General features: G+C 34.5%; 17 protein-coding genes and 2 long non-coding RNA genes across 24 annotated transcripts; 6 read left to right on the top strand and 13 right to left on the bottom strand.

The window, feature by feature from the left end:
• Positions 1-3,215: 3,215 nt before the first annotated feature.
• LOC130653630 (phosphorylase b kinase regulatory subunit alpha, liver isoform-like) lies at positions 3,216-4,281 on the bottom strand. The gene is made up of 2 exons (XM_057456157.1): positions 3,770-4,281; positions 3,216-3,346 (listed from the first exon to the last, which is right to left on the bottom strand). The coding sequence occupies exons 1-2, from the start codon at positions 3,933-3,935 to the stop codon at positions 3,216-3,218; spliced, it is 297 nt and encodes a 98-aa protein (XP_057312140.1). The 5' UTR covers positions 3,936-4,281.
• LOC130653629 (acid-sensing ion channel 2-like) lies at positions 3,977-6,849 on the bottom strand. The gene is made up of 4 exons (XM_057456156.1): positions 5,393-6,849; positions 4,798-4,855; positions 4,303-4,373; positions 3,977-4,085 (listed from the first exon to the last, which is right to left on the bottom strand). Exons 1-4 carry the CDS (start codon positions 6,847-6,849, stop codon positions 3,977-3,979), a joined length of 1,695 nt encoding a protein of 564 aa, XP_057312139.1.
• A 37,624-nt stretch (positions 6,850-44,473) lies between these two features.
• Positions 44,474-45,193, bottom strand: LOC130654302 (probable phosphorylase b kinase regulatory subunit alpha). The gene is made up of 2 exons (XM_057456859.1): positions 44,996-45,193; positions 44,474-44,919 (listed from the first exon to the last, which is right to left on the bottom strand). The coding sequence occupies exons 1-2, from the start codon at positions 45,050-45,052 to the stop codon at positions 44,686-44,688; spliced, it is 291 nt and encodes a 96-aa protein (XP_057312842.1). The 5' UTR covers positions 45,053-45,193; the 3' UTR covers positions 44,474-44,685.
• A 2,902-nt stretch (positions 45,194-48,095) lies between these two features.
• Positions 48,096-50,023, bottom strand: LOC130653628 (acid-sensing ion channel 1-like). The gene has a single exon (XM_057456155.1). It carries the CDS (start codon positions 49,608-49,610, stop codon positions 48,096-48,098), a length of 1,515 nt encoding a protein of 504 aa, XP_057312138.1. The 5' UTR covers positions 49,611-50,023.
• A 4,073-nt stretch (positions 50,024-54,096) lies between these two features.
• LOC130654281 (phosphorylase b kinase regulatory subunit alpha, liver isoform-like) lies at positions 54,097-99,963 on the bottom strand. 3 transcript variants are annotated; one of them, XM_057456833.1, is made up of 34 exons: positions 97,336-99,946; positions 96,721-96,906; positions 93,428-93,475; positions 91,067-91,136; positions 90,503-90,601; positions 89,786-89,868; positions 89,553-89,633; positions 88,815-88,913; positions 87,435-87,476; positions 86,818-86,922; positions 86,392-86,445; positions 85,975-86,097; positions 78,968-79,063; positions 78,789-78,896; positions 76,078-76,156; positions 75,752-75,886; positions 75,644-75,674; positions 74,995-75,073; positions 66,203-66,347; positions 65,802-65,871; positions 64,847-64,929; positions 64,464-64,555; positions 62,772-62,889; positions 62,463-62,631; positions 61,224-61,302; positions 60,962-61,039; positions 60,806-60,885; positions 57,983-58,061; positions 57,746-57,875; positions 56,061-56,159; positions 55,683-55,753; positions 54,930-55,214; positions 54,626-54,829; positions 54,097-54,542 (listed from the first exon to the last, which is right to left on the bottom strand). In XM_057456833.1, exons 1-34 carry the CDS (start codon positions 97,450-97,452, stop codon positions 54,243-54,245), a joined length of 3,717 nt encoding a protein of 1,238 aa, XP_057312816.1. In that variant the 5' UTR covers positions 97,453-99,946; the 3' UTR covers positions 54,097-54,242. The 3 variants fall into 3 exon arrangements, with proteins under 3 accessions (XP_057312816.1, XP_057312817.1, XP_057312818.1); XM_057456835.1 differs by lacking the exons at positions 54,097-54,542; positions 54,626-54,829; positions 54,930-55,214 and adding an exon at positions 55,462-55,588 and having other exon boundaries at positions 97,336-99,963; XM_057456834.1 differs by lacking the exons at positions 61,224-61,302; positions 62,463-62,631; positions 62,772-62,889 and having other exon boundaries at positions 97,336-99,949.
• On the top strand, positions 66,562-68,284 carry LOC130654304 (uncharacterized). The gene is made up of 2 exons (XR_008984390.1): positions 66,562-66,701; positions 68,099-68,284. It is a non-coding gene; the product is annotated as an uncharacterized LOC130654304 (long non-coding RNA).
• Positions 68,509-70,593, top strand: LOC130654300 (uncharacterized). Its single transcript, XM_057456857.1, has 3 exons — positions 68,509-68,648; positions 69,340-69,492; positions 69,668-70,593. The coding sequence occupies exons 2-3, from the start codon at positions 69,426-69,428 to the stop codon at positions 70,030-70,032; spliced, it is 432 nt and encodes a 143-aa protein (XP_057312840.1). The 5' UTR covers positions 68,509-68,648; positions 69,340-69,425; the 3' UTR covers positions 70,033-70,593.
• LOC130654298 (uncharacterized) lies at positions 81,459-84,210 on the top strand. The gene is made up of 3 exons (XM_057456856.1): positions 81,459-81,595; positions 83,258-83,550; positions 83,711-84,210. The coding sequence occupies exons 2-3, from the start codon at positions 83,296-83,298 to the stop codon at positions 83,891-83,893; spliced, it is 438 nt and encodes a 145-aa protein (XP_057312839.1). The 5' UTR covers positions 81,459-81,595; positions 83,258-83,295; the 3' UTR covers positions 83,894-84,210.
• Positions 99,964-106,227: 6,264 nt separating the features above from the next.
• LOC130654288 (uncharacterized) lies at positions 106,228-116,573 on the top strand. The gene is made up of 20 exons (XM_057456841.1): positions 106,228-106,342; positions 106,675-106,778; positions 107,114-107,179; positions 107,367-107,402; positions 107,946-107,983; positions 109,043-109,161; positions 109,232-109,284; positions 109,775-109,829; positions 110,070-110,144; positions 110,478-110,762; positions 111,068-111,127; positions 111,687-111,826; positions 112,271-112,380; positions 112,842-112,882; positions 113,732-113,813; positions 113,897-113,985; positions 114,088-114,144; positions 114,592-114,653; positions 114,745-114,805; positions 115,331-116,573. The coding sequence occupies exons 1-20, from the start codon at positions 106,244-106,246 to the stop codon at positions 115,409-115,411; spliced, it is 1,713 nt and encodes a 570-aa protein (XP_057312824.1). The 5' UTR covers positions 106,228-106,243; the 3' UTR covers positions 115,412-116,573.
• A 663-nt stretch (positions 116,574-117,236) lies between these two features.
• LOC130654283 (la-related protein 1B-like) lies at positions 117,237-128,946 on the bottom strand. The gene is made up of 22 exons (XM_057456836.1): positions 128,466-128,946; positions 125,961-126,019; positions 125,823-125,882; positions 125,657-125,738; positions 125,414-125,566; positions 125,151-125,325; positions 125,026-125,080; positions 124,861-124,950; positions 124,682-124,781; positions 124,375-124,416; positions 124,202-124,303; positions 123,955-124,076; positions 123,201-123,307; positions 122,695-122,914; positions 121,110-121,565; positions 120,909-121,009; positions 120,421-120,614; positions 120,246-120,333; positions 119,540-119,596; positions 119,135-119,244; positions 118,931-119,061; positions 117,237-118,846 (listed from the first exon to the last, which is right to left on the bottom strand). The coding sequence occupies exons 1-22, from the start codon at positions 128,647-128,649 to the stop codon at positions 118,232-118,234; spliced, it is 3,303 nt and encodes a 1,100-aa protein (XP_057312819.1). The 5' UTR covers positions 128,650-128,946; the 3' UTR covers positions 117,237-118,231.
• Positions 128,947-129,505: 559 nt separating this feature from the next.
• LOC130654294 (AN1-type zinc finger protein 2A-like) lies at positions 129,506-137,385 on the bottom strand. The gene is made up of 12 exons (XM_057456849.1): positions 137,167-137,385; positions 134,313-134,355; positions 133,995-134,046; positions 133,698-133,772; positions 133,497-133,547; positions 133,219-133,260; positions 131,693-131,784; positions 131,541-131,576; positions 131,384-131,467; positions 131,021-131,102; positions 130,506-130,691; positions 129,506-130,264 (listed from the first exon to the last, which is right to left on the bottom strand). The coding sequence occupies exons 1-12, from the start codon at positions 137,219-137,221 to the stop codon at positions 130,226-130,228; spliced, it is 837 nt and encodes a 278-aa protein (XP_057312832.1). The 5' UTR covers positions 137,222-137,385; the 3' UTR covers positions 129,506-130,225.
• A 156-nt stretch (positions 137,386-137,541) lies between these two features.
• LOC130654297 (uncharacterized) lies at positions 137,542-140,361 on the bottom strand. Its single transcript, XM_057456855.1, has one exon. It carries the CDS (start codon positions 138,771-138,773, stop codon positions 138,225-138,227), a length of 549 nt encoding a protein of 182 aa, XP_057312838.1. The 5' UTR covers positions 138,774-140,361; the 3' UTR covers positions 137,542-138,224.
• A 196-nt stretch (positions 140,362-140,557) lies between these two features.
• On the bottom strand, positions 140,558-148,108 carry LOC130654290 (uncharacterized). Of its 2 annotated transcripts, none has more exons than XM_057456842.1 (2): positions 146,529-148,104; positions 140,558-141,209 (listed from the first exon to the last, which is right to left on the bottom strand). In XM_057456842.1, exons 1-2 carry the CDS (start codon positions 147,573-147,575, stop codon positions 140,691-140,693), a joined length of 1,566 nt encoding a protein of 521 aa, XP_057312825.1. In that variant the 5' UTR covers positions 147,576-148,104; the 3' UTR covers positions 140,558-140,690. The 2 variants fall into 2 exon arrangements, with proteins under 2 accessions (XP_057312825.1, XP_057312826.1); XM_057456843.1 differs by having other exon boundaries at positions 140,849-141,027; positions 146,646-148,108.
• On the top strand, positions 144,358-150,569 carry LOC130654301 (60S ribosomal protein L31-like). Its single transcript, XM_057456858.1, has 5 exons — positions 144,358-144,474; positions 144,611-144,714; positions 146,208-146,333; positions 149,497-149,609; positions 150,509-150,569. Exons 2-5 carry the CDS (start codon positions 144,614-144,616, stop codon positions 150,541-150,543), a joined length of 375 nt encoding a protein of 124 aa, XP_057312841.1. The 5' UTR covers positions 144,358-144,474; positions 144,611-144,613; the 3' UTR covers positions 150,544-150,569.
• Positions 150,570-157,766: 7,197 nt separating this feature from the next.
• On the top strand, positions 157,767-167,953 carry LOC130654284 (trichohyalin-like). Its single transcript, XM_057456837.1, has 10 exons — positions 157,767-157,902; positions 162,552-163,331; positions 163,498-163,708; positions 164,193-164,462; positions 164,682-164,741; positions 165,156-165,398; positions 165,662-165,910; positions 166,068-166,335; positions 166,570-166,822; positions 167,537-167,953. Exons 2-10 carry the CDS (start codon positions 162,564-162,566, stop codon positions 167,753-167,755), a joined length of 2,541 nt encoding a protein of 846 aa, XP_057312820.1. The 5' UTR covers positions 157,767-157,902; positions 162,552-162,563; the 3' UTR covers positions 167,756-167,953.
• A 4,599-nt stretch (positions 167,954-172,552) lies between these two features.
• LOC130654303 (uncharacterized) lies at positions 172,553-173,140 on the bottom strand. Its single transcript, XR_008984389.1, has 3 exons — positions 172,999-173,140; positions 172,796-172,911; positions 172,553-172,644 (listed from the first exon to the last, which is right to left on the bottom strand). It is a non-coding gene; the product is annotated as an uncharacterized LOC130654303 (long non-coding RNA).
• A 4,351-nt stretch (positions 173,141-177,491) lies between these two features.
• LOC130654287 (uncharacterized) lies at positions 177,492-179,525 on the bottom strand. The gene has a single exon (XM_057456840.1). The coding sequence runs from the start codon at positions 179,473-179,475 to the stop codon at positions 177,619-177,621; it is 1,857 nt and encodes a 618-aa protein (XP_057312823.1). The 5' UTR covers positions 179,476-179,525; the 3' UTR covers positions 177,492-177,618.
• A 3,870-nt stretch (positions 179,526-183,395) lies between these two features.
• LOC130654292 (leucine-rich repeat-containing protein 59-like) lies at positions 183,396-189,184 on the bottom strand. 3 transcript variants are annotated; one of them, XM_057456846.1, is made up of 8 exons: positions 189,029-189,184; positions 185,588-185,647; positions 185,209-185,472; positions 184,684-184,756; positions 184,434-184,562; positions 184,307-184,348; positions 183,716-183,829; positions 183,396-183,642 (listed from the first exon to the last, which is right to left on the bottom strand). In XM_057456846.1, exons 1-8 carry the CDS (start codon positions 189,134-189,136, stop codon positions 183,458-183,460), a joined length of 975 nt encoding a protein of 324 aa, XP_057312829.1. In that variant the 5' UTR covers positions 189,137-189,184; the 3' UTR covers positions 183,396-183,457. The 3 variants fall into 3 exon arrangements, with proteins under 3 accessions (XP_057312829.1, XP_057312830.1, XP_057312831.1); XM_057456847.1 differs by lacking the exon at positions 183,716-183,829 and having other exon boundaries at positions 189,029-189,183; XM_057456848.1 differs by lacking the exons at positions 183,716-183,829; positions 184,307-184,348.
• Positions 189,185-191,672: 2,488 nt separating this feature from the next.
• On the bottom strand, positions 191,673-200,632 carry LOC130654285 (protein Spindly-A-like). Its single transcript, XM_057456838.1, has 10 exons — positions 200,365-200,632; positions 198,654-198,860; positions 197,037-197,354; positions 196,730-196,834; positions 196,536-196,646; positions 196,210-196,350; positions 195,580-195,683; positions 194,942-195,126; positions 193,616-194,133; positions 191,673-191,963 (listed from the first exon to the last, which is right to left on the bottom strand). The coding sequence occupies exons 1-10, from the start codon at positions 200,590-200,592 to the stop codon at positions 191,784-191,786; spliced, it is 2,097 nt and encodes a 698-aa protein (XP_057312821.1). The 5' UTR covers positions 200,593-200,632; the 3' UTR covers positions 191,673-191,783.
• Between the last annotated feature and the right edge of the window lie 4,992 nt (positions 200,633-205,624).

The following is a 205,624-nucleotide window of genomic DNA, read 5'->3' as shown; positions in this document are numbered from 1 at the left end:
CATCGAGGCAATCCGTAAGTGAACAAATTACAACTTTTGTTTACATGCAGCGCGAAAATCTGTCAGTATTAATTCAACAAAAATGGCGTGTACTAAAAACCAGGTTGTGTACAACAGATGCAGGATGTCAGCTTGTTCTGATATGTTATCTGTTTGTTCCAATTGCGTCCGGATTTCGTCCATATCAATGCCATCTATATTTATTTGATATTCGGAGATTATATTTGCACTATCCAACACGACTTTTTGAACGACTTCGACTCACTTAACCAGACACACTTTTTTTCCTTTCGATATCCCCACCATTGGATGACTATAAAGCAAAAATTTGAATCTGTGATTGGATGAGGACGAGGACGATCCTGGGACGAGGTTGGTATTTCATCTAAAATTAACCAATTGCGCATTATGATATGAGTAAATAAATTAAAAACAATTGCTAGTTTATTGGATAATTTTCATGCGTATCTGGGACGTAGCAAGCGTTAGCCGGGATCTACCATCGATTGACCTATGTTCTCCATCCTAACAAGTTATTTTCTCTACCGATCCCGCCAATGCACGGACGAAGCGCGCACGGATTTTGCATTCCCGCAAGAAAATAATTCTCTTCTGTTAAATCTCTACTTTTTTTCGCAGATAGCCTGTTTCGGCATCGACTCCATTTAACACTAGCTCAACTGTATCCGACACACGACGTACAACATAAAATAGTCCGACACACGTCCACTGAATCACCCCAACCAAATAGGCCCGACACATGAACCCTTATTATCCAACATCCTTACAACCAAACATATTTCCCTATTCTGCTATCTTAGCATCAGGTGCGGAAAGTTGACTTGCATCCCCGATTTTTACTGAGGGTAAATAGACACCCAGCCCAGCTGGAATTTTCTTACTAAACGCGAATGGATATGCAGGCGAGTGGGGTATTGTCTCATCGAGAGTGGATAAATATGTGCACAAAAAAGAGTATACAAAACTGTTTCATTACATACCTAACTAGTCGTTAACCCGTCTTTAAATTACACGGTTTTTCTAGCGGACATACAGACAGAATACGGCTAATATTATAATGACTATTCAGTTACCCGTGGAAAATCTACGGGATCGTCCGTCCTTTATACAACGCATTTCGTGTTTCCGTAACACGACGTTTTTCTCGCAGACAGACAGACAAAATACGGCTATTATTAAAGAGATTGATCCTCGTTTTTTAACTTTTGAATTAAATCTGTTCTTTGGAAATAAAAAATGCGTTCGTTCATGTTCACAAAGTTTTAGCAGAACAAAAAGTTAAAGAAAAACCATCCGGTTTGATCACACCATTTCAAGATAACGGAGTATTAAAAAGTAGTTCTCAGTACGTTAACTTGGAAACATCCTGGAAAGTTTCCCGAACTTATGCTAGGGTTCGATAAAGTAGGCTAAGACGTGACATGCAAGATTTGGGAATAGCGACAGCAAAAACCATCAAAAAAGCGGGACGAGATTTAGACACAGCATTAAGCATACAATAGATAATATGTGAACGCCATTCTCTGATCCTCTGCTGCACGATTTTGCAAGCTCACTTACTATGGGACAATGGTTTATTTCAACGTGATGTGAGCTAACAACATCTTTAGGGACCTTGCAAACGGTTCTTTTCGCCTTGGTACATTAACCGTCCTCTTTAACCTATTCGATGCTGCCATTTCATTACTTTTTATTACAAGTCAAATAAATATAGGCCTTTCCATCTTTGTCTGAAACAAATTGTACAAGCCTGGTTGTATGTATATTGTATTATCGGAAAAGGCTTCTAGCTGCAGCTACATCTCCTATAGTAACAACGATGGCATGCAAAGCATATTTAACCTGTCAATGTTTCGGTTATTCGTTTTGTTTAGAAATGCTTTCTGGGTTTTTTTTTGGTGTAGAGATAATCATTATTAATCTCGAAGTCGCTTTAAATGTTTCGAATGTTTTTGATTTTATCTTTTCTTCGCTGAAACATCGTTGTAAAACTTTTTAAATTAATGGCGACGATATGTTGACTTCATTCCTACTTATGATATCTTTTCATTATTTTTTCCATTATTTTTAAAATTTATTTTTTACAACATAGTATTCGTATTTATTTTCGTTACGGAATATTCGTGTGTCGTTACACGGCACACTAACTCCAGTCTTAACGTTATAACACATGTAACAACTCCAACCCTTCTCACAAGTCGATTAACCATCAGAGCTGTAACAAGTTAAAGAGAAAGCCTACCCACCCACCCCCTAAAAAGTTGTAAAAAATGATACCGCGTGGAGATGATGGAGTTTAGAAAATAAATAAGGTTATTTTCAGGTTTCGGTTGAGCAAAGCGAATTAGAAAATAAGTTACGTAATTCATTTCGAACTTTTGTTTTGTAAGCATGAAATTATATCTGGAGAAATTAGTAATTTGTTTTCATTGTTTGTTTGTCTTTTTTTTAAATGTCAAAAAGTATAGTCAGTAATTTACTTGAACTAAAAACTACGAAAGCACCAGGGAGTTTTTTTTGATGCGTAACTCTGGAAATGTTTTTATATTTCTTTATTTGTCAAAAGTGACGGTTCCCACATTGCATTATTTCCCGCAAATTTTTCGCCTTGTTAGAAGTTTGTGATCACGAAAATTTTTGCTTCTTACAATTTTTCCAGTGGTTTTCTTCTCAATTAGCTAAGCGTCTGTGAAATCGTCAGCTTTTCAAATGTTTCAAACGAAGTTAAAAGAAAACTAATACTGCAATTGCCTTTATGCAAAGTACATCGTTTATAAAGATGAGAGGAATGTTGTTGTTTTCTTTAATTCGCTTTGCTTAACTGAAAATAACCTTATTGATTTTCTATACTCCATGCGGGATAATAAAAACGTCAAGTTATCAGAGTTTTACAAGTTCGTAAATATGTAAATACCTATGTGTAAAAATACAAATGTAAAGCATATCTAACCTAATTGTCCTTAGCAATATGCCAAATGGCTTCTCTACTAAGATCAGTGTTAACAATATCTTTTTATTTGATTATTTATTATTATATTATTTTATTTTCTATGTTCATTCAAGGAGTTTAAATCTGTTTAAAATAAATGATAAAAAAACTAAAATTATATGCGCAAAATTAGAATTTAATTTCATAGAAACAAAACGACGTTTGTATTTCTAATCCATCCATGATAAATATCGGTTCACAATTATTACTCGAACACTTTCCTGAAATATAACTTATTTTGTTCAACATTAAATTCTTTTCCACTCAAAATAAAATAAAGCAGTGATTTCATCTGGAATGGACTCACGTTCATTAGATCATCCGCAGCATCTTCTCCTAACATAATTTCAAGAAACACACACTGCAATCTTGGACTGCTATAATTATGTTAAGAAGGGCGGTATTTCAAAACCACAAGCAATTGAGAAAGAATTTTTTTGTGTAACTAACAAGCACTCTAAATTTGTCAGAATTAACTTATTGATGTGTACAGCGGACTTAGGTTATTTGGTCAAATATAATATACGCTTGGAATTCCTTATTTTTTGCACCTTAGCTGTTCGTGCAGCTGAATGTTGATAACGCGGACACTGTGGAAGGTGCAGCTAGTATATTTTCGACGTTTTTTACTAGACCTACACCCCTGCCAAAGTAAACTTTTCGCTGCGTACCAATTTGTGAAAAAGCCACAAAACGGTCTTTTTAGTTATTTTTAGTTATTTAGCACTTAAATTAAATATTTTACCACAAGAAACTCACCTGTGAGACCGGAAACACGTGCGTACTCAGCTGCTAGAACCTCCATAATTAAACCAACACGTATTTGCAACATCTCATTAAACAACCCAAGGTCAATTTTTACAAACATGGTTAAGTATGTTAAGATCTCCTGATAAGTTGAAAAAAATCTGTTCAAAATATACATAGTCAAGTTGATCAAAGCATCCTCTATCTTAAAAAAAGGAGCTAGAGTCTTACTTGCATAGTTGTATTTACCTGCGTTAACACTGTGGTGCTGCTATCCTGACCACAACAACGGAATATTAACTCTTTTAACTCAGAGGGAGGTAGAGGTCTACAAAAAAAAAAACAAGGAAACTAGCAAGGCCTCGTAATAGCAAAAAATCACATCACCTTAAAATATCTTTACAACTTTTTCAATCATTAAATATGTCATCGCTTCATAAGAGGTCACAACAACCCTAGTTAAAACATGTTAAGGAGACAATGTGAAAAATTTTAAAGTTCAAATGACTTAGGTGCTAGTTGTCCCCGACGTCAGCTACACCTACATAGCTAAATCTCCTGATTTTTGGCCCTTATGTACACTCCTTTGTAATGGGGACAGGTTATAAAGTGCGATCTAGTAAATTTTAAACGCAGTTTAGCTGGTCTGCATGTCTGGCAAATTTTGCAACCTACCGAATGCGTAGTGTTTGATAGATGGGTTTTTTTGTCAATTTAAAAAAAAATTCGAAGGGGAAGCATTTAGAAATCTTTAGAAAAAATACCAGACTTGAATATTAAAACAGGAAGATCGACAAAGGAAGCCAATAATCTTGAATTAGGGAAAACAGGACCATGAACAAAGAAATAAAAGTTGAGGGGCGCATGTTATCGGGACCCGCCATTGTTGAATTCGACACACCAGCAAAAACATTTGATAATTCACCTGCCAGAATGTCAAAAATTTTTTGTTTATGTAACTTTAAATTCTCTGTCCCTCCCAGAATTCACAGTTTCAAAAATATTTAGAAAAATGTAAAATTATTGACAGCATTTGCTACCTCCGAGATATAAGCACAACCTTCTAGAGTCAAAATAAATTCTTGCGATAACAAACTCCTTAACAAATTAAGAAAAGTCGCACATATTTTAGAATTAAACAGGCTTATATTTTTTGTACGGTCTTTGTAACCATTGTCTGGATAAAGATTTCGCATAAAGAGACGCGACTTGATATATTAAGCGGATGATAGAGGGGATAAAATAAAAAACAATTCCTCATTCTCGTCATTATATTAGGTGCAACTACATGCGTCTTTACGAGTTAACAGAAATATTCTCAGTTAGAAGAAAGTAAACATTAAAAATCGTGAAATACTGATCAACAACAACAAAAAAGGTATACATGTTTAATTGCTGTGTGCGTGTTCTGTACACTGCATCAAAATAAATTATCTATACATTATCATCAATATTTTATTTACAAATATTCTTGGAGTTTGCAATTTTTACTAAAAATTCACCACAACATGATGATGCACAAATTCGCAACTGCTTCAATCTGTTCGTACCAGGTTCTTCGTCGTTGTTACTTAGTTTTAGCTGTAGGTATTATTTTTTGTGACCTTGTCTTTATTCTTTTTTTTAAAATACAACCTGCACTTCTTTATGAACGCGTCAAATGCATGAACAAAAAGAAATATAACCTCAACACATGTCACAACAGAAAATCCTGACCATAAGCCGAGCTGACCTCCGATATCAGAAAGTAAATTCTCAATTTTATAAGGCACATTTTCTTCTACAACGAACAATTCAAATTTGTTAAAGTTCATATTTATGCTCAACGTATCCGCTTTCTGAAATACCTGTTTTGAGTAACGGCTTCCAGTGATGTCAAGTGTAAAAGACATATGTTCACATGGTAACCTGCAGTCTTTAGCGCATGTCATGGATTTATTAGTCACAGCTTTTTGAATCTCAGTTGCGCATTGAGTCTCGTGCGAGCTATTACAAATATTTAAGCTGGAAAGAGAAGGGACGGTATAACTTGTACAATTACACTGTCTTATCATTTCTTTTGACGCACAAACTTTAAAGCACAACTCAGTAGAATATTTATCAACATCGCGTATGCCATTCGGAAATTCACCTAGATTCATGCTATAATGAGGTATACAGCTTAAGTTGTTAAATGGATCGACTCTTCGCGTTTGCGTTTGGTGAATTATAGCAGAGTACACGGAACCAGGAGAAATATTATATCCCTCTGACTCTAAGTCAATGTATCTACCTTTTTCTCCCACGTGGAGGATTAATCCAGCAGATTCCGTGTTGCTAAGAAATTCATCTTCCTGCAAATTTATCTTCAGAGAAAGTCCTTCATAGGCACCGGCTTTAGTTACTTGTCGTGATATATTACCAGTGTTGAAAGAAAAACAATTCCCATGTCGCCAGTGCCAAAAGTGACGCCAGAATTTTCTTTTGTTGCAATTGTAAATTTTTTTCCATTTGCATTTTATTACCATATCATCAAAAGCGTGGCCATATTTGGATATTCCTTCGCCTTCAGATAAAGCAAGAATAGCCATTTCCTTATGAAAGGTATCATCCCTTGTGCTAGTAGCTAAGAACTCCGAGTCCGTCTCCATTTCAGTCTCAGAAGAATCGTATTCAGAAGAAGAAGTTTCGTTAGCATCAAAGGATATATTATAATACATTGAAAACTTGACCATATTTGAATTGCAAATGGTGACGACTGGAAAGGTGAGATTCTCAAATTGTTTCATTGTTAAAGTTTGACTGACTGGCTTGTTTAAGTACGTAGTAACAAGAGGAATGACTTGAAACAATAAACCAATCTGACATCCAATAATGACAAAAATCCAAATAGTCTTGATTGAAAGCGCACCTGTTAGCACTATATTGGAGAAGCCATGAGCAGTGGTGGTTTCAGCAAATTCGGTAAAAATCGACTTTCTAGTTACATCATCTTCACTTTTTGTAGGTGAAGAATTCGTCCCTTTAATGTTTTTATTGTTCTGCTCCATTGAGCTATCAATAGGTGCTACTTTCACAATGTTGAAGTTTGTTTTTACTTTTCGTTTTAACATTCAAGATAATGTACTCAAAATATTATATTTTTGACGGTTTCTATGGCGTACGATGAAAACTATCCAAGAGTTACAAAACATTTCAGTTAACAGCATTCAAACTTTTATAAATATTTAAACACAGGAACGTATTCATGTTGCAAATGAAAAATATATAAATCAATCACTTCATTTTTTCTGAAGAAGTATGTCTAACATTTATTTTATCGTTTAATTTATATATTTAAATATTTATATCTGTGATTTGCTAGAGAAAAGATATAGGTTACGGTTGAGGAACTTGAGAAGGCCTGAGGACACTTGAGTGGTGACACATCCAGCAGAATTAACACTCCTCGTCTACAATATATCTGAAATATATTCCAGCCGGCATTTTATTATTATAATTAATTATTACTATTATTAATTATAATATTATAATTAATAAGAATTATTACAATAATCACGGGCTAGCGACTAGTTATTATTACTAGTATATAGTTGCAACTACTTGCCGCCCTTGTCTACCCTGATACGACAGTTGTTCTTTCAAAGATGATACATATGCATCCTTTATTTTCCAAAGCGATGATTTGCCCCAACACCAATCTTGACCTCAGGGCTGGTTCTCTTTTTATAAACCCTGGGGTCGAGGTTGCACCAACACGCGAAGAGCACAATGAAAGGATACGCAGTGCGTTTTATCTGACCACGTGTGCACATCCCACCTCCGCAAGCTTCTATGCTAGGTTTAAATCTGCAAGTTACATGCACATACGATTTTGTTTCTGGTGAATTTTTTCAAGAGCAGCAAACAGTCTATAACTATTAGGATCCGGAAAGAAAAACAACATATTTCTAGTAAGTTCTTTAAAGAATTATTTTGCACAGTACAGTACATATTATATGCAGTGAAATACGGGTGAATTTCTTGCTACATTCTACCTTACTATAAATTAGATTTTATTTATTCTGTTTTGCGTGCACAATTGATACTTTCAAAATGTTTAAAATGCAGTCTGTGAAGCATTTAAAATAAAAATTTTTTAATATTTATTTAAAAAAAGAAAAAAAAAATCCCAATCAAAAAATAAGATTTTAGGACAAAAAAACACCTTGTTCAGACACACGCATAAAAAATGTAAAAGTATATATCATACAACATAAAAACATTAAAAAAATCAGGCCAACGGCAGGGGCGGATCCAACATTTTTAACATGTCAGTCACATTTTTTGCAAAGCAAAAAAAAGCGCAGCAATTTGCTGCGCCCAATACAGCTGGGGTCATGGGGGGCGCTGTAAGCCTCCCATGGATGGTCCGGACGCATTAAGAACGGCCTAAATAATGTCCAAATTGTTAGCTTTGTTAGAGACGGTTTTTGCTGTAAAGTTTTGAATGGTCAATAAAATAACAAAACATTTTTTACAGGGTTTCAAAAAAGTGTATGAAAATTAAAAACAACAGTTTAAATTCAAATATTTTAAGACTGTTTCGCCCAATATCAGGGCTCGTCAGCATGTCTAGGAAATGGCTAATAACGTAATGTTAGCTATTCCAGACATGGACAGTCTGCTATATGCTAAAGTAGGCTGAACTAGGGGAAGCTGAATTGTTTTAACCAGAATTACAAAAATGGTTGGCTTTAAATTATCACCACATCCTTCATCAACAAGTTGCAGACAAAACAGAATATGAGCTTGAACATAAGTATTTTTAGCATTTAATGATGTAAATACAGGTTTAACTTTGCACCTTGCACCACAGGTAGAGGAAATAGGAAATTTAGTTTTTGGTTTTTGATGTATCTGTACAGTCTGGAGGCACAGCATAATTTTTCTTACCACTGGAAAATTAAAGTATTTGGCGAAAGGTGGCAAAAATATTCTGTGTTCAGAGTACTAACCATGTTATCGCAACTAGTCTACCAAAGCAAACTAAACCAAGCCTGATAGTACAAGTAAAAACAGCTTCATTCCCCACAAATTCTATTGTGTTACACCAGTCTAATTGTAAAAAGCGTAATCATCTTATGTAAGATGGAATACATAAATGACTTACCTTGATGTTCTTCTTAGCAAGAAAGTAAAACAGAATTCTTACTATACATATACCTCAGGGTAAAGGGAAAACCCTAATGATGAAATGTTGCAGCACGCCAGCCAGTGTATTGTCACCAACATGAAGCTAGGACATGTAGCTGTACAAACAAATCTCAAGAGATAGGAAAATCCCAATTATAGGACAGACCCCGTTAGCACTTTACCATTCCACGTCAATTTATAGATCATCCACGTCAAATCAACGATAGAAGAGTCCATAAAATCCATGTGCACTTTACCACTTTACGTCAAATAAGCGGGCATGCTCTATAATATCTGTCCAAAACCCACACCCCCACCCCAACCCCCGCCGTGTCCCCCGGGCCCCCTCCCCGTCCCATGGGTCCCTACCCACCCTCATCTGTCGTGCCTTATAATTTATAGTGTTATGTGCCTATAATGTCCTCTCGCAAGTGTGGTAATACCATCATCCAAAATTATGCGCTTATCATCATCCGAATTGAGCGCGAGTTTATTTGTTTTTATCGTGTGGACATCGTGCTTAATCGATCTGAAGGTCATCTGTTCTCTGTAAACATTTTCACCCTCCAACAGGCATCTCTTATAATCATCGAAACCTATGGTCTTCCTTACCACACACTTCTTGACCCCCTTGCACCTCTTATCCTCCCTACCACATAGCTGTTTGTATGCGTACGTCTTCGCTCTTAGAGCCACAAACTCGGTCATCACCTTACCACCCAACTCGTCCTTCATCAGCCCAATGATCTTTTTATTCAAACCTAATGGTAGAGGTCTACCATCTTCCTTATCGTACCCCGAAGTGTCAAATCTCAAAGCCACATCGTCGGCGATATCTTTGTAAAAGTCGTCGGTTTTGATATGATATACGAATGAATCAGTATCCATGTAACACAGTTTCACGTCATCACCATATTTCGGCTTCATGTAATCATAGTGAAACTCATACATAACTATCTTGGACAAGTCGAGAATTGCCAGCCCCAGGTAGATTGGCTTGTTTAGTTTGATCTTGATCTTGGACATCTCTATGCCCATCAGTGTTTCCGAGAACCACGTGCTACCCTTGAAGTTGGGCTTCATCACCATTTTCTCATAATTCTTTTGGTTGGTGGCCAAACGTATATCCTTCTGCCTTCGCTGATTCTCCATTGTCTTCCCAAAGACCGAATTATTCATCAGCTTGAAAAAGTCCTTTTCGAAGTCATTAGTTGATTTGGTACGCAAATCAGTGTTGAAATCTATGTACGACTTCAACCACGCACTCTGATCAAATCTCAAGACCCTATGAACCTTCTCAAGAACAAGACCATGCTTCAACGCTTGATCAAGCGCACGGATATGAGTGATATATTTCTTCTTGTCTGAAAGACACGGTGTCAGCTTCTCGACGCCATTAATGATCTTCCTCTCGGGCATGAAAGGAAGGTCGTTATGAGAATCATGAAGCTCCCGTGGATAGCTAACATCAACCTCAAGGATGTACCCCTTTTCACCGTTTTCCACAGCTAATTGTGAAATCAGTTCGGGTGTAAAATCAGAAACCACGTCATCAACCCACTCAAACCCTCCGGTCGGCATCTTCTGAATCATGGCCCAGCCGTACAAATTATTTGCATCTAGGTACTGGAGATAGCTATTCATCTCCTTACTCTCAGATGTGTTGGCTTTGGTGGTATATTGTTTTTCCTCTTTCGGTACAGACGGTCCCCAACATACCTTTTCATACAAACCCATGATCTTATCCTTCACGGCTCTGTAAGCTTTACTAGTTTTCACCTTGATGACCCTAGGTACATGTTTCATCAACCAGCACCTCAATTCAATCAATTTTCTTTTTACAAAAGGCACGGTTTTAGCCATTTCCTGCTGCTCAAATAAATCCATGCAATTCCCATCCGATGTGTTGTACTCGTCACCCATATACTTATTGTTGGCCTTGGCGTAGCGGTGGACAGCCTGACACAATCCACCCCTAATACCACTCTCAATGAACATGACCATCTCCATATCCGACAATAAATCTAGACTAACCTTGGTCTTTTTCAAACACGCCCTCCAGGCTAATCCCGGAGCAGTGTAAAAGTGAGCCGGGTCTAGATCGTAGTTTCTCAAGCATGTTTCTCTGAATGTCTCAAACACATCACTCAGAAGCAGAACATCCGTCTTGAGATAGATATCATGATAAACGCCCATATTTTTAACTTTCATGTCCTTCCACACCTTCTGGGCATGCGCATAATCGGCATCGCTGATACCATTCATGTTCAGCTTGCTGTAGAAATCATCCTTTGACGGAAGCTTAGTTTCATTAAACCTATCGAATGAATCAACATACTCATATGGGTATACACCCTTCCTTCTCATTATGTTGAATTCGTCACCATTGAAGAATTTTCGAAGGTTTTTGCATTGATCATCTGATAGGTTGTCGGCCAGGGAGCTTAGGCCGCTTGACATAAATCTAAATGAGTCTATGAATCTCAGTTGTATCTTTTTGTCTTTGGTCTCACCATTTTTGTCAATGTATTCACCAACCTTAACATCCGTAGAGAAAGAGATATATTTCTCCTTATTCTCCGCGATTACACCCATACCATCTTCTCCGTACTTCCTAGCAAGCTCCTTAATGAATAAATGCGAATCGTAGCCACTCAGATTGTGGAAGACAACCGGAATATAATTAGGAACCTTGTAACGCAGATTACATTTCTGATGGGCAGCCCCACGAAACTTACCGGTGAAATGGCAGTGATCCCTAACCTTGATGTCATCCTTGTCATCAAATTCTTCCATGCAAATGTGGCACACCCTGGCTCTATTGAAACCGTCACGCTCTTCATCCGTCAGTGGATCCATTGCTTTCTGAGGAAACATGTTATATAACCTTTTCGCCTCAGAAACTACATGATCTACAAAGCGCGGAACACAGTCCTCACCGCGGTAAAGATTCAGAGGGTCCGGCACTTCACCATAAGCATATTTACTATAACAACAGAATCCGGTGGGAACATGTTTACCAACTTTCTCGGTGGATGATCCGCATTTTCTCTCATCCTCGGGCAACTCTTTTGTAAAAGCTTCGAAATCGGCATACATGATGAATGGGGCTTTGAGCTGAAACTTACCATCGGTGAAGGTTAAGGTGCTACCCTCCTTAGGGAGTTGAATCTTAGCGGCATCGTTATTCTTGCAATACTCAAAGTGCTCATCCCTTTTCTGTTCGCTTGGAAAACCAGAGAGACAATTCAAGCAATAATGCTCTCTATGTCCATCCTTCGAGTTAACCTTGCTCAGTACACCGCTCAAGTTCTTAACAGCAATGTAGTGCTTCTTATCCCCCTCACACAGTAAAAACAAAACAACCGTCTCCTTACGATCAAGATGCTTCGACTTGCGACACATGTAGATACCTTCTCTCTCATCCTTTGTCAAAACATGCACAGTGACATCGGGGTTCCTCCTCTCGAAGAGATCTATCTTGTTTAGCGCCATTGGGAAAGTTAGACCATCCCAATTATACTTATCATGCTTCTTAAGGATCGAGATTCGTTCAGGGTGATTATCGATCTTATCATGATTGAGAGCAGCGATAACGGCCCATTTGAAGCATTCTTCATCCTCGTTATGTGGGTTAATCACGGATCGCTTACCACTGAAGTTCTCGGGCAGCGGCAAGTAAGAACTACCTCTGGTTAATTTCAGTTTATGAAAGTCCACATGCATATGCAAGATTTTATCGATTGTGAATCCGCTGGCAGGTAGAGCAGGGTTTTCAATCTGCTCGATTATCTTTTTACACATACGATCGAAAACATCAGAAATGTCATCGTGGGCGTGCAGTATCTCCATATAGCTATTGAAAGCTTTATCGACATGTACGCACGGGGCATCGGTCGAGCTGGTGTCCTCCCTTACCCACTTCACCCACAAGGTCGCCTGAGTCTTCAGCGACTTCTTCTGCCCGAGCACGTCACTCATCAACCTATTTACGACGTGCTCGACCTTTTCGAGAAAGACTCTGACATTCTTCCCACCATCCGAGTTTATTTTGAAACGTTTGTATGAACCTACAAAAGCTTCTTCAATGGGGGTATAGGGGTTTTCCTCCTCCTCCTCCTCCTCCTCCACCTCTTCCTCTTCCTCTTCCTCTCCACTGCCCTTTTCATACAAACCCGTGATCTTATCCTTCATGGTTTTGAAAGCTTTGCTCGCTTTCTCCTTAATAGCCCCAGGTACATGATTTATTAACCAGTCTCTCCATTCGATCAACTTGCTTTTCAAATCCATGTCTTGTTGGCTAGTGCCCGGTCTCGGTGCCGGTACGGGTCTGGTGGGTCTCGGCACGGGTACCGGTCTAACCGGTGCTGGTACGGGTCTGGTGGGTCTCGGCACGGGTACCGGTCTAACCGGTGCTGACACAGTAGTGGGTGTCAATAATTCGATCAGATCGGCCTTTCTGAGCCTTGAGTAGCCACGTAGGCCGCGTTCTCTAGCGAGAGCTCTTAATTCGGAAACTGTATTTCTCGAAGTCATGCCCGGTTGTTCACTACCGGATCTCGAGGGTCTCGGTGCCGGTACGGGTCTCGGCACGGGTACCGGTCTAACCGGTGCTGACACAGTAGTGGGTGTCAATAATTCGATCAGATCGGCCTTTCTGAGCCTTGAGTAGCCACGTAGGCCGCGTTCTCTAGCGAGAGCTCTTAATTCGGAAACTGTATTTCTCGAAGTCATGCTTGTGTATTATATACGATTTATGAAATCTTTAATCCATTTTTCTAAAAATCGTAAACCGTGTTGGAGGGTCGTGAGTGTCCTAGTTTGTGGGGCAACCACCATGCTAAATTGTAGTAAAACACGCTTTGTGATACATACATCGATACACCATGGGTACCCACCCATTGGCACCTCGAGGGTCGTGAATCACATTTGTTACCCGTCCGAGTAACAAAAAATGCCCTAACAATACGACCCCTCAAATATATTGTCTAATGACAAGATCTATTGATGCGCGACATATAGGGCATTTATCCCCCCTCTTCTCCAATTTATTTGCGCACGATAAACAGCAGCAAAAATGCCCTGTTCTACCATGAACAATGGTGGCGGTCTTTCGTTTAGAAAGACAAATGATACATCTATCATCTTCATCAATGTCATCGTCCGCGTCGTCCTCATCATCAACCTCAACCCGTGCTGGTACTGGTCTAATCGGTGCTGGTACCGGTCTTGGCACTGATACATTTGGTCTCGTCACGGGTCCAGAAAATTCGGTCACTTCGAGGTCCAGCATCCCTATGACGAGCGGTAAAGTAATATCAGGATATCTTTCGGGTACTGTTGATAACAGTAATTCGATAAGCTCAGCCCTTCTGAGCCGCGAGTATCCACGTAGGCCAAGGTACCTCGCTCTGGCTCTTAAATCAGGGACCGTGAAAAGATCAAAGTCATCAATATATTCTCTACTGTGTATCAAATCGAGAACGATTCCTGAAGACATGCTTGGCTATGATATACGATTTTGCAAATCTTTAAGATGTTTGCAAAATCGTAAACCGGGGTGGAGGATCGTGAGGGGCTTCGTTCTCAAGGCAACCCCCGGGAGGTTGCGCTGCTCCATGGCGGTAAAACGCGGTTTATGATACTGACATCGCTCCACCATGGATCGTTTCCCGGAGTGTAAATGTGGGTGGGTACTCCCCCAGGGAAAAAAATCAGGACCTCCGAGGTCGCGAGGATCGTGAGGGGCTTCGTTCGCAAGACAACCTCCGAGGTCGCGAGGATCGTGAGGGGCTTCGTTCGCAAGACAACCACCGGGGTGGAGGATCGTGAGGGGCTTCGTTCGCGAGGATCGTGAGGGTCGTGACCGCTCCACCATGGATAACCACCCACCAACATTTGTTACCCGTCTGAGTAACAAAAAAAATACCCAATCACTTGGATCTTTTGTCGTTATAACGTTTTTGGGCTTTTAGATATGCCTCCCTGTTTTTCGACCTCCACCTTGAACAGTATCCATACCATTCCTTCTTGGTATCCAGATCGATGGTGTAGGATGGGTCGAGATCATTCTTCTCAATCACCTCAACCAGTTTAGCCTTTCTCATACCCACGATATACTTAATTCCGCGGGATTTGGCAACCTCTCGCAACTCTCTCAGTTTCATCAATTTATAATCCGGTGTGGTATCCATGTCCGACATATTAATATAATATATGAAAAACTTTAAGCACTTTTATCGTACCACATCATAACAAAAAGGAGATAAATAAAGGTTTGCATAAATAAAACATGTCAAAACCTCAAGAGACTTACTATCAACCTCAAAATTTATGGAAAGGACAAAAGGCTGTTCAGAATTTAAGAGTATTCGGCTTCGGGCCAAAGGAGATTAAGAAGTGGCTATCAAAGCAAGCATTTTGGCAAGTACATTTACCCGCCCCAAAACATGTTGAAAGACCACATTATGAAGTTACCACCCCTAATGATTTACATCAATTCGATTTATTGTACATGCCCGGTGACATACTGTATGGTAATAAATATAAGTACATTTTGTCGGGAATCGATGCTGCTTCCAGATACAAGGTAGCCCGACCTTTGAGGACTAAGAAAGCCAAAGAGGTTGCCGCTATGATTGAGGACATCTACAAGGCAGGACCATTAACTTATCCGAAAACTTTCCAATGTGATAACGGTTCAGAATTCAAGGCAGATGTATCAAAGCTGTTGGAGAAGCATAAGGTTGAAATTAAAAGAGCGACTACAAAATATAAGCATACGCACACAGCTTTTGTTGAGGCGTTGAACAAGATACTTGCCGAAAATTTATTCAAAATACAAGATGCTCAAGAACTGAATGATTCGGAAAAGGTATCATCTACATGGGTTAAGCATCTGTATAAACTGATTGATAGGCTAAACGATACAAAGACGCAGATGATTGATATGAAGCCGAAAGATGCTATTATAATGAAAGAGGTGCCTCTGGTTAATCAAGAGAGCTATCCACCTGAAGTAGAATTACCTAAGGATGGCTTGTATAGATATCTACTACAACCTGGCGAAGAGCATGATGATGGGCGGAGACGGGCAACTGATAGAATATGGTCGAAAAACACATATAGATTGCGTGAGGTAATAGCGCAACCTGGTAACCGTGTAATGTACTATGTTCAAGACGGACCCGGACGGGCTTTTGTAAAAGAGGAATTGATGTTAATACCCGAAGATACAGAATTACCTCCTGATTATGTGCAAGGTTGGTGAAAAAGGGGGCGATATCTTTACCTGTTTCCGGTAAAGATGATGCCGGGGGTCGCGCGGGTCGGTCGGCAGATAGGGCCGCTATGGCTCAGTCTTGGGGGGGACGATCGCGCCGCATAATGTCACAAACCGCCTTAATATTAATTTTTATCGTACCACACGAAATATGCGAGCGGTGTACATGCGCACATCACTAACCTTGATTTACGGTCCTTCTGAGGCTTTGAACCTCGTCCATTAGACTTTTTTCAAACTGGCTGCGAGTTTCACTCTCCATCTTTCTGTCGGTTTTCGTCATCTTGTCCAGAGCTTCGTAGTATATACCGCTCAGGGTTTGAAATTCGATGTGACTAATGTCATCATTATTCAGAGCCCGCGAGACGGAGTTTTCAAACACGGCGATGGCGGATGTCGCAACATCATATAATTTCATGACCTTGTCAAGTTTGCTCCGATATCTTTTAATCAGAGCCATGACGGAGCCCGTGAAAATGGTTCCGGACAGTGCTACGGCTCCCAATCCCACGGAAGCGGGGATTCCGATGAGCGTGGCACCGGTTACCACCGAACCTATGCCCGAAGCGACGGTTAGGGCCGTGGCGCTGGCATTTAAAAGCACCAGTCTGTGCAGCGTCTTGTTATATTTCTCATATTTTGTATTGAACTTATCACGTAATTTTCTAAGCTCCCCAAGTTGAGAGTTCACGGTATTAGTATTAAACTTGTCCTGCTCGCTCGAATACTCGGGAGCCGTGGGTAGCTTCGGATAAATCTCTGCCATTAGTTATTACAAAGAAAAACTTTCCTCTAAATAACCTATATCCAGTTTATCCAGATCCTTGAGAGTTTCATGATAAGTATCACACAAACTCTGCTGCTGCTCTACAGATGTCCCGAGTGTTCCAGGGTAGCGTTTGATCGAACACATCGATGGCATTTTGTACAACGCGATACGCGGCTCTTAATTTGTCAAGTTTCTCCCGATATGTTCCGACATATTGGCTGGTAACCGCATAGGAAGCCGAGCCCAACAGACACATGCCAGAATTCTGCATGTAATTCCCACGGGGACCGCCTAAATTTCTAATAATGGTCGCCGCGGTCGCTATCGAGCCGGCAATGGCCGCGGTTCCGGATAATCCCTCCAGAACCGACCATATGATCAGAGACCTCCAGCGTTCCTTCTCGAGGTCTTGGAACTTGCCCCGCAATTTCACCAGCTCATCAAGTTGGGAATTGGATATATCCGTTTTAAACAATTCTTCTCTGGTACTAGAACTCTCTGCCATTTCTATTATATTAGGAAAAAACTATCCTTTAAATAAAATAATGGCGGACATTGATATTGATCCGTTTGGTGACCATGGTCAACCCGACGAGGGTACCGATGACTCCACACCTCTGGTACCGAGGGAGCGCACACGAGTACAGATACACACACCTGATGAGGAGACATCATTCGGTGGAGAAACCTCTCTGCGCTCCAGAGTTACCAGTGAGCTGGTTAAATCGCTCTATGAGAAGCTACTAACTATATATCCAAACGAGAACCCGAGCGTGATACATACCGATCTGTTTGAGTCTCGTGGCAAGGAATTATACTACAAGGGTGATAACAGACCTCTGACAAATGGTGGATCTCTAAGGACCGTCGGCACCATTGCGGATATACTGGGCAAGAAAAGGCTGCGCGGTTTGGGGTTCGATATACCGAAAGGTAGTATAACCCCCCGACAGGCCGCTAGGCTAAACAAAATAGAAGAGAGACTACCGTCACCGGATAAAATAGAGAATGCGACCGATATAGAATTAGAAACCATGTCTGGGGATGTTATGAACAGTGCGGAAGATTTAATTTCATTGGTCAAACAACAATCTGTAGACCATGAAGCAACCCAGACCGGTGATCTATTTGAATATCCTATGCGTGAATTGCTAGGATTGGATAGATCATTGAGAAACATAAGAGGAAGTCTTCAGGATGAAGTTGCAAAAAAGGTTCAGCTCGAACAGCATATTGACAGAGAAAAAAACAAGTTGGAAGAGATGGAAAACACACCAAATATGACCGAGGAACAACAAAATGAAGCGAAAGAAAGGTTGAAAGGTTTGCAAAATGAGTTGAAAGGCCGGCAAGAGATTATCGATATTCTCAAAGGTAAACTTAACAGTCAAATAAAAAGCATCAGGGAGACGATTACCAAAGTACTTGACAAAGAAACTACATTGGGTGAAAAGATACGAACGCTATTCCGTGAGCAGGGTATCACCATCGTCAGTGTACTAACGGCATTTGGTATGGTTATCGGCCTTCTAGTTGAAACTTTTACACCAGGGGGTGGGGGGTCATCCACCGGTAATACAAAAAATCATGAAAAAACCGAAGGTGGTGCGAGGGAATGGATAAAGAACAAGCTGAACGCGCTGGGATCTCTCCTGGGTAGATTAGCCGGTGCCGCAGCCGCATCACTGCCCGGTATAATTGGATCCATCGTATCGTGGATCCTAAATAGAGCAAAGGAAGCCGTCGGTTGGTTGAGTCAAAACCTGTGGGCTTTGATAGTCGGAATCGGAGGTCTGATATACACCTACATGGTTACAAAGCGTTAGTGGAATCTGGAATATATGTTACATGACACATGTAACATAATACCCGCGGCATGGTACTATTTTTCGAAATACCACACGGCGCATCCGACACCAATCATGCTTAGCGCGATAAATGCCAATTCCCGTTCATGCTGGCCGTTGCTGGGTGTATAAAAGTCGCTCAATACGGGCCTGCGCGGAATATCTGTGAGAGGTGACCCTCCAAATACTTTTTTATATTCCCGCATCGCGTCATCCAGCTCCGTGAATTTACCCTCGGCCTTCTTCTCAAGTCTGAGCTGCTTATTGATAAAGTCAACCCTCTCCTGTCTTTTACGTTGCCATATAACCTGAGCCTTCTGCAGTTGTTCTATGGCCAGATCATGCCGCTTCCGTTCCTTATCTATCCTATCCTTGGATAAACTTGAAAAGAGGTAGCTTGATCCGGTGAAAGCCAAAGCGTTCGCGAAGGCACCTCCCAACATCATTGCAATTGAAGCCATGTTTATATAATCCGGTATTATATAGTGGCGTTATTTTAATACGATAGCCTCGGAGTCTATGACATCAGAGTCGTCGTCTATGACCTCGGTATCGATGTATTCCACCTTGGGTAAAATCCTCTCAACTTTCTTGCGCTGGCATAAAACCCAGACCAACCATTCCAGTATTCGCAACATTATATATTTATAGTTTCAGGTATAATTTTTTGCTTAACTAGATATTCTCTTGTCATTTCACTTGCGGCGACTATGGCTACAAGCTTTCCGGTATCTTCCAGGTCAAACTTCTGAATTGAGGGTGGTGTCATTTTTAATACCTTTTTCCCGAGCATTGAATAGCCCACAGCGAAAACGCATACGACCGATGCTTTATAAATATTGACTATACTTTTCTTATCCATGCCTTATATTTACTTCAAGATTATAGTATCGCGATATTATCCCTTTATTCCATTTCAAGCTTACTTATTCTCATAGTTTTTTTATTACCTGAGTTACTTGGTGGGGTACCCTTCACCTTAATATTTTTGTCATTATTTTTATAGACCACCAACGCTCCAATTAGTAGCATAACTATCACACCACCACCCATTATTGTGTAGTTCACTCCACCGTGTTTGGGGCCATCTGTCACGGAATCCTCGATGACAATATCCTTAGGATCCTCCAACTGTGTCTGAGGTGCTGAGTGTGTCTGAGGTGCCGGCTGGGTTTGTGTCTGAGGTGCCGACTGTACCTCCGTCTGTGCCATGAGCCATTTTTTATATTCCTCCCTCTTTTTACGGTTGTATTCCGCCAACCTCTTACCAGATTCAACCTTTTTAGGGTTCTTCGTTGTCACCTGAATAGGGGTCTGTTCCTCTGACATCTTTATTATCTATATCTATATTATTATTTGCGTTTAAATTTCTTCCAGCGATATAATGCCTACCTGTAATTAGACCCACACTGATTGGTGATAGTAGTGATCCGAACTTATAATACAAATCGCACGTGAACCTTTGAAGGGCGGAGTTTAGGAATGGGTCATTCTCCAGGTCATCACTCAGAGCTTTTTGATTTTTTATGCCCAGAGCCGCACAGGCACCCAGAGAGTACATGTGGATTATTGACTCTCCAAGAGACTTTACCATTTGACCAGATAGTTTAGCCTCGTATATGGCGAAAAGTTTATCCACCTCACCATTCCCGAGCTTCCGGATCCCCTCCTCCGTATACATCTTCCCCAGATACAGCTTGCTATTTCCGGTCAGCACGCACTCGAGCAATTTCTGTCTCTTCCCATCATCCTGTTCATCCCGTTCATCGATAAAAATTAGGTTGTCAATTGCTGTTTCAGCCATTTTCAATAGCGATAGGTATTTTTTAATACAAAAAAGGCAAAAACTAACCAATACCAGCAATAGCACTACAGCTATCACCAGTAATATGAAATTTATATATTCTATCATGGTCCTATAGGAGTCTATAGGAGTATTATAGGAGAGTCTTATAGGAGTCTATAGGAGTCTATAGGAGTCTATAGGAGTCTATAGGAGTCTATAGGAGTCTATAGGAGTATTATAGGAGTATTATAGGAGAGTCTTATAGGAGTCTATAGATCTGTTAGATACTTTTGTTACAAGACTCTTGTAACAAAAAATGCCCATTCTAGCAAATCACGTGAGTTCGTGGAGATTCCATCCTCATGACTAAATGTGTATATTTGCCATCTTTCAGCCTTTCCTTGACCTTCTGGATCTCCGACGATTCAATGACATCATTCTCTTTGTGGATGGTTGCGAGATCATCCCTGTCCTTCGGATACCACACATATAACATTTTTGCCTGCCTTCGTAAGTTCTTCGGTATCGCGGTGTATGATTGTGTGAGTAGCCACATGGTGTGGTTTCGATGCCGACCGCTGATGGCCAGCTCCAGAAGCGGTTGCCTCTTTTTGTCCAGTTTCTCATCCGCGATGATGTCGTCGATCAGGAATAATGTTTTGTACCCGGCACAGAAATCCGTCATCTTTTGAATCCATTCGTACAACATGCCCATGGGCTCAATTAGAATCACATATCTGTCGTTCCAAAACCAGTTACTCCCCATATATGTCTTGTTCCATCTTAATGTTGGACATATAATCACAATGAAATCGAAGTGATCAAAGTATTCACTCTCCAGCAGTGTTACTACACGTTTGGATTTTCCGCAGCCCGTTGGACCGACGAATAGTGCCGTGTGAGGATCTTTCATGTAGTCCATCTTAATATAGTACATCCATAATTTCACCGTTTTGAATATTTAATTGAGCATCCATGATTAGATATATGTAGGCGTTTAAGGATCCCGCGGTTTCGGCCGTCTTTTCAACTTGCAGTGTGATCCCCTCGCTCGCATTTTCAATCCGTCGGCCGGTCCCGTGCAGTGAGTTTTCATCTATGGTTCTGAAATCCAGCCATAGAGCATATTTCGTGGTTAGGTAGTCCGCGACCTTCACATCATGTAGTTGCAGATGTTTCTGTATTTCACCGGCGTTGCTGTCCTTTTGCTTGCCCTCCGCGAAATACTTGCATATTTCACCATAATGCTCAAACGGTTGCATCCCCTGAGCGAAAAGTTGATTAGGCTTACCCTCAACTATGGCGGATACCTTTTTGATCTTGGGATTGTAGAACTTACCGGTATCTCGTTTGTAAGCTTTCTCTTCCTCAAACAGAACCAATATACCCTTCAGGGACTTGCACGGTGTATTGAATGACCAATTCCACGTTGTGTCTGACTTATCCACCCTAATTTGTCTATGTCTCAGAAATCTGTCATAGAGTACGGCCATGTTTTGGTATTCATTTGAAATGAATCTGGCGAGTGTGGGTTGTGTCACAATCTCATATTCGAGAGATATGTTGGAGATTTTGTATTTAGCATCCGGCGCGGGTGCCGATGTGGCACCGGAAGGTTTGGTTGGTGTTGATAATACTACCCTGTCATAATTGTTGAATGTTATCTCATAACACAGCCTATTACCTAATCCGGCCTGATAATAAGGAATCGTGCTATCTAACATTTCAAAATCTAGTGGTATGGTGAACTTGTTTTTGTATGCATCATAAATAGCTTTGTCCGCTACCTCCGATGCGTCTTTATCCGCGGCTCCAACTCTCAGTTTCATGCAATTTTCCGTGCACCCTTCATCAAAGATGATACCTTGTCTTATTGCATTTCTTTTTTCGGACTTGGTTAGCCATAAATCTCTGTAGCACCCGAAAAGATCAAAGTCATCAATGCTCAGAATCTCGGTACCCTCGAACTTGATAGCTAGCTTTTTAACAATTGCCCTCCCTATGTTAGAGACCAATGTTCTCTTCGTGTCGACTTTTGACTCGAGTTCAACGTCGAAACTTATTTTCGAAGTACCAGGAACAATGACATCATCGTTACCTAAATTAGGGAACCTAATCAGGAGTAACTGGTTCTGATCAATCTCACTTGGGTTGTGAGTGACAATTACTTTTTGATGCGTTCCTTTTACGCCATGTGCGATCCTAAGTGAACGCTCTGGGTTTAACTTTTTCCCGTATTCCATGCTATTCCATATTACTTTTATTTTATTTTACTTTAATTCGGTTAATGCTACGGTATCATCTGTACGCCGTATCTCTTATGTGAATGGTAACTGTTGTCTTCATACCACCCCATAACACCTTACCATCCTGACCTGTGACTCTCATGGTAAGTGATTGAAGTAAACCTTTCTTTAGTTTCTTATATTGCGGATTTTTCGGTTCAATATATGTAAAATCACCACCATACTCGGATATATGATATGTCATCAGGTTGTTGCTATATTCACCATCTTTAAGATTTAACGAGTTATCCAATTCATTAAGATTAAAATGTAGTTCCGTTACACCCTCCGTATTGAATATTTTACTCAACTTAGAGTTTCTAGCTAGTTGTGTTGATTTTACATCACCTCTCACGATTGAATTCAACTCCCTCCCTGTGTAGTGCTGACCCTGTTGTAACCTAACCGTGGTAACTCCATCGGCCAAGGGTATATCTATTTGAGCTGTAGCTACATATGTGACATTATCTGAAAACGTCTCCACGATCGCAACCTCCTTTGTACCATGTGAGTTGTCTATCGGTTGATACAAATAGATTTTCTTCTCGCTATTTACGTCCTTTATTGTGATATACATTATTATATTAGAGATTGTGAATATATTTAAATCAAAGAATGGATGACATTTTCAGATATAACCCGAATGCGGCATATAAGCCAAATGGGGGGCGGGATCTTCAAATATTGGGCGCCAGGGATCTGTACAAACAGGCCATTATTGTGTCCGAAAGCGGATCCTTCCCCGCTTCCTTTCCTAATATTTTTACCAATTATGAACTTAGTCATAACGCGCAACGTATGAGAATTTGGAATGAGCAACCTTTTAGATTATGGCAAACCCAGCTCAATTTCGCCACTTGGTGCGCTTCAAGTGCCTGCGGAGTCAGCTCCGAACACCTGAAGGATGGTAGATCCATGGTCAGGTCGATATATCGCTTCCATGTGTATTATCACATTAGGCGAATCATTAAGCGCTTGCAGATACCTCTGCCCTTTGAGGATAGTTTCAATCAATACGACAATCCTTATTCAAATGAGGAGTTTCTAAAAATCTGCAGCGATTATGGGGTTGATCCCAACCCCATGAAATACAGAGGTCAGTACTTTTTCAGCTCATATCAAAAAAGACGTAAAGAATATCCAACTCCGGGGTTGAGTTATTTCACTAACGACTCCATGACGCGGTGGATTGTGGAAAAATCCGATGGATTTACAAAAACGGGCCTTGTGAAGATCTCAAGCAGTGTTAGGGCCTATGCCTATCTTGTTCTTAGTTCTCAGGCCTCAGCACGCTCCTCCATCCTTGGTAATGATTCAAGTGCTCTGACCGCCCAAAGAGTTTTTATGAATAACCTTGAAGACATTGTTAACCGTAGGGTTGATATTCAGGAGGACATTAAACGTTATCAGGATACGTTAAACTACGCTTCAAGTAAGGTTGATTATTCGGTTGGACAAGGTATTTATATGTTACCTAGTGACATGAATCTCAGAATTAAGACGGGTGTGGTGGGTTACAACAACAAGATTTTGATATCGGGTGAAGATCTTACCATCGGTATCAATCGAAAGGTCAATGTTATTGAAAAAACAGCTGAATCACATAAGATAACTAAAAAGAAGCCTGTAACACCCGATCATCCTGATAAACACATTACCGTACACCACGTGGATACTACAGATAAACACATTACTGCACCTTACCACAAAGATACTCCTCCTCCTACACACGAAGATGAGAAGATCGCTCTTGTGATTGTTATGACAACGGGTTATTTCATATGGTATTTGTTTAGATAAAGATTGACGTCAATTAAATGTCAATCAAGCCAGAATAACAATAGAGAAACAATGCATTCCTTACATACCAAATATCCTTAGCAACGGCTACTTTCGTTTTAACTTTTTTCTTATGTAAACAACTTTCTGGTATGTAAAATATGTAAAATATGTAAAATCCTATTGTTATAAGCGCATAATTATGGAGGATGGTATTACCACACTGGCAAGAGAACATTATAGGCACATAACACTATAAATTATAAGGCACGACAGATGAGGGTGGGTAGGGACCCATGGGACGGGGAGGGGGCCCGGGGGACACGGCGGGGGTTGGGGTGGGGGTGTGGGTTTTGGACAGATATTATAGAGCATGCCCGCTTATTTGACGTAAAGTGGTAAAGTGCACATGGATTTTATGGACTCTTCTATCGTTGATTTGACGTGGATGATCTATAAATTGACGTGGAATGGTAAAGTGCTAACGGGGTCTGTCCTATAATTGGGATTTTCCTATCTCTTCTCAGTGACTTTAAGAGCTAAAAATAATTATCCCAGGAAATAAGTAAATTGTCGAAACTAACTTCTGTATTACACAACATGTTGGATGTAGCACTACAGAATAAAACATATATGCACCCTTTTGGTTGGTCACTGCCTATTCTGCAAAATGCGTTTGCTCAAATATTATTCAATTGATAACATAATAAATAAAGGACAAACAAAAATTTTATCACTTAAACCGTAGTCGTAATCATGATTAAGCTTTTGTACCAACATAATGTAAGTTGAACATTCCGGTACTTTACAATTTCTTTGGACTGGTTAAAAAATTTGGGCTTAAACTAGTTTTATCAATTCCTATCTAACTTATTTCAATCAGAAAAATTGCTTTTAATGGTTTTTGTACTTGTATCTGTGTTAAAACAGATATGCTGTAAAAAATGCCTTATCGGTGTCCCCGAAAATTCCTAAATTAAAAAACTTAGAACTACAATGATAGGTCAATGTATATTGGGCTCTCTTTCACGGATCTGGTCTAAAACTATACCGTATATAATTTTTGCACAAGTTATTGGGCTTTTACCATTAGAGTAAAGTATGCTTCTTTATACTACACACATAAAATGCCACTTTGACTAATTGGTTAGGAATTATTAATTTTTTCAAAAAATTCACAGACTTGTACTAATATTAAAATTCCTCAGATGATATATCCTATTAGTAAGCTATTAACATCTGCAGGAAGTTATTATCAGTCTACGTGTGCTCTGGGCCTATTTCGTGAAAATTAAAAATTAGTATAAAAAGGATTTTTCATATGAAAGTTAGATAGTGCATGCTTTTATTAGCTATATATTACAAGTGTTTAAGATAGCAAGAATAATAAAGCATTTTCTTCTTAACATAAAGCAATTGCAATCTCTAAGTTCTTGGTCAACAACAACAACTTTAAAAATAACCCACTCTGCATTGAAATTTCTAGCTAGCCAGCTAGCTAGCTACATATGTTCCAACATCTATAGCTACGCAACTGTAATTATATTTTTGACATAAAGACTTGATTTAATGTAATAACTTTACGTATCTTTCTTACACATTTAAAAGATTATTGCATCTCATTGTTGCAGCACACATGGTGAGTCACCATACCTGGTTACTTATTAGTCTTGCATGCTTTCGTTTGGTCCGAAAACTCTTGATTGCTTTCATTTGGTCCGAAAAGTCCTAATTGCTTTCGTTTGGTCTGAAATTCAAATTACACGGCATCGGTTACAAAAAAATTCAATGATTATTGAGAAATACATTTCGAATGCCGTAAATAAACAATCAGAATACCTTATTTCGGCCGGCAAGTTAATCACATTGCATGAAAATTCTTCGGATGTCAGTTGCTTTTTGCCGTATCCATCAACTCAGTCACACAAGAGAAAGGTCCGTAAAATAAAGGTCAACGGTTGCAGGGACTGCAGGATCACAGTATCCTATTATTTTTTACGATTCTTAGTAAAAATTATGTCAGTCGCGTGACGGCGCTGACGTACACTGGATTCGCCCCTGAACGGTTACCATAATAGTAGACCTGCAGCTTTAATATTTTTAAATCAAATTTATAGGTTAAAAAATTTAAAGGCACAATCTATGAAATCTGATCTATAAACAAACTACTAAATCTGCAAAAACAAAATCTTAAGATATATGCATCAGTTCATGTTAATGGTGGCAAGTCTTTCTGCAACTTCAAGCCAAAAAATCTTGTGGTTTACTGGTTGTAACGTATGAGAAGCACTTTTTCTTTAATCATTTACAATACGCCCTTTATTTTTCAAGGTAGGATCTCCATCAAATTTCTTCTTTTTTGACTCTAAAAAAATGTATATATAATTGATCAAATAAGCAATCCAAAAATAAGTTATAGTTCAAGGATTAATCAGTTACATGGGTGTAAAACAGACAAAAATCATTTGTCAACAACTACTATAATGGGTCCATTCAAAAATGCATATGTACTATAAATCATCAATCTTATACTCCATTTTATGCTTTGCTTTTGACGTACAGTACACCCCTGCCCGAAAAATCAACTAAATGATTATTAATTATAACACGTTACTTGAAAAAAGGACAATATGGGTAACTACGGCAGGTCTAAGGTGTTAAGGTTGAAATAATCACGCATTTTTAGCAAAAAAGATACATAAAAAAGCTGCAATAATATTTTAAAGCGTAAATGTGTAAGCCCTTCAAAGCCCCCTTTCCTCTTGTACACTTTGACACGCTTTTAGATTACCTCTCTGCCTCCTTTTTCTTTGAGCATGCTAGCTACATTACTTTTTGTAAACAACCCCATAAACCTATGTTGCTGCAGAGCTAAATGGACATTTGTCAAGGTGGGTGGGTGGTTTCGTGAAGAACGCCAGCAGGAGCAGCTTTAGAATTTGTACAGAAAAATTTTGGTTATCATATAAAAGCTGCAAACGCAGATAGTCACTTTTAAAAAAACAAAAATCTCCAAACATCATACAAAACTGCAAACGCAAATACGCACTTCTACTATACACAAAGAATGAGAATGTCCAAGTAGACCTGCGTAACCGTGTTGCAGTTTATATTTTATTAAATTTTTTTGTGTACATTTTCTGAAGTTTAGCCGAACGTTAATCAGTTAGGGACAACTGCAAATTAGACTATTCTGCCTAAATAGGCCATGATAGACAAATTAGGCGAAATTTTTCTCCTAACTAGGCTATCGACACTAAATTTGCTTATTACAGTCTTCTGGTTCGTGGTCGCACCAATCTTTAACGTCAAAAATGATCTAACAAACCTCCCTCGGATGGAGAAGTATTATTTTCGTAAATGTTATGGTGCGTTTTGAAGATATTGCTTTTAGTTTGTTATGCTGCTGATCCCGATGTGCACACCTTTTTTTTCCAGCGTGTTTTAAAAAACCGCCCAAATACACTATTTTGATTTAAAAGAAAGATGGAGGATGGTTAAGCTATGATGTCCTAGTAGCTATTAAAAATCTCCTAATTTAGCTACTAGCTTATTTAGGAGAAATAGTCTAATTTGTAGTTGTCCCTAACTGTTAATTGGACGTTTGGAAAAAATGCGAGTTCTCCCTCTTTCCCAAATCCAAACTTACACATTCTTTTTGCACAGCTGAAATTCAGGTGACTACTTTACAGGACTTTACAGAACTTCACTTAAAGAAAAACAGTTAAAATACTGCAGCTACTTACATTACATAGACATATAGCTAGCTACCTCCAGGGTGTAGGCTTTTTTTACCGGTCAGTTAGGGACAACTACAAATTACACTATTTCTCTTAAATAAGCTAGTAGCTAAATTAGGAGATTTTTAATAGCTTAACTTGGAGAGAATAGTCTATTTAGGAGATGGAAAATTTCAATGAACGATATCCTTGCAATCTTTGTTGGTCGTGCCATCATTTTTCCTGTACTACTTGCTGACTTAGTCATCTTTGCTTAGGTCAAATTTCATAGAGTTTGCATGGCGTATATAAAGTTATACATGTAAACGTGCCCACCAACCAAACTCGTTTCCAATCGTCTAGAACAAGGTCCGGGGAGAGATTTTCCAAATAGCTTATTTTGTCTATGATAGCGTAATTAGGACATCATAGCCTAACCAAGAGCCATCTTTCTTTTAAATCAAAAAAGTGTATTTAGGCGGTTTTAGGCGGTAAAACACGCTGGAAAAAAACGTTGTGCTTATCGGGATCAGCAGCATAACAAACTAAAAGCAATATTTTCAAAACGCACCATAACATTTACGAAAATAATACTTCTCCATCCGAAGGAGGGTTGTTTTTAACGTTAAAGATCAGTGCGACCACGAACCAGAAGACTGTAATAACCAAATTTAGTGTCGATAGCCTAGTTAGGAGAAAAATTTCGCCTAATTTGTCTATCATGGCCTATTTAGGCAGAATAGTCTAATTTGCAGTTGTCCCTAACTGGCAGTGTTCAAAATGATGAGATCAGCATGGAAATTGATCTATAGCTAGAAAAAAAATTAAAAACGAAAATATAAATCAGCCATCGTCATCCGATCCTGACGATGCAACTCCCCATAATGCAACGCGACTTATTAAACGATTCTGACTCACTAAAGCAGTCACACTTTTTTCCCTTTCGGTATCACAACTGGATGACTAAACAAGCAAAAATTTGAACCTGTGATTGGGTGAGTTAAAAATTACATCAAAACCATTACTGTGTTTGCTACTGTTTTTTAAATCAGCTACCAATGCTCAGTGTACGAAATATCTCGATTATCATTGGTATTCTTAATAATTTTAATAATAGATTTTTACCACGAGTAAACAGACACGCTGCCGAGTGGGGTATTGTCTTACCAATAGCAAATGGATACGCAGCCGAGTGGGGGTATTGTCTTACTGAGAGTTGATAAATCTGAGAACAAGAACGATTATTATTAAAGGGATTGATCCTCGTGTGTTAACTTTTGAATTTAATCCGTTCTTTGAAATCACAAAATGCGTTTGTTGATGTTCACAAAGTTTCCCCCTTTAGAATAACCAATTTTATTTTAACCAATCAGGTATAATAATAATTAAGTTAAAAAAAGAAATTAATGCTTAAACTATTCAAATTGAATGCAGCATGAAGTTGACCTCAAATAAAATTAGAACTAAAGTTAAAGAAAAATCATCCGGTTTGATCACATATTTGGATCATTTCAAGATAGCGGAGGATTAAAAATTCGTTGTCAGTACGTTAACTTGAAAACATCCTGAAATGTTTCCCTAACATATGCTAGGGTTCAATAAAGTATGCTAAGACGTGACATTCAAGATTTGGGAATATCGACAGCAAAACCACCAAAAAAGCGGGACGAGATTTAGACACAACATTAAGCATACAATAGATAATAAGTGAACGCCATTCCCTGATCCTCAGCTGTACAATTCCACAAACTTACTCACTATGAAACATGGGTTTATTTCTAACAACATTTTTAAAATCTCTATAGACATTGACAATGGTTCCTTTCGACTTGGGACATCGTTCCCTTTAACCTATCCAATGTTGCCATTTTATCACGAAAGTGAAGTTTGTTTCAAACAGCGCTGGGATTTCAGATTATAGTAACTGTTTACTACAAGTCAAACAAATATAGGCCTTTCCATCTTTGTCTGAAACAAAATGTACAAGCCTGGTTGTATGGATATTGTATTATCGGAAAAGGCTACTAGCTGCAGCTACATCTCCTATAGTAACGACGATGGCATGCAAAGCATATTTAACCTGTCAATGTTTTGGTTATTCGTTTTGTTTAGAAATGCTTGCTGCCTTTTTTTGGTGTAGCGATAATCATTATTAATCACGAAGTCGCTTTAAATGTTTCGAATGTTTGGATTTTATCTTTTCTTCGCTGCAACGTTGCTTTATGCGCTTGGGTATCTATTTTGTTTTGATATTTATCTTGTTTTCGTTTTAAAATACTTTAAGCTTGATAGTTATAATTATAGAAAATAAAATAAAATAAATATTTCTAATTATGAAATTACGATCTTGGATTCTCTAAGCCTTGGTGAATTTTGTGGTAAGAGAGGTCTGAAATGTGTTCATCAAAATATTCGTGGGTTACTTTCGAACTTTGCCCACTTGGAAGCGTTAGTACACAAGCATGATTCGAAAATTGACATTATAACCTTGTCTGAAACACATATTTTGAACGAGGATTTTAGTGACAATGATGCTCTTTATGAACTGTCTGGTTACACTTTGGTTAAAAGAAACAGAACATCTGGAAAAGGAGGAGGCGTGGCTGTTTATGTCGAAAACAATATTAATTTTAAGCAAAGGCTGGATTTAGAAAATTCAACTTTAGAGTCTCTGTGGCTTGAAATTTTTATTAAAAAATCGAAATCAATTTTAGTAGGGTGTTTCTATCGCCCTCCAGAGGGTTCAAAGTATTACCATCTAAATATAACGAAACATTTGACGATCATTTATATTGTATCAATCAAGAAAATAAGGAAACTATACTCATGGGAGATTTCAATGTGGACTATAATGTTACAAACGTCAATAAAGATTTTAAATCTACAATTAATGTGCATGGTTTTAAACAACTTATCAATAAACCCACGAGAACGTCTTCTACGTCATCAACGACAATTGATTTATTTTTCACTAATTGTCCCGACAATGTTCACTGCACTGACGTATTCCCTACTTCGCTGAGCGATCACGATATGGTTGGTGGAATACGTAGGATACACAACATCAAGCATCCTATGCGAACTCTGAAGTGCCGTAATTACACTAACTACGTTCCTGAAAATCTTTTTAATGACGTCTCCGAAATAGACTGGCGCCCTGTATACGACGCCAGTGATGTAAATTCTGCAGTTACGTATTTTAACTCGAAGCTAAGAGATTCTTTTGATAAACACGCCCCGTTAATTGAAAAAAGAGTTAAATCACGACCTTGTAAATGGCTAACTTCAAAAATAAAATCTCAAATGAACAACCGTAACAAACTTCATCGCAAGGCTCGCAAATCAGGTAAAAGGGAAGATGCAGAGAAATATAAAAAGATTAGAAATAGTTGCAATAATAACATAGTGAAAGCAAAGGCTAACCACCAGCGTGATCTTATTATCGAAAATCTGTCAAATCCAAGAAAGTTTTGGAATGCAATAAAATCAGTATTCCCAACCAAACCGAAAAAAGTGTGTCAAATGTCAAAAGATAGTGAAAGCAGAATTAAAGTAAGCAACTTCAGCAAATTTTTTAGTACAGCTGTTCACTCTCTTAAATCCAAGTCAATTCAACTTATGAATTTTACATGGAGATACGTACCACCTTTTTCTTTACGAACAAATAAAATTTTCATGACAGGTTATATTTCTAAGATTTTTGTAGAGAAAGAACTCCAATCACTCAAACGAAATAAAGCAACCGGTATAGACGAGTTACCACCCGGAATGTTAAAAGACTGTGCTATTTTAATTTCAAAACCTCTTAGTCACATAATAAACCTTTCGATAAACACCTCAACTGTACCATCAGCCTGGAAAGTTGCGAAGGTTGCACCTATATTTAAATCTGGGGATTCTTCTCTTCCCGAAAACTATCGCCCGATTTCAATTTTACCGGTGCTATCTAAAATTCTTGAGAAAGCTATTCATAACGAACTCATGAACTATCTCGAGAAAGAGAAATTACTGAACGACTGTCAATATGGTTTTCGAAGTAAACGCTCCACGAAACTTGCTTCTACTTTATTTTGCGACAGTATTTGTCGCGAAATAGATGGCGGTAAGTTAGTTGGAGCAGTTTATATAGATTTATCGAAAGCTTTTGATACGATCGGACACTCATTATTATTAAACAAGCTACGCACGTACGAAATTAAAGGCAAGGAGCTAGCATGGTTTACCGACTACTTATTTAATCGAAGTCAGTTAGTAGACATTAACAATATTGGATCTAGCTACGAGCCAATTTACTGCGGTGTTCCACAAGGTTCCATTTTGGCACCACTGCTTTTTATAATTTTTTATGATGATTTTGTAGACCATATCTCAAATTCTAAAGTTATAATGTACGCAGATGACACCGTCATATACGTTGCTCATAAAAATGTTACTAGAATCGAACAACTTCTCAATCAAGACCTTGAGAGACTATCAGTATATTTCCGTGAAAATGAGTTAATTATAAATTTTAAAAAAGGGAAAACAGAAGTCATGTTGTTCGGAACGGCCAAACGCTTGAAAGCACATGACAAGGCTCTACAAGTTGTATATCAAGAAAATCCGATAAATTTCGTTTCTCAGTATAAGTATCTGGGAACAGTAATCGACAGCAAGTTAATGCTTAATGACAACTTCGACCGATCATATAAAAGCGCCAGCAGCCGTTTACGCCTATTACAAAGATTACGACCGTGCCTTACCGCTGAAGCCGCACACAATGTTTTCTCGATGATGATTGTACCTTTAATTACTTATAGTAGTGCATTGAGAATACCTATCACAAATACATAGCTCAACAAATTAAAATCGCTTGAGAACCGTGCTAGATCGATTGTCCGGAGTGATAATATTCCATCCATCACAGGACTCGTCAACCGTAATATTTGTGTACTCGTTAAAAAGAGTCTACTAAATGATCTAACATCTGAAGATTTTGACAATTATTTTGTCAGCCAACAACATGACAATAACACACGAAATAACGGCTGCATTGTCAGGTTACCTCGGGTCAAACTAGAAATCGCCCGGCAGAGTTTCTATTTTGCAGGGGGTAAACTGTATAATTCACTGCCACTTGAAATTCGAAAAATCGATAAAATGTCTCTTTTTATGAAGGCGCTCAGAGGGTACTTCTCTTAATAGACGATACCAGCTATTGGGCGATGTGCACTCTCAGCGGCTATCTTAGTCACTGTGCCGTCCAGTCTGCTTCAAGTTTAGCTAAGTGGGATTAATATTTTGAACGATGCCTATGTCTTATTTAGCTCCCACATGAAGTCACTTCACACCTTGTATGCATACTGTTGCATTTCTAGTTGATCAATTTTTGTTTGTTTTTATCGTTTTTACTATTTTTACTGTTTTTACTGATTTTTACTATTTTTATTCTCAGACATATGCAAAGTGCATCGTTTATTAGACGGAGAGGAATGTTATTATTTTTAAATTTGTTTTGCTTAACTGAAAATAACCTTTCTGATGGTTAATCGACTTGTAAGAAGGGTGGGAGTTGTTGCACATGTTATAAACGTTACGGCACACGAATATTACGTAACAAAAATAAATACGAAGATGTTGTTTGAAAACATTGGTGTTGAGCTCTGTTATGTCAAATAATTTTTTTTTAAGTTTCTGCCATGGTAATTTAGGAAACTTACCCAATTTGGTCCCAGGTGGTCCCTAGTTACCCACGCGTTGAAAAATAACTGACGTCACCACCTCGTTTCCAAGTTATTTAGACTCAAAGTTTTAAGTGCATTGCAATGGCTTCACTAATCTTAATATACTTTCCTTTGTCTTCAACATTATTTTAACATCAAAGCTTTGCAATTTACAGAACAAATTTATAGGTGATGTTTTATAGAATTTATCAAAGGAAATTGTGAAAAATATATTTCACTTTGCAGAAATCACACACAGACACACGGAAGCTCTATATTATTATAAGAGACTAGTCGTTAGCCCGTGGAAAAATCCACGGGTTAGCCCGTCCTTTAATATTACCAGACGCAACAAAGTGGAAAAAAATACATCATATTTGATATTCGTGTTTCCGTAGCGCGTCTTTCTAACTGAGCGGGGGTTCCGCGCAGAGATAGACAAAATACGGCTCATATTTAAGAGAAGAAGAAGATGAACCTTTTTTTGATTGAAATATATGGCAGTATAATTGAAGTAAATGGTTTTGAATTTTAAACTTTATAAAAAATTGGTTCTGATGTCAAAAATTTTCTTTCGCAACGTTACCCCTAAAATTTCATACCAGAGAGACTGATTTTTGCTGGTTATCAAGCCTTGCTGAAATGTAGAGATTTTTAGGACAATGAAAAACCAAGTCTGACTTGGTTAAATTGGTTGGGTCGAAAATCGAAAGTTTTGTGGTCTAGCTCATGGTCATTTTCGAACAAACGTGTAACAGTAAGCATTCTTGTAGACATGATACTGATATTCTAAAAAATAAAGCACTCTACATTTTATTACATAAGATTTTTGGATACCACTGTAGCGGCCCGCCATCTTGGATAATCTATCGAGTGGACATAAAACTCGTATATTTATCAACTTCGCAAATCATTTACAACAAAAATCAGACAATCCTTCTCCGTCTATTCTTCGTCGTAAAAGCAATTCGCAAGTCTACGTGACGTCACCTGACACTGGCCTATAATACTCTGTCGAGTTGGCTAAGTGTGAATATAAAAGCTGAAGAACAGAGTGTGTCATGTAAGTCATTGTACCATAGGAACCACTTGGCGGGCTATCATAAAAATATCTGCAGATTCCACAGCTTGCTCCACATTTAGATGACTCCTTTACATTATCATTTTCATTTCCTGCACAGCATAAATTGGAATCGCCATTTTCTGATTTCTATAACACAATATATTTCTTTGACAAAAACAAAAAATAATATCGAGATAAAAAAAGAACTAACAAAAATATTGACCTGTTGTGTTAAAAATATACGGTTAATGTTTGTAACAATTTCATCTAACTTCAACATCCTGTTGACCGAATATTAAGCATCCCTCTCAAGTATGAGTGACAAAATCATCGTGGCTTCCACAACTAATTGTCGATATTCTGGATATAATATTTTATTCAACTCTTCTTCTACCTTTAACGCAAATTTCACCTCTCCTGACGTGTTCTAAGGTAAAAAGAAAGCGCATTTTGTTTAGTTTACCCTTTAAATAAACTGATAAAACGCACAACTGAGATTTATTTACAAGAAATGGTATTTTGAGAACCTGTTGTGTAAGCTTATGCTCCATTATAAACCCATAATCACTGACAGTCATCCCGTGAGATCGCTCCAATACATGCCACATTTTCGTGTAAAAATCACGAGAAATTCGATTCAGAGCTCCGTCCAAACATCTTCGCTGTAACCACTGGCCAATTTTACGAGTGCTGGATGTTGGAGACAGCAAAACATCATCAGAATCTGATACTGATGATGTTTTTCCCGCTTTAAATGTACTGTCGCCGCTTGAATGCTTGCGTTCCAACATATTCAACACCACGCTTATTTTCTACGATAGACATGAAAGAGTTGCGATCGGTTTCCATCAACATGAGTTTGTTGAGCAACTGTTGCACAACAGTCGCAGTTACGACGGTAATGGAAACACATGTTGCACTACAAGGCGACGCAAGAGATGTTGCACAACTAATGTTGTATAGACAGAATGGAACATAAGAAGAGTTGCACAACAATTAAGATTTTAATGGGAACCGACATTTAAAAAAAAAACACATAAATTAATAAGATGAGGTTACAACTCCGAACATAAAAGGACGAATCTCATTAATCTCACATACTGTCCCTATACAACATACAAATGCTTTGAACTCTCAATTTTTGAGAGTTGAGAGTAAAAATAGTTTTTTTTAACAAAACGACGTTTATTGTCGGTTCACAATTATTACTCGAACACTTTCCTGAAATATAACTTATTTTGTTCAACATTAAATTCTTTTCCACTCAAAATAAAATAAAGCAGTGATTTAATCTGGAATGGACTCACGTTCATTAGATCATCCGCAGCATCTTCTCCTAACATAATTTCAAGAAACACACACTGCAATCTTGGACTGCTATAATTATGTTAAGAAGGGCGGTATTTCAAAACCACAAGCAATTGAGAAAGAATTTTTTTGTGTAACTAACAAGCACTCTAAATTTTTCAGAATTAACTTATTGATGTGTACAGCGGACTTAGGTTATTTGGTCAAATATAATATACGCTTGGAATTCCTTATTTTTTGCACCTTAGCTGTTCGTGCAGCTGAATGTTGATAACGCGGACACTGTGGAAGGTGCAGCTAGTATATTTTCGACGTTTTTTACTAGACCTACACCCCTGCCAAAGTAAACTTTTCGCTGCGTACCAATTTGAGAAAAAGCCACAAAACGGTCTTTTTAGTTATTTTTAGTTATTTAGCACTCAAATTAAATATTTTACCACAAGAAACTCAACTGTGAGACCGGAAACACGTGCGTACTCAGCTGCTAGAACCTCCATAATTAAACCAACACGTATTTGCAACATCTCATTAAACAACCCAAGGTCGATTTTTACAAACATGGTTAAGTATGTTAAGATCTCCTGATAAGTTAAAAAAAATCTGTTCAAAATATACATAGTAAAGTTGATCGAAGCATCCTCTATCTTAAAAAGAGGAGCTAAACTATTACTTGCATAGTTGTATTTACCTGCGTTAACACTGTGGTGCTGCTATCCTGACCACAACAACGGAATATTAACTCTTTTAACTCAGAGGGAGGTAGAGGTCTACAAAAAAAAAAACAAGGAAACTAGCAAGGCCTCGTAATAGCAAAAAATCACATCACCTTAAAATATCTTTACAACTTTTTCAATCATTAAATATGTCATCGCTTCATAAGAGGTCACAACAACCCTAGTTGAAACATGTTAAGGAGACAATGTGAAAAATTTCAAAGTTCAAATGACTTAGGTGCTAGTTGTCCCCGACGTCAGCTACACCTACATAGCTAAATCTCCTGATTTTTGGCCTTATGTACACTCCTTTGTAATGGGGACAGGTTATAAAGTGCGATCTAGTAAATTTTAAACGCAGTTTAGCTGGTCTGCATGTCTGGCAAATTTTGCAACCTACCGAATGCGTAGTGTTTGATAGATGGGTTTTTTTGTCAATTTAAAAAAAAATTCGAAGGGGAAGCATTTAGAAATCTTTAGAAAAAATACCAGACTTGAATATTAAAACAGGAAGATCGACAAAGGAAGCCAATAATCTTGAATTAGGGAAAACAGGACCATGAACAAAGAAATAAAAGTGGAGGGGCGCATGTTATCGGGACCCGCCATTGTTGAATTCGACACACCAGCAAAAACATTTGATAATTCACCTGCCAGAATGTCAAAAATGTTTTGTTTATGTAACTTTAAATTCTCTGTCCCTCCCAGAATTCACAGTTTCAAAAATATTTAGAAAAATGTAAAATTATTGACAGCATTTGCTACCTCCGAGATATAAGCACAACCTTCTAGAGTCAAAATAAATTCTTGCGATAACAAACTCCTTAACAAATTAAGAAAAGTCGCACATATTTTAGAATTAAACAGGCTTATATTTTTTGTACGGTCTTTGTAACCATTGTCTGGATAAAGATTTCGCATAAAGAGACGCGACTTGATATATTAAGCGGATGATAGAGGGGATAAAATAAAAAACAATTCCTCATTCTCGTCATTATATTAGGTGCAACTACATGCGTCTTTACGAGTTAACAGAAATATTCTCAGTAACAAGAACGTAAACATTAAAAATCGTGAAATACTGATCAACAACAACAAAAAAGGTATACATGTTTAATTGCTGTGTGCGTGTTCTGTACACTGCATCAAAATAAATTATCTATACATTATCATCAATATTTTATTTACAAATATTCTTGGAGTTTGCAATTTTTACTAAAAATTCACCACAACATAATGATGCACAAATTCGCAACTGCTTCAATCTGTTCGTACCAGGTTCTTCGTCGTTGTTACTTAGTTTTAGCTGTAGGTATTATTTTTTGTGACCTTGTCTTTATTCTTTTTTTTAAAATACAACCTGCACTTCTTTATGAACGCGTCAAATGCATGAACAAAAAGAAATATAACCTCAACACATGTCACAACAGAAAATCCTGACCATAAGCCGAGCTGACCTCCGATATCAGAAAGTAAATTCTCAATTTTATAAGGCACATTTTCTTCTACAACGAACAATTCAAATTTGTTAAAGTTCATATTTATGCTCAACGTATCCGCTTTCTGAAATACCTGTTTTGAGTAACGGCTTCCAGTGATGTCAAGTGTAAAAGACATATGTTCACATGGTAACCTGCAGTCTTTAGCGCATGTCATGGATTTATTAGTCACAGCTTTTTGAATCTCAGTTGCGCATTGAGTCTCGTGCGAGCTATTACAAATATTTAAGCTGGAAAGAGAAGGGACGGTATAACTTGTACAATTACACTGTTTTATCATTTCTTTTGACGCACAAACTTTAAAGCACAACTCAGTAGAATATTTATCAACATCGCGTATGCCATTCGGAAATTCACCTAGATTCATGCTATAATGAGGTATACAGCTTAAGTTGTTAAATGGATCGACTCTTCGCGTTTGCGTTTGGTGAATTATAGCAGAGTACACGGAACCAGGAGAAATATTATATCCCTCTGACTCTAAGTCAATGTATCTACCTTTTTCTCCCACGTGGAGGATTAATCCAGCAGATTCCGTGTTGCTAAGAAATTCATCTTCCTGCAAATTTATCTTCAGAGAAAGTCCTTCATAGGCACCGGCTTTAGTTACTTGTCGTGATATATTACCAGTGTTGAAAGAAAAACAATTCCCATGTCGCCAGTGCCAAAAGTGACGCCAGAATTTTCTTTTGTTGCAATTGTAAGTTTTTTTCCATTTGCATTTTATTACCATATCATCAAAAGCGTGGCCATATTTGGATATTCCTTCGCCTTCAGATAAAGCAAGAATAGCCATTTCCTTATGAAAGGTATCATCCCTTGTGCTAGTAGCTAAGAACTCCGAGTCCGTCTCCATTTCAGTCTCAGAAGAATCGTATTCAGAAGAAGAAGTTTCGTTAGCATCAAAGGATATATTATAATACATTGAAAACTTGACCATATTTGAATTGCAAATGGTGACGACTGGAAAGGTGAGATTCTCAAATTGTTTCATTGTTAAAGTTTGACTGACTGGCTTGTTTAAGTACGTAGTAACAAGAGGAATGACTTGAAACAATAAACCAATCTGACATCCAATAATGACAAAAATCCAAATAGTCTTGATTGAAAGCGCACCTGTTAGCACTATATTGGAGAAGCCATGAGCAGTGGTGGTTTCAGCAAATTCGGTAAAAATCGACTTTCTAGTTACATCATCTTCACTTTTTGTAGGTGAAGAATTCGTCCCTTTAATGTTTTTATTGTTCTGCTCCATTGAGCCATCAATAGGTGCTACTTTCACAATGTTGAAGTTTGTTTTTACTTTTCGTTTTAACATTCAAGATAATGTACTCAAAATATTATATTTTTGATGGTTTCTATGGCGTACGATGAAAACTATCCAAGAGTTACAAAACATTTCAGTTAACAGCATTCGAACTTTTATAAATATTTAAACACAGGAACGTATTCATGTTGCAAATGAAAAATATATAAATCAATCACTTCATTTTTTCTGAAGAAGTATGTCTAACATTTATTTTATCGTTTAATTTATATATTTAAATATTTATATCTGTGATTTGCTAGAGAAAAAATATAGGTTACGGTTGAGGAACTTGAGAAGGCCTGAGGACACTTGAGTGGTGACACATCCAGCAGAATTAACACTCCTCGTCTACAATATATCTGAAATATATTCCAGCCGGCATTTTAATATTATAATTAATTATTACTATTATTAATTAAGAGGTCTGAAATGTGTTCATCAAAATATTCGTGGGTTACTTTCGAACTTTGCCCACTTGGAAGCGTTAGTACACAAGCATGATTCGAAAATTGACATTATAACCTTGTCTGAAACACATATTTTGAACGAGGATTTTAGTGACAATGATGCTCTTTATGAACTGTCTGGTTACACTTTGGTTAAAAGAAACAGAACATCTGGAAAAGGAGGAGGCGTGGCTGTTTATGTCGAAAACAATATTAATTTTAAGCAAAGGCTGGATTTAGAAAATTCAACTTTAGAGTCTCTGTGGCTTGAAATTTTTATTAAAAAATCGAAATCAATTTTAGTAGGGTGTTTCTATCGCCCTCCAGAGGGTTCAAAGTATTACCATCTAAATATAACGAAACATTTGACGATCATTTATATTGTATCAATCAAGAAAATAAGGAAACTATACTCATGGGAGATTTCAATGTGGACTATAATGTTACAAACGTCAATAAAGATTTTAAATCTACAATTAATGTGCATGGTTTTAAACAACTTATCAATAAACCCACGAGAACGTCTTCTACGTCATCAACGACAATTGATTTATTTTTCACTAATTGTCCCGACAATGTTCACTGCACTGACGTATTCCCTACTTCGCTGAGCGATCACGATATGGTTGGTGGAATACGTAGGATACACAACATCAAGCATCCTATGCGAACTCTGAAGTGCCGTAATTACACTAACTACGTTCCTGAAAATCTTTTTAATGACGTCTCCGAAATAGACTGGCGCCCTGTATACGACGCCAGTGATGTAAATTCTGCAGTTACGTATTTTAACTCGAAGCTAAGAGATTCTTTTGATAAACACGCCCCGTTAATTGAAAAAAGAGTTAAATCACGACCTTGTAAATGGCTAACTTCAAAAATAAAATCTCAAATGAACAACCGTAACAAACTTCATCGCAAGGCTCGCAAATCAGGTAAAAGGGAAGATGCAGAGAAATATAAAAAGATTAGAAATAGTTGCAATAATAACATAGTGAAAGCAAAGGCTAACCACCAGCGTGATCTTATTATCGAAAATCTGTCAAATCCAAGAAAGTTTTGGAATGCAATAAAATCAGTATTCCCAACCAAACCGAAAAAAGTGTGTCAAATGTCAAAAGATAGTGAAAGCAGAATTAAAGTAAGCAACTTCAGCAAATTTTTTAGTACAGCTGTTCACTCTCTTAAATCCAAGTCAATTCAACTTATGAATTTTACATGGAGATACGTACCACCTTTTTCTTTACGAACAAATAAAATTTTCATGACAGGTTATATTTCTAAGATTTTTGTAGAGAAAGAACTCCAATCACTCAAACGAAATAAAGCAACCGGTATAGACGAGTTACCACCCGGAATGTTAAAAGACTGTGCTATTTTAATTTCAAAACCTCTTAGTCACATAATAAACCTTTCGATAAACACCTCAACTGTACCATCAGCCTGGAAAGTTGCGAAGGTTGCACCTATATTTAAATCTGGGGATTCTTCTCTTCCCGAAAACTATCGCCCGATTTCAATTTTACCGGTGCTATCTAAAATTCTTGAGAAAGCTATTCATAACGAACTCATGAACTATCTCGAGAAAGAGAAATTACTGAACGACTGTCAATATGGTTTTCGAAGTAAACGCTCCACGAAACTTGCTTCTACTTTATTTTGCGACAGTATTTGTCGCGAAATAGATGGCGGTAAGTTAGTTGGAGCAGTTTATATAGATTTATCGAAAGCTTTTGATACGATCGGACACTCATTATTATTAAACAAGCTACGCACGTACGAAATTAAAGGCAAGGAGCTAGCATGGTTTACCGACTACTTATTTAATCGAAGTCAGTTAGTAGACATTAACAATATTCGATCTAGCTACGAGCCAATTTACTGCGGTGTTCCACAAGGTTCCATTTTGGCACCACTGCTTTTTATAATTTTTTATGATGATTTTGTAGACCATATCTCAAATTCTAAAGTTATAATGTACGCAGATGACACCGTCATATACGTTGCTCATAAAAATGTTACTAGAATCGAACAACTTCTCAATCAAGACCTTGAGAGACTATCAGTATATTTCCGTGAAAATGAGTTAATTATAAATTTTAAAAAAGGGAAAACAGAAGTCATGTTGTTCGGAACGGCCAAACGCTTGAAAGCACATGACAAGGCTCTACAAGTTGTATATCAAGAAAATCCGATAAATTTCGTTTCTCAGTATAAGTATCTGGGAACAGTAATCGACAGCAAGTTAATGCTTAATGACAACTTCGACCGATCATATAAAAGCGCCAGCAGCCGTTTACGCCTATTACAAAGATTACGACCGTGCCTTACCGCTGAAGCCGCACACAATGTTTTCTCGATGATGATTGTACCTTTAATTACTTATAGTAGTGCATTGAGAATACCTATCACAAATACATAGCTCAACAAATTAAAATCGCTTGAGAACCGTGCTAGATCGATTGTCCGGAGTGATAATATTCCATCCATCACAGGACTCGTCAACCGTAATATTTGTGTACTCGTTAAAAAGAGTCTACTAAATGATCTAACATCTGAAGATTTTGACAATTATTTTGTCAGCCAACAACATGACAATAACACACGAAATAACGGCTGCATTGTCAGGTTACCTCGGGTCAAACTAGAAATCGCCCGGCAGAGTTTCTATTTTGCAGGGGGTAAACTGTATAATTCACTGCCACTTGAAATTCGAAAAATCGATAAAATGTCTCTTTTTATGAAGGCGCTCAGAGGGTACTTCTCTTAATAGACGATACCAGCTATTGGGCGATGTGCACTCTCAGCGGCTATCTTAGTCACTGTGCCGTCCAGTCTGCTTCAAGTTTAGCTAAGTGGGATTAATGTTTTGAACGATGCCTATGTCTTATTTAGCTCCCACATGAAGTCACTTCACACCTTGTATGCATACTGTTGCATTTCTAGTTGATCAATTTTTGTTTGTTTTTATCGTTTTTACTATTTTTACTGTTTTTACTGATTTTTACTATTTTTATTCTCAGACATATGCAAAGTGCATCGTTTATTAGACGGAGAGGAATGTTATTATTTTTAAATTTGTTTTGCTTAACTGAAAATAACCTTTCTGATGGTTAATCGACTTGTAAGAAGGGTGGGAGTTGTTGCACATGTTATAAACGTTACGGCACACGAATATTACGTAACAAAAATAAATACGAAGATGTTGTTTGAAAACATTGGTGTTGAGCTCTGTTATGTCAAATAATTTTTTTTTAAGTTTCTGCCATGGTAATTTAGGAAACTTACCCAATTTGGTCCCAGGTGGTCCCTAGTTACCCACGCGTTGAAAAATAACTGACGTCACCACCTCGTTTCCAAGTTATTTAGACTCAAAGTTTTAAGTGCATTGCAATGGCTTCACTAATCTTAATATACTTTCCTTTGTCTTCAACATTATTTTAACATCAAAGCTTTGCAATTTACAGAACAAATTTATAGGTGATGTTTTATAGAATTTATCAAAGGAAATTGTGAAAAATATATTTCACTTTGCAGAAATCACACACAGACACACGGAAGCTCTATATTATTATAAGAGACTAGTCGTTAGCCCGTGGAAAAATCCACGGGTTAGCCCGTCCTTTAATATTACCAGACGCAACAAAGTGGAAAAAAATACATCATATTTGATATTCGTGTTTCCGTAGCGCGTCTTTCTAACTGAGCGGGGGTTCCGCGCAGAGATAGACAAAATACGGCTCATATTTAAGAGAAGAAGAAGATGAACCTTTTTTTGATTGAAATATATGGCAGTATAATTGAAGTAAATGGTTTTGAATTTTAAACTTTATAAAAAATTGGTTCTGATGTCAAAAATTTTCTTTCGCAACGTTACCCCTAAAATTTCATACCAGAGAGACTGATTTTTGCTGGTTATCAAGCCTTGCTGAAATGTAGAGATTTTTAGGACAATGAAAAACCAAGTCTGACTTGGTTAAATTGGTTGGGTCGAAAATCGAAAGTTTTGTGGTCTAGCTCATGGTCATTTTCGAACAAACGTGTAACAGTAAGCATTCTTGTAGACATGATACTGATATTCTAAAAAATAAAGCACTCTACATTTTATTACATAAGATTTTTGGATACCACTGTAGCGGCCCGCCATCTTGGATAATCTATCGAGTGGACATAAAACTCGTATATTTATCAACTTCGCAAATCATTTACAACAAAAATCAGACAATCCTTCTCCGTCTATTCTTCGTCGTAAAAGCAATTCGCAAGTCTACGTGACGTCACCTGACACTGGCCTATAATACTCTGTCGAGTTGGCTAAGTGTGAATATAAAAGCTGAAGAACAGAGTGTGTCATGTAAGTCATTGTACCATAGGAACCACTTGGCGGGCTATCATAAAAATATCTGCAGATTCCACAGCTTGCTCCACATTTAGATGACTCCTTTACATTATCATTTTCATTTCCTGCACAGCATAAATTGGAATCGCCATTTTCTGATTTCTATAACACAATATATTTCTTTGACAAAAACAAAAAATAATATCGAGATAAAAAAAGAACTAACAAAAATATTGACCTGTTGTGTTAAAAATATACGGTTAATGTTTGTAACAATTTCATCTAACTTCAACATCCTGTTGACCGAATATTAAGCATCCCTCTCAAGTATGAGTGACAAAATCATCGTGGCTTCCACAACTAATTGTCGATATTCTGGATATAATATTTTATTCAACTCTTCTTCTACCTTTAACGCAAATTTCACCTCTCCTGACGTGTTCTAAGGTAAAAAGAAAGCGCATTTTGTTTAGTTTACCCTTTAAATAAACTGATAAAACGCACAACTGAGATTTATTTACAAGAAATGGTATTTTGAGAACCTGTTGTGTAAGCTTATGCTCCATTATAAACCCATAATCACTGACAGTCATCCCGTGAGATCGCTCCAATACATGCCACATTTTCGTGTAAAAATCACGAGAAATTCGATTCAGAGCTCCGTCCAAACATCTTCGCTGTAACCACTGGCCAATTTTACGAGTGCTGGATGTTGGAGACAGCAAAACATCATCAGAATCTGATACTGATGATGTTTTTCCCGCTTTAAATGTACTGTCGCCGCTTGAATGCTTGCGTTCCAACATATTCAACACCACGCTTATTTTCTACGATAGACATGAAAGAGTTGCGATCGGTTTCCATCAACATGAGTTTGTTGAGCAACTGTTGCACAACAGTCGCAGTTACGACGGTAATGGAAACACATGTTGCACTACAAGGCGACGCAAGAGATGTTGCACAACTAATGTTGTATAGACAGAATGGAACATAAGAAGAGTTGCACAACAATTAAGATTTTAATGGGAACCGACATTTAAAAAAAAAACACATAAATTAATAAGATGAGGTTACAACTCCGAACATAAAAGGACGAATCTCATTAATCTCACATACTGTCCCTATACAACATACAAATGCTTTGAACTCTCAATTTTTGAGAGTTGAGAGTAAAAATAGTTTTTTTTAACAAAACGACGTTTATTGTCGGTTCACAATTATTACTCGAACACTTTCCTGAAATATAACTTATTTTGTTCAACATTAAATTCTTTTCCACTCAAAATAAAATAAAGCAGTGATTTAATCTGGAATGGACTCACGTTCATTAGATCATCCGCAGCATCTTCTCCTAACATAATTTCAAGAAACACACACTGCAATCTTGGACTGCTATAATTATGTTAAGAAGGGCGGTATTTCAAAACCACAAGCAATTGAGAAAGAATTTTTTTGTGTAACTAACAAGCACTCTAAATTTTTCAGAATTAACTTATTGATGTGTACAGCGGACTTAGGTTATTTGGTCAAATATAATATACGCTTGGAATTCCTTATTTTTTGCACCTTAGCTGTTCGTGCAGCTGAATGTTGATAACGCGGACACTGTGGAAGGTGCAGCTAGTATATTTTCGACGTTTTTTACTAGACCTACACCCCTGCCAAAGTAAACTTTTCGCTGCGTACCAATTTGAGAAAAAGCCACAAAACGGTCTTTTTAGTTATTTTTAGTTATTTAGCACTCAAATTAAATATTTTACCACAAGAAACTCAACTGTGAGACCGGAAACACGTGCGTACTCAGCTGCTAGAACCTCCATAATTAAACCAACACGTATTTGCAACATCTCATTAAACAACCCAAGGTCGATTTTTACAAACATGGTTAAGTATGTTAAGATCTCCTGATAAGTTAAAAAAAATCTGTTCAAAATATACATAGTAAAGTTGATCGAAGCATCCTCTATCTTAAAAAGAGGAGCTAAACTATTACTTGCATAGTTGTATTTACCTGCGTTAACACTGTGGTGCTGCTATCCTGACCACAACAACGGAATATTAACTCTTTTAACTCAGAGGGAGGTAGAGGTCTACAAAAAAAAAAACAAGGAAACTAGCAAGGCCTCGTAATAGCAAAAAATCACATCACCTTAAAATATCTTTACAACTTTTTCAATCATTAAATATGTCATCGCTTCATAAGAGGTCACAACAACCCTAGTTGAAACATGTTAAGGAGACAATGTGAAAAATTTCAAAGTTCAAATGACTTAGGTGCTAGTTGTCCCCGACGTCAGCTACACCTACATAGCTAAATCTCCTGATTTTTGGCCTTATGTACACTCCTTTGTAATGGGGACAGGTTATAAAGTGCGATCTAGTAAATTTTAAACGCAGTTTAGCTGGTCTGCATGTCTGGCAAATTTTGCAACCTACCGAATGCGTAGTGTTTGATAGATGGGTTTTTTTGTCAATTTAAAAAAAAATTCGAAGGGGAAGCATTTAGAAATCTTTAGAAAAAATACCAGACTTGAATATTAAAACAGGAAGATCGACAAAGGAAGCCAATAATCTTGAATTAGGGAAAACAGGACCATGAACAAAGAAATAAAAGTGGAGGGGCGCATGTTATCGGGACCCGCCATTGTTGAATTCGACACACCAGCAAAAACATTTGATAATTCACCTGCCAGAATGTCAAAAATGTTTTGTTTATGTAACTTTAAATTCTCTGTCCCTCCCAGAATTCACAGTTTCAAAAATATTTAGAAAAATGTAAAATTATTGACAGCATTTGCTACCTCCGAGATATAAGCACAACCTTCTAGAGTCAAAATAAATTCTTGCGATAACAAACTCCTTAACAAATTAAGAAAAGTCGCACATATTTTAGAATTAAACAGGCTTATATTTTTTGTACGGTCTTTGTAACCATTGTCTGGATAAAGATTTCGCATAAAGAGACGCGACTTGATATATTAAGCGGATGATAGAGGGGATAAAATAAAAAACAATTCCTCATTCTCGTCATTATATTAGGTGCAACTACATGCGTCTTTACGAGTTAACAGAAATATTCTCAGTAACAAGAACGTAAACATTAAAAATCGTGAAATACTGATCAACAACAACAAAAAAGGTATACATGTTTAATTGCTGTGTGCGTGTTCTGTACACTGCATCAAAATAAATTATCTATACATTATCATCAATATTTTATTTACAAATATTCTTGGAGTTTGCAATTTTTACTAAAAATTCACCACAACATGATGATGCACAAATTCGCAACTGCTTCAATCTGTTCGTACCAGGTTCTTCGTCGTTGTTACTTAGTTTTAGCTGTAGGTATTATTTTTTGTGACCTTGTCTTTATTCTTTTTTTTAAAGTACAACCTGCACTTCTTTATGAACGCGTCAAATGCATGAACAAAAAGAAATATAACCTCAACACATGTCACAACAGAAAATCCTGACCATAAGCCGAGCTGACCTCCGATATCAGAAAGTAAATTCTCAATTTTATAAGGCACATTTTCTTCTACAACGAACAATTCAAATTTGTTAAAGTTCATATTTATGCTCAACGTATCCGCTTTCTGAAATACCTGTTTTGAGTAACGGCTTCCAGTGATGTCAAGTGTAAAAGACATATGTTCACATGGTAACCTGCAGTCTTTAGCGCATGTCATGGATTTATTAGTCACAGCTTTTTGAATCTCAGTTGCGCATTGAGTCTCGTGCGAGCTATTACAAATATTTAAGCTGGAAAGAGAAGGGACGGTATAACTTGTACAATTACACTGTTTTATCATTTCTTTTGACGCACAAACTTTAAAGCACAACTCAGTAGAATATTTATCAACATCGCGTATGCCATTCGGAAATTCACCTAGATTCATGCTATAATGAGGTATACAGCTTAAGTTGTTAAATGGATCGACTCTTCGCGTTTGCGTTTGGTGAATTATAGCAGAGTACACGGAACCAGGAGAAATATTATATCCCTCTGACTCTAAGTCAATGTATCTACCTTTTTCTCCCACGTGGAGGATTAATCCAGCAGATTCCGTGTTGCTAAGAAATTCATCTTCCTGCAAATTTATCTTCAGAGAAAGTCCTTCATAGGCACCGGCTTTAGTTACTTGTCGTGATATATTACCAGTGTTGAAAGAAAAACAATTCCCATGTCGCCAGTGCCAAAAGTGACGCCAGAATTTTCTTTTGTTGCAATTGTAAGTTTTTTTCCATTTGCATTTTATTACCATATCATCAAAAGCGTGGCCATATTTGGATATTCCTTCGCCTTCAGATAAAGCAAGAATAGCCATTTCCTTATGAAAGGTATCATCCCTTGTGCTAGTAGCTAAGAACTCCGAGTCCGTCTCCATTTCAGTCTCAGAAGAATCGTATTCAGAAGAAGAAGTTTCGTTAGCATCAAAGGATATATTATAATACATTGAAAACTTGACCATATTTGAATTGCAAATGGTGACGACTGGAAAGGTGAGATTCTCAAATTGTTTCATTGTTAAAGTTTGACTGACTGGCTTGTTTAAGTACGTAGTAACAAGAGGAATGACTTGAAACAATAAACCAATCTGACATCCAATAATGACAAAAATCCAAATAGTCTTGATTGAAAGCGCACCTGTTAGCACTATATTGGAGAAGCCATGAGCAGTGGTGGTTTCAGCAAATTCGGTAAAAATCGACTTTCTAGTTACATCATCTTCACTTTTTGTAGGTGAAGAATTCGTCCCTTTAATGTTTTTATTGTTCTGCTCCATTGAGCCATCAATAGGTGCTACTTTCACAATGTTGAAGTTTGTTTTTACTTTTCGTTTTAACATTCAAGATAATGTACTCAAAATATTATATTTTTGATGGTTTCTATGGCGTACGATGAAAACTATCCAAGAGTTACAAAACATTTCAGTTAACAGCATTCGAACTTTTATAAATATTTAAACACAGGAACGTATTCATGTTGCAAATGAAAAATATATAAATCAATCACTTCATTTTTTCTGAAGAAGTATGTCTAACATTTATTTTATCGTTTAATTTATATATTTAAATATTTATATCTGTGATTTGCTAGAGAAAAAATATAGGTTACGGTTGAGGAACTTGAGAAGGCCTGAGGACACTTGAGTGGTGACACATCCAGCAGAATTAACACTCCTCGTCTACAATATATCTGAAATATATTCCAGCCGGCATTTTAATATTATAATTAATTATTACTATTATTAATTAAGAGGTCTGAAATGTGTTCATCAAAATATTCGTGGGTTACTTTCGAACTTTGCCCACTTGGAAGCGTTAGTACACAAGCATGATTCGAAAATTGACATTATAACCTTGTCTGAAACACATATTTTGAACGAGGATTTTAGTGACAATGATGCTCTTTATGAACTGTCTGGTTACACTTTGGTTAAAAGAAACAGAACATCTGGAAAAGGAGGAGGCGTGGCTGTTTATGTCGAAAACAATATTAATTTTAAGCAAAGGCTGGATTTAGAAAATTCAACTTTAGAGTCTCTGTGGCTTGAAATTTTTATTAAAAAATCGAAATCAATTTTAGTAGGGTGTTTCTATCGCCCTCCAGAGGGTTCAAAGTATTACCATCTAAATATAACGAAACATTTGACGATCATTTATATTGTATCAATCAAGAAAATAAGGAAACTATACTCATGGGAGATTTCAATGTGGACTATAATGTTACAAACGTCAATAAAGATTTTAAATCTACAATTAATGTGCATGGTTTTAAACAACTTATCAATAAACCCACGAGAACGTCTTCTACGTCATCAACGACAATTGATTTATTTTTCACTAATTGTCCCGACAATGTTCACTGCACTGACGTATTCCCTACTTCGCTGAGCGATCACGATATGGTTGGTGGAATACGTAGGATACACAACATCAAGCATCCTATGCGAACTCTGAAGTGCCGTAATTACACTAACTACGTTCCTGAAAATCTTTTTAATGACGTCTCTGAAATTGACTGGCGCCCTGTATACGACGCCAGTGATGTAAATTCTGCAGTTACGTATTTTAACTTTAAGCTAAGAGATTCTTTTGATAAACACGCCCCGTTAATCGAAAAAAGAGTTAAATCACGACCTTGTAAATGGCTAACTTCAAAAATAAAATCTCAAATGAACAACCGTGACAAACTTCATCGCAAGGCTCGCAAATCAGGTAAAAGGGAAGATGCAGAGAAATATAAAAAGATTAGAAATAGTTGCAATAATAACATAGTGAAAGCAAAGGCTAACCACCAGCGTGATCTTATTATCGAAAATCTGTCAAATCCAAGAAAGTTTTGGAATGCAATAAAATCAGTATTCCCAACCAAACCGAAAAAAGTGTGTCAAATGTCAAAAGATAGTGAAAGCAGAATTAAAGTAAGCAACTTCAGCAAATTTTTTTGTACAGCTGTTCACTCTCTTAAATCCAAGTCAATTCAACTTATGAATTTTACATGGAGATACGTACCACCTTTTTCTTTACGAACAAATAAAATTTTCATGACAGGTTATATTTCTAAGATTTTTGTAGAGAAAGAACTCCAATCACTCAAACGAAATAAAGCAACCGGTATAGACGAGTTACCACCCGGAATGTTAAAAGACTGTGCTATTTTAATTTCAAAACCTCTTAGTCACATAATAAACCTTTCGATAAACACCTCAACTGTACCATCAGCCTGGAAAGTTGCGAAGGTTGCACCTATATTTAAATCTGGGGATTCTTCTCTTCCCGAAAACTATCGCCCGATTTCAATTTTACCGGTGCTATCTAAAATTCTTGAGAAAGCTATTCATAACGAACTCATGAACTATCTCGAGAAAGAGAAATTACTGAACGACTGTCAATATGGTTTTCGAAGTAAACGCTCCACGAAACTTGCTTCTACTTTATTTTGCGACAGTATTTGTCGCGAAATAGATGGCGGTAAGTTAGTTGGAGCAGTTTATATAGATTTATCAAAAGCTTTTGATACGATCGGACACTCATTATTATTAAACAAGCTACGCACGTACGAAATTAAAGGCAAGGAGCTAGCATGGTTTACCGACTACTTATTTAATCGAAGTCAGTTAGTAGACATTAACAATATTCGATCTAGCTACGAGCCAATTTACTGCGGTGTTCCACAAGGTTCCATTTTGGCACCACTGCTTTTTATAATTTTTTATGATGATTTTGTAGACCATATCTCAAATTCTAAAGTTATAATGTACGCAGATGACACCGTCATATACGTTGCTCATAAAGATGTTACTAGAATCGAACAACTTCTCAATCAAGACCTTGAGAGACTATCAGTATATTTCCGTGAAAATGAGTTAATTATAAATTTAAAAAAAGGGAAAACAGAAGTCATGTTGTTCGGAACGGTCAAACGCTTGAAAGCACATGACAAGGCTCTACAAGTTGTATATCAAGAAAATCCGATAAATTTCGTTTGTCAGTATAAGTATCTGGGAACAGTAATCGACAGCAAGTTAATGCTTAATGACAACTTCGACCGATCATATAAAAGCGCCAGCAGCCGTTTACGGCTACTACAAAGATTACGACCGTGCCTTACCGCTGAAGCCGCACACAATGTTTTCTCGATGATGATTGTACCTTTAATTACTTATAGTAGTGCATTGAGAATACCTATCACAAATACATAGCTCAACAAATTAAAATCGCTTGAGAACCGTGCTAGATCGATTGTCCGGAGTGATAATATTCCATCCATCACAGGACTCGTCAACCGTAATATTTGTGTACTCGTTAAAAAGAGTCTACTAAATGATCTAACATCTGAAGATTTTGACAATTATTTTGTCAGCCAACATCATGACAATAACACACGAAATAACGGCTGCATTGTCAGGTTACCTCGGGTCAAACTAGAAATCGCCCGGCAGAGTTTCTATTTTGCAGGGGGTAAACTGTATAATTCACTGCCACTTGAAATTCGAAAAATCGATAAAATGTCTCTTTTTATGAAGGCGCTCAGAGGGTACTTCTCTTAATAGACGATACCAGCTATTGGGCGATGTGCACTCTCAGCGGCTATCTTAGTCACTGTGCCGTCCAGTCTGCTTCAAGTTTAGCTAAGTGGGATTAATGTTTTGAACGATGCCTATGTCTTATTTAGCTCCCACATGAAGTCACTTCACACCTTGTATGCATACTGTTGCATTTCTAGTTGATCAATTTTTGTTTGTTTTTATCGTTTTTACTATTTTTACTGTTTTTACTGATTTTTACTATTTTTATTCTCAGACATATGCAAAGTGCATCGTTTATTAGGAGGAGAGGAATGTTATTATTTTTAAATTCGTTTTGCTTAACTGAAAATAACCTTTCTGATGGTTAATCGACTTGTAAGAAGGGTGGGAGTTGTTGCACATGTTATAAACGTTACGGCACACGAATATTACGTAACAAAAATAAATACGAAGATGTTGTTTGAAAACATTGGTGTTGAGCTCTGTTATGTCAAATAATTTTTTTTTAAGTTTCTGCCATGGTAATTTAGGAAACTTACCCAATTTGGTCCCAGGTGGTCCCTAGTTACCCACGCGTTGAAAAATAACTGACGTCACCACCTCGTTTCCAAGTTATTTAGACTCAAAGTTTTAAGTGCATTGCAATGGCTTCACTAATCTTAATATACTTTTCTTTGTCTTCAACATTATTTTAACATCAAAGCTTTGCAATTTACAGAACAAATTTATAGGTGATGTTTTATAGAATTTATCAAAGGAAATTGTGAAAAATATATTTCACTTTGCAAAAATCACACACAGACACACGGAAGCTCTATATTATTATAAGAGACTAGTCGTTAGCCCGTGGAAAAATCCACGGGTTAGCCCGTCCTTTAATATTACCAGACGCAACAAAGTGGAAAAAAATACATCATATTTGATATTCGTGTTTCTGTAGCGCGTCTTTCTAACTGAGCGGGGGTTCCGCGCAGAGATAGACAAAATACGGCTCATATTTAAGAGAAGAAGAAGATGAACCTTTTTTTGATTGAAATATATGGCAGTATAATTGAAGTAAATGGTTTTGAATTTTAAACTTTATAAAAAATTGGTTCTGATGTCAAAAATTTTCTTTCGCAACGTTACCCCTAAAATTTCATACCAGAGAGACTGATTTTTGCTGGTTATCAAGCCTTGCTGAAATGTAGAGATTTTTAGGACAAACCAAGTCTGACTTGGTTAAATTGGTTGGGTCGAAAATCGAAAGTTTTGTGGTCTAGCTCATGGTCATTTTCGAACAAACGTGTAACAGTAAGCATTCTTGTAGACATGATACTGATATTCTAAAAAATAAAGCACTCTACATTTTATTACATAAGATTTTTGGATACCACTGTGGCGGCCCGCCATCTTGGATAATCTATCGAGTGGACATAAAACTCGTATATTTATCAACTTCGCAAATCATTTACAACAAAAATCAGACAATCCTTCTCCGTCTATTCTTCGTCGTAAAAGCAATTCGCAAGTGTACGTGACGTCAGCTGACACTGGTCTATAATACTCTGTCGAGTTGGCTAAGTGTGAATATAAAAGCTGAAGAACAGAGTGTGTCATGTAAGTCATTGTACCATAGGAACCACTTGGCGGGCTATCGTAAAAATATCTGCAGATTCCACAGCTTGCTCCACATTTAGATGACTCCTTTACATTATCATTTTCATTTCCTGCACAACATAAATTGGAATCGCCATTTTCTGATTTCTATAACACAATATATTTTTTTTTAACATAAACAAAAACAAAAATAATATCGAGATAAAAGGTCTAACAAAAACATTATTGACCTGTTGTGTTAAAAATATACGGTTGGCGTTTGTAACAATTTCATCTAACTTCAACATCCTGTTAACAGAATATTTAGTATCCCTCTCAAGTATGAGTGACAAAACCATCATGGCTTCCACAACTAATTGTCGATATTCTGGATATAATATTTTATTTAACTCTTCTTCTACCTTTAACGCAAATTTCACCTCTCCTGACGTGTTCTAAGGTAAAAAGAAAGCGCATTTTGTTTAGTTGACCCTTTAAATAAACTGATAAAACGCACAACTGGGATTTATTTATAAGAAATGATATTTTAAGAACCTCTTGTGTAAGTTTATGCTCCAGTATAAACCCATAACCACTGACAGTCATCCCGTGAGATCGTTCCAATACATGCCAAATTTTTGTGTAAAAATCACGAGGAACTCGATTCAAAGCTCCATCCAAACATCTTCGCCGTAACCACTGGCCAATTTTACGAGCGCTGGATGTTGGAGACAACAAAACATCATCAGAATCTGATACTGATGATGTCTTTCTCGCTTTAGACGCACTGTCGTCATTTGAATGCTTGTGTTCCAACATATTTAACGCCACGCTTATTTTCTATGATAGATATAAAAGAGTTGCGAACGCTTTCCATCAACATGCTTGCTAAGCAACTGTTGCACAACAATTATGGACTTTAACGGGAATTTTAACAAAAGACATAAATTAATAAGATGAGGTTACAACCACGAACATAAAATGCTTCAAAAGAAGGACGAATCTCATTGATTTCACAAGCCTATACTATCCCTATACAACATACAAACGCTTTGAACTCTCAATTTTTGCCACGGTCACTCACAACGATTTGATTTGACCTTCATCGGCGTGTTGTGGATTGTTTCGTAATTCAGATATTGCAGAAACTACCATTAGTACATCAACGTTATTTACCCAGGCTATCATGTCTAGCAAAGATAAGCTTTTCCACCCTAACAGATAGAGTATTGGCTTCGAGAAAAAAGGCATTTGCACAAATATTAAGTTCCGGCTTGCAAGTAGTTTAGAAAAATGTTAACTACTTACTCTGACAGCTTTCTTTAGTCTGTTGATACTTCGTTTGGCTTCCAAACCTACCACTACAGGCTGATCTCCAACTAGAGCATACCGTATTTGTGGAAATTTTTCAAATGTTAACATTTTGTCAATTAACAATTAAACAAAACTATCAGTAATCACGTGCAAAGTATGAAATGTTTTCGTTAGAACAAAATCTATCCACTATTCTATGTTCATTCAAGGAGTTTAAATCTGTTTAAAATAAATGATAAAGAAACTAAAATTATATGCGCAAAATTAGAATTTAATTTCATAGAAACAAAACGACGTTTGTATTTCTAATCCATCCATGATAAAAATCGGGTCATAATTATTACTCAAACACTTTTCTAAAATATAACTTACCTTGTTCAACTTTAAATTCTTTTCCACTCAAAATAAAATAAAGCAGTGATTTCATCTGGAATGGACTCATGTTCATTAGATCATCCGCAGCATCTTCTCCTAACATAATTTAAAGAAAGATGTGACGTACGGAGTGTGGTTTCTATACGGAGTAATACTCCGTATAGCTGCTATACAGAGTTTGGTTTAGCTATACGGAGTCTGCCAACAAATGTTCTTAAAGTGAAATATTGCAATATTATGTGACTGTTTAAAGCTATTTCCAAAAAAATAAAAAATAATCACTATAAAGAACAAGTTAAAAAGACAAGTACATCATTTTCTACTTTTTTATCCATCATAAAAACATAAGAAGTATATTGCTATACGGAGTCAGTGGAAACATTAGTTTGATTGCAGAAAACGGATTATGGCATACAGATTGTGAGATACCGAGATTACATCATGCAGAATTTGCTATGCGGAGTATGCAGAATGTGCTATACGGTGTATGCCATACGGAGTGTGACATGCTTCATATACGAAGTATGTTATACGGAGTGTGACATGCTTAATATACAAGTGTGACATGCTTAATATACGGAGTGTAAAATGCTTAATATACGGAGTGTGACATGCTTAATATACGGAGTGTGACATGCTTAATATACGGAGTGTGACATGCTTAATATACAAGTGTGACATGCTTAATATACGGAGTGTAACATGCAGAGTGTAACATGCGGAGTATACGGAGTAGTGTGACATGCTTAGTATATGGAGTAGTGTGACATGCTTAGTATATGGAGTGTGACAGGCTTAGTGTACATGTTCAGTAGGAACGAATTCGATGTTTTGTTAACGAGTTAAGGTATACAATGGCTGGTATAAAAGTACACAATTTTAAAGTTGCATAATAAAATGTCATTGATTGTATGGTTAGTTTTATTGCATATAGAAACATAAAAAACAAAGTTCTAAAGCTAAGAATGAATATAATGGAAGCCATAAAAATAAACTTCATACAAAACGCAAATATTAAGTCTCCCCATTTTTTAAAATTTATCTTAGCCCTAACGATTTTCTACACTGAAATAGCCCAGTGAAAATTTTAATAAGAACGCTTAGTTTAGACTTCGACGCTCATGCTTCATTCGCTGATGTCTAGCGAAACTAGTGTCGGCATTATACTCTCACAGCTGTCTGCCCGCTTGCAGCTTTTTGTACTTGACATTTCCGTCTATACGAGTAAACATGTCGCTATACAAAGTTATACTCCGTATAAGCATGCCTATACGGAGCCGTACTCCGTATAGCTGCACACTCCGAATGGAGCAAACACACGCTCCTTTACTGTTATAATTATTGTAAGAAGGGCGGAAATTTAAAACCACAAGCAATTGGGAAAGGCTTTTCTGTGTAACTAAAATTTTAAGAATTAACTTGCCAACGTTCACAACGGACATAGGTTATTTGGTCAGATCTACAATCTTAAAGAGTACGTACACCAGTACGCTTGGCTTTCCTGATGTTTTGGACACTGTGGAAAGTGCAGCTAGCGTATTTTTGATGTTCGTTACTCAACCTACAACCCTGCCAAAGTAAAACTTTCGCAGCCTACCATTTCCAGAAGAGGCCGCAAAACGGTCTTTTTAGTTTAAATAATAATGTAGCACTGATCAAATATTTTACCACAACAAACTTACCTGTGAGACCGGAAACACGTGCGTACTCAGCCGCTAGAACCTCCATAATTAAACCAACACGTATTTGCAACATCTCATTAAATAACCCAGGGTCGATTTTTACAAACATAGCTAAGTATGTTAAGATTTCCTGAAAAGTTGAAAAAAATCTGTTTAAAATATACATAGTCAAGTTGATCGAAGCATCCTCCATCTTTAAAAGAGGAGCTAAACTATTACTTGCGTAGTTGTATTTACCTGTGTTAACACTGCGGTGCTGCTATCCTGACCACAACAACGATATATTAACTCTTTTAACTCAGAGGGAGGTAGAGGTCTGCGAAAGAAAAAACAAACAAGGAAACTAGCAAGGCCTCATAATAGCAAAAAAAATCACATCACTTCAAAATATTTTTACAACTTATTTAATCAAAAATCACTTTATCAGAGGTCACAACAATCTTAGTTAAAACATGTCAAGGAGACAATGTAAAAAAAAATTCAAAGTTCAAAGGACTTAGGTGCTAATTGTCCCTGGCGTCAGCTACACCTGCATAGCTAAATATCTTGATTTTTGGCCTTTATGTACACCTCTTGTAATGAGGTTGGTTTTAAAGGGCGGACTAGCAGATTTTACACTTAGTTTAGCTGGTCTGTATGTCTGGCATATTTTTCAACCAACCGACAGTCTTTCTGTCAATTCAACAAAAAAATCCGAAATACAGAAACATTTAGAAAAAAATACCTAAAGTGAATTTTTAAAACAGGACGATCGACAAAGAAATAAAAGTGAAGTGGCGCATGTTATCAGCGTAGAAGTACCGCCACAGTTGGATTCGACACACCAGCAAAAACATTTGATAATTCACCTGCCAGAATGTCAAAAATGTTTTCGTTATGTAACTATTACGCGTTGACAAAAATATTTAAAAAATGTAAAATTATGGACAGCATTTTCTACCTTCGGGGTACAAACTTCTATAAATTCAAGATAATTTTGATAACAAACTCTTTAAAAAATTAGGAAAAGTCGAACATTTTTTAGAAGTAAACATGTTTATATTCTTTGTACGGCATTTGTAATCATCGTCCGGCCGAGAATTTCGCATAAAGAGACGCCACTTGATAATCAACCGGATAATAGAAGGAATAAAATAAAAAACAATTCCTCATTCGCGTCATTATATTAGGTGCAACTATATGCGTCTTTACGAGTTAACAGAAATATTCTCAGTTAGAAGAAAGTAAACATTAAAAATCGTGAAATACTGATCAACAACAACAAAAAAGGTATACAGGTTTAATTGCTGTATGCGTTTTCTGTACACTACATCAAAACAAATTATCTATACACTATCATCAATATTTTATTTACAATTTTTTCAACGTTTGCTATCATCACCACAACATCAACACAACATAATGATGCACAAATTCGCAACTCCTTCAATCTGTTCGTACCAGGTTATTTGTCGTTGTTTCTTAGTTTTAGCTGTAGGTATTATTTTTTGTCACCTTGTCAAAAAGAAATATAAACTCAACACATGTCACAACAGAAAATCCTGACCATAAGCCGAGCTGACCTCCGATATCAGAAAGTAAATTCTCAATTTTATAAGGCACCTTTTCTTCTACAACGTGCGATTCAAAGTTGTTAAAATTCATATTTATGCTTAACGTGTCCGCTTCCTGAAATGCCTGATTTGAGTAACGGCTTCCAGTGATGCCAACTGTAAAACCAACTGTAAAAGACACATGTTCACATGGTAACCTGCAGTCTTTAACCCAAGTCAAGGATTTATTAGTCACTGCTTTTTGAATCTCATTTGGCATTGAGTCTCGTGCGAGCTATTACAAATATTTAAAGTGGAAAGAGAAGGGACGGTATAACTTGTACAATTACACTGTCTTATCATTTCCCCTGACGCGCAAACTTTCAAGCACAACTCAGTAGAGCTTAAGTTGTTAAATGGATCGACTCTTCGCGTTTGCGTTTGGTGAATTATAGCAGAGTATACAGAGCCAGGAGAAATATTATATCCATCTGACTCTAAGTCAACGTAGCTACCTTCTCCTCCCACGTGGAGGATTAATCCAGTAGATTCCGTGTTGCTAAGAAATTCATCTTCCTGCAAAGTTATCTTCAGAGAAAGTCCTTCATAGGCACCGAATTTCGTGGTATCTTACCAGTGTTGAAAGAAAAACAATTCCCATATCGCCAGTGCCAAAAGTGACGCCAGAATTTTCTTTTTTTGCTACCATATCATCAACAGTGTGGCCATATTCGGATATTTCTTCGCCTTCAGATAAAGCAAGAATAGCCATTTCCTTACGAAAGGTATCATCCCTTGTGCTAGTAGCTAAGAACTCCGAGTCCGTCTCCATTTCAGTCTCAGAAGAATCATATTCACAGACGTTTCGTTAGCATCAAAGGATATATTATAATACATTGAATACCTGACCATATTTGAATTGCAAATGGTGACGACTGGAAAAGTAAGATTCTCAAATTGTTTCATTGTTAAAGTTTGACTGACTGGCTTGTTTAAGTACGTAGTAACAAGAGGAATGACTTGAAACAATAAACCAATCTGACATCCAATAATGACAAAAATTCAAATGACCTTGATTGAAAGCGCACCTGCACTATATTGGAGAAGCCATGACTTTCTAGTTACATCATCTTGACTTGTTGCAGGTGAAGAATCCATCCCTTTAATCTTTTTATTGTTCTGCTCCATTAAACCATCAAGAGGTGCGATTTCTTTAACTCTCTACTTTGACATGTTAAAGTTTTTTTTTTACTTTTCGTTTTTACATTTAAGATAATGTACTCAAAAAATAACATTTTTGACGGTTTCTATGGCGTACGATGAAACTATCCAAACATTTCGGTTAACAGCATCCAATCTTTTATGAATATTTAAACACAGGAACGTATCCATATTGCAAGTGAAAGATATATAAATCAATCACTTCATTTTTTCTAAATGTCTAACATTTATTTTATCGTTCAATTTAATTATTTATAACTGTGATTGGCTAAAAGACCTCTGCACACACATATAAGAATAAACATACTGTTTGATTAATTCTTCTCGTTGTAAGTGAGGTAAGCCTATACCAATTTGCTTCTGGTTAACAAGTAGCTGCGTGCAAACCTACAAAACAGAATATTACAAAATTAACCTGAAACCTGTCGTTCTCGTCGAAGTGAAACACCAATAAAGACGTCACCTCTCCCAAACCTTCCACGCTTTTTCGAAGCATACCAGAGGTATGTCTGACCAAGGACCATAACTTTAAATGACTAGCCTGAAATAAATATTAACGAATCAAAAAAATATAACATTACAAATAATTTAAAACATCATGAGGCAATCCAGAAATCACGTTATTACATTAAATTGTACAGAAAAAAATGGTGTATTTTATTTGGCAAACTATTCAGGATTATAGTCTAGCGATGTGATAAGAAGGTATATATGTTTCAACATACTTTTTCATAGAGATCTTCTAGAAGCTTCCCCACTGTTACATCTTCCATGTCGTACAACTTCACGTCATAATGATACCCTCTACAAAAGTTTGAGTTGATTAATTTTAAACTTAAAAAGTGTTCTTGCCGCCAAAACACGAACACTGAAAGTTTGAAAAGAACTATGCATGACCATTACAGGTTTTTAACAAAAATATCTATATTAAGAAACTTTTCGAGTACTCCAGAAGACTTTTCAAGGTCTTTGTGAAAAATTTCGGTTTTAGCAGAAAATGGTCTCGTAGCAAACCATGCTGAATTATAACAGATCTTTCGAGAAACTTGGAAAGTTTTTGTAAGGTCTTTTGTGACGAAAAAATTTTTTCACAAAAAAAGACTTTTTAGAAGTTTTAATTTTCTTCACTTACGGATTTCCCTTGTATTTACGTTTGTGTTTACTGAAGATTCGTTCACTGTTCGAAGAATACTTGGAACAGGGCGACCAATCCTTTTTAAATTCCTTAAATAACCTTAGATAAAGAAAATCTCCTTAAAAGTACTTAGATGTACTTAAATAAATTGAAATTTAACTATTCTTCTTAAATTTCTCCTTATTTCTTATTTTTTCTGATCGTAACCTTTTTGGAAATGCGTTCATGGATTTTTCATCACCAATAAATTAAGACATATTTCTCTGTTACCTGAAATCCTATCTTTTCTATCTTTCAGAGCATAATTTATATGTATATTTGTATAATATGTATAATTTTCTTATCATAGAACATAGTATGTAACATTAAAGATAGAGAACTAAAATTGGTTTTCTCCTTAATTATCCTTATTTTTTTATCTTTTTATTCTTGTTTGCAGCAAAATATCCTTAAAAAATATCCATTTATCTCCTTTATTCTCCTTAATATCTTTATTTTGTCCTCATTTTATTAGTGGTCACTCTGTGGAATTGTCGAAAGCTTTTTTTTCCCTGATGTTTATAACAATTATATCTTATTTTGATATTTTATAGTTTTCACAGGATGCTTTTTGAACGCAGGAAAAATGGAATCCTAAAATATATAGGAACGCTGTTAGAGTAAATGTCATATCATAAAATTGTTGCTAATGAATTCTGCATCCAACAAAATTTAAGCTTTTTCTTTATTTACAAAAGGGAAGAATAAAAGCTTTGTACGGAAAAGTCTTAAACATGCAGCGCGAAAATCTGTCAGTATTAATTCAACAAAAATGGCGTGTACTAAAAACCTGGTTGTGTACAACAGGTGCAAGATGTCAGCTTGTTCTGATATGTTATCTGTTTGTTCCAATTGCGTCCGGATTTCGTCCATATCAATGCCATCTATATTTACTTGATCTTCGGAGATTATGTTTGCACTATCCAACACGAAACCACGCACCAAATCTGCTCCAAATTCTGTAAACACAAGTCGAAGTTTGTTAAATTTATCGTTCAGCAGACACGTCTATTGTTTTTTACGAAAACAAAATTTTTCAACTTCAATTCCTTAATTATTCAGAAAAAATGAAAAATAGGAAAGAAAAAGAAAAACCAACCATCATCATCCGATCCTGACGATCCAACTCCCCATGATGCAACGCGACTTATTGAACGACTTCGACTTACTGAACCAGTCACACTTTTTTTCCTTTCGGTATCCCCACCACTGGATGACTAAAAAGCAAAAAATTACATCAAAATCATTACTGTGTTTACTACTGCCATTAAAATGAACCTACCAATACTCAGTGTACGAAATATTTCGATTATCATTGTTAATCTGTATATTAAGAAATATACAGAAAATGAGGTATTCGATCACGTCGTCTCTCGCCGAAATACTGAGCAAAGATATCCCAATTGGCTTCGTCTCCGTGAAAGTAGTAAAGAAAAGAATACTCGTATTTTGTTCTACCGTTCTTACCAAATATTATACCGTAAAGGAACATCAAACGCAATACGTCAATACATTTAAAACGTATTGTATTGTTAGGTCTTTAAAAAAAGGTGGTATTTGAATAAACGGTGGACAGGACGATTCAACCCATCAATCAAGAACTCAACAGTGGACGATTCCTATCCACCAATCAAGAACTCGACAGTGGATTGATAAGCTTGCTAGTCTTTCCACAAGAAATCTCTAACAGCAAAATTCTGATCTTAGCATAAGTGCAAAAAGTTAACTAGTATCCCGATTTTTACCAAGAGTGAATAGACACGCAGCCGTATGGGGTATTGTCTCACCGAGAGTCAATAAATTTGAGAACAAGAACGAATATACAAAACTCACTTTAAGACACTGGTTTATATCGACCTGACGTCCGCTAACAACAAAAAAATCTCTAGGGCCATTGCAAATGGTTCCTTTCGACCTATTCAATGCTGCCATTTTATCAGGAAAGTTAAGTTTCTTCCAAACAGCGCAGAAATGTCAGATTATAGTAACTTTATAAGTCAAATAAATATAGGCCTTTCCATCATTGTTCGAAACAAAATGTACAAGCCTGGTTGTATGTATATTGTATTATCGGAAAAGGCTACTAGCTGCAGCCACATTTCCTCTAGTAACAACGATGGCATGCAAAGCATATTTAACCTGTCAATGTTTTGGTTACTCGTTTTGTTTAGAAATGCTTGCTGGCTTTTTTTGGTGTAGTGATAATCATTATTAATCACGAAGTCGCTTTAAATGTTTCGAATGTTTTTGATTTTAACTTTTCTTTGCTGCGACATGCGCTTTATGCGCTTGGGTATCTACTTTGTTTTAATATTTATCTTGTTTTCGTTTTAAAATACTTTAGGCTTTATAGTTTCAGCAATTCTGGTCGTATATACACAAAAAGGAGCATAATTAGTTTAGATGTCAAATCAATAACGGATTTTCGATTAAAAGGCTTTAACATAAATATATATGCTATAACTTATGGAATAATTTTTTTTAAGGGGAACAAATAAAAAATATTTGATATCAGAAAAGTTAACATATAGTAACTGAGAATATAACCTTAAAGCTTTCTTACGAAAACAACATTAAGACACCTAAAATTGCAATTTTGTTTCAACATCACGAAACCAAATACACATTTCTGCGAATGTGTAAGTTAGCGTACACCTTTGTCTAATAAATAACAGATCTCGCCTAACGTGAATTATTCGTTATATAGTTATATATAGTAAGAAGTCTGATTATCAGTGCTCTTGTAAATTCATGACAAGTTTGTATTTAAGCCTAATATTTTCTTTCATACCCGACTCCTGGAAAATTTTCGATTCGGAACATTTCGTAGAACTTCGCCTGGTCTGGGAGATAGTGTGGGGTCTGGAAACAGTGTTATCAACTCTGAAAAACAAAAATAAATACATTTTTTAGAGAATCATAGTTCATGAAAATATGGACGAACAAAACGCTGTTTCAAATTTTTATTTTTAAATCTCATTTTATTACTTTGGGTTTTGCGTATTACTTGGGATTTAGGGAAAGTGTTAGTTAAAAATAATTCTAATACTTCTTTTTAGAAATATCGAGATTAGCGAAGTATTTTTATAAAAAAGAATGCCCGAAAGAAAAAGTACACATTAAACCTACGTGCTCCAGACAGACAGGTGCACGAAACAAAAGCATGTATTTTACCCTCAAGTCTATCAGAATCTATAAAATCCAAAGTCTTTGTGCTTGATCTTGATAAAAAATCCGATAATCTTCCCACACGTACTCTGAAAAAGAAAAGCGGATTATTTTCCTTTCATTTTTGTTATTACATCAGCTTATTGATTTTATCTTATTATAACTCTCATATTCTCATATATTACGCCATCTCCTTTTTACGCCCTGTTTCAAACTGACATCAAAGGAGTGGCGTAAGAATCAAATCTAACTTTGAATACTAACCTTTTCTGATATTTTAGTTCTGTAGTGTCTAGTACAAGTTTAAAGAACAAGTTTTAATCCAGTTTTTCACAACAAAATTATTTTTTTTTAGTTGTAAAAGATTTGCTGATTTTTTTTTTTTTTTTTTTTTTTGGGGGGGTCTAGAATCTCGAAATTTAGTAAAAAGTTTGTCACATATCCACTGGTAGCCTTGTGGTAGAGCGTTCACTTGTAGTGCGGAAGGTTGTGGGTTCAAACCCCAGTCAAGTTATGTTAGAGACTATAAAAGTGTGAATCGATCCTTTCTGCTTAGCATTCAGCATGAGAATAGGATTGATATCTCTGGCCGTTGTCTAGTTGATCGATTGCTGTGATAACCCCTTCACAGGACCCCTCGCTGATAGCAATGCTAATAAAAATTGAAGAGTCTCCTGGGTAATAATTTTAATGATAATACCAGTTTCTTATGAAGATAGTGTTTTAGTCTAATTACTGACCATCAGCGATATCATCATTGTAATATAGATGAGTATTATGAAATCTTAATCTTTTGGAAATAATTTTTGTACACCTTATATAATACAGGAGAAAAAAAATGAATAATTGCTTTGACATTTTAAAAGAGGGAAGTTTTCGAAAGTAAGTTATCTTCTTCTTTGACAAAATACACACCATTTGTGTTGCAGTAAGAAGTCATATAGAAAATTCGATTTCCAACCTGACACTATACAAGTAACCACTTGAAACCTGCAATAGTAGCTTTCCAGCTGCTGATGACATTGAGTCCTCTAAAATAAAAAACATCTTGTCAGATTGTAAATACACGAACTCTTTTATAAGAATGCGTTTCTTTTTTTGCAGTTTTTTTATTCTTAAATGTTCTTATTTGTGTTCTTTTAAAAAAAATTGCAAAAATTAGCTATATACTTTATCAAAAAATAGAAAAATATAGAGTAAGATTTATGAATGGCAGGAAGATTTTATAAGATTAAAAGAAATCGATCATTATTTTCAAAGAGGAGTTCAAGTCTCGACGTTCTTTGCTTCTTACAAAAAACATGTCAAACAAACTTATCTAATGTCGAACACAATATTTTCTTAGTGACTCAATAAACCTACCAAGAAATGAATGCGTAACAGGTAGTGTAAGGGTTGGTCTTCCCACTTGGCGCCAGTTTTTGCGTATGTATTCGATCTCAGTTTTAAACGAGTCAACAAGTAAATCATTGTCGAGACATAAGTAGAACTGACGATAATCTAAAAACTGAGTATACAAAAAATGTGTATTATTAAGTAGTATCATTTAGTGGAAAAGCATTAATAAAAAAAATTGAAAATTAAAAAAATATCCAGGGTAAATTACAAAGCCTGCCGTGAGCAAAATTAGCTCGAAATATAAATGCCTTCTTGCTAACTTTAGCGTAGCGGGAAAAATCTATTTCACGCGTATGCAATAGCAATGTATTTAAAGTTTAAAAATGTTGATTTTGTTTTTTGAATGCGCAAAAAACTAGTACTCGTAAGGTTAATACGATCGAGGTAAAGTTTCTATCGCGAAATTAAATTCCCCGTAACTATTTTCGATCAAAAAATAAAATTAACAAAAAATTATTTTGTTGTACAACTTTTTATGTTTAATGGCGACGATATGTTCACTTTATTTTTTTACTTATTATTTTTTCTTCATTCTTTATTTTTGCTATTCATTGAGGCTAAGCAGACCTAAAGGTCGTTTGAATTTCTGAACAATTCCGAACCTAGCGGAAACATATAAGTAACACACACACACTCCGAACTTGTCAAAGTTCACTTGCTAATGTTCGTAAAAAAAATCGCGATATTAAGGGAAATAACTTTTGCGAATGGTCTTTTTAAAAATTTGTCGCGAGATATAACTTCAGCAACAGACGTAGTTGTTGATAAGTTTTTGTTTGAGGTCTGGGAAGAGTGTGTGAAGTTACCATTAAAAATACCAGCAATGATTAAAAACCACGTGACTTTTAGTCAAGTCGAAGAGTTAATTAAATTTACTGCGCGACATAAGAATCTAACGAAGAAATTACGGAGTAAAAATCGCGAATAGCCTATTTTACCATATTTCGCGGGACTTAACTTTCGTGATCTTGACTAATCTTAAAAGTAAGTAATAATTTTTGCTGACGTAATTCGCGATACTTCAGATCTTTTTAAAATTAATAATGCAGTATTATTATTATTAGTGTTATAAAACGATGAATACTGGTTATTTTTCTAAAAGAAATGTGTCGCTAGCAAACCATCAAATCACTCCCAGATGTAGAAGAATCCACGTCATGTTAAGCATACATTGCGTGCAAATATAAATAAAATAAAGTCGCATTGTAACACAAAATTATTACTTAAAAATAATCTTTACGAATATAGTTCAATACTAAACTGCTCTTAAGAATAATGCTACATAATTTATTGTGTTTTGCGCGTGTGATTGTGCTGACAGAAAATAATTACAAAGCAAACTAATTTTTTTTTCGAACACGATTCGAAAACTTCAGGGAATTAATTTTGTTTTTTTGAAAAAAAATTGAAAAAATTTCTTGTCAATATTTACACCGTTTTTCAAGAACTCTTCTGACGTAGAAGACGTAAATAGACGAAGCTGAAATTTATAAGCTTTAGGTTGATGTTAATCAGAAGGAAAAAAAAAATTAAAGAGAAGCAATAAAAGCAATTTTCACAATTAATCTTCGCAAAAATCTTTAAAACTAATTTTGTAATGTAGTAGTGTCAATGATTTTCTATAAAAAAAAGAGAACTTATTTTCGCGATAAAAATTCGCAAAAATTAATTGCTGTAGTTCCAGTAACAGTAGCAGACTGCTGGCATTTTAATACACTGAAATTCTTCTTTTTTAGGCCTAGCCTCTTATTGAAAAAGAGACGGGAGTTGAACAGCAGAAAAAAGTTTTTTTGCTTGTGTACTTAGTTAGGAGGACGGCAGTGACGTATATATACGTCACTGTCGAGCGATAGAGTTTAGAATAAACAATACAGCTATTACAGCTATTCAGATTCACATATTACGCTGAAGTGTAATATCAATATCTTTAAATTATTTTGAGCAATTCTAACGCCTTTTTTTTTAAATATTAACCATGAAATCTTTTCTTTGCAAAACAAATAAATAATAGATATCTATTACTTTAATTTTTATTCATCTCTGTTTTTAACACGATTTTTCTAAACAAAAACTGGCTTTTTATTTTGGATGTCATTATATTTTTAAACGAATTAAGAACATTCTATGCTTAACGAAGCATTTTCTTAATCTAAAATAATATCGATAAAACAAAGCAGATATTTTCATCTCATATTTGACTCATATACGACTTTCGTTTCATTGCACACTAAATTAACTGAAAAAGAAAAGAAATTAAGAAATACAAAAGGCAGCTTTTACTTTCAAAAATATAAACCCATTTTGTTTGCCAACATGGTTAATAGGACTTATTGTATTTACGATAGCTTTTTGAACGTCTAAAATTTGCTAATTTTCGCCAAAGTGTATTTTTTACGCTGCAAAAAACTTGGTAAGATATATTCAACTTGATTTTATGTTTTTTACACGTTATCTTAAGAACGTCGTTATTCATACGGTAAGTTCTACCGATGGTGATGAATATTTTTTGTTTTAAAAGTAATAGTTGTTGTAAGTTTTGGCGAAAACATACGTATACTGGTTAAACGAACAAAATAATATTTCAACCTAATTGTTTCTAGACTCACATTATTTTGTTCTTATAATCTATGATAGGATTCAAGCGAAGTACGTTCTTAATATAGTCTTATTTTTTGGCCAAACCCTGGCCACAACGTTCTTATAAAACAGTGTACGCTGCATTTTTTGTTTCGCTTAGTGCTTTGAATGCAAACCTCAAAATACAGAGACTAAAAAAATAGTTAAAGAAAAAGTATTGATGGAGTGACGTTATGACGAGTCAAAACACAAAAATATTTTTGACGTGAATAATTTAACAGAGAAGCATTAGTCAACAACCAACTTTCACAATTTTGAAGAACTGATCGAACAGCGTCATAATAAGTCATTCAACTTCTTAACGTTTGCATTCAAGTTAATTAATTAAAACCCAAACTCCGTTCCAAACCTCTCGATTGTAGGATAAGAATCAAATAATGAATAATGTATAGAAATAAATAATTGAAAAATGAAGAAAAAAATCGAAGCAAAAATCTGCTGCACGCTTATTTTATTTCTTTTAGTAATCTGGATGTTGATGGTTCAGTAGATATAACTCAAGAGAAAAAGAATTAAAAAGTGAGTTATCACAAAGACAGAAGACGCCAACATGAATAAATACGTTAACCTTTCAGCACTAAGTTTGTTCATCCTTGCTGTGTACTTCGTCTCACCAGGTAAAAAAAATCATCTTAATTTCATTATTTGATACGACAATCAAGAAACTAGATATTAAAGCTAAAAATGATAAAATCAACATCAGGACATAGTTATAAAAAACAGGATTAATATTTCTATCCATTTATTATTTTTTTATTTTTGGTTTATTTAAATAAATTCTCTCGCTCATAGGTTACGCTGCCACTGCTAAAATGGAGTGTTATACTTCGTATAATGGTACGGAAGCCGGTAACAAGTTCAAGGTTTGTTCAATGGCAAATTATTCGTGCGCTACAACGATGACGTACAAGAATGACACCTTATCCAGTGTAATGAGATCGTGCACTGGTGTAGATAGTGACTGTCCAAAAGATAAGGCAGTCGATTGTAAAACAGAAGGTGATACAACGACATGCAATGCATGTTGTGGCACAAGTAAATGCAACACAAAGATGGATTTAAAGAATGATGTAACCTCCGGTGGAGTGCAACTTGCTGGTATTTATGCAGTAATGCTCTCCTTATGCTATCTACCAATCACTTTCCTCTTGTACTAATCACGGATTTGTATTTATGTATATATGATTGAGTTTGGTGGTGACAAAAACAAGCACTGTCAAGAAATGTTGACGACAGACAATGGAAAAGTTTTTTTTTTAAATTGTCATTTATTTGTAAATTTTATGAGATAATGTGTACTGTATATAAAAACGTAGGTTATTCATCTCAATGTATCATTCTTTAACTTTTTCAAAAAAAAAAAAAATACGTCACGCCCTCTACAAACAGTTTAGCTCCATTGGTTGATCTGATAGAGAGAGAGACGTGACTGTAATTCAATAAAGAAAAAACTCTTCAAAAAATTAAAAGCCAGAAAAAAATTTCATTCAATTCATCTGATTAATTTTTAATTTCATTGAAACAACTTAGATTATGTGTTGACTCGAAAAAGCCAGAAGGTCACGATTGTAAGCCTAGGCACATTAGTATTTGCAAATTTTTTTCGCACACCAGTTTGAAACTTAAAATATAAATAAATATGTAAAATAAGTTAGAATTTTATGTATGATTAATTTGTAATTACGAAATATATTAGGAATGATTCCTTCATTCAGTAAGTGATATAAAAATCTTTCCCAACAAAATTACAGATGAAGATGAAAACAGATGTGTTATAAAGGCAAATATAGTTACATTTGTATCTCTGATGAGCGGAGCATAAAAGTTGGAATTTCCGGACCTTGATGAATCTAAGATAATAAATACTATTTTATAAACTAGCTACTATTTTAGATCCAGTGAAATAAATCAATTAAAGCTTTTTTTTTAGCCTGACTGATTCTTATTTTGTTCTTAATAGTAAGCCTGAATTTAGCCTTATTTTTTTATTTGTGGAACTTCTCCTAAGTTTAAGTATTTATATGAAAAGATGGCTGTTTATGCCGCTAGATGGTCCTCTGCAATTGTATTCATAATAATCGGGTCAGAGAAAAGAAACGATCACAAAGTAGCTTGTCTCAGTAGCTTGAGAAAGGATTGCCAGAGAATTTAGCTACATTCTGGATTGTTCTTATTTTATAGCACAATTCAGACTGAAGTTGTTCTTATTTTTAAAAACAATGATTTAAGCCCAAATTCGGCAAAACTTGTTCTTATACAATGCGTGCATTCACGTTAACGATTTTGAAATTGGTTATGCTGCATAAATTATGCAACGATTTCGAGGTTTGATTATGCTGCATAAATTATGCTATCACAAAATCGCCGATTGTTATCCTTATGAAGTTTTGAGATAAGTAAGGATAAAGATTTATATCTTGGCAACATAAAGAGTCATAGAAGAAAATGGAATACATTAAAAATTTTCTCAGAGGCATTCGCCAACCCATCACATGCCCTAATTTTTTGTCGACCAATTCGTAACTTTTCACACAGTTAAAAAATGAGAACCGCATTTTATGTTATGATACAGCCTTCGTTCGATAGAACATTAAATTAAAATTAAATATCAGAGGATTTCGTAAAAAGTAAGCACAACAAAGATCGAACAAGCATTTTCGACGCAATTATTGACTTATTTCTGATGGAATTTGCAGAGTTCCTCATCGAGACAACATGTTGGCCACCTTTTAACATGTTGGGACAATTTGTCATACCCTATACAAAGATTGACATGTTGACAAATGTACCAACATATTCACTCATTATCTTTTTTCAACATAGCCAGAAGAAAGCTGCCGCATCTCTTTAATAATAGCCGTATTTTGTTTGTCTCTGCGCGGACCTGGGTCAGCCCTTGCAGAGTGGTCAGTCTGAACATTAGATTTCTTGCCACAGATAAATATTTTCACTCTTAAGTTTTCAATTTTGTGTATCCGAAAACAGATATAGCCACCGCCAGCATTTTCTCAAGAATGGTTAAATCTATCAGAAAGATTTCTATCAAGATGGAAATACCCTAAGTGTTTGGGAGCAATTAATAGTAAGCATACATGCAAATTAGACCTCATTCTCATCTTTCCATAGTTCTGTTCATTTATGGACTTGATTACGAATATATTTATACAGGTATAGGCAGCGATAGCCCTATGAACGATTTGAGTGTGTGGAATAATTCTGATTCGAGAAAAAAGATTGAAGATGATGAGTTGGGGATTCCCAACTTGGGGATTTCCAACTTGGGGATACAACATGCGCGTGGGTCCTGCATAACTTTCCACGAAAAAAAAAAAAAAACAGTGAAAATGTTCACTCCACCCGGTTTAATCGATTATATCGATGGAAGTGGTAATCAGTCCAGTCCAGTCGGGTTTTTTCTACAGCGATTTAACAAGTATGGAGGGAAATGCGGAAATGGTTCGAGAAACCTTTGCTGACTATTATTGGGTTGGGAAACAATTATTTTTAGTTATTATATACTACAAGTTTCAGAAAATACTCTATACTCTATAAAGCATCAAAGTTTATGATTCTTGCTGTACTTCGTAGTATTAAGGTGAACAGCTTGAGAATAAGGGAATCGATGATAATTTCCTCCAGAGAAGCCAACGCTGCTACCAAACTCTTGCATTTTTAAATCGAAGATAATGTTATTTTTATGCCAATAAGACGTCACCTTGTGGGGTGGTCTCAATCAAAAGGCATCTCGGACATTTGGGCTTATCTATAACATCAATACACTTTGCAATCAACTTTTGGTGTTCTCCATTTAGATTTACGCGTCTTTTTTTTACCTTGTTTTTACACATTAGAATGCGACAACAGAAATGAATTATCTATCTCGTCCCTTTCCTTATCGTTTCCCTCAACAAATATCGATGACTCTGATTTTAAATTCGATATGCTCTCTGTAGTTTTCTTGATTTGGTGAACTACATCTTCGTACACTCCATCTGCGCTTTGCCCACTCTTGGTTTTGTTTTCTTTAGCAAAATGTCTACTGTACTGCGTCCTTGGGGATTTTCACTTGGCCTTGATGGTGTCAAAATTTTGATCTTTTTTTGAATAGCTTTGATCTAATATATCTAAGCCCTTACATAAATCAATAAGCACCTCGACAACATTCTCGTCACATTTTTGGTTTTCTATAGGAATAGCAAAGGGGTGCACACTTAAGGGTTAAATCGAGTTTTGATATTGGTTTTAAGACTGTGAAACTACGAGTTAAATTTTGTCCTCTTGAAGTATGACCGGCTGAAGGTGTTTCAAGATGTGTCGCATATATAGCAAGATTTTGTCAGGAATAGTTTTTTGGATACTTTTTTATTTGAATAATAAACAGATAATTGGTAGTATTTTTAAAGATACTTTTCTTGATGAGCTGATACTGTACAAATTCTAAAGTTTGCCAAAGCTACTCAACAGATGTTATTGTGACTCGTGCAATTTTTTTAATAAACGATGGTAGCTACGGTCACCAAATTAATTCGTCAAACAATGTCCTATTTGTAGAATAAAAGTATGTGTTTGAGTTTCTTAACATTTTTCTCTGTAGTTTAACTGATTTGGATCCAAACATCACATTATACTCGATACCTTTTTTGAATGAAGATTTTAATAGCTTGGATAAAAACTTTATCTGCATTTTCCCTATGTAGCTAATGTTTCAAATACCAATTCAACCTTTATCAAAAGTTTACACACAAATCCAATCACAATACAGAACAAAATGAAACGTTTCAGCTTCTTTACTTTTAGCTAAGCAACAGAACGTAGGATTGGTAGCGATTTATGTTCTTTGATATTCATTTATTCACAAAATGCATCAGATACGATATCTTGAAACATATTACGAAGAAAATATTATAACAGTTCTTTATTAATTTTTTTGATTTAAGAGACCTTTTTTAATACCGCTGATCTGCTGCCGACGCTGTATTACAGGGCAAGTTGCTAGCTGTTTTTTATGGGTTGTCCTCTAAATATCGAAAAGATAAGGGGTCAGGGTGGCACACTTTTGACGTATCTACGCCGTGACGTTAGACGACCACGAGTAACAGATTCACGGCAATTATAATTATTAAAACGAAAATTTCGTCCGCCTGTGACAGGCAAAATCGATGATATTACAATTTTTTTTAAACATCCTCTATAAATATGTTCCGAGATTTTAATTGACTAGAACAAATCACTTGACATAAAATAAAGCGGTTTGATCAGCAGGGATTTGTTTTGTATGCTAATTTAAATTAGCCATGACGGGTTTTGAAACCACAGGAAATATAATTGCTTTGTTATAAAGAATTAATATACGGACAATGTCACGGGTAATTAAACATTGATGTCGTCGATTTCGTTACAAACGTTTTATTTGCAGTCTTAAATGAAATTAACAAGCTTTTGTGAAAAAATTTAAGTAGTCACCTGTATTAATAGGCTAAATGCGTCTGTGACACGGAAAGGGTTTTTTCCTTATTTACCTTTGGGGTTGCCGAAAAAGCTGTCTTATTTGTTAACCTTTCTGACTAAACGGCGCGACGTCAATAACACTAAATTTAACGTCAATAGGTTAATTAAAATTAATGAAGCCTTTAAAATGCAGTTAAAATTTGGAGGCCAAATAACTTGGAAACGAGGTGGTGACGTCTGTCATTTTTCACTGCGTGGTTAACTAAGGACGACCTGGGACAAAAATGGGAACAATTTCTTTTCAGACGTGTTGATGACTTTAAACCCCTATATCCCTGTAACTATTCGTCAAAAGTAAATGACACTATATATTTTCTTGATCAGCGTTTCAAACCTGTATGAAATACTACGGACATTGCAGAAGGTGCATATTTTCGATGTTGGTTACTGGACCTACGTACAAGCCAAAGCAAAAATTTGCGCTGCTGACGTTATCAAAATACCTAAAGCTTCTTGTCTTTTCCATTGTTCTCCTACCTACCTTCCACGGGCCATATCGACTAGTACTATAAGAATCTGCTTTAGACCAGCTTTAAAACATTACGCATATTCTTCTAAAATACAAATTTCATTGGTTCTTTTTCTGGATTTTTTTATCCCACATTACTTACCTGCGGTGCAAAGGTTAAAATGTTGCCAGCAGCACGATATAAGCTTCCTATTTCGATCACACCAATGCTTGATCTTGGCCTAATGAATACATAAAAAAATTTAAAGTGATATGTTAAAAAGATACACATATTAAGATGTGCAAAGTGTAGATTTATGGTTACCTGGAGAGGAATTCAAATTTTACATTTATATTATCTTATAGACAATTCAATTTGCTTTTATATCAAATAAATAATTTTGTAAAAAAATAGAGAAATTTTGAAAAATAATGAATATATTGAATTTGTGACTGGACCATTACTGCATCCTGAATAAGTTTTGGAAAAAAAATTGTCTGGTTTCTCTATATAAACCATGAAGAACTCAATAATGTGGGACATCATCAGCCTGCCTCTGCAACTCGCAATATACGCTTGTCACCAATATTATATTGCATGAGTGCAGATTTTTTTAACAGAACTCTTAGATAAAAAAGTTGCTTTTACTTCTTCGATTTTAACTCCTGTTACGCCTCAATGCGAGCAAAACTTTAAAAAAAAATGCAAATGAAATCTCATTAAACATTTTCTATTAGCATTCTGTGGTTCAAGTGACACATTCATTCCAATATTTTGGTATAAAACTAAGGAATAAAATTTAAATACTTACCTTCCGGTCAAACCAAGGTTTTTATTTTTACCTGAAAAACAAAACGCAACAAAAAGGAATGCGCAACCATTATCAGTTTGAACGGGATTAGAAGGTACAGAAACTAACCTAGCCTTCCATAAATCCAGCTCAAACACCTAGCAGGTAAAATTCGTATGGGAGATGCTTCGTCAGCAGTTTGTGATACAATTCCGTTCTCGGCTAGCAGTTCCTTGATTTCTTCATCTTCAGCTATGAGCGCAACTATGACCAAAGTGTTAACACGGTTAAAATAAAACCTTTGAAACCTTTGAAACGTGTTTGGTGACTTGGAGCACAGAAATTTTGCGCACGTTTTTTCTGAGCATTTTTTATTTATTTTTAGTTAGCGTTTTAGTAGAATAGTAAAACAAAAAAAATATATAACACGAAGGAATTTTTTCACTTCGAAATACCTTGTACAACCAGTTCAGGCTTGGGAGCTGTCACGTATCTTTTATTCAATGGATCCAATTCACCGACAGCGATGTAACCCTTAAAAACAAATCAAAACTATTTCTTATGAAATCTTTGGAAGGGTTATTGTAACCACACCTATTTTTTAAGAACAATTTTATAAGAACAATGAGGTTGGAAATGCTTTGAAAATTAAGAATAAAATAAGAGCAATGGTAAGAAGGAAATCACACTAGCTATTTTTCTCTTTTTTCAGAAAAAAATGGCAAACATTTGGGAAATATGCTTCAAGACAAAATTTTGTTCAATTGTTGCGAATTTTAAAACATGGAACTGATCAAAAGAAATTTGAAATGCGGTATAAAAAAATATGAGCTGGCTGAACATGTGAAAAATAAAAAAATCCAACACTGGTTCTAATAAAAATGTTGTGCCCCATTGTGGAAACAAAAACATTTTTCTGCAATCAATTAATCAGGAACAGGATTTAAAAGATTGAAAAGAACAGGTTTGTTGTTACTATATAAGCCACGAATTAAATTCAATAATTATTTCCAGTCCAATTCCATAGTAACAAGAAACCTACTTAAATTTAAAATGAAACCTTCTGTTTCTTAGCAACAAATACAAATTGACGTGGGAGTGACCTTCATGATGATTCACAAAAACAAAATTGTAGTAATTTTATAATCGAAACGTTTTTAGGTTTCGAAAGTTAATTGATTTCATTGGTTTTCAAGTAAACTGTAGGCTGATTTCCATAAGGGGAATTGGGCGGCGAATATGCTGGTGAAATGTATATGAGCATGCGCAGTGTTATTTGTTTTCATTTTGCTTCAAAGAATTCGCTTTGTTTTTTCGCAGCGAAATATTTGGCTATAAGCTTTTAATCAGAACGTAGTCATCAGTGTTTAATCTTAAAAGAACTCATTGCTGAAAAGAATTTAACATATCTGTTTTGTTTTTAATACATAAAAGAGCATCGCAGAAATCAACGCAGCGAATTTCCCGTCGAATTCACAATACCGTCCATGGAAAATTCGCCTAAGACAGACAAAATACTTACTTATTTTCTATCAGTTTTACAATAAAAGAAAATATAAAGAAGATACTGATAGAAAAAATTAAGCATCATTATATTGTTATATCAACTTTTAATTCACAATGTTAAAGGAAATTGTTACATATTTACATCACTTAAAATTTAATAACAGTGTACGAACGACTTGCGTAATTACGTTAATTACAACCTGCCAGCTGAATCCTACTTAGTTTCCAAACCCTCGCTTAAACTAATTAGCGGTCTAATTAACAGCCTCAGTAAGCGTTTGTGCCCGTCCCAATCATACATAGAACATCCCACTCCACGCGAAATGCGGTGAAGAAAAGTGGGTTGCTATGGTGATGCAAATAATGTACACAATAAATCATAAGCGGCACAGCAGTGAATGTAGATTAAGCAGGTAATTAAGTTCGTTCCAGGTGACACTTTATCCCGCCTTCCTCCGCACGCTACAGTTTTTAGAAACTCAGTGTTTAAGACTTCTTATGTTGTGATTTTTTTTTTCATTCGTTTATTCATTCATCAAGAAATTTTCTTCTTCTATTTTCTCTTAAGATTTGTTTTCATTGTCTTTGCCTTGTTTCTAATTTTTTTCTTTTTTTCTTATTTCTTCCTTTCTTTTTTTATTTATTTAATTTTTAATTTTGTGTAGCATTTCGTCCCCACACCTTCCATCTCCACTTGGACAATTCAATGCTCTCCAAACAGATATGAATTTCTATTTTATGAAGTGAGTCACGCAAGCTTTTCACGCTGACATCTGAACTCCATTATTACTGATGAACAATTTCATGCAATTGCGTTTTTAGGGTTGGAACAAGAACCATGATCGTCTTGCTAATTGTCACAAAAAAAACATTAAAAACGATTTTTGGTTTTTCTCATGTTCACAATGGTGATAATAAAATACTGCACATGATATTAGCTTAGTAAGTGGCTATTACATAAGCCAGAATGGTTACGACAGAAGATTAGTAACACATAAAGTACATTTTTACCACTTCTTTCAACAACCAGAAACAACTCATTACCACAAACAATCATAAAAAAACAGTCGTGTCGAAACATATGGCAGCTTTCATTCGTGCTGGTAGATACATGAGAAACCGTGGTGTAGACTAACGAAGCATTTCATATTGCATAGCATACCCGTCTATTGCTGTCTATGTTATAACAAAAAAACTCTAAAACGATGACTTTGAAGTTTTCGGTTTTATCGTGCACATTAAGGAATTATAAAGAGCAACACATAAAATTTTTTAAAACGATCATCACCGATTCGAAGGATAGTAAAACGATATTGGAACTAATTAAGAGCGGATATTATGAAGGATTTCACTAATTATCGAAGCTACGTTGCAAGATGTCTCGATGTATACATAATTAAACCACAAGTACTCTGTTTTTATGCACAAAAAATAATTCTTATTTTTTGAATTTTATTGCTGTAAATGGAGAATGCACGATTATCATGCACATTGGAGCGAGTATAAAACTATCCCTACTAAAAACCTTTGCAAATACTAGTGCTAATAATAATTCATTTTGTGTATCCCTCATTGCCTGAATCCAACACTAATACCCTGTCCACCCATACACTGCTACGACACTGACCATCACATCACTGGTGCAAGCATGAATACTTACATCATGTAGTAAACGTCCTAAGATATACAATGACTGTGTCCACATATGAGGGATATGATCCCCACATACTCTGGGTTGTGAGTGTGGCCTCTCCCGTTCAGCATCAATCTATTGCATAAAACAAAAAAATTCAAGCATGTGAAGAAAATTCATCGGAGAACAACCATATAGCTACTCACTTTATCTTTTTGCACGTAAAATAACTCTGGCAACAACAGCACATCATCTTCACTTGGAATTACAAGTCGTTCAACTAGTGCTTTGTATTCCTTCACCTAGACAAAAAGACAAAAGCAAATATATAACAAAAAAGGTGTAACAATGACATACCCTGTCAATTTTTTTAACAGAAAGCAAACGAAATACGGGAAGAAATTATGTTTTTATTAATTGGTGTTACAACAAGGTCGAAATACTGACATGCCGTCTATTAGCCATAACTTTTGATCACTCAACTTAAAGAAATCAAGACAAAGGTGCATATGGAAGAGAATTATTTGCAGTATTCTAGTTCGCCTTGCATCGCTGATGTAGCAGGTGGCAATCTGTCGACAAAAAAAGGCTTAACAGGAAAAATTTGTAAGCAGAGCATGGTGTCAACCAAAATGTCATTTACTTCACTGAGCATGTGAACAACTGTGGCCGTTTCGACACAAATTCAAATGTCCAGAATTTTCTTCAAATTTTTTATTAGCAAGCAGTTTATATATGAGCATACAAAAATAAAACGCCTGGCAACATATTTCAGCCTGGAGTAGCTGAATTTTAAGATAAACGACTTCAAAATGTTGGCAATACTCTCTTGACCTAATCAATTGTGGTCATTTTTTTCTGACTCTTTCCTGGCTTTTTGTCAAACTTGTAACGCTCCCTGACCTTACGTGACTGAGTTGACACAAAGCATCTACGCACATGTTTTTATTCGCCGCTATTCATTCAAAACCAGAATAAGAAAAAACTTCAATCGGTTGGTTAAAAAAGATGAAAAAGTTTGCAGTTTACAATCTTTTTTAGATCCATAAGCGCTGCGCATGCGCTATTTTGACATAATTTGAAATTTATCAACACTTAGAACCTTCCTGATTGCGAAATGAATTGGCTTTAATATATTATTCTCATTATATCTCTGAAAAAACGTAATTACATACGTTAAATATGAGAGCAAATTATATTGAAATATATATTGGAATACTGAACTGAAAACTGAAGCAATAGCGACAACACGAACAAAAACACCGGAGCTGTTCTGAGCAACATAAACTTGTGACCACCAGCGATATTTCATAGAGAGGATATCTCAAAGGGAAGCAGTTAAACTATCCGGATCGAGGTGCAAAAAATAATTACGTAAGAGAGTGCAAAAAAAGGCACTCCTATTTTTTTCGTATCATGAACAACAAGTACTGCTATGGATATATGTTTGTAAGTTAGTTTCATATACGTCACGAAAATATCCGACATTTTCCGCTTTAGTTACACAAGATAAACCCTCCCCTGTATACGGAAATTTTTAACGACATGCTAATCGCCATAACTAGAAATGCGTTGGCCACCAAGATACATCCCTGTGGTGGAATGTTTAAACAGACTCAAAGTTTATTAGTAGGAGACATCCGGAGAGTCTTCTTCAAGCAGCAACATACTACTTTGCCAGTTTTACTTCACCAAAAAACTTGAAATAGCTTTGGATAGAAAAAGACTTGGTCTGCCTTAATTTTGAAAACTCTTTCTTTAAAATTTCATTGGGCCAGACAAGAGTTTTGATATTTTAACTTCTGTTACATTTCATCGCTGGCTGCAGGGCATTTTCGCCATTCTTTAAATTAATACCAAAAAATCAAAAAAATGTCCCAACCACAAGTCTTACAAACCGCATAACTGGACCGTTTATCTTGTCTGCTTAAAAATCACGATGCTTTTTTGATGCCATGTAACAAATTTCACGGAATTCAAGCAAAAACAATCAGCCAACCAAGAACAATAATCACACTCACAGAGGAAACAAAAGTATGAATAAAAGAAGAGTCATATTAAAAAAATGTTTGTAATCAGCGGTAAGAGGAAGAGGATGGCATGCTATCTCCTTCTTTAGGTTATGCAGAAAATACAGTCACGCTATCAAAAAAAAGAGAGAGAAAATCATAAAAAAAAACACTTTTCCACGCTTTTTTTTTCTCCTAACTCCGGAAATTAGCTCAACGAAAGTGGTAACCTTTTTTAAAGAAACTTCCCATAACGCAAAAGAAATGCGTTAAAAGTTTAACCCGAGATTTTCTAGTACGTGAAGCATACTTGACATATTGCGTGGTGTAAAATAGGGCTAACCATAAATAAGGCGTGTTCGCTTTTAATCATATCACTGGATTGTGTTTTCCACTACCGATTAAACTAACTGCGTGGGAAGAAAAAAACCTGAAAACATGCTTGCAAGGCTAAACACAAGCACTTTTCAATTTTGATATTTTAAAGAACGACTTCAAGCATGGTTGATTTATTATGATTTTTAAAAAATTAAAAGAGTCTAACAAAAAAAGAAAATCAACAAAACGTGATCAACGAATTTCACCTTTCATTTTTCTCTGAGTTATATAAAAGCAATTAACCTTCGGTGATTAGGTATGTCCAGCCGTAAGGTCGGCATACAATACTTATGGAAGTGACGCTGATATCACTAAGGAAACGGCTAATTAATTTTGTTATCAGTAATGCTTAATTTTCATGCTTTATAATCAGATTGAAGCATAACACACAAAGCTGTAAACAGGACGGATCAAAGTCAACAGTGAAGTAGTTACAGAACTCTCAAGGTAGGCACTCTTAAACTTTTACGTGTTTCTTTAGAACATCTCTATGTGGAATTAAAATTAAGGCTTATATTCGTAAGGTCTGCATTAGAATTAAAACATAGCACAATATTTATTCTGTTTTGTACTGAGACAAAATCAAAGAAGATTAAGCGGGGAAAACATTCAAAGCTATTTGTTAAAGCTATTTTAGACGATTTCATTGACCATTACAAAAAATAGGGTTTCCAAATACAAAGCTTTTTGCGACTAGCTTTTTTTAAAGTATCTAGTGGAAATTTTTATGTGTTTTTGTTTCTTCATGTGACAAATCAGCTTCACCGCTTTTAATCATTATAGTTAATCATTATAGTTATCACACTAGAATTCAGACGCGTTGTTGTTAGAGCAATAAATAAACTCCCGTTTAGCCGGCTCTTCTTTGAACTTGCAAAACGATACACAGTTCCGAATTCATGTCCAACTTACACGGAACGCATTTAAAAAACCGCGTTAAAGGAGGCGGCATATAAAATATTTATATGTAATTGCATTCACAGAATAAAATACGGTGTTTTTTATGTTTTACGACGGGGAAGTAATATTGGGAAGTTGCGTGGTAAATGTCAGGTATTTTGACGTCACGCTTGCCACGTCACCCCCAACACGTCAGACAACAAACGAAAGCAAAACAAAACGTCTCTGAACAGGAAAAAGAAACATTACCACACTGTTTATATCAAAAACTTTTAATGAAAGGTGATAAATTATAAAACTAATATTTATTATTAAAAAAAAAGAAAATTGAAAGAAGAAAATTTAAATTTAATTTTGTCGGAGTGAAAAAAACAAACACTTGTACAAAGTTTTTCTCTTGAAGTTTTGAAAAGGTTTTTCTCATCATATTAGCTCTGCAAAAACGTGATTTGTTTGGTACCCCCAAAAATTACGTTATAGAGGCTTTTAAAAATAGATTATATAAATATTGTTAATAAGAGAAATACATAATTATATTAAAAAAGACTGCAAAATATGTATTCGTTACAAGCTCTAAATTCATTAAAAAAATTAAAAGTGAGAAAAATATTTCAGTTACTATGTTCTTCTTTTTCCTCATTTTTTTTTATTATAACGATCTCCTCCTGACGAGGGAGAGCGAAAGATACAACTTTTTAAAGATTGTAGGAACCACTGAATAGTACCATTGTTTCATTTGAAAACAGCTGGCAGACCGAAAAATAATTCTTTTTGTTTCTTGCTCGTATATAACGGTGATAAAAATTCTTTAAATTTGAGGAAAAAAAGAAGAGAAAAAAAAACGGAGAAGAGTTGTATTTTGTTAACACCAAGCTGTTAGTTATGATGAACGTTTTAACGAAGATCTTTCGGTTGTAAAAGAAAAAAAAGCAGAAAAATAAAAATTGTCTCATCCTGGGTCAATTTGCTTTCAGTTTTTATTTTGAACGTTGAAATGTTAAAAGTAGCATGATATAATATTGGATAAAATAATAAAAGATTTTGAAATATAGTTGAAAAAAATAGGGTTTAGTTTGGATGAAATATATGGAATGAATATTTTGTTACCATCGAAGAATATAAACGGAAGCAGTGTTCTGAATGTTAATGCGTGGCTGAGTGTTACTCTCTATCAGTGCAACGAAATTGAATATTTATTTCTTGTTTCAGGTTAACATTAAAAGTGAATGCGAAGTAGCAGGAAGTAAATGCGACAACCCGCAACCAATCAAGATCTAGCTGACATGGTCATGTGTTCAGTTGGTGTTCAAACGAGTTGCCCCAACTCTCCAATTTACACACATACAAAAGTTTGTGCACTTGTTGAGGATACACGTCCGAGCCATTTCAACGACATTCATATCACAAAATTGGAAGACACTTTTAGTAAGAGACAAAAACCTGACGAAATTCAGTTGCAAATTTTGGCTATGGAATGTAACCTTTTATATACAGACGTGAAGGTATGCTTGGCTAAGTTACTGTACTTTAGCATCACTCTCAATTGTAGTTATAGCCCATTCGCACGTAGAGCTTTTCTTCATGATCTTTGCACAGCTTTTATGCCTGCCTTACTATTTTTTGCACCTATTTTAAGATAACGTTTCTTTCTGTTTTTACTAGGACTGGTTTAAAGCGAGAAGAATAAAGTGGATACAAGACTTAGTTAGAGACGATTCATGTAAAAATGACACAAACAATAATAACATAGCACCAAATCATAAACTAAAATCAAATAGCAAAAAACTTTCTGATTCTACAAAAATGACAGCTATCACCTCAAATAGCAGTACGTGCACCACGTGATTGGATTATGAGTTTAGTACGCACAGACCTAACGATATGGTCACACGAGAAAACCCGAAGAAGTGTCCATCACAACCCATTCATCAGTTCTGGTTCGTAGACTGCGTTAATGGAAGCCAAAGTAGACAGGTTTGAGAAGAATACAAAAACCTTAAAAAGAAGACTTTCTTGTGTATCGCACATGGTGTATATTGATGAATTTGAAATTCTGAAATAGCTGTTTTTAAAACTGTTCTGTAAAGTACATATCTTACACAGTTACTATGGAAACTAGTTTTGAATACATAAGCATTAAAACAATCATATACACATAAAGAGCTTTCTCACATTTTTATCTCGTTTGGAAATAAAAAAACAAAAAAAGCCCTGCTCATATGACAGGTCACCTGGTGAACATTTATGTACGTCAGGATTAAAATCAAAAAAAATAGAGAAATTAAGAAGGTTTAGCCACAAAAAGGATCCTTATTATCTTAAGAGTTTATAAGAAAGAATTATCCCCACTGGCATGAACAATTGAGATTTTGTTTAGTAGCACGGCGTAGCTTCGAACAATTACGAATCAATCATCTCATCATCTTGGGAGGTCTTGTCCATGTTTTTTTTCGAAATTAAATACAATAATCTTTAGAAATGACATTCACTATTCAAGGCTTATCTATTACTAGTAGAAATCCACAGCGATTCCCCCTTCAGGATTCCCCTGCAGCTACCATCTTCAAATCGTATGTATTAAGTTATAGATAATACCCAAGTTTTCGTCTAAAAGCCCGCTATTACTCGTTGCTAGTAACAGCGGGCGAATTTCCTTGGATTTCTACGAGTTTACGATTCGTTATATATATTATATTACATGATCCCATAACTGGAAAACAGACTGATGCAAACGTCAGTAAGGGTTTTTTTAAATTTTTTTTTAAGAACTGAGAGTGTAAACAATTATGACCAACCAGCTCACTTCTAACACATGCTTAATTATCAAAAAAGTAATAATTATGCGAAAAACAGTCAGATGTTTTTTATTCAACAAAAATGTATTTACACTCTGAAAGTCATCGATTCCAAATCCTCTGAGATGAGTTTATTTCGAACCGTTGTAGTTTCTACTAAGAAATCTCTGCTTAAAAAGTTAAACAGCCATGATTTAATTTACGGCTACCTATCTGCATCAACACAAATAACAAACAGGAGAATATAACGTGAGAAAAATCGCTTGAATATTTAACAATCACTTGTTTACTCGCATTTGAGATCTTATCTTCGACTCCTATTACGTCATCGCATCGTTAAAATGGCGCGATAAAAACGATCAATGAATATAATTAACAGCGGCTGTGTTGATTAAGTAAAATATCGTCTAGAACTTGCTTAATTGTAAAAGCGATTGTTTTAGGAGGTTTAAAATATTATTTGGCTCGATCCCCAATGTTTCCATGGGTTCGATATTTCGTAACCCAGAAGACATTATTTTGTATCGGTTATCAGTCCATTACCCATTCCAATCATCTTTAATGTGGCTGTTATCATTATTCTTTGCCCAGATTTTGTCCACTCAACAATATGAAAAAATACAGAAATCACTTTATTGACATTGTATCATTATAAAAGAGTTGTTTAATCGAAGTGGTAAACTCACAGTGGAATGAGTTCAACATTCTTCATCAAGAAGCTTAAGTGAGATCAATACATCAAAAAGATGTCGTCCATCAAAATTAGTGTCAATCAAAATGATAGCTACTTTATTTTAACATGTCAAGGCAAGCTTCCACTAAAACAAATTTGATCCCGCAGGAAGCAAAATAAAATTTTTGCTTAAAAAATAAACAGACTTCATTCCAGTCATTCTGCCAGTAAAACAGTGATTAAAAAGGCTAAATTTTTCGGATTTGGTTTAATGGTAAAAATTATGCTTATTTTAGGAAATAAATATTTGCAAATATTTACTTATTCCTAGGTTGATCTCGCTCCCTCATCCTACAGCCCTCTTTACACTGAACAGACTTGTAGTTTGTTAAATTCGCCTGCGTGACCAGATTCTACGTGTAAACCAACCTATCAACATACACGTTCTCTCGACTAACCTGCTGCATGTTGTTATTGTAGAGTCCATCAAGTATGAGGAAGCAAAAAAATAATGGCCATTCACATTCGATGTGTTCAAATTTACTCAACTCATGTAGTTCGTAATGAAGTCGTAGCCGATCCTAAACGAACACACACGAAATGTCATCAATAATATAATACACTTAACAAAGCACTTTACTATTTATTTCATGAGAAACTCGGCAAAACAAAACGCCTATAACTTAACTTAATGCATTAAACGAAATAATAAAGTGACCTCCTTACTTTCATAAAAGCGAAGCTGTTAGTTATTATTATACCCAGTTATAAAAGAAAATGGCTTTCGAGAGTCGATGTAAATTCACAATGTTGATCAGAATCGAACTGACACAATAAAAGACAAAACAGAGGAAATTTATTGAACAAACGCAAACCTCGTTTTCACAGTGGTGGCCATCACGTAAAAAGCGTTTGCAACCGTAAACACCCTGTAAACAAGAACATTAAAAGCATAGCTAGCAAAAACATAATGTCTCAAAGCACACACCTACAAAACATTAAAGGATGGCATCTCGGAAATATATCGATTAGTTTCACCTGTGAAATCTAGGCGTCCACCAATATTTGAAAACCAAAAACTTACCCGTTTAAATTGCATGTTATCCCTAAATCTTATAATTGGTTTCTATTATTTTACAAAAAGCGTAACTTCTATTAGAATCGTTACATTGAGATTGACTATGCGCTGTGCGTGGAAGTATTATAAAGCATAAATTTGCAGATATAAACCGTGTACCCCTTGTTTATTGATCTTTTTTTACGCAGACAAAATTAATAAAACCTCAAGGGTATCAACGTACTTGTAGTCTGTTAACGATTTCAGATTTCGTCGTGTTTATAATGCTTGCATCTTCGACAGCAAATGCTGGAAAACTTACGATGCTAAGTAGTGCCGAGCCACACTCCTGTAAACGGAAAGATAAAATAAACAAAAAAATCACAAAAACGGGTAAACAAAGCCGAAACACGAACGGGTTAAAAGCAAACAAAAATCTGGGATGCTTTTTAAGAGGCTTACATTTTTTTAACTGTCTGTAAAAAAGCCTAACAAAAAAATATTCATTCATAGCAGGTCAAATCACGACATGGCGGCTTTTTTTGAAGTTGTTTGTAATCCAATCACAAGCGGAGGTGTCAGTAACAAACTTAGACTTTCTTAGCATTAAATTATCCTGATACTTGGTGCTAGCTGTTGCGTTGGCTGAATTTTCAATATGCTGAAGCCAATTAGGACAGCTTAGTTTACAAATAAGAATTAATTAACGGATTAGCTGAGCAGTAATTACAAATATTTTTTAACTCATATGGTATCTACGGACTGAGACATTCCTTATTTGGAACGGATGGAAATGCGAGTACGTCCGTTCTTATCGCTCGTTTTTCTCTTCAGTCATCACAGACTAGAGACAGCACGTACTTTTGAATGGGACTCTCTCGGCAACATGGAATGCAGGACAGTCTAAAAATAAAATAAAATAAAAAACACTGATAACATATCTGAATGAACATTGTAGAGTAAAAAACAACTACGTGTACACAGGTGTATAGAAGGTCATATTTTTTAATGTGGTTATCTTTTATCCCAAGGACGAAATTTGTACACGAGAAAAATCAAATTTGCTTCATAAAAAGAAGTCCTACAAAAAAATACACACAACTAATAGATTTGACACAACTAATTCCCAATGGTATAAACTAATGTTTGGTCCCTATCCCCTTTACCAGTTCCCCTTGTACGTAGCACCACCCTGTACTTTTATATTTGCTTGATGGTTAGCCTCAAAAACTTTCGCAAGCGAACATAATCAACCAACAAACAAAAATAAAATAAACTTGTAACAAAATAACTTTGTGACAAAATAAATTTGTAAGTATAAAGACATAGACAACAATGTTGATATTTATCAAAAAGAAACAGGCTGGGAACAGCATGACTAACTGAAAAAGGAGACAATGGAGACAGTGAAGATTATCTTTTTTTGTTTCATATTGTCGATCAAATGCACACAGCTAGGATGAATGAAGTTGTTGTGGACAGCATCAAAAATTTGCATAATGTCAACACTAATTAATCACATGATTAACGCGTCAGGAATTCCTGACATCGTTTAGATAATTTAATGATCTTAATTTGTGCATGCGAATGAAGAGAATAACAACATATTGTTATTTGAAAGCACAATAAGCACATATGACGCTAATTTTTATTCTAGTGTCTAATTGTCAACAAGTCTGTGTTAATAAATAGAGAGAGACATATGCTTCTCGCTAAAACTAGATTTCAAACATTAAAATTTTATCATTACTATCGCTTATAGTGTACTGAAATCTCGTTGCGTAACAAATAGCCGTCAATAAACTTGTTTTTGCATCACAAGACTTTGCCGCACCTACAATTATTTCATTCACTTCTTTAGATCTTCACAACACAAAAAAACTTTATTTTTTAAAGTTTTAATAATTTTGTTTTTTACAATACTGTTCCGAACAGTTCAACTTACAAGCTAATGACCTATCTGGCAAAATTTTTATTTCTTGTACAGACGGTTGCTTATTCAGCCTTCAGTCATGAAATGCTAGCAACCATAATAAATCAATTTTGTCTCTGTTTTGTACACAGCAGCAACCTCACTTGTTACACAATTGTTCCATTTACATGGCAAATTACACAGGAACTTCAAAAAGTAATAACATGCATTTGCAGGATCCACATACACATTGAGCCAAAGAAATCTGATTTGCACCAAAATTCAAAACTATGGTGTCAATACCAGCTGGAACATATAGACAGCCATACCTTACAATACTGGATTTGATCAGCTTGCACATGAATGATGGAACCAACACCACCACGTGATCCAAACACATCCAGCTCGTTCATAGCTTCCAGTGCTGCCTTGAAGTAAAAAGAAATTGTTATATTTACTGCGTGCATGAAAATGAGAAAGAAATGGTGAGTTAGCAGAATAAGCAGTTAAATTTCTTTTTGCAGTTTTTCGATTAAAATTTCGGTAGATTAAAGGTCAGCTCCAAAAAATGGTAAAATTTAGAAAAAAAATTTATTCTAATCAACAATATATTTTCCCAGTAAAATGGCAATGCTTGTTTCAGAGTACCTCTATGCCCTCTCCTCAACCAAAGAAATGCATTTTAATATTATTTATAATATCAGGAGACATTTAATTGAGTTTGTATCTTTTTTTTTCTGGGGCACTCGTTTGAATTTTTTTAGTAACCACTCTTCTCAATTAAGTTCCTCGTTTAAGAACATTAACTCTTAGTTGGCAAAAGCTTTATACCCTAGCAGTATTAAAACAAAAATTACTTTCTTAATTAAAAAAAACAGCTATAGAAAAAAAGTTAATTTTATGATACAGTATTAAAAATCATAAAAACACCTCCAACCCGAGGTAACTTGATCAAAATATTTCACAACACAAAATTATTTTCACATTCGTTTAGCTGTTGATTTTTTCCTGTATGTTAATTAATTCAATAAAGTTAATTAATTGACACAATATTGGTCAAAACTTACCTTTGCCATACCCACAGAACTAGCATTTAATTCTGTCATTCCTCTATTTGTTTTATCACCACGTTCCCACACACCAAAATCCTACAAATTTAACACGGCTCAAACGGAAACAGAAAAGCATGCAATTAAAGAAAAAGAAAATATATTTTTGCAACAACATTGAGTCAAAATAGGAGCGATCTGCAGATAAAAAAGTTTAGAATTAAAAAGCGATCAAATGAAATAATACATACTGGAACACGATAAGCACTTTCGATATAAAACACAAGATTTTGAATGAAATCAACTTCATCTTTTGTATATATAATTTGAAGACCTACATATTAATAGAAAGTAAGAAATCGTTAATTGCTATCAGAAAAACGGAGTCGAAAACTTTTCAGCTTTAAAATAAATAATAACACGTTAAAAATATAGACGTTCGTAGACGTTTTGTAAAACGTCAATTGTTCAAGCGTCAAGATAGTTATAATTTTTTTACGAGATTGACAACTACACTTAGTCTTAGAAGAATCTCAACATAGTGTTGATGCAATTCATATCGTTTTACGTTTACCTTAAATAACAGTCAAAATATTCAGGCCTGAATACCTTTGTATCTTTAGTTAATATCAAAACCTGTAACCGAAGCATGGAAATTTTAAGGCGTTGTAAAGTTGCTTTTTGAAAAATATTTCTTGTTCGAACTTGGGTTTGTAATTTCCTTCATAAATCTGAAATGACTGAGTACTTGGTAACGATCAAAATGAATAGGTAGTTCCCTGAACAAAACGTTTGCAAGGTAATGACTGTCATTATTTCAACACGTATCCTGTCGTAATCAAAAGTTTGGCAAGTACAAAGGATGTCAATCAACTTATGTTTACATCTTTAAGACACACATCTAAGATTATTCGGGTAAATAGCTTTTAAAGTTAAAAAGATTTTCCCTCCTGCAAATAAAACCAAACCTGAGGTAATCATCTGTGCAAGAATCAACAAATAAAGTGCAACAGAATCGATCTGTAGATGACCCCAATCATTGTCGCCAACCACGACTTGGCACGTGTCTACAATAGAAAAAAAATCCTAAGAAGGGAAATTCATAAAGTACATAATGCATAGAAAGGGAGGGATATTAATACGAGCACAAATGCATACAAAGAAGGTAGAAGGGGTCGGGATGCTTAAAAGTTACTTCTGTGGGAAATTTTATGGATTTCTTTGAGAGATTGGAGACATCAACTTAACATCGATGAAAAAAAAAAGTTTTTCTTTCGTAATTTTTGCAAACAAAAGCACACATTATCAGTGGACAGATCATAGTTCAAAAGATGTTTAAAAATGGTTCACGTGTGTGCATTATGCAAAATCCCCCGAATACAATTTTTGACTGATAAATAAACGATTCTGTAGATGTATTTTAATTCCAAAAATGTTACATCAGACCGAGCATAAATTCTTTAAGCATTGTTATGTCAGATTAGCTAATAAGTTTTTATTTGATTTTTACAAAACTGGGGATGAACACTTACTATAACTATACTTTGCATGTAATGAATCTTCTCTTCTTTGAGATTTTTTGAACTTCTCCACCTTATTCACCTATATAACATTAATAATGTCGAGCTAAATCAAGGATTTAACATTTATCCTTCTGAAAAAACAATTTAATGATATCACAACTTCACTTGTATGCTACATTTTATGTTTAAACACAAGAGTATATAATAATACCATAATATTATTACGAAAACCAAAAAAAACAAAAAAACTAACCAGTCACATAAACTTTTAATTTTTTTGCTTTAAAAGCTTAACTTTTCTATAGGTCAGCTTAACATCAAAACTGTGTGAGTGCTGTTTTGGTATTTACTTAATCTACGTGTCTTCACATACACTGTAGAATGTTTTTTTCTGAACGTAGACTAAATTCCCCACAAGATCAAGTAGTTTTGGGGCCACCCTACCCAAAACATGCAAAATGATTTTTTCGAAAAAATGCAAAACATTCTTGCAAACAAAGGGATAATAAGGTCCAAAGGGATGACACAATCACCACCATGACAATATCCATGATGTACTTTGACGGTGGTGAAACCGACACAGATGTAAAAACCAACTATGAATAAGTAAAGAAAACCCAAACAAAACAAAAATTATCATTTTTGAACAAGTGTGCACACATTTTATACATAAGAACAAGTGCGCACACATTTTATACATAAGAACAAGTGCGCACACATTTTATACATAATGATTTTATTGTTTTTTAATTTTTTTTAAAAAATCAGTTATACAGAAATTTATAGATGTATGAAAATTAAAAGGAAGAAAAGTGCTTAAACTTTGTGTGACTTAAGCTATCACAAAACTAAAGCTCTGCAATGTCACATATCCACAAAGCTAGGTTGTCTTTTGTTTCATATGGTGCCCATTATACTTTTGGGGAACGAAATTTGGACATAAAAAAAGAGAAAATGGGAAAAAATATTATTTCATGTTTGTTTTTTTTGATATGTAAGAATGTATTAACTGCAAAAAATATATTTATTTTTTTGTTAGATTTGAAAAAATATTAGTTTTCTGCCCACACTTTTTCCTGTACAAAATGTAGCCAAGAACAACAGCAAAAGTTTCATACTACTATCAATTATTATTATTGTTATTGAAATTATTTACCCAGGATAGCCTATTCAGTTCCTATTAGTACTGCTATCAACAATGGTCCTGCCAAGGGGGTCCTAGTGCATTTAAAGTTCCAATTTAAGCTACGAAATTCGTGCAAGCACAGCAATCACTCAACTAGACAACTACCTAATATATCAATCCTATTCTCATGCTGTGGGTTCAGCAGAAAGGATAGATTCACACTTTTATACTCTCTGGCATGACTAAGCAGGGGTTTAAACCCAAGACCTTCTGCACTGGAAGCGAACCCTCTGCCACAAGGCAATCGGTTAAACTTTGGTTTTTTTTGTCGTTATTTTTTAATGATGTTCGTTTCTAATGAAATGTGAAGGTGTTAAAGCTGGGTTCTTTTGGACATTTTATAAGAAAAGACAGTGATGACTTGGCAATTCACCAAAAACGTTTTACAAACGGTTCATAAAATTATATGATTTATAAATACTTGGTTGTGATTGTTCTGCTCTAGGAACTTTAAACACAATAGATGCAGTTCTTGATAGCGTATGGCATGCAGTCAAGACAATGTCTGAAAAACAATTAAGTACCCCTCTGATAGGAGATATTAGAGGTTAGACGCTGTTTAATGACATCACCAACCCGCTGCTTTGGAAACACATAGATTGGCTTTGCTTAGGAAATTTAGTCATGTGGAAATAGACTGCAGGTCAATAATTTAGGGTTTATACTAATTTAGTGGCAAAAACACTGCAGTAGGTAGTATATTTTCAAAATTATGCCAAAATATCCTAAATTCTTTCTCAGCATACTTTATATCTTTGAAATAATAATATAAATAGGAATCTTTTAGCACTATTTTTTAAAAAATTAATATCATTCCTAATTTGAATTGTATGATGTTGAATATAAATAAAAACATTATATAAAAAAATTCAATATAATAAAAATTAAAATTGGTGAAAAGATGTCCATAAAATGGAACTAAAGGAAAGATTTCTGAGCATTTAAAAGAAGTGTAATATCACAAAGGTCACAACTGACTATTTAATTGCTGACCTAGTGAGAAAATTCCAATAGTAGCTGAATTGCCTTTATTAAGGAGACCAGAAATTTTGTAAGGTTAAAAGGTTATGCCTTTTTGGTAGCATCATAAGAAGTTTACATTCCCTACCTTTAAAGATCCATAAGCTAGATTGAGGGTGACAGATTAGTCTGTCTAACAAATTAAATTTTTTTAGGTAACATACCTGCTGCATCATACAAGTCAGCAAGCCTCTCATTAATTTGACAACACTCTGAAAAAAAAGAAGGTATCATAACAGAAAAAGGGTATAGGTAAAAGAAACTTCGTATCTTCCAAAAAAAGTTGTGAATTCCAAATTTCCTCCAAATTTCAGCACTAGTTTGTTTAAAATTGCTACCATACCAGTATGCTAATAGTCAGGATGCTGGCTTTAAAATAATAAAAAGGTTTGTAAAACTCAGGGGAAATTCTAAAAACAGTAACAGATAACATAACCTCAGGAGCACAATTTCACTTACTGGTCACCAAATTTTTTGTGGATTTTCTTACACAACAAGATATTTTGTTTATAAAAAATAAAAAAAATATAAATAAAATATGTTTTAATTAACATACATTCTGTATGTTATCATGTTGCAATTGCTCCTATTTCAATAACTTGCATATTTTTAAGAAAAGTTTCAGAAAAGCAAGGTTGCATAAGTGCACAAGGTACAGGGAACATGAAGAAAACAAGAAAATATATCACAGCACACTTGAATATCATAAGATACAGATAAAACGAGGTTAAACAAAAAATGAAACTTGTCCTTTCACCTTTTAAAGCAAAAAAAGAACAAATGTATTTAACACAATGATAATTTTAACAAGAAAACTAGGATGAGAAAATTTACTGAAAAATCAGCAAAGATAGTGAAAAGGCAAAATTAAATAAGGATTGTTGTATCATAGCGTGTTTAATTTTGTATGCCTTAGTGTTAGTAAAATTTGGAAAGACAAAAGTGTTAAAAGATTTAATAAATGGCAACATTAGCAAATTAGAATTCAATTAAAAATGTTTCGATTCGGATTTGTTCATCCAAAAACATTTTTCACTATTGAAGAAAAGCCAAAAATGATGGCAACGACAATGTGTGTAATGATAGTGACCACTACTCCATCATCTCAGACTCTATACTACTTCTTTTTAATAAGCCTGTAAAAGTACCATCCAATGGTGACCAATTGGACATAGATGCTTTAGAACTTGTCTTTGAATTTGTAAAACGCCATTCTCTAAATGATAGTATGGTCCTTTTTTTATAAGCACATAACACATCATGTGCAAGCACATGTTATGTGGAAGCAAATAACTGAACATTTTGACTCCAATACTAAACCTTCCCAAACCTCAACAACAACCTCCCGAGCATGATGCTGTCCTTTGCCATTGCATAGAAGTTTCAATCGTCACAGCAGTTGTGTGGAATTCTCTTATTGCAAATCCAAGCTTTCCAAGCCAAATTGGGCATGAATGGAAAGTTAAACGTGAAAACTAAGTGTTCCTTAGCTTTTGTGTAAGAAAGCAAAGATGTTTTCGACAAAGCACATTTGATATTAGAATAGTATATATGACATGGTTTGCAATTTCCGACCGTTTCATTATTATAACGCTGTTAAAACGCTGTTATAACGCTGTAATAGCGCTTCCACTTTAGCGTTAATTTAAAACTTTGATCTTCATTTTTAAAGCTTTAAGAGGCGTTTAAACAACCAGTATTATAACGCGTTAATAACACTACCCCAAAACAATAACTTGACTTCACGTTCAACAAGTTTAAAAAGTACACTGTAGATCAGAAATTTTATTATTAATTTTTATTTTATTTCCAACTTACGACATTGTCATCAGTGTTAGCCAGCGTGCAATTATATTATGTTGTTATAAAAAAAGTTTATTTACAACGTGTAATAGTTCCATTTATATTTAGCTACCATGTTTTAGAACAAGCGTTCTAAATCATAGTAGCTGCAAATGTTTCATTTCGTTGATAACGATCTTCTCAAAAACCCGTTTGACATATTGTAAGATGAAAACAGGATCGTAGAAAGCTAAAAGATCATCGTAAATCGTTTAAAAATCATGAAAACAGGATCATAGAAAGCAAAAAGTTTGTCGTAGATCGTTTAAAAATCCTGAAAACGGAATCATAGAATACAAAAAGATCACATTAGATCGTTTAAAAATCATGAAAACAGGATCATAGAAATCAAAAAGATCGCCATAGATCGTTTAAAAATCCCAAAATCAGAATCTAAAAATCAAAGAGAACACCGTAGATCGTTTAAAAATTATGAAAACGGGATTGCAGAAATCAAAAATATCGCCGTAAATGGCTTAAAAATCATGAAAACAGGATCGAAAAAAACAAAAAGATCTCTGCAGATCGTTTAAATACAGTCAAAACGGCATCGTAGAAAGCAAAAACATCGCTGCAGATCGTTTAGAAATCATGAAAAAGGGATAGTAGAAAGCAAAAAGCTTGCCATAGATCATATACTGTGAAATGATGGTGGAGACGATTCTAATAACGGGTTATAACGGTTAGAATATGACGGTCGCTATAAAGAAGCGTTTTAATGCATTATAACGGTTAGAAGTCACAGATTTGGAACGTCTGTCTGAGCAATGTTAGAAAGTTTTCTACGTGCGAGATTTTGTGAAATCTATAACGCCGTTATTAATGCGTTATAACGCTTCTAAATGATGAGCCAATCAGTTTAAAGTAAGCAAGTTGAACTTTAACGCTTGGATATACTTTTTACAGTCAGCGTTATAACGTGTTATTAACCCCGTTATAATATGAAATAAAGTTAAAAAGCAAACGGTTGATAACTGTAAACCATGTCACATATGTCTAATTTTTCAAAGATTTATTTTTCTATCTAAGCGTTATACTAATTTAAATATGGTCTGCAAGCTTTGATGCTAAAAATCGCATATACATGGGACTGAAATCAATTTTGGCTTTCAGAGAACATCGCTAACCTTGCTGGTGGATCCATTTTTTCCAATTTTTTTATTTATTTCTTTTAAAAACTTTGTACATTGTGAGTACTGTGACTGTCAAACTTTCTGCAAATAGGACAAGCAAGAAAATTCAAGAAGTCCAGTAAAGTTTTTAGATTCATTATATAAGTATGTCATGTCTGAGGTTAAAAAATTCTCCTAAGCCAGTGCCAACTATAAGGATGAACAAAATAGCACTGCACCAAATATGTACGCCCGTCAAAATCATTTTTATTTTCTTCAGGCTAACAAACAATAAATCTAAAGTAAACAATAGTTTACTTTAGATCTATAAATTAAAATCCCACCAAATTATGAAAAGTTTTCCATCCACAAAATTAATTTCCAGGAAGTTTTTTTCCTCATAACATATACCAAATTCTCTTTGTGTATGCTACATATTCACGGCTTGTTTTACTTCAGTGATGAACCTAAATTTTTAGGGAATACCTGGCATCAAAACACACCTGTTCTAGTTCATATTGTCTTGACTTATCTTCACCATAATCCACAGTTTTACAGTAAGCTAACGATAATCCCCACACAGCTAGTATACTATATACATTGTCCCGAATCCATGAGTCACTGCAATCCTTTTCAGGAACAAATTGTGCTCTATACAAACTGGCTGGTAGAAGACCAGTAACAGGATTCTAAGTAATAACAGATATATACATATAAAGAAAGTTTTGTGTACATATCTAAACATATATTATGTGAGTTAGAATTATTTATATGAATCACTAGTACTCCATCTCTATAATAACATAGTCTGTTTGTGTTCTGAAACCATTGATAACATAGAATGCATAAAATAGATATTGTCATATACATTTATATTTTACCTAAAATATGTATGCCGCGTGAACTGCCATAAATTTTTCCATGAGACAAGCTATACTAGTTATACTATGCACTTCCTTAGCTAAAAAAGCCTTGTTTGTTAGTGGAAAAATTTCAAGTAATTACCTTTAAAAAAAATAACAAGCAAAAAACAGTTAATTAAAAAAAAAAATTTTTCCAATCAAATAAAGTTTTTAGTTGTGAAGGCCTATAACACCTAGCTATAAAACTTTACTTACCTGAAAATCCAGTATTGTACGCTTAACCAGTAAATAATAATCATGCAGAGTTTTTATGTCTTCATCATCTTCTTCACTTTCAAGATTAGACGTCTTAGGATTTACATATTCTTTCATGCTTCACTTGCCTAAAAATATAATAGTAACAAATATGGAAACTATCTTCAGTAAAATGTGAAAAACATAAGTTTTGGTGTTAACTGGCTTTAGGCTTGCTAAAAATAAAATAAGTATAATTCGGACAGTATTTTGTGAGTTGGAAATGGGTTTTTCAGTCCTAGAAATTGAAAAAGTTAATAACAAGAATATGATCCTTCCAGAAAAAAATTTTTTGTTTATAGTATAAAAATGTTATCGGAATAAATACACATAAATAAATACACAAGAAACAAGCTCAAAAAACAAACAATTTAAGAAAATCTTGAGGCTCATCTGAACTTCAAGTCAGAATTTTATTTGTAAAATATTTATACAGGATGTCATTTTAGTTGAGAACTGCTTTCAAAAGAGTCCTGTAGCTTAAGGTTTATATAACCTTGTTTTCTACAAGGTGAATGAGGTGGTGAAGGGTCTCCTTAAGAGACAAGAGAGGAGTTGAACGTCCTCCACCATACCTTAGTTTAAAGGGGCGATTGTGGAAGTCCCATGAAATGCCACATAGTGATGGTGTCACTTTAAAAAACACCCAGTCCGGTCTGTGAACGGTTGGCGCTAGGAAGGGCATCCAGCTGTAAAACAATGCCAAAACTCTTTATTAATGGCCGTAAGAATAGTTAATCAGACAAACTGCGTAAACGGGGCTGGAACTCTAAGGAGTGAAGGTGTCGCGCACGGTAGGACAGATGTCAGATGTGAGCATCGTCAGACCGTTACCCAGCTATCACATCACAAGGTAGATAACATACAGTTTGTATGCAAGCGTTGCAAAGGTGAGATTATAGAGAATGAAGTATTTCCAGCTTTAATGATGTACAACAGTGGCTCGTTAGAGATAGTTAAGAACTTCTGTTACTTAGGTGATATGTTGGGCAGTGAAGGGGGTGTTGGAAGAAGTGTTACTTGCAGGATAGGTTCTGCTTGGAAAAAGTTTAGAGAGTTACTTCCTTTATTGACTAGCAGAGTCCTGTCAATTGAGGTAAAAGGTAGGTTGTATGAGGCCTGTGTAAGAAGTGTTATGTTGTACGGTAGTGAGACATAGGCAGTGAAGCAGGAAGATCTTGACGGTTTAGAAAGGAATGATATGAGAATGGTTAGGTGGATGTGTAATGCCAGTCTGAGAGACAGAAAGAGTTCAGATGAGCTAAGAAGCAGGCTAAGTCTCTGTAGAATTAAAGATGTTATCCAGATAAGAAGATTGAATTGGCTGGGGCACTTGGAAAGAATGGAGGAGGATAATTGGGTAAGAAAGTGTAGAGACTTGATAGTTCCTGGGGCAAAGCCCAGAGGCAGACCGAGAAAGACTTAACAGGAGGTTATAAGGACAGACTTGATAGAGAGGAAGTTGAGTTTAAATCTAACACAGTCTAGATCAGATTGGAAGAGGGTCATTAATATACCCCGTCCAACCCATGATAGCATGGAAAACGGACGTTAAGCCGAGAATGATGATAATGATGATGATCTGTTATAAATGAAGAAAACAGGCTCATTTCTGGGTTAATTTAAGAAAATCGAGGCTGAGAAAAAATATTTTAAATCGCTTCGTTGAATTGAACATCGATTTGCTTTCGTTTCTTAACATTTCAAAAAATTAAAATAACTTCATTTCGGTTCAAATTGTTTTAAAATCGCTTCTAGTATAACACATTTAACACTTGTCATTAATTATCAAATTATGTAAATATCTGCATTTTCCATCACAAAACTAACAAACAGAGTTATAGACGGCATATTATAGTAGATCATTTAAAAACAGTAAAAACGGGATCATCAAAAGCGAAAAGATTGTCATAGATCATTTAAAAATTATGAAAACCAGACCATAAAACGCGAAAAGATTGTAGTAGATCATTTGAAAACAATTAAAACGTGATCGTAGAAAGTAAATACATTGCCGTAGATCATTTAAAAACAGTAAAAATGGGATCGGTAAGAGATCAATGTAGATTGTTTAAAAACAGTCAAAACGGGATCATTGAAAGAGAAAAGATCACCATAGGACGTTTAGATTGAAACTATGAATACACAATTTTGCTAGTCATTTCAAAGAAACTAATGTTGTGTAAATCTGTGGAAGCGAGAAAGAAATGTCTACAAATAGTGAATAATAAATTCATCGCGGTTTTACTTGCTTTTAATTGCTTTGGAAAAACAATTCGTCTCAGAATTAGTTTCGTAATTCGTTTACTTTTTTGTTTCTAGATAGAACACAATCAAGAACAGTGCAACACTTTGATGTAGTATTCAATAGCATATGAAAGCATAAATATTGCCATATTGACCTTCCTATTCTCTGCTATTTTCATCATTGAAATTATTCACACAGGATAGCCTCTTTAGTTTATATTGGTTTTGCTATTAATGAGCGTCCTGCAAAAGGGGTAAAAGCTCCCGTTTAAGCTACAAAAGTTGTGCAAGCACAGCAATTGCTTAAGCAGGCCCGGTCGGGTAATTGTACCCCCACGAGCGCTAAATCGCTCACTTAAATTAATCTGCGTGAGGATCCATGTGTGATGGCAAAGACTTTTGCAAATTAGTTTGTGTGAGTGGTCAATGAAACAAAAAGTTACGACATGCAAAGCTTGATCTGTAAAAAAAAAACTAAAAATAATCCAGTCGTCGCTGATCAAAAATATCTACAAAAATGCTCGATCGAGCACTTAAAATTAGAATTTCTTCACAACTGATTTCCGTTGCCATTATGTTGGCAATATTTTTTTGTAGTGAAATTGTTCAGCTGCCAATATCTTTCGTCATTCAAGTTTTATTAGGGCTCATAAATTCGATGCACTGATCTCCTAAGACGATAAAAAATGAAAATGGAGTGCAAGTCTTATTGACATACGTACCTTCTGGATGGTGAACTTGAAATAAGCCCCCCCCCCCGGGCTTAATCTATCGTTTACGGTAGGTTAGGGCATCATTAGATCATTAGGTTGTATATCGCAGAAGTGGCCGGTGACATGCTTCGAAAATTGTTAGAGTCTTTGCAGAGTCAATTGTTAGAGTCTTTGCAGAACATCTCTCCCCACAAAACCAAGGGCAGGGCTGACTTATTGCCTGCTGTGTCGGGTGGGAGAAAGAACTTATAGACTTCTTTTTAATACAATATACAATTTTTTTTATTATTATTACGAATCGAATAGAACGCAATGATGTGTTGGCAGATTTGCTATATTTTTAAAACTTTATTTAGCTTGTTTTTTCTTTGGTATTACATCACGAGAACATTCGTCTGAAAGCTGTATTAAGGTACAGGGCAGCTGACCTCTCCCATGTTCTGGTTATATTTAACTTGCATGGGTGCGTACTCTTCTTGCAGTATTCTCTGTGATGATGAAGGTCGGAATGACTTGTGGCATGGTTCCAAATGGTCTTTCGTCTTTCGTTGGAGTCTCAGTATAATGCACCAGTCGAGCATAAGAGTGTCAACATAAAGGAAAGGGGCCAACCTTAATGTTCTCTTTAGCTCATGTTCGTCATAATAACACGATCATTCTTCATAATCTTTGTGTTTTTGGTGGTGCTTATTTATTAGATTCTGTGAGAAAAATATATCGTAGGATCTCTAGAAAATTCTCTTAAAAAGTCTCTTACGTGAGCGATAAATCGCTCGCATAAATTTTTTTGCGCGTGTGTGGGCGTATGAGCATGCGATCACACGCGTCTCCTGATCAGGCCTGTTAAGTAGACAACTGCCTAAAATATCAATTCTATTCTCATGCTGCTAAGTAGAAAGGATAGAATCAAGAGCTTGAAACAGAAAATGTCATTGAAAGAGTTGAGAAACCAACTGACTGGGCCTCCAACATTGTCATAACACCAAAAACTGATCGAACAAAAATTAGAATAGGCATTGACTACATCCAAAAAATGCCAGCATGTATTATAAGGCATAAACTGAAGAGCTACAAGGTTACAATTTCCAGCTAATACATGAACCTATTAGGTTAATCTATCTGATGATCTCTGTCATCTAAAGCAAAAGCTGGCTTCATCAAACAAGAAGAATTTCCTTTATACTTGAGATTGTTCAACTCACGTTAAAAAAAATATCACACTTCAATCTCTTGCCATTTCTGTCAGAATACATTGACAAGAGGCAGAAAGAGCTATAACCCAACAATATGCAAGGAAACCAGTGTGAGTGATTTAGGTATTATAGTACGAGAAGACAGGATCATTAACCCATCACAGCTACAAAAAAAACTGTACAATTAGTGCACAAAAACCATCAAGGCAAATTCAAACCACTTATCAGAACGAAATTCAGTAATAATACACGGACAGACTTATAAATCAATGATGGATTTTTTATGTGGAAGAATAGACAACGTTCCACGTGCTATGAAACGAAAACTGCGAAGAAAAAAAATTCCAAGTTCTACCAAGTTAGTATTGTTCAAGAAAATTCTACTTAAGTAGAATAAGTGAAGTAGGCCCAGCCTCGTACAAAGTTATCTCAGTTGTATGAAGTTGGTTCGAATCAGAAAAGTTCAAATAAATTAGAATAAGTTAAGTAGGCCCAACCTCATATATAGCATTTGAAGTCGTACGAAGTTGGTATAGATAAAAAGAATGAAGTTTTAAGTGGGAGCAACGACATTGCCCAACCTCGTACACAGTTATTTAGGTTGTACGAAGTTGGTACAATCATTAGATAATAATGGTCAAAAATTAACGTTCAGAGAATATTTGAGATATTATAATGTTTACTGAATGTATTTAACAATGCTTAGATATTCATTTCTAAACCAAATTATTCGTTGCATAATTTTTGTACAGCAATTGTAATGCCAATCTTCCTACAAAATTACCCATCTTCGTACAAGCGCGAAAAATGATCAACCTCGTATATACAACGGGTAAATTTCGTACGGAACAGCTTGCCTCTGCAATCTGGAGTGAGCAATTCATACCTTGGGAGACTATTTAATTTATATCAATGCCTCCTGATAGTAGTATTATTAAATTCCAGCTTAATCACTATTCAGACCAGAATTAGGTCTGGGAGGTTTTTGAGTTTATGGAAGAGAAGTGATTCACTCTTTGTTTTGTTGGTGTGGAGAAGTGTTTCGAACGGAAGAGAACTGTTTTTATTAAAAGAGAAGCAAGCCATCATATGGGTCATCGCACACCAGAGACCTGGCATTTTGTCAGTAGGAAACACAGTTGCCATATTCTAGCAATTTCTAAAATTCTGGAGACAAAACAGGAAGAAACAAAATGCATCCAGCAGACATCTTTTTTCTCGCTATGAATGGCAACGACTTCATTTAGCACCGGGCTAAGTGGTCCCGACACACGACGTACAACATAACTAACAACCTTCATACTTTATCGACATAAAAAACCGACAGACGTTCAGTCATACTTTTCCAACCAAATGGACCCGACAAATGAAACCGCATTAATCTAATTTTATTATTTTCAAGAAAATATATATAAATATAAATATTAGTCTTAAAAATTTTAAAAAATACACAAATAACTTGATTACTATATACTCCTAACAGTACTTCAATACGTTATGTATGTCGACTTTACTTTGTATATTTATTGTCATTGCCTAAAATATCATAACAAACACGGGTTTTCAACGCAACGTGACTTTTTATTTCATCCTATCCTATTCCTGCTTGTGAGTCGGGTCAAGAATTTTGCCCCAAACTCGGTCCTCTAGGCATCGGCACTTTAATTGGAATCACCTTTTTAGATATGGGCACTTGAATACACGAGTTTACAGTTTCAGTTGTTTAAATAAATCTTTCTTTTGTTAGGAAGGTTCTGACCATAAAGAAAAGTGAAAAAAATTTTTTTGTGAAATATTTTGGAAAAAAATGTTACAATTCCTTCACATATATATGTTTTAAGTAGGGTTAATGCGAACAACATAATGAGTTTTCATGCCGTGAGACTAATCATTTCTTCAGAAAATGTAAAATATTCATAATGCCTACGGTCAAAACCTTACTAAATTCACATTGTTTACTTACTTTTTTTAATATAGAAAATGAGTGAAAAACTTAAACTATTTTTCACCTTGCTTAGGTAGGAAAAAATTAGAGGAAAAAAATAATTGCGACCATAGATTTCTCTTTTAGGGTGGGAAATGTTGGAGGCCACAAATTCCCTGTCTAGGGCAGTTATAACTGTATTTTTTTAAAATATTTTACAAAATCAATGCTCAGAATTCGTATTTTGAGCCATGAAATTATCTCACCCTCTTATCTTAGACATTCCATTCCTCCTCTCTGGAGTTGGCTTTCGTAAAATATTGAGGCTACAAACCGCTACTTGTGGCAAAAAATACTTGCTTTAAGAAAACTTTTTTTGTAACTCTTGGCCTTCTTTCTCAGACCAGCATGGTAACCATGTTAATCAAGTGTAGTTATCCATATACACTTGATAATAGTTTACAGCCTTAATAATGTTTCCGTGGAAAGAAATATGCTAAAAAAGAGTTTTTTCAGCCCCCACATCGTTCTGCCTGCCATGCAGTTGTTAGAGTCTTACGGCTTAAGGCCGAAAATGTAAACATTAAAAAAGGTCTATATATAGCGAAGTTCTTAAAAGAACTGTTTTTGATATTTTTTTATAGGATGTATATACTAGATAAATACCTTATATATAAACTTTTTTTTAACACCTTTCTCTTCAAGTGCCTTCTTCCAACTGTAAGCATGCCATGGTACAAGAAATACACCCTTACGATAATTCGGGAAAACTAACACTCCATCTCGGCTTATTTTGCGATCGGAGGAGATAGACATCACACTATTATTAAAAAGAAAACATGTTCTTTCATGATAACTTTTCTTGTTGCATTTTGTTTTTAATGAAAAGTACACATAAGTTGTATTTTGTCATTATTAACATTTCCTGAAAATTTGAAAGAAATTAATATGAAGGAAGTTAAAAAACTGGAGAAAACACGCTTTTGTCTCCAACAAAGTCTTACTTCTGATATTGTAAAACGATGGAGAGCCATAGGAATGCAGGTACAATTGAATTATAGTAAAGGTGTGTTGCATTCCAGACAAGTTCCGGATAGCGCAGGTGGGAGGACAACCACCAAATTCAATTTTGAAAGTTGCCCAAACTCACCCTTTCATATGCGGGCGTTTAAAGCTTATTGGCATCCTCTTCACACAATGGGGACTAGTACTTTTAACTGCTACACAACACAAGTATAATTCATATGAAAACTAACGAACAGGACCATGTAATGATAAAGTTTGCTGTAGTTTGCTTAAAAACTGTCAAAACAGGCTGTAGAAGGGGAGAGCGATTGCTCTTGCTCACGCAAAGACTCGCCCAATTCTAAAAAATTAGAAGCTAGATAAGCCATTAATTGCTTCCCTAACTTCACAAAATTTTGTCTGGCTGAGCAATATTAATTCATCTCACATGGAAATTAATGTTATATATTTCTTATTATTTGCATTAAAAAAAACTGAAGTATATAAAGAAAACAAGATAAAATAGATAAATTTTATAATAAAATATGGGTTTATAGACTTATTCTATTTATTCAGATTGCTTGCCCAGTCTAAGTTATTGTAACTTTGGGGGAGTGGTTTATTGCTTAGCTGTTATTTTCTTATTGATAGACTTGTAATACCATGTTTTGGTTTTCTTAAAAACTGTCAAAAGAGGCTATGGAAGGCTAATATGGTTTTATAGTTTTTTTGAAAACTGTCAAAACGAAACCATAAAAGGCTTATATGGTGTTGTAGTTCACTTTAAAAAATCATTAAAACAGAACTGCAAAAGGTTAATGTTGCATTGTAGTTTGCTTAAAAATGATCAAAATGGTACTGTAGAAGGCTAAAACGGAGTTGTAGATTGCATGAAAATTATTAAATTGGTAGCTATATACCGTAAAAGGTAATACACCCTAGTTAGCTTGGAAAGTGTGAAAACGGCGTCATAGAAGACTAATATGGTGCTGCAGTTCTTTTAACTGTCAAGCAGGCTCGTAAAAGGCTAATAAGACTTTTTTAAACAGAAAATTTACTAAGAAATAATCATCTCTTTAAGTGAAATGGGAAGTACCTTGTAAGCCCATGTCCATTTTCTGTCAGCACAGATCTCATTTTGGATATTATCCATGAGATTGTCTAATTGTGATAAAAATGCACCTTTGGTAAAATTGATAAAATAAAGTGAAAGAAATAACTTTTTAAACTTTCTTTCCATCCTATATTTTATAAAAGATATTTATTTTGTCTCAAATAAAAGAACCCTACTTTGTTCTACAAACTGCACAAAAATTTTTATTTTTTATAATTCGGTCCCCTTTTTAACGGCAAAATGTTTCTTTTAGTTGTCATAAATTTATGTATTTCAGACAATGTCTCAATAGTTAAAGACAAAGACATGATGTGAACACGTCTATTAGTGATAATAATATAAAAGACACTCACTGTCTCATACAGGCAGTAAAACAAAAAAACTATCAGAAATTACAGAATTAATAAATCAAACACATCTAATCAAACAACAAAATGAACCAAGTCTAGTTTAGCCAGCCTTCAACCACAAGTTATGCAACCAATAATCAGACAAATAGAAATGTTCCCAAACCAACCAATGCTTCAGTAAATAATGAAAAATTCTGCATTTAAACAAAACAGGATGAGATTTTGTTTGCATCTAGCAATGAGCAATTGTGTTTTCTTGCATCATTCTTATGATTACTATATTCACTTTCTATGTAAATGTAGTAAATTATATCAAGAGAGATATGTTCAAAGAAAGTTATCACAAAGCGAAGCTGATTATGGAACAAGATGGTTTCTTAAATGAAAGTTCACCAAAAGGTGCCATGTTTCATATGATAAAAGTAAGTATATAATTTTATTTATCACAAAAGCAGGGATGTGTTAGCAATCATTTAGTCACTTGCTTAACCTGTAATGAGCACTGTGAACAAATAAATAAATAAATTGCAGGTTACAAAAAGTTTATTTTCTTTTTGGCCAAAACATTTATTATTCATCATATTGTAAGGTTCTTACAAAAATATTTGTTATGCAAATTAAATATGCAAATTAAGATATTTCCCTTGGCAAGACAACTGTGATGCTGTTTTTTCTCAGCTATAGATCTACCTATATCATTGTCAACAGTTAATAAAAAATTAATTTCATAAAAGTAATTATATTTTATCTCTAGGAAGAATATGAAGGTTTCATCAAATTACTTGAAGAGGAATTAAAGTTAAACATTTTCCTAAATGAAGAAATATCTAAAGCATCTCTAAAAAAATCAACAAAGAGGTGCTACAAGAGATCATTACGTTTTTTCCTAGTCTTTCCTAAGCAAATCTCTTATGTAGAGGTATGCATGCAGATTAGAAATTGCATTTCACAAGTTTTTAAGCTAATATGCTGTTTTTGCAAAGCACTTTATGAGAAAAGAATTTGAAATTTACTAATATATTATTTTTTTTTTGTTTGTTTGTTTTATAGATATTTTTTGTTATAAAATCAATTAACTGCACCATAATGCTTTTAAATTTAGAATGTATATGTCTTAGTTCTAATTTAAGTCTTGTTTCATTCCTAAAGTTTGATTGCCATTTTGTTTCAATAATTTTTTTTTTTTAATTTAGAAACATTGACTTGTACGATGTCAGCCTTAAAAGGAAGCTAGCGATTTTAAAAGAAGATAACTGCAGGTGCGAAAATTATTTTTTTTCAAAAACCTAACTGCAAAGTTATGGTATGTTTTGATCAACTTTTTTGCGATCTTATGATGTCTTTTTACCATGTGAAAAGTAAAAGTATATCACATTTTCAGTAAGCTATCTTTAAGAATTTGTTGTCACCTGTATAAAGACCTATTAGGTTTTTTTATTGTTATAGGTTAAAAGAATCTTTAAAACTGGAAGAACATAAAAAGTATTTCTTTTTTTTTTTTACAAAAAAGTATTCTGACTCAAAGTGGTAGCGTTAGTTGTGCTTTTTATTATTATTGTACATCATCCTCACACCTCTTTCATTCTTTTTTTATATAATAATTCTGTTTGTTGTCGGAATTTATCATCATTTTATTTTATTGTTGTAAAGGACAAACAGTAATAGTAAAACTACCATACATATTGTTTGTACATTTGACTTAAGTTCCCATCCTGTATAATATTCATCATCATCATCATCATCATTCTCAGCTTAACGTCCGTTTTCCATGCTAGCATGGGTTGGACGGGGTATATTAATGACCCTCTTCCAATTCTTGAAGTAAAATATATAAATAAATAAATACCATAATTTGAATATTTTTATCAGGTACAGGCAACTGTCAACAAAAACTTCTAAAGTAAATTGAAATTGTTAAAAAAGTATATACTTGTAGATTCATGAAATAATATTTTGCAAACTTAAAATATATGTTTAAAGTGTATATGCTATTTGTGCTTGCAAACCTTTGTTTTATTTCATTAGAAGTTTGTTGGAGAAGAAGCACAAAGCTGCTATAAAAGGTGAAATTACATTCTTCTACCAAAATTTTAGTAATAGAAAAAGTTGATGATATATACCCCCCCTTTATAACTTATCTATATTATCCAGAATTGTTTTTACAACGAAAATTTGTATGTGTATAATCCTTTTACAACTTGACATTAAAACATTTTTTGCGACAATAATAAGCTTAACACAACAGGGTCATGTTTTCATCTGTTCAGTTAATCTCAATAATGAAGTTAATTTTTGAGCGTAACAAAAATGTCATATTGGTAATTTCCAAATGATTTGAAACCCACCAAATATGTAATACATACTTGGTGGAAATTGCAGAGATATTTAAAAAACAATCAGGCGCCCCATAGTGACTGCAAGGGTTGACAAGTACATTATCCAAATCTCAATAATGAAGTTAATTTTTGAGCGTAACAAAAATGTCATATTGGTAATTTCCAAATGATTTGAAACCCACCAAATATGTAATACATACTTGGTGGAAATTGCAGAGATATTTAAAAAACAATCAGGCGCCCCATAGTGACTGCAAGGGTTGACAAGTACATTATCCACTAATATCTTTGTTTTTATTAGTAGTATGAGTTTTATGAACTCATACTACTAATAATAACATACCCAAGCTTCGTGAACAAGGCACATTGTAGGAAATAGTAGTGAAAAATGTAACATTTTAAAAATCACTCATACTGTAACTTATGTCGCCTTCTTAATACAAAACATTTTATCTATACCTGGTTTTATACTACCAGACAAACTTGCAGTAAGAGTAAAAACAGAACAACTCCTTTGTGTTTTTTAAAATTTATGAAAGTGATTTTATTTATGTAAAGGTTTAAGAAAAAGTTAAACAGATCAAGTGTCGCATTTTTTCATGAATTCTTATTTTTATTTATTTATCATTTGTAACATGTCCATACGTTATGTCTGAGTCAATCAGGCAACCATACATTTCTGAATTACACTTTCATTTACTCTAAATATTTCATTAATTTTGACATTAACAATAACAGTGTCGTATCCTAACTAGGTAGAATATATTAAAACTTGTTTTGTTACAGCAAAGCAATATGAACATCTAATAGGAAGAGGAATATTGGGTCTTTCAGATAGGGACTTGTGTCAAATGCTTCATATGACACCGTATGAATGGGCTGATCCCACCTGTTTAATAGAGAAGGTAAAATAAGCCTTTTGTTATTACATTTTACACTTAAGAAATGGCATTTAATAAATTATAACCTTTTTAGCTTGGAGTAATTCAGAAGAAAAAAATGGAGCTTGAGAATGATTTAAAATTTAGGTATGCTAATTCTGTTGCAATGTGTGTTACTTTTTACTGTTTCCTGTGTTAACCTGACTTGAAAAATCATGGAATTTTGTGTAAATTCTGATGTAAAGAAGTAATACAAACAAAGGCAACCTACTGAAGACTAAATAAAAAATAAAAAACAGACTAGCATTTAATAATAAAAAAGATCATTACCAGACAACAATATAATAATTGTTTTGGATGAGCTTATTAGTAACTCATTATACATGTTGATTTCTTTTCCTGGAAAAAGTCATTGTTAGTATAAACATTGGACTGCTAAATTATTTTTTATTAGTTTTATTGTGATTGGTTAAACTTTTTAAAACTACAGTGTACACTCTCATTATGTTATATGTGATTTTCACAACTTTTTTTATGACTTTTAAACTCGTTTTTTTTTACTATTGCTTACATTTGCGTAATTTGTGAAAATAGAGAATTCTAGAAGCCTTAGTTAACATACAGATTCTTTGTCTAGATTCGTCAAACAAAGTAACTATCAATCATTGCTTCAATCTACTTTAAAGAAAGAGGTAAAAGTATTAATCAAGTCTAAAAATCCTTCCAAGAATCGGCAAAGAGAGAAATATTAAAAATGCTCAACTTTATGCATGACCCTTAAATAAACCTCCAAATTTGTTAATTCGAAAATTTGTTTATTTTTTATGCATTAAAAATTGTTACACAGTCTTGCAGTTAGACCTGCCTTCCAAAAACTCTGTTGGTGAAACTTTCTGTTCTTAATAAGTTAATCCCTTGCTTTTATACTGCAGGCTCAATGTGAAACACTTGGAGCTATTAACAGCACATTGAAAACACAGGTGAAAAGGTTAAAGCTGGCAATTGAAGTATGTTTTGGTATTCTAGTATTTTAGTTTATTTTTTCAAATATATTGCAATCCGGAAATTTTCAAATTTTGCTGTATAGATAAACAACCCGAAACGTTTTATTTGACTTTAAAAACATAGTGTAATGGAATCAATCACCAAATAGGAAGTAGTTCACCCGAAAGAAGTATACTGTCTTTGGTCAGGAATAAATTATTTTCTTCGCGTTAATTATTCAAAACGCAAGTGTAAAATTGTAATATATACTCAGAACCTGCTCTAGCTGGTCTTTCAAATAAAAGGAAAACCCTGACATTCTAATTCTTATCCGAATGTCCATATTTTTACAATAGGCTGCACAGATTTCTGCTTATCATGAATACCCATATGGTAAAAGAAACGATCGATCAATGGCCTCTATTGTTGAGATGGTGCTTCAAAATTTCCACGATAAGAAAGAAGAAAGGGCTGAAATTGCAAATACAATTAATGATCAAATCAAAATGTCATTGTTGGATGATAATTCATCCGAAAGCAAGTCACGAAATACCTTAAGCATTGATTCAGGTCTGAAGAAAAAGCTAGATAATATTGATCAACCAAAATCATTTGATGAAAGAAAAAGCTTTTTTGATGATGTAAAATATTAATTTCCTTCTTTTTCCAATTCCAATTTTTTAAAAGGGTAGATATTTTGGCGTTCAGGTATGACAAAACAACAAGTGGGCCATTCGTTTTAAAAGACAATATAAGAGTGGAATATGTCTGTACAGGTGTTTTCTATGAAAAATAAAATGAACCGTACTTATTACAAGGACTAGGTTGATCTTTTAGACAATTCCATTCCAACAACACATTTTCCTTATTCTTGGTATAACTGATTTTTTATGCGGATTTATACTAACTTTTACAGCAGCTGCTTATTTACTAATTTTTTTTACAGGATCCAATGAAAGAACAGGAAGCAGAGATGACCATGGATTTTGTTGAGCATTTTAGTTTGGTATATATGTTTTTATAGATTTCACTTTATCTGTCTCTTTTTTTAAAGTGTGGTGTTCAGTGATTTGCACAGGCCTATATCATTATATTTTGTACTAATCGTAAGTCTGTGGTAATCCACCAGATTTCAACCCAGCTCACAGACGAAAAGTCAAGTATTTTAATATTGAGTTGTTGTTAGTTCGTGGAAAACCCACGGAAATTCACGCATCATAGCAAAGTGGATGGAAATATATTGCATTTGTTATCATTAACTTTGGCCGACAGGCAGACATAATACGGTTATATTTATAGAGATAGTCAATAGGCCACGAGTTCCCTCTTCCCTTATATATTGTATTTTGTGTTTCCGTAGCACAACGTTTTTCAGATAGATGGAATGCTGGTATTTTGAACACATGAAATACGGCTATTATTAGCAGGGAAAATAATAATAAAAATGAAATTTTAGGCATTATTTTTTGGGAATGGAAATTTCCCATGAAAGTTCAAATTTCACAGATCTGCATTAGATTAATAAAATTTTTGTTCTGTATATATGTATTTTGCTTTATATTCAGCTATTTTCCTCCAGAAAGTTCAAAGAAGCAGCCTTTCATGCTATATACGCACCAAAAGGTGTGCTACGAACGCCTCAAACATTAAAGTATTTTAAAGAGCTTGACACTATCTTAAAAAAGAAAAAGAAGACGAACAATCAGTATGTAGTTTTTCTATCCTCTCCTAAATGCTTCTACTAAATTGGTGTTATTTACACTAATGTTTGTTACCTGGGTACAAATTTTTTTCGGGAGAGTTTTTTGTGAAATCTATTATTGCAGATAAGTGGGAAATGAGGATCAATGGCCTAAGTCCTATAGGAAATCGATATACAAAAACATTTTATTGTAGAGATTTTTGCTTTTGGGTTTGGTGGCTAATTTTCAATTTACTACTTTTTCTGTCAGAAAAAAATCAATGATAGGTGAACACACAAAAACTGAGATTGTCCTAGATGGCAAAAACTTCAAATATTAAAAGTGGGTGGGGAATAAGAATATCCTGACTGGAAAAATTAATAGTGAGGCAAATACTATTGGAGACTCGTGAGAAGCCTGTTTGTTTGTATGACTTGCGATACATGATGCAGCCGTATTTTTATTAGATCGTATCTTCTTCATTATTGCAAGCTTCTTATGTCTACCATTGATGTGGTTGGGAAACAACCTTCTACCTGGGAAACAATTGAATGTTTTAAATGTGCAATATCTGAAGGTAAAAGCTATTTCACTTTCTCATCGACTTTGAGCTTACATGGCATTTTTAGTGTAAAGTGATGTCGAGATGACGTCATGATAGTATACAGTTTTCATCAAGTTTTGTTATTACATATATAAAGAAGGAGTCAGTAGAAGTATATATGCCTTAAGGACATTTTACGCGGGCGAAAAACTGAACAGAAAAAAAATGTCTTTGATTTGTCATTTTTTTCATAAATTAAAAGAACACTTTGAAAGATCCTTTATGATTTTGCAGTGATAATTTGTGTTTAAAATAGTGTGTCATCTACGATAGTTCCTGAAAAATTCTTTCCAAGAAAATTAGTTTCGCACTCGAAATTCAATAAAAAAGAAAAAAATATGCAGATATAAAACATCCACAACATCCAACTTTCTGTCTCGTGTTGGATTTCTAACATTTAAGATATTTAAGTTAGATAAGTTGTTATGTTATAGACTGCATTGATCTGGCAGAGTATTGGTTAGCAAAAGATCAAGTGAGTAATAGGTTATTTGTTAGAATATGAACGTATGAAGTAATAAACACTCATAAAGTTGCAGTAACGCGATTCATTTTTACGATAAATGCTTCCAAATAGTGTGTTCTAGGAAAAATACCAGAGGTGAAATGGTAAGAGTGCGTTCAGATTGTAATCATGGGTTTAAAGAAAATATTCCTAGCGATAGCAACAAGTTAAACACATAATAAACCAAAATTTGCACAAACTGGGTTAAACATCACAACAGACCTTTATCTCCATGGCATTACTCGCCTAATATCTGTTTTATTATCTGCTATGTTAAGAATCTACTCAAAACTATAGGTAACTGTTGTGGAGGCGATTGGTCATTTGTTACTTAACTCTTGTAAATGCACAGCAAGGTAAATGTTTGTACTAAAATCATAACAAAAGCCTTTGTTTTTCGTTGACTATAATGTTTGTAAGATAGCAAAGGATTTTTCTAGCTTAGTACCAGTTTTCTGAGTGTTGATAATCATTAGAATCCACACTGTTTGGAGCTATGTAATTAGAGAAAAGTATTGTTTGTTTTTATTAGTTTGTTTCGTTATAGGAAGTGTTGTTGCAAGAATGTTATGTTAGCAGAAGTAGTGTTTCGAAGATTAGCTGAACATTATCATGTAGAAAAAATATTTTATCTTTTATAATTGTAGAGTAATTTCTACAAAGGAGTAACTTGTACATATTGATATAGTTTTAGTAAACACGCGAGATGATAGTTCTATTCTTTCAGATTGTACAAATAGCTCGAATTCCGTCATGTGACAGTGACAATATTACGTTGACTAAGACGATGACGATTGATTTTTGTCGTTAATATTTCAGGTGGTAAATGTGTTGGTACGTCAAGAGCGGTATGCAACAGCATTATCGTATGCCAAAACTGATGCACAATTCACAGCCGTAGGTCAGTGTGAATTAAAAATATGGTGGTTAAATTTAACATAATACCTTTTTGGTTTTTCATGAGTTAGTACTGTGTTTTTGTAGATTTTGCTAGAATGCTTGAGGACGATGAAAGTTGCAGTGAACTCAGTTATTTGCTGATAACTTTACACAAAGACATACACATTGAGGAGGTCTGTTTTTGTTGTTTTTTGTTGTTTTTTGTTGTTTTTCCATGTTTGTTTTTTACAAAAGCGTGTACATAAGTTGTGTCTAACATTTTGAGTTATTATTAGATAATCCTAGTTCTCGTTGCATCAGATCATGAAAAGAATGCTATCGTTTTAAGCAAGGTTAGAGGGGCACATAATTGTTTATCATACCTAAAACATGTTTGATCAGATTGTCAAGATGGCCAATGTTCTGTCTTGTATGATCGTCTCTTTTGTCATCTTTATCTTTTAATAGAATGTAAGTCAATATGTTTAACACTTCCAGCACGCAATTTTCTGTGAAAATTGACTTTTAAATTAACCAAACTTGAAAAAATGCGTGAAACCTTCCACTTCTCTTCGTTTTTATGTTAAGTATACTCCTGCAGTGTTTACTGCAGTTAATAGCGATATCGCAGTAAAATTTTAAAAATTATCTACAAAAAAAAAAAATTAAAAGAACAAAATCAAAATTATTTCGTGTTGTTATCTTGTTGTATGTGTACCCTCGTAGGTTTAAAACATGCTTCTTTAATACAACCAAATACCGTACTCACCAAACAATTTTTCACACATTGTTTTTTTTAGCACTGTGTTGATCATAATCGACCGCCGAAGTTCGGAATTAATCATTTTGCACAGTTTCACGAGTAAGTTTGTCCTCAATACTGCATGTCCATGATTTGAATTCATTTTCACTATATCTTCTATACAATTCTAAATTTGTTTCTTTTTTACTAGCCAGATGCATGTTGCTGAACGCTTTACCATGTTGTGTTTCCAAGAGAATTTGCAAGAAATTGTAAGACACCTTTTTAAATGGGTTTTATTTACACCAGATGATTCTTTATGGATGGAAATTGTTAAAAAGCCTTACATTAAGCATGACTGAGGAAAAATTCAATTTAGTGTGAATTTATTTTACAAAGGCAAAAAATTTTATAAATTTGTTGGCGCTGATTTTCTTTCGTTTTTTTAACATGCATACGATTTTTAGAAATTTTAACCTAAAAACTAGAAATTTGAAATTAAATTGGAAAATAAAAAAAGAATTTACCGTTAATTATAATCTAGTAAAAAATAATAAAATTTTAGAAATGTTTGTGTAAAAAATAAAGGAGAAGTTAAATGCTGTGAACTTCAATTTAATGTACCCAATTTCGCCTCTTTTTTTTGCGCGGTAAAATTTTTACAAATGAAGTACTTTCCCATTTTTCTTATTTTTGATTTTCTGGTTAGCAAATATGTCATATTTCAGAGATCCGTATGTATTTCTGTTTTACTTTTAAGTTAAATAGTCTGTTAGTAATGAGGTATTCTTTTTAAGGGTTATGATTTCATGAGCGCGTGTATCCTATCACATGTGATCAACAATGGATCGACCGCTGCTGCATTCACCTCAAATTGAAAGCACGCTGTTTGTGTGCAAGTTCTGAATAACATACGAAGACAAATGAAGGATTTTTATTTTATGCGTTCTGAGTAAGGATTGATGTTGTTTCGTGTTAAGAAGATCGAAGAAGTTTTTGCGATATGTTACGACGAAATATGAAATATGTGTCGCCATAAAGAGTTTTATTATTTTCCCACCTTGTAGGTCGTTATTTTACACACCAACATTCCAAACAAAACACATACGGAGTGTCTACTCTGTCAGAAAAGAAAAATTTCATTAAAAAGTCAAAAATATCAGCATTTTTTATGTTTAAAGAAAATGTCAGGAATTTTAGGTTTGATTGTCAGTTAGATTTATTTTCATTTTTTCAAAATAATGGCATGAATTAAATTTCAAACCCGTTCTTAAAGAAAGTAGGATTAATTGTGTTTATTACGCTTGTATAAAAAAAACACTTTCTTGAAAATTAAGTACGTACCAACAATAGATGAAAAATAAGGAATGTCAGGAATTTTAGTCACAGGAAAATAAGGTGTTAATATTGAGCGGACACAGGACAAGACAAAGAGAGCAAGGTTTGTTCAAAAACAAGTGTCGAATTTACTGAAAATAAACTTTTTCCTGCTTCCCCCTTTGTGAATATTGGAATTCAGAATTAATTCCCTTTCGGTTATCAGGGAGATAATTTCGGTTCTCAGGGAAATAATTTTCAATGCCGTAGCGTGTTTACTCAGAATTCGCCCTTCCAATACTTGCTGTTTTGATTTTAAAATTTTGATTTCCAAAGTATGCATCCTTAGTTAAATTTAATGTTTAAAATTTTATTTAATTCAAGCCATTCAATAATTATATGATTGCTTGAGGCGTGGGTGATCATTTTTGTGACGTACTGTTAATAAAATAATTAGCGGTAGCTGGTGGTTCTAGATTTGTTGCGATGGTTTACAAGAGGTAGGGAGTCGTAAAAAATGAAGGAACAACCAGTCTCAACGTGTGTTTTGATGCTGCAAACGCCCCCAACCTTTTATGCAACATTTATTATTTGTGTTTAATAAAACTTTCGACGGTATTTCAAATATTGTATAAAATCGATATTCCCATTCACCCAATAAAGTTTCAATAATTCAAAATTTCCTCATTTAAGCAATTTTATCGAGCCCTTTAAATTACAAATTTTTAAATAATTTTAACTCAATTTAACGCAAAGTTTCGAAAATTAAATAACGCACATGCTTTATTAGAGCATTTACAGTATTTGGAATAAACGTTTTGCTAAATGGGATACAAGATGCATTAGTTAAGTTCGCCGATAATGATGATTGTCTAAATAGTGACGGATGAAAAATTTGATCTAAAACAAACTTCATCTAAAATAATGCAACATTATTATCAAAGTGTTAGGCAGGCTGTCCATGATCTTGGATTAATTTTTGGCAATATTCACAAGGCAAACCCCACAAAACTTTTACTCTACACCAGACAAAAAATTCATATTCTTCACAAACGTTTCTTCTGAAGATTCACTCTTGAAGATATTCAAATTCGGGAAGTTTTTTTTGAAGTGACATTAACCCTCGTACTTAAATCCCGGGCAAAAAACTCCACGGCGGTGTCATTTTTTCTTCAGATAGCGCGAAAGAGGCTGGGAGATCGAGAACATTCAGCGGGAATTACTGCTGAAGTAATCAGTGTACTTTATCAAATACAATGTAAGCCTTATAATTTTCTTTGAACTTTAACTAATCCTTTGATAAGGATTACTCTATCAGCAACTTGATGTATGAACATTACTGTGTAGACTGCGCTCTTCATAACAGTTGGTAAACAAAACGCAAAATTCGAGGTTTTTATATAATTATGTTTCTTTTTTTGGTCGTTTTCTGTATAAAAACATGCACCGTGTATTATAAAGATAATTACATAAGAACTGCTTCGGTAGTAATTTCGAGTCTTCTGAAACACAATTTTTATTGCGTAAAACTTTCTTGCAAACATTTAATTCTTACTGAGTAAAACAAATTCAATTTTTTAAAGACAAAATTCAGAAATCACAACCTAAATATATACGATTATAAATAACACCAACCCCGAGCCCAGGTCTTTACTTTGTTACAGCAACAAGGGAAGGGAGTTGGTGTAGAACTTGCATCAAGCATAAACATTCCTAAAACATTATTGCGCACAGTCACTACTAAAGGGTTGAGAAGTTCTTGAAAGTATTCAACTCAAAATTTGTAGGTTATTCTGTTGCATCGAACCAAAATAGAAATGAAGAATTTTCGGAGGTACGGGGATATGCACGGATCAAATACTTTCTTTTATTCATCGATGAAAAAAACTGAAGATGGAAGTTAGTAGTGAATGCAACCATGATCATTAGACCCTATCAGATAAAAAACCAACCTAAAATTTTATTTCTAAATACAGTCTACTTTTTTTAAAAATAAAATAACAAGAGTCCTGTTTTTATCGTCTTTTACACATGAAATATATATAGTACACAATAAAACCGTAACGGGACGCCAATTTGTATCTCATACACACAAAGTCAAAAATATAAACTACAGGACGAGTTCTAAAATAACTGATAAAATATTCCTGCTGTCTCCTTTGTATTCAACACATGCATTTAAAAATAACAAATCATTCAAATTTGGAAATATTAAAAAAAAAGTCTTAATTCCACGTTCGAAATGTCAACAACTACAAAATCCAACTACAATAATCATCAACTTATTCATTCAGAACATAGTTTCTTTTTTGTTCGACGTGTTACTTCGACAATATTCATTTATAACATGCCCTAATCAGCCCAAAACGACAGGCTGCATCCTATTTCTCGCCTGTTGGTTGTTTAGTTGCCTGCTCAGTTGTATTCTTTATAGTTCTAGAGTCACTCTTTTCTTTTGTTGCTGTATCAAGTTTTTCTTGTTTTAAGAATTTCTCATTCTTGTCTTGCTTAGGTGACTTATGATCTTTCTTGTCTTGTTTAGCCGGTTTTTCATCTTTTTTATCGTGGCTAGCCTGTTTTTCATCTTTTTTTTCTTGTTTAGCAGGTTTTTCCTCCCGCTTGCCTTGCTTGATCGATTTTTCATCTTTTTTGTCTTGCTTAACATGTTTCGCATCCTGTTTCATTTTGTCCTCTTTTTTCTCCTGCTGTCTAGCATGCTTTTCATCTTTCACTGTTTTCGAGGATTTCTCATCCTTAGGTTTCCGTTCGGCCTTGCTTTTGTCCTGCTTTTTTTCTTCGCCATGTTTTCCTTCGTAACTATGTCTTTTCGCAGAACTGTCTTTCGCTTCATGCTGTCTCTTGTTGTCTTTACCTTTTCTAGTGGCATGTGTTTTTTCTGATGCTGAAGTTTCCCCTGTAGACCTTTCTCCTCCTTTACTTTCCGCTTTTGATTTGTTTCCATCCGTCTGCTTTTTGGCTTCTACCAGCCGAGAAGCCTAAACGAAGAAGGTTAACAAAATCAGGAGGTGAACCTAAACTGTATATCAGCACAAACTTAAATAAAATTAGTGAGGACATACCTCCCGTCTAAAATCGTCGATGACTTTAAAGTTTCCAAGCACTTGTTTAAGTTCTGGGTTAATTTCAAATTTAGCCTTTCCTTTGTAATATTTAAGGAACGCCCAAAATTTTTCAAGTCCGTAAAGATTGCCTAAAGTAAAAATTAGTTAAAATAATAAAGACATGTTTGTGATTATAAGTAGAAACTTGTAAACACCACCAACCTGAGTTGAAATCTCTCATAGCTTCTTCTTGAAAATCCTTGTATAAATCTGGCCGAAATCTCTCTTCCAGACCGTAGCTGTAGTACCGGAATAGACACTCCACGCCGTATCTGAAAAGAAATGTTGTCTTTGATCTAGTAAATTAAAGTTTTTTTGTTTGTTTTTTTAACTTTTTAAGGGCTAACTCACAAATCGATAAGTGCAATTTAACTTCAATACAACTTTTAGATTAACCCCTCCCTGCCTGTCAAAAATACCAAAAACAAAATATCATAAATTCCTAGACATTTGTGCAGACATATTTTTCGATTTGCGTGTCATATCGGTTTGTTCACTAGCTCTTTTTGTCATAAGCATGGCTTTGTAAATTAAACGTAATCAACCAAAAAAGTTGCCATTTTATACCTGTATCCTGCTTGTGCATCCTCCACTGCAGATTCTTTAAATTCTGTATACATTTTCCTGGAGATTGAGAGAAAAAGCAGTTTTGAAGTATCTCAAAGCATTACAACAACAAGAATAAAACTGCATTGTCTGTGCTAACACCTATCTAACTTTAAACTATCGAAAACGAAAGAAATCGCGTTCTGAATTTTTAAAGTTAAGTTGCTGTAGTCAACATTAATGATCAACCAATTATAAGTTGCTAAACTGGTCAAGGGTAAGGAGTTGACAAAGACACGAAAGTTTTCATAACCGCATAAACAAAGTTTTGAATTCTGTGTGGAAGTACTCATATAAAACAACAAAAACCCTGGTTTTACTTCACCCAATTATTCCACAAAAACGTTTCCCTGAAAATACTGTGTCTTAACTTTCAAATATCAAAAATATAACGAAAATCAAGTTTTGATTGTTGAAAAGTCAAGTTACTGTAGCCAACATTAATGTTCAACCAATAACCATGTTGCACGACTGGCTGAGGGTAAGGAGTTGGCATGACAAACATACGGAACGTACCAATCAGAACGTATTTGCAGTAATTTTTTTACCTAAGATGTGTTTACACAAGAGCTATAAAGAACACGTTCCACGAGTTTTTTCATCAATCGCTGATTAATATTTTTTAACGAGCCTCGTGATTTGTTAAAGGAGGCATGCTAAATCTTACCTGTTAAAATGTGAGCGAAGAAAGAAGGACCAGAAGCGAAACAATGTATTCATTTCTTGCGATAGTCCAACACCAAGTTTTTTGCGCTCTGTGAAAAATAAAATAAAAGATTTAGCGCAAAATAAATTCAAATATACAGAGTAAATAAACAAATAAACAAACAAACAAGCTGAACCTTTTAAACATTTTGCGTGGTATTTATAATAAACGTGTTGCACAAAGTTGTTTTCTTTGAGTAGAGAGTGTGAAGGATGTTCAAAGTGTGGGATTGAAGAAGACTGGGAACCATAACTACTAGCGTTGCTACCAACACTACTGGAAAGATAGCTGGAAGATACATGTGCTTGTGTATCACTGCTACCGCTATTACTAAAAAACAATAGAAAATGTGAAGACAGAATAAATTATGACATTTTAAGTATGAATAACTTTATCGTAGGATGGTGTTCTATAACTTTTTTGTTTAAATAATCCAGACGTACAATAATCTTAGTTTTCTTTCACCATGTATCTCATGCACATAATATTTCAGTCATCAAAATATAAAAATACTACGTTTTATATTTTCTTATATCATTATCAAGATACCCAATAAAAATGTTTACATTATACTTCAAATAAAATTATTCAACCTATAATATAGAAATTGTATGTGTAACTTACTGTCGACTTCTTGTTTTTTTCGCTTTCGGACTAAACAACCAGCCAACATGCTGTTCCACAGTGGGGTTATTACCATATTTCGACTTGTGAGGACGAGGTGGCTAAATAAATTTAAAACAAAATTATTAGGATAAAATTTAATTATTAACTAAACCAAAAAATATAGAACTAAGTAAAAATAAAGAACCCAATTTTACATACCTTATTATGTAAGTCATCCTTGACAATAGCAGGGAAAAATCTTGGTACTTGTCTTGATGAGCCTCGTGATTTAGCACCTCGACCATCTCTCCCTCGTCTATATGATTTATTGTGGTAGGGGTTGATGTGTTGGGGAACATTCGAAGGTAGGGAAGACGACATGGGTGACGTTGAAGACCTTGGTCTTGGTCTAAATTCAGGTGCATTAACATGCAAAGATGTAGATGTCAAGATAGAAGCAGACACTTCTTTCTTTTTGTCACCACCAGCAGCAACTTCATCCCCGCCAGTTAACGATGATGAAAACGTTAAAGACTTGGCTTTTGTCATACGGGGAGGTTGAAGTTGGGAGCTTACGTCCTGTTCTGGATCAGAATCATACACAGTTCTTTTCAGATCATAAAAATCTTTCTTACTAATCATACCAACTTTACCCAGTGAACTTGATAATTCAACCTAAAATTATGATTCGTAAAAATGTGTCGAAATGCATTGTATTTGCAAAATATATATAAATAAAGTAAATACAATTTTAAATATAATTAAACTTAATTCCTGTCTTAATAAATTTTATTGCACTTTTAAAAGCAAAGCAAACATTCAAAGCCTAACCTAAGGTATTTCTTTTAAGAAACCTACTAATTAACTGCAAACATCTTACAACAGTCAATATTATTAGTGTAGCGTTGCAAATTTAGACATTGCCACAATTCAAACACATCCACAAACGCTTTTCTTTTGGTGCAGACAATATAAAAAAAATAATACGAAGAATTGTGAAAGTTATCCCTCAATATTTTTCATAATTTGATATAAAACATATCAGAAAAACATATGAAAGGATATCTCAAATTACTGTTGCTACCAATGAAATGATACATAAGAAGATATCTTATGCCAGTACGGATGATAGCATTCACAACAAAAACTGGTTGCATGGTATTAAAATGTCACCTTGTTAAATGACAATCCTTATCAATACCTGATTAGGTTCAATTTGTCCTATGTATTTTTACCATTTCGGTAAATTTGAAATAAATTCAAAATGCATTTGATTTTAAGTAATTTAAATATTTGCTAGTTAACCAAACAGCTCGGCATGATGGCAGATTACTACTTAAAAATATTTGACATTATATGAGGTGAGTTGACCCACCTAGGTGGGCTAGCTCATTTTTTTAACCCAGGATGGTTAGTTAGGTGGTTTGACTTGGTTCATATATTATCACTTTGCTGGGCCAGTAGCCGAGTTGAAAAAAAAAGCATGCGCGTTGCGATCCAAAACAGAATAAGAACAATAATGGCGAGCAAAGCAGCAGACTAGAAGTTTAATTAGACTTAGGACATGTGGAGCAGCTTATAAAAACCCTAAATGATAATTTTGATTTAATTACGCTTGTTTGTTTACATATTGCATCCGCCATTTTTAAAATTTTTTTTAACCCGGCAGCAGGGTAGGTCTTGTCCGGGGTTAACTTTTCCCATATAATATGCAATTTTTTCAAACGGGTTGTCCGGCTAACCAGGCCAGCACTGAGCCAACTCGCCTCTTATAATCAGGCTCTGAGAAAAAATATTTACAAACCTTTCTATTAATATAGCTGTTATCGTCATCCTCTTCTAATAGATCTTGTTCGTAATAGTACAATCCATCACTTATCATATGTGCCAGTTCCTGTGTCATTTTTGTTCGATTAGTAAAATTTCCTGTACGATCATGTTTTTTTGGTGGAGGAGGTGTTTGAGTTACAATAACAATCTTGCTGATGTCTAAATCATCGATTTCATCACCAGAATCGTCACTCCTAAAGATAAAAAGAAAATGTTTTATACAGTTTCTTATATGTACCTTCCCTTGGGTTGCATATGAAAAATACAGTGGTAACAATGGCAGATCTAACAAGCATGGTCTGTGTACAGTATAAATTGTGTATTTAGTGCACACACTCACGCAATATTCCACAAAAAACAAGAAAACCTGCATTTAGAAAAATATGGCATCAACCACGAAAGCACATAAGTATTACATTTTGTTATTACGCTTATTTAGTCTAGTTGTTGTAAGGCTGCACTCTACAAAATTGTACATACAAATCATCACTGTAAGATTGCTGCTTTTTATCGCTGGGTGCATTAAGTTCTTCATCAAATTGAAAATCCAATTCCTCTCTCCCATCAAAATCCTCATCAATATTTTTCTACATGAAAAAATTTTTAATAAAATAATCAAAATCTTTGTACAAGGAATTATGGACTTTGATACAAACTGCAAATATCTGATCAAGTTATTATTTAGTAATCTTACAACAGTGAACGTAAAACATATTGCTAAAGATACACATTAATAGAATATCAAATTCATTTAGCTACCAACGAAATGATAGTAAAAATACGAAAAAATGTTACACCAGTATGGATAATAGCACAAGTAGCAAACACTGTAATTTTGTTTACTTAAACAGGGATCCGGCAGGCTGGAGATAAGGAAAACAACAGATATAATGATAAACATATTTCTGTTAGAAGACAAACACAGAAACAAACATTTCGTTTCCTCGTGCCAAGCAACATAATTACCAGATCAAAATAAATATAAAGAAATGTGAAAGTTATCCCTCAATATTGTTCATAATTTGATATAAAACATATCAGAAAAACATATTAAAAAAGGATATCTCAAACTTCTCTTGCTACCAATGAAATGATACATAAGAAGATATCTTATGCCAGTACGGATGGTAGCATTCACTTCAAAAATGTCATGCTTTCGAGCAAAACCATATGAATATCCATTTCAAAGCAGTTTTACAGAAAATGTATGACATGACGTAAGCATCTGACTTACCTTTTCTTTTTTCGTCATTGAATTGGACCTACTTCGTCTTTTAACTTCAACCCACTCATCGTTTGGAGATTTTTTCTTACGCATAAAATTAGGAATAACCTCTTCATCGTTTTTCTCCTCATCTAAAAAATGAAATTAATAAATGAACAAAAATGAAGAAACAATAAAGATAATCTTAATAGCAAGAGTTGTGTCTGCTTTCTTTCACTAGATAAAAAACAGACATTTGAAATAACAACAAAAGTACCTTTCTTTGAATTCTCTTTAGTTTCAGGCACCACCTCCTCATGAGTGCTTACTTTTTCTTCCTGTATATTTTTTTGATCTGTTTGTGGCTCATCGGCTTCAGCTTAAGGTAAAGAGGGATATTATATAAATCACAACAAATGGAATGCACCACAAACACTAACATATACTCACCAGCAGGATGCAATAGTGCAGCTTTATATGCAGAATTTTCAACTAAAAAAAGGAAAACATTAAATGACAAACAAATCTTATTTACATGTGAAGGTTATGATGACACTGTGCTTTTGTGTAGTTAAAAAAGGCAAGGTTCCTAATACCTATAATGGGAGGTGCATAGTAGAGGCCTTTTTAAAATAAGCTCAAAAATTGGGTGTTTAAACTAAAGGGAAGAGGAAGCTAAAAAATTCTCCTCCTAAATTTTCTAGTAATAATGAAGATCTATACAATTCTTTAAAAAAGGAAAACTTAAACTATTTACCTGTGATTGGCTTACTGATAACAATAGGCCATTGATCTGCATTTTGTTTTGCTTTAACAGAGAATCCATCACAAAGGATATCAGTGCTATCTTGCAAAGCCTAAAAAACAACGCAAAACAAAAATATAGCATGGAGTGGCACTATTATAGCAACAACCACGTACTTATAAAAAACTAACTTCCAAAATAACATTATGGTCATTGGTCAACTTTTGAACACGATTGAATGAAGCAAGCAATTCAATTGGTATTGAACCATCAGGACGCATCTAAAAAAATATTATTTAGATAAGCTTGGTTGAATACACTATTCCTTTTACATTTGCATAAAAAAACATAACTACCTGTTGACGAAGGAAAAAGTCTCCAATAAGATTTTCTTCAGAAAAGTAGTATTCACTAAAAAAAATTAAAGATTGTTAGAAAACATAGCCTAATAGCTTAACAATTTTAACAAAAAGTTACATACATCTGTTTGCGTATCATATCCTTGACAGCACTGTTATCAACCACAGGTGCCGTGGCAGGGAATTGTTGTTCAGAAGAGCCATTATAGTACATAAACTGTTGTGGGACAAATAAGCCATCAGGAGTAACATAGAATCCATTATTCTCCTCATAAGCTCCTCCTGCATGATATGAACCTGCAATAAAAATAGGTAGTGTGATGTGCTTCACATTTCTTGTGTAAATGAAATGATGATTGTTATGATTATAAAAAACTAAATATACCTCTTCCACCTCGTCCACGACCTCTACCTCTACCTCTACCCCTTCCCCTACCTCGATACATTCCTCTCCCACCACGAATTGAGTCTGGAGACTTTTCCTCAGAACCTTGAGTAGCAGGGTCAATTGGAAGTGGAGTCCATTTCTGTTTAGGGCCTAAAAACAAAAAATTAATTCAAGACAAACAAACAAACAAATAAATTCTCTCTAACTAGCCAAAGCATTTTATGTGAGATTAGATTGTACCTTTTCTTTTTGGAGTGCCTTTAGGTGATGGCCCAGGAGAGGGTGTGGTGACACTTTCTCTTCCATTACGTCCATTTCCACTCTACATATATGATATAATTTCACACAAAGCTTTATTCCCTGTCATTTTAAACAAAAAGATATAATACAAAAATAATAAAAATACTTTTGGATCTTGTGATGCATCTAAAGTTGGCCAATTAGAATGATCTACCAAAACAAGTGGCTAAAACAACAAAAAGTTCTTTGCAGTCCGAGCCAACAAGATGAGAAATAGTTTATCGAAATTAAAAAATGCTAATACCTTTACTTGAGAAATGCTTTTCACTTTTTCCTTTTTCTCCTCTGTATTGGATGCTTCTTCTAAAAAAACATACAGAAAATATAAAATAATAAATATAATGTACCAGACATTTCTGATTTTCAGCTGCCCAACAATAAGATTTTTCTGTGCCTAAAATAAACCATTCTTTCTGAACTTTCTCCTTCTACAGGAGCTTCCAAACTTTTTAATGAAATTTACTATCATCTGCTTTAATCCTTTTGCCGACCTCACACACGCAAACTTTTTTTAGGCGTACAATTAATTAACGAGCAAATCAATGTTTTCTCATGTCTGTAAAAGATTTTCCAAAGTTATCAAATTATTAAAAAAGCGTAATGTGTAGTCAGAGGAGATTCAAAGTAAGCTTTGCAACCTTTATTGTTGACATCATTAATTTTTTTTACTTGTGGCTGCACTAATTCATATATCTCTATAATAATTTGCCAGTTCCGTCTGTCTGTCTGTGACTGTTACAAAGGGGAATATATTCTTTGCTATTTTCTTTGATAAAGTCTGTAAATTATCGCCCATAAAATTGTTCTGTAATTAACCGAATTTTAACGTTAAAATAATATGGCAATTCTTAAGAAATGCCTAATAAATAAGAGAATATAATTCGTATGAAAATTGGTATAAAAGAATATAATTCGTTTGACAATTTATAAAAAAATCATATAAAAGAGAATATAATTCGTATGACAATTCATATAAAAATCGTATAAAATTTGTATTAGATTTTTTCAAAATCGTATAACTAATTAACACTATACGAATTGTATACAATTTTTATACAAATTAAAAGCAAATAAATTTGTACATATTCGTATAAAATATCATACAAAATTTGTAGACAACCCCTTAAGACTTTCCTGAAAATTGGAGGATATAAAATTTACTAGAAATGGAAATAATGGTACTTTAATATCTTAAATCTATTGTTGTTGTTTTCTAGCCGCCATATTTAATGATCTTGTTGATCTCTTATTCCCGTCTAATAAGTAGGCCATCGCAAAATGTTCATGTGAAACTGTAGGTAAACAAACGGCCTTAACTTTAAATGAGCACTGAGATGGAGTTTGAGAATATCGCCATTATGGTAGGCTCTGTTCACGCTGTTCTCTTTGGCTTGTTTTTTCTTTGTAAAACATTGCATCAAGAAATGAAAAGAACTTTTATCCCAGAGTTTCTATTGGAAAGACAAAGAAGTTATTCTATTCGCCATTATTTTTTGAGACCAGACAAAACAAAATAGAAAAAAAAATCACAACATTGTCTTGTGATTAATGGTTATGATAATTAATGTTTATCACACTCTTTCTTTTTTTATTATCATGACAGGGATTATTGCATGTTATAAGCAAAAAAAACCAATGGGGAGATGGTTGAGGATAGTTGATGCACTATGGAGTGAATTAAATTTAGAGCATAAAAGAGGAAATTCTGAAAATTTTAGGTTATTCTAATTGTCTAAATCTGATACTGTCTCCATAAGGAAATGACTAACTGTTTGAACAAAGGAAAAGACAACTAGCAAGGCGAAGCTGTCTTCAGAAACAACAACAAGAAGAGGTCAGTGTTGCAAAGAAGTTTGACTTAGTAAGTTAAAATGTTTAAATAATAAAGAATAACACAGAAACTTCTATTGATTTATCTGATTTATCATGTTTGGAACTTTGTGGATACATTTATAAAAGCATTATAATGGAAACACAGCTACAGATGCTGTCCCTCAATCATTATTTTTGCTGTAATGGCATGACTCCAGCAACCATGTGATTGATTTTTCCGTGTGTTTATTATCACATGATTCGTGCAATGAAATGCAAATGGCAGTTCTGTAGGCGAAGAGAAATTGGGGTGAGTTTATTTTTTTGAAACATGAACATGTTCTGGTTGTTTCAATAAATTTTTCAGGATAATGTTTTTTATGTATATCTTTCAATTTTTACAATAAAATAAGCAGCTCTAAAAAAAGTTGCCTACAGTTTTACTTCCCCTTAAGGCGTGTAACCACTCGTCTTTAAGGAAACAAATAGCTTTCTGGAAATATGTGAAATATATATAAACAACAGCTAAAAATACAATTTTAGCCTCTTTCCAATTTCAGAAATCTTACCTCAACCACTGTCTTAAAAACCTGAAGGGAAGATTTTAACACTTGGAAAACCAGATTTGTTAATAGTTTATCTTATTAAATTAGGAAATTCTTTTATAATAAGCTTTATATAGTTATTCAAGAGAAGAGAAATTGGTATAGCGTAAAAAAAACTGTTGTTTGGTTACGTCCTGTTAGCTAAAGTGCAACTTTTTATTCACAACTTTATTTGCAATTTACTAACAAATGATTTTGATATCTAAGAGCAGTTTAAGAGGCCTGCTACCACTCATCCAGCAAAAAAAGTTAGCGTTGATGTAGGCAATAAATAAAAAACCCTTGTGATAGCTATAAAAAAGCTTTCTAACTATATAATAAAGAACTTTTACCATTATTATTAATCTTTTTCCATGGATTTTTTGCTTCATTGGCTAAACCTTCAGCAGGAAGATTTTCCTTTCCCTCCACTTCGGAACTTTCCGATATGTCCTGCTTCTCTTCGTTAATATCTTTTAACGGTGCTTTTACGCTCATTTCTTCCACAACAAGCTTGTTATCTACAACTTCTTTCATTGTTATTTATGTTCAGGTTTTTAAAATATATTCTGTTTTAAAATAAAAATCTTCGCCGACCATCAAGGGCGAGATTTCAGTTTTTCAACCCAATAAGCAATTTTTAAAACCTTCTAATAACGTATAAATTTGTTCTGTGAGAGTTCGTAAAATGATTCCAGTAATAAAAAGAGTGCAAAACTACTAAAACCATGGTATGTCAGCATACACTGTAAAAATAGTTACACGAAGACATTACTCTTGCATACTCCGCCATGTGATAACAGAGACATTATCAATTCCACAGATTTAATTTATGCAGCATGAAATAATTTATGCTATTTAATGTTCAGCCAGCTAACGTGGTGCTGCGACAGCAACGGCCGTTGTCCAAACATCTCGACATTAAACGAATTAAACGACGGAGGAGCGGCCAGATAGCCTTTTTTATCCCGTCCGAGGGGGGGAGGAGCGGTCTGCATTAATAACCTGAAATTTTAGCGTTGCCTCGATTTGTTTTCGCTTTTCTGTTTACTACTTCAATGTTTATTTACTTTCGATGTCTTCGGGTAAAAATAAGGAAGTCCAGCGTATCGACAATAGGTGGATGATATTGACGGGCTGGCACCCAGTTACTTTTTCATGCGCCGCATATCAGATACCCTGGGAAGAGAGACCTAAGATAACGATTTTTCTCTTTTGTTAAGTAGAGGCAGGGAATAGCGTCTGTAGGGAGACCCGTGAAAACAGAAATATAATTGGCAAAAGTGACGTTTTAGACACTAAGGGATTGAGATATTTCTTTTACGTGAAAAATTAAAGGAAACAGAGTTCTAACTCCTCAAACGCAAGTTATAAATAACAAGAACATGAAAAATCCATTCTGTGAAGTTTATTTACAACAAAAATTGTTACAAAAAATAAATAAATGCTAGTTATATTAACGAAAATTTGTATGATAATAATAATTTTTTTCGGTGTGATTCAGTTGACCAGTATTTCCACGTATACGAAACATAACGGAGTTAACACTATTTGATCAAGAGAAGAGATGACAAAATTTCTTTTGAAAGAAATCCCCCCACTATCCACCTGCTCAACTCTATCGTGCTTAATTTAGTTAGCCTTGCTACTTTTATATTTTTTTGGCTAGCCTTGACACTTTCATATTTTGGTAGACAATGTGCGAAGATTTTAGTTCTCAGTCCTCAATCTTGTCAGGTACTGGTTTTATTCAAAGCTACCCTAATAAAAGATATAAAACTTTTACGTATTAAAACAGAAAAAAATGAATCTAAAATTAGAATAATTAGACTATGAACATTAACTGCTATGTTTTATAACAATTTTACCAAGTTTTATAGTATGTAGCTACTCAGGAAAAAAGATCTTGGAAACATGTTGAGAGTGAATAATACAACGACCCCTCCTCACTCCCTTTATATTTTCTGGTGGCTTGGGAACAAGATTCTTCCATAACAGGGGAAAGATAATTTATTTCAAGCGGTAAATAGTCGACGGTCCGTAAATGCTTAAACCAAATTGGCAATCAAGCTGTAATTCTGTTGGAAGATAACTTCTTAGCGCCATCGTATTGTCAGGAGATAGAACAGCTGTCTTTACTCTTCTGAGATTGCTTAAAAAGAAGGAAAAAAAAAGAAATATATTTTTCTTTTTCATTACGAAAACAAATAGCATAATTTATCAACTGCTGATTCAATATGCAAACATTAATAAAAGTTGAAGCTAAGTGAAAAATGGACAACAAAAAGATTATTAATTCAAATGAGATATGAATCTGTTAGTTTTGTTATTATATTTCTCATCATAGCACAAATTAATATTTGTACACCATTCAATCAAAAGGATTAGAATACCTCTGCATTGAGGCGGCGTTGTCTCTCTCGTTCATCTTTCTCCGATTCGGCTAAAGCTCGTGCGAAGGCTAAATCATCATCTTCCCGATCAGTTGCTGCGGGTTCTTGTTTAGCCTGTGTTCCAGTCGGAAAAGAGGATTCCGCCAAAGAGGCTTGTAACGCAAGTGCTAAAGCCTCGTCCTCTGTCTGAACAAAACCAATCAAATAATTACACAAACAATAGGATCGTCATGTGATTGGCTAAATCGTTACGGGTTAATTATAAATTATAATTACTGCAATCGATTTGAAACGTGTCACAGTAATTACGTCCAGCTTTAAAATCTTTGTTAAAAACTATTGTACCAAACACAACACAATTAGCCAAAACACATTTTCCACGCTTTGACTTTTGCAAACTTAAATATTTAATAGGCTTACGTAAAAGCGGAATTTTGACATTTTGGTGTTAGCTGTAAAATTTTTAAATTAAATATCTAGTAATGACACTATACTAATATTAGTTACTTATTTACCAGGTTCCTTGCTTGTAAATGGTTTTTAGCTTGCGTAGGTGCTAATCTTGGGGAAGGACGCTGCTGTTGGTTGTTCCGTGACCTAACAACAACAAAATGTAGATTTGAAAACATTAAGTCAAAACTTCTATGACTGAAGCAAGTTCTGTGTGGAATCGTCGTGTTCAACTATGCATACATGGGACATTTTTGGGTGGAAATAAAAAGTGAAACAGGCCATACAGCAATGCAACGAATTTATAATTGTTGATATGCAGGCATATTTTTTTTTATTTTGCGATGATGCTTCAAAGGATACGAAAGTACAGGATAAGCCACAATGTAATAAAAATGTAACAAAAAATGATTTTCTTCAATTCATACCGATTTGAAGGGGTCGTTGGTCTAGTCTGTCTAGTTGCTATAGTGTTTTTCGGATTCTTGTTGGCACGAGCGAGAGCTGCCTGTCTAAAATCAATTAACATGAAATACTTATTTACACGAGGTAGAACTATATTTAATTTACGTAAACATCACCTACCCAGAAAGTAAACTTGCAGCACCTTGGTATGGATGCCTACAATTTTAAAAATTAATCAGTTAGAAGTTGAATAAGCGATCAAAACACTAAATAAACCTCTAGTGAACGTAGAAATCGAATATAATTTCGATAGAAAGAAATTTAGAATATACCGTGAAGAGTTTCCAGGGCAGTCATGATCCTTTTCATGTCGATGACGCAAACAATAGTTTTGCTTGCACGAAGAGCACAAAACTGGAATCAACTAAAAACAATTACAACCTTAGTAACACATCATGTTATCATACTTTCTATGCAAAACATTTTTTGTTTGTTTGTTTAAAATCTTACAAAACTAATATTTTGTTTCATGAGTTTTGGATGCACGGTAATCGGAGAAACAAAATCGTGCACCCGAGAACGTAAATGCTAATTAACGCCGCCTAACCCGTTCTGACATCTGATTGGTTAACATAAAATGCTTTTAAGGTGTGGAAGTTTGATGTATTAGTGTTAGAATCCGTTTGATTATTATGAAAACAGTTTCAATCGCGGTAAACATATTTTAGAATATTTTTAGGTAAAGAGCATAATTTGGAACAGCATAATGCGGTTTTGTTTCTAAAAACACGTCCTTTTAACGTTTCAGAGTTCACTTGTCAAAGACCAGAACGCACAAACCGCTTACTCGTATTCATTTTTTTGGTTATTTCGGTTATATTTCAACTGTTGACAAGTCCAACAGTTTAAACTATTTGTCTTGAAGATGAACTTCTAGTAATATACACGAGGAATTAGAAACATTAGGTTTACAAGAAAATTTGGGAAAGCCGGGAAAAAAACTCAATGTACGGATGGAACTAAGAAATTGCGCTGACAGATCAGATCGTTGTTGGTCACTTGAAAAAAGGAGATTCTAGAAAGTTTGCAAAGACATTATTTTACTTCATCAGAAGGGATGTCTATGTAACTGTCAAGTCCCCTGTAAAATTTTCATAACGGGACAAAAAAAATATATCAACGTATTAAAGCATAAATTATGAACCCTCGCAAAGTTCGAATTATAATGAGTTTTTCCATGAGGGAATCAGCAAAATGTGTTCGATTTAGTAAAAGTTCTAATCATACAGATTTTTCCATGAGTTTCTTAGGAAATTTTAAGGGGACCAAGTCAGTAAAAGTTCGAATTAGAGAGAGTTAACTGTATATATTAATTTTGGTGACGTTTTTTACGTTCTCAGGTCTCTGTCGGCCTCGGTGTGGACTATTCTGTAATGTAGACATGGCGTCCTTTAGAGGGTTAAATAATCTCAGCCATCTCATGTCACCTTGCTTCTCCTCTTGGGCTAACACTAAACATAAAAGCGCTGAAAAGAAAATCCCTCTTTGTAGTCACATGCGGTAGTTTTCCCCCAACGTAGATCTCTCAGGCCATAAGGCAACTTATTTTATTCTACAGGGTCTTTGACAAAGTTCCTTAAAATGCTAAGCATGGTTTGCTTGTATCTAACTATTTTTAAAATATTTGATCACTTCATAAAAAGTTCAAATTGCCAATTTGTAACCCTTTAAATAACGCTACATCCGAATTTATAAATTTAGTACTTAAAGAGAAAAAGGGTAACTCTATAATATAAAATAATCATGAATAAAGAAAGCTATTCAAAATAAATATTTAAAAACAAGCAAAAATCGACACCTCTCTTTGTTTACATCCTTTCACTTTACATCTATTTGAACGCTACGAAAAAAAAGTTAAAATATTAAAATATATACAAAGAATAATAGTTTACTTAAAATAATACACGGTGCTTAATGCAAGAATTAGGGTATTAATCAACGAGGAAAAAAAAGTTGTGCTAAAACTCCCTTCAGCATTGTCTAAGCATAAGAAACAAAAAAAACCTACTCCTGGTTTTCTTGTAAATTAATTATACGGAAAGCTAACAGAACTTTTAAAATAGCAACAAATTATACCTTATGTTTGGCTAAATCTGATTTACAATAACTCTCTATGTGTTCGTTCACCTAAAAAAAAACTCATTATTCACAGCATTGTATGTTCAATTCAAAGTTTGGGATCTTCTGTTTAAAACATCTGTGATACATACAAGATTCGCAACGAATCTCCACAATATATTGCATTAGTCAAACCAAAAAATCCATCAGTATAGCTACCTTTTGGTCCACTGATTCAGTAGAAGACAACGATATCGGTTGGTTGCATAAGGGACATACAGGAACCCGCCTGTCCTATAAATAGAGTTGCCATAAATCAATAGTGATAAAAAAAGCAAAGGAGATTTATAAATCAATAATGATAACGAAGGGGATTTCACAACCTTGTTTTTATTTCTCATTGAAGGTTACTAAGCAATTCAAAGAATTACCATACCTGTCAAACTAATGATCTCGGTAAGAATTTGTTATGAAACATGCAGAGGCAATAAAAAAGTGTGACTAATTCACAACTACCTTATTTTGAGCTGCTAAGCAGTAATGGGTTTCATATTTGTGGTGTTCTTTACTAAACATAATGAGAAAAATTAAACTAAATAACAACTTGAAAAGTGCAATCAATAAAAAAAAATACATTTTTTTCAGACCAAGGAATATGTTTTCATAATCATATTTGCATTATTTTATTCATGATAAATTAAGTATCTCCCAATGTTAGATGGAGCAGTCACACAGCACCACATAAACAGTCAACAACGATAATATAAAAAACAAAATAATTTTGAGGCTTTAATTTTGTAATACTGACAAGTAATAAAGCAAAAATATATATACCAAAATATTTTTCTACAAGCATCACAAGTAAATGGAAGAAAATCTAAAAAGGAACATAATATGAAATAGACAAAAGCATAATTCATACAGAACATGTCTCAGCACTTCTAAAACACACATATTTTCAGTTACATCAAAGACACACCATCTAATTGCGTAAACTTGTTAATATTTTAAAATTACAGGGACAGAGAAACAAATTTCTTTATTTTGCAACTTTTTTCTCTCAAATTTTTTTTTGATCCTGAAACCAAAAAAAATAAATTGATTTGAAATTTTTGATTCTTTCAGCAACAAAAATTGTGTCGCTGTACTTTAGGTAGACTTTTTGCAACATTCTTTATTTTTAACAAATCAAATTCGTTAATACAGTTCAAAAAGAAACTCAAACATCCTTTATGTGATGCAATACATTTGTTCTCTCTCATGTTGGTATCTTGCTTACATAAGAATGGAGTTAGCTAAACCAGCTTATCAAAATTACTAACATCCATTCTTACATAACCTTTGAATCCTTCTGAATCTCCTTCTAATTCTTTGAATCAGTTCAAAAAGGCCCCATTGATATTTTAGGGTAGTAAACTACAGCCTTGTCCAACGCGTTGATCATTTTTTCCTTTGTTCTTGTTCTACAGATGTTATTATGACGCTTTTACTTATTGCGACAGCCATATTGAAATACTATCTCACATGCATTTAAATGTTTTTGTTTACGGACTTTATTTTATCGCAATATTGCAATAATTTTTTTTGTTATTGCAATTGCATATAAATTTATTTTCGTGTCTAAAATACACACATTTTTAGTTACACCAAAGAACCACCTTAGTATTTACATTTATGTTTATACCTAAAATTAATTCTAATAAATATCACAACCAAATCTCAGTATAGGTTAGGGGAAATAGCAAAGTATGGTTTCTTTGTTACGTGGTGTCATTCGTAAAGAGTGAGCCAATGACATAAATTTTTAGGATTTATGTATAGGGCACTTTGGTTACACTTATAAGCCCAAGAAATGCACACATAAAATTTGGTACTTATTACAAAAATACAACTGGTTCTGTTTACAAAAGAGAACAGCCTCGATGTTGTTTGATGTTGTTCTTACAGGTAGCTTAGCTACCCTATAGCTAGATTTAGGATTAAATTAGCATTTATTACTTAATACTCAGTAAAATAGGTCAAGTTTGAATATTAAACTTTTTTGCTATAGCTAGCTAGACTAAGTATGGAATAGACAAGGCTGAGATTTTTAGCTGGGTAAAAGTCAAAACTTAAAAGGAAAATCACATCACAGTTTTTAAAAATATATTACACATATTTCAGAACACCTGCGGGAAAATTCATTATTCATCAAGTTACCCCATATGGGTAATATGGAAGATTTCTTCATAAAAAACCTCAGAAGCCTTTTCAAGCGGATTACTTTCATATTAACAAAAATTAAAAGTTTTTAAGATAAAGTTTTGCGATTTTGTCATTTATTAGTTTTCAAATTTCTCGCTGGAAATTTTTAAGGTTTAAAATCCATGTTGCACAGTAACTTTTTCGTCCTTATCATAATGTCATATACATAAGCTATGCAACAACTTTTGCAGGAAAATAAAAACATATAAATAGAAAAAGGTAAACTAAGTAAAAGTCCTATTACTCCAGTAAAAATTGAAATAATGACTTGAAACTTAGTATTATATGCTTTTAGACCAGTTTGGTGAAATGAACCCAAAAATTTTTTTGCTACTATCATAGTTTCTGAGTTCCTGAATTTAGCCATTTTTTGGAGATGCCAATAAACTGTTTTTGACAGCATGTAAATTTTGACAAGCCATGTGTACAGAAAACATTCAAAAGTGATTCTCAGTATTCAAAATAATTCAAACAGGTATGTGTCCCAGGTTTAGGACCGAAATACCTTATCCAGCTCAGAGAAAGTGGGAATGTTATGGGAGGTCCAGATAGCTAGCAGGTAGCTTTCTGTTCTTTACTTCTCATTGTGGGGTACCTCAAATTCTTGCAAATCCAATGAAAAAAAATTACTTAAGACTTCCTTTTCTTTCCCTTGCACCACTCATGGCATTTCTTTGCATGTCTTCGGTTCGAAGCCACGATTCCTTAGCATCCAACCGTGTCTCGTTCACAAGTTTCAGCGCTAGCCAATATGATGGACAACGTAAGGAACCCTGGGTAATTTTGAAAAAATGTGGTTCTACCTTACGATTTTCAGATTTTTGCTACTGATATCAGCATATTAATTTTTTATATTTTACGAGAGTAAAGATCGTAACTAGCGCGTGCGATAAATCGCACACCTGAATAGCTGTTGCGCTTGTGTGGGCGTGTGCCTGTGCGATCGCACGTGTCCCATGGAATTCCCTGTTTTGATGACGTCATTAACCCGTCCATTTCGAAACGGATTCGGGCGCTGTGGTTCGAACCACAAACCTTGTGATTATAAAGTGAACTCCATAACGACAAGGCCATGCGCCACATATGCACTTACGCGTGCATATAACGCGTTACACGTACACTCAAATGCACGCATAAAATTGATATGGGTTAAAGCTTATTTTTTTCTATGATTTCTAATAAAAATAACTACTTGCAGATACAACTTTTGGTGTGTGATTCATGGCAAGTCCAGCATTTTTTTTTTAACCAGATTGTAGCTCAACATACACCTATTCTCACTGTAGATAAAAAAGTTAGTTCTAAAAAAATTTGCCAAGAATTAAATTTCATTAAAAAACCTGAAACTGTGAATTTAATTCCTACAAAATTTATAAAGTACACTATCTATTCTTGCACACACAACAACAATGGAAAATTTATAGCAGTGTAATGTCTCACTTACCTAACTGATTGCATGATTCTAATGAACAATGCTCACCCAAATGTGGTAATTCCATACGTTGTCATTAATTAAAATATCTAATATAAATCAAATTAACGGTATACACCATTATAAGAAAGAAAAAGAGTAACACTCAGTCATATTTATTACAATTTGCCTAGCTATCAATCTGAACCTATTATTCTAACAATAAAATCCAGCGTAGACTTCTCTTTTGGGGCTACTCAGACCCACAAAAAATCTGAATATATAAAAATCTTGCACATAAAGTCAGGCCTGGAAATTTGTGAAGTCTAGGGAAACGATCCATCATTACTGTGATTTAAAGCTGAGGGAAACGATTAAAACATTTTTTCGTTTCAGTGAAGTAGACCTTACGGAAACGATACGTTAATGAAGATCAAAGAATACCAACATCCAATAGTACATGTGGCCCAAATCCATCATTACCGTGATTTGAAGCTGAAGGAAACGATTAAAACATTTTTTCGTTTTAGTGAAGTAGACCTTACGGAAACGATACGTTAACAAAGATCAGAGAATACCAACATCCAATAGTACATGTGGCTCCAAATTTAGCAAATTGTACAGAAGTATCATGCTAAAAGTTTCACTTTTAAATAAAATGTATCAGAATGAATAAAGCTTTGACGTAACAAACTCAACAGATTAGAAATAATTTATTGAATAATTCATGGTGTATTTAAACATAAAGTAAATTATTACAATATTTTTTTGTTAACATTTAATTTATTATCTAAATGAGCCTTTACGCATCATTTTACTTTACATCATGCGCAATATTTTATAAATTTTTATAGTATATGCATAATAATAAAATTTAATTATGACATAAAGTGCAAATGTGGCAAATTCTCCTCAAATTTATAACAAATTTTAAAATTATAACTGTAACCAACTCTATGCCAAGTTAAAAACAATTCATCGAATCTTGCCCTTTGTTACTGTCAGCTACTATTTTGGCTCCTTCTATTTGACTAAAAACCACTATACCATTACAGTTACACTAATGCTTGCCAATTTTTTCAATTCTGTAATCATAAATTATGATTTAATGGATATTTCCTTCTGTCTGCATCTAAAAAACGTCCCCAAACTGCATTATAGGGATGTACATATTTTGTTAATTTTCCATCGGCATCTACCAAATCATTTCCCTCGTTTGCCCATTTAAATATGCTACCTTCCAAGTTATAGATTTCTACATCATTAATATTAAAGTCTTCAGTATTTTTCAGTTGACTATAAATCTTTTGTGCCAATATACTTGAGCGATACCCAACAGAACAATAAGCAATTATTTTTCTTTTGTTACCATTTATGATTTTATCAAGTACATTGCTTAAATCTGTTTTGCTGGGAAGAATATGAATTGAGTTGTTAATAAAACTAACTGAACGCTCATCTGTTTCCCTAACATCCAACAACAAAATTGAATCAGCAGTTTCACTGTTGTTTAACCATTCTTTTAATTGTTCAATTGAAAGTTGACAAACCCGAGGAAACTTCGCTCTAATTGTCTTGTATAACATTCTAGTAGTAAACGTTTCACTGGATATGTCTGGAGTTCCAATGTTTTCTGCCATGTTAGCATCAAACAGAACTGTTCCTTGAAAATCTAAAATTGTTATATTAGCAAGTATATATTAGCAACTCAGCGTTCTGAATCACTACATTTTAGTCATTGAGGAAATTTTGGTGATGTGAACCTAATAACTTGCAGGTATTAATGTGAAGTCAGGAAATTCCATGAAATGCGTGCGATCGCACGCGCACGCGCCCACACACGCGCAACAGCTATTCAGGTGTGCAATTCATCGCAGGCGCTAATTACGCTCTTTACTCGCGTTAAATAAAAAAAATTAACGAAGGAATTATAAAAGTTGATTTTCTACAGCGTAGCTAATGTCGCCGCTTCAGGCTATGCTTTAAGCATTTAACTATTAAACACTGTATTCCAAAAATCAATCGTTTGAAATCGACAGCTTCAACTATATCATTAAAAACAGTTTATAACCACTTGTGGTTAAATTAAATTTTTTTTAAAAAGTTAATTAAATGCCATGTTTTTTTCCCTGTGTTTAAATAAATGTGTGTTTTTCTGCCTGTGTGAAATAAAATGTGTGTTGAACATTTTATTTTAAAATTAAATTTAATTTAAAATAAAACCTCAATAAAGAAAAAATGACTCCCATTTTTACCATTGTTATAGATAATAGATAACCTACGGAGAAAATATAACCCTTGGGACAAGGTTGGGGATAAATAGCACTGCAAACCAAATTGCCAGACCATTGCAATAAGTGCAACGTGTAGCACGTGTCAGCGTCTCTTCGTCGACTGTTTAAATTTAATTATATGTTATTTACCTATTATAAATAACTTCCTACAACGAACCAAGGTGTTTTGTTAATATATTTAGCACTTTTACACCACTTAAAGAACACTCATGGGACTGATAACAGTGAAATAAACCAGGAAAAAAATCGGAAAAACGCACGCGCAAATTTTCTAAAATAGATTTACGCGTGCGATGTGTAGCACGCGTGTTGTTTTCTTCGTGGAATTCCCTGGAAGTGTGACTAGGTCACCCTAACATCCTTCACACATAATGTGATTTGACCTATTACATCAGAGTTAAACAAAAAAAATTAAATAGAGGCTTTTGATATGTATATGATGCAGATCCTATGCTTTTTTCCTTATGGCATTAGAGTAATTTGGAAATAAACACCAGATTGAGCATGTAACTACATCTCAAGGGTGCAGCATATCTGGCCAAAGTGCTTAGTACAAGTATACCTTACACAGCACATTTGTTCGTTGAGCAATACTATACATATCTCTAGCATTAATGTAACATAGTCACAGTCAAAGGGGAGGAAGAGCCAGCCGTTAGGATAGAACCTCCAAGAATATTAAAGCCTTTTGTTACTTACTCACTTACTTGCTTAATTACTTGCTAATGTTACAACTTTGAGTGAGTGCTTACAGCAGTACACACTTTCGGACTAAATGGAGTTTTAGAAAATAACTTTCTCTCAATTTCAGTGTACACAGGCTATTACCTGCCTTATCCCCTTTAGCCAAAACAGTCACACAAAAATTATATCTTACAGAATTAAATTTGTTCCAAAAGTAATTGTCAGTCTAAAAAACCTGTTGTTGTAGAATTATTTGTTAACGAATTAACAAACAATGTAAAAGAATCCCAGGTTAAAAGACAGTAAAACGTATGCAGGTACCTAACTGCATTTAGCATAAACAAAAAATAATATTTGAAAACTGTGGCCTATGCCCTTCAACAAAATTCCAGGAAAGGCATGGGTTTCTTGGTGGTGTTTCCAAGACCAACCTAAAAAAACTAGAAATTAAGGTCTAAAGTTATTACAAATTAAGCGCTGACATTCAGTTTGTATGCAAGCGTTGATTATAGAGAATGAAGTATTTCCAGCTTTAATGATGTACAACAGTGGCTCGTTAGAGATAGTTGAGAACTTCTGTTACTTAGGTGATATGTTGGGCAGTGAAGGGGGTGTTGGAAGAAGTGTTACTTGCAGGATAGGTTCTGCTTGGAAAAAGTTCAGAGAGTTACTTCCTTTGTTGACTAGCAGAGTCCTGTCAATTGAGGTAAAAGGTAGGTTGTATGAGGCCTGTGTAAGAAGTGTTATGTTGTACGGTAGTGAGACATGGGCAGTGAAGCAGGAAGATCTTGACCGTTTAGAAAGGAATGATATGAGAATGGTTAGGTGGATGTGTAACGCCAGTCTGAGAGACAGAAAGAGTTCAGATGAGCTAAGAAGCAGGCTAAGTCTCCGTAGAATTAAAGATGTTATCCAGATAAGAAGATTAAATTGGATGGGGCACTTGGAAAGAATGGAGGAGGATAATTGGGTAAGAAAGTGTAGAGACTTGATAGTTCCTGGGGCAAAGCCCAGAGGCAGACCGAGAAAGACTTGGCAGGAGGTTATAGGGACAGACTTGATACAGAGGAAGTTGAGTTTAGATCTAACACAGTCTATATCAGATTGGAAGAGGGTCATTAATATACCCCGTCCAACCCATGCTAGCATGGAAAACGGACGTTAAGCCGAGAATGATGATGATGATGATGCATGGCATGAGTTAAAACACCATAAATAATAAACGAAATTAATAGATGAAAAACACGTTCTACAAGTAAAATACATTGCTGCAAAAAAGAAGTTGATAGTGGAAAAAAGATATAATTTTTATCACTTGTGTTGGAAAAGCGATGAAGCCTTAACTTGATGACAGTGATGGAACTGCAATTTCGATTGGGGCGGATTGTTTAAAACGCCATATCAGAGTTGGAAACCATCTTGGAGTTGTATGAGAGAAGTGATCAATGTGAAATTAGTCATAAATTCTCAAAATTTAATAGCCTTGCGCTACAATGTGCTACAATACAGTCCAAAAGTATATTGAGAATACTTTCAGCGCAAAGTCTATAGAATTTGTAACAACACTATTTAAATATATAAAAATGAAATTTACTATGCTATGCTATTAAAAAAAGCTTAACTTTTATTTTGAAGGATATTTTTTTCTTATAAATCAATCTATTTCTGTATAAGTGTAACCTGTATAAATAAATCATACACCAATCTTCAGACTCACATAAGGAGTTTTAAAAATAAGATGCACATTTACGTGGCACTAAAACGCCACCATTGTTAGTTTAAAAAATACTGGAATGGCACTGTGTAATGTTAAAAAGTCGCCATAGTTTGCTTAAAAAACTATTAAATCAGGTTCGTAGAAGGTTAAGATGGCACCATATTAAGCTAACCAGCACCGCGCTTTGCCTGAAAACTGTCAAAACGGTACCCTGGAAGACTAATACAGCTTTTTCACAAGAAAACCTTGTTAAGTGAAACTTTTTCAGCTAAAAATATTTTTATCCAGAAAGAACTGTTATTAAAGCTATGCTGCTAAAGTATTCTCAAAGTTTTGCTAAAAATATACAAATAAAATGGTCAGAAGGATAATATAGGCCTGTTCATGAATGACGCGTGATCACACTCACATGCCTCCACACACGTCATTGTATATTTAGATGTGTGATGAAACACACACCCATCTTCTATTTGGTGTGTGACGTAAATTTAGAGCTTACGCTGCATTACACTTATTCGTTATTGAGTATATAAAATAATTTACTATAGAAGGCTTCTTGATGAAGAAAATAGCGCCCAGAGGATAAAATGCGTACATTAATACAGTCACGTAGCTTTATTTCCTTTTGGCAATTAACTTTTTTCATAATTTTTTTTTTATCTTGTGTTGAATGCTATTCTAATCTATTTATATCCTTACATTTACATTAAGCATATTGAAATGATTTGCTTCTGTTAATAGAGCAGTATGGCAGGTATCACTTATTGGTGTTATTGATACGCATTTAATTATTAATTGATGTTGAAAATATTGAACAATGTTAAAATTAAATTTAAATGTGAATATTCTTCCTCTTCTTTTATCTTCGCTACTTTCAAGCAACAGGTTTAGCAACTTAGAATATTAAAAAATAAAAACATATTAATGAATAAGGTACATGCAACTATTATATCCTCCCCATTACCACACTTTATTATACACATTGTAATTGCTAAGATTAAAACAGATAATAAAATTACAAAATAATAAAAAAAGAATCTACTTAACATTGTTATATTTTTTGCCATAAAATTTCAACTGTCTAGTGATCACAATCAGACCTATCAATACGGGGAGAGCGATTGCTCTTACTTATGCAAAGACTCGCCCAATTCTGAGAAATGAGAAACTAGCTGAGCCATAAGACTTCGTGATAAAATATGCATTTATAAACTTATTTTATTTATTCATATTGCTTGCCCAGTGTAGATTATTGTAACATTGGCCGAGCAATTTATTGCTCTGGTCTTATTTTCTTATTGAAAGGCTTTCACAATGATCCTCAAGGGTAGAATATTCAGTATATAAAAGTGTTAAGCCTTTATACGTAATCTTGAGATGAAGCAAATGAATTACTGACAACTATGACAGTGTGTACCATTTCCATGCTGATAATTAGCTTTTTTTTCCACACTACGCATGACACTTTTACAACATGACATGGGGCACAAGTCATGATCGTGAGATGGCATGCAATGTCCATTGACAACATGTGCCATTTGGGAGTGTGATGTACCACACACTACCATATTTTTTGAAGGCGAAGTCTGTAATATTTGTTTTAAAATGCGTAAGTTATTCTAAAACATAATAAAAAAAATGCGCAAAAAAACTTTTTTGAATATCAGTAGCTTGTGCGTGATTTATTGTATTGTTTCGAGTAATTAACTAGCTGTTAAATTTTATTACTTCGTGCTAAGAACTTTAACAAAAAAATCCGCAGTTAAGAGGAAATAATTACTGTAGCTAGCTATATATTATTTTATTGTGAAGCTTTTTTTAAATCACTGGCAACAATCTCACCAAGATAATTAAAGTGATTATTATAAACAAAAGATAAAAGTGCTGTCGACTTGAAGAAAAGAGTTTTTTACAGCATATAACTCACAAGATACATAAAGTTGGATAGAGGCGCCATAGATTAGTGGTTATAGCTTTCGTACTCTGTGCGGGAGACCGGGGTTCAATTCCTCTTGACGGCGATTCAACATGGGCGAGTGAATGTTACCATAGCCCCGGGTTAACCCAAGCCATGTGAGGGAAATTGGGGAGATGGCACACTGTGTGGGCCGTTGGATGTTGCCGGGAGTTGTCTAGTAGAGCGTGGGCCCTACTAATTGGGTCTGCGTAGCTCAAAATGAGCATTAAATACTCTAGGACTCTCCATCTAAGCCATGGCCCCTCCTGGAAATAATAGACAGGGTATATCCCTCGATATTTGTGAGGCTAGCCATGTAAAATATGCACATCTATCTATCTATCTAGGCATTGTATTTATTACTCCACTCTTCTTAAGAAAAAATAAATGAAACAAATTTTGTTTTAAAAATTATTCTCAATCTGGACTGGGGATAGGGCTAGCTAACGAAATATAAGAAAGGAATGGGTGAATTTTGTACACACACAATTACATTACTAAAGGACATCTATTATGTGGATGAAATCCTAAATTTAAACAAGTAAGGGATTTCTTTGTGGGGTCCCAAACCAAATGACGAACAGCAACAAATGTTCGGTTCCGTGATTTTCGCGAGGTAAATAATCGGAATCAAATCCATAATGGTATCCTTTTAATTTCGCTGGGCTTCGGGGGTTAATAAGCTACTCGTAAGTTTATTCAAACAGGGCATATAATATCCTTGCAAATCTATGCAATCATATATCTCGTGTAATACATATCTTGCCACATTGTTTTCTTAAGTAGTTATGTTTGGTTTAATCTAATATTAAACCTATTTTACAGAAAATGGCGAAGAAGTCAGACAAGAAGAAGACCACCAAATCTCCAATGAACGAAGTTGTGACGCGAGAATACACAATCAATCTTCACAAAAGAATACATGGCATGTATGTACAAGACGTTAACTAAAATATTTTTTAGCTTTATTTATCCATTTATGATTTTATTTTTAGTCAAGGATGAGGCCACCCTCAATTGGTTAGCGCCAGCTGGCGTACACTTTGAAGGTTGAGTCGGGGAGTCGATAGAGGACTGCACTGCACTACCCAGTGCTATATTTTCCTGCTTTGCATTTGTACAACAATACAAGCGAAAACCATGGGAACTACATTGACTTGAAACGGAGGCTAAAAATACAGCTGGCGTACATTTAAAACGAATAACAAAATATGGCTGTGAAATATAGTATTTTTGTAATTTTTCAGGAAAAATTTTTACACAACCAACCCACTTTTGTAATTAGAAATGACACTAACCAAACATATTTTCAACATAGCAGCGTATAGCCTAAATAGACATTTCTGGTCTAATTAGCCAATCCAAAAACTTTTACATATAATTTTTAGTCCCGTAAAGCAAACCATAAAAAAATTTTGCTCGAACTAAGATGATGTAATGAGCAACAAAACTCTGAAAAAAGATGGCGCGACCAGACGAGGCTGTTGAGATACTCATAAACTAGTCTATGGAAAATCTTCTGACTAAGCCACTATCCTAATTTGGTGTGAAAGCTTAATTTGCTAAACGTATACCATATAGACCTTGAATGTTCACTTTTTCGTTGTAAGCATTACAACTTTACGATAATTCAATTGTACATGCGTTCCTACGGCTCTCCATCGTTTTACAATATCGGAAAAAGGGAGGTAAAAAACGTGTTTTTATAAAAGTTTGTTAGAGACGAAAGCGTGTTTTCTCCAGTTTTTTATCTTCCTTTGTATCAATTTTCTTCAAATTTTCAGGAAACGTTAATAATAATAAGATACAACTTGTGTACTTTTCATTAAAAACAAAATGCGGCAAGAAAAGTTATAACAAAAGGACATGTTTTCTCCTTAATAATCTCTTATAAAAGTGTGATGTTTACCTCTTCCAATCGCAAAATAAGCTGAGATGGAGTGTTAGTTTTTCCGAATTATCATAAAGCTGTGTTCTGGAACATTGTGGTACTGACATTGGCAAGTCGTCAACAAAATTCTAATGATGAAAAAGAGATTTTGTTCATATTCAGTTTAGATGTTAAATTCTAGTATTAATGCCAGCATGTAAACATCAAACTAGAGTTTCGTAGTCAAGATGCTTGACCACTTGTACACATTTGTTTGCATTGTTGAGGATAAACCTCCTCAAATCAGAAGAGTTTATTATGCATAGTAATAAAAATGTTGTTATGCAGCTGAAAAATGCCAATCCAACAACCTGATGAATTATGATATCCATTTGGCTGGTAGTTTGGCAACACAAACAATCCTCTTTAAAACCCTTGCAGGATAACTATTTAATTCTGGGAGGATCCTGTCTGAGGAAACAAGATTTGTAAAGTTTATATTGTTTATAATACTTTATTGTCAGATGGTGAATAAAATAACATTTCATTTAGGCAATTTAAGAAACGGGCGCCAAGAGCTATTCGTGAAATCAAAAAATTTGCCGAAAAAATGATGGGAACCCCTGATGTTCGTATTGACACTGGTTTAAATAAATATGTCTGGTCTCATGGTGTCAGGTAAATGTGTTTTGTTATTATATATTTTTAATTAAATACTAATGCTTCAATGATAAGGTCATCATCATCATCATTCTCGGCTTAACGTCCGTTTTCCATGCTAGCATGGGTTGGACGGGGTATATTAATGACCCTCTTCCAATCTGATCTAGACTGTGTTAGATCTAAACTCAACTTCCTCTCTATCAAGTCTGTCCTTATAACCTCCTGCCAAGTCTTTCTCGGTCTGCCTCTGGGCTTTGCACCAGGAACTATCAAGTCTCTACACTTTCTTACCCAATTATCCTCCTCCATTCTTTCCAAGTGCTCCAGCCAATTCAATCTTCTTATCTGGATAACATCTTTAATTCTACGGAGACTTAGCCTGCTTCTTAGCTCATCTGAACTCTTTCTGTCTCTCAGACTGGCATTACACATCCACCTAACCATTCTCATATCATTCCTTTCTAAACGGTCAAGATCTTCCTGCTTCACTGCCGATGTCTCACTACCGTACAACATAACACTTCTTACGCAGGCCTCATACAACCTACCTTTTACCTCAATTGACAGGACTCTGCTAGTTAATAAAGGAAGTAACTCTCTAAACTTTTTCCAAGCGGAACCTATCCTGCAAGTAACACTTCTTCCAACACCCCCTTCGAAGTTCTTAACTATCTCTAACAAGCCACTGTTGTACATCATTAAAGCTGGAAATACTTCATTCTCTATAATCTCACCTTTGCAACGCTTGCATACAAACTGTATGCCAGCTCTTAACCTTCCACTAATACTACTGCACTTCTTATGTACCCAATGCTTGCAAGTCTGACAAAAAATTGAGTTACTACCAACCCCTTTCCTGCAAACTCCACAAGGCCACTTTCCAACTAAAAGGCCACACTTGGCTGCAATGCTACTTATCATGACTTTAGACTTTGCTGTGTTTACCTTCAGCCCTTTCTCTTCTAGTCCTTTCTTCCATTTCTCAAACTTTTCAACTAATTCTTCCATCGACTCTGCTATGAGAACCAAATCATCTGCATACAATAACTCCCATGGACAACCTGTTCTGAACTCCATCGACAGCGCTTCTAAGACTAGAATAAACAACAAAGGACTAAGTACAGAACCCTGATGTACACCAACATTTACACTAAATTCATCACTAAGTGAATCGTTAATCCTGACACGACTTCTAGCATTGCTGTACATAGACTGAACCATCGTAACTAGCCATTCATCCACACCTAATTTTCTCATAGCCCACCAAATAACTTTACGTGGCACTCTATCAAAAGCTTTCTCTAAATCTACAAAGGCAAAATAGAGATTCTTTCTCTTTCCTAATTACTTTTCCTGAAGCTGTCTGAGTATAATATTGCATCTGTAGTGCCACGCCCTGGAACAAAACCAAATTGCATCTTATCTATATCAATTCTTTCTCTAAGTAACTTATCAATCACTCTTTCAATAACTTTCATTACTTGATCAACCAACTTCAAACCTCTATAGTTACCCCTTTCTAATGCATCACCCTTGCCCTTGAAACAATTCCCTATTACACTCGACTGCCACTCACTCGGAATAGCACCATCCTTTATAATCTGGTTAACAAGACTTGTAATAAGCTCAACTCCAATATATCCAGATGCTTTTACCATCTCTGCAACAATACCTGATACTCCTGCAGCCTTGCCAATCTTCAATTTCCTAATAGCCTCCACTACCCATTCTGTCTTGATCTGCATAGCTGGCCCTTCTACGACATCATCATCAGACAAATTATCCCCGTCCCAATCAAACTCAGTTTTAAGCAACCACTGATAATGATTCTTCAAAGCTACCCTTTTCTCATCCTCTGTGCTAGCCAAAACAACTTCATCATTACGTATACACTTCTCACCTACAATATCTTGATTAGTCTTCTTCATTTGCTTTGCTATCTTGAATACCTCATTGCGCTGGTCTTCCCTTCTTAACACATCTGCAAATCTGTTTCTCTCTGCTTCTGATTTTGCCTTATACACTGCTGTACGAGCGCGACGCTTAGCTTCTAAGTAAATATTTTTACTACCACCTGACTTCCACTCTCTCCAAAGTTTCCTCTTTTCCTTTATACACTGGTCAACCTCATTATTCCACCACCAGGTCTGTCTATATCTAGCTGGTCCTTTCGTCCACCCACAGGTATCATCAGAAGCTTCTAGAAGACAAATCTTTCAAAGTAGTCCAAGTACTTTCAACATTGTCACTATTACATTGACTATTGTAGGCTAACTGCTGAACTTTTGCACTAAATTGTCTTGCTACAATCTCTTCCTTCAGCTTCCAGACTTTTCGACGGGGCCTGTACTTTCCCTTCGCTTCTTTGACACTCTTCAAGATAATATCACAAACCAGCAACCTATGCTGGAAAACACACTCTTCCCCCCGATATAACTTTCACGTCCTTCACCACTTTCTTGTCTGACTTTCTAACCAAAAAGTAATCTATCTGTGCCTTACAACCACCTGACTCATATGTTATCAGCCTACTCTGTCTCTTACTGATTGATGTGTTGCAAACCACCGTGTCCGTTGCCATTCCAAACTCAAGCAATCTCTCCCCTTCCTTATTTCTGCTCCCAAATCCATAGCCTCCATGCACATCTCTATAACCTTCAGATGACTTCCCAACATGACCATTAAAGTCGCCGCCCACCATGACAAGTTCAGTGTCTCCAAACTTTGATGTGACTGCTATTAACTCATCATAAAACTTATCTTTATCTTCCTCACTGAGTCCACACTGTGGAGCATAAACTGACAGAAAAGTGACAATCCTATTACCTATCAAAAACTTTATCACTATAATACGACTATTAACACGCATAACATCTATTACTTTTTCTACCCACTTCTCTGCAACGAATATGCCAACTCCTCCATATCCATCACTATTACCAATCCAAAAAAGCTTATACCTTGCCCTCCTACCTTCCACAAATCTCACTGAAGCTCCTCTCCACCTAACTTCCTGAACACAACACATATTAGCAGATCTACGTTCTAACATTTCAAGTACTTCACCTGCTCTACCTCTCAGAGTACCAACATTTACACTAGCCATCCTCAACCTAGTGTTATCTACCTTGTGAAAAAACAAATAAAAAAATAACATAAAAAATATTTGTTAAAATAGGAATGTCCCACGTAGAGCTCGTGTTCGTCTTGCTCGTAAAAGAAATGAAGATGAAGACTCGACAAACAAATTATACACTCTAGTGACAGTTGTCAAAGTCGACACCTTCAAAAGTAAGTATTATTGTTGTTTGTGAAAAACTAGCTGGAGCTAAAATTACGCAAAATAATAAATTATACATGGGAGGTTCAACAGGGGATCATTCGGAAATTCTGTTAATTTGGTATGGATTGCCATGTTTGAAAGTAAACAAACATATTACATTTACAGGAAAAAAAATTGGGGTAGAAATTGTTGTGGATACAGCAGCTGATTGATTTTGTGGGTCATATCTACAAAAATATTGTCTACAAATAATTTGTACTCTTAAGATTATGAATTGATAATTCAAAATACTGTTGAAAATATTCTTTGTATTTAAAAAAACAAAGCTTCTTAGATATGATGTTTAAAATTCTGTGGAAATAGATACAGCAATAGAACCTGAACATGCTTCTTAACATGAACTTTTAATAAAATGGTTAAATATGATAACTTAGCAGATGGAAAAAAACTTAGCGGGTATCTCTAAAACTTGAGGGTTGCTTTTTCAACGCGAGTCCAGCATGTGAGTTTCCTTTTTTACAGGTACTTACTTTTAGTAATTCGGCGAAATCGCACTAAATAATACACTTTTTTTAAAACATCAGGCTGGAATATCTGGTTAAAAATATTAGATCTATAACAATCAAGATAGATTAAAAAAAAAGTCTTAAAAAAGTTTGTGTATCATTTTTCTTTTGTTTTTAAAATTATGAAAGCTGGCCATTCCAACAACCTTAGGAAGTACATAAATATACCTTGGGCTGGTAGTTTGGCAATATAAACAATCCTCTTTGAAACCCATGCAAGGTGGCTATTCCACTTGTGTGGATCCTGTCTGAGGAAACAATATTTTACCGCATTTAACTTTTTTTGTTTAATGTTCTAAGCAAGAATTTGTAATTAATGGTTCTTCTTTTTTCTTTCGTAGAATTACAGACGTTAAATGTGGAATCTGAGGATTAGTCTGATGAAATATATAGAAAATCAAACATTTATTTTTTCATGCGATACCGAGCATTTCCATTTTTTTTTTATGTATGATTCAATTTTTCTCTTTTTGAAATTATACTCTTTTTGCTGGTGCAGGGTTCCCACGCCTCCTAAAACTCCATAAAAAACAAATTACCTGACTTTTTTTGCAAATACTCCTAAAAATCTGCTAATTTTTTTAGAGAACAACTATTTATGAAACTTTATTTATATAATGGATTTTTTGTGGAATATCAGTCAGAAATATTTGCTAAGTTACCCCTGTCACTAAAACAGCTAAAATCCTCCTAAATTCTTCTAACTATCCTAAAAAGTTACTTGCAAAAATAGTGGGAACCCTGGGGTGTTACGCCGCAAGGGTATAATTTTATATGACGAGGGACGGCTTATGGTGTTTTATGAAAAGGAAAAGTTGCAGTCAGATTATCGTTCCTTTTCAATGGCGTTATTTTCCACAACGTGCGCAGGAACTTTTCACAAAAAACAAGTCGAAGTTTTTGTTTACATAAAAAACAGTTGTGAACTAATATCTTACTGCGAATATAATTTATTAGTCGTGAACCGTGGAAAACTCCACGGGTTCGCCCGTCCATTATATTATATCCGTCGCAACAAATTGGATAAAAATATATCGCATTTGATATTCGTTTTCCGCAGCATGTTTTTCTAACTCAGCGGGGGGTCCGCGCAGAGACAGACGGAGTACGGCTATTATTATAGAGAAATTTATGAAATTCGGGAAAGGTGTATTTTCACTATTAAGATTCGCACCAACAAACTCCATCCATATGTCATGCGAAATTAGTTTTAGCACGATAAAGAGGAAGCGCATGAGGTTGAATTTTATTGCTTATTACCAAAACAGAAATTTCAAGTCAATTAGGGAAAGGTGTATTTCCATTTCTCAATGGTTAGCGCGAAATTAATTAAAGTTGACTCCCTCTAATTCGAATATTTCTATAATTCGAACGAGTGCTCAATCACAGTCAATTTTCCTTTTAGAAACTTATAGAAAACTTTCTATAATTCGTACAGTTTTTCAGTCCCTTCACGATTCTCTCCCTAATTCGAATTTCAGAGTGTAAACAGGGCTTTGACAAATTCGAATGTTTTTCTAAAATTAAAAAATTATCTTTGAACGTTATATTTCAAAGCCTTGGTCTTTTAACAACAATACTAGTATTTTTGGTGAATTCATCGACATCTACTTTTGTTACATCATTCACGTGCGAATTTCGAATGGTGTTCCTACATTGGACCAAGGAGGTGGTGATCGCAAGCAACTATCAGTGGCGAAAAAGTAAAACTTTTGCTCAACTGCGCGTTGGTTGCTGTAAGGAATTGTTAATGCACCTTCCACCATCAGACACAACTAATTGCGTGCAATATTTGTTTTTACATTTAGTTGAGCCACATGTAGCACTCTTCGCTGTTTTATAACGAAGGGTGCACACTTGTTGTTGATAAAAGTTCTCGTGTTCTTCCAATATGTCTCCGAATAAACGCCTTGTTTTTTTCTGCGTTTTTTCTTGCCTAAATTTATCTGCAACGACTTTCCCATGTAAAACTTGCTCGACGCTTTGAATATATCTATTCTTGATAAATTCAACACTCTAGAACATTACATAAAACGAACATTATTTGTTTACACAGTGTTTTTATTGCTTTTTTGAAAATCTGTGCAGGTACGTGATGGCGAAGATGAAACATTAACAGAAAATTTTGATTTTCTGTTACTACTGTTCACGACTAAGAAGCGATGTTTTTTAATGGTATTTTTTGATGCGAGTGTATCTTCATGATTGTGGCATTTCTCATCGCATTTTCGTAACAGGTTTTGAACATCTTACTTCTTACCTTATCTCGAGATACTATTTGATATTTTGAATGAGAGCTTTTACCAATGTTATCAGCATTCTGCAACAAACTCAAACCCCTCTACTTAGCCATAGCTACATTTCAGTCTCATGCCTTCTTTTCGCACCAGCTATAGATGGTCCGGATCCCAAACTGGTGCCAGAGTCTTTGTACTGTGCTATCCGACTCTTCAATATCAAAGAGTCTCTCGTATCAAACTCTGCTGTTTCAAGAAGACTCAAACCGACAACCTCTTTGCTCACCCATCCTGCATGGACTACTAAAAAATTAACCAGTATTAATGCTTCAAGATCTAACTTAGCTAAGTTAGATCTTGAAGCATTAATACTGGTTAATTTTTTTATTTTTTTTTAAAGATGAAAGTCAAATTTATTAACATAAACCAACCTAGAATTTTACAATATAAAACACAAATGACTAAAGACATTATACGTGGAAAGATAACACTTTGAACATTGAAAGGATGACATTACAATACGAAACAACATATAACTAATATTGATTTAACAGTACATTTACATGCAATCGTAAATGGATGATCTGTTTGTCAATGCAAAGTCATTGAGATTAATGTCCCTATCTAGCGTCGATCTAGAACCCCGAACACATCGAATTGTCGACCGTAGCAACGAGAAACATATCTTTGTTCGTATGACATTCGTTGCTAAAGATACCGAAATGGACTGTTTTTCAGCAATCATATCGACTAAGCGTTTAAAGAAGGCTTTGCACTCATCACCCATCGCACCATTTGTCGCGAATACAAGAGGTGTAAAGGAACCATACTCCACTTGAAGTATGCGCTCGTTATACTGCTTCTTCTTTTTGAATACCCTTATGTCTAAAAATACTCTTTGGTCAGGAATCCAGAAACTGCGTGCACTCACATCCAGTCTTGATTCATTTCCGTCGTTTGCCATGCGTTGTTGGAACCTTTCGCCATTGATTTCAAGAAGACTCGGCTCTACTCTTACATCTTTACATACTTCCTTGAGAAGGTCTGCAGTTATGTTGCGAATCTCGTTGTGTCGAAGTGTGATTAGTCCACCCTTTTTACATTACAATGCATGGCTTAAATTGGACCGAACACTACATATGCAGTTGGAGTGCAATCGTTCCAATTGTCAGTTGTATCAAATCTTGATTGCATCCCAGAACTGTTGCTTTGTCAAATCGTACCCCCAATCTATAAGTGGAAGCGTTGTCAACCACTTTGAGACTCCTGTTTAATATTTAGTATAAATTATACTAATTATGTTAATTTATGTTGCTGGTTTGTATTTCGTGTTTTTGTATTTTAAGTTTTTAATTTTGAATTTGGAGTCGACTATATACTACACTAAAAGGAACCAAAATTTCGTATTATTTTTCACTCCCGTTCGCATATTAGATTCATTGATTCGTTTCTCCTCGTCTGTCATCTCGGTTCGCAATGCTTCAAGGTCTTGTTGATAGCGTCTGCGTCGTTCTGATTGAACTTGCCGCCTTCTTTAATGTTCACCATGAGAATTTGATTTCTCAGCGAGGCTGTCATGTTTCTCGAGTTCTCATACTCAACCGTTGCATTTTTACAAAAGACATCAAATCCCAATCCACCAAGCCTCGGAGGAAGTGCTTAAAGTTTCCTTTCGTTATCGTTAACCATGTGACCACCAGTTACCGCAGGGATAAACTTGTGTCGAATAACTTCATCGAGAGGCGTCAGGAACTCATCTATTCCAAAGATCGTTCTTAGAAAGTATGTAAATTTGTTCTTGTAGCCATCTACAAAGCACATGTATACAGCTTGAGGTTGTGTTACTTCTATGTCTGACAGAAGATTGATCTCCCTGACCCATTTGGTCACCATCTCTTTTACATACGTCTCTTTGTATTCAACGCTTCCTATTACATCACCCAGGTGTCTTTCACCCTCAACTGTAATTTAAATGCATGGCGATATATGCAATAGGAATTACACCCCTTCTCGATTCTGTCATTACACATTCTTTTAGTGGACTATTCTCACACCAGGAGTTTACCAATCGGGTGATTTCACGAATGAATGATTTACCGGCCGCACCGTTTGGCAACATGAACAAGTTGCGTCTCCAATACACGATTTTTTAATAACATGTTCTAAGGTTTTCTTTAGCTTTGCTTCCTCTCACATCTCCCCAATGGAATTTTTCAGTAATCTCGAAATAGTTTCGCTGGTCATTATTACATTTACATGATTATTATAAAAGCGATTGGCATCTGCTTTTGTAATAATGGATTACGGTCAGTGTAGTAAAGTTCCTCGTACGCTTGACCTTTCTATCAAAATTCAGTAGAAAGAAAATGGCCAGCGTGCACACGCGAAATAGAACGAATTGAAACCACAAATAAAAATTGCGTATAAAAATAAATTATAGAATAAGTTCTGTTCACGTTATCACTTAAAATTCTTTTAATTAACCTTGCTTCTAACAACTATTTTCTTCTTCTTCTTCTTCTCTCTCTCTCATCTGCTACTGCGAAAAATCATGGCACGTGTAAAAATTATGGCACGTCAAAATATCATGGCACGTCAAAAAATCATGGCACGTTGGCGCGTATGGCACGTTGGCACGTCATTTAGCTTTCAAAAATCAAAATGTGGTAAATCAAAACGTATGAAACAGAATACCTGCGAACAACTAAACAAAGCAGTTATGAAATGGTTTACACGTGTAAGAGCTAAAAACGTACCAGTGAGTGGCATCTTTTTCTTTGATGATCAAAGAAAAAGATCGTCTCTTCAATGTAAAGCAATCAAATATTTAACAGTTTTTCAGATAGACTTCCATTTTTGTGTAAACTATGGTAATAAAGACTGAATGAAACTTGAATTATGTTTTCTTGATTTTGAAATTAACGTAATTTCTCTCTGTAGTTCGAATTTTCACTCTCTGAAGCTAAAAGTTCGATTACAGAGACTTTCTATAATTTGAATCTCTCTATAATTCGAACAAGTATTTTTTCCCGTGGTGATTCGAATTAGGGAGAGTCAACTGTAGTGCGATTCTTACCCATATTCGCACTAATCACATGCTTTTTTCATGCTCTTCAAATTATTTTCTTTTATTTTTAGTTGGATATAAAAGTAAATTGTCTATAACATAATATAAATATAAAATTTAACTTTTTTTCCAGGTAGCTATAAATCAACTCTAACTATGTGATGCCGCAAATTTTCTTTCTGTTACCACGAGTACACTGTAAAGTAAACATGCAAGTGACTATCGTAATTTAACTAATCCTTTTTTGGGGCATTGGTATACGTCGGATACATGCATTTTCCTTTATGAATATCTCTTTAATAATAGCCGTCGTCTGTCTGTCTGTGTGTCCGCAAAAGCCGTGTCCCGTAACGAAAACACGAAATTTTTATAATGCGCACGAATATCAAATGTGATATATTTTTATCCACTTTGTTGCGACGGGTAAATTTAAAGGACGAGCGAACGCGCCGGGCGACCCCGTGGATTATTCCACGGGTTAACGACTAGTCCATGTTATAATACCCGTATACGTCTGTCCGTCCGTCTGTCTGTCACGCAAGATGGTAGCTTAGCCGCGCAGGTAGCGAGACGCACACAATGCGGTATAAAAAGGACGGGCGAACCCGTGGATTTTTCCACGGACTAACGACTAGTACTCTATGAATATTCAAGATAAATTAGCCACAAATAGAATATAAAAAAAAATAAGTTCACGTGCTTAGATTTTCGAATTTGATGTAAAATTTCTTTGATCCGTTGATTTGAAGTATTTTTGCATTCTCGGGCTTTTTAAGCTTGCACATGTAAACATAAGCTGAATAAAAAACCCCATAAAAAAGCACGGAAGTTTTTTCACACGAAGTTAAAGTGATTGATTTTATTTCTTCTTTAATCATCAACTACAATAACATTAGTGTTTTCATTCTTCTTCGGTGCTACGAAAATTTCTCCAATTTCCGATTTCTTGAAACAGTAATGGTTACTAATCGAAAGATTTTTTCTTGCAAATAAGGTTCGGGGAATTCGTCGCAAAATTTCGATTTGTAACTTGCCTCAAAAGTATGTGTGAATATCCTTGACCTTTTAAACATTTTAAGTTACGAATAAATTTTGTTCTTTGGCAAGAGAGGCCTAATGACTAAATGTATTTTGTGACTTACTTCTGACTTTTGTTGTTAATTTTATCAACACGGTGCATATTTGAAAATTATCACAATGTTTTAAAAATAGAATTATTATGTTGTTTTCCGCCTTCTTTCCATTTTTAAATCAAAATCATTAAAAAACGCTCACGTAACTGAAAAAAACTCTATCCAAGCAATTTAAAGCGCTTGGTATGCAGCAACCGCAAATCTTTCTTTCCAACAACTTGTCCCCAGGGTCTTTTGCCTTTTTGACATTGAGGCCCGCGGCAGCTAGCGGCTTTGGCGAGGATGTGTTTTTTAACACATTTCAATTGGCCTTTTTTTATGAAATTGAAGATTTACAACCTCGTCATGTATTATTCTGACATCAGAATCGCATTCCACTTTGACAAAAAAGGATGTCGTGAAGCGAGATAGAGTTGTTTCTTTTTATTAGTTATTAATATTATTCTTTTCGATTATACCATTAATTAATCAAATTGCATTATTCATTGTTCCCAGAAAAGGTATATTTCATCTTGGTAACAAGGCTTTTTTAACACTATGCATTATTTATAAGTAGAAAATGGCAGGAGCAAATTCTCCTAAAAAATTAATAATACGAATTTTAAATTTTCTCTTGCGAGAAAGAAATGCACTGGCTGCACTCACGTACTTAAAACTCGCGTTGAAACTCGCGAGGTGAAATTTTTTTGCCGAAGTGAACTAACTTCGGTGTCTTATGAATCTTCTATAAGTGAATACATATTTAAGGAAAGACCGGAGAATCTCACGCCAACGTCAGTTTTACTTAGGCTACGTATAACAGACCTCTAAAAAAACTGTGTTACAATAAGGGAGAAAATTAAACGCTTTATAGCTAAAAGCGGGATGCAACCAATCTCTATATTCAGAAAATTACGCTATCAGAAAAAAGGCAAAAATTATGGTGGAAGAACTAGTGAATAAAAAAGGGGCAAGTTTACTTAAGTTGATGAAAACTACAATCTCTTCTTTTGTATCTATGAACCAAACAGACACAGTAAAACGGTTGGGTAGCGCTCCTCTCCTTTTGCGCCTCTTACAAACAAAGAAAAGACCTGGTCCTGTTGCTGTTGGCGGACGAAGATTGTCCCTGGGAGCTCCGACTCTATCCTTGGCGCCTTGACAGTTGACTTATCGAGACAGTTATCGTTTACGTTCGAAACATAATGGTACCATAGTTATGATGGTAAACAAACAGTTGCATCCCGTTCACACTTATCACACCATCACGACAATAGGTTGTTAATGTTTAGTGTTGGTAAACAGATCATTTAGGAAAAGTAAGGTTTATTTTTACAACTTTGCACGCTTTTTTTTTACTTAAAGTTGCTGTGCTAGAAAAGCTACGGGCAAAAAGTGATTATCTTTGTTCTAAAAATCTAGCTGGCTAGCCACAGCTCTTTGCCATATATTGTTATTAATAAATGTATAAATATAAAATAAAATATTTTTGTAAGTTTTAATTTGCCATCCTCTGAAAAATCCACTTACAGTGTTTAAAACCCGAGCTGGTAAATCTGGAAAAAATTAGAAAAAAATAACAAGTATATAGCTAGCTAGCTACTAGCTTATATAATAATATGATCATCTAAGAATATTTTCAAAGCTAAAGCAATTTTTGATAACTTTGTTTGTGCAAGCGATGCATATAAATGAAGAAAAAAATTCAAAAAGTAAAATAACTAAATTCCTTTGTCCCTGTACACCACACAGTATTTGAAGAGGGTGCCGATAAAGCCGCAAACGCCCGCATATATACGGCGAGTTCGGGCCACTTTTCGAATAAAATTGACGTTTGCCCCACGAAACCGCCCGCACTTTCCCGAAATCGCCCGGAACATTCCCGAAATGCAATTCCTTGTAACAAACCGTGCGGACGATATTTGGGAAGAAGGCGCTTGAAAAGAAAGGAGTTAATATAGTTTATATATAAGTTATTTATAAAATAACTTTATCAAAAACCATCAAAAACAGTTCTTTTCGCTACCACATAGTAAGTTTATTTTAATTTTTATAGTTTTTTTTGAATCACATTAGTGTCTCTTTTTTTTCTTTTTCGGGCATTGTTCGGGCCTATGCAGGTTTTTTCGGGCGAATACTTGGATTTTTTTCAAAACCCCCGCACTTTTTGCAGCGTATGCAGCTTATCAGCACCCTCGTAGGGTTTGCTGTTATGGCATTGGGAATAATAACAATAATATATATTTAAAGTAAAGTGGCTAGCCCAGAAAATCACAAAAACCTATAGTTAGTGGATTGTTTCCACTAGAGGCCACTGAAACAAATAAGAAACAGAAAGCCTTAAATCTTGAAGATTTCCGCCTTGTCAAGAGAAACTTTTCTCAAAGCAAAATGTTTAATGATTGACCCAAGGCTGAGATTTTCAATTTAACTGCTTTTTTAAGCCTTTTTGACTATTCCATTTCTTGAGTAGTTTAGTTGTTGTAAAAACAATGATTCGAGTCTGGGGTTTTGAGTCTGAGGTTCATGTTGTTATAACACTGTTCTTATATAAAAAAGAACAGGGGTTAAAGTAACCTGGCCGGAAAAGTATTAAATATGGGCGAAAAATAATGCAATTTATATATACTTTAATTTAATTACATCTGAATAAATAACAAAAATATACAGATTTACACATAAAGAAGTATAAAAGAAAAGTATAAAAACTGGGGATCTACCTGGAAAGTTCTAAAAATTTCATGATACAAGTTCTGTAAAATTAACAATGAAAACCATAGAAGTCGAGTTTTCTAGAAAAATAATGTGAAGTAAATACTATTAACCAAAATAAGACTAGAATGAATTATATAAATATACATTAGCTTTAGTGATGGTTTATTTTCACAATTTATTGTTTGCAGTTTACAACATTTTTTGGAGATGCTGATGATGTGTTACATTATGGCTGACCTAAAAAAGAAAAAAAAAATACTAAAAAGAAACATATATGAAGAATTCAAAGTATTCTTAGCACATTAATGTGATATTTTTCTGTGCCCTTAATATTCAAAGATGACAGGTATAAATGAAGGTAAAATAACATTTTCACCATTTTATGAAGTTTTAATAAAAAAATCAGGTGATACTTTGAAACGTTAAATAGTTATGATGTCTGTATTTCCAAGAAGAAAACCTGCGTGTACAGTTTGCAAAGACCAATTTTTGCAGTTTCTTAAATATTTTAATTTTTTGGAAAGTTCCTAAATCTGCCTAAAAGCATCCCTAAAATGTTATATTCAACAGTCAAGGACATTTACAAATGAGCAACATAGAACTCAATAACTTAGATCCTAAAGAAATCAAAATATGAAGAAATGAAAATTTTTGTGGTAGTATTGTTGTGGATAGCTGAAATGGAGAATTTTGCAGAAGAATTTTTTTGACTGATTTTCGACTGACTTCTAAAATTTCTGTGGAACATTTTTGCGGATTTGGCCCAAAGTTCTGCAAAAAAAAGATCCACAAAAATTTCTTCCACAGATAATGTATGTGAATTTTGAAAAGGCAGAAATATTTTTTGCACTCCATGGCAAAAACTTGAAAAGGGAAGCTGGGTAGGAGAGTAAATACACTATACGTGATGCTTTTTTAAAGCTACATCCAGGCTCAATCTCTATATCTTCCAAGGCGATTTTAAAGATTCCACCTTACGCGGCAGAAATCAACAGAAAATGATAAACCCTAGACTACCTCAGGTCAATCAAACATAGTAAGATATTTTTAATCTGTGAAAATTGAAAACTAATCTCCATTAGAATCTCCCGGCGGAAATCAACAAAAAATGATAAACCCTAGACTACCTCAGGTCAATCAAACATAGTAAGATATTTTTAATCTGTGAAAATTGAAAACTGATCTCCATTAAAGATAGAAGTTTTAAAGAAAGCAGACTTCCATTACACTTGGTGTAGAAGATTTTTATTCTATTGTGAAAAAGTTAATGAAGGAAAGCCTTTTGCCAATCTGTACATCCTAGCATAATTACATAGACAATGATTCTCATCATCACAGCCTCTTGGTAACCCAGAGTACAGTTCATTACTAGTTGTTCCATCCTTCACTCGTGCAAAGGTGAATGTAGATGAGACACAGATAAAACAAGTTTGCATAACTGTACCTGCAAGCAGAACAAGCAGTGCATCAGCAAGAGTATTCCTTTTAAAAAAACTTTTATTTCGAAACCCAACATACATTCTATATTAATCTAAAAGACAAAAATAATTACTAGAAAAAAAATTTAGGGTACAAAGTTTAAAAATCAAAATCGCTCAGCCAGCTAAATTTTATGTGGAACTGGGAAAGCAGGTAGTGGCACAAGTATTATCCTATTTCTCAGAATTAGGGGCGTCTTTGTATGAGCAAGAGCAATCGCTCACCCCTTTATGATAGGCCTGCATAACAGCTGACATATTTCAAAGGGTACCACAAACAAACTTTGTTTAAATGTTGTGTGCATACAATTCTGGAAAAGGTATATATATATTGAAAAATCCAGGGAGGAAAGTTGACCAGCTGCCTGCTTGACTGACTCATTTTTTCAAGAACTTTAGAACACATTACATATTTTTAAAGGTAGGTTAAGCTACTTATAACTAACAAGGCTAGTGCATACGGTCCTTATCACATGATTATCTAATGAATAGTTCTGACACCAATATTGTAACAACTTGGCAAGAATGTCAGTAAATGGGAGGACTGTTTATGCCAGGTTAAACAAAAAAATGAATCCTGCTGAAACAGAAAAATGTAGTTAATGGCGGCTTTAAACATTGCTATTTTTTCTATTGCTCAAAGAGCAAATGCGTCATTAAGAAAAATTGGTGATGTGAATTAACAAAGAGAGTATCAGAAGAGTAAAGCAAATGTGGAAATGGAAATCTTTTTCATAAAAATTTTCTGCAATTGTCTAGTTTCATAATATTAGAGATTTGTTTATTCAATAAATAAATAAAATGCCATGCCCAACCATGCACAAATTTTCTCATTGCATTGTTTAAGTTGTCTATTTTGTAAATTTTGGAACACGAAAGATATCCTGAATATAAGTGCTTTTTATATACTTTATGTAATTCAAGTAATACTTCAATTTATTTAAAAACAAACAAGTTTGTAAAGAAAAGTAAATAGAAATATAAAACCTTTAAATGTAAAAATAAAATGACAAAGAGTAAAGGTCATCACAGTAAAGATTTTCCTAGAAAAGAGAGTTTTTATTATAGAAAATATTTTGTCACCAGCTGGCATGTAGCTGTAAAGCTCAATATGAAAACATATGTGTGTAGCCTCAAACATCTAAATCATACATGTGCCTGATTTAGTTGTTCAATTATGATGACCAAAAGTCAAATTAACTATTTGGTGCTATGGTGCTGCAAAGTACCCCAGGATTGTCCCAGAATAACACTCCAGGGGATGGTATGTTTTCCAGATTGTAGCTCTGATTTGTAATAACTTTTTTAATGGAAATACTAATATAGGAGTAAGTTCTATGAACTGCAATTGCAGCGTAATGTAAAAATTAATTATTTAACCAACTGTACCACAGTCACAACATAATTGGAAAACACAGAGAAGATTCCTTTTTTTAAGGGTAACATGAAAAATGGGAAATTATGAAATTTAACTAAATATTAGTTTAAGTTAAAGTCAAGAAGATTTTGCTATTGTGCATGAAATACAATCAGTTTTTTTTTATTAGTAGTAGTTTTACCTTGGGATTAACAGCCTACTAAAGATAGTTAATGTAATTGTTTTGTGAATTTATTCTGGAATTGAATGCATGGATAACATTTTTATTTAAAATCTTCAGAAAAACTTTCCATCACAATTTTAAAAGTGACCATGCAAGTCAACTTGCATCCACACGAATTAGAATTTTCGATAAAAGCTACCCTCTGACCTACAAGCGATGCCCATTGTTGTTTAGACTGTCGCAGACATGGCAAGCCTGCACCGAGATGTCACTGACATATCAAAAAGCATAAAGGAAAGAAATATTTCAATCATAATTGATGCATCAGGTTCCATGTACAAAACATTTGACATAATTAAAGAAGCTGCCATGATGCTTATCCACAACACATTATACAGACAAGAACATGGAAGTTTCAATGTCATTTCATTTTCCAACTCAAGTCAAGTGTTTTCAAATTCTATGGTTTCCTGTTCTAAAGAAAACCTTGCTTTAGCAGCCACTTGGATTCATGGACTTACCTGTGAAGCCTCAACAAATACTTTGTCTGCATTGGTCACAGCCTATAGCGATGATAATTCAGATGCTATTGTCATATTTACGGATGGGTTGCCAAATCAAAAACCTTCTGTAGTTTTAAAATGTATAACTGAATTATCTCAGGGACGACCTATTCATTCAATATATGTAAATAATGGTAACATCGATGAGTCTGTTGTGCAGTTTTGGGAAAAGCTGGCATTAAACACTAATGGTTCCTTGCATTTGCTCACAAGTGGTAGTCACAATAAGTGCAAGTCACAACAAATTTACCCCTTTAAAAAGACGTACAGAGGTGATTCTTCAGATTCAGGCTCTAGCAGTGGTTCATCCTCTGCTAGTGATTACTCAAGTGAAACTGAAAGTGATACAGAAAGAACTGATCTTGATCATGGCAATAATTATCTTGGTAAAAAGGTTTTGGCCAAAAGAAAAAGCAGTGGATTTTATTACAAAGGAACAATAGTTAAACTGGTAAGAAGTAATATGATGTAATGAGTTGAAGAGTAAGTTTTAAAAATGTAAATCTAAACTTTGTTATATGTATTATTTTACCATGCACACACATACTTTAATTTTGGTTTTGATTTGAATCCTGCTTAACTGTACTGATAATAGAATATTATCCAAATTTTTCTAGATGCTTTCAATAGAGCAAGTTATAGTTCTGTTTCAATCTTCAAAAGATATCAAGTTTCAACTCCAACAGAAATGCTCGTTAAACGACATAGTATTTTATGATGAAGCAAAACAACATAGAATTTACTCTGGAGATAAAGTCTTGGTGAATTTATCTTCCAAAAAGAAAAAGTTTACTCCAGCAACTGTTCTAAAGAAGGAATATTTATTTGGTAATACTTTTTAGGTGTTTTCTTTTGTTTTGAAAATTTTTGTGATATAACTTCTATGATATTTCCTGAGTACAAAACGGTAATTAAAATTAAAATTTTTCTTACGAACTTTAACATAGATTAATTAGTAATTTTGTGTCACCCGTACCTAACTTTTGTAACTTTGATTAAAAACCACAGAATCTGTCTAAATTGTATGTATAAAAAATTTATAACCTTAATGGAAAGTGTATTAATAGGAATTTTAGCCAACATTGTGACTATAATAATTAAACTTGCATATTAGCTTTCCATATGTTGCATTTATGGTGTAGTAAGTGGAACTTGAAAACCCATGTGATCATTCTTGCTTCGCGTTTGAACTACCGACTGTGCTATCTCATGTCATATCTCTAGCACATGTTGAAAATAAGACAACAATAATTTCAGGTACATTTTTAGCTTTTCTTTTATATAGTATTTTTTTTTAATTTTTGTACTTCAGATGATGACGATACTGGTTTTGACAAGTTACTTGAAGTTGAATTATTCAATGGAGAAATAAAAAGAGTACCTCTTACATCTGCAGTATATATATCACTTGATGTGTACAAAAAAATTGTGAGGGGTATTGATGAGAAGGTTACTTCGTCGTCAAGAAAAAAGAAACAAAGAAAACGCCATTCGAGAAAGTATTCTCACAAGGAGGAAGATGAGCATGGTTCTGATGATGATCATGATAAAAATGCACGAAATTACTTAAAAGAGAAAATAGGTTGGTTTATGTTGAGTTGTGAGGTGGTAATTCTGTAAATACTCTTCCGATTCTTTCTTGTCGTAATATTTCTGTTAATAAATGTGAATTTATTTTGTACGTTCGTATGGAAAGAACTCTTTGCAAGTGCACATCTTTACTGAAAACAATTTTGTATGGTTCTGTTTATTTGTTTGTTTGTCATGGAAACCAGTTGTGTACGCCTTATTTTTCGTTTAGATAGACAGTTAAAAGAAAGTGAAGAATTACTGGCTAGTTTAAATATGAAAGAACAAGAAGGTATAAGTCTTTTGTTGTTATTGTTTAAGACACCAATCTTATACTGTGCGTGTTATGTGTAAAATCTCACGTTTTTTTCTTACGCGTAAGTAATTAACGGAAAGTTTTAACGTCCTTGGGTTTCCATCCTAACGGCTGGCTCTTCCTCCACTCAGACTGTAACTATGTTACATTAGCGCAAGAGACACGTATATCATTTGCTCTAACTTGCTTGCCTGCCAAACAAGCCAATTGGCGTTCAGTAGATGGCTCCAAGCCGGCTAAAACATTACCAGTGCGCCCGAGTGGAGACTCGAACCTGCAACCATATGATTATAAGTCGACAGCGCTACCACTATACCATCTCCGGGTGGTGTTTTGTTTATGAAATAAGAATTTGAAAATTGAAATAAGATTGCATGCATTTTATTTTAGAGTTTTTATATCAACAAAAACTATTGGCAATGGCACAAGAAGAAAAGCGTGGTGATTATATCTATGAGAATGGTTTTACTGATGGCTACGAAAGTGCTGTTGAAACATATGATAAAATAAAGAAGATCAGACAACGAACTGCGTCACGTGAGAAGTTACTGGCTTCTATACCATCTTCTTTTGAGGATGGTGTTATTGGCAGACATGTTCGCAGTAGGAGTGCTGAACCCAAAGAACTTAGAGGTTAGGAATTAAATCAAAGCGCTAATGGTTAATCATGTTAGCAAATGATTTTAATGTTATTTTTTGTTTAATACGTTAAAAATCCAAATTGCACAGTGTACGCTCAGTTAAAAAAAAATTTTCAATATTGAAATGTGAAATTTTCTCTTCCGGCTGCAATGACAACTAAATTGTGTAATTAATTTACAATTTGAAATATACAAACTGTTTTTACTTATACTTATTTCTTAACCGATTGTAAAGAGTGTAACATGATTTTCTAGAGTCCTACATTGAGCCCCACCCTCCTTCGTGGAAAACGAACAAAAAAAGACTAGAAAACACACCGAGAAGGAGATACAGATCTGCAACAGTGGGAAGTAATGTTGTTGAAAGATCAAAAAAACATTGGGTAGGGCGTCCTATTACAAGAGAAACAACAGCTTATACGGGCCGTTACAAGAGTAAACAAAGTGTGCCTACAGCTGAAGAATATCAAACAGCTGACGGAGTTCCATTTCCAGTTAAAACAGGTAAGCTGTGTTCTTTTAGACTTGTTGTAAAGAATGTTGAGATTATTGGAAGTTAAAGTAATTGGGAATTATACATATATAGCCTCGCGTCACGAATTGAGTACTTAAGGTCGGTGTATCTGTATCGTACATCAGGTCGTATGTATATTTAAAATAGATCGGCGCCTGATACAGCAGAGATCATCCAACTGGACACCTGGAAGAAGTGACAATTCGGGTTACAAGCATCACGATATTATAGCTCACCGGGTGGTTGACAAGTTTCCTCAAAAGACAAGCAACTCCAGTTCACCTGTAAATGCTTCATATAAAGACAAAGATAGGATTGAGGTATTAAAAACCAAGCGAGAATTGCGTGACCTGAAAGAGCAAATTGCAAGACAGGATAGGAGTGTGCAGTTTGGAGAAAGAGAAGAACAGCCAAGGTATGTAACTGTACATCGTCGTGTAGTAATTTTATTTTCTGGTAAATAAAATTGAAATGTGCTTAGTAAGCGCCCGAACTGTATTATTTAAGTTAAGTTATAAAGTTTTCAAAGACGTATTTCAAACTTGCTCAATTCTTAACCTCTGCTTAAAACTAAACTTAAAAACTCCTTCTTGGGGACTAGTGGACAGTATTCTAAACTAACTGCGAACTAATATATGTATTATTGTAGATATCATCACAACGGTCCAGAGAGAAAAGGGTACACAAAAGTGAAGATAACTATTGAAAAAGATGCTTCAAAGACGAAAATCAAACAAAGAAAACAGGAGGAGCAACGAAAATACGAAAATCAAAGAGAGTTGAAGAACCAACAAAAGAAATATGAAAGAATAGATGCGTTAAAAGACAGAAAAAAGGTTTATGACGATATGAAGAAGAAAAGAGCGCAGGAACAATGGGTTGACAAAGGTGAACGTATTAATGTAAGTGGACATAATTTACAGTTGACACCCGGTAAGTAGAACCTACACCGGACCGAAGAAAAGGGTTTCATTTAACCAATCTTTAAACTTTTTCTTACCCAGGGTTTCACGCCAAAGAAATTAGTTAAACTTAAGGAACCGATGTGCCTGAAAGGATTGGTTTCACGTTTTCGTTTTCATTGAAAATTCACTGTACCTTAAAGTAAAACAAACAAAAAAAACAAACAAACACTAACAATTTGCTTCCTCAGCAAACTATTTTTCTGTGTCTACTTGCTTTCTATTTTCTACACCAACACCTCGACAGGCTACATATTCATAGCAGTATTTGCTTATAAATTTATTATTATTATTATTATTATTATTACGAATTTTTTAAAAGGGTGTACAAATCAGTTAAAAACGGTGTCCTTTTAATAAAAATAAAAAACAAAAAAATATATAGATATAGTTAAAATGTTAAATATACACATTATAAAAATACTAAGAAATAAAAAGATGTTTAGATTTTATAATATTTAAGTGTCTTGTTGAAGTTCGTTTCGGCCAATGGAATTTCTCTAGGTAACAAGTTATAATTGGATTGTATGAGAGTATTGTTCCGTCACCGAAATGTGCGTCACTTTGATCTTAAAGAGGATAGAAAAAAGGATGTAACTAAGATGATCTTTTTCGTTTACCTTGTTGTAACGATTTTTGTTTCTTTTCACCTAGGCAAGAAGTCAAGAGGAGAGGAAAAATGATTTTGAACAACGAAGAGTTGACAAGCAGATTGAGGATCATGAATTGAAGATTAGAAGATTGAAGCAGATTAGAAAGTACACTGATGCCAGATTTCGTCATATGAGAAAAGATAATGACCGACATCGAGATATAAACGAACACGTAAAAGATGTGAAACAGGGTCACTATAGAGCCAGTATTTTGCCTTAGTAGCTCAACATAGTTATACGTTGTCATTTTAGTGAGAGAATTTCTTTCGCACTTTTAATCATCTCGCACAAAGCATTGCTTTGTGTTGGCATAAGAAACTTTTGCCTTTTTTAATCGAGAATATCATCGAGACTGGTATTTATGTTGGTAATAAATAACTGTAAATAGTATAAAAGCTAACATGAATCTGATTGAAAATGATTTCTAGTCTATTATTTTACCTTTGACTTAAATCAAACCTTTCTGTAAATATATTTTCCCTAAAATATTAAAATCTGTAATCATTTTTCATTTAATTTATAAAAATTTCTTTTATTTCACTTTTTTATACATGAATTTTATTTATGAATTTTAATAATATTTATTAATATTTATTATTTGTACTCTTGTAACACTGGAAAAGCGAAAATTGTTATCTATATTCAATTTGTACTTCTAAAATCACTTTTTTGTGTAGAAATATTATACCCGTGTTGGACCGAAAAATCCCATCCAGATGAAATGTATTATTTCTTATTTCTTCGAAGGAAGAAACGTTTGCGGAAGAAAAATTCGCGAGACATCAAAATTAGCGAAATCAAGGGAAATAACTTTTTAAATTGTTTGCGAGAAATAACATTCGCGAATGATCATGTCAATCATTTTTAGCAAGAATTAAATTTCACGAAAAGCAATTAAGCCAAAAATCACGAAATCGTAAAAATTACTTTCTTTCTAAGAAATCTTAATTTTGTTTCCAACGAATTGAGAGCATTTTAGTTTGTAATTGACTTTGTATCTGAGAACATTGACCGAAATGCCTTTTACTAATTTTGCTATTTACACAAACGTTTTTAGCACAAATTTGAAAAAATGAAGGACATCCCCAAGACACTCAAGTTCAGTGTGTGTATAAAAAAAGAAATGTGAACACGTCTCAATACTTACCACTCATCCCTGATTGGTGGACAAAAAAATTAGACCATGGATCAGACCTTCCATAAACTAAATAATTTCAGAGAAATTTAAGGAAGGATATTGGAGCTCATAATCGTTCAAAAATTACGAGCGTATTTGTGCGCAATTTTATCGAAAATAGGAAAGTTAAAAAAATAAGGGCTCACAAAAAACAAGTTATGAAATGCTCTTACACGTTTTTTAAATCACTTTATAAGAAACTGACTAGAAACTTTTTTATATGCCTCTTATGAATCAATAGCATCCAGGTATAACAAGAAATTGGAAGAATATCCTGGCAAATCGAAACGCTACGGGCCTGGGATCGAGGTTGGGAATAGCAACATTTTAGAGGAGGCGAAGTCATTGTTTCATCTTTTCTTGTATGTAAACTAAGAAACCTACTCAGAAATTTTATAGTGTTCTTAGATCTTAAAGGAACTTTTACTAGTTGGCCGTTAGCTTGTTTCTTATAAACGTGTACAACATGTTTGCAACTGAAAACGTTATTATAAGTAATGTTAAAGTAGCCCTAGTGTGAACTAGAAGTATAGAAAGAGGGAAGGGGAGTCCAATCCAACAAAGCCTTTATAAAAGAGAGGGAGATCGAGTTGTTTTATTATATTAAGAAAAAAGTTGAGAAAGTGAAGGAAAGAACTTCGAGCAAGAATTTGTTACAATTTTACTACGATCAAAGAAAGCAAAAATTCAAAATTTGTCTCCAATTTCTAACCTTGGAGAAACAAAATAAGGATTTCAACGACGATAAAAAGGCGTTGTCAAATTATTCAAAAGAACAATTTTGTTTTATTACAAACTGCCGAAGTTTTTGTAGAAAACCCTTTGACAAAAAAGTTTGTCAAAGTGAAGGCTCTTTTCGACCAGGGATCAAAAAAGTTATGTTAAGTTAAAAGTTCTTTGACACCAGTGGACGCGAAAAAAAAACGAAAATTTAGATAAGGTTTCTGTTCATTTGAAGGGGAGGGGAGAAGATTTTAAGGTTGAAGCTTTATATACAAATATTATTTGTTTACCCATAAAAACCGATCTGTTAAATGTGCGAAAGAAAAATACGAATTTTTAAAAGATTTGCAGCTTGCTGACTTAAGCATTAGCAATGAAATCGGTTTATTAATAGGTTCGGATATTTATTGGTTCCTAGTAACAAGCAATATAAGAACTGGTAAGGCTAGGGAACCCATAGCAGTAGAATCCGAATTCGGATGGCTCTTGAATGGGCCCATTCCCAGGGAGGATAAATGTTTAAGAATTATTTCAAGTGTTGTTTATGGGACATCGAGTCATGTTTTGTTTATAAAGTCAAATGGATTCAGGAAGGGAGATTTAGAAAACTCTTTGCATAAGTTTTGGGATTTAAAGACGCTGGGAATTGCTGAGAACGAAAGGTCTGTTTTAGAAGATATTGTAGTAATAATATCTAAAAAAAACGAAGAACATAGGTATGAGACTAAAGTTGCCTTTTAAGGACGATCGTCGAATTTTGCCTGACAATTAAAAGTTGTGTAAAAAACGTTTAGAGAATTTACATACACGGTTAAAAAATAACCCGGAGTTGTTAAAAAAGTATGACGACATTTTTATTGAGCAAAGGGAACTAGGAATAATAGAGGAGTAGCGTAGAGAATTGTCATTATGTTTTGTGTCATCCTGTAATTCGCGAAGAAAAAAATACCAGTAAGGTTAAAATAGTGTTTAGTTTCAGAAAGAGCGTCCCAAGCCAACCTCTGCACCAGTAACCTCGTCCCCAGGGCTCCTTTACCCTTATTATATGCGGATAGAGGAGCCCTGGGCACGAAGGTGTGTCCCTAAGGCACTTTATCTCTTAATCTCGCACGGAAAGGTTGCCTCTGTGCCCTCTGCGTTAGAATTTGCGTCCCTCATCTTAATGAGAATGTGGCGAGCCAATACCGTCAGTCTTAATTCCCCAAATATAATTTGCTTCACGGGGGTGATTCACAAATTTGGCTCACAAACATTGCTTCACAAATATTCTTTGGGTTGTTACAGCTGATTTTGGATAAGGAGCTTAAAGGCCAAAATCCGCACTAGCATTTTTGACCAATAACAATCTACATAAAATAATCACGTGAGATCAACAAACCACCAGCATGCTCAAATCAAAATTGGCGCAGCAACAAACAAAATTGTAACGTGAGAATCACCAGTTAATAAGAATCTTAGTGTAATACACAAATCTTAGTGTAATACAAAACCTTCCAGAAGAACCTTAGGGCTCACGGGCTGCTGTAGCAGATTTTGTTATAAGTGGGGCTATGAGGTTGAGAACTTCTTCGTATCATGCTGGAGACATACCAAACTGTTTGTAAAAAAAATCATGATCATGGATCCTAAGTTCTTGAATTATTCTTGATATTCTTCTTTTGCCTTTCTTTCCAAAAATATTTTCCTTACCCACATCCTATGTTTACTCTTATGTGTTACTAGCAGTTGACGTTTTTTAATTAGAAGAACTAGAAAACACACATGGTTTTCATCCATACTGTTCTTATTGTCGTAGACGCAGAAACAAATTTTCGGAACAGACTGGAACAGATTTTTATCGTTATCCGGTCCGGTCCGCGGAACGTTTTCCGCGTGTGGATACTGGCCTTAAAGACCATGTGATTGTAAGTAAGTTAATTAAGTTATTTTTTATTGAAGAAAGTAAAAGACTGAATACTTTACAAATTTAATATTTATAACATGGAAAAACTTGTTATGTTAGAAAAATGTTTTTCGACCTATTGTTGGGCGTATATCCACTAGAAGTCAGATTTATTGTGTTGTTGTAATTTAAGACCTAAAAACGCTTCTTATGCTGTTAAGTATATCAAAAACCGAGGAATTAGGCACGAGGTTGCCTTAAGGTGTGCGCAAATGCGTCAAACTTTTCATCAAACTCCATCAAACTAGCGAGTTTGATGAAAATTTTGATGCATTTGAGTTGAACCATCAAACACGATTTTTTCGAAAAAATGAGTTTGATGAAGTTTGATCGCGATCGAACTTTTCATCAAACAAAATTCATCAAACCGAGTTTTGCTGTTTGGTGGCTGTTTGACGCATTTGTGTCGAATTTCATCAGTCATTTTTAAAATCCGCGATGAGTGAAAAACATCAACAGTGGAGGCTCTTTCGAGAATTTTCGACATTCGAATACTGCTTTTGATATTCCAAAACAAAAAAACATATGCTCATTCGGTCATTCATTGAACGTTGAACAAGACAAAAAAAAGTGAAACAGAGATCAAAAATGGCGATTTGTTTCCCAAAAAAAAGAGAGAGAAGAAGAAAACGGCTGCTAAAAACAAAAAAGAACTAAAGTTAAAAGTTGATAACGCCAAGGCCGCCAAAGATTGGACAGATGAAGAAACTTCTGAACTCATCGAACTCATATCAGCCGCCATTTTGAAATTATTTCGAATGTTTTGATAAAAAACGTGTTTGACGAGTTGACGCAAATGGAAAATTCGATTTCATCAAACTATCGCAGTTTGATGAATAGTTTGACGCATTTGCGCCCGTCTTTATAGCAAATGCAGGAAATAAGCTGTGTGATGAAGCCACTGGGGGAAGGTAACAAGGGTATTCATTCAAAATTATTAGCTTATTTTGAGCATAAATGCGCAAGAAGGCGTTAATGCGGAATGGGCTAAAACTTGAAGAAAGTATTTTTCGTTCAAGGTTAAAATTAGACTCCTCCTATTCGATTTATGCGACATTTCTTACTAAATAAAATTTGGCGCTAAAATTCTCTTGATGTCCTGTTTTGGTTTTGCGTCATTTTGATTAAGAATCTAGAAGGTGCAGTAAAAAAAAATGGGAGAAAAAAAGACTTGATTTACAAAATTTACATTCTTTTTGTTGCTTCAAATTTTTTATTTACATTTACTTTGTTTCTGCAGTAGGAGCTTCCTTTCCTTCCGTGGTACCTAAAAATAAAAAGATTAAAATAACAGCAGGATTCTTCGGGGTCGGAACAGAGAAGAAATAAAAATACATCTTTGACGAAACATTAATACTTGTATGTCTAGCTAAATATAAATGAACTTAGGAATACTTTTTTTCTCACATTTTACATACCTTCTTTAGCTGGACCGTTTCCTTTGGCTGATTCTCCTGTTTTTGGGGTTTTCTCGACTTTTTCAACGTTTGATACTGGAACGTCACTCATTATGATTTAGTTGAGTAAGTTGAAACTAAAAAGATAAGTAACATACATGAATAACATATTTGCATCAGTCTATAAAAACAAAATCCATAATAGCAAAACCGTGCTAACTCACCAAATTAGTTCAAATGTTAATATAACTTTCCACGAAGTTTAAAAAAGTAGAAATAAGTACGTTCTCTAAACCACTGTATATATAAGTTGTAAAAAAAAGTCTGGACCCTATTTATGAACAATAGATTCAAAACCAGACTACTCGATCGATCTAATGAACTTTACCCGCCAAAATCACAATCTGGTGTAGTTTGTTTGCCACCAAATACTTTTTGTTCTTTTTGAGTATAATTAAAAAAACACAGCAAGAATACTTTGTCTAGGGCTATACTACAATTTGTTATATTCAAAGGTTTTGTTGTTAAAGGTTACGAACCGGTTAAAATGTTCACATTCCGCAAATCCCGCGCACATATTAAAAATTTTACATTAACTTATTTTAGTTTCGAAAGTTTTATACCCATACCTCGCCTTTAGCTAAAAGCAAAAAGCCTGGAGATTAGGTTTCCCTTTTTTTTCATTTTTTTGCTTTGTACCCACTTTACAACAAGAAAATATCGATATAGTTGCAAAGCAGTTTCATAAATCAATCCGCGATTTTGGATAACGCTGTAAGCTAGGTCAAAAGTAAATGTGTAAAAATCCAAAAGCAGTTGGATTGAAAGACGTGCAAGGTTGAAATTTATAAATTTTAACCTAGAGACAAAAAATGAAACGAATTGAAAGTTTCAGATAGTAAAAAAATTATATATAAGTTGTAAAACTATATAAGTGTCGCGTAGCGTTGCGGTTATGGAGCGCGCTTGATTATCACAAGGTCCGTTGCTCGGTCCACAGCGCGTGTGCATGTTTAACAAGTGTCTTAGCCACAGCTACGGGTTAACCCATGCCATGTGAGGGAACTTGGGTAGAACACAGGACCCAAATTGCTAACAGTACACTAAAGAGGCTCTATCCTGTATAAATATTCATAATAATAATAATAACTTCTAGAGAGTCCTAATTGGTTTGTTTACAATGTCATGTTAGAATACAAAAGCGAATTCGCTATTGAACAATGAGTTGGAACATTAATTATTAAAATATTTATTGTGTTTTTTTTAGAAATCCGAAACGGAAAGTTTATGATTCATTGTTCCACGTTTTGAGCTACCATTAAACATTGCGAAATAAGAACCTTCTGCATGCTGAAAGCGCGAAAACTACTTGCGCGCCATCACAGAAATAAAAAAGGCGCCAAAATGCTGAAATGTAGAAACGACTGGTCTGCACACTCGTTTGCAGTTCAATTTTCTTGCAGATCACGTAAGGTGCGAATACCGGAATTAAGACCAGGGGCGTATTGAATAAGGGGCGGCGGCAAACATGAGATCTACTTTAGAACTGGAAGTAGAAAACAGAAATATCTTTATTGTTACCTCCATGTTTAGAATAGGAATAGGTTGTTGTTTCTTCATATTCATTGGCGTATTTGCATTTTTTTATACTAAAATTATAAAATCTGGCCTGCATTTTTAGTCAATCTGGTGGGTACAAATTGCAATTTCTGCAGAGTAGGCCTCGACTATGTTGACGGAGTCTAGGAAATCTTTCAGTCGTGAGTTGAATGAATTGCGAGTTGTGAGTTGTTAGTTGGTAAGTTAAAAATATTTACCAGCAATCGAGCTATTTTTCCGTGATTTTTTTCCTTTTTTCATGCGGGTTAAAAATTTCTCTTTATAATATTGTTTGTGAAGAATATTGTCGTTTTGAATCACGTTTAACTATAAATTCACGACTTTGGTCTGCAAATTATAATATTTAATATGATCTAAACGATTTATTTTGTGCAGGCGTCTTGTCTTTTTTTCAAAGGTATTATAAAGGTACTAGTCGTTGCCCGTGGAAAAATCCACGGGTTCGCCCGTCCTTTATAATTACCCATGGCAACAAAGTGGATAAAATATATCGCATTTGATATTCGTGTTTCCGTAGCACGATTTTCTAACTCAGCGGGGGGTCCGCGCAGAGACAGACAGACGACAGCTATTATTAAAAAAATCCACGGGTTCGCCCGTCCTTTAAATTCACCCGTCGCAACAAAGTGGACAAAAAATATATCGCATTTGGTATTGGTGCGCATTATGAGAATTTCGTGATTCCGTTACGGGACGCGGCTCTCGCGGACACACAGACAAAATGCGGCTATTATTAAAGAGATAGCTAAACCCAGACTTTAATATTAGAAGTATTGGTTGGGAGAAAGCTAGAAAGAAACACGTTGATCTCAATGGAGGATTTCATTCTTTAAACATTCTTTGTTTCTGTAATAGAAAATAGCTAGTGGCTACAACCATAATATTCCTGCAAAAAAAACTCAGCTAGGTCATTATTGTCCCTAGAGCTCTTTGAAATTAAAACCTCGTTCATCTCAAGGGGCTCTGGTGTCAAGAATGCAGCTAGATATTAATGTTTGTAAACAAAAAATAAAAAAATTAACAAAAAAAATTACAAGAAATTGTTCTTTTAATAAATGATTTATGCCTAGTTAGCTAACTATAGAAGTCCTTCATGTTCTTCACTTTACGCTAAGCCTAGCTAGCTTGAGAATTTTTTTCTTTTTTTCAAATATATAAATTTAGTTTAATCTCAACCTATATATAATGGTCACTACACCAGGAATACGAATTTATTTAGAAAAATAAAAATTCAGCTAAAAAACCTAACAAAACATAACAAAAAAATGTATCGCGGCTACATGCTAAGAGTTACACACCAACAAGTTTATAGCAACACAAAGTGCTACCTCCTCATCTCTCAAAAGTTCGTTAGTATCCAGTAGTAACGTGTTACAGCGAGTCAAATTAGTTCGACGTGGAATTTTTATTAAACAACTTTATTCTGAGCAAAACCTATATTTTGATTTGTCTGGTCTTCTTTGGTACATTTCTTTTTTTAAGAGATTTGATGTGAATCGACACAAAAGTAACTATTCCAGAGAACTGAACAATCAAATATTTAAGTAAATGTTTTTCTTCATCCCCAACCTCCTTCTGGCAGTCGTTATCTTTTTTATATTCGCATTGGCTGAACATATTTACGTTTGCTCCAGGTTTTCGTGAGCCGATTTCAGTTTCCTAGTTGTAATAACTTCCTCATTCATTGCTGACAAAACTCAAAATAGCGATTTGTTTCCTTTACTTTTAAGGTCCACGAGTCTTCAACTGAATTTCTATGCTGTCCTTCTTTTGTTTATCGAAGAGTTCGCTCGCAATTTTTTCTGTTACTTTAGAAGTTCTTAGTTCTTTTTACAAGATAGGTATAGATATATATTTTCTTATACTTGTTTTAAATTCATCAATCGTTATTTCAAATTCCGTTTGCTTTTCCTCCAGTAGATTAATTCTGTCGTTAACCCTAATGTTAAGTGAGAACTAAGAATTAACTAAAACGCGCCTTTTGCAGCTCACGCACGTAATTTGCCGAAAAAGACTTAGTTCCCGAAACGCAGCTCTAACGAAGACAAGGTTGCTTGCATGCGACTCACAACAGACTTTAGGAAGCACACATGTACCAGCTCCATAAACCGTCTTAAAGAAACAGGTTTCTAATTCTAGGTACCAATTTTTTTTTTTTACTATTTCTTATTGGTTGAAATGATGCTGATGCTTCATGGTATAAAAGTTAAAAATATAAACAAAGAAATGGCAAAAAAGTGTTCTTAACATTCTCGTCCTCAGAGCTCTATGTCGCAACTTTTTTCTCCCTTTTCACCCCTCACCACAGCAACCTGTCATCTTTTTGGTGACTTGTCTAATCTCAAAGAGCTCTGGGATCGAGAATGTGTTCTTAAGGCACTGTTTTTCTGCGTAATTGCTTACATTTCCTTGAATTTTATTGTCGGAAAACTCAATAGAAAAAATATGCACTGAAGAATTCGAACAAGTTTTACTTTTTTAAAAAATAACTCTAAAGCTTGTTATTAGCTACGTTGAGTCGACGATACTTTCAATTCATTGCGCATGCTTGGGTAAAAAGCTCGTGAATTTGCTCTGCTCGAGCGGAAATGTAGCGAAACTGTTGTAACGAAAACCAGCCTTAGTGCTTTTTAATAAGTGCGTTTCTAATACTGCTCGCTCTTTCAATTCAAATGCGTAACCATGGGTGGGGTACACTTTAAAATCCTTAAAAATAGACAAAGAGTTCCACCAGTGCATATGTGTCAAATTGTCTCAGATAGGGTAAATAATTCGTAAAATGTGTAAAATATTCGTCGTACAAAAATTGCAGCCTAAAATATTTTCATTGTACGAAGTAAAAGAATAAAAAATTACTAGTTAGTCTTTTTCGGAACTTTTTTTTTCTCACTTTTTTCACCCCTCACCACAGGAACCTGTCGTTTTTTGGTGACTTGATAAAAACGCCGTATTTATATATCATGAAGGCAAAATGCCCTGGGAAGGGATTGCACTTAAAAGGAACCTTAAAAAGATCAACCCTGCCCAGGTCATCCCGCCGTTACGATATAAAAGAGACAACAGGCTCTGGGAACGAGGTTATTAAAAGATAACAATATTGAATATAGACTAGCACGTTCATGAAGTAATTGAGCGTATTAAAAAACCCACAAAAATGATAATGAAATCTGCGTCACGTGAAAAGTGACCAAGTTTAACAAAGGTCTTACATAAGATGTAGCATGTCAGACAAAAAATGGTAAATCTCCATCTGCTGTAAATCTATCTAAACATCCGTGATGTCCAGGCTTTGGACACGATGAAAACTTCCCTCCTACATAAGGTTCCCACCCACTTTCATGGTTGACAGTCATCCAGTGCTCAGCGTGCTTATAAACACTGTAACCATATCGATTCCGGACATATAACCCCGGGTTTTCGGGAAGAAACCAATGCTTTAATGTTTGTATGCTTGTTCTCACGCCTAAGTTGTGTAGGTCATCTTGACCAAATACTTGAACACTCCATCCATGAGCTCGAATATGTAGCACTCCGCCTTTAACACGGCCATCTTGTGTGCAACAGGTAGTGTTTTCATGAATAACTACTTCGTATCCTGCCTTTTGAAAGACGAAGGAGAGGTTTTGAAATGAATAAAAATCTTTTGATAATACCGATACATCTGCGTCACGTTCCCATGGCAATATACCTCCAAACTTCACAGCTCCCAACACTGATCCTTCTTGTAATTCACATGTGATGTTGAACTGGTAACACTGATCGAAAACGAAATTTAACGCATCCTTCAGGTTCTCCAAGCAACAGGGAGGAACTGCCATACCTTTTTGAAAGGTGCATTTTTTCTTTGACGCGTGCGGATATCCTTTTCGGCAGCCATACCATTTTACGGAACCATCGCTATATACAATCTTTTTAATATCTCTTATTCTTGCAAAATACTTTAATTGATAATCAAACACGGTTGGTTGGTATGTGTAGAACATTACATCGGGGCAAACCAGTATTTTATGTCTCGATTGGTTGATACGCAAAAAGAAATCTTCATAAATACCGTGAGTTAATTTTGAATTGAATTTTATTGCAACTAAAAATTTCTTTTTTGAGAGGAAAGGACTGGAAACAAAGTTACAACGAAGGCATTCATGTTCTGAGACTCGGTAACCCTTGGTGTACTTTAAGGTATACAATTTTAACATAGTTTGATAGCAACTTCTGTCCCATTCTCCAGTATCAATATCCTTGCTAGCAGCACCGACAATATCAGCTTTTGATATTTCTTGCACATGAACAAGACGCTCAATATCTACTGTTTTTTTATCAAACTCTCCGAGAAACGGGGTTATCAAGACATATGGAGTCGCAACTTCATGTAAAATCGAGTTCAAGATCATTCCAATATAGTTTGTTTTATTTGAAAAATATATTATTTTTACTGAACTGGGTAAGTTCTTTGAAAAGGCACCACTTTCTGATTTTTCATCCATTAAAATATACATCGGCAAAGTTATCTTTTTAAGCGACATAACTAAAGTTTTGGAATATCGTGGTCGATCCAGGATAAGTGTAACAGACTCATGAAGCTGTGGTCTCTTGCATTTTTCCCGAACAAAACCCGTTTTATAACGGGGATAACCATACATACTACCGTTATAATATTCGCCACAGCTGTACATGGTCTCCTGCTGAGAATTTCCAGTTGCTTGCGTTGTTGTGGTTGTTTTTCTAGTTGGTGTAGCTGTAGTCTTTTTCGTCACTTCGGATGACACCCTTTTCTTTTTGATCTGGTGAATGAGGTTTTGAACCTCCTCATAAGATTCGTCTATCAAATCTATGTCTTGGTCCTTCGATGACAATTTCAGCAACAAGAGTTGTGTTGAGAAGGATTCTAACCTCCCTAAAAACATTTCCTCACGTATGTTCAAACAAATTTCTTTTTCATCGAGTTCGAATGAGCGACGATTCACCGAATTACCACAACTTTTGGATAATATACTGAAGAACCCACTAAACTTCGCTGTTACGTACAAGACCAGCATAAATAGTGTTGTTATTTTAAAGAAGCGCATCCATTTCTTTGACATGACGATGACAACTCTTTATTTGCAGAGAAACCTGTTTGGTAAGGTTTCTGTTGCCAGGAAACATGTCAGTATTAATTTTCACATGTTACCAATACACGAATATGTATGTATTCGTCAAGTGAGTTTTGCGAAAGATCAATAAGGCATGTTCATTTTTTAAATGCCCACTAGGTAATATGCACAATGTGAAAACTTGAGGTATGATTGCGAGCAGTGAAAAATTATATTTGCTGCGTATATTGACAACTGCTTTCCTTTTTGGCGTCGCAAAACTACTAGTGATGGAAAGTCCGTTTTGTGTTTGTAGGTTTAAGGGTTAGATCGTGAGGGTTAGGGCGTGAATCGAGGACTTTTCTTTTATTAACTAGGGAAATAAACCCCTTCCCTGCCTCCCTATGTATAGAAGAAAATTGATATCGAATTACTAATTAATCTGTTTTCAAGTGAGTTTCCCGGGTGTTTTGAAACTAAATTGAAGCTTTGAATTCTCTAAGACCCTGCGGGACTTTATGACGAGGTTACCTCCCGTGAAAAATCAAGTTGAGCTCATATGAAAGAGCTTAAAAGGTTGTCTAGGAATTCGAATATTTTTTTTAAAAAATTCTTGATTGGTTCTTTAGAATTTGGACTAAGAAGATTCACTAATTATGCATGATGTCATGAGTATGCCGTGCAAAGGTGTTAATTTAACATTTTTGAAAAGCCATATAGAGTTAAAAATGTTTTCTGGCCGTTCACTTTGACGGGTTTTGAACATTTTCATGATTTTTTTTTAGTTACCATAATTATGCTCAATGCATACTCATGACGTCACAATTTCGCATAATTACAAGCTCGTGAGCTTGTTACAAGCTCGTGAGCTTGTTACAAGCTCGTGAGCTTGTATTAAAACGCAAATGTGTCCTACAAGAATGGAAATTTTTGCCTCTCTGAGCACCGACACGGGAGTAGTCGTGTGTTCGAATCTCATCTTGGTAACTATTTTTACTTTTTTTTTCTTTTTACTAACTCGTAACTAACTATGTCCGAAATAATCAATTGCAACGTCACAGATTTAAATTTCGTACCTAAACTCTCTAAGTACTTGGAAGTCATCTAAATGACGTTTCAGGCCAAATTTGGTATTTGTTTTCGACAAAACTTGGCACAGTTAACAAAAAAAGTATGCTGAACATAATAGTGACACCATAATTTTGATTTTTGTCACTTAACGTCATTTTAGGCCAAATTGGTCCAAAAATTAAAACTATTTTAGACAAAACTTGGCAAAGTTAACAAAAAAAGTATGCCGAACATGATGACATTAAAATTTTGATTTTTTGTCACCTAAATGTCATTTTAGGCCAAAATTGGTTCGAAAATTAAAATACTTTATTTTCGACAAAATTTGGCACAGTTATCAAAAAAAGTATGCTGAATATGATAGTGACATCAAAATTTTGATTTTTGTCACCTAAATGGAGTTTAAGCTCATAAACTTTTCAATCGCGCGACTTTCAACCATAAATGTTAGGCTGTATTTTTTGTTAGCAGAAATTGTAAAGTTGGGTTGCATTGTGGATGTTTCATAGTTGTGCATTTTTAATAGCGAGATAGTTTATGCAGCGCCTGCATATTGTTTATTTTTTAAAAAGATAAGATTAGTGTTCACAAGCTTTATTTAACTAACTGGTAAAGTAAAGTTGTTTCCACCAAAGTTTTCAAAAGTGAGTATAGGCAGAATTAAGGTCTCCCCAAATGCCGGGAAAGTAGTCTGCGAAAAATAAAATTTCCACAACAATACGTAAGAGAAAAACGAAGACGCTCCACCATATATAAATAATTACGAGAACGAAATTCTTTTTGTAGCGAAAAGAATTTCTCGTTCTCGCTTTCTTCTTTCTGTCAGTCAGATTACCCCAGACTGACCCAACGAAAATTGAAATTTCGAGGAATTTTCCGTTTAAGAAGATCTCACAAATCAATTTCGAAAAATAACTGCGTAGTCCACAAGAAATGTTATTGCCCATCTGAATAGCAAAATATGTCGTGTCTAACTTCGTAACAGAAATCACAATTTAATAGACAGCTTTTTGTAAACTTTATTCGCGAGGTTGTTTACGTATATCATACGTCTTGTTAGTACTACTTTTAAGACAAGTATCTCGATAACGGATAAGGATATTTCAAAAAAATAAAAAGATTTCTAGACAACTTTCAAAGATCTTTCATATGAGCTCAACTTGACTTTTAGCGGGAGATAACCTTTAATAGAGTGCCAATCTGTCCCAGGACTCTCTTCTACACCTTTTATCACATGCTGACGGGATAGATTGATAGGCACCCAGAGGTTAACGTTTTATTTTATTCTCTGGCGAACAGAGCACTGCAAACAAAGCATCACGCAAATTTTGATAGTTTTACTTAGTTATTTTTTGTCTGTTTGTTATTCTGGGTACCTAACAATTTATTGTATTTTGATCTTAAAATCGATTTTTTATATGTAAGAAATTCTACAACATTTCGCAGACCTATCCCCAATTTCTCGTGACCTTTTCTTACACAAAACTATTTACCGTAAGAAAAGCTAGCATTGTAGGTATTATGACTGCGAGATGACACGAAAGTCCTTCATTATGACGTAAAGGCCGTAAGATATATTCTTAGTCGTAGCAAAAAGAAAATAATATATAAACAAAAATTCCCACGCTCTACACCAAACCAAATTCACGACCTCCTTTTACTCTGACGTCATCCTCGCTTTTTCATTTAGGGGAGTTGATTTTTTAAGTCATATATCTGTTTACACACGAAAATCATGTCACCTTACCCACTGTGACATTCTGGCCACATTTAATTAAAAAGGACTGGGGAGCAAAATTCTCTTTCTATAAGTGTATATAAAGAAAGGTGTCATTAGGATTAATTGCTCGTAAGTGAATGAAGTAATTAAGTATATTGTCACTAATCGATCCACTGATAACATCTATTCACAGCGGCCATTCATTCATATGGCCGATATACTACTATATAATTACTGATATAACTGGCAGCCATCAAATCACTTGAACGCGTGTTATCTTGCACTTTCAGCTTCGTTTTAAAATGTCTGTAGGTGGAGCTTGAACGAAAGATAAAAAATCCCTGAGAGAAATTTGATATTTTAACAACATCGCATGTTTAAGTTGTTTCGGGCCTGTGGCTCCTCCTTATATGAATCTGAAGTGTACAACTTGGTCCCGAGTCCCTCGAACATAAAAGATTAGAATACTGACAAATTTAATTTTCCCAAACATTAACCCTTAGACGACGAATCACGTCATTATATGTGCCCAAAAATTAGGTAAAAACCACCAAAAGTGGACAGGTACAACTCCTGAGGAGTATATAAAGTCTTAGCTACCCTTGGTTTAGAAAGAAAATAAGTTGAGATACACAAGGTACCAAGCAAGTAGCAAGCAGATCTTTTGTCTAGTTGTGCCAACCACAACCGTTGGGAAGGCGAGTTATTTTTTTGACAAAACAGGTCTTTTCAAGAACGGGTGCGTATTTTCAGGGTTTATCATTGATGATTATGGAGGGTATATTTTATCTACTGACAAAAAGTACTGGGTACTAAAATGACAAAATTCAGTTGACAAAAGGCGACTTCAGCCACAGTGGGAAACCTGTGCCAGATTGTAACAAGAGAAATCCGATTAGTCTAACACAACAAACATTGTAAACAGATTAAATTCGTTATTCTTTATATCTCAACGATAGAACCTCAGGCGAAGTTGCTATCCGAACGAAATGACTATCGGTGTCTGTTAGACACAGAACTATAATGACCATGAGTAATTATGTCTAGTTTCTTTCTAAAAGAACATTATTCGCAAATGTATTATGTGGAACAAAGAAAGTTCCACGTGGTAAAACATATAAATCTTGTGAAAAATAAATAAGAGAATAATTTTGTTTTTCTTCATATTAAAAAAATTTCCACATCTTTAGTTCAATTTATTTATTTATTTATCGCTTTTTTTAATTGATCTAAATAAGTTCTTGCTTGTTTAATAAATATGTCGATGTATGAATTGAGTTCATTGAGATTTTCTTTTAATAGGACCGCCATTATGATTCCAACGATAAACAAGAAGAGTACGGTGTAACACAACACACCAAAACAGTTCGATTCTTTGCCACGTTCTATAAAAACAAAGCAAAACAAAAGAATATTTAAAACAACAGAAATCATTCGAGAGTTTGATCTAACACCTACGTAATCTATCTGACACACATTGACGGACACGTGACGGGACATGTGACAGGACAAATGACATGTTACTGCTAACAACACAATTGGTCCAGTATTCAATCGCATCCTCCCAAACGTCTAAATTTACAAATGGGTTTTTCTTCAAAATAAAGTTTTACTCATCAAGTGTCAAAGGTTACGATTACGTAGTTACTCTTCAGGGCAGACGTTTTTTTCTTCTGTGACGTAACCTTCCACAAATAGCGACAAATCTCATTTTATCGAAAGGAAGTTTTCTAAACACAACAACTTGTGCGAGAATGACGCAAAATAATTTGTTACAAAGCAAGTGGTTTTGAAAAGGCCAAAAAACTTTCCACTTATGTTGAAACGCATTAAAAAACTTTAAAACCTCCAATAAACAAAAGGGAACGGACGTAATATAGGGAGTAGTACCTATTATCAAAATTAGGCTTTAACGAAAGGCCACTTATAGCAAATGAATGACGAGGGTTTAATAGTTCCGTAGGAAAGAACATTTGGTCTTTTAAGGAAATGTGTAACGAAGTAACTTCTCTTTATTAGGAAATCATGTAACGTGCTAAACAAACAAACCTTGTGAAACTGACTGCGACATTTTTTCATTGTTAGTCATTTCTAAAAATAGAAATGTTTTTTTTTGCGTGATGTAATATTACTTTGAAAAATGGAGAATACAGTACGTGAAAGGATTGTTTTATACCTTCTGTGTTATTTGTTTGCGAGTTTTTCAATTTATTATTTAATTTCTTTTCCTCGTGTCGCCTTTTCTTCTCTTCTTTTCTTCGTTGTCGTACATTATCTTCTTCTTTTTGTTGCTTCAAAAGCCGACCTTAAAAAAAAGTAAACACAAAAATAACACGAACAGCAAGTTCTAACTTGTTTGATTATAAATATAAATTTTGCACTAACAAGCAAACGCTACAGGATATCATGACAACAAAATGCCCTACTTTGTTCACGTTTCTTCGCCTTTTTCTCCCTCTCAAGATTTTCATTGTAAAGATTTTGATAATAGCCAACAATCTAAATTAAGAGACAAAACAAATCCACCAGGTGTCAGGTCCTCGTGTTTTGAAAAAAATAAAAACTTTTCTTTGATACTTTTTGTGAAGACAGCGTCATAAATTACAACAAAAAATCAATGTAGGTGCAGGTGGCGAATAATTTCAATTTAATATTAAATTCAGTGTTGAGTAATATTAATTTAATATTAAATTCAAAGACAATGGGTGGGAAATCAACTGAGCAATAAAACAGTTTCAAAGCTGGGTGTTGCGAAACAATTTTTTGCAAACAGCGCCAACACAAAAGAATGCAAATTTACATTTGATGCCAAGCACGTCAAGCTATGATTACAACAACAGCGAATGTTAATGATAAATCCATTATGTAAATTGCAAGGATAACATGGAAGATTAAGGGCATATTAAAATTATTAAGCGGTATATACACGTAATAGTGAAGATTTTACTTACATTCTTTGCACATTGTTGACATTCCAACGGCTTCAAGCAATCTCCCACAACAGAAGGCAAGTTTTCTTGTATTGGGTTCCCTTTTAGGTCTAACCATTTCAACTGTGTGAACTGTCGAAAACTCAGTGGTAATTCTGACAAGTGATTATTTAGTAAGTCCAGCTTAACTAAACGACTTAATGAACCAAAATCTGCTGGCAGTTCAGTGAGTGAATTTTTGCTTAGGTCTAGATGTACCAACTGGACAAGCTTTGTAAAATTGTCCTATAAATTAAAAAAAGGAGTAAAATAAAAAACATAATAACGGTGGATGATGTTTGAATGATCATCCAAACATCACAAACCCTAACAGCTATGTAAAAACAAGAAAAACACTAACCGGCAATATATTTATCTTGTTACATGATAAATCCAGTACTGTGATTTTCGTAAATGGCAACTAAAAAAAACTTCTGTTTCTAAATACATGAAGAAAATTGTTTGCTAAAAGAGGTGCAGGAAAAATTGTTTGTATATTTTTACAAAATTTAAGAAGTAAGTACCACAAGCACTCATGTCCTAAAATTTATTTAAAGGGACCCCAAAATAAAACGATTAGTATCAATTGTTAAATCTCAAAGTATCAAAATGCTTTAAAATTACAAACGGGAAAAAATATTTTTTTTTTTACATGTGGAATTTAATAATTTTAAGGTATTAAAAGTTTTATAGCAAATTCATTAAATTTTTATGCTCAGTGTAAAATGCTAACAAAATTCTAAAGAGAAAATATAAACAAAAGGTACAACTATTCAAGTAATCAGTGGTGGTATGCTTTGCTTGTCATTTTGTGTGAGCTGGTCTTTTTTCCACTATACAACGAACTCTATTGTAAACTTTTTACACAGGTGTTTGCACAGAAATAAATGAACCGCGTTAATTATTTATGGCTGGTTGATGAATGCTATGCTGAGAATTTTAGAGCATATGATGATCCATAAATTTTCTTTGCATCAAACAACAAAATATTTCAACTATGTTAAAGTAGTAACAAAAAAATTCTAACACCTTTTAAAAAGGAGACTTTGAAATCAAAAAATTTCATAATATTTACATATGAAACAGTTATTAAACGTTATAATAACATTACACCATAAACAACTTGATGTTCATACAATATCCTTTTACTTCCCTTTACTTTACATTTCAAAATATCATAGTTATCATATTACAACTCATAAGCAAAAAATTAAACTAAAAATATTTATTGTAAAGACATGCATGTTTTTGTGGTTTTATCATGTTAAAGCATGAACTACTAGCCAACAACAAACTCACTTGTACGCATTCCTTAAATGTACTAATCATCAACATTTGCATTATTTCTGACGAAGCACAAGACAACAGACCTCAACAAAGTAATTTCTTAAGATAACTTTCAACAATTTAGAGGAAATGATAGTACAAAATAAGAAGAGCTGTTAATAATAGTTTACTAAAACTCTTTTTTCTCTCTTTTTTCAAAAAAAATATATATTATCTTTGATACTAAGAAATTTTGACAAAAGGTTAGTTTTATGTTAAACTGAAAAAGTGAAAATGAAAATTCAGTTCGTTAATTTATCATTAAATGCCATACTTGTGCAAATAAAGATGAAAAACCTTTGCCACTTTAACACCGATCCTAAGCAGAAGATGAATGTTATAAAAACGTAAATGAGAAGCAAATGTCCAAAGTTGCTTTTCCCAATGTAAGTGGTAGTGTCTTACACCCTAATACAACTCAACTAAACTTTACTCAACATCAAAATGCAATTGCAGTATAATTTCACACTTGCATGAAAAACATGTTGGTTTGGCCATATTCAAAATATATTTTACATAAACATGGCGTTATTTCTTATTACAAAAGTGAGCCATTGGGAAAATTTTTTGCAAAAATCCAAAAAACCTGTAAGTCACAGCCATATTTGGTTCTTTATTTTTACTATGTGCGGTGCCATTTCAGGTTTAATTTTGGTCAATCAACTGCCCTGGTTTTCACTTGTTTTGCATAGAATATTGAAAAGGCTTGGATAAGTAGGAAGCTTATGTTAGCAATCAATTCATTTTGCTTTATATCCAGGATGTTGATTTACAGACAGAAGGAAACAATAATGCATGAGTGTGAAAGTTTAACTGCTGTTGTTGTTTACTGATCCATTTTTAAATTTTAAACTGAATCAGTCAGGTGATGCTAACAAATTATATATTTGATGTTGACAAATAAGCCAACAAACCAAATACCTAACCTCTTATGACTTAGTAAACACAGTGAAGAATATTCCTGCATCTTAATTTTAATGTATATAGTATATATATACATTTAAGATACATACTTTTAAACTGTTTTTAACGACAAATTAAAAGCTATTGATTCTTTTTTCCTTGTTGAAATTTTGAGGAGAATGTGATTAACCTTATCTAAGATTCTGCATTTAATTCCTGCTGATGTTGTTAAACTTTGGTTCAATTTGATGTAGTATGGAAACAGTTCCGTATTATAAAACTCTGAAAAAAAAGAAAAAGTTTGCCGATTTTATGTTTTTTTTTGTAAAACAGAAATTATTTTCGACTTTGGAGACTGTTTTTCTGTTTGGCTCGAGGGATAAGGCTAATATATCTTCAATACAGGTGAAATTTGATTAAAACTCCAGTAGTAACAAGCCCTGAAGTACACATAATTTCCATATAATAGATCTTTTTGAATGTTTATATTTTCTGTGGTAAGCCCTTCTGACACTAACAACTGTGTGGCATGTAGAAAGATACGGAAGCTTGCTGAAGAAAGGTCTTTTCAAGCTTATTTCTTTTAACAGAACAGAATTATCGAGTGTAGATGGATACCTAGCAATCACATCTTTTGCTTGCCACGCAAATTTTAAAGCTGAAAGGGCTTACCCCCGGAAAATGTAAACATTCAAAAGGTCTATATTTTAAAGTTTATTGGTATAGGGCTTTCTATTGGTAGAATGATTATAACGAAGAAACCCAAATTAGCTTGTGGAAGACGGAAATTGGTGTCCATATTCACAAACTATTTCCTATTTTTACAGAAAAAATTTCTAAATATGGAAACTGTTTCTCAACACGAAACTGTTTCCATATCTGTACATTAAGCCACCGTCAAAAATATGTTTGGTTAGCGTCATTTCTAATTACAAAAGTGAGTCGGTTGGTTGGTTGGATAAAAATTTTTCATGAAAAATTACAAAAATACTACATATCGCAGCCATATTTTGTTATTCATTTTAAATCCATTTCAAGTTCAATTTTTGTCAGTCAATGTTGTTCACATGGTTTTTGCTTGTATTGCCGTATAAATACGAAGCAGGAAAATATAGCACTGAGTCACACAGTGCAGTCCCCTATTGAAATAACATTCGGACGTAACAACCATAATTCGGAGGGCTGCTGAAAAGGTAAATGGTGGATTTTGTTGCGTGTCTAAGATTGTTCGTAGATTGTTTGGTTTATTTTTTACAAATTTATCGATTCCCCGACTTGACTTTTTCGCCTTTCAAAGTGAGTCGGTTGGGTGACACTAACCAATTATATTTTTAAGGGTGGCCTTATTATCCTGGAACTGGTTTAATATTTAATTACAGGTCTGCATTCATTATGTTGTGTGGGAGTAAATTTTTCAAAAAATCTTTGCTTTTTTTAACGTGAAACCCAAAACATAATGCGTATTGTATCTATATTTGAGTTTTTGTTAATTTCGCTTTATTTTAATTCACATACTTGTAGGTGGCTAGCTAGTTCTTTTTTCTCAAGTGCTATAAGTATAAAAAAGATGTACCATATCTTTAACAGGTACTTTGGATATTCCACATAAACTGAGATCGAGTTCATTATCTTCTATTTTAGATTTGATTTTCTCTCTAGTCCACAACTTTTCTTCCGCCATTTTGTCCTACGTAATCATTTGATTTTTTTACGGTAGCCAACAAAATGCAACGTCAAATATTTTCTAAAAAGGGGAGGGGCATAATTTCGTTTTTTTGGAAAATGCTAATGAAAAAAATATATAGTCATTTTGGCTAATACCACTACGCACTTTTTAAATTTAACTAAAATTTCTAGACCTTTAACAACTTCTTAGTTTTAGAATATATAGTCAAATACAAAGAAAATTTGTTATGTTTCCCGCCAAATATCATCCGGCTCAAACGGCCCGGCCGATGTTAAATTAGAATTTCTTTATCGATCAAGGTAGAAACAAGATGATCAAACTTTACATTCTCTCAAGTCTGCAAACAAAAATTATGTGTTGTTTACAGACGCGACATAAAAACAATGGCCGATGGTTTTGCGTTTCCTATAAATATCGAGCTCACACCTCTAAATCACCTTGTGTCTGTTAAGATTGGATTGTGGGGAATTCATTGTAAAACTTTAAACTTGTGGTGAGTTTTTATTGAATTTTATCGTGGTTGAAAAGTTTGTATTTGTATGATATTCGTCATGTAGCTACGCGGGAAGTCTATTTATTCAAAGAAATCATGTCTTTTCGTTTAGTTTTGTGATCAAAACCTTCCAATCGCAGTAATGGCTGATAGTAAACCAGACGTCAAAGAAGTTGAATCTTTCGACAAAACGAAATTAAAGAAAACTGAGACTAAAGAAAAAAATCCTTTACCCACGAAAGAAAGTAAGTAGTGATGTTACCTAGCTTAGCTAGCTACATATTATTTGAAAAGTTAAATATGTGCCCTTCCCACTTTTGACGTAATAAAATATCGCATTACACCAACAATTTGACTTTCTTTTTAGCAATCGAGCAAGAAAAGACAGCATAATTTAATGATTGTGCTAAATAGCTATATTTGTAAATTATTGTCTTAAATGGTATAAAAATCGTTCATCGCATACACAAACCATCTCTGGTTTTCGTTACGTGAAAGATCTCTGAAGAAATGTAATTTATTATCATGGAATAGCTAGATTGAATACAGATAACAAAACCATTAATTGAACATTAATTCTACTAAACGTTTATTTATCTGCACTCAATCTACTTCAATATCTGTATTATTTTTTTAAAACACGATGTATGGAACGTGAAAAATTGACTTTTTGTATTATGCTTTACCTTGTGAATGATTTTTACTTCCGTTGTAGACACTGTGAGTATAACCAGTAATTTGAACTGGTTGTCAGTACGCACATGCAGCAAATAACGGGAAGTTAGTGTTCTAGCGGAACACGTTCGCTCGTAAATATACTACGGTTTAGTTGCGTACAGAACGAGGCAGAAAGAAGTTGTAATAAAAGCAATTATGCCACGAAATTTAGCCAAGGTCTGAACGTGGTTGATGTATAACATCTCTCGACAAATTAAGCAAAAGGAGGTTGTAAAAAGCTGTGTTTATTCCGAAAATCTCTTATCCACCAGTATAAACTGAAAGACGACACAACACTTAATGATACGGTTTTACTTTCGTAAGCTGTTTTTTTTTGTTTCCAAAATTGGCTTTCACACCTAGATACACCTGTTGGGGAATGAACTCACGAAGCTTTCTCTATTCCCACACTGTGTTCCTTTTTGTTGAAAAATTAAATATCATAGAACTGTTTGGGGAGGTATAAAAGGATTCTGGAACTGAAATTCAAATACATAAATATATCCGAACAGGCTGTGCAGAAAGAAAAACTTTTTGAGAACATGTGCAACATAAAAATGCTACTTAAACAACCTCGTCGCTGGGCCCTTTTTATTTTTGATGAGTTACGAAGCGAAAAAAATGTCCCTGGTAATAGATTGGTAATACATTGCCGTTAGCTACTTTGGAAGAAACATCCCAGTCGATGTTTTTATCTCTAAAGTAATCGAGTAAGAAGTGTTTAACAAGTTTGGCATGTTTTATACAAAAAGTGGAAAAAGCAAAATGAGAAGTCAAAAAACGTGACTGTCGGGTTTATAAAATGCGAGACTCGTCTTGATTATCAACCTTGCCCCTTTTTAACCAATGTGATAACTTTTGACCTAAGACGACGGCATATGGACTGTCTGGACATGAATTCTATATGCGGTACATTTTGTGACGTTGCAAATTTATGCAATTTACGGCGCAACTCATTGTGTGTTCCAGGATCCCTTATAATGATCTGAAAAAAAGAGCGTATTGTTAAACTTCATTTTTCTCCGAGAAAGTTTTAGCCAAAATTTGTTTTGGGTTGTTAATAACAAATTTTCATGACCAAGCTGATTGGCATAGAATAACTCATAACATATTCATTAGCGCATCTGTAAAGTACATACCAAATTGCACTGACCGTTCTGCCCCGTAACTGTAATGGTGCCTCCTAGTCAACATTTTACTTTCGAATTCAGCTTTTCACTTGTTTTGTTGTAATTTCTCGCTTATGTGGCAAGGCCTACTCGTTTGTTGGCTTTGAATTTAAATGATTAATTTAAAAGATGTTTCAGGAATAAAAATAGATTTGTGACGCCTGAGGAATCTCAGGAATTTATTGTACGAAATATGTGTTTTACAAATCAGGGGGCTAGTTGAAAAATTACAAAACAACTTCAAAGTTTCCCATTCATTCAACTACTGCATTTTGCATTCGGGATTATCATCGTTTGTTGCTTTTGGGATATTAAAAATCTTGTTGGCTTCATTATCAATTTTAATGTTCCTATTAATATTTCCCACCGAGCTGGATTGTAAAGGTTCCGGTGATGGCGTATTTGATAGCTCCGAAGATATCTTTTCCTTTGTCTCTTGATTCTATACAAACAATAGGATATGAAATTAAAACGTTTAAAATTGCTGTATAAGGCGAAAAAAGAATGAAAGCGGTTATAGACTTTCATTAACTTTTAGTCAGGGATAGTTAGGTACCACAGAACTTTTAGGGGCAAAGTAAAATAATGTCAAAGCTTAACCTCCCACGATTTCATAAGAAAGAGCTTGGAAAGTTGTCTAAGAATATTTTAATTTTTTTGAAAAGTCTTATTGGTTCTCGAGATTTGACTAAAAAGTTTCGCTAATTATGCATGACATCATCTCCGGATCTAAGTGAGGTGTTGCATTTAATGGTTTTAACAAGTTTTACCAATGTCACTCTAAGCAGATCAGTAAGAAGAAATTTCAAATCTTACCAACGTCAATCGTATTTGCTCCAGATGAAGCTTTTGATACCTATGTAGACATTACCAATGATCTTTACTTAAATGTTTAGTATTTTGAGAGTTTGATTCAAAAAGCCAACTCTTACATGTAGATATTATTTCAGTGCGGAATGTTTTATCCCGGTACGCTCTTGAATGCCAGATTTATCTCTGAGATAAATAAGTCAAACTTTCTTTGAGAATCAATGACTCTTTAAAACCAAATTGTTTTTTGCTTACATGATTGGATTTTTTCATTCCTGTTTTGCTCTTTGTTACAAGACTTACATTTTTCATATTAGTAGCGGCTTACCTCTTTTGTTAACGATATTTTACAAGTTGTATGTAGTATGACTGTGCTTATCTTACGTTCATATTCTTTAAATGATTGTTATATCACTGTAAGTCATATTTTGGAATTATTCTTCATTTGATGCTCAAAATCAATTTCTGTATTCATTCTTATCAAACTAGTAGTTATTATGATCTCATACAAGTCAAAATTAAAGTATTCAGGATTATCATTAGTACACAAACTTGTCCAAAACGAGCATCTGAGGATTTCCAGAGCCAAAGGCAGAAAAACAGTCATTTTGGAATACTGCTTCCTTAAGAGCTCCTAACATTGTGATCACATATTCTAAAAGCAGAATGACAAGATGTCCGAAAATTTTTAGTCCGAGTGTCCAGTTTTGACAAAGTTATATCAAAATATTTGTTTTTTGAAAATCGTGAAAATACATTTTGGGACAGTCTAAAAAAACACTGACATATGATGATTTATTGGTTTTAGCCATTTAGGTTGATATTTGCAGCATATTGAAATGAATGTTAATATTTAATCTTTACAATTATTATTGATAACAGTAATTGTTTTTCAGCATCAGGGGATAATGTCATAATTTCGCATAAGTCTGAAACCTTAGAATCAATAAATATTCCTAGACAACTTTCCAAATAATCTTATTTAATGTGCATAACTTGCAAAAGCTCGAGGATTTCGGTATTGTCTGTGAAATAACTCTTCCACTTTTTTAAGAGCTTCCAAATGTCATTGGTTATTTATATTAAAAAAATAATTTCTTTATATTTTGCAGGGTTTCCCTCATCCTTTAAGGAGTATCGGGAAAACAGCCTGTCAGACCAGATTAATTTAATTTGTACTGTAGCCAGGCTATTTCAAAAGATTTAGCTACTAAGCCCCTATCAAAGTAAACAATTCTTCCCGACTAGTGCACAAACATAAACATTAGGGGAAAAAATACACACCGTTTCCGGTAATCCAAAGTTCTCCGCGGATTCGTCGATGACTGAAGCATTGGGACAAGACACAACAATTGTTTCTGGTTCTTCTTTAAAGCTCACTTTACGCGATTTCGAAGTTTCAGGGGTGGGACGTCCCTTCGTATTGTGACGGTCTATGGGAGTTCTGTTTTCCTTCGATGGTTGCTGTGTGGATGCACTAACAGCTGGTGATTTAAATACATTGTCAATCCTGTCCCTACTCGGTTCAAAATTGTCTCTCCGTTGTATATTAAACTCTTTTAAAATTTCCTTGGGCAGAACATTCCAATTCATTCCCGATGAAAAGCTTGCAGGCTTCTTCGCATTATTAGTTCTGCTGCAAGTTTTAGCGAACTTTTCATTTTCTTTCTCTTTCGCTTTTGCTAATGTGTAAGGAAGAGATTTTCTTTCTTTGGTTGGAGGTTCAGCAACTCCAATAGCAACGACATCATCAGTAGAGTCATAGTTGAATTTCTTTTCCACTAATATTCTCTTCTGTGTTTCTAAATAACGAAAATGAAACAAAAATAGGTCGTCATTAGTTAGCTTGTAACAGAATAACGAAAGAAAAAGTGAAAATAACATCTTTCAAAGAAAAATTACGCGTAACCATACTTAACGCAATTTTCTTTCTCTAACCTGTAAAACGACGGCGCCTACAAAAACGCAGAAAAATCGTGATTCCATTGGCCAAAAAAGCCAGCGCGAAATCCGTTTCAATATTTTTTTACGATTAACAGTATCAAGCTCGTATGAAAACGATACAGCTACAAAAGTTTGTACGTTGGACCCAATGGATGGGAATTATTTTTTCGTTTTTCTTGGATACGAATGACCAATTGCGAAAGTTTATCTATTGTTTTTTTTTTACTTTTTCTGACACTAGTCGAAATTTTCTGTAGGTTTCAATAACTTTTTAAAAATTTGTGTTAAAAAATATTTAAACAAAAAAAAGACGTTAAAATTTGTTCTACATTACTATCGCCATATTTACCATCCAGTTCAATTGAATTGTTTTAGAAGCCTCTCCCTAACTATTTAGGAACGCTCACCAGAGTTACTAGGCTTCATTACGTTTCACCTGTTCCCTGAATTACCATAAGAAAATACAACACTAAAAGGAGACTGCGCACGAGTTCGAATGTTATTAAAAGGTATTATGTGGTAACAATTATAAAAAACAACAGAACAGAACAACAGAAATATTTCAAAAATATTCTAAAATAGGGGGTCATCAGAGGGAAATATTATTAGAAAAAATTCATAAAAATTGCAAACTCCACACCCCCTGACCTCCCCAGAACGCTATACCTGCTTGCAGTTTGTTTTTTATTTCATCGAGTCTCAAACGTAACTTCATGTTTTCGCTTTTAAACTTCTCCGACGAGACACCCGTCTCGTGTAGTTTTTGTTCGGCTGTTTGCAATTTATCACTTTCAGCCAGCTTCATCATGTACGTCTGCTCCAGTTCTTCCTCAGTTTTTCGTAATTTTGCCCTAAAGAACAAATGAACAATTCTACCGTTATTGCGTGGGTTGCGTGCAAAGTCAGGTCAATAAAATTCGTGACTAATAACATTTTTTTTCCGTCAAAATTCGTTTAAAAAGTATAGACCTTTATTGCTTACTATGCTAACCATAATTGTAAATAATAAACGACAGGACGTTGCGCGAGTGGCGGAAATCGAAATGCATGCTGGTTAAATTTTGCATAGGAAATAATAAACAAACCCGATTTCAAATTACATAGAAATGTAGAGTTTGCGCTAATTGATAAATCATGTTTGGAAGACTGGAAAGAGAATGTAACTTAGCCAACAATCTCATATATTCACTGTTCTTTCTACAAATTTTCACGCACAAATGGTATCAAAAGTGTTTATTTCTTTTTCAAATATCGTTACACATATATTTTTACCAAAACAGTTAAAAATTCGAAAATATTCCTACTTGTAATCTTCCAGTTGAATAGATAAAAAATTGATCATGTCTTGATTGCATTCAAATTGTGGCAGTGACCTTGCTAAAGCTTGAATTCCTTCTGCAGAAAGATCCTGAAAAAAAAAGAATAGGTAAACGAGCAAAAATATTTGTTATACAACAACTTAAGAGTAACATAACTAATTTTGTACAAGTTGCATTATAAAAAATTGGGTATGTCAATTGTGCCTATATGAAGATAAAATATGTTAATGTTGGCTGTCTTTTTTCGCTCAAAGTTTCTGAACAATGTAAATTTGGTAATCTCGTAAAACGTTTGTGCAGAATATATACAATAGAGTACAACCATGGATATACAAAACGAAGAACAATAAGTGATTGGTATGAAAGTCACTTGAAATAGTTTTATTTACACAATCCTTTGACATAGTACTAACAATTTGGACGTAGACTCAATGTAGAAAATAATAATAACGAAAAAATGCGGGAAAATTAAGGGAATTAGGGTAATGGTTGTTTACGAAAATCAAAGAAAGTAGGGCTTATTTTTGCGTTCGGAATTTTACACCCTTAAAGTAAGTTGGTGGCGATAAGCCTCGTATCACTTCCAACAAGCTTTCACTGTAAAAAAAGATTTACCTGACTAGCCTCTTGTGACTTTATTTTCTTCGATAACGCCAACGCTTCTTCCTTTGCCTGTGACAGTGCTCTTTCTAAATGCACAATTCTTTCTCCATCAGCTCGACCAGAATTCATTTGCAATAAAGCTACCACTTGCGTCTGGAGAAAGAGAATCAATTATCACTAGACTCGAATGATTATCAATTTTAAGATGGGTTAGGACACTATTTGGAAATTTTGGGCAAAATTTTGATATCTTATGGCACGTCAAAGCTACCATGTACGAAGAAAATATTTTAAAATAAATAAATTGCTAATTTACCACTAGAGTAATGACGACCTACTTTCATGTTGTGCAGTTGAGATTTCACAAACGAGTAGGCTTTTTGAAGTGACACGTGTTTCACTTGCATTGAAAGCAACTTCTTCTCCATTTCAACTCGCTTATCTTCAAGCTGAAAATTATCAAAAATCCCATACAAGCAGGCTATGGTGAGACGTTAAATATGTTATCTATTAAATAATTTATGACACATACTTCACCAAATAAGGAGTTGCCAGTTTTTGAATGTCCTAGGCCTCTAAGTTCAGCCTTCAGGGCATCAAGTTCCACTCTGACTTCGGTAGATTCTTCTCTTGCTTGCTAAAACAAGTACAAAAAACAACTGCAACAGAACACGAAAAAGTGTCTTAAAAAAGATTCTTTATTTTGAAAGGAGCTTTTGTAGTCCACAAGGTAAAAGAATTTCCTGACACTGCAACAAGTACAAAATTGTAGTAAAAATATTCAGGATGAATTAAGATATTACTGCACTGGAAATCAACAGGGAATATAACATGGCTACCTGCAGGTGGTTAAAATAACTGGTAGAACGCTTTTCCGCTTCTTCAAGTTCTTTTGATATGCTGGACAACTCAGAAATTTTGGCACGTAAGTCTAGTGAGAGAGTTTGATTTTCATTTTGCAATTCTTGAATCTTTGCATTATTTTGTTCACATTCTTCTTCTAGTAAAAATATCTTTTCATGAAGTTGAAACACTTCGGAGTTGCTGTCCTCAGTTGTGACATGTTGGACTTTCTTTTGATTATCAGCTTGAAGTTCGTGTATCTTTTCTTCTAACTGAATTATCTTTGTATTAGCATGTCTCTCTCTTAATTGAGCCTAAATATAATACACTGATATCAGAAATGTGCAAAACCATTCTTCTATTTTTAAAAATATTAATTTTAAAAATACAAACTAGTTAGACAATACAGACTCCTACTTGGCTCAGATAAGCAGCTTATTTAATAAATATATCTAAGAATTATCACAGGTAACGTTTGGGATAGAGGTAAGATATCTTAAACACGAAACATTTTGAAGAATAAAATTTAACCATAAATATATTGATTAAAGTTGTTTCCTTTGTTTGTTCATGATTTGACTGTGAAAAATATTACCAAGCGCAGCTTTTTGTCTCTTTATTTTACTAGTTAATATATCAATGTAAACAATCAAAAGCAGGTTAAAAAGTTAGAAAAAATCAAAAATCCAGATTCCAATAGCAAAAAAATTTCGGTTCACTGTGCCTACATTTTAATTCTTGCACCAACTTGGACCAATTTAACAGCTGCTGCTGAATTAGCTGCCTCATTATTGTTCGTGCCTAAGTGAAAACATGCCTTTGGGTATTTAGTGCCTTTACACATCACGTGCCTACACCCCTCAGCAATTTACGAGATATACGTATTTTGCATTATTTTATCATATAATCCATAATAAACAAACATGTGAAAATAAAAAACAAACATTTATGAGGTCAAAAAATGCAGAGAGTCATCAGTAATCCTCATTTTTATTATTTTAAAAAGAAATCTTTGTTTTTGCATTATTCATTTGTGATTGATTTTTTCCTAAAAGATATCACAACCCCTGTTTTATTTGGCTAAGTATTCCAGCTCAATATGCTACTATTTTACCACTGCCTTTAAAATAACAGTGACAAATAATTACACCAAAGCAAGTTGTAAGTAAATAAGTCTTGTTGTTTATAAGGCTGTGTATAATTAAAATACACACAAAACAAAACACAAAACGAATCACCAAAGCTCGGTACTTAGCACGCCTAAAAACCTGACCTGTCTGAACTTGAAAATGCTTATAAAACATTATGCTTAGTAATAAAATTATTGGCTGGAGAGTCACCAAACACTTTAAGTCTGAGTTGAATTAAATTTTGCCATCGATTTTGTCATGATCAAATTTTCAGTTAGTACAATGTATATCTATAAACCTCCATATACATATACCACAAATCTACTTTCATGTTTTTCTGTCCAAAAGTAGCATCTTTACAGACTTTTGGTTTGTTTGAGAACATGATTTACTTATTAGCACTAGCAGGACAAATTTTAAGTTCAGGACAAACCGTTATCAATATTATAGTCTTTAAAGATATAATAAATAAAAAATACATACCTGATCAAGATCATTCAATACTGTATCTTTTTCTTTCTTAAGTAAATTAAAGTCCTTTTTAAATTGATTTCTTAACTCTTCTTCATCTGTCTCGTTTCTTTTTGAGACTTGTTTTTGATATGCCTCAAATTCTTGTTGTTGTGAGTGAATAGATTTTTCTTTTAGTTCCAACTTATTCCTGAGTTCAAAGGTTTCTTGCACTAATTTCTAAAAAACAAAACTTTCAGTAAACTTCTGAGTTAAAAACAATTTAATATTACAATAATTAGTTGATTAGGCCCGTGGAGAACTCAACTTAGACAGACAATTAAAAAATAGTAGAGATGAAAAAAAATTGGCGAAATTTAGTTTATTCTTTGCCTGTAATGTGTAGAGGTTAAAACACTGATCACAATAATGTATAATCATATGTTTTTGACAAACACCTCAGGAGAAATAAGGACTTAAAAACTTTGCTGGTGTCAGCGAAGACCCATAAAAACACAAAAAAATTATTGTATAGATCTGGAAATGCTGATCAAGAAAATGTATAGGACCATGTACTTTTGACAAACGGTTACAGAAATATTGTGGTTTAAATGTTTTTGATGAGTTCATCAATCCGTTTATTCTGAAACATATTCGAGGACCCAGGTTTGGGGAAATTACCCAAATTCGTCCTAGGTAGTCCCTAGTTACCCACACAGTGAAAAATCATTGACGTAACCCCCTTGTTTCCAAATTATTTAGCCTCAAAGTTTTAAGTGCACTGTAATAGCTTCATTAATTTAAATTATTATATTGACCTTACAGTAGTTTTATTGATGCCATAACGTCATGAAATTTAACATTTGAGACATACTTTTTTGGCAACTTCGAAAGAAAATTTAGGCGACTTCAAAAGAAAATGAACACATCCACTATGACCGTTACATACACTTCATATTATTATATAAGATTATTTATATAAAATTTCACAGCAAGAGAATTTCACAGCAAGAGAATTTGGATTTAAGCATAATGAAACAGGGGATGGTTTGTTGTGTGCAGCTAACAGGCAAAACATACGCCTGTGCAAGGGCCGTATATTCTATTAATATTTTATTACCCTAACAATCTCCTATTGCCAAATACTTTTTGGCAACCTTAGCTAATATTTTTGTCAGTTATTTTAAAATATTTATATTCGTTACATATTTATAAAGTGTAGAACTTATATAGATGGTTCAAGCAATTATTAGCTTTTGTTTTAAAATCTCCTTTTTATATTACTACTTTTTATGTTAAGGTATTAATATGTAATTTCCTCAATAGGGTTAATTAAAAATTGGGCGGTTAATTTTAGAGAATCGTGTTTTAGCCCCTTCTTTTTCTCTCCTAGTCATAGGAAACATCATAGGGTAAGTTATGTTCAATTTAAAAAAGGTTAGATAATAATTCTCATGTTTGAATGAAAAATATAAAATGAGGTTCTTATATAAATTTCAAGTTTAAGAAGGAACATTTGTTTAAGGAATAGGATATTCATAACATATATCACCTTGTTTATGGGAAAACTTATAGTTTAATGTAAAGGTTATCTGTACATATTTTATAACAGGTGCACGGTATGTTGATAATAAGTACCTGATTTTTAGGACTTATTATATCAGTATAACTAAAGTTGCATTTTGTGATACAAATATCTCAGGAAATAAATCACTATTAATTAATTTTTTATAAATTTTTACACCTCTATTTCTGCTTCATGTTGCGCTCTCATTTCATCAATATGACTTTGCGTTTCTATTAATTGCTCATGTAATTTCAAACCATAAGTACCAGCAAGGTTAAGTTTTTCTTCTTTTTCTTTACACAGCTCAAGCAATCCATCCCAATCTAATTCTTCCAGACTTTCTACAGAAGAGTTATATCTTTGTTTAGATATTTCATCTTCGTCACAACAGAATGAGTTTTCCATGTTTTTTAAATCTTCCTAAAAAAGCAAGTTATAATGACTATTGTGTTCAGGTAAAGTAATAATGATATCACTTTTGCAACAAAATAAAAAGGCACATAAAAATACACTGCAGATAACGTAACATTATACCACAAATTTAATGACTTAATATCTATAATTTCTTTGCAGTGAGGTTTGGTTTAGTGTCAAAGCTAATATTAATATGTAAATGGTTTGTATGTGGATGAAATACTGATGTCACTCATTATAAGCCTAATTTTGCATGGAGCTAAACTGCAAGTTTTGCTCATGTTAATTGTGGTGACAGAAATACAGTTCTTTAGCATTTTGGTTAGTATATATTAGGTTTACCTTAGTCATTGAAAATATCAGGTAGAACCTGGCAAGTGGGGGTGGTTTCTGCCTATAGACCTGATCTTAAAGGTTGCCAGGGACACTAGTCTCACTTGCCTGTAAAAGAACTGGGCCCTACCCAGGTCTTGATTATTAATGGTTGTATATAAAAACCCAACACCCCACACTGCACAAGTTCTTCAGATGTACCTAAAAGTTTACAGTTACCCACCCTCCCACCCTTTTTTATATATTACATTTCTTCACCTATTTTTCTTTATTTTATGTCATCAACACGACTACGGATGGTGGATATGAGATATCAATTCAATTTATCACCATGGTGCAGCCGAATCGAAATCGAATGGACATCTCCAATGCAACTAAATACAACTGTATCACAGTTGTTATGGGAGCGTGCAGCACAACACAACCAGACAAATTGCTTCTGCCTCAAGGTTTCCCTGGCATTTCTTTTGGCTCATGTTATGTCAGGGTTTTAGTCCAGAGGTAGAAACAACGAGTCTGTAGGTAGCCTCTAATTTAATTGGCAGGTATGTCGGGCCTCCTTCGTCAGCCTTATTAGGCAAGTAATTTGTTGATACAAGTGATTGTTGAAACGTACCTGACGCTCAGGGCGTGTATACATGTCTTCACCATATTTTCTGACGCTCATTGGGGTGCGCCTGACGCTCAGGCCATCTCAATCAGCAGCACTTAAATAGGAAACATGCACCTGACGCTCAGGGCATGTAGATGCACCTGACGCTCAGGGCATCTCAATAAAAACACCAGTAATTAGCATGTGCTTGACGCTCAGGACATGTCGATGCGCCTGACGCTCAGGGCATCTCTCATACACCTGACGCTCAGGGTATGAATAAAAACATCATTATTCTCTAATACACCACGTAAGAAAACACCATAATTAGCATGTGCCTGACGCTCAGGACATGTCGATGCATCTGACGCTCAGTGCATCTCATAAAACACCAGTAATTAGCATGTGCCTGACGCTCAGGACATGTCGATGCGCCTGACGCTCAGGGCATCTCTCATACACCTGACGCTCAGGGTATGAATAAAAACATCATTATTCTCTAATACACCACGTAAGAAAACACCATAATTAGCATGTGCCTGACGCTCAGGACATGTCGATGCATCTGACGCTCAGTGCATCTCATAAAACACCAGTAATTAGCATGTGCCTGACGCTCAGGACATGTCGATGCGCCTGACGCTCAGGGCATCTCTCATACACCTGACGCTCAGGGTATGAATAAAAACATCATTATTCTCTAATACACCAAGGAAGAAAACACCATAATTAGCATGTGCCTGACGCTCAGGACATGTCGATGCATCTGACGCTCAGTGCATCTCATCTGTCTCATGCACCTGACGCTCAGGGCATGAAGACGCCTATAATGCGTATCCTGACGCTCAGGATACTCATTATATAGGGGGGCATATCCTGATGCTCAGGATTATGCCTTTTGAGCATATGAAAAAGCACGAAGGAGGCACCTTCATTCCTACCCATTCCCCAAAAAATTTTTCCATAAATAATCTACGCATACTGAACGTGTTGTATTTACTCATTCCAATAGAATACATTGTTTCTATCAATTTGTGGTATTATTCTGGAACCCAAAGCAATTAAATGTCCCTGAGGGCAGGCCTGCTGAGCTATAATTTTTCATCTATGTTCTCTGATTTGGCTGGTAGATATATGGGTACTGTGGTTTCGGTTTAAATTGTTTGTTGTCGCGTGGACTTTATTTTAAAAGCACAAGTGTCCTTTGTCAATAGTTGGACCTATCCCATCTAATAAGACATTTTTTAAATTGTGAGAGTCCTTTGTCAACAGTTGGGCCAGTACCAACTTGAAACAAATATACACATTTGACCAAGGTTGGGCCAGGCCTGTCAATAGATGGGCCATCACAACTGAGTACACACTGACGCGTCTTTTGACAGGCCAGTCTTGCATCTAAAAAAGTTAGTTAGTAAAGACAATCTTATGAATGAGATGTGTACCCTATATGACTTATGCAGATTGTTAAAAAAAATATATTTGGTAACTGCAGCAAAGCCTATTTAGTTGTGTCAATATCAGGAATATTAATCAAATTAATTTACACCACTTTCATTATCAGTCAGGGAAATCCTCTCAATAAGGGTGACGGTACACCACTTAAGCATGGTTTTTTCAATCATGATTTTTTCAGCGATAATTAATCAAAGTTTATTCATTCATACATCACCAAGCATTTTTAATTACCTATCAAATGGTATAAAAATAATTTAAAACTTTTTAATTTGTGAAAAATACAGAGACATTTTTGAAACACAAAAAATGACTTTATTTACAAAACTACTTGGTTTCCAACTCTCATTCGATTTTCTTTAAAATCGCGATAGATGTAGCTAGCTATGTAAAAACGATTTTATAATTATTTTCCACAAACTTGCCGTTTTTGAATTATTTTATTTTTCCAAGAAAAGCCATATTTGAACTTAAACTTGCGTCTTTAAGGTGTAATATCTAGAGAATTGTTGATTTTTTAAAGATAAAAAAATTGCTTTTAGATAAAAATGTTGGCTTCAACACAGAAGCACTCTCCCTTGTAGAGTTTCTGTAGTTTTGTAAAAGAGATTTTCCCAGTGGTTTCTTTCTTGGATTTACTGTCTGCCCTGCACCTTGCTCAGGGTGGCCACTCAAAATTAAAAAAAAATCCAAGAACTAATCAAGAACAATTCAAGAACAAAATATTGGTTTTCAAGGACAAAAATAATTTTTAACAACTTCAACAAAAGCTAATATCTTGATCAATTCACTGACTTTATACATCAATATAGCATAATCTGTGATAATTTGAACAAAATAAAAGAGTGTAGACATGTAGAAACCTTGATAATAAAGTTGATATCGTTCCAGAAATCATTCTTTTAGGAGTACATAGCTACTTTGTGTACAAGTTTATAAATACTTATCAGAAAGCTAGAATTATATAGTAACAAAAGTGTAAAACTAAAAATAACAGAATATAAAAGTCACAAAAATAACAAAGTTCAATAAATAGTGTTCTTCTCTTCTTGTTTCTAAAATCTATTTATCCAGTATTATGGAAACGGTCCAAAGGATTCTATTTCTTGTGTTTTATAAAACTTTAATTCTCAATTAAAAATAGAACATATATTGTATTGTATAAGAAGATCTTCAAATTAGAAAATGAACCAGACAAAATGACGCTAATATGAAGCTAATAAATAATCCATATATCTTGAAATAAACTAATGTCAACAAACTACGAGTATTATAGAGGTTATTAGTTTTTGAGATCTTCCTCCAGTTTTTTAATAGCCTCATCTAAATCCACCATTGTCACTTTTTTCTCTGTAATGGCTTTTCTGAATGCATTTGCTTTCAGAAACATAGCAATGTCATGGCTAACCTCGCCCTCATCAATACAGTTGTTCATATCTTTGTTCAATGATCGAATACATGTATCTACCTCCATTCGTTTGCGTTTCACACTATCAATCTCATATGCTATTATCTTTCTCTTGTTATTCGCTGCTTCATTTTCTTTTGATTTTTTTACTTCTTCAAGGGCAAATACATACCTAGAACGGGCTGTTTTACATGATGTAACCATTTTGGCAGTGATTTCAATATCATGCACATCTTTCTTGCAACACTTTAAGGCATCATATACCAACCGCTGAGCACATAGTGACTTGTTTTTAAGATTTTCGATAGTGACTTCTTTGTTGATGCTGAATCCTCTCTCGATCTGGCTTTGTCCATGTGAAATAGTGAAGACCATCACCATGACTTTCCATAAATCTTTGTATTTATCAGAACCGTTTAAATACTCGCGGTAAAAATGATCCAAACGATTATCAGAAAGGCTAAAGCCAAGAAACTTATCTTTATGAGTCTTAGCTGTGCGTGAGATGAACTCCTCCAACTGCAACTTGGCATTATCTGCTTCTTTTGAATTGATGTGATTTGTTGTGTAAAACTTGTCCACGACCTTTTCAAACTTAAGTAGACAGTTTTTACTTTCAATCATATTCTTTGGAACAAGACTAGACAAAGATCGAACAAAAAGGTGTTTCAATGGCGATCGTTCTTGTAGCTTTTCAATAATACCTTTAATAAGTGCAGCACATTCTCCTTTAAACTTCAACTTCTTTGTCAAACTGGCTTGAAGGGACGAAAGCAAGGTTTTGGTGGCAGTTGGTAACTTGACTAATTCCGGTGGTAAATGATTCTCTCGTTTCTGCAAATCAATTTTAATTAAAGAATAAGCTGAATCAGCTTCATCAATAATGGTTTTCCGAATGAAAATCTTCATTAACCGACGGATAATATTTTCTAATATTTCCGAAACAAATGGCATCATTGGATTATCCGTCTGGAATTGCTTCAGATACGAAGACATCATGCTGGCTACATCAACAAAGAATTGTAACTTTACTTGCATAAACATGTCAGTGTGGTGGGTGACCAAGGTGTCATACGAACTGTTTTTGCTTGGTTGTTTTGATTTGCATAAGGTTTGATAATGCTTTATGACATTCACAACATTTTCCCAAACTTCCTTTGCTCGGATGGCAACAGGTTCATCCTCAACCCAGCGTGTCTGGCAAAACATTATTGGAAAAACATCTGATTTGCTTAACT

The sequence above is a fragment of the Hydractinia symbiolongicarpus genome, chromosome 8, assembly GCF_029227915.1.
Source record: "Hydractinia symbiolongicarpus strain clone_291-10 chromosome 8, HSymV2.1, whole genome shotgun sequence".
Taxonomy (NCBI): Eukaryota; Metazoa; Cnidaria; class Hydrozoa; order Anthoathecata; family Hydractiniidae; genus Hydractinia; species Hydractinia symbiolongicarpus.
Note: the sequence above shows the minus strand (reverse complement) of the source record. Positions and strands in the feature narration are given on the sequence as shown.

Coding starts and splice junctions, on each gene's coding strand:
- LOC130653630 (XM_057456157.1), bottom strand. CDS start 3,935: ATGTATATTTTGAACAGATTTTTTTCAACTTATCAGGAGATCTTAACA. Junction 3,347..3,769: donor ACGTGTTTCCGGTCTCACAG/GTGAGTTTCTTG, acceptor AAATTATGTTAG/GAGAAGATGCTGCGGATGAT.
- LOC130653629 (XM_057456156.1), bottom strand. CDS start 6,849: ATGTTAAAACGAAAAGTAAAAACAAACTTCAACATTGTGAAAGTAGCA. Junction 4,856..5,392: donor GCGTTCATAAAGAAGTGCAG/GTTGTATTTTAA, acceptor TAATTTGTTAAG/GAGTTTGTTATCGCAAGAAT. Junction 4,374..4,797: donor GTTGTGCTTATATCTCGGAG/GTAGCAAATGCT, acceptor AAAATTTACTAG/ATCGCACTTTATAACCTGTC.
- LOC130654302 (XM_057456859.1), bottom strand. CDS start 45,052: ATGTTGAAGTTAGATGAAATTGTTACAAACATTAACCGTATATTTTTA. Junction 44,920..44,995: donor GTATATTTTTAACACAACAG/GTCAATATTTTT, acceptor ATTGTGTTATAG/AAATCAGAAAATGGCGATTC.
- LOC130653628 (XM_057456155.1), bottom strand. CDS start 49,610: ATGTTAAAACGAAAAGTAAAAACAAACTTCAACATTGTGAAAGTAGCA.
- LOC130654300 (XM_057456857.1), top strand. CDS start 69,426: ATGAATAAATACGTTAACCTTTCAGCACTAAGTTTGTTCATCCTTGCT. Junction 69,493..69,667: donor TGTGTACTTCGTCTCACCAG/GTAAAAAAAATC, acceptor TCTCGCTCATAG/GTTACGCTGCCACTGCTAAA.
- LOC130654298 (XM_057456856.1), top strand. CDS start 83,296: ATGCGACAACCCGCAACCAATCAAGATCTAGCTGACATGGTCATGTGT. Junction 83,551..83,710: donor TTTTATATACAGACGTGAAG/GTATGCTTGGCT, acceptor TGTTTTTACTAG/GACTGGTTTAAAGCGAGAAG.
- LOC130654281 (XM_057456833.1), bottom strand. CDS start 97,452: ATGAAAGAATATGTAAATCCTAAGACGTCTAATCTTGAAAGTGAAGAA. Junction 65,872..66,202: donor TGTTACGCATTCATTTCTTG/GTAGGTTTATTG, acceptor TTTTTATTTTAG/AGGACTCAATGTCATCAGCA. Junction 61,040..61,223: donor TAGAAGATCTCTATGAAAAA/GTATGTTGAAAC, acceptor TATTTATTTCAG/GCTAGTCATTTAAAGTTATG.
- LOC130654288 (XM_057456841.1), top strand. CDS start 106,244: ATGTTCAAAGAAAGTTATCACAAAGCGAAGCTGATTATGGAACAAGAT. Junction 107,984..109,042: donor GCACAAAGCTGCTATAAAAG/GTGAAATTACAT, acceptor GTTTTGTTACAG/CAAAGCAATATGAACATCTA. Junction 109,830..110,069: donor AATCTACTTTAAAGAAAGAG/GTAAAAGTATTA, acceptor TTTATACTGCAG/GCTCAATGTGAAACACTTGG.
- LOC130654283 (XM_057456836.1), bottom strand. CDS start 128,649: ATGAAAGAAGTTGTAGATAACAAGCTTGTTGTGGAAGAAATGAGCGTA. Junction 125,739..125,822: donor ATGCATCACAAGATCCAAAA/GTATTTTTATTA, acceptor TCATATATGTAG/AGTGGAAATGGACGTAATGG. Junction 124,417..124,681: donor TATCAGTAAGCCAATCACAG/GTAAATAGTTTA, acceptor TCCTTTTTTTAG/TTGAAAATTCTGCATATAAA.
- LOC130654294 (XM_057456849.1), bottom strand. CDS start 137,221: ATGGAATTACCACATTTGGGTGAGCATTGTTCATTAGAATCATGCAAT. Junction 134,356..137,166: donor AGAATCATGCAATCAGTTAG/GTAAGTGAGACA, acceptor GTTCCTTTTTAG/ATTTTCTTCCATTTACTTGT. Junction 130,692..131,020: donor ATTTACAAGCAAGGAACCTG/GTAAATAAGTAA, acceptor GGTTTTGTTCAG/ACAGAGGACGAGGCTTTAGC.
- LOC130654297 (XM_057456855.1), bottom strand. CDS start 138,773: ATGGCAGAAAACATTGGAACTCCAGACATATCCAGTGAAACGTTTACT.
- LOC130654301 (XM_057456858.1), top strand. CDS start 144,614: ATGGCGAAGAAGTCAGACAAGAAGAAGACCACCAAATCTCCAATGAAC. Junction 144,715..146,207: donor CACAAAAGAATACATGGCAT/GTATGTACAAGA, acceptor CATTTCATTTAG/GCAATTTAAGAAACGGGCGC. Junction 149,610..150,508: donor CAAAGTCGACACCTTCAAAA/GTAAGTATTATT, acceptor TTTCTTTCGTAG/AATTACAGACGTTAAATGTG.
- LOC130654290 (XM_057456842.1), bottom strand. CDS start 147,575: ATGAGAAAATTAGGTGTGGATGAATGGCTAGTTACGATGGTTCAGTCT. Junction 141,210..146,528: donor CTTGGCAGGAGGTTATAAGG/ACAGACTTGATA, acceptor TTCCAATCTGAT/ATAGACTGTGTTAGATCTAA.
- LOC130654284 (XM_057456837.1), top strand. CDS start 162,564: ATGGCAAGCCTGCACCGAGATGTCACTGACATATCAAAAAGCATAAAG. Junction 163,709..164,192: donor AAAGAAGGAATATTTATTTG/GTAATACTTTTT, acceptor TTTGTACTTCAG/ATGATGACGATACTGGTTTT. Junction 166,823..167,536: donor ACAAAGGTGAACGTATTAAT/GTAAGTGGACAT, acceptor CTTTTCACCTAG/GCAAGAAGTCAAGAGGAGAG.
- LOC130654287 (XM_057456840.1), bottom strand. CDS start 179,475: ATGTCAAAGAAATGGATGCGCTTCTTTAAAATAACAACACTATTTATG.
- LOC130654292 (XM_057456846.1), bottom strand. CDS start 189,136: ATGGCGGAAGAAAAGTTGTGGACTAGAGAGAAAATCAAATCTAAAATA. Junction 184,349..184,433: donor GCAAACAAATAACACAGAAG/GTATAAAACAAT, acceptor TTCTATTTTTAG/AAATGACTAACAATGAAAAA. Junction 183,643..183,715: donor ATGTGTGTCAGATAGATTAC/GTAGGTGTTAGA, acceptor TTGTTTTTATAG/AACGTGGCAAAGAATCGAAC.
- LOC130654285 (XM_057456838.1), bottom strand. CDS start 200,592: ATGGAAAACTCATTCTGTTGTGACGAAGATGAAATATCTAAACAAAGA. Junction 196,835..197,036: donor GTTATTTTAACCACCTGCAG/GTAGCCATGTTA, acceptor TACTTGTTTTAG/CAAGCAAGAGAAGAATCTAC. Junction 194,134..194,941: donor AAAAAACAAACTGCAAGCAG/GTATAGCGTTCT, acceptor TTCGTTATTTAG/AAACACAGAAGAGAATATTA.